General features: G+C 38.6%; 5 protein-coding genes across 7 annotated transcripts; 3 read left to right on the top strand and 2 right to left on the bottom strand.

The window, feature by feature from the left end:
- Positions 1 to 42,705: 42,705 nt before the first annotated feature.
- LOC129728420 (uncharacterized protein K02A2.6-like) lies at positions 42,706 to 46,172 on the bottom strand. Its single transcript, XM_055686858.1, has 4 exons — positions 46,167 to 46,172; positions 45,801 to 46,037; positions 45,073 to 45,627; positions 42,706 to 44,946 (listed from the first exon to the last, which is right to left on the bottom strand). Exons 1-4 carry the CDS (start codon positions 46,170 to 46,172, stop codon positions 42,706 to 42,708), a joined length of 3,039 nt encoding a protein of 1,012 aa, XP_055542833.1.
- Positions 46,173 to 50,455: 4,283 nt separating this feature from the next.
- On the top strand, positions 50,456 to 52,005 carry LOC129728419 (uncharacterized). Its single transcript, XM_055686857.1, has 3 exons — positions 50,456 to 50,618; positions 50,748 to 51,712; positions 51,889 to 52,005. The coding sequence occupies exons 2-3, from the start codon at positions 51,215 to 51,217 to the stop codon at positions 52,003 to 52,005; spliced, it is 615 nt and encodes a 204-aa protein (XP_055542832.1). The 5' UTR covers positions 50,456 to 50,618; positions 50,748 to 51,214.
- Positions 52,006 to 52,312: 307 nt separating this feature from the next.
- On the top strand, positions 52,313 to 54,106 carry LOC129728418 (uncharacterized protein K02A2.6-like). Its single transcript, XM_055686856.1, has one exon. It carries the CDS (start codon positions 52,313 to 52,315, stop codon positions 54,104 to 54,106), a length of 1,794 nt encoding a protein of 597 aa, XP_055542831.1.
- Positions 54,107 to 70,995: 16,889 nt separating this feature from the next.
- On the bottom strand, positions 70,996 to 187,685 carry LOC129727694 (zwei Ig domain protein zig-8-like). Of its 2 annotated transcripts, none has more exons than XM_055685748.1 (11): positions 186,562 to 187,685; positions 162,628 to 162,677; positions 162,376 to 162,554; positions 115,272 to 115,492; positions 82,771 to 82,848; positions 81,375 to 81,507; positions 81,170 to 81,289; positions 80,987 to 81,092; positions 80,444 to 80,541; positions 71,736 to 72,189; positions 70,996 to 71,269 (listed from the first exon to the last, which is right to left on the bottom strand). In XM_055685748.1, the coding sequence occupies exons 3-10, from the start codon at positions 162,443 to 162,445 to the stop codon at positions 72,047 to 72,049; spliced, it is 969 nt and encodes a 322-aa protein (XP_055541723.1). In that variant the 5' UTR covers positions 162,446 to 162,554; positions 162,628 to 162,677; positions 186,562 to 187,685; the 3' UTR covers positions 70,996 to 71,269; positions 71,736 to 72,046. The 2 variants fall into 2 exon arrangements, with proteins under 2 accessions (XP_055541723.1, XP_055541724.1); XM_055685749.1 differs by having other exon boundaries at positions 162,635 to 162,677.
- Positions 187,686 to 267,337: 79,652 nt separating this feature from the next.
- Positions 267,338 to 282,448, top strand: LOC129730384 (facilitated trehalose transporter Tret1-2 homolog). Of its 2 annotated transcripts, XM_055689679.1 has the most exons (9): positions 267,338 to 267,455; positions 267,528 to 267,760; positions 267,814 to 267,944; positions 268,001 to 268,193; positions 268,248 to 268,401; positions 268,486 to 268,700; positions 281,483 to 281,683; positions 281,880 to 281,945; positions 282,241 to 282,448. In XM_055689679.1, exons 1-9 carry the CDS (start codon positions 267,407 to 267,409, stop codon positions 282,388 to 282,390), a joined length of 1,392 nt encoding a protein of 463 aa, XP_055545654.1. In that variant the 5' UTR covers positions 267,338 to 267,406; the 3' UTR covers positions 282,391 to 282,448. The 2 variants fall into 2 exon arrangements, with proteins under 2 accessions (XP_055545654.1, XP_055545655.1); XM_055689680.1 differs by lacking the exons at positions 281,483 to 281,683; positions 281,880 to 281,945; positions 282,241 to 282,448 and adding an exon at positions 268,882 to 269,273 and having other exon boundaries at positions 268,486 to 268,789.
- Positions 282,449 to 288,358: the final 5,910 nt, after the last annotated feature.

Raw genomic sequence — 288,358 nt, 5'->3', positions numbered from 1 at the left:
CGAATGCCAAGAAACCTGGTGAAATACGCGTCTTTTGGGACGCAGCTGCCATAGTCAATGGCGTCTCATTGAATTCTGTATTACTAAAGGGTCCCGACCAGTTGACTTCGCTTCCCGGTGTTCTCTTTCGATTTCGACAGTTTGAAGTGGCTGTCAGTGCGGATATAAAAGAAATGTTCCACCAGATTCACATTCGGGAGGCCGATAAACATTCACAGCGTTTTTTATGGCGCTCTACTCCGACAGAGAAACCTGAGGTATATCTGATGGATGTGGCAACGTTCGGATCCACTTGCTCACCGGCATCGGCACAATACGTGAAAAATCTAAATGCGAAAAACCATTCTAGCCAGTTCCCTCGGGCGACGCTCGCTATAACTGATTGCCATTATGTTGACGATTACCTGGACAGTCTTGAGAGCTCGACAGAGGCACAACAAGTGGCAAAGGAAGTGCGTCTGATACATTATAATGGAGGATTCGTTTTGCGTGGGTGGCGCTCGAATAACCGTCATGTGCTAGCAGAATTAGGGGAAGTTGGCACCGCGGCCTGCAAAAGTTTAGTTTCAGCGAATAGTGAACTAATCGAACAAGTCTTAAGCCTGTATCAGACTAACCGTTGTAGCGGTTGACCGCTACCGTTCCGTTCCTTTTCGACCAATCAGAGCACAGCGGTCTACCGTCGCTTGTTGTTGTTGTAAAAAATAGAATTATTTCTCTTTTTGCCGCCAACCGTTCCCAGCGGTTGGCGACTGCTGTCATTGACATGGCCACGTGCCTCTTCACACCTACACAAAGTCACATATAGAGACTTATCGAATAAAAATGTGTGCTTCTCTTTTTGGCACACACGACAGCCAGTCAAAACATCAATAGCACCGGGAACGCTGCTTGGTGATGTCAAATTTCGACCAACGGGAACGGGAAGAAAAAAAAGGAGTTTTGTTTTGATCGTGCGCAAGTAACTTGTTTTTATCAAATCTGTGTTTCGTTTGTTAGAAATAGTTCCAGTGCAAGTGATCCGGAGGAATATAGTCAAACGGTCAGACTCAGCTTTTTTGCTGCTGCGTTTGCGGGTTTTTGTCGTGTTCGCGTAGTGTTTGTTTTGTGATGCTGATTCACTTGCTCGTAGGAAATCCAGTGATCAAATTGGACACAAAATCCAGTCGTCCTCTGGAAGGTATCGACGATGTTCGAGGATTAATCCGGGATCGAAGCACGGCATCAGCGCTGGTATCGGCTGCATGGTCATGTCCTTCGCTATTGGACCTATCCTGATGATGAAAAATGCAAGCCTCCGATCGGGAGCATGAATTTGCAGAAGTGCTGCACCCAGACTGGTATGCTCTCGATTGAACAAATTATTATTACAATTTCGACGTCCAGCACCGCCGGATGATGTTGAATCGCTGGTGCTAGCAAAGCAAGGCAATACTGCTATTCAGCGGTAGGTTTTCGTGAATATATGGATTTCACCGGATACTAATACGTCGTCCTATATTTTTACAGGTATTTGCTGTCAGCTGATTGTTGCGACGAGTGGTGTGCTAATTTTAATATAAGCACTTGGCTTCAAGCCTGGGGACAGACCGATAGCAGAAGTACGAGTTTCTAAATACGTTCAATCTGCTTAATATCGGTTTTCTGTACAGTTGCCATTGTTAGTTGTATTATTAGTTAGTTAGTGAGTTAGTAAAAGTATTATTAGTTAGTGAGTTAGTAGTAGTATTATTAGTTAGTTATTTATTAAAATTATGAATTCGAATGTCCCAAGCAGATGAAGATTAGTGTCTTTTTTTCAAATAGGATTTTATGTGATGAATTAATTATTTACTAGGTAATATTAATTTAGAATTTATATTGTGTGTTCTGCCATAAACGGAGACACCAACACTATTATATACATTTAACACTTTATTATATTAATAGTTTGTATTTGCTTTTAAACAAAAAATGAATTGAAATAAAACTCAAACCTAATTTTACATTTATCTTTTACTGGCTATAATTGAGAATTGCAACGAATTTTTCGGAACTTATTCGACATATTTTGTAATGTTTTCAAATTAGTAAGCATATGTACATGGGTCAAAATAAGTAGGATAGGCAAGTGCCGGTATGCATATGCTAATTTTTGGATGGATTTGATAATTGGTTACCTGATAAAAATGCTTATTTGCATCTTCGGCATAGATGAAAAAAAAAAAACATTTCTAAAGTGAATGTTTCATCAAGATCAGGAGTCGGCAAAAGGCTCATCGAGAAATGGCTATTTCTCATCTGGAAATCCCCAGAGGAACCTGTCTCAGGGAGCATTTACGTTTCTGCATAAAAATATAGCGTGTGGCACCTATATCTCCAGGATTTTTCATCTGGAATCTTTCAAAAGGCATATTTTTAAATTTAGGCGTCATTGGCCACTTCCGGAACAAACTGGATGTCCCAAAGGAACTCGTAGTGCGAGAATTTACATTTCTGCAACAAAATATAGCTTGCGACACCTCTATCTTCAGGATTTTTCATCAAAAATCATCCAAAAGACATATTTCTGAACACAGACTGCATTGGCCACTACCGGAACAATCTAAACGCCCCGGAGGAACCCGGAATAGAGACATTCGATTTCTGCATCGAATATAACGTGTGACACCTCTCTCTTCAGAACTATTAGGCATCTTCTAAAACATATATTTTTGATTATTGGTTGTTTTGGTCACTTTCGAAACAATCCTCTTCGTGTTCTTTATACTGTAGACATTTAAAATGAAGAAGGGAAAAGAGAAGTGCTTGACTCTTAGGAAGGGGCTTAAAGGAAGAAATGAAGAAATAAGGCAGGGTAGACAGTTGGGAAAATATACGGTTGTGAAGCGGACGCATATGCTGGTTGGTCGATTACTCGAAAGCATTGAGGGAGGATTCAACACACAAAAATTTTATGAGGCCAGCCGTGTGAACTGGAGCATTGTCACCCTGAAAAAAAAACCTTCCCCATTCGGGAATAATGTTTACCTCATTGAAAAAACCTGAAGATAAGAATAATTTCATAATTCAGTTCAAGAATCAAGGATTGTTTCAAAAGTGACCAAAACAACCAATAATCAAAAATATATGTTTTGGAAGATGCCTAATAATTCTAAAGAGAGAGATGTCGCACGCTATATTTGATGCAGAAATGGAAATGTCTCTATTCCGGGTTCCTCCGGGGCATTTAGATTGTTCCGGTAGTGGTCAATGCAGTCTGTGTTCAGAAATATGTCTTTTGGATGATTTCTGATGAAAAATCCTGAAGATAGAGGTGTCGCAAGCTATATTTTTATGCAGAAACGTAAATGTTTACGAAGCTCTCACGCCAAATCACTTCTTACTCGGGTGCTCGGGAGGGGTGAAACAACCAGTATCAATTACCGGGATATCTAAGCCAAAGCTCGTAATCGGCATGTGGGAGCAAATTCAAAACCAACTTACCACGTTTTGGAACCGTTGGCTGGTAGAGTATTTGCCAGTAATCCGAAGACAAACAAAGTGGCTCAACGAAACCCGTCCAGCCGAAGAAGGGGACTTAGTCTTGATTGCCGATGAGGCAAAACGCAATGAGTGGGTACGAGGCCGAATAGTTCAGGCTTTACACTCTCGTTTGCCTTCCAACCATCAAGACAGAACCGTCAGATATGATGACTAGTTGAATTAGAGCAGTTGTAACCCGCACCCGTGAGAATTGAAAAGAATTGTGAGCAAGTTTGCGACCTACTAGTTTAATATCAGGCAGTATTTAAAATTATAATCGTTCAGAGCAACACTCGTGAGTAACTTAATTAAATAAATAAGTCTATGGAAATTCATTATACTAAATTTAGTATAGGGAAAGTCAGACAGCAAAAAGGAAAGTGCATACACGAGGAAGTGATAAAAGAAACTTGTTATTTGTAAGTAAATTAGAAACATTTAAATTGATCCTTAAGCTAGAATAAATTTATTTGCAGTTGAGCTGCACTAACCAGTCCGCTACAAAAACCTCGTTTCGTTCTTCGTGTATCGAACACCGATCTATTTAAAGTTCAAGCAAAATATATAACCTATTAGTTTACTTTTGACATATTCATTTTATTCAATTTTAATGCCATAATCGAACGCTCACACCTTAATTCTACTCATAAGGTTCTGTAAAACATCCAGTTGCAGCATATCGACGAGCCCGTGATTCAACAGGTTGAATGCAGGTCGGGATTTCATTTGCGTGATGTACCGGCTTATGTCCAATCACTATAGATTTGATGCGCATCTGCGTAGTATTGGACTCGAGGAAAGTGGTATCTGTACCTGTGGTGAAGGTTATCACGACATAGAGCATGTTGTTTGGTCATGCCCTGTACACCGTGACGCCAGATCTAAGTCTTTAGCTTTTCTTCAGGCCGGAGGTAGACGGCCAGCTGTTTCTGTTCATGATGGCTTGGCGAGCCTTGACCTACTCTATATGTCCCTTATTTTTGTTTTCCGTAAATCCATCCATGCCCCAATCTAGTCACATTCCTTTCCGCCTAATTCCAACAATACGGCAAGAACAAACAACAAACTTAGACTCCGGAATTGAGACCAGCAACTAAACCCCGCGCGAATCCGACAGGGGCCGAGGAATACAAGCCTTTCATGATTTTCTGGCTCTGTAGAATATCAAGATACATAGTAAACAATAAACCACCGATTTAAAAAAAACATGTTAGTTTTAGTTCTAGAATTAAATTTAGCTCGTAGTCGGCAGCGAGTATAAAAGTTTTGCTAGAAAAGAAACTAGATTTAAATGGCGCCGTTAAACTTTTTTTTGTATACTGCCGGTACCCGTAAAACTGTCTAATAATGATTTTTGTCACTTTTGAGTTATCATCGGAAACCGACTTAATTGTTATCATATTTTCCGATAAAAAAAATCTAAAATTGATACTTTTGTATGGAAAAACATGGGAAAAATACCAAGTTGTGTTTGTCCCATATTGAAAGAACCCGCATTACAGTCCCACTGCATACTGGTACATACTGAGAACATATAATCTTGCTCCAGATTAGTGTATTTCGGATAACTTTAGGCATATAGAAGTATGTCATTCAATTAACTAGACTAATGTTGTGGTATGCCCGCAAGGAGGGGTTCTCTCGCCCTTGTTATGGTCACTAGTTGTCGACGCACTTCTCAACGAGCTACTCAATATTTGTTTATATAAATCGGAACCTTAGGTATGGTAAATTAACATACGACCTACCAGATTTATTCAAATTATGCGAAAACTCGAGGGATTTTCAGGAAACTTTCATCAAGAAATATCTTGCCCAATCAGTCTGCATCACAAACATTTATAAAATTCGATTTATCGTAAGATAAATTGAGTTAACCCGACGGATGGTCTACTATAGGTTAATGAATGTGTTTCAACATTCTCTAAAATAGCTTTAGTGATTACGGGTGATAAGCGAGTAGTGAAAGACTCTAAGAATTGAAATACAGATGGTTACATCAACCGTTCAGTTGTACGAATGCCAGGGAAGTAAGATTTTTTTCGCGTTCAACTTTCATTTTACCTACATTCACTATCACAAAAAAGGTTTCCTCTAGCATTCCTCTATTCAAACCAGCAGTGTCTGCGTTGAACTTTGAACTTTAAAAAAAAAGTCTTTGAGTACCAACAACTAATTTCCAGGTTGAAAAATCACTACTCAGTGCAATTGCAAATTAGTGCAGCTGGTATTGTGTTAATCTGCTCCAACCATTCGATGGCACGTATTCAGCTCATTCGACTCATAAAGGGTGATGTGATATCCAGCCTCGCGTGAAATAAGCGTCCCACGTGCAAAACCACAAATTTTACGGCACTTCTAGTAATTAACTCTGATAACTATGGCACATGCTGGTGTGACTGTGTGTGTGCTTCGTTGCACGTGTTAATTTTTACACTCAGCATTTTATGTTCATACTTTGGCATCGAAGATTCGGTGGTTTACGATATAATCAGTAAGACTTACACCTGCCGGTTCTTCTGTAAAATTAAAACAGAGATAATCATTCACTTTACGACCACCTCACAGGGGACCATTTATCTGTCTGATTGGAACTGTAATTGAGCTGTGAACTTAGGTTTAAGGGTTGGATCTTATGATTCGAGATAATATATTTAGAAAGAAAAACAGCGGAAATGCTAGTCCACGAAGTTGTTGTTAAAACGTGAAGTACTGTGCTATGTTTTGATACTTGCGATACCTAACCATGATAAAGGAAACTTGCTCCAAGATGAAACGTTATAATTGTTGTTTAAAGTTCGACTATTGGAATGTACAGACAGTAAAATACTGTCCAAACAGTTTAAAACGAAACTGTTCTACCGTGTTTGAGACTGTTTAACCAAAATATGCATACGTAAAAACGTAATGAGAATTAGTTTCGTCAATCCCATTCAACTTTCTATTGAATAAGGTTCAATTATTGAGTTCGATAGAGTGGTCATATGTTGAATAATTTTTTTATTCTAGAGTTTGAACTTTTTTCCCAATTTTTCAGCAGGACACACACGAAATGACATCTAAACCGTATCTGTGGAACTTTTCCCACTTTAGCTTGAATGCGATAGTCAAAAACTGGATACGGTGTAACGACCGGACACTTAACCAGAATCGTTCAATTTAAAGTATTATTATGTCGTTCTTGATGGTTGCCTTTTCGGTGGATGCTCTCCCGGTCAGCAAGAGCACCAGCATTTTTATCACAACACTAGCTGCAGCTTGACGAGACCAAGAAAAAAAAGTGTCATTAAACTCATCCATACAGCGCGTTTGCTAGCTAGCTGCAGCCCACAGGACGCTAACCTGCTGGTAATTGTTCCGCTGGAAAACAACAACATCATCATAAATTCTCTTTTCGAGAATAAAAGCTTCCAAACAAGCTTCTCGTGGTATGACAGCGTAGCTCTGGTGTTTGTTTTAGAGAGCAATATCGTACGAGCTCGTTAGTTCACATTTTCCAAAATGTGTACATACACAAGCGGTGCGGAACGGATTCGTAGATTGGTTTGTGTTTCAGGCGAATTCGGGTTAGATCATCGCTGTACAAACCGTGTTTATATATCCGTGCCGCATGAATGCCAAGCTGCTTGATAGCCCGCATCATTAGGAAGTTTTATGTCTTTGGGTTCTAGACGAGGTAATAGTTTTACTGTAAATCCCAACTCCGTCGCTGATTTTCGGGACTCCGGATTTAGACGACGGATAACTATACGCTCCAGTATAATCCTTGCCCACAGTTGCGCTTGTTTGGACCAATCTTTACTGACGGTGCTGTTGGACAGGGGATGTAGTAAAAAATCAACAACACGTAATGAACATGTGAAGTTGCCTTTGTGTGGGTTTTAAGCTTGAGCAAACACGATAAATGTGAAATCGGATACCCGAAAGTCATGAGAAGAACACTGTAAATAACAGTGCGCGAGTATGAAAGGATGGAAAAAATGTCTTAATTAGTTTCGTCTCTAGTAAAGCTTTGGCTCGCTGTTAGCTGATCTGGGTTCACCGAGGTTGGGTGTGTGACCTTCATTGTACGAACTGGCTAATGATATGTGGGCTACTCGGCAACAATAAATCTAAACCCGTCTAAAACCAATATTTCAGCAGCGAAACAGGTAATTAATTTTGACTAACTCGCTTAATTATCCGTGTAGCATAAAACAACGCATTTTAATAGCACAATGGAGTAAAACAGAATCTGAAGCTTGTTGAGCCATCGTTGGCCCGATTAGTTTATACTTTTACCGAAAACAAAAATTTGACACGCGTTGTTGTTTTTCGTGATGGGTTATACAATCGAAAATATAATTCAAAATATAATCATACTGCACGCAACCATGAAAGCGCGCGCAAAATCTCTGCCGAATGAAAGAAAGTAAGTAACGAAAAGAAATTAAGACGACAAAAAGACTAAAAAAGGATAAGATAAATAGACAAAAAGACAAAAAGACAAAAAGACAAAAAGACAAAAAGACAAAAAGACAAAAAGACAAAAAGACAAAAAGACAAAAAGACAAAAAGACAAAAAGACAAAAAGACAAAAAGACAAAAAGACAAAAAGACAAAAAGACAAAAAGACAAAAAGACAAAAAGACAAAAAGACAACAAGACAACAAGACAAAAAGACAACAAGACAAAAAGACAACAAGACAACAAGACAAAAAGACAACAAGACAAAAAGACAAAAAGACAAAAAGACAAAAAGACAAAAAGACAAAAAGGCAAAAAGACAAAAAGACAAAAAGACAAAAAGACAACAAGACAAAAAGACAACAAGACAAAAAGACAACAAGACAAAAAGACAAAAAGACAAAAAGACAAAAAGACAAAAAGACAAAAAGACAAAAAGACAAAAAGACAAAAAGACAAAAAGACAAAAAGACAAAAAGACAAAAAGACAAAAAGACAAAAAGACAAAAAGACAAAAAGACAAAAAGACAAAAAGACAAAAAGACAAAAAGACAAAAAGACAAAAAGACAAAAAGACAAAAAGACAAAAAGACAAAAAGACAAAAAGACAAAAAGACAAAAAGACAAAAAGACAAAAAGACAAAAAGACTAAAAGACAAAAAGACAAAAAGACAAAAAGACAAAAAGACAAAAAGACAAAAAGACAAAAAGACAAAAAGACTAAAAGACAAAAAGACAAAAAGACAAAAAGACAAAAAGACAAAAAGACAAAAAGACAAAAAGACAAAAATACAAAAATACAAAAAGACAAAAAGACAAAAAGACAAAAAGACAAAAAGACAAAAAGACAAAAAGACAAAAAGACAAAAAGACAAAAAGACAAAAAGACAAAAAGACAAAAAGACAAAAAGACAAAAAGACAAAAAGACAAAAAGACAAAAAGACAAAAAGACAAAAAGACAAAAAGACAAAAAGACAAAAAGACAAAAAGACAAAAAGACAAAAAGACAAAAAGACAAAAAGACAAAAAGACAAAAAGACAAAAAGACAAAAATACAAAAAGACAAAAATACAAAAAGACAAAAAGACAAAAAGACAAAAAGACAAAAAGACAAAAAGACAAAAAGACAAAAAGACAAAAAGACAAAAAGACAAAAAGACAAAAAGACAAAAAGACAAAAAGACAAAAAGACAAAAAGACAAAAAGACAAAAAGACAAAAAGACAAAAAGACAAAAAGACAAAAAGACAAAAAGACAAAAAGACAAAAAGACAAAAAGACAAAAAGACAAAAAGACAAAAAGACAAAAAGACAAAAAGACAAAAAGACAAAAAGACAAAAAGACAAAAAGACAAAAAGACAAAAAGACAAAAAGACAAAAAGACAAAAAGACAAAAAGACAAAAAGACAAAAAGACAAAAAGACAAAAAAAAACAAAAAGACAAAAAGACAAAAAGACAAAAAGACAAAAAGACAAAAAGACAAAAAGACAAAAAGACAAAAAGACAAAAAGACAAAAAGACAAAAAGACAAAAAGACAAAAAGACAACAAGACAAAAAGACAAAAAGACAAAAAGACAAAAAGACAAAAAGACAAAAAGACAAAAAGACAAAAAGACAAAAAGACAAAAAGACAAAAAGACAAAAAAAAACAAAAAGACAAAAAGACAAAAAGACAAAAAGACAAAAAGACAAAAAGACAAAAAGACAAAAAGACAAAAAGACAAAAAGACAAAAAGACAAAAAGACAAAAAGACAAAAAGACAAAAAGACAAAAAGACAAAAAGACAAAAAGACAAAAAGACAAAAAGACAAAAAGACAAAAAGACAAAAAGACAAAAAGACAAAAAGACAAAAAGACAAAAAGACAAAAAGACAAAAAGACAAAAAGACAAAAAGACAAAAAGACAAAAAGACAACAAGACAAAAAGACAAAAAGACAAAAAGACAAAAAGACAAAAAGACAAAAAGACAAAAAGACAAAAAGACAAAAAGACAAAAAGACAAAAAGACAAAAAGACAAAAAGACAAAAAGACAAAAAGACAAAAAGACAAAAAGACAAAAAGACAAAAAGACAAAAAGACAAAAAGACAAAAAGACAAAAAGACAAAAAGACAAAAAGACAAAAAGACAAAAAGACAAAAAGACAAAAAGACAAAAAGACAAAAAGACAAAAAGACAAAAAGACAAAAAGACAAAAAGACAAAAAGACAAAAAGACAAAAAGACAAAAAGACAAAAAGACAAAAAGACAAAAAAAACAAAAAGACAAAAAGACAAAAAGACAAAAAGACAAAAAGACAAAAAGACAAAAAGACAAAAAGACAAAAAGACAAAAAGACAAAAAGACAAAAAGACAAAAAGACAAAAAGACAAAAAGACAACAAGACAAAAAGACAAAAAGACAAAAAGACAAAAAGACAAAAAGACAAAAAGACAAAAAGACAAAAAGACAAAAAGACAAAAAGACAAAAAGACAAAAAGACAAAAAGACAAAAAGACAAAAAGACAAAAAGACAAAAAGACAAAAAGACAAAAAGACAAAAAGACAAAAAGACAAAAAGACAAAAAGACAAAAAGACAAAAAGACAAAAAGACAAAAAGACAAAAAGACAAAAAGACAAAAAGACAAAAAGACAAAAAGACAAAAAGACAAAAAGACAAAAAGACAAAAAGACAAAAAGACAACAAGACAAAAAGTCAAAAAGACAAAAAGACCAAAAGACAAAAAGACAAAATGACAAAAAAAAAATTAATAAGATGCAAGAATTTAGTAAACAAAGAAAGAAAAAAATATTGAAAAGACAAAAGTTCAAATGAAATAACGAAAAAGCAAAACGACAAAAGAACAAAAAATCTAAAAACGAGAAGACAAATTGTCGAAACGACGAAGAGAGAGAAAAATGGAGAGACGAAAAAAAAATGAGGAGGTGCGAAGATGAATAATATGAAAAGAAGGAAAAATAAAAAGGTGGAAACTCGAAAAAACAAAGAGACAAAAATATTAAGAGTCTAAAAGACAAAACAAAATTTAGAAGACGTAAAGAAGAATTGATCAAAGGCCTAAAACTTAATAAAAACCGAAAGGCACATAGTTTGCACAAAAAAGCAATAAAGAGACGGAAATGTTAGACTAAAACTAAAACAATAAAATCAACATAAACGGTGCGTCGAAAAAAATAAAAGAAGGAAATCCAAAAGTAAAATTGAGCGAAAATTTGGAGGAGAGAGAACACAGGAAAATAAAAAGGCAGCCTTAAAATGGAGATAAAATTGAAATTCAAAAAGCAGCCTCAAATAAGAAATCATGATAAGGCCGAAAGACGAAAAGATGTATCTAAATTATAACAATAAAACAATATATATAGAGATGGAAAGGCTCAACGACGAACAGCTGAACAGAAAAGAGTTACTTGACGATACGAAATAACGGTTTTGAAAAGGTGAAAAGATGAAAGGATGTAAAGATGAAAAACAAAAAGATGAAAACGATGAAAAACAAAAAAACGGATGGACGAAAATACAAAAAGATGCAAAACATAAAAGGGCGAAAAAAATGAAAGGAGAAAAGATAAAAATAATTAAGAGACATGAATAAGAAACGACTAGGAACAAGTAAGAAAGGAAAGATATAGATTTCAAACGACAATCAAATAAAAAGAGAAGAAAATATAGCCACTAAGAAACCAAAACAAAAAAAAAACAGCGAGAAGACGGGAAAGGAAACCAAAATATGGAAGGACCAAAGGAAGAAACCCAAAAAAAAAAACAGACGAAAATATGAAGGAATGAGAATGCAAAGTGACAAAAAAGCTGTCAAAAAATGATCAAATTGATTGACAAAAAGATGATAAAAAGGAAATATGAAACCATAGAGAAGAAAAAACAAACGAGAAATAAGATATGGAAAGATAAAAAAATGAAAAAATATCACGACTAACAGATAAACGGTGAAAAATGGAACAACGAAAATACAAATAGATGCAAAACATAAATTGATGAAATGATTATGAGACGAAGAGACAACAATATCAACAGACCTTATTCTAAAAGCAAATAAAATAGGAAAAGTAACAAGCTTAAACCGCATAAATATAACGAAGTGACAAAAAAAACAGATGTAGAGACAAGTGATCAAAACTTAAAAAGACAAAAAACTTGAGAAGACGAAAATACGAACATTGTAACCCGGAAACAAAAACAGCCGAAAATATGAAAATTGAGAACGCAGAAAAATAAAAAAGTTGTATTGAAATGATTCAAAACAAATTAATTTGAAACAAATAACAAAAGATGAAAAAACAGAAAGATGGAAAGATGAGAACAAAGAGATATGAAAAGAAAAAAAAACAAATACCCCCAAAATGAAAATATAAAAATCCGTAAAAACGCAGCGACGAAGAGATGAACAGAAAATACGAAACGTAATCTTTAAAAAGGCGATAAGATGAAAGGAACGAAACAATGAAAGACGAAAAAACGGATGAACTAACATCCAGATAGATGCATGACATCAAAGGACGAACTATTAGAATACAAACGAAAAAAAAATTGAAGAACCATTAAATAGAAACGACTGAAACAAATTAAAGAGGAAAGGTATAACGTTTAAACGATAAAAAATAGCAGAGGCGAAACTGAGAGACCAAAACTTGAAAAAACAAAGACGAATGAGACAGTAATACAAACTTACAAAAAGTCAGAAAAACCTGAGAAAAAAAAACGGATAGAATATGAAGGAATGAGAACACTGAAAGTTAAAAAAGCTGTCTGAAAATGTTTCTATACAAACCAACATATAATAAATAAGAAAATATGTGAAGACCGAAAAACGAAAAGATAAGAAGAGAGAAATATGAAACCATAGAAATAAACAAACAAAAAAATAGATTGGTAAAATGGAAAGATGTTACGATGAACAGATAAACAGGAGAAGTTTAACAACGACAATAAGAAATGACGACTCTGAAAACGCGAAAAGATGCATGGATAAATAAATAAATAAAACGAAACTATGAAATACAACCAGACAAAAAACGGATGGACGGAAATACACAAAGACCAACACTGACGTAAGGAAAAAACGAATAGAAAAACAGAGTAAACGCGAAATGATCAAAAAATTAAATGATATGTACAAACTAAAAGACGTTACGACGAACAAATAAACAGATAAAAAACGAAAAGACGACTGTAAAAAGATAAAAAGATTAAAGGATGGAAAGAACGAAACGATTGAAAGACGTTGAGGTGATAAACGGATGGACGAAAAGTCGAGAAGAAAAAAATATGGAAAGAAAGAAAAGAAATCACAATAATACTAAAATATGGAAAGACGAAAAGACGTAATGACAAGCAGATGAACAGGTAAAGAAAGGAAAAACCAACTATACGAAATAGCAACTTTGGAAAGCGAAAAGATAAAAAGGTAATAGAACGAAACGATGAAAGACGAAAAGGCAAAACAAATGTACGAAAGGATAAAAAGATTAGGACACAAAGAGACAAAACAGTTTAAGAGACATGAAGATGAAAAGATTGACAGCAAAAAATGGAAAGGCAAAAAGCTTCGACGGCAAAAAAATACCTAAGAAATGAAAAAATTGCAGATGTCAAGTTTAGGAAACAAAAACTTGGAAAGAAAAAACAAAACGAGATGACAAAAAGAGAGCCGGATATATGAAAAGATAAAAAAGGGAACTTGAAACAAAAAACAGATGAAAATATGAATGAATGAGAACCTTAAAGATGAAAAAGATGCCTAGAAATAATTCCAAATTAAAAAAAAAAATAAAAACAAATTTATTTGAAACAAATTAAAAAGCATGAAAAGACGAAAAGATGAAAAGAAAGATTTTAGAAACGATGGAAACGAGAAAAATAGAGGTATGAAAAGACGAACAGACAACTTTGAAAAGATGAAAAACGATGCATAAACGAAGATACAAAAGACGTAAAGATAACACAATAAAAAGAAAAAAAGGAGAAAAAGATAATCAGACGAAAAGATGAATAGTTGAAAGGACAAAAAAACGCAAAGCGACGGAAATACGAAAACCTGCAAGGTAAAACAAAGTTTTAACAAAATAAGCAGTTGAGAGACGGCAAACACGGGAGGATAAAAAGACGAAAGGCTGTAAAGATTGCAAAAATGTAATAACGCAAAGACGAAACGACAAGAGAACGACAAAAAAATGAAGACAAAACTTCGAAATTTTTGTTTGTAAACGAAAAGATAAATGAACGAAAAGATGAAGGAACGGAAAGACCAACAGGCGGAAATATGAAAACCAAGAAAACAGAAAACAAAAAAACACGAAAAAACTAGAAGATATACAACATATGAGTACTACAAATCAAAAGCAGGGAAAGACGAAAACATGACGTGAAGACAGAAAAACGGATTGGAGATGCATGAATTGTGTTAAAAAATTGTAAAAAAAAAATCAACTGATAGATAAAATAAATATGAATAGCTATCAATAAGTTAATGTGTAGTTGTTCAAAAATAAATTACCGATTTGATATATTCATGAAATCATTAGTTAATCGATAAACTTATGAATCAACAATTTAATTGGGCATTGATTGCACCTTTCGACAGCTGCTTCTGCTTCTGGAAACAGTGGTGAAACATTTAACTGCGTTAATACTTTCTGATAAATAGTAAAACAGCTTGCGGAGCGAATCCCGAACAGTGTATCATAATCTCGCATAAATTAAATCAACATGAGAAAAGCCAACCTTCCACAAGTTGTTTTTCTTGTTTATTTTTTACTTTCAGGAAAATCCGACACCATCGCATTGTGAACACAAATGAAAATATCTAGTCTGGAGTTCCGGGATCAAACTTTTCATTGCAGGGGTTTTTGCCTAGCAGGCTTTCCCTTCCCGAAGGGTGAGAAAGCTACTTGGTAACAGCTGCGAGCAAAAACCAAAAGCGCCCTCTGCTGACAACTTGTGAATCAGATTTGCGGATTTGCACGGGTGAGGATCATCACACGGTTGGTGAGACAAATAACCAGCACAACGTGAACGTACCGTTAGTTCTCAGAGGTGTGTGTGTGGGAGGAGCAGGGAAAACAAACAAGATATAAAAACAGATTAGAAAAGTTTCTAATTGATTCCACACCCTAATGATTGTGGTGTGAAAGTGTTCATTAGCATTTTTGGCAAATAAATCGCTAACCACACACACGCTCACCGATTGATGGAATGGTGAAGTGGAAAAGTTAATTATGCCCGCTCGGGGTGATGCGGGAGGTGGGACTTATGTTAATCAGATGACATCAGACTGAGTCCTGATTAGGGTTGGAACATTTTTTATCAGTAGCATGTAGATACATGGATTTTAAACTCGTTTTTCTGTTTGTAATAGGGGTGATGAATACTCAAAATATAAAATAGAAACGGGTTTCTTTTGATCTAAATCTTCCAACGGTAAATAGATGAACTTAATAATTTTGTAAATAGACATGGATTGAGAAAGCATCAGTCATCTTCATATGCGTGTAAAAAATCGCCTGTTTGAATTACGATTTAAACTGAAAAAACCGATAACTAACGGTAGTTTAAAAAATGATTTGCACAACTTAAACTTGTGTGATATTCTCATCAGAACAGCGGTATATAGTAACCAAACAATTTATTTGCTTCCAACGAAACGAAGCTCGTCCTAAAGTCTGACAAATGTTTCGATACCGAGCGGGAATTTATTCACCGATAATTCAGTTGCCAAATCCACCAGCAAATGGATTGCTTACAGCCGCAATAGCTTTCGACAGATAGCACGATTCAGACAGCGGAACGGCTTACGTGACAAGGCAATCATTTTGTTGTCATCAAGGTGAAGCATCCAATCAAACATACAACCGAGGGCGGTTTAGCTGTGAATTTAGCATCATGCTGATACCAATCCATCAGCTACGAATGATTCTACCTGAATGGTAACATCCCGGACGATATTATGATCACAGTAAGTACACACTTTTTGAGAGAAGAGATTCTGCAGTTATCATATTACGAGCCTAAGCGGTGAATGATACTAGCTATAATGTTGATATCAAAAGCATGTATTCATTTTTGTGTGTATTTTGATGGGCTGGATTTCAAAATAGCTACTTCAAAGCTTCGATTTTCGGTTTATACTGATTCTAAATCTTCGTTTTAAAAATTTCTAGATGAGCCTTCTTTGCAATTGTTCCATCAATAAATTAGACTTCCTCAACGTCGGGAAATGGTAACAAATTTCAGTTATGTTAAGCTGTTAAGCTGATAAATGATAATGTTGGCTTCTTATACTGCTCTAATATATTTTCGCTTTCTGTGTGGTACCATTAGACCCCGATAGTAATGTTTAGTCTCATCGCATTGAAAGCCATTCTATCAGTTACCAATTGTGTGGATAATCTAATTGGATAATCATGGCTTCTTGAGTACTATTCGATCTTTGAAGCTTCGTTTCAGATGCCGATTTGACACTTTTTGAGGCGTAGGCTACATCAAACGAAAAGTCACTTTCTTTTTATTTTGTTGTTGAGAAAATTGTAAGGTGAGCCGTTCAATTCGAACTGAGCCAAATTTGGATTTCCACAATTGAAACATCGAGACTATAAGTTTTTTTATTTCCAAAACAAAACGGATTGGCAACATTCGAGAAGTGACTCCTCTTTCGATGACGTAATCGCTTATTTTACCAACGACAGGCACTGTGCTGATACTGCAAACAAGTATTTAATCGTACTAGCATCGCTTATCGGATTTATAATCGCTACTTGTATAAACGATATACTTTTTGAAAGCAGAGTTGGCCCAACAGTAGAAGAAAAGAAGAAAGCCTACCAGAAAACATGTTTTTGGGCGATCGTCAAGGTAACATCACTCTTGAGAAGTGAGCATTTTTTGCTTAGTAGGTACTACCAGCAGATTTGCCTGCTTTTCGAACCGGTTAGAAATTCATGGCTCATGTTTCTTTTGTAGAAGAGGGTGGAAAATACGATGTACAAAATAACAGCGGCATAAACTCTTTTCAAGCGTGGCCGAAAGTATTTGAGTTCGATCAATCTGCTTTGCGAATATTGAATTGTTTTAAAATGAAACATAAGTGCGCATTTCGTTCACCTAGATGTAGAAACTAAACGGTTGGCATTTGGTGTTTGAGTTGCTTCTATGCAATTGGAGAATGATGGAAGGAATTGGATGCAAAGAGACTAGAATCAGGAGCCCTGCTGTCAATGAACACAGGTGCTATAAAAATAGTATTTTGAGTTGTGACGTGGATTTCCAATTTAATACAGGCATTAATGTCCAACAAGGATTGTGGTATACATTGAATAGTAAAAAAAAACAACTCAAAACAGCCAGTGCGCAGTGGTCCAATAAGGCAAAAAGTGGAACTAAATTCCATAGCGCCTTTTAACTTCATCCTAGCCTATTAGTGTCTTCGGAGCAATTGTTTGTATGAATGACCCGCATAATTGCAAACTGTCAAAAAATATGAAGTGTTTACTATATTCAAAGAAAAAAAAAAACTTTTTTGTGTTAAGAGATAGAAGAACAGTTTATTCAGCAAAGTTGTAGGAAATTCAAAAATATGAAACTTTGTTGAACAAATGAAAATCCTATCTTTTTTCGGTACAAAGTTATAAAGTACATTACATGGAACTTATTTAAAAGTTAGTTTTTTGTACTTAACTTTTGTTAGCTGCATTTTACACGAAAGTGTAGTTCGGAGGAATTGTTAGGGCACACAAAACACACATTTTTGCCGAAGAACTTTTCCTTACAAAGTTATATCATATTTTAGCTTATTTTTTCGATAACTTCAAGAACGTATAGGTTAAAAAGGGGCAAGAGCAAAATCATTTCAAATCGCCTGAAAATACATGAAAATTTAATTGACCATTTTTGATTTGAATGAAACTTTGCACACGTGTTTGGCTTAGCAAACTGAGCATTTTTCACAGGTGGAGAGATTTTTTACACCCATGAGTTACATTCTAAAAGGGCGTATGCCTTTTGGCATAGGTTTTATTCGAAGCATTGTAGCCCAGAAACCGTTGGTTATATAGAAAAACTGTCTGAGAATGAGTTGTAGGGAATTTAAAATGCACCATAAAAAAATATAAACTGTACAAAAAAAATTTTTTTTGATAAAAAAAAATTAAAAATAAACATTAAATTTCAATTAAAAAAAAAGAGTTTTTTTATATATTTTTTTAAAGAAACTTGATGTTAATACGCAACTTTTAAAAAAAAGTCCAGGATGAAGAAATGAAAAATTATTTTTTTATGGTAGATTAATTTTTTTATGAAAATTCTAATCCAAACATTTTTTCATAATATTTGTATTCTGATGATTTTAAAAGATGCAGAGAGTCATTTTGAATCAAAAAGCTCTTGGTAGTAAACATTCTAGAGGCATTGGTTTTCGAGTTATTTCAAATTTATGCTCGAAAAATTATAATTATTTAGGAAAATACACGTTTTTCTCAATTTGTCCATGGCTCTCGAGCAAAAACCATTCATTGGAATGCTTGATCAAAAATATACAATTCATTTTATGACAACAAAACAATTGGGCGAACGGTTCTCTAGAAAAGAGTTAAATGTTTTAAGTGATATAAATATATATAAGAATCAAATATTTATTTTCGAGTTTTATTATCTTAGGAACATATTTTTTTATGATATAGATACTTTACAAAACTAGTTTAACCCTATATTTTATATGCATCATATATAAATGATTCGTCCTCTTATGAAAACAGCTTCGTTTGTATCTTAATTTCTGAAATCGGAACAAAAGAGTAATACTTTTGTGTGGCAGCTATTATTATAGATTTTTTGAAAATATTGCTCCATTCTGTTACTCCTTGTTCACATTCTTCATATGATACCAAACTAACTGACATTTTTGATGAACTTTTATTACTTTTCTGATTAGACCAATCATACAATTCTTTTGCGCTTGTAATGGGATGTTCATGTTCTTTAGCTAAACTTGCATTTCCTGTCATTCGTTTTAATATGCCAGCAATCGCAACGCATGGGCATTTAACACGAGAAGTCGCAAAAAAATGCCACTCTGCATCGACGTTATATTTTGTTTTGAACTTGCAAAGACTTGCAAAGTTTTTTCTATTTTTATATTGTGGGGCAGCTCCATCAGACATATTCATGTCATTTTTTCAACTCTATTGTTGTTTTCAAAAAACTCATTAATGTGGCAATGAACACCTGAACCGCAACAGTATCATGATGGAGTACTTCCGATATTATGATGAAGCTGATATTCTTAAGTGTTCCAGATTCTGAATAAAAAACAACGAAGGGATGAATGGTGGCTTGACTATCATTCCAATAACACAAACTACACGAATCACAAATTGATAAAGACGTATTAAAATGAGATTGACTGTTCAATATTTTTAATTTTGCAATAACGTTTTCGTTTAATTTGCGTAAGCTTGATGAGCACCGATGATCAGGAAAGGGTTTACAGCATTTGGGCTTGGTGTATTCCATTTTCACTTTATTCATCTTCACAAAATGCAAACTGTTACTAACACATCTGGAGTAGTGCAATCGTATTTATATACGAAAACAGATATTACAGGTAACCCAGTAGTTTTTGGTTGCGTACTTTACAAACAGTTATTATTAGTAAACAACTAGGTAGTGTTGCACGACAAACATACACTTTTATAAAACATTCGGCAACGGGGAACGTGTAGGTAGGCTAAGGTTTAGCGCTTGAGTTATTTATCCAATCGTTTTATTGTCAAAGAATGAATTGTATATTTTTGATCAAGCATTCCAATGAATGTATGGTTTTTGCTGGAGAACCATGGACAAATTAAGAAAAACGTGGATTTTCCGAAATATTAATAATTTTTCGTCTTAAATTTAAAATAACTCGAAAACCGATGCCTTTAGAATGTTTACTACCAAGAGCTTTTTGATTCAAAATGACTCTCTGCATCTTTTAAAATCATCAGAATACAAATATTTTGAAAAATGTTTAAATTAGAATTTTTATAAAAAAATTAATCTACCATAAAATATCAATTTTAATTTCACCATCCTGGACTTTTTTTTGAAAGTTGCGTATTAACGTCAAGTTTCTTTTTAAAAAAAATAAAAAAAAATTCAATTTTTTTTTATTAAATTGAAATTTAATGTTCATTTTTAATTTTTTTTTTGGTCAAAAAAAATTTTTTTTGTACAGTGTATATTTTTTTATGGTGCATTTTTAATTCCCTACAACTCTTTTTCAGACAGTTTATCGATACAACCAACGGTTTCTGGGCTACAATGCTTCGAATAAAATTTATGCCTAAAGGCATACGCCCTTTTAGAATGTAACTCATGGGTGCAAAAAATCTCTCTATCTGTGAAAAATGCTCAGTTTGCTAAGTCAAATATGTGTGCAAAGTTTCATTCAAATCGAAAATGGTCGATATTCGACCATAGGTCATTTGGCGCGATCTTGCTCGCAAGTGGAATCATGATGTCAATACTTTTCCTTGAAGTTAAGCTGAAGTACTTCAAACTTCTTTAGGTTCCATTTGTCCCAATCCATATATTTTAGAATACGGCGAGCATATGTCACAGTACGTTTTCATATATCAAAAATACTAACTTTTTTGTGTGAAGAGATAGAGGAATGATTTATTCAGCAAAGTTTTAGAACGTGCAAAAGTATGAAACTTTGCCGAACAAACAAAATTTCTATCTTCATTGGGAACAGAGTTACAGAGTATTTCATGTAAGAGTTACTTAAAAGTTAGTTTTTTGTACTTAACTTTTGTTAGTTACATTTTACAAGAAAACGTTGTTCTAAAAAGCATTTGGGCATACAAAATACACGTTTTTGTTGAAGGCCACACATCTCCAGGACTTTTCCTTACAAAGATATAGCACATTTCAGCATATTTTTTTGATAACTTTAAGAAGAATGAATCCCAATGAAGATAGAAATTTTGTTTGTTCAGCATAGTTTCATATTTTTGCACGTTCTAAAATTTTGTCGAATAAACCATTCCTGTATCTCTTAACACAAAAAAGTTAGTATTTTTGATATATGAAAACCTACTGTGACATATGCTCGCCGTATTCTAAAACGGATGGATTGGGACAAATGGAACCTGTAGAAGTTTATAGTACTTCAGCTTAACGTCAAGGAAAAGTATTGACATCATGATTCCACTTGCCCCTTTTTAACCTATACGTTCTTGAAGTTATCAAAAAAATAAGCTAAAATATGATATAACATTGTAAGGAAAAGTCCTTCGGCAAAAATGTGTGTTTTGTGTGCCCTACCAATTCCTCCGAACTGCACTTTCGTGTAAAATGCAGCTAACAAAAGTTAAGTACAAAAAACTAACTTTTAAATAAGTTCCATGTAATGTACTTTATAACTTTGTACCGAAAAAAGATAGGATTTTCATTTGTTCAACAAAGTTTCATATTTTTGAATTTCCTACAACTTTTCTGAATAAACTATTCTTCTATCTCTTAACACAAAAAAGTTAATCTATTTTATTTTTAGTATAGTAAACATTTCATATTTTTTGACAGTTTGCAATTTTGTGGGTTATTCATACAAACAATTGCTCCTAAGACACTATTAGGCTAGGATGAAGTTAAAAGGCGCTATGGAATTAAGTTCCACTTTTTGCCTTATTGGACCACTGTGCAGTAGGCTATCCCAAAAAAAATCGATGTTGAAAGAGTCAAGGTGCTCAGCCCTAAATTGAAAGATAATGTTATTTATAGCATTTTTGTTGAACACTTCGACTTTCTAAAAAATTGTTTTCAGGTTGCCTAAACGTGATTTATAAAAAAATGACTTTTTTCAGCTACAAACCCACTCTTTTGCACTTTTTTCAACTCTGTTCGATTCCTAAATTTTTCCATATATTTTTTTAGTTTTGTGAAATTGTTTTTGAATATTTTGCATGGTTTGGTTCAGCATCGCATTCAATTATTTGACTCACAGAGCTCATTGAACATCACAAAAAAGTGAATTTTTCTTATTATTTTCAGATAAAACCCTCCAAAACACATATAAAAAATTTTTTTGATCAAGAACTGAATTTTTTTTTGCAAAGCGAGATTCAAGACGAAAATTTACATGAAAAAAGATCCTTGATATCTTATCGGGGGGCTGAGATATTGGCGTTTTTACATGTGATGGAAAACTATGCATTTTGTCAAAAATGCCACTAAAGCTCAATATCTCCATTGCACAGTATTTTATTTTACCGTTTGTGCATATAATTTCCTAAATTGTAATTCAAATGATGATTATAGCCATAAGGTATGTTCGGAGGAGTTTCAGGATATTTAAAAATGCATCTTTTAATGTAGAAAGATGGGTGATCAATCCACCTATGAGTGAGATAAAAAATTTACTTTTTAATCAAAATAAGATAGACGCACGGTGTCTTCGACAAAGTTTTAGGTTATGTTTCTATCTCTTATATATTACGAGCACCATTGAGTTTTCAAATAGAAGGCATTAAAAATCACAATTTCCGTTCTAACTTTTTTCACAAATTTTTTCGAATTTTTAAACCTTCTACTAAGTTATCAGTCATCTGAAAATGCATTTGTTTTCTAAACATTGTTGATTTTTATCTCCCAAAATAAAACAGTTATTCAGCATATTTTTTAAAATGCATAGTTTTCCATCACATATAAAAATGCCAATATCTCAGCTCCCCGATAAGATATCAAGTATCTTTTTGCATGTAAACTTTCGTCGTAAATCTCGCTTCGCAATGAAAATTTCAGTTCTTGTTCACAATTTTTTTTATTTGTGTTTTGTAGGGTTTTATCTAAAACTTATTAGAAAAAATTTTTTTTTTTGTGATGTTTAATAGGCTCTGGGAGTCATAAAACTGAATGAAATGCTGTACCAAACCATGCAAAATATTTAAAATTAACCCCACAAAAATAGAAAAATATATGAAAAAATTTAGGAATCGAACAGAATTGAAAAAAGTGCAAAAGAGTGGGTTTGTAGCTGAAAAAAGTAATTTTTTCATAAATCACGTTTGGGCAACCTGAAAACAATTTTTAGAAAATCGAAATGTTCTACAAAAATGCTGTAAATAACATTATCTTTCAATTTATGGCTGAGCACCTTGACTTTTTCAACATCGATTTTTTTTGGGACACCCTACTGTGCAGTGGTGCTTTACGTGCAAAAGAGTAACCTTATTTTCCACTTACGAGTCTATGGAACGAAACGAACCGGTCCTGAATAATATTCTGAAACAACCTTCTTTGAATATTTTTGCACTCATCGTTGAAAGAGGTAAGGTACCAATATCAAGGTCAAAAAGAAAATGGCATTTACAGGACACCCACACAGTAAAGTGGGATGGGTGACTCTGTGAAAGCATCAATAGTTTTCCGAATGGTAGGCAATCCTCCAACGGTGACCAAATATTACTAAAAGAAAGCATCGACAAAATACCCCAAAATACATCGGTACCGGCTTCATTAATGCCAGGATTGCCCACCCCCGGAGATAGTAATCTCGGCGACATCAAAACTAAGAATACTTCGCCGGTTTTTACGTATAACCTACAAGAAAAGAGTGAAAAGCATTCCTTCTGCTAGATTCTTATCAAGTATTTACATTGCGTGAAACAGATAAACATATTTTAACTCAAAAAACCGTCATATTTTTGACGTTGAACTACGTCTCTCAGAGGATTCCCTTACTTGAGGGTGTAAAATGCAAAACTAAAAACGGAACAGGGACAAATTATGTCCAATTTCAAATGCTTAGAAGTGGATTAGTTTTCAACGGATTTTCTTTGTTCTTGCAAACAATTCAGGTGTTCGCCCGTATACAGAAAACTTCAATTTGATTACACGAATTGCTGAACGATTGAAATTTGTCAAACTCAGAGCTTGACCTGTGATTGGTTGCTTAATACTTGCTTCCTCTAACACGGTCGATAGAATATTATACCTATGCACTCTTTGGGCTATAAAATATCCTCATTCTGTTCAAACGATTGTTTTACTAGTGGATGGTGGAAAGGTAGTAATAGCGTTAACGGCAATCACCACTAAGGAGCATACTTAACCCTTTAGTGCCCAGTGCCGCCTTTAGACGGCCTTCAGTCATATCGATAATATCTTTTACCATGTTTGATGCTTTTCTTGAAACTTAGTAAAAAAGTCAAGAAAAACTTCAGTCCTTTTTAGTCAGTTTCCAAATGATGCATCTGGATATTATGCCAAATAAAAGTTCTGTAGTTGTTTTATAAAATTCTAACTTCGGGTTCTGGACCTTTTCTGTCGAAAATCGCCAAGTTTTTTTCATGAATAAAATTTTTTTTTGTTATGTAAATCTATTTGTCACTTTTGTCATCTTGCCCTTAAGTTCGTATTTACTTAGAGTAACAATCTAGATTTTTAGTGAACCTATCAAGTCTAGCCTGAGTTCTTGCAGTTTTGGTGATTTTGACGGCATTTTTCGAAAAAAAAAAATTTCAAGGAACGTTTTACCCCAATTTGCGAATCTTCTGGCAAAGTAGGTAGTTCTGGTAAGGTACATTGATAATCCAAATTTTCAGTGAAATCTATTCAGTCTAGCAGGAACTATAGTGATTTTAGTGATGTTGACGGTTTTTTGGAAAAAAACCTTTTAGGGCCTTTTTATCCCATTTGGCACACTTAGCTTATAATGACATTAAAGCTCTTGAGATGCTTTACAAAACGCCATATTCAGATATTTTGTCTAGCGATGTTGAGAAGAGTAGGATAACCCTGAAAATTGACAATTTTTAAAAGAAAAATGCGTTTTTTTCGTCATGTTACCTCTTCACCATAAATTGTGATCATGGGTTTTAAAGTACTCTTAGTGTAAAACAATACCACAAGTTTTTTGAAAAATCCATCAAGTCTAGCAGGAGTTATAGCACGTTTTAGTATTTGGACATTTTTGGACATATCATTTTCAAGGGCCGTTTTACCCCACTTAACCTCATCAAAACAACGTCCCTCAGAAAGGCGGCTGCGGCTCTCGCGAACTGGCTCTTAAGTAGTGTTCCAGCGACATTTACAAACGTTCCTGCCATTCTAGTATATGTTGAAACAGTATTCGAAGCTACAGAGGAGATCTCAAAAGTTAACAAATCTACCGACTAAAACGATGTGACTATGCTTCTTTCATGACACCTTCAAATCCACCTAGGTCACAGGTGTTGAGGCGCAATGGAACGGAGCACAGATTTCCAGGCAAGTATAAAGATTTTTAACGTTCAGAGCAAACATCTTCCCATCATACCAGGTCAAACACGATGAGTCGCAAGAAGTCGTTTTTTTGTACGATTCCTTGCAATATTTATGGTTCCAGTGACAGAGACAGGTATCATCATACCAAACAACGCTTGGCGTTGGATGCTAATCACGGATCTGCCGCAGCGAATGAACCAAAAAACTACAGGGAGGTGATGGCTTCGCCGTAATTGAATAATTTTTAGATAAAACCCTTCAAAACACAAATAAAAAAATTTTTGATCAAGAACTGAAATTTTCTTTGCAACGCGGGATTTACGACAAAAATTTACATGAAAAAAGATAGGGTATCGAACGTCTTCGTCAGTGGTTTTCTTCGGCCCCCTTTTGCATGAGATTGCTGCAGAAAAACTGCCGAAGAAAACCACTGACGAAGACGTTCGATACCCTACTTGATATCTTATCGGGGAGCAGAGATATTGGCATTTTTATATGTGATGGAAAACTATGCATTTTAACTAATATGTTCAAAAACTGTTTTATTTTGGGAGATAAAAAATAACAATGTTCCGAAAACAGACGCGTTTTTGGATGGCTGATAACTAAGTAGAAGGTTTAAAATTTTTTTGAAAATCTGCGAAAAGAGTTAGAACGGAAATTGTGATTTTCAGTGCCTTCTAATAAAAAACTCAATGTTGCGCGTAATATGTAAGAGATAGATGTCTTCAGTAAAGTTTCTTGTTTTAAGAAAATCTAAAACTTTGTCGAAGACACCTTGCATCGATCTCATTCTGATTGAAAAGTAAATTTTTTATCTCACTCATTGGTGTATTGATCACCCATTTTTCTACATTCAAAGATGCATTTTTGAATATCCTGAAACTTCTCCGAACATACCTTATGGCTTTAATCAACATTTGAATCACTATTTAGGAAATTATACGCACAAACGGCAAATTGAAACACTGTGCAATGGAGATATTGAGCTTTAGTGTCATTTTTGACAAAATGCATAGTTTTCCATCACATGTAAAAACACCAATATCTCAGCCCCCCGATAAGATATCAAGGATCTTTTTCCATGTAAATTTTCGTCTTGAATCCCGCTTAGCAGTAGAAATTTTAGTTCTTGATCTAAAAAATTTTTTATATGTGATTTAGAGGGTTTTATCTAAAAGTTATGAGAAAAATTCACTTTTTTGTGATGTTCAATGGGCTATGTGAGTCAAATAATTGAATGCGATGCTGAATCAAACCATGCCAAATATTAAAAAAAAACCCCACAAAAATAAAAAAAATATATGGAAAAATGTAGGAATCGAACAGATTTGAAAAAAGTGCAAAAGGGTGGTTTTGTAGCTTGAAAAAGTCATATTTTCATAAATCACGTTTGGGCAACCTGAAAACGATTTTTTAGAAAGTCGAAATGTTCTGAAAAATGCTATAAATAACATTATTTTTCAATTCAGGGCTGAGCACCTTGACTTTTTCAACATCGATTTTTTTTGGGACACCTTAGTGTACAGGCTCGAACAAAACATCAACGGAGGAATAGTTCGTTTCATAACTCATTTGGTTAAGAAATGGAGAAATAGTTCGTTTCATAGCTCGATGTTAAGACGGCATTCCTGGATGGCTATCTTGAGGAGGAGACATAGATGCGGCAGCCAAGCGGATTTGTGAAGCGAGGAAATAAGGGAGACGTTTGTCGACTGCATCTTTGTGGTCTCCGTGACTCTGTGGTTAGCAATGTCGGTCGGCTAGCTCTTCCACACGGTTGTGATATCGGGTTCGATTCCCGATCGAGTCGAGCATCTTTTCGAGTTGAAAATTTTCTCGACTCAGCACTGGGGCACGGTGTATCGTTGTACTTATCCTACACATGCTAAATGTGCCGAAAATAATATCGATAACGAATTCTCTCAACTAATCTAGTTGATCAAGACCGATTTTAGCCCCGAAGGCTAAGCATGGGATATTGTTTATTGTCGACTGCATCGTAGCTTGTACTGGCTGAAACAGGAGGAGAACATGGAACCAACGGCTGCATAAGAGTTGAAGCGGCAGCAGTTTCGAAGATGTACATCTGATCCGTGCTTGTTCTGGAAGTAGCTGAATGGGCGTTGGGGTTGCGTACTTGCATACGTTGACTACCTGGGGATGGCGAGTGAAGATCTAAAGATTGAAACATTAGTGAGAATAGTGAAGCCTACTTTTTGAGCCAGCATAAGTACATACGTGGAGTAGTGGAGTCAAGCGGGCTGACGGATGCCAAGATTTCCAGAACTCCAGGGACTCCATTGGCAAGCAATTCCAAATATCAGAAGTTTATTGGAAAGGTCCTGTATAACACTGTAAACACACGACCTGACATTTCGACCGCTGTATCAATCTTGAGCAGAGAGACGAATCATCCTACACAAGAAACTGGAGTGAACTCAGGCGCGTAATGCGGTACCTCAAAGGAACGATTAACTACCGACAACGTTTGAGCAGGAAAGGTGAAACTGGAACCATCATCGGTTATTCTGATGCTGACTGGGATGAAATTCGAAATTACCGGAGGATGCACAGCGGATTCGTACTCCAGATTAACGGAGGAACAGTGAGCTGGACTCGTCGTAAAGAAAGCTGTGTGGCTCTATCAACAGTAGAAGTGGAATTTTTCGGACTTGCTGAAGCAGCACAAGAAGCTCTGTGGTTAAAATTACTAAGTAGCAGTACTGCAGGAGCTGAATGAAGAGCAAAAAGTTATCATACACGAAGACAACAAAAGTTGTGTACTGACAACAAAAGATGTGCTGCTGTTTCGATATTACAGGAGCAAATAAAGCTCGATATTACTCCACCTTGTTTACGATAGTCCTGTCAATCCGAAAAGCTGTGTTCGTTGCATGTCTTGATAATTTTGCTGGTATGAATGTGCCACTTTTTTACGCTATTGAACAATTCAAGCAATCGCGTCTCTACGAATTGAAACGATATCAGAGATTTCAGTCAGTTTTTAGTTTCCGAACCCTGTATGGCATTGCTGCATTTTTTTTGGAATTTTGACACAAAATAAGAACAGTTTTTAAATCCACTTCATCACATAATAATTAATTATAAGTGGAAAAATCACACGTAGGTATATTGGATTTTCAATCTCTAGTTGAAAACAGAAAAAATACATGTGGGAGAGCAGAATTAAGCTTCCAAAACTTGTACTCTAAAGCCCTGGTGAAAAAATCAACATTTCAACATGAACAAGTACATTTTTTCAGAATATTTACCATTTACTCAAAAGGCGCAATATAATATATCCATGCTGGTGCGACAACTTTAGAAAAACATTAAAACTGAGTTATGGTTTTTCGCACAAGCGCAGTTTGGGACGCGAAACCCGAATCGTAAATTGCCATCCTGAGTTTCATATTTCTTCGTTTCTGACTCACCACAGCGATCGCAGCGGAACAGGCCGCTGTCGTAGGCGCTAGGAAATGGTCGCACTGCCACCGGAACCAAGCGTGGCTAGAACCGTCTTCCGTCTTCGTCGTCGTCGACGTAGTTAATTTTGCCACTGCGGACGGACAACAATGCTTTCGGCTGCTTTCTACTTTTGGTTACTCTGCTACTGTTGAACTGAATCATTGCATCGGAAATGAGGAAAATTCATTTCCCCCCTTTCGGGGAAAATCTGGAACGGATACTGGTTTGCAAATAAACACCGGCCGGACGATTTACGACGAAAAAGTCGCATGAATTGCCCGTTAATGCTGCAAAATTTGTGGTCATATTTTATGCAGCATTTGGCCATAGCGATACATTTGTGACGGCTGCAAAGTCTCAGGTGTTAAATGCCAAGGTGGACTGGTTCTGTTGATGCAGATGATGAAAACAAAGAGAATTAAATAAAAAGAAGGAAACGAATTAAAAAAGGTACAGCTCGAATTAATCCACCAGAGACTAGAGACTCTCTTTCCTGTTACATGAAAGATCCAATGAAAAAGTAAGCGGAAAAATTCAAAGCAACAATATAACATATTTTAACAACTTATTCTGGTTCATCCACTTGAAAAGTGCCTCAACAGGTTTATCCAGCTGCTGTGGAGTGCTTTTGAACCATTTTTGTTTCAAATTGTAGGTTATTTTTATCCAGAAGAGTTTCACCGCTCCGCCGTACGAGTGCAATTTGTTCACTAGGTAATAAGCATACTAATTTTGTATTCTTCACGTTTGTTTACACTTCGTTAAAGCCGTCATTTTGCCGTAATGACTTTTGCGTGCTTTTCGTGTCTCAAGTGGGGCTTGATGGATTGCCCGCCCAGTGCAGGAAGGGAAAATCAAGCCGTCATCTCCCACCAACTACTGTTTTGAGGGACTTTTAAAATAGGAAAAAATGGTATTGTTGCATGAACTTTAAATGACGTTAAATATACCATTCGTGTTTGTGAACAATTCTGCTAGTAAATCTTTTGTTTCTAGCTTAATTTATCATAGATCTGATGTCCACCTAATTCGTAATTTAGAAGCACCTTGTCACAATTCTGAAGAAGTAATTTCTAATAGTTAATTAGCTGCTTGCTGATATGAAAATAGCCTTAGCATATGCACTATTACCATAGTTCTGGTCTACTCACCGCAGTAGTTGCTCGTTTGCGCATCGCAAAAATGACCTCTTTTCGAGCTGTACCTACAACTACACCAGATAGACAAACAACAATCGATGGAAAACCACAACCGCCATCGGCCTTCCCCTTTCACCAGATGGCACAGTTGTTAGCCTTTGCTGCCAGGCGAAATTCAATCATATAAATTTACATAATGAATTCTGTTATCTGGAATCATATTTTTCGAAGCTCACTGCACCGGGGCAAGATCCAGTTCAGTTCGAAGACCACAAACGCACCGCACCCATAATGGAACTGTGTCAGGACTTATGGTTTCACGCTCAGTTAGAAAGGAAAGCATTTCGCTTCGTCACCCGTGAGCCGCTGCGGATGGTTGCGATCGCCGGGGCTAGGGCGGGGTGCAGCTTAGGTGGAAAGTGCGGAAGAAAAATGAGCGGAAATGATAAAAGTAAAGCATTTCAATCAGAGAAGATTCCGTTTGCTTCAGCCATTCCCCTTCCTGTCTTCCGCACCCACTACGTAGCTGAACCCTTCTGGGGACGATTTTCCCAGCGCAAGAAAACGACAAAGAATGGTCCGTGTTCGACCAGGGCTCTGCTAAGGGACAAGGGTTAAGCGACCGTTCGCTCGACAGAGCCAGGGCTTCCAGGTCGCACCAGCTGGGCCAACCACAGCCAACATGTAGTATGGCCGGACTGACTCTGTCATCCCGGGGGGAAATGGATTGCGGGCTATGGTCTGCCGAAAACACTGTAGACACTAGCTGTTGACGCATAACGATTCCGAAACCAGCAAATAGAAATGACGGCAGAAATGCTGCACCATCATCCGCAAACGCAACCGTATACTTGCCTCATTTCTGCCGGTTGGTGGTCACTTTTCCAACGGATCGTTCGGCTCAATACGTTACATAACGGTTCATTTGCAAGGTCAGTCTTCAATCGCCAGCGGCTCTGCTTGAATGGGTTGAAAGTTCTAGTGCAAATAGAGAAAAAAAAAATACTCGTTATAATGAGAACAATCTTTAAGACGTTTTGCGCATCATTGTTTTCGATTTTGGTTATTCGGTGGAGTGAATGATTAAAATGTGAGATCCATTATATAGTTCCGGTTTGCTAGCTCGAGTACCTAGAAGAGAAAAATCATCAACCACAAATTGATATAAAATCTCAGAAAACATTAACGAAGGTTTGCTCTGGCTAGTTATTAATATTTCCTGGGAAATGTTTTCACGCTTTATTGAATTCTCAATAACTATTGATTTTATTCTCGAGCGTTGCTATGCGAAATGATCTATCGACGAATATCGACCATTTTTGCGAAGTATTTGCCACGAGTGGGCGAATTTGCAAAGGGATTTCATATATCTGCTATCTAACTGATAGCAATTTCCCATTGAAAAATTCAAGCTAAATTTCATGTTTGCTTCACTATAGTGGTTAACCTAGACTAAGTTTTTTGATGAGGAACAGTTTTCTTAATACAAATGAGATATAAATGAAAAATGATATGATGGATATACACAGTTTTATGTAAAAATATCTCGCGTGGTGTTCATCCGTCTCTTGTTAATTCGCAGTGAGCGTTCCGTTTCGCTCAATTTTTCTTATTTTTTAATATCATAGATTTAACCAAATCTACAACATTTATCGACTGGCTGTTTTCGGTAGGTGTATATAATCTGCTACTGGCTATATTCTAGACCGGCCATAAAAGCCTTTTTTATGGAAATAATTTGTATCCTACATAATGTGTCTTACTTTCGGTTTTAAAAACTGAATCTAGTCGAAAATCGTGAAAATACTATGATTCAGATATGTTCCATAATGCAAAAACTACCCAGCTAGCCCGTTCCTTTACAAATTCCCTTTTTCTCTTTCCCATTAATGTAGAAAATCGGGTATTAGAATTCGAGAATCGCAGTTGACGAAAATGACTGAAACCTTTACAAAAAAATGACGAAAATGACGAAACCTTTACATAGTAAGTATATTAAAACAACTACGTCAAAACAATTCCTTAGGTCACTATCCTAAGAGATGATAATCAACGTGAAAGGTAAATTTACCAGCTATTACTTCAGTGCTCTTATAACAAAAATTGTGTTGATATCTGCATGTGAAAGGAACATTATTAACTTAGAACATAGCACTGGTTTCCCTTAAAAGTAATTATTACTTAAATGTAATTATTACTAACTAGTTGATCGTGCTGGTTTTCCAGGTGATGCGCGGAATAAAACTTTTAAAATTTTAAAACTTAGAGAAACCGGAAAAAGCCATATCATAATTCAAAATAAAGTTTAAGGTTGATTTCCGGTTTTTGAGGATCATCCCGGCTCCAGAAGGACCCAAAATGTATGGTATTTGACCGTTTTTATTGTATTACAGCAAACGAGGGTCGCCATCTTGGATTCCAAAGTGGTGCCTGGCGTTAATTTTTGGCCCCTGGGCATCATCCCGATTCCAGATATACCCATTCTACAGTTGAATACATTTCAGAGTCGAGAATAACAGTATCAATAAGGTCAACTGCGTTGAAATTTTATTGTATTAAAAAGCAATTGCGTTTTTATTTTACCAAAAATATATGAAAATGTTTTCGTTTTCAAGGTTTGTTTCGAAGGAATCTCAAAAATGGTTAATTTGAGGACAGGCCAGCATTACCTAGTGTAGATCAGCAACACTGTTTTTGTAAGTGCACAAACAATCCTCCATTGGTCCGTAAATAAAACTAATTTTAGAGATGTAATCAATGCAAGGGAATCACTTGTTATAGTGAAAGTGAACACTTACACGCTTCTGCTAATGATACGTGTAGTGCACAGGCAAGACGCCGTTTAAAAGTGATCTTTTTATTACTACCATAATTGTACTTCATACATTGGAAGTGACAATTTAAAGTAACATCCTACATGAAAGCTTTCATAAAATCTTGCATGCATAACTGAGTGGATAGACAGTGCTGCTATTTTCACCGTTAATGGTGCAAATACGATGCAAATAACTGTCTTTTTTTCTTTTTGATTTTGTTTTTAATTCATCATAACTATTATTATCAGTTTAATTTTCTTAACGTATGAGGAAAAAAATCCGAACAAACTTTCAATTCTAAATTAAAATCTTGCGCAACTTATTTTTCTATACTTGGTTGTTCATTCAAGTAAGGCAACTCAATAACAAACCTCATAGGAAAAACTCAGCTCCACATCGCGCTAATTTCCTGATCCTCTGGGGTACTTGCTTTAAAGCATCCTGAATTCCGGATGTTTCAATTGTTTTGAGCTACTTCTTGATTTTCAATCAAACAAACCTTTATGGTAGACCATTTGCTTCAATTTTGCTTTTATGGTACTTATATTTAAAGTTTCAAACCCATTTCATTCAGATACTTGTTCATCGTTTTTGAATCAATCGGGTATTTATTGCCCAGCTCACGATATGATTACGCCGACCGACCAGGCGTTTCCGCTCTCAACTTCGCTCGAATTTTGTTCTCTTGCAAAGTGCATTTGGTTGGCAAATGGCTGGACACGTGTAACTTGAGACCCTAATGTGGCCATTCACCTCTTCCAGCAACTCCTATTCCAACCTCCACGTGGTGCCGACCGGAATACGAGTAACCTTAGCGGAGATCGGGTGACCAACCCCGGTGGAAACTATGGTCGTATGCTGACTGGGAAGGGTTGGATTTGAGTTTGAATCCTGCATAACAACAATTGCATAAAAATCGAAATGCGATGAAATTCGCGCCGCGTCTGCTGCACAGTTTGTTGCATTGTCCTTTGAAAGCATAAATTCGATCTAAAAACCAAACTCATCGCGTTACATTATCGCCTGCATCGCTGGATACATCGTGCACTGCATGCATTGCACGCATTTACACTCAATCGATCAGAGTGTGCGGTGCAAAAAAACTCAAACTATCGAGAGGAAGCAGATTCAAGTTGGATTCAAATCTGGAAAAGTGTTACTCAGTTCAACTTTGCACGAGTTCATGCCATCACTGCGTAAATGTCGTCATCGGAGACGCAAACACACAGGTTGGGAGGGAGGAATTCTTTCGTCCGGTCATTGGAAGGCATAGCCTCCACTCGTCAACCAATGAAAACAGCCTGAGGCTGATAAACTTTGCCGCGGCCAGAGGAATGGCCATATGTAGCTCCTATTTTCCACGTTTGAATATTCGGAAACACACCTGGAGGCATCCAAATGGAGAAGCCTGCTCCCAGATCGATCACGAACTGACTGACGGTCGGCACTTTTCGGATGTTACTGATGTTAGGTCTTTTCGGGGACCAAACATTGACTCTGACCTATATATTATCTCGTCGTTTGTAAGATCCGCGCACGGTTGTCGAACGTGCTGAAATCTCGCACAGAGAGGACGACGCGTTTCAACATTCAGCGGTTGAAAGCTGATGGCGTGGCAGCAGAATACGCCAGAGAGCTGGATCAACGGATCGCAAAACAGCAGGAGGAAGGAGTGGAAGACATAAATGGGCTGTGGAGCAGTATTCACGGCGCCATCGAAACGACTGCGAGAGAGGTGGTAGGTACGACGCGTGGAAGACAGCCTAACGGCTGGTTCGATGCCGAGTGCCAGAGAGCGACAGATGAGAAGAACCGTGCCAGGGGCCGCATGCTCACTGCGGCTACGCGTCAGAACAGAGAGAGGTACAGGGTGGCAAGAGCTGCCGAAAATAGAACCCACTGTCGGAAGAAGCGCGAGTACGATGAGCAGGTGCTCGCCAGCGCAGAGTACAGCTATGCTCAAAACGACGTGCGGAGATTCTATAGAACTGTCAACAGAGTCAGAAGCAGAAATTTACCGGTGTCGGTCATGTGTAACGACAAGGACGGCAACCTGCTTACTGATAAACCGACGGTTGCAACCAGGTGGAAGGAGCATTTTTAGGCGCTGTTGAACGGAGAGGAGCCGGATGAGCAGAGCAGGAACAGGATGACGATTATGAGTGACGAACAAGCTGTGGAGCCACCAACACAGGAGGAGGTGAAAAAGGCGATTAGTGAACTGAAAAACGGCAAGGCCGCTGGGAAGGACGGTATCCCGGCCGAACTTCTAAAAGCGGGAAGCGAACGGCTGTACTAGGCGATCCACCAGATAATACTAAGAATCTGGGCGGACGAACAAATGCCGAACGACTGGTTGGAAGGCCTCATATGCCCTATCCATAAGAAAGGGCCATCGATTGGATTGTGGCTACTATCGAGGGATAACGTTGCTCAACTCCGCATATAAAGTGCTCTCCCGTATCCTGTTCTTCAGATTGAGACCGTTAACGGAATCCTTTGTTGGCGAATACCAGGCTGGTTTTCGACAAGGGCGTTCCACGACGGATCAAATCTTCACCCTGCGACAGATCCTCTATAAGTTCCGGGAGTGCAACTTACCGACCCACCATCTGTTTGTGGACTTCAGGGCGGCATACGACTCAGTGAAAAGAAACGAGCTGTGGCAGATCATGCTGGAACACGGTTTCCCTACGAAACTAATAAAGCTGAGTCGTATGACACTGGAGGGATCAAAATCGTGCATGCGGATAGCTGGCGAGACATCAGCCGCGTTCGTAATGTTGGATGGACTGAAGCAGGGGGATGCGCTCTCCAACTTACTGTTCAACATCGCTCTTGAGGGTGCAATACGAAGAGCAAACGTCGAAAGAAACGGTACGAACATCACAAAATCTCACATGCTTCTTGGCTTTGCGGACGACATCGATATCATCGGTATCAACCGTAAGGCCGTGGAGGAGGCCTTCGTACTTTTTAAGAGAGAAGCAGCAAGGGACTTGTCATTAACTCTGCCAAAACGAAGTACATGGTAGCTGGCAGAAAGCGTGGGAGTCCCCGTGGTGTTGGTGCTGAGGTGGAGATAGATGAAGAACGATTTGAAGTGGTAGACGAATTCGTTTATCTTGGTACGCTTGTGACATGTGACAACGATATGAGCCGTGAAGTGAAACGACGAGTTGCAGCTGCGAACAGGGCTTTCTACGGCCTGCGTAACCAGCTAAGGTCCCGTAGTTTGCAAACTCGCACAAAACTAGCGCTGTAAAGGACGCTGATACTCCCGGTGGCCCTTTACGGACATGAAGCATGGACGCTGAAGGAAGCTGATCGACGAGTGCTCGGAGTATTTGAGCGTAAAGTTCTGCAATCGATACTTGGCGGTAAACTGGAAGATGGAGTGTGGCGCAGACGCATGAATCACGAGTTGTACCAGGTATACAAAAATGCTGATAAAGTGAAGGTAATACAGCGGGGCAGGCTTCAGTGGGCTGGACATGTAGCAAGGATGCCTGACGAGAGAGCCGCCAAAACTATCTTCAGTAGAGAACCAGGAAGAGGCCGTCGACTCCGTGGTAGGCCTCGCACGCGGTGGATGTGCGCGGTGGAAGAAGATGCACGGTGTACGGGGAGTCTGGAGAACGGCTGCCCAAGACAGAAGAAGCTGGACATCTCTAATTCGTTCGGCCCTAGACCGGTGAACGGTCCGTTAGCCAAAAAAGTGAAGTAAAGTAAAGTAAGCAAAGTGCATTTTCGTCCGGAACCAGATTTTCTTTTGAAGGTATTTCCATTCTCGAAGAGTTTGTCAATAATGTATATGAATATTATTTTCTATATCCAAGATCTTTAGAATAGTGGAACACTTCACTTTTAGATTTTTCTTTATTTCGCTCACAAAAATTGCAAATCAATTTACGACGATCTTCTTTCGACCACGCCTTTTCCCAACTAAGCGTCACTTGACAGAATCGACTGTTTGTGCAGCACTTCGAAATCGTAGACCAATTTAAAAGTTGTTCGGATTTTTTTCCTCACACGTTAGTGTTGTTTTTGCAAAGGTGCTTTCTGTATTAACCTCGAAATCGATTAACATGATGTTTGTAATAACATGTTTGGCACTTTGTCAACAACTTTTCAACCATTATACGTCAGTATAAATGTATACGGTAAGATTTATTCATTTAATTATCTATTCATAGTTTTCTTTTTATTCTGTCACTACTAATAATTATAACAAAATTTGATTCATAGAGTTGCTAGCCATAGTATAATAACGGAACCTGTAAGATTTAACCTAATGGTGATTTTTTTAGAATTTGGTTTTTAAAAAAAAACGCATAAAAATTACAATACTGTATGAAATCTTCATTACAGCCGATAAATTGGTTTATGTCATTTACTTTTGAAGATAATTTCATTAAATGTTGGCCACGGCTACGTTTTAAATGGTCCATACGAAAAGTCCAATTTTTGGTCACTTTTTCGAGCATTTCGGCTGGTATCTCGCGAATAACGCGTGTAATGTTGTCTTCCAAAACTGGAATTGTTGTTGGCTTATCCGCATAGACGAGAGACTTAACGTAGCCCCACAAAAAATAATCTGAATGATGAATTGCTCACCGAACTCATTCCGCAATATTTCCATTGATTCGCGCGATGTGTGACATGTTGTTCCGTCTTGCTGAAACCACATGTCAACAAGACCCAGCTCTTCCATTTCCGGCAAAAAAATCAGAAATCATCGCGCGATAGCGAGCGCCATCGACCGTAACGTTGCGATTTTGATCATCTTTGAAGAAGTACGGACCAATGATGACTCCAGCGTGTAAACCGCACCAAACCGTGCATTTCTCTGGGTGCATTGGCTATTCTTGTATTGCCTCTGGTTGCTCTTCGATCCAAATGCGGCAATTTTGTTTATTAACATACCCATTTAACCAGAAATGAGCTTCGTCACTGAACACAATTTGTCCGTAAAAAAGTGGATTTTCGGCAAGTTGTTCTAAGGCCCATTTTGGTAATAAAATTCGATTATTTGTAAGCGTTGTTCAGGCGTAAGTCTGTTCATGGTGAAATGGCAAACCAAACTGAGTACATTATACTTTGACAACTGTCAGGATTCCCGCGTGAACTGTCAAATATGTATACACGAAAAACCAAATAGCAAAAAAATCACCCTTTATTATTTTAGGGAGGTGTTTACCGAATGGAAGATTAGTCTGGAATTCACTGCAAGTACTCAGTCATTCTATAAAGGGTATTTGGAAGGTCTGTAGAGTTAGTTGCAGAAACCTAAAAGATAATTGTAGATTGAAGAAATTTGTGTTTTTATAATATACTGGCCAGACAGGGGGATGTAGGAATAAGCTCCCCCCTCCACACACACACGCACACACACACATACACACACACACACGTTAACATTACCTAGTGCTGAAGGATAAGTATTTTTTATCACTGCCTCATTGAACGCAATTTATAGTGATAAATTTTCCATCGAACAGCTTTGCCCTACTGTATAGTACTGTTCTACTAGGTTTTATTCAAACAGTAGATATATTTGTTACATATAAAATTTACCAATACACTAAAGTCGCTTTTCACGCGGGGGATACGTGCCGCGATAAAACCGTGTAAATCCCGAAGTCCGCGTAAAAAATACCGCGCATAATCCGGAATCCGAGTAAAGAAATTCCGAAATCCGCGTGGGAAAAAATACCGCGTAAAATTCGAAATCCGCGTAAAAAACCGCGTGAATTCAGGAATCCGCGTAAAAAACCGCGTAAATTCCGAAATCCTCTTGAAAATAGCCGCTTAAAAAAACCGCGTTAAAAAGCGAACTTAGTGTACAGGTTAATCTTGTGAAATATTTTTTGAGGGTATATAATTTCTGTTAGTTTTTCTAAAAACAGAAAAGTGCAAGTAAACTTAATTATGTTATACATAATATGTAATCAATAGTTACCTTAACAGCACGCATCAACACACTGCACAGTGGGGCGACTTCATACAAAGGCTGGCCAAGCAAAAAAAAGTTTCGGTAAATGCGACTAAAATATGGTGTTTACAAAATTTTGGGATGTTGAACACAAATCTGGCATCCATTTTTTATTTGGGGCCGTCCATTAAGTAAATGACCTAATTTTTGATAATTTTTTGGCCCTTGTCCCTTTGCTGTTTTCTTAAATCACTGTATTTTAATAACTTCAAAATGCTAAGTTTTGTAACTTCTGCCCAAGTTTATGTTTCTACCTTCACGGATTGATATCGACATCGCAAATTTTTATCAATAGAGTATTGTGGGTCTGATTCAAATAAATCCTAGATAAAATTTTAAGTTTAAAATACAGGTCGGACTCGATTATCCGGAGTTTTGAAAAACATTTCGCTCCGGATAATCGAGCCATTTTTAAATTTTTCATTTTTTATATCTCTCATCTAGAACAGTGAGTTTTCTGTTGTATACAATACATGTGCCGACGAAATACTTTGAAAATTGTCCTTAGACTTTGTTGTCGTTTGTTATACATATACACTAGGGTGAGACAAAACACTTTTCGTGTTCCTTATGGCTCCTATAAGAACTGTGTAACTTTTTAGATCGATCGGTGGATCTATATTTTTACGCCCGATTTTTAAAGCTTTCATTCGATTTTATATGAGAAAATCCACTTTTTCAAAACTTATTCTCTAGAGATGCCCAGTTGACTCCTAAAAATAAATCGATACATGATATTTGTAGGAAATTTTCCTGGGAAAAACTCTTCTGGAGATCGTAAGATGCTACGATACTTGTAAAAAAAGGTGAGTTATGCTGCAGCAGTATTGCTAGAAAAATTTAATGGTGAGCCGTTCGTCAAATATTCAATCGGTTTTAAGGGAAATAACTTTTTCTATACAGACACCAGGAAGCAAATAGTAGGATCGGTTATCACATGTGTCGGTTTAACAAAAAAGAAAAAAACATTTTTTTAAATAAAAACCAATTCAGTCAATTTATCTCATGATCCAACTTTCTGTAGGATTCCTTTTTGCTTATTTGTAAGGTTTTTCCCTAAAATCTTCAACAATAATGTGCAAGTTCTGAAAATCGCTTTCTTTTTGAGTTACATTTTTATTGTTGTCCTGCATTAACTTAGTAGCTCTTTCATCAGAAAAGACCTTGGATATTAGAATTTTAAGAAGCAGAAAATTTACGGATTAACTCTTATAAATACTACCGACAGGTATAAGGTACAAGTTAAACATCATTCAATCTAGATATAGTCATTTTTCTCTCAAGACAGCATTCTCTCTGTATAGAAATCTGTTAGTAAATTAGTGCATTGTTTTAATAAAAATCTTCAATAACTAAATAAATATAAAAGATAAAAATAAACTTTCTTCGGTGATTTTGGGTATTTGTTCAAATGTTGTTTATCATTGTAGAACATTGAAAAATTTTAGACAATCACAATATTAAAAAAATATTTTAAGAGGCATTCTAATAAAAATTTCACAATAGTTAACTTAAATTTGCAGCTGGAAGAATGGTGTCTTCGACAAAGTTCTTTCTTATAAAATGGGCTACAACTTTACTCAGCAAAGTGGATTTTTATATGAAAAAACTAGAAAAATAAAATTTCTCACTTCTAGGTAGATTAATCACGATTTTTCTTTTGTGGCTAAGAAGTAATTATTCCCTTATGGGCTGCCGAAAATCCACAAACCAGGTAGGCCCTTGAGACCGGTGGTTTCGACCATTGGGTCCACCACATACAAATTGGCGCAATATTTATCAAACATCCTAGGGAAAATCGTGAGGAAAACAGAAGCACACATAATTAACAGCTTCACATTCGCCAATGAAATATCAGGAGTGCAGACGGACGAGGATGAGGTTTTGTTCTCGTTGGACGTGACGTCACTATACACAAATGTACCTGTGGACTACGCAATAGAATGTGTTGAACAGCGATGGAACGAGATAGAGGACCACACACCAATAGACAAAGGCAGCTTCATAGCGACGATCAAATTGGTATTGGGATCTACGTTCTTCGTGTAGAAGTGTCTTCTATAGGCAGAATTTCGGCGTTCCGATTGGCTCACCGCTATCTCCAGTAGTTGCAGATCTAATGTTGGAAAGATTAGAGCAAGATAGCGTAAATAAACTAGAAGAGAAGGGAATATATATGAAAATATATCGTAGATATGTGGATGATTGCTTCTGTATAGCCAATAAGCAACACATTGACGTCATCTTGTCCACTTTCAATGCTTATCATGAAAAAATCTTGTTCACGATTGAGAGGGAGGAGATTCAAAAGCTTAGGTTTCTAGACATGATGCTTTACAGAAGAGATAGAAAAGTAGCAAAGATTTGGGCACCAAAACAGAAAAATGGACGATACTTAGATTTTCATTCAGAAAGTCCGTTTGCACACAAGTGCAACACAGCGATCGCGTTAGTCAAACGAGCAATTACTCACAGATGCAAATCAAAGACCGTGCACAATAACAGCAGTGAGGGAAATTCTTCTGTGCAATCGGTACCCGGAATGGTTTATACGGAAAATAATTAAAAAACGAACACATAAGCACTACAACTCCCTTCAGACAGACAAAAGCAGCAATCAAGAAAAAAGATTTATCTTCGCTCCTTACATTCCAGGGCTAAGCGAAAAATTGTCAAAAATTTTAAATAAGCAGGGAATAAGCGCATAAACCGGGTGACAAGATAAAAGACACGGTATTTAGCCGCCTTAAGGACCCGAGCCCGAAGTTTATGTTGGACAAACAGGGCGTATGTTGGAAACAAGAATAAATGAACACAAAAATGACATACGGAAAAAAGAAGCAAAAACAGGATTAGTACAGCATCACCTGGATCATGGTCACAATTTTGACTTTGACAACACGAACATATTGAAACGCATCGAGAATCAGGAGAGCAGAACCATTGCGGAGACGTTTCACATACGGCGGGTGGGTGACGAGAGTGTAGCGTCCAAGTCCGCTCCGTAGACAACCCGTCTTTACGCCTTTAGTCTACTTCCAAGAATGAGCACATAACGGGTTTCTAACAGTCGTTTGGCTTTATACTCCAATACCTATACAGCTAGCAGGGGTGTAGTCTGTGGTTCGGAACTTCTTGTAATATTATAACTCTACATCCTTCTTCCACTCTATCGAGAAAATAATACCTTTAAAAAAAACAAGTTTGTTTTCAGAGAAAGATCAATGTTTATTAAAACTTAATCCCATTACGGACTATATCGGGTTGGAGATTTTCTCATCCTAACCGATCGTTTCGGTTCTTTAGCTGAGTAATTCGATGAATTCCGTTTATTTCTTATTGAGGTTTGAGATTGATTCGCTGATTCTGTATCCAAAATCATCGATTCTGTATCCATCACCCTTATTTGTCCTGGCCATTTCTTGAGGTGGCTGATCAGCCGTCTATATCTTTCACCTTCATCGTTCATAACTATGGTATCACATCCTGTTCGTTCAATAACTTTAAAACGCTCTGGTCGAAAATTGGGTTCCAGTTTACCAATGTCATAATTTCTTACCATCACCATATCTCCAACAGAAATATCAGAGAGCTTAGCATTTCTTTTTTTGTCTGCGTATATTTTTCCTGCCATTTTTTTCATCGCATCGTGATCACGAATATCTTCGCTTCGCAACTCCGGTTCTGTCCTGCGACATGGCAACAAGTCCTTAACCGGTTTACTCATCAAGAGCTCGAGCGGTGCTTTTTCTGTAACAGAATGAGGAGTAGTGTTGTATGTATACACGTATTCAGCAAGTGCTTTACGCCAATCTCTCTTCATAACTTTGGCGATACGTAAAGCTCTTAAAATGCCCCGGTTCTGTCTCTCAACAAGCCCGTTCATTTGAGGCCAGTACGGGATCGTGTTTACTAGTTTGATGTTTTTCTCCCTGCAGTACGTTGAAAACTCGTCGCTCGAAAATGGAGGACCGTTATCGCATCGGACTGACTCTGGATAGGATAGATCAGCAAATATGGTTTCCCAGACGTTCATTTTTTGCAGCTGTGGTGGACTTCATCTCAACGACCTTTAAATACCGACTATAATAGTCCACCAACACAAGGAACGTCGCGCAATCCTTCGCCGAGAAGAAGTCAATGGCAAGATCTGCCACGCTCTCTCCGGCATTCTCTTCCTATGCATCGGCTCTGGCGGAAACTGATTACTAACAGCTGTGCAACCCAGACACTCTTGAACCTTTTCGGTTACATCACGGTCCATACAAGGCCACCATACTCTTTCTCGAAGATTTCGACGCATGGCGACAATACCCGGATGACCACGATGTGCTATGTCTAATGCTCTAGACCGCAGTTTTTGAGGAAGTACAATTCTGTCATTCCGAACAACAACTTTATCGATGATCCCCAATTCATCAGCAAATGCCTGATAACGGAAAAGTTCCTTGGGCCAATCATGGGTTTCGAGAGCTGTGATGACTGCCGACAGAATTTCATCATGACAGGTTTCGGTCCTGATTTCTTCCAAAGTGATTGCTATCGGATCCTGTCCAATTGCAAATAAAAAATGCTCAGATTCATCGTCAAACGATGGTTCACTCTGAGGACAAAGTCGAGACAGGATGTCGGATATATTAGATGACCCCGGAACGTATTTCACCACAAAGTTATAGGGCTGCAAGCGCAATGCCCAGGCTTCTGCTCTCGAGCATGCTCGTCGGCCGTCTCTATACTTTCCACCAAAAATGTACTCGAGAGCCTTGTGGTCAGAGAATATGGTAAACTTCAGCCCAAATAGGTAGAGGTAAAACTTTTCTACCGCCCACACAACAGCCAAAGCTTCACGTTGCGTTTGGGGATAGATACGCTCGGCATCAGACAAACCTTTCGACGCAAAGCTGATCACTCTAGGTGTACTTCCGGAATCCCTTTGTACAAGGACTGCACCCAGTCCTACAGGGGAGGCATCAGCATACAGCTCCGTGATGTCATCTGGATCGTAAAATCCTAGCGTTCTTACATTTTTAGACAGCTCGTTTCTCAAGTCGTTGAAGGCTGTCAACTGATCTTGTCCGAACGAGTTAACGGCTCCTCGAACAAACTGGCGCAATGGTTCTGTCCTAGTCGACAAATGAGGAATGAAGTGTCCAACGAAATTGACGAGTCCAAGGAAACTCCTGACTTCCTCTGTGGATTGCGGAACACGGAAATTCTTGATTGCCGATGTTTTCTCCGCCGACGGACTGATTCCAGCTTCACTCACTTTAAAACCGAAAACCTCGATATCCTTCACGCGGTAGACACACTTGTTTTTATTCAACAGAGCATTATTTCGTTTCAAAACCGATAACACTTCTTCCAACCGAGCATCATGTTCTCCAAGCGTTCGCCCGGATATGATCACATCATCGATGTAAATAATGATTCCCTCAATCCCTGCGAGCATTTGAGTCATAATTCGCTGAAAAATTTCAGGCGCGCAGTTGATGCCAAACATAAGTCTTTTGAAGCGCATCAATCCTTGACTCGTCATGGAAGTGGTTACGCTGCGGGAATCTGGATGAAGCTCCACATGATGGTAGGCCGAAGTAATATCCAAGCGAGAAAAATATTTGGATCCCTCCAACTTATTGAGCAACGTTTCAATCACCGGTAAAGGAAAATGCTCGTGTTGGATGGCTTTGTTTGGAAACTTCATGTTGATGCACAATCGCACATCATCTTTTCCCTTTGGTACACAAATCATCGGCGAAATCCATTCAGGAACTCCGTCGACCGGTTCAATGATATCTAACCGCAACATTTCATCCATCTTTTCGTTAACCTTCTTGGCCATAGGTTCAGGTACACGGAGGTAAGAAATCTTTCTCGGAGAGATGTTCTTGTCGATGGATAATTTGACCAGCACATCCGGAAATTTGGGAAAAGAAGTTCTTTCAGTGTCGACACTTTGTACATCTAGTCCCACCTTTAATACTTTGAGGTCCTCCGCCGTTCGCTTACTCAACAAGCATCTATTTGCACCTTCAATAACGAAGAACTCTGCGTAACTATTTGGTTTCGATGGATTAACCGAGATCCAGCTCTCAAAAACAATCAACACCTTGAGCGACTCGTTACAAGCATACGCAGTGAACCGACGATCAAGAGGAGCTTTCAGTTTGGAAAGCTTCGTTTTGCTGTTCTGTAGTTGCGCCCAAACATCGGTAGTCACCGTGTTGATTGATGAGCCGGAGTGAACCAAAAAATCCACCAGGCAACTGCCAACCAAACACGTTATGATGCCATCATTATAGGGAACTTGGTATCTCTAAATGATCAACCGAAAATAAGAAGAAATCAGCTTTACTTTATTTGTCAAATTTAAATTTCATACAAAACAACGTTTAATGGTGAAAATAATCGAAATTATTCTTAAAACTTATCTCTATTATACCTTGGATATATCCTCCGATTTAGGACGACGGGGAAGCTCTTCAATCCAGCCACTATCATCCCGCAACGAGTTTGCTTCATCAGTTGTTCGCTCCCAAGTGATGCCCTTTTTAGGTCTGCTTTGGTTTGAATCACGACACTTCCGGACGAAGTGCCCAATTCGGCGACACTGATTACACCGGGCTTTTTGAGCCGGGCAAATAGATGAGTTCGAAGAGTGCCTGTATGAGCCGCATCGACCACACTCCGCTTGGTAACGTTCTCGCTGGTTTTCTCTGTTAAATTCAGAATATTTCGTACCACTCTTCATCCGAGAACGCGATGCCCATTCCTGTTTTACAGTTGCCACAGAACCGGAAGGTAATTCATCTCTAAAAGTCTTTGATTTTTCCTTCTGTCTGATGAGAATCTCGCGATTGACCGCGTAACTAATAATTTCGTCCAGGTTCATCACATCCTCCAGTCCTTTGTCTTGCACACGCTCGTCACGCGCCCCCATAGTGACTTGATGAAGAATTTCTTTCTCTTCCCTGTCCTTGAACTCGCATCGCGCCGCCTGTGCACGAAGCCGTAACAAATAGCTGTTGAATGTTTCTTCATTCTTTTGTTTCAGGGAACGAAATACCTCTAGTTCAATACGGTCATTGCGTTTTCCCACAAAGAATTTTGTCAATCTTTTTATTGCGTTGTCATATTCCGGTACTTCTTGAGGACAATAAGGCACCTCACTGGTAGCGGATGAATTTCCTCCGGGGAAGGACCAAGATTGTAATAAAAACGTTGCGATCCACGACCACCAATAGTCATGAGCAACACGAACTTATCGCGTTGTCCTTCCACCTCCCGTAATTCTAAAAGCAGCTCGAATGACCGGTGCCACTCTTCCCACTCTCTCCTCAAATCTTGCGAATCGACACCATCGTTGAATAGCTCCAGTGGCCATTTTGATTCGTCTCTGAAGCTCATCTGCAACGATAAATTTATGTATGGAAAATAAAGTCAGTCCACCGAACATAATGCAACTTCCAGATTGCAGATTTATTTAGATGTTCTTGAATCTTCACAAACAGTAGCTTAGTATTTCAACTAATCTACCTGCATTTCGATTTTATTTCACACTTGTGTAATGGCGTAAAGTCGATTGAATCACAAATTCAGCTTGTACAATTTACTTCTATTCTCACGAACCGTTCAACTAATAAGAGTAACTGTATATACAAATTGCACTACCAGCCGCAGCCTGCAGAGGCACAGAGAGAGAACAAATAAAACTCTCTGTTGCAGTTTTTTTCCGATGACACGCATACTCCACCACAAATAGAATTCGTTTGATTTCTCTTGCTCCTCTTTCTGTATTCCCAGTCAGAATTTCATGGAACGCGATTCGGACCATCGGACCCATCTCTCTCAAAATTCATGCGGATTCGCTCGAAATACACGATCTCTCGCATTGGTGTGTGCGCTGGACGCTCTATTTCTGTTTTTTCGTCTTTCTCTTTTGGCGCCGGGCATATTCTTTCGGTTTTTTTTCTGTCTTTCTCGCATTGGCGCAGACCTTATTCTCACCGATAGCAACGTCGCGCAAACAGATGCACGGTTTATTGTATTGGTGTGTGTGTTGAACTTTCTTTATTCTCATCGATAGCAAACGTAGCGCAGTTTTTATTTTCAATCGAGTTGGTAATAAAAGTTCGATTATTTCGCGCTCGGCAAAAAAAAAATAGTTTCGCGTGTGTAAAAAGACTGTCGCGGCGGTTTCAAAAGTGTTTAAAGTGTTTGTCCGGCTGCTGGTCAATAGTGCGTGGTTTTTTCGGTGATAAATTTGCTGAAATGCAGCAATGTGAAAATATTTGTTTTTGTGAATAAAACCGTAAAACTTAGGTGGTAAAAGGTGAAGTGCGGTGGATATCATCGGTCAGTGCAGTGGAGTTGAAAATCTAGCGGATTAAAAAAAATGTGATACGAGCTAGATAAAAAATGCTGGTTGGTAACCAGCAAGTGTGTTGTTTGGGTGTTAACTCTTCTGCAACAAGTGCAATTGCACTCGCCAGGTTAGTGTTTTAACCAAAATTAAAATTCAAACCACAACAATAATTTAAATGAAATTTGAATTGGTTTTTTGAGTTGATTTCTTTTTCCCGACTGCTCTCATATGCATGCTGGAAACAGATTGATCAAATTAAAACTTTGCATTCAAGTTTTGTTGTGAATTTTACTGTGACACAAATATATATATATATATATATATATATATATATATATATATATATATATATATATATATATATATATATATATATATATATATATATATATATATATATATATATATATATATATATACACTAAAGTCGCTTTTTACGCGGGGGATACGTGCCGCGTAAAAAAACCGCGTAAATTCCGGAATCCGCGTAAAAAAAACATCGTTAATTTTGCATTCCGAGTGAAAGGAAACCGAAATCCGGGCAAAAAAAATACCGCGTAAATTCCGGAATCCGCGTAAAAAAAACGCGTAAATTCCGGAATCCACGTAAAAAAAACCCGCGTAAAAAAATTGTTGTTTCTTTTTTAATTTATGCAAAAATTTATTCCACAATCTATCGGTACACCGCTTTTTACGCGGGTTCTTTTTATGCGTTTTTCTGAACGGGATATTTTTACAATAACGCGGATTATTTTTACTCGATTATAAGATTATTTGTACGCGGTATAAAATAGGTTTAGTATAAGTATGTCTAATCTAATCTTTTAAATGCGGTACAACCAACCGCGTCAAAAGTGACCCCAGTGTATTTTCAAACCGTAGTCTTATGCCCATTTAGTACAATTTTCAACAAGCAAAAAAAATTTCTTATTGATGCAAGACTGCTGATGGTTACCCAAAGATGCGCGAAAACCTATTTTCCAACACCTATCAGTCTTTTTAAACCTTGGTTATGCCCATTCAAAGAAAATTTCAACAAGCAAAAAAATTTTTTTTTTGATGCACGACTGTGAACTGTTACTGAAGGATGCGTGAAAACCCATTTCGCATTACCTATTAGTATTTTCAAACCTTTCTTATGCCCATTAAGAACAATTTTCGCATTGGTTTCATTGGTTTCTACACTTACTACAAACAGTTTTTTGAAGCATTTTATACCCCATAAACAGTTGCGGTAATATTTATTTTCAATTTCAATACATCTCAAAAAGTCACGTTATATCGAGTTACGTTATATCAAGGTTGCCTTATAGCGAGGTATGACTGTATATACATATATATATATATATATATATATATATATATATATATATATATATATATATATATATATATATATATATATATATATATATATATATATATATATATATATATATATATATATATATATATGTATATACAGTCATACCTCGCTATAAGGCAACCTTGATATAACGTAACTCGATATAACGTGACTTTTTGAGATGTATTGAAATTGAAAATAAATATTACCGCAACTGTTTATGGGGTATAAAATGCTTCAAAAAACTGTTTGTAGTAAGTGTAGAAACCAATGAAACCAATGCGAAAATTGTTCTTAATGGGCATAAGAAAGGTTTGAAAATACTAATAGGTAATGCGAAATGGGTTTTCACGCATCCTTCAGTAACAGTTCACAGTCGTGCATCAAAAAAAAAATTTTTTTGCTTGTTGAAATTTTCTTTGAATGGGCATAACCAAGGTTTAAAAAGACTGATAGGTGTTGGAAAATAGGTTTTCGCGCATCTTTGGGTAACCATCAGCAGTCTTGCATCAATAAGAAATTTTTTTTGCTTGTTGAAAATTGTACTAAATGGGCATAAGACTACGGTTTGAAAATACACTGGGGTCACTTTTGACGCGGTTGGTTGTACCGCATTTAAAAGATTAGATTAGACATACTTATACTAAACCTATTTTATACCGCGTACAAATAATCTTATAATCGAGTAAAAATAATCCGCGTTATTGTAAAAATATCCCGTTCAGAAAAACGCATAAAAAGAACCCGCGTAAAAAGCGGTGTACCGATAGATTGTGGAATAAATTTTTGCATAAATTAAAAAAGAAACAACAATTTTTTTACGCGGGTTTTTTTTACGTGGATTCCGGAATTTACGCGTTTTTTTTACGCGGATTCCGGAATTTACGCGGTATTTTTTTTGCCCGGATTTCGGTTTCCTTTCACTCGGAATGCAAAATTAACGATGTTTTTTTTACGCGGATTCCGGAATTTACGCGGTTTTTTTACGCGGCACGTATCCCCCGCGTAAAAAGCGACTTTAGTGTATATATATATAAATATATATATATATATATATATATATATATATATATATATATATATATATATATATATATATATATATATATATATATATATATATATATATATATATATATATATAAATTTGTGTCACAGTAAAATTCACAACAAAACTTGAATGCAAAGTTTTAATTTGATCAATCTGTTTCCAGCATGCATATGAGAGCAGTCGGGAAAAAGAAATCAACTCAAAAAACCAATTCAAATTTCATTTAAATTATTGTTGTGGTTTGAATTTTAATTTTGGTTAAAACACTAACCTGGCGAGTGCAATTGCACTTGTTGCAGAAGAGTTAACACCCAAACAACACACTTGCTGGTTACCAACCAGCATTTTTTATCTAGCTCGTATCACATTTTTTTTAATCCGCTAGATTTTCAACTCCACTGCACTGACCGATGATATCCACCGCACTTCACCTTTTACCACCTAAGTTTTACGGTTTTATTCACAAAAACAAATATTTTCACATTGCTGCATTTCAGCAAATTTATCACCGAAAAAACCACGCACTATTGACCAGCAGCCGGACAAACACTTTAAACACTTTTGAAACCGCCGCGACAGTCTTTTTACACACGCGAAACTATTTTTTTTTTGCCGAGCGCGAAATAATCGAACTTTTATTACCAACTCGATTGAAAATAAAAACTGCGCTACGTTTGCTATCGATGAGAATAAAGAAAGTTCAACACACACACCAATACAATAAACCGTGCATCTGTTTGCGCGACGTTGCTATCGGTGAGAATAAGGTCTGCGCCAATGCGAGAAAGACAGAAAAAAAACCGAAAGAATATGCCCGGCGCCAAAAGAGAAAGACGAAAAAACAGAAATAGAGCGTCCAGCGCACACACCAATGCGAGAGATCGTGTATTTCGAGCGAATCCGCATGAATTTTGAGAGAGATGGGTCCGATGGTCCGAATCGCGTTCCATGAAATTCTGACTGGGAATACAGAAAGAGGAGCAAGAGAAATCAAACGAATTCTATTTGTGGTGGAGTATGCGTGTCATCGGAAAAAAACTGCAACAGAGAGTTTTATTTGTTCTCTCTCTGTGCCTCTGCAGGCTGCGGCTGGTAGTGCAATTTGTATATACAGTTACTCTTATTAGTTGAACGGTTCGTGAGAATAGAAGTAAATTGTACAAGCTGAATTTGTGATTCAATCGACTTTACGCCATTACACAAGTGTGAAATAAAATCGAAATGCAGGTAGATTAGTTGAAATACTAAGCTACTGTTTGTGAAGATTCAAGAACATCTAAATAAATCTGCAATCTGGAAGTTGCATTATGTTCGGTGGACTGACTTTATTTTCCATACATAAATTTATCGTTGCAGATGAGCTTCAGAGACGAATCAAAATGGCCACTGGAGCTATTCAACGATGGTGTCGATTCGCAAGATTTGAGGAGAGAGTGGGAAGAGTGGCACCGGTCATTCGAGCTGCTTTTAGAATTACGGGAGGTGGAAGGACAACGCGATAAGTTCGTGTTGCTCATGACTATTGGTGGTCGTGGATCGCAACGTTTTTATTACAATCTTGGTCCTTCCCCGGAGGAAATTCATCCGCTACCAGTGAGGTGCCTTATTGTCCTCAAGAAGTACCGGAATATGACAACGCAATAAAAAGATTGACAAAATTCTTTGTGGGAAAACGCAATGACCGTATTGAACTAGAGGTATTTCGTTCCCTGAAACAAAAGAATGAAGAAACATTCAACAGCTATTTGTTACGGCTTCGTGCACAGGCGGCGCGATGCGAGTTCAAGGACAGGGAAGAGAAAGAAATTCTTCATCAAGTCACTATGGGGGCGCGTGACGAGCGTGTGCAAGACAAAGGACTGGAGGATGTGATGAACCTGGACGAAATTATTAGTTACGCGGTCAATCGCGAGATTCTCATCAGACAGAAGGAAAAATCAAAGACTTTTAGAGATGAATTACCTTCCGGTTCTGTGGCAACTGTAAAACAGGAATGGGCATCGCGTTCTCGGATGAAGAGTGGTACGAAATATTCTGAATTTAACAGAGAAAACCAGCGAGAACGTTACCAAGCGGAGTGTGGTCGATGCGGCTCATACAGGCACTCTTCGAACTCATCTATTTGCCCGGCTCAAAAAGCCCGGTGTAATCAGTGTCGCCGAATTGGGCACTTCGTCCGGAAGTGTCGTGATTCAAACCAAAGCAGACCTAAAAAGGGCATCACTTGGGAGCGAACAACTGATGAAGCAAACTCGTTGCGGGATGATAGTGGCTGGATTGAAGAGCTTCCCCGTCGTCCTAAATCGGAGGATATATCCAAGGTATAATAGAGATAAGTTTTAAGAATAATTTCGATTATTTTCACCATTAAACGTTGTTTTGTATGAAATTTAAATTTGACAAATAAAGTAAAGCTGATTTCTTCTTATTTTCGGTTGATCATTTAGAGATACCAAGTTCCCTATAATGATGGCATCATAACGTGTTTGGTTGGCAGTTGCCTGGTGGATTTTTTGGTTCACTCCGGCTCATCAATCAACACGGTGACTACCGATGTTTGGGCGCAACTACAGAACAGCAAAACGAAGCTTTCCAAACTGAAAGCTCCTCTTGATCGTCGGTTCACTGCGTATGCTTGTAACGAGTCGCTCAAGGTGTTGATTGTTTTTGAGAGCTGGATCTCGGTTAATCCATCGAAACCAAATAGTTACGCAGAGTTCTTCGTTATTGAAGGTGCAAATAGATGCTTGTTGAGTAAGCGAACGGCGGAGGACCTCAAAGTATTAAAGGTGGGACTAGATGTACAAAGTGTCGACACTGAAAGAACTTCTTTTCCCAAATTTCCGGATGTGCTGGTCAAATTATCCATCGACAAGAACATCTCTCCGAGAAAGATTTCTTACCTCCGTGTACCTGAACCTATGGCCAAGAAGGTTAACGAAAAGATGGATGAAATGTTGCGGTTAGATATCATTGAACCGGTCGACGGAGTTCCTGAATGGATTTCGCCGATGATTTGTGTACCAAAGGGAAAAGATGATGTGCGATTGTGCATCAACATGAAGTTTCCAAACAAAGCCATCCAACACGAGCATTTTCCTTTACCGGTGATTGAAACGTTGCTCAATAAGTTGGAGGGATCCAAATATTTTTCTCGCTTGGATATTACTTCGGCCTACCATCATGTGGAGCTTCATCCAGATTCCCGCAGCGTAACCACTTCCATGACGAGTCAAGGATTGATGCGCTTCAAAAGACTTATGTTTGGCATCAACTGCGCGCCTGAAATTTTTCAGCGAATTATGACTCAAATGCTCGCAGGGATTGAGGGAATCATTATTTACATCGATGATGTGATCATATCCGGGCGAACGCTTGGAGAACATGATGCTCGGTTGGAAGAAGTGTTATCGGTTTTGAAACGAAATAATGCTCTGTTGAATAAAAACAAGTGTGTCTACCGCGTGAAGGATATCGAGGTTTTCGGTTTTAAAGTGAGTGAAGCTGGAATCAGTCCGTCGGCGGAGAAAACATCGGCAATCAAGAATTTCCGTGTTCCGCAATCCACAGAGGAAGTCAGGAGTTTCCTTGGACTCGTCAATTTCGTTGGACACTTCATTCCTCATTTGTCGACTAGGACAGAACCATTGCGCCAGTTTGTTCGAGGAGCCGTTAACTCGTTCGGACAAGATCAGTTGACAGCCTTCAACGACTTGAGAAACGAGCTGTCTAAAAATGTAAGAACGCTAGGATTTTACGATCCAGATGACATCACGGAGCTGTATGCTGATGCCTCCCCTGTAGGACTGGGTGCAGTCCTTGTACAAAGGGATTCCGGAAGTACACCTAGAGTGATCAGCTTTGCGTCGAAAGGTTTGTCTGATGCCGAGCGTATCTATCCCCAAACGCAACGTGAAGCTTTGGCTGTTGTGTGGGCGGTAGAAAAGTTTTACCTCTACCTATTTGGGCTGAAGTTTACCATATTCTCTGACCACAAGGCTCTCGAGTACATTTTTGGTGGAAAGTATAGAGACGGCCGACGAGCATGCTCGAGAGCAGAAGCCTGGGCATTGCGCTTGCAGCCCTATAACTTTGTGGTGAAATACGTTCCGGGGTCATCTAATATATCCGACATCCTGTCTCGACTTTGTCCTCAGAGTGAACCATCGTTTGACGATGAATCTGAGCATTTTTTATTTGCAATTGGACAGGATCCGATAGCAATCACTTTGGAAGAAATCAGGACCGAAACCTGTCATGATGAAATTCTGTCGGCAGTCATCACAGCTCTCGAAACCCATGATTGGCCCAAGGAACTTTTCCGTTATCAGGCATTTGCTGATGAATTGGGGATCATCGATAAAGTTGTTGTTCGGAATGACAGAATTGTACTTCCTCAAAAACTGCGGTCTAGAGCATTAGACATAGCACATCGTGGTCATCCGGGTATTGTCGCCATGCGTCGAAATCTTCGAGAAAGAGTATGGTGGCCTTGTATGGACCGTGATGTAACCGAAAAGGTTCAAGAGTGTCTGGGTTGCACAGCTGTTAGTAATCAGTTTCCGCCAGAGCCGATGCATAGGAAGAGAATGCCGGAGAGAGCGTGGCAGATCTTGCCATTGACTTCTTCTCGGCGAAGGATTGCGCGACGTTCCTTGTGTTGGTGGACAAACAGTTTTTTGAAGCATTTTATACCCCATAAACAGTTGCGGTAATATTTATTTTCAATTTCAATACATCTCAAAAAGTCACGTTATATCGAGTTACGTTATATCAAGGTTGCCTTATAGCGAGGTATGACTGTATATACATATATATATATATATATATATATATATATATATATATATATATATATATATATATATATATATATATATATATATATATATATATATATATATATATATATATATATATATATATATATATATATATATATATTTTTTTTTTTTTTTTTTTAATATTTTTTTTATAAATATAAATATAAATATAAATATAATATATATATATATATATATATATATATATATATATATATATATATATATATATATATATATATATATATATATATATATATATATATATATATATATATATATATATATATATATATATATATATATATATATATATATATATATATATATATATATACTCACACACTAGTTGATCGAGTTGATTAGTTGATCGATTCTGCTATTTTTTAGTTTCACGTAGTTGACGGGGACTACTGACTCTCAAAAGGGATGATTTCTCAATCCTTAAAGCTTCATGAAACTTAGACTTGATCGACTGAACTGGAAACTTTTTTGTCCAGTTTTTTTTGTCAAATAAATTTATTTTATGTAAAATAATGTAATGTAAAATACAATATGTCAATATTAGTTTAACACAATACTGCCCATAATTCAGAAAACGGCTGATATGCCATTTTCACCAAAATCGGGAAAACAGTTTCTCAAGACGGTTAACACCCTAAACAAGGTCCGTACGTAAGCCGATTGTCAAAAAATGCATTTGGGAAGGCAGCAGAGGTGAAACAATTTTGGCTTATATCCAAAATAATTCAGAAGTTGGCTAATATCCAATATGTTTCTACCAGTGGCATGTTCACGAACCAGTGTATTATTACTGTACTTTGTTTCATCTAACTTTCGAAAATGTGTTGTAGCCTGGTGGTTACTGGCGACAGGTAAGCGATCGTAAGGCCCTTGCATCAAATTTGACTATTTACGAACAACATATTTGATGCAACAAGAATTTATTTGCGGTGCTGCGAAACCCAATTATCAAAACGCGTGACTGTTTCCTTCTGTCATAAATCTTTACATTCTTAAAAATGCTATTTAGCTCTTTGATTAGAAGTAATATTGAAGAGAAAATTCAGATTTCATTTTATATTTGATGTGAAAAAATAGGAAAGTGGATTGTGAAATTATCATGAATAATAATATTTTCGTTATATGTATTGTTATATTATTGCACGAAACAATTGTCTTGTCGTCCTTTTCGCCCTCACTTGTGCTTCCGTGTTGTTCTACTAAATTACAAACAATTTTCATCACCAACGAGCACGATATAATTCACATCGTACGGATATCAGCCAAATTGCACACCGGTTTGTCGACTGTCCTCTCGTTTATAATTGAAAAAACGGCTACTGCGTTAAAAATACGTAGCGGGTGGAATTTTCCTGCAGATTTCTCTGTTTCAACTCAAGGGCAAAGTTCCAGCATATATGAAGGGTGATATACTCAATAAAATGTTGTCATCGACAGTCAAAATATGTTGTACCGACGAAAAACTTTAAAATGCGTTTTTCTCGATTTGATGCCTATGACGTATTAGCCAATTTTTGAATTATGGGCAGAATAGCACTTGTAGAAAACTGCAATTGTCAACAGGCCCAGGGCATGCTAAGTTTAAATGATGTTTAAAATTGGCTACAGGTAATATCATGCCAGTATGAGCTTGATGTTTTTTTTTAATTGTCGGCGTTTTATAAAGTTTCTTAACTTTTCGACTGTCGTGGTTCATCGTTACAGGCCGGACTCGATTATCAGGAACATAGAAAAAAATCATTCTGGATTATCGATTTTTCCGGATAATCGAATCATAGAAAATATATTCAAATTTGTGTTTAACGGATATAAAATAAATATTTCTTTTTTTTTTATTTTACTTCACTTGGAATGCCCGATGCACTGGCGTTTAAATCGCTTTTCACGCGGGTAATACCAGACACGTGGAACAAACATGGTGAGTCCGGAATCATCATTAATTCCAAAACTTTTCTAAATACTTCAAAAGTGGGTAAACAACGAATTTTGGAATTAACGCGTATTTTACTCGAATTTCCCAAAAAAGTCGTTATTTTACGAGATATGTTTCTAAGGGTTTTTTCATATTTATTCCTATATGAAATAGCACTTCTTATTAATTTTTTCGAAAGAATTAAGCAGATATGATTAAAATTTTTTACGAAATAACATTTTTCTACGCGAATTTCAGAATTTACTCGCGGATTTTGAAATTAACGCGTTTTTTGGAAACTCTCGCGACTCTAGGATACTAAAGTTTTTAAATGCGGTCTACTTAAAAAACGTTTTAACAATCGACGGGAATCAATTTCAATAGACGTTTCTATGGGCAAAAGACGTCATTTTGTGCTTGGTTTAATTTTTTGAAACAACTAATTTTTGAAAAGCTAGTGAAACATGTTATATTGGGAGTGTATTAACAATATATGAGTTATCGTCGGAATCGTCACTGCACCGAAGCGCACCGAGCAGCGACACATTTTTTGTTAATTAATCATTTTTAGTGTTCATGTTTAGTGTAAAATATGGACTGACCCACCATTGTGCACCGCAAAACGTAACATCACTACAATTATGGGTTACTTCACTTATTGCACCGAGCAGAATAAATGTTTTTAGTAACATTTCCAACATTAAATCATTTCAATCGTATGAATAGGGTTACAATTGAGTTATAAAAAACATCACTGCCAATAAAAATTGCTCAGTTTCGTGATCGTAGTGTCGTCTTCGGCAAAGTTGTAGATAATATTTTTTTTCCGAAGAAAATACCCTGAAAAAAAATTTTTTCTTTCAAAAAATAGTTAGCAGAAAAATTAGAAACTAATCAGACTGCTCTATTGGTGATTCGAACAATTTTTAAAGCTAAAACGTTTTCTTTGATTGGCATAGTGTCTTCTGCACAGTTGCAGATAACAATTTGGTCCTTCCAAATATAATAATTAAAAAAAAATCCAAAACATCTTAATTTGTTTTTTATTTCTCCACGATTGAACCAATTTCAGTGTTTAGGTATTTTATTGTATTTTTATAAAAAAAATCGGTATTAAAAAAATGAGTTTTTAAAATATTTTTTTTTGTTTTTCTCTTCCTTTTTTTTCAAACAAAAAATATTATAGTTATATTTTCAGAAAGACAATATTTGCCAAAGACATCATACCTATCAAAAAACCTTTTAAGCGGCTCTAAAAATATTTGTAATTACCAATACCTTTCCAAAATTGCATTTTTAAATAGCTCCCCAAAAATGAGACGTGCTTCAGGAAGTTAAACCAATAGCACAAAATTACATCTTTTGCCCATAGAAACAACTATGCAAATTTTCAGCCAAATTAAAAAGGGTCGAATCAATTGGGGACCCGTTCTTGTGGAATTGCTCTTTACAAAAAAATACAGTCACCTATCAGGGAAAGTTAAGTATGCGTTCATCATTTTTACAATAATAAATTAATCTATACTAAAAGGGGTTACTCTCATGTTAAGGAGAAAAAATCGAAATATATTTTTTATTTCTCTTATTTAAAAGGATACGGAAATTCAAAAAATTGCAATTAAAAAAATTTGATGTTTTAGACTAGATTATTTTTCCTTTAAAAATCAGAATGGTCTGAGCAGTAAAAAAAGCAAAGCCTTGGTGCTACATTCCGATTCGGAACTCGACCTTCTGTTTATTATACACAGACTTCGCAGCCAACTGTTTCGTGTACGGGACAATTGCGGGGCTAGCGCTACGATCCTACTGACACTAACAGTCTCACCCGAGTCGAGACTCGAACCTACGACGACTGGTTTGTTAGGCCAGCATCGTTCCTCGAGACCATCTGGGAGGTGTCTGGAGCAGTAGAACCGATTTAAAGGATGTCTGAGCAGTAGAACCGATTTAAAGTTAATGATGCAAAATCCTTCGTTCAGGTATAGCGTACAGGATTTTTCGTGTTTCCGACAAATAGTTCTTTCTGTATCATGCTTATTGCGAGGAATGTCGAAAAAATTATATTTTGGTACATGAACTCCAGTGAGTCCAGTTATTAATATTTTCTTTTGAAAAAGAAAGGTAAGATCTAATTATTTAAAAGAAAACTCATTAACTTTTCAACTCTCAAGAAAGATAAAATACTTTTGATCGCGAGCACACAAGTATATATAAACTCTTAAGAACTTTAAATTCAAATCCTTGTTTAGGCGTTTCTATTGAAAACAACAAAAAATGCATCAGTTCTAGAACATAGCCGAGGCGCAAAGCAGATGAATAAATGCAGGGTTTTTAAACCTGATTCGAACCAGTTTCAGTTTTTTTCATGATACACTTTGATTGATCTCATTGATGACAGAGAAAGAATGATCCTGGTTCGAATCACGCTGAAGTTGGTTCACTGATCAAATCGAGCAAACCATTTTTTTACTCTTGTAAAAATGCAATATTCTATCAATGACTCAACAAAATACTGCATAGCATACTAATTGAATAATAAGTTTGATAAAAATAAATTCTTTATCGAAAATATTTAGGCTATTTGACTGAAATATAAAAAATGCGTACCACGAGCATCGGTAGTTCGAAGTGAGGAGCTGCATAGCCGCAAGGCTACAAAGTCCGCTTTGTTAAGCGGATGCTTTATATTAATTACGAGCAGGATCTGTATGTGGCCGCAGTCAACAGGAAGCTGAGACCTATATCTGGTGTGCTTCAAGCTTCCCAATGCCGAACTTAAGTGAAACGAACCAGCACAAGGGCACCCAAAAAAAAAAATAACATAAAAAAAAAACTTAAAAGTTGCTATAATTGTACATAGTTTATGTTTTTCATTGTGAATACATCAATTTTACATTAAATATCATTGTTCAGAACAATAAAAACACTGTGTTTGTCATTTTTATTCATTGTTATGCATCTTAACAGCAATTTTTCAGGCATTTTTTATAAATTTAGAAGTCACTGACAATGTCTTCCATAGTAAAATTATTGTCGATGGTAGACAAAAGACGTTGAGACTACTGCAGCTGCTAGGACTATTGCGACTGTTGCTGGAACTGGTACCGACGATGAATTGTTGCCTCTAAGCAGCTCCGTGGAAACTCTTGGAACAACATTACAGCATGGTTCAACAATCAACTGGAAAGTTCAGAAAGCTCCAAAGGGATTGGTAGATTTGCCTCTGCGGGAATGCCAAGGTAAAAATTTAATGTTCCCGTTATGAGAACAGTTGCTTATGTTTTTACTTTATTTTACTTCTTAGATACGAACGATTCAGCGATTGCGACATCGATCGGGCACACAAGCCAACACAATTGAAAAGCTGCGTACATACACATGTCTTGTGGTTAACAGGAAATGATTCCAATAAATGAACAAAAAGAAAAATCTTAATTTAATTCAATTTAATCTGTTTACGGTATTTTAGATGTGAAAATGATCAAAATAAACAAAAAGAGTAAAAACTCAATTTATTGTGAACTTTTGTTTAATGATTACAATACCCTTTCCGACAAGTCTAGCGTAGTAGTAAAGTTCATTTATTTTGCTCGTTTGGTTCAGCGTTTACCGGTTCGTTTGGTTGTTCTTGCTTCAGACTCTGCGCCACTCTTGTCATACCTGTCCACTTCTGGGTTGTATATATAAAGTTATATGCGAATTAAGCGCTATTCCCACTGCTTCCGGGCAGTGTCCAAGCCGTGGTGCAAATGCAATAAAAGAACGAAAATATTTCACTGCCACATAGGGTAATCGTTCCATTATTCATCTCAGCACCTAGGTGCACCTATATTAATCTTATTTCTCTCATTTGTTAAATTTCCCGTCAAATTTCTGCAAATTTTGAAAGTAAATCTATTTGCTTCTCGATTTTGTCAAGTGGTTGAAAGTTTTACGTTGAAAATATGGTAAAATTTGACGATAAATTGATCAGAAAGGCGTGATGAGATTAATATAAGAGCGATTACCCTAGTAAAAACTTCGCAAGTTGCTGCCGTGCACTCTCCGGGAAGCAAAAAATATCGTCGGCAACGATATTTTTCATTCGCACGGCGACAACATAACACTGTCCCGGACATTACACGGCGGTTTGGTGTGAACAAGATCGAAATAGCGCTGTATTAAAAATTAGAGGCACGTCATCACTTCGGCTGTCGCACCTGGAAATGCGAATGACCTACACAAGTCTAATTATTCATGAACTCAAACACCTGCGACGTTGTAATATTGATACACACTTTTTATTAAATATAATAATTGATTCGATATTATTTACTAGTTGAACCCTTCCGGCGATGCTCGGGATAGATTTGAAATTAACCGTTATGTGCTCGACAAAAAACACCCTTAAATGCCCGGCGGGTACCCGGGTATCCATAAATTGAAACTCTTGTAACTTTCACAATTTTCATCTGATTTCAATAGTTTTAGTACTCAAAGATTCAGCAACTCTACCATCTCCATTGGAATCAGTGTCAGCGGTGCTCCGAAAAGAAATTCTCATTCTCGGAAATCCGTTTTTTTTTTCGGTAATATGTTTTGAAACTGAGGATTTTTATGAATATTTGATAATATTATTGGAATAATTACAATTGGTGTCTCACGTTCCGGATATACCCATCTTGGCTGGCATTCGGCCATTTTTTAATCTTTTACAGAAACCGGAGGTCGCCATTTTGATACTCTAAATGGCCGCTGAGGTCGTTTTCAGGTCTCCGGACATCATTTAGATTCCGAAAGTACTCATATAGGGTGCTATTTAGTCAATTATGGCTGTTTTCCAGAAACCGGAAGTCACCATCTCGGTTTTCTAAATTGCGTCTGGAGTTGATTTCCGGTCTATAGGCACCATCCCGATTTCGGAATTATCTATATTCGATCGTATTCGGTCAATTTGTTTCTCTTCCAGATAGCGGAAGTGGTCATTTTGGAATGCAAAATGTCGTCGGGGTTCGTTTGACAGTCTCTAGATATAATACCGGTTTTGAAAATATTCATAATGGATAGTATGTGACATTGTGTTATCCAATTGTTTTGTATGTCCACTAGAAGCCCCGGTGGAATCTGTTCCGTAAGGGCCATTTCGAAGGAATATCACTATAACACCATAAAAATGGCCTATGGAAGTAGTTTTATAAGATTCTGCTCGAAAATTCATGAAATTCTTCAGTTTTGCAACATATCTCCGAAAACCCAGATTTTCGGCAATGAGAAAATTCTTTCGAGGCACCACTGAATCTGATTTCAATGCAGAGAAGTAACTGAATCTTTTGATGCTAAAAGTGTCGAAATCGGAAGATAATTGTCAATGTTACAAGAATTACAATCTTTGGGTACGCGGGTACCCCGTTAGGCATATTGTTATTACATAAAAATTAATGTTATCAAAAGTTCCCTTTCAATGAGCTTTGATTGCAGTGAACTATGAAATTCCGTTTTATGAAACTTTAAAAGGTACCCGGGTACTCCGTCAAGCACATAACGGTTATACGAATCATTTTTTTTATATTTCTCTGCCGCACTTCACTTCAGAAATATTACGTTTCACCTCTGATACTCCAATCGTCATTTTAAATACAAAATCTATTGGGCTGTTGTGAATAATTTCTGGCCTCTGGGCATCATCCTGTTTCTGAAAACACTAAAATTGGATAGTATTTGACTACCTTGGGCTGTTCGCCAAAAACCGGAAATTACCATCACAAAATTAAATATGGCAGCTGGAGCTGATATAAGATGACCATTTAGGGTTGTTTTTTTTTTTATTTTTAAGTTTAGGTCTAACAATCTGCAAGATAAATCACGATTGTTACAATGTTTGTAGTTACGTATTTGATGAAAATAGCTTCGTGTCTGAGATTGGCGGCACACATATATTTGTCATATATTATACCGTTCCAGCAGAAAATTAAAAAAAAATGTTTTGCGTGCGACATTAGATTTTTTTAGCTTATGCACAGTGCGCATAATGTCGCATCTAGTGCACCGTTTAGCGTAAAAAACCGCATAAGTTCGAAACGCGGAAAAATAAGATCGGTGCTTAGAATATGGATATTCAAAACCATCACTTCGCGTGCACATTTGAATCAACGATTTAATGTGATTAAAATTTATCAATTTTTGGGCTACTAACTTTCATGATTTTACATGTCTTCGTAATTTTATGAATAATATCTCATTTTTATTTATCAGATTGAGTTATTTGCAATATATTTCCATATTTTCTTCATTTGTCATATATCCTTAAATTTCATTGCTAAGCATTACCGAACATTTCAATGTAAGAAATCACTTTATGTCATTGCTTTGAAATTCGAGTTAGAGGCGAATCACGCAATAAATATCATCATTATGAATGTTTTATGTGGTGAATAATATCTCAATTTTTAGTTATCAGGTACCTGTTGTTTCTCCTCAAATGTCTCTTCTAAACATCATCAAACATTTTTTTTAAAAAAAAAAACATATCATCGCTTTTAATGTTGATTTAGATGAAGTTTGAGCATTAAAAGTCATTATTCACAAAACTGCTTGAAATATGCGTGAAACATATTTCTCCTCGAATATTTTTCCGAACATTTTAATGTAAAAAAAAAAAGAACTACGATTTAAAGAAAAAATGGAGCATAAAAAGACATGATTTTGCATTATAAACTCAGTTTTTAATAAAAAAAAAAACCATAACTTTTCCACACATGTCTATCCGAAACAATAACAAACATTTTATTATAGAAAAAAAAAAACACAAATCATCGCTTCAGACTTTGATTTAGAGGTAAATCAAGCATGAAAAGTCACGGTTTTTCATGTTTTTCGAAGTCTTGTGAATTATATCTTTAGTAATCAAATACCTATAATTTCTCCTCGAATGCCTCGTCTGAATATCAACCACATGCCATCGCTTTGAATTTCGAATTATATGGTGAACGTTGAAGGTTGAACGAAAAAAAGTCAGGTTTTATTCATGTTAAATGTTATGTGAATGATATCACAATTTTTATCATTTAGATGAAGAAAAAAAATCACAATTTTTATTATCACAAAACCGTAACTGTTTCACAAATATATTGCCTCGACCTCTACCAATATTTCCTTGCGATAAAACATACATGCCACTGCTTACTTTCTTGATAAGGACGATTTAAAATCATGGTGCTTATTGTGTACCTTAGAAACGGCGGGAATAGTATCAATAAGCTCGGCGTTACGAAATTTCATTTTTATATAGTAGATAAAAATAATTAATCATGCGCCATCCTATAAATGAAGTGCTCTAATCCAATACTGCGCTATCAAAATAATCAAAACAAAGCAACCTGCACATCGTCGTTGTTGCGTCGCACCCCAGTCGGTATAATTCGCACAGCCCCGCCGCCACGTTTTACATTATGTGAATGATATCACAGTTTTCATTCTTGAGAAACCCTACATGTTTCACAAATATATTCCTCAAACTCTACGAATATTTTCTTGTAACAAAACGTACATGTAACAGCTTACTTTTTTTGATTTGAAACAATTTAAAATGATGGTGCTTATTGTGCACCTCAGTAACGGCGGGAATAATATAAATAAAATCTGCGTTACGTAAATCCATTTTTATATAGTGAATAAAAATAATTAATCATGCACCATCCTATAAATGAAGCGCTCTAATCCAATATTGCGCTATCAAAATAATCAAAACAAAGCAACCTGTATAATCAAAACAAACAAAGCTACATCGCCGTTGCTGCATCGCACATAACGAGGTTTGAATCGCATAGCCCCGTCACCACGTTTTACGTTATGTGAATAATAAAACAATTTTTATTATTGAGAAACCCTAAATGTTTTACAAATATATTGTTTCGAACTCTACGAATATTATTTGCAATAGAACGTACACGTCACAGCTTACTTTTATGACTTAGAACGATTTAAAATAATTACCATTACCATTGCACCTCAAAAATGGCGGGAATGATATCAATAAGATCTGCATTACGTAATTCCATTTTAATATAGTAGATTAATCATGAAGCATCGTATGAATGAAGCCCTCTAATTCAATACTGCGCTATAAAAATAATCAAAACAAAGCAATCTGTACACCGCCGCTGCTGTGTCGCATACCACTAGGTATAAATTGCACAGCCTCGCCACCACGTTTTACATTATGCGACTGATATCACAATTTTTATAATTTAGAAGCCCTAAATGTTTCACAAATATATTGTTTTGAACTCAACGAATATTTTCTTGCAATAAAACGTACATGTCACCGCTTACTTTCTTGATTTTAAACGATTTAAAATGATGGTGCTTATTGTGCACCTCGGTAACGGCGGAAATAACATCAATAAAATCTGCGTTACGTAAATCCATTTTTATATAGTGGAATAAAATAATTAATCATGCACCATCCTAAAATAAATTAAGCGCTCTAATCCAACACTGCGCTATCAAAATAATCAAAATTAAGCAACCTGCACATCGCCGTAGTTGCATCGCACACAATGAGGTTTGAATCGCACAGCCCCGCCACCACGTTTTACGTTATGTGAATGATATCACAATTTTTATTATTAAGAAACCCTAAATGTTTCACAAATATATTGTTCCGAACTCTACAAATATTTTATTGCAATAAAACGCACATGTCACCGCTTACTTTCTTGATTTAAAATGATGGTGCTTATTGTGCACCTCAGTAACGGCGGGAATAATATTAATAAAATCTGCGTTACGTAAATCCATTTTTATATAGTGGATAAATATAATTAATCATGCACCATCCTAAAATAAATGAAGCGCTCTAATCCAAAACCGCGCTATCAAAATAATCAAAACAAAGCAACCTGCACACCGCCGTTGCTGCGTCGCATACAATGAAGATTGAATCGCACACCCCGCCATCGTGATCTCTTTGCGGCAGGAGAAGTTTGGTTGTGTTTGTTTTGACCAAGTCCGCATGCCAGCCGCACCGGACTTGCTTCAAAACAAACACAACTAAACTTCCCTCTCGCCCGCGACGCACGAAGGCGAATGAACCCCTAGGAGCGAATGAACCCTGGTCCGACATTTTTGTTGCATTTGAGCACGATATCGGACCGATGTTGAGCCAAATGTCCACCCGTTGTCGGACCGATCTATCGGAGAATCGGACGCGAATTGGTCCGACATCGGCCCGACAATTCTTACTGGGTTAACCTCTCCACCTCACATTTCCGTTATTGTTCATACTTCGGCTTAGAGCATGTCAAAGCTCACCAACACTAATCTCTCTATCTACCAGCGGACGTTCTATAATTGCAAGTTTTTTACTCTCTTTTTTCTCATAGCTTTTCAAGTGTGAGTTGAAACTGGAATCTTTCCAGGAGAGATTTTGCTCATGCTCTGCAGCGTCTTGCTGGTCTAGCAGATAAAACACTCTATGCGCTTCGGTAAAAAAACCCGGACTCGCCGCCTCATTTACTATCCCACAACTACAACCTCATCTATGTTCTGCAGCATTTTACTGGTCTAACAAAGAGAAAAATGATCGTCACAGTGCGCTGCGGTACAAGCCGGTCTCGCAAAAACCTCTATTTTTGCTTCCTCGCGCTTCGAATTATAGGTCTCGCACTTTCAGGTTTGCACTCTTCAACTTTTAGTTGGACTAGTGTTGTTAACTGATAAAACTGGCTACAGCTCACGCACTTCTCACAACTTTTGATCCTTCCGACTGCGCCAAATGTATCGTCCAAGTCCGCTCCGTAGACAACCCGTCTTTACGCCTTTAGTCTACTTCCAAGAATGAGCACACAACGGGTTTCTAACAGTCGTTTGGCTTTATACTCCAATACCTATACAGCTAGCAGGGGTGTAGTCTGTGGTTCGGAACTTCTTGTAATATTATAACTCTACAGAGAGAACGGTTGATATGCAACGCGAATGTGGGGGGATGGATTCAGCCTACAATGGTTTAGTGAGTAAGATCCGAGCAATATCTCATACCGTAACAGAAAATTATAAGTTACCAACACAGGGAAAGTATATGAGTAATAAATTTAAAAAAAAATTTAACAAAAAAGTCAGTAAGCAAACCACACTGATGGGAGAAGAATGTTGTTTTGTCATGTATGTTAAAAATAAAAATTGGTGTAGTACGTGTTGTGTAACTAATGTTGAAATAAAATTTTAGATCTGACGATGGCTGAATCACAGTACGCCGAAACGTCATGTTAAAACAAACAAAGTGTGTATATTTCACCGAGAAAGATCAACCATCCAAAGGGAATAAAATTATACGGTGACTAAAACCTCAAATAATAAGAAGTTATTATGTAAATGTAAATCAGGGCATTATAAAAATAAAAATCGGCAATAAGTGAAGAAATATGTGAGATAACAATAAACTTACTTAGAAGAAATTGTTTGTTTCATTATAGCAAACAATATTGTAGTACATTGAAAAATTATAGAAAGTCAAATTGAAAAAATTGGTTTTTAGGGGTGCTCTTTGAAAAACTGGATTAATCACAAAATTGAAACTTTTATAACATGGAGAATAATTCATGTAAAAACTTTACTGAAGACACTGCGGCTCTACAATCAATTCATTTGGGTCAACATAATTTCGATCACGTTTTTGCAGCTTCGGAAACAGCGTGCAAAGCGTGCTTGAAGAGAGCAGCAAGTCGTGTGTCTGAGGAGCATACAAAAAAATCACCGCAGTGGATTTTGAAATATCTCTTCATAGAGATAATAAACTGGTGTGAGCTTTCTCACACGAAGCAACATTACACTCAATTACTATACGCAACAGAGCACACTGCAGTGCGTTTACTGCGTGTCGCCAAGAATGAGGAGAGCATGAGGTAGAAAAGTGAATTGTGTTGTTTACTGTACATCCGAATTGAAAAAAGAATCCAGCCGCCCGTTACGCCAGTTTACTCTTCGAATGCTATCGATTTTATCTCATCAGTGCACACCGTGGTGTACTTCTGTGTCTTCTCACTAGAGTGATTCACCACTCTTGTTTAAGTCAGCTGCGGTGTAAGCAGCAAGTGTATTATTTTTGTGCGAGCAGCAGAAACATAGCACAAAGGAGAAGTAAGAAGCGTGGTACGAAAAATTGCTACACGCAGCGCTCGTACTGGGCAAGAAGTGACGCCATATATCAAGAAATATTTTTTATGTTTGCCCCAAAAAGTATAGTGTGAAAAATGTTGAATGGAATTGAAATATATACGACATTTGCATTGCTCAAAGACTGTTTTGATTTGAAAATTGAAATAAAAACCTTGGAGCAAAAAGTTCAATCTGTTTTTCAAGCTTGCTTAAAACTAAGGGGCTACAACTTTGAAGGACCTTTTTTAACTCTGTCTCCCAAGATAAGAAAGCTAAATTTTTGAGTTGGTCACCCTGATTTTTGGAAACATGAAAATTAGCGCTCCATTACTTGTAATTACTTTATAGAAGAATGTTTTTGTCTGAAATATTGCAGTTGAGCCCTAGATCCAAATTACCTCCAAACTCGGTTTCTGGAGTATTGCGAATTGTTTGTGTCGCGAAGTTGTATCGGAGGCATCCAAACAGTACGTCACGTGTATAGCAGGCAGAGTTAAAAAAATGTGACGACTTTTGACGCACGGAGAATTCTAATATACATACTTTCGAATTCACAACTTCTAGTAACTTAACACTGGACAACACAGATGTGGCCCTGAAGCTCAAACTGGAAGAGAACGGAAGCTTATAGCTTTTTAACTATTCCTGTGTAACTTGGTGCTCCTTGCCACCAAAAGTTTTTCGGAGTCTTAAATGAATTTTCTCGTGAACGTTGAAACGGCGAACCTGGTGAGTAATAACTATGCGACACTTTGACTCACTTCTACACTAGAGGCACCAAATTTCAGTTATAGGTTTTAATCATTCTAGGACAACTGTTTCGAGCTTTAGGGCAGCATTTTCTTTCGCTTTTGTCGACCAGTGTAATCGAATTGAAATTCAACAGACGCGCATGACATTATTTATTGCTTTTGCATGGCCGTTTTTTGTTTTGGTGTGACAGTTGTTATAACGGTGAACTCCATGTTTTTTCTCTTATGTATAGGCTTGAGGGGAAAACCTGTAAAACCACATGATGTTAAAAGAAGCATCACCTGACAAACCTGTAGTAACGCAGCATTTCCAGCCATAGCAATCCACAGATTTCTTTAAAGCCTTTGAATTTATCGTAAGAGAACGTGTTTTTATTTAGTATTTAATAAGTTTTGTTTACAAAATTTGGCAATTCCTTGTTGGTGATTTTCTTCAATCATTTCAAAATTCAAATTTATGAAAGAAAGCATAGCTTTCATAATATAACAACTTTTTTGGATTTGGTCAGAAAAGAATGAGCACTCGCATTTTTTGACATAGAAGTAGAATGGTTTCGAATGTCTTATCACAAATTTTCGTTCTTAATATGGCATGTTCGGATAACAGCAATTTTCGTTTGATACAGTTCGAATAATTGTAACATTTAATATAACAATAAGAATATTGAGCGGAACAAGTCACTTACTCCAAATTAAAAAATATTTAGTGTACATGACATGATGATTTGTTATTTTTCCCATTGAAAAAAAAAATAGCTATTAAGTAAGTATTTTTTAAATTTAATTTCATCATTCATTTTAAGCAAAAATGGAAGAATGCGTGAAGTGAGACACATAAGTGAGTCATTATCTCTTAGTGGATTTGCAGGAAGTGGTAGGCACCACTTATTGGACTTTTGTTTGGCTGAACGAGAGGTCGACTTTTAATACCTAGAATACCGTTTCCGAATTTCGTTCGTTCCCGCTGTGATTGTTTGGAAAATATTTGAAAACCCTTTTCTTAAAAAAATCATTGAAACCTGAAATTGGAAAGTTGGATAGAATGCTAAGCTAATTGATAACTTTTAATATTTACATCCACAACGTTTCATAGGATTCTAGTTCGAAAGTTAAAGCTAATTCAATTAGACAAGTTTTAAAATTCTGTTCACTGTTATGCTCCGATTTCAGATTCGCGTCTAATTCCAACTTCAGTATTTGTAATCTAATAGCTTATCAGTTGAAAAATACTGTCTCAACGCTTTCGAAGTATATTTTAACTAAAGCTTATCTTGAAGGTTTTTGGACAGTTTCTAATTTATGTTATCTTTAAACTTCTTTCAAAAAATAATTTAACCAAATTGCGATTAATGGATAATTACCTTTGCCTACTCCATGTTGCTCCAACAGTTATCTGCATCGAGGATCGGAACATTCTCAAGCCTAAAAGTTTTCCTTTGTTTCGGATTGTTAAACAAAATAAGGGAACGAAAAGATTTATTTGCGATAGCTAAACGAAAGGGTGATTGAGAGTTCAGGTTCACGTACAGAGCGAAGCATAATTCAAATCACTTTGTCTTTAGGTAAATTCAAATTTAAAATGGGAAAATCAAGCTTTCGGTATTCGACTAGGTACGCAACAGGAGGAATTTTCCCTACCGCAAAAACTTCACTGGTTTAACCGGATCTTTCTTCCGTTTTTTGGGTGAAATTCGAAGAAAGCGATAAAAATTCCAGCCGCCTGGCATGTTTCGTAAATAAACCCGTCTCGATTGAAGGGCAAACGCCAATAAATCTTGCTATGAAAAAGGCAAGATTTATTGGCGTTTGCCCTTCTTATTTATCTGTTGACAAACCTTGTTAAAATGCCGCGTACTCCAAAGGCTACCCTAATTGCTCTTTTCGTTGAGTGGTTGAGAGCCTTGAGAATGACGCAAAATAAAAGTTTTTTTTCTGTTAATGATTAAAATGTTTTTACTTTGGTTCCGTTCGTCTATGAGCTCGTACACGAAACTCGCATAAAATACGTTTTTCTAGGGTTATAATGATGTGCATCACCGTGCGTAAGCAAATGTTTCCATTTTTCTAGGAGGTTTTTCTGTTATATTTTTCGATCAAACGAAATTGATGTATTTACTATTTATAAAAGATTCAATGAAAAAAAAAACGAAAAGAAGCGACAACAGACAACAGTAATTGACTTTATGCAAATTAAGTATCATCCACGAATATTTACCTAATTCAAATCAACGGCTGGAAAAAGCCGATTCACAGCCGGTATAAATACTCTGATAGACAGGATGAGTCTGTAATACTCACGTTTCTGAATATTTGCGGTGTCCTCGAAGTTACCAGCACGCAGTGATATATTCCACAAAAGGCTGAGACAGTATTTTCATCTCGTGGCTAAAAATACAGTTAAATTCTAATTCACAGTTTACTGACAGCCTAAATTGGATGGACAGTTTGGCGAAATTGGCAAATCATTTAAACTATTTCCACCGGCGGAGTGACAAATTTGTGTGCACCGTTTACACAATTTTCGACGTTGATTAATTTTTCGGATCGGTTCGGATGCTTCGCCACTTGTTTGTCGCTAATTAATTTTGCCAATAGAAAAATTGGATACTGGATGAGAGAAACCCAGTTTGTTTGCACGGCTTCGGTATTATTTATATTTTCATTCAATTTAGTTTCGAAATTTTATATCGGATTATGTTTGAGTATATTCGAATTAATAAACGGAATTTTATGTTTGTACTAAAACTAGCTATTTATATTTATCTCCCATACCACGTGTAATGAAAAATGTACACTTGCAGAAGAATCATACCATACAGCAGTACATCACACAGACTAACCAATAAAATTTACTACGAAGGCGCTTATTAAAGTAAACAGAAGTTTTAGTGAATCAGTTTTTAGTGAATTTCGCCTTCACACAAAAGGACAGTGATACAGATAGCACAAACAAACCACGATTTTCAACTTAAACATATTTTTTTTATTCACTCCAACATGTTCACAGTGAGTTTTGGTCTCTCAAATGAAATAAATAAACGATTATTTTCTTCACAGAGTCTATTGATTAGAACTACACTTGTCGTTTTCTTCATCGATCGATTCATAGCTTACGGTTTACCTATTTACAGAGTGTTTTAATTTTCTAATGATTCGCAATGAACTACGGTTTACTAATTCTTATTATTTAGACGAACGTAAATCACATTTTTTCAGCTCCGTCGGGTGGATTTTCTGAAAAAGAAAAAAACGAAAAGTTTGGAATGTAGCTAATCGGTTATATGAATTAATTTACTGAGTCCCATTTTTTGTTAACTATGTTTCATGTACAATCTCTGAAGGATTTTATTCACCCTTCAAACAAAAAGTTCCCAAAGAGATGAGAGTTATTTTTAAAAGGAGGCGGCTAAAGTAATCTCATCATCCTACGGACCGTCACTTGTTACTGCTGTTCTGATCCACTAGTCGTGCTGAGTCCTTGGCTTCGCAGCTTTCAGCACTCGAATTCTAAAGTCGACAGTAAAACTAACAAACGATCAGCAGAGCGTGTAATGGAAATTTTCACAGTATCTGCTGTATCAACAGCACGTTCCCTGCTCATCATCCTATATTGGATTATTCTCAGATTACACTCACTCCGGTCGGGTTTTCCGTATGTCAATACTTCATACACTAATGATAGAAAAATAAACCAACATACCTCGCTTTATCTCTCGTATGGTATCCTGTTTGCAGCGGGGCCCTTTTCAAAATTCGATTAACTTTTTTTGCCCATCTATTTGATAGAATTCATTCGCGTGCATTCATTCGCTCGTTTGTAGGATGTATGTACACAAGGAGAGTTACTTTGTTTATGGTTCGACCAATAAAATCATCCATGAATAGCAACCAACATTTCACACACGGTTTGTGGGCGCAGCATGGAATGTATTTTTCTGTTTTTTTTGTGTGTTACATCTAACATCCGCTGCAACCGGAGACCAATTCTGGACAGGGGATTCAGGACCTTGGCTACGACGAGTTCGATGGCCAGCTCGATAGACGGTATCGTGTAAACAGGATCACTGCTAGGGCCAGCAGCAGATGTAACCTGCAGGTGATGGCACAGTGCTGGGCAATCGTGCCACCTCGCTGCATCGCGGCAGGATTTTCCTCTGGAATGGATTTGGAAAAAAAAAACCAATTCGATAAAAACCAGCTACGAACGAAAGGGATTTGAGGGTATAAAGTTTCAAATTTTCGCAGCGGTTATCCCGACTGCCGGAGCGGTTGATCTAGGTTTAATTTATGTAGAGTATTTGGATGGCTTCGGTAGCTTGTGTCAGGTGAACGTATGTTGTTTATTCTGGGTAGAATTTGACTAACATGTTTTCGGTTTTTATTCGTTTTTTCTCAATGCAGGGAAGAAATTTTGGATCTGGATGTTATGGCGTCAGCATTTCTTCACTCATAACAATAATTACGAAAGAGGAAAAGAAGATTGTTGATTAAATTATCATCATTATATTCTCTTGATCGCCAAGCTGTTGTAATACGGAGCAATTATCAGCTCATGCATATACAAATACAGTAATGAAGAAACATTTTCGCCATTGCGAAATAACTCAAGCACGGAAAGCTTCAAGCAGGGCAGTGTACAACACAAAAATCATGACGACGGTATGTTGATCGATGTCAACAAACTTTTCGTCGCTTCATTAATATTGTAAATAGGTAGGCTGAATTGTGTCTGTGGGTTCCAGGGTGGAGCAAAGTCATTTTTTTTTGCTGTAGGTCAATGATTTTTTAGGTTCCAAGATTAATATAGTACCATTTTAATGGTCATTCTAAACAACAAGTACAAGAAGTGTACATTACAATGATAAATTTGGGATATTCATAAAAACTTTTAATTATTTGTGCTTCTGCAACAGATTCATTGGAACGTATGATCAATGTTACACAATTCACACTATTTTTAGCAACACAATTTAGTTATCAGTTTATAAGATAAAGTGGGTAAAATGATTCAAATAACAAATCTTTTATTCTCCTTTTATCAACATTTTGGATGTTCATTGGCAAAACTGTCAGTTATTCCAAGCAACGATTGTAGTCCAAAATTTCCGGATTGCCATTTTGTTCTAGGTGTTAGTATTTCTGTTATTCACGACTTATTTATGAAAAGGACCAAAAACCGATTTCGCGCCAACTCGATCAGATGTTGGCAGCACTACGGGGATGGCAAGCTTAACAGCTACCATATGTTCGTTATTAACATCACTGGCACTGGTACTCGAAAATGACCAGTTCACCCGTATCTTATGTCGCTTTGGGCTTAGTTTTTCGTGATAATATCCAAGATGGTGGCAAGATCCAAGATGGCGGTCATTTTTTTCTACTTCAAATGAAAGCTCTCTCACTTCTCTATAAAACAACATGCTCTTTGCAGAGGGTCTAATGAGAAATTCGAGATTAATAGATAAAAAGAGAGATCAAGAACAGCTCAAACAACAACTTTTTAAACTATAGATGAAGAAAAAAAAAACAACTTTTTAAAAACCTTTAATCCCTTGGTGCCCGAGCGGTCCATCAATATGAACACACGAAAGTGGTTTTCTCATTTTTTAACTGCTTTTAATTATTTAGACAAAAAATTGTCTATTTGAAAGACCTCGCAAAGTTTGGCTCTAAAGACCAGTGGGACGGTTCCAGCGATAATTGCTCCTGGACCAATATTTGAGAAGAGATGAAGTTTTTTTTATAAATCGATATTTTTGAATAATGACAAGAGATAGAGAGAAGTTGATTCAAAGATAACGTATTTCAGACACGTTATTCATTTTTTTTCTTCATAATATGCACGTTATTCATTGAAAAAATATTGAAAAAATTGAATTTGAGATCCTACACTGACAAAAATTGATTTTAAAAACCAAAAACTAATTTAAAAAAATCGCCGATGTTCGATTTTTTTCAATATATGTTTTCAAGATAAACAATTTACCTAAAATTCTTTTGAAGAAATCATAGTGGGCAGCCAGTCTTTTGAGAAGTACTGTCTTTTCGCGACAGCAAATTTTGATCTAATTCGGCTCTCACTGTGTTGCACAGCTCTCCCTACTCTCCATACATTTGCTACACACAATAGGGTGTGGCAAAGTGATAGATTTTCCAAAGCCAGTTTCTTTTGATCCATTCATCCATTTGGGGCCCCAAACTATCCTAAACTCACTGGAAGTCGACGGGTTTTGTCTCCGTTTGGCGAATTGCATTTCAAATTTGTTTGAAAAATTTCTATGGAAAAAATTCCAAAAAGCTGGTTTTCTTTCTGACAAAGCGTTGCGACCTATCAGGAAAATTTTTAAAATCTATACAAAAGGAGAGGGGGTCAAAATATTTATTTTTGCGAGCAAAATTATGGCTGTTTCCAAATTAATTCATAAAATAAAAAAAATATTAGAATTGACAAATACCTAATAAATAAAATTACAACAAAAAATATTGGACAGAAATTGAAAAAATAAAAAAAATTATAATCTAAAAACAAATTAAAAAAATTAAAAAACCAGTTACTGTTTAGAAACTGCGAACAGACATCCATGTTCATATGAAAAAATTTAAAATCGTGTGTAACAATTTGAATCAAAATACGTTAATACACTAACGACATCTGCCTTCTGGTGCCACAGTTGCATGAATATTGCCGTATCGATATTTTATCAATATCAGTGGTTTGTCGTTGAAGCGAATGACACATAGTGGGAGCATTACCACTTGCGGTTAAACGACGATTGCAAGTTTTTGCACATTCTTTTAACATAACATGAACGTCTGTTCCCTGTCGTTTAGACTCAAATGCAAACAAATCAATGTACACTGAATCAGGGCTGAAAAATTTCAGCGCTGTTGCATAAAGGTGAAAAAAAGATAATGCTTTTTTCTACAATCACAAGGAAAAATTGTGCTTTCATGCAATGTTCTCTTTCTCTCCCTCGTAAAATAATGAAAGTCAAGTCATTCGTCAGGCGCAGTGAAAGCGTGTTCGTTTGATATTTACTGTTTCAAATTCTGAGTTTCATTAATTGAACTGTAATATTGTAAACTCGGTTTGTGTACTGTACAGTAGCATTCCGCGATTAGACTAGAAAGAAATTTTAGTGTTTCATTATGATGTTTACAGCAAGCTAAGTTGATAACGTCATTTTCGTTTTACCAAAGGAGAAGATCAGAAGATTTTATCGCGTGACCGTGAACGATGCGCGTGAATGATTTCATCGGAGTGTGACAGCTCGTTTCAGCCCGGTAGTGGAAATGATTTGTATCAGCTCTGATACTGATACAAAAATGTATTCATTTTCAATTGCAATCAAATAAAAAAACACTTCAAGATATTTTTTTTTTTCATGAGAAATGTGTATTCTGAGAATTAGTTAAAACTAAAGTTATTCTGATTTATTCAAAAACAACAAAACATTCATGCAAAATAAACAGACAAACATTTTTTTAATGCTCATTCCTAATATAGTGAAAAAAATAGAGACTTCTTATAACCGACCTGTATCTTGAAAATTTCTCCTTTGAAAAACCTAAATTATTTCTACGAAAGTTGTCAAAACTTGCAAAAATTGCAACTAGAAAAATTGAAATTTTCATAAACAAAGTTTGTTTCTAAAAATTTTTACAGTATATTTTTTCAGGACAAAAGTACTCTGGTCAACACAGGTGTGGGCCTAAAGCTCAACCTAGAAAATAATAAAAGATTATAAGTTTTTAGCCATTCCTGCGAATTTTGGTGCCCCCAGCCACTTACATTTCTCCAATGACTTAAATGAGTTTTCTCGTAAACAACTTTGAAGCGACGAACCCAACGAGCAATTACTATTTTAACTCTCACGTGAGTTGACGCTTTTTAATAATGGCTAGAGGCACCAAAATTCACAGAAATGTTCAAAAAGCTATAATCTTTCTAGGGCAGCTATTTCGAGCTTTCTTTTTGTGGCTGTTGTCGACCAGCGTTATCTACAACTTTGCTAAGGACAATTAAGCAAGTCGTTTTGGCTCTAAAAACATTTTTGACATAGGACTACGTCTTCGTTTTCTATACAAGTCGGACTCGATTATAGATAGTCTCCATTTTTAGCACCGTATATCAGTGATTCTCAACCTGAGATACACGTACCCCTAGGGGTACGTGAAAGCCTTCAGGGGGTACGCGAAAGAAAAATAAATAACGGCGGACAAAACAACTTTTTTTTATAATACTGCATTTATTGTTCAAACTTGTACTTAAATAATATGGCTGTAGCAATCAAACAAACTGTAGTTCTATTTGAGACGCAGACGTGGACAAAAAAAGGTTTGGAACCGCTGCTGTATAATCGAATCAAAAAAAAATTATCAGTGTGTATTCACAGACAAAATTATTGACATAAACTGATTTTAAGGAGGGGTGTTCCACAAAAAACTCTATTTTGTCGTGTTTAACGTACAGACAGGACATCGCAGTATTCAAAAATTGTTTTTCTTTTAAAATTTTACACAATTTTGCTGAAGGAAGCTATCTGGTATATTGAAAATTAGAAATTTTTTTTTATCTAACTGTTAGATGAATTGATTGAAAAACTGAAAACGTCAAAAGTAAGGCCTCATTCGTTGAAACAATTTTGCTGAAGACATTGAGTACATAAAATCAATTTTTCACAGTCGAATTTAGAACGATCACGATTTTTCGAGTTTAGACACTTTGCACTGTGGGATTTTCAAATAAATCTTTCCACCAATTGATAATGTCTTAAAATATAACCCTTGGAATGTGTATAAACTATTTTGGAAGTTATTTCAAAAAATGGTGGTTGAAAACCGTGCTTTACAATAAGTATTTGGTCGTTTTTATATCACTTTTTTGTACTTTACGACCTTCAAAAGGGCATTACTCAAAAATGTACCGTACGATGATTTTAAAATTTTGACCAGAGATTCAGGACTTCATAGCGAATCGAATGGTGTACTCAGATTCTTTGGTACATTTTTTATAAAAACGGTCTGTGAGAGCACCGTGTATTGCAATAAAATATTGTATTGGAAATAAATAGCACGTTGTCATATCATCATTTCACAGACACTGAGAAATTTAAAGTTGTTTGCTGGCAATGCTATATCTGGTGATAGAAAAAGTTTAGGAGATGAGTATCTGCAGTGGGGAATCAAGATTTGAGAATCTATTCCTAGATAAAATTTCAACAATGTCAAATTTCAAAAATTTAAGTTTTTAAAAAAATGGTTCTATAAGTATTCCCAGCTGGTCTCGAGGTACGATGCTGATCTAACAATCTAGTTGTCTTAATTTCGAATCTCGGTTCGGGAGAGACTGTTAGTGTCAGTAGGATCGTAGCGTTAGCTACACAATCCTGTACACTGTTCTAGTGTTGGCTGCGAAGTCTGTGTAAACAGAAGGTCGAGTTCCGAATCGGAATGTAGCACCAAGGCTTTGCTTTGGTGTGATAAATGCTTTTCAAGTACAATTTTCTCAAAATCATGGTGAAATAATCAAAATGTATATGAGGCCAAAATATACTCATTCCCCGAAATATGTAAGATAATTTTTCAAGTCCAAAATTAACATATCTGGCATCAATGCCGCCTTAAACTGATATTATATTCAGATTCCTGGATTGATTTTCTCCAATAATAATGTATCAGTTTATTTCCAGACATAGGCAGGGTAGATGAGCCAGTTATGGCAAGTACACCAGTTATGTCTATTATATAATATTTCATAAGCGCAATGGTACTAGTAATGACATTACTCAATAAAATTTCTGTAGGCCATAACAGGTTCATACCGTAACTGGTACATTTTTTAAGTAATGCCACAGCTGGCTAACACTTTACAGTTATCGTTAAAAAAAGAGTCGAAAAGGCGGAGATTTTAAGATATTAGATTGATAACTATTTCCTTGATTCTCTGTCTTAAATTTTTTTTAATGTTTTTTTTTTCTGGGGAAACAAAACTGCTACTTACCCTTTTGCTGAAGACAGCATACCGATAAAATTAAACGATCTGAACCAAAAAAAAATTTTTTTGGAAAATTTCAATTGTTTTAATTTTTCTATTTCTCCATATACAAACAATCACCATTGCATTGTTTAGGTAACTTTTTGTGGTTCTTTGAAAAAAAAATTTTTTAATAAGGAATTTAATCGTGATTTATAAAAACTTCTGGTAGCACAAAATGGCGTTTTCAGCCCATGAGAACATCTTTGCAAAGTTTCAGCCAAATTAAAAATGACTATTAAAAATACCCAAGCAACATGTTTTTTTACGGTGCAAGAAACTTTTCCGGTTACTCTAAAGAAATTAAAAAGAATTGAGCAACATTATGTTATTTACGTGCACCATTCTCGTAATAGAACACTAGAAATTGCTTAAAAGTTTTCTGCAATCTAGTTCCAACTGCATATTCCATGATGCTTTTAAATAACGTTAATGTTACATGATGTCGCATATTGTTGTTTCACAAATGTTTTCTTTTAAGGAAAGCAACTTAGTGATGAAAATGTATAGCAACATTTTGTTGAACCATATATTTGCTAGAATTACCACACAATGAATAGCTACCTTAAATATAAATGATTTCTGTTGGAAATATGGCTTTATTATTTCATATTTCGCATGATTAGCACTGCATATCCACTGAGCAAGGTTTTCTGAACTATCTTTTCCCAAAACATTGTTTTTAATTTGACGAGTTTGAACCATAAAATTTCTTTTACAATACTTTATAAGACGCGCGCGAATAATTACGAAGTAAAAACATTGTTTGCACGGAAAATTTTTAATCGCCGGTATAATTACATACCTATCAGAAGTGTTAGGGGAGAAAAATTTCGATATATATGAGGTTTTTTTATAATGTATGTAGTTATATGAAACTTCGCGATACCATCACCGAAGAGTAATGAGAGCCTAAAGGTAAACAAAATAAATTATATTTCTCCTCTCTTTCCTTCATATGCTGCAGTGGTTATCGATGCTGATGATGATTTCACATAGCACTGTTAGTTGCATATAGGCTCCACCTCTTGCGCTTTTTCGGTTATTTACAAGTTGAATAAAAGTAACGGATGCGATTTATTACAATCTTTGAATGCTGCATTGAGAGTTGAATTTGCTTAATTGCAACAATGTGTGCTGCTTGGGTACATATTAACTATTATGTACTCGGCAATTTTAATACACTTAGGTACTCAGAAGGGTACCCAGGTACCCACCAAAATGAAATGATTCTTACTTCCATAATTCTTGACCAATTTCCAATCTTGACCCGTCAAAAGATTGAAAAATTTGTTTATTTTTATATACGGGACCTGAAGAGCCATTGGTCTCTATATGATTCCCGTAAATCCGGATCTTCGGGACCATGTTCAAGATCGGGAATATCTGCTCCGAAATGGCCATTTCAGACAACTTATCAGATGGACTCAAAATGAATAAAAATCAAGGGAGGGATTTCATGAATTTTGATTCCAATGTTGTTCGGTTTTATTGACAATTGTACTAATTTGTGTCACCGGAACACGCTCCCAAAGATCCGCATTTACAGGAACCAGATGTGGTCACAAATTCATGTCAGTCCCGGATTCTAAAAGTAGACAGATTTTCAATCTTTTGACAAGCCAAGATCGAAAATTGGTCAAGAAATGAAAAAGCAAAAAGTATTTCATTTTGGTGGTACCCGGGTGCCCTGCTGAGTACTTATGAAGTAAACAAATTCGAAGCCTCACCCTCCTCCCTTCGACCTTTCCTGCTGCTATAAAAAGTCCAATGATGGAGCATTCCATAAGTTTCAACTAGCTGAGTTATGGTTATCCTTGTATTTTGAAGCAATAAAGTCTGAAATGGTGCCCGGGTACCTTGCCGAGTAAATAACGGTTGAAATTGTCACATTTTGCTTGGAATTCCTCATCAGTATGTCAGTATGGAGACGGTACTACCAACAACTAACTATGCGTTCCCGCTATTTTTGCTAATTATGGAGGCGCCTGGTTCATATGCTTTATTGCGTGAGATATTAAAGCATATAAACCAGACGCCTCCATTAGTAGCACGTATATTGGGAATGTATAATTAGTTGTTGTTTGCGAGATATATCGTTTCGGATAACAAAGCCCTTTAAATACCTCGGAAAAAAATAATTTATGACAGTCAGGCTCAGGTGTTCCATATTTTATATTCTTTTGTTATTAAATCGAGAAATTAGAATTAATTATAAAACAATGCCGTTGTATCTGAAAATTACACCATAATTTTACAACTCTAGTAGCATCGCGGTATAAAATTTGAGCTTTACTGACCCTTATAAAGCATACCTTTTAGCGTAACACACCAGGGACGTAGGGCAAAATCAACCATACTGAAATACATACCGTTAAGGACGTGCACCAGAACGCTGCTTGCTTCCGCCAGCGTAGGCAGGCAAGTGTAATTGCCCGAGTCCGAGAGCTTGGCGTCGAGGATTTTCAGTCTGTAAGTACCGAAAACGAGGCAATTGGATTATTCAATTTTCTCCATCGGCATCAGGCTGCACTGGACTGAGCTGGGCGCTGGATCACACACGCTCGCTGGCACATACTAGAGCATTCATAAATGTGTTTTCGAAAGTGCTACTAAAATGTGCTCGGTTGGAAAAATACTTCGTAATTGAACCTTGCGGAAGCGACGCTAAACGGATCAGTGTATGAGCAATTTGGGCGGTTTGCTGTCTCTATGGTGAGTAAAAATTACTCGCATAATAATTATAGGAGAATATCCGGCGCTTGATTCGTCGGTCGAAGCTAATGCAGGTTTTTATGTAGTCAGTTAGCCCTTGAATTCGATGCTTTAAAATGTGTCGAGCGTCTGTTTTATTATTTGTAGTAGCCCCATAGTGAAATGAAAATGCCAAATAAACAGTGCGTTATCTCACTCACCTCGAAGTTAATGCTTCTGTCCACTTCAGATCTACGGATATTCGTGGAGGATATGCTACTGACGTCTCGTTGGGATGAGCTTCCGTTGGTTTGATGATATTTGTCCCTGCAGGGAAAACAGTAGTAGTAAACAAACGCCAGAAATAGACAGATGAGAAAAAAAAAGGTCAAGCACAGTGTTACCTCGGTACCAGTAGATTGTACCCAGATCGTGTGGTCCTTGGGTGATGATGCAGGTCAGCGTGACGGCACTGCCAATCTTTACGTATATGTCGGTTGGTCCGAGGATGAGCGCTTTCGCCTCTGCCAAAATGAAACGGAAAATAGGAAATTTCGTCAATGATGTGGATATCGCCGACCCAGCTTGAGTTTCGTTGCCCACACTTACCGACTATGTTTAACTGGAATGTCATTGACATCTTAGGCACTGTGTTGACTTGGCACTCGTAAGCGCCCGAATCCCGCTGCTGGGCAAATTTAATTTGCATTGTCCAAACATCCGATTTTTCGGATCGTGTCACCTGAAAAATAATTGGGAAAAGAATTGGAATGAAATAAATAAACGAGCAGCCGAACACAAGACTTTGCGTTTTAAGACAAGTTTATTGTGCTCTTATTTGTGCCAAAACCAACAAGAAGGATTTGAGTACAAGCAATCAGCAGACCGTAAATTATTAACTTGGTTTCGTTTCGAATTGGTAGATAAGTGGCAACCAATGTACCTATTCGTATAACATTGCAATGTATCAACACCATTAATCATTAACACATTTTTTTTATTATTAGCGCGCATTGGTGTGTGTGTGTGTATGTGTGTGTGTGTGTGTATGTGTGTGTGTGTGTGTGTGTGTGTGTGTGTGTGTGTGTGTGTGTGTGTGTGTGTGTGTGTGTGTGTGTGTGTGTGTGTGTGTGTGGAGGAACCTTTTGTAGTTGGGCAGGGTTTCCATGCAACATCCAAGGAACTGCTATCTGATTACGGTGTGAACAGAAGAGAAAATGTATAACAATAAATTTTGCTTGGTTCGAAGAACAGCTGTACCTATCACAATTCGCTTGAGCAAGCTTGTTGAACTGGAAACTATTCTTTTTTGCTGTTTGCTGTTATGTTTTGTTGGCTATCAATATAAACATTTTTGTATATAGTTGAAGTTGTTGATAGATATCAGTGCTTTCTGTTAACGAATAACGAAATTGATGGGTACCTGTATTGTATTTTGAAATAACATGAAAAAACTTTTATATTCTCCGCCAACATAATGCTTCGTACCTGTTTCAATCTTCGAAACAAATATAAAGCCTTAATTGTTAAAACACAATCAAGTCCGCTGCTCATCAAAGTTAAGCAAATCCTTTTCCCAGTCAGCAGTTCCAGAGAAAAAACAAACAAACGAAAACAACTATACCGCGGTCATGACCCGTCACTGTCACACCGGAAAACTTTGCTGTTTACGTTTATCATTATTCCGAGTTTCAACGAGTTGTCGAGTTGTGCTGCTGTCAATGGCAGACAAACCACTTGTAGAGCAGAAACGTGCAACAGTTTATGCGGGATCAGAGCGAAGCTGCGCTTGGTTGAAATAATTTTTATCACGAAAATAATTAAAGCAATTATTTTTATCCAAAAACCACAAACTGAACGTCAAGTTAAAAATAGTAGAATAATTCAAGTGAATGTTGATCATGTAATGCAAACGACACAAACGACGCTTTTCCAGCACCGTTTGAATGAAGTGTCATTTCCTAGCCAACAGGGCAAGTACAACCTACCTGACAACAGCACTCACCTGAAATCGCTCATCCGAGGTGTACACAACCATTCCAGCTGACAGGATATGAAGATCTCGTTTTCTTATCCAGGAAACCTGTTGAGGAAAGATAAATTGAGTGTAAATTATCTAGAAGGTGGTGTGAAATTGAAAAAAAAACAAAAGACAACGGAACATGCTCAACGCCTCTGTAACACCACTAGCACTTCATTGCACTCGAGTGTGAGAAAACATTGGCCCTCGCCAGTGCACACTTCCCCAAACATAAATAAGAAAGCCACGCGGAAGCTTCCACCTGGGGAAGCTAAATCATCTTGTTCTGCAAAGTCGGAACACATTTTTTTTTTCATCGGAGGTTGGCTTTCCGTCTGCCGCTGGCAGTATCTCGCACACGTATTCTTGTACAATCTCCTAAGATGTGCATGATTAATGTGTTTACCTGTGTCGGGCCACGAGGACATTCACCGCCCAGCATCGGCGCCGCTCGGTACAACACAATTGCATACGGCAAAAGCGGTGGAGTTTGCGGTAGACCACTCGAGCTGAGCTCCCGGTTTCTCGGGCAATGATTAATGTTGGGAATTGTTTTAATAAGGTTAAGCGAAATAAAGTTTGTACATTAGGCTGGTTTGCGGCCCGTTTCCGTAATGTACCGGAACCGGTTCGATAATTATTCAGTCCAGAGCTATTGCGGTCTTGATTAACGTTGGTTGAACTTTTCGGTCAAAGCGGGCAGCAGCAATTACAGGGTGGAATAATAACAGTCTAGGAAATGTGGTCTTCGGACCCTATCCGTGATGCTGAATACATCAATCGAGTTCCGTTAGTCCGTAATCAATCAATTTTGCAGATCAATAATCGGGAAGAATATGCTTGAATTATTTTGAATGATTTCTTCCTGAATAATTTGTTTCCTCTCCTATGCTGTAACTGCGGTATACGAATCACATGTATATATTTTTCAGTGTTTTCTTTCTCTGAACACGAACTCATAACAAGGATTTTTTTTTTGAATTTAAGAGTCAAGAAAATTAAAAAAAACTGTTAACTTGTTTACTTGCAAAGTTATCTGAATGGTAACAGATAAATTTGCAAGTTAACAAATTGTTCAATGGAGTTCGTCTAAGCGACAATCTAAATCGTATGGTATTCTTTTAGCGGTTTTTTTTACCAATTTTGCCAACGATTTCAATAGATCATTTTTCAAATGGCTGAAAGTTTGCACAGATGTTTCTTTGAGTTAGAGATGTTGTTTGTACTGCAGTGCTTTTTCGATTTCATCAACAATCGTTTTTATCACTACTCTCACGCTTTTTTTCGTTTTTATCACGCTTTTAAAAAAAAATCCCAATCGAGAATAACTTCCAGTTCTAGGAAGTGTATTTAAACATAATTTTCACTTGTGCCCTGTACTATTCGAACAGTTGAGAAAGAAGATTTAATAATAACTCAAATTGCCCAAAAGTTTGGGGCTCAAAAGACGTCCATTTTTTCAAAAATTATAAAATGTAGCGGATCCGAAATTTCACATAAACAAGCATTTAGCTTTCCTAACTATGCTAAAGGATGGGGAGTACAAATCATATTGATATTGGTTTATTGCTTCTTGTAAAAAAAAGTTAGAAATAACTATAAAAATAAATATCTATAAAAACTCACTTATTAAAGATCTGATTGTGAGCATTGTTAGCTTGTTTGAACTTGGAGGAATGAAGACTAAAAAAGTTACAATTTCCTTACAAATTTATAATTTTTCAAACTTGATTACAGTGTATTTTTTTGAAAAGTACAAAATTATTACTTTCAACTTTGCCGAAAATACTAAACCGATAGAAAACGTTTAGACACTAAAAAATGTTTTTTTTTATTATAATTAATAGACACTCGGCTCAGGAGATAACAATTTTGGCAGCTTTTTGCTTTCTGCCCCAAGCACAAAGTCCAATTTTGCTCTAGGACAATTTTTTCCAGTATTGAACTAACTCTGAACCAAGTCCTTAGAAACTTAAATAAAGATTTTCCGTAAGCAAAAGTACAAGCGACGAATGTGACGAGCATTTTGGTAAGTCTTATTTTTCCCTTTTGCCGACCAGTGTTGTTTTAGGTGCGCAACTCGCTGTTTTTTTGTTTCATTAAAAATGCAAATTTCGACAAAATAGCTTTTCATAAATCGATCAAAGTATTTTTCATCGTTAGCTAGAAGTTGAATGTTCATCTTTTGAGGCTGATGTGATCGCACGGCGCATTCCATTTGAGTCTTTCCATGTAAATTTAAAAGACTTTGGCATTATGTGGCCGAGCGTTGTCATATTTGCTCGTATTGATCAATTGAAGTCGATACCGTATTCCAGTGATGGTTTGTTTGGTTTCAACAGTTTATAATAAATACCACCGACCTGGTTCCACAATATAACCTTCGTAGTGTGTAACCGAGATGACGACGTAGCAGCATGACCAGGCAGTCCCTATGACTATATTTTTTTGGGTTGCCGTAATGAATTTATTTAGTATCGCCCATCACGATACGATGGAAAAAAATACCTTTTTACTGCAAGAGAAGTTGCTCACAAACGACGCTCAACATACCTTAACTTCAAATCACCGACTGGGGTACGAGCAACCAAGAAAAGATCGGTGAACCGGGGGAACTTGGTCGTATGCTGACAGGGAGTGGGAGGGGGGTGGGGTGTTTTTTTCTTGGAGGTAGCTTGCCTGAGCTGGGACGGCTCGAACGGCTGATCTATGAAATGCAGTGTCTCGCCAGCTACACCCAAGACGGCAGCCCCGTCGCGAGACTAGGCATCCCAGCCCTAGTAGGGCAGCATGCTGAAATAAACATACTACGAACAATCCACCCGGACGAACACATACGATTCGCATAGATTCCCTAGGATTCCTCGCATTGGAATCGTGAGCGTCCGTGAAAAGGAATCCTGAAAAAGAATCCTCAGAAATTCCCTGTCTACATAAACAATGTTTATATAAACATGTTTTCAAATGAGACTACTCAATATTTGTTGTTTTAAAACCTTTTTAACGTTGCAAGAAACTTTTTCGGTTACTCCGAAGAAATATAAAAGAACTGAGCAACATTTTGTTATTTACGTGTATCATTCTCGTAACTGAAAACTAGAAATTGCTCAATAGTTTTCTGCAATCTATTTCCAACTGCATATTTCATGATGCTTTTAAATGACGATAATGTCACATTATGTTACATATTGTTGTTCCACAAACGTTTTCTTCTAAGGAAAGCAAACTAGTGATGAAAATGTATAGCAACATCTTGTTGAACCATATATTTGCTAAAATTACTCTGTGGTAAAACAGCCATCTCTAATATAAACGAATGATAAATGATTATTGTTGGAAATATGGTTTTGTTATTCCATATTACGCATGATTAACACTGCAAATCCATTGAGCAGAGTTTGATGAACTATCATTTCTCAAAACATTGTTTATAATTTGGCGAGTTTGAATCATAAAATTTCTTTTACAACACTTTATAAAAGGCGCGTGAATAATTACGAAGTAAAAACATTTTTTGCACGTTAAATTTTGAATCGCAGGTAGAATTACATACCTATCAGAAGCGTAAGTAGAGAAAAAGTTCGATATATTTGAGGTGTTTTATAATGTATGTAGTTATATTTAAGTTCGCGACACCATCACCGAAGAGTAATAACAGTAAAGGTAAACAAACTTAACTTTATTTCTCCTCTCTTTTCTCCCTATACTGCAGCTGCTATCGATGAAGATGATGGTTCATATAACACTGTTAGTTGCATATAGGCTCCACCTCCTGCGCTTTTTCGGTTATTTACAAGTTGAATAAAAGTAACGGATGCGATTTATTACAATCTTTGAATGCTGCATTGAGAGTTGCATTTGCTTCATTGCAACAATGCGTGCTGCTTGGGTAAGATTCTTGAATAAGAATTATGTAGTGAGAATCCATCGGATCCTGCAGGATTCCACATTGGAATCCGAAGACTTCTCATAACACGATCTACTTTCAAATGAGCGTTAGTGAAGCCCCGAAGTAATTCTCCTCTCCCGGGAAGTCGAGGAACTTTATGAGTATTTAAAAAGAATTTCACAGTACCCGGACGAACACATAAGATTCGCATGGATTCCATAGGATTTCTCTCATTGGAATCGTGAAGCGTCCTCGAAAAGGAATCTTGAAAAAAAGAATCCTCAAGAAGGCGCAGTCTATAGGGCTAGGATTCCTGAATGAGAATCGTGTTTTGAGAATCCTTCAGATTCCCTAGGATTCCTCACATTGGAATCGTGAATCGTCCTTGATAAGGAAGCCTGAAAAGGAATCCTCAAGACTGCCCTGTCTATGGGGTTAGGATTATTGAATGAGAATCGTGTAATGAGAATCCGTCGGATTCCCTAGGATTCCTCACATTGAAATCGTGAAGCATCCTTGATGAGGAATTCTGAAAAATGATTTCTCAGGAATGCCGTGTCTATGGTGCTAGGATTCTTGAATGAGAATCGTGTAATGAGAATCCTTCAGATTCCCTGTCTATGGTGCTAGGATTCTTGATTTGTTAGCTTTTGAGTGTTTAAGTAATATGGCTTTCAAATGGTCCTTCCGGAATAGATTCCAGAGGGGCTTCTATTGCCGATAGAAACCATTAAATAAAACAAGTTTGAATACCATCCAAGATGAGTATTTTCAGGACCGGGATGATGCGCCGAAATCGGAAAACGACCTCAGACGCCATTTTGATTTCCTTAATGGTGACTTCCGGTGTCTGAAAAATAACAAAATCTGGCCGAATATCTCTCGAAATGAGTGTTTCCGGATGCGTAATGATGCCCAGAGACCGGAATTCAATCCAGACGCAATTTTAAATTCAATATAGTGACTTCCGGTTTCTGAGAAAAGGTCTAAAATGGCCGTATATCACCCGATATGGGTTTCCCCGGAATCGGGATGATACCCAGAGACCGAAAAACGACCCAGACGCCATTTGGAATTCCAAAATGTCGTCTGGAATCTATTTCCGTTCTCTGGGCATCATTCCGATTCCGGAAATACTCATATTGGGAGGTATTCGGCCAGATATTTATATTTCCCAGAGTCCGGAAGTCACCATTTCGTAACTCAAAATGGCGTCTGAGGTCGTTTTCCGGTCTGGGGGCATCATCCCGGTTCCGAATATGCCAATATTGGATGGTATTTGACCTTGTTCTATTTGATTGTTTTTATGGCGCCAGTGGAATCTATTCCGGAAGGACCAAAATACCCAAAACCATACAAATGGCCTGTTAAAGTAATTTTATATATCTTGAACCAATATTTGTTAGGTTTTGTCCAAATATTAATGAAATTCCTTAGTTTTCGGAGTATTGGATTCCCGGGAATGAGAGAATTCTTGGGCACCGCTGACACTAATTTGAAAGTAGATAGGTTACTGGATCTTTTGGTGCCATCAAAATTAAATGAAAATCACAAGAGTTTTCAAGATATAAGAATTTTGAGCACAAATCGGTTAAAGTCAAAGGTTTCGTATCCGAAGAATTCTCATAACACGATTTTCACTTAAGAATCCCAGTCCCATATACAAGGTATTCTTGAGGATTCTTTCGCCAGGATTCCTTATTGCGGACGCTTTACGATCCCAATGTGAGGAATCCTAGGGAATCTATGCGAAAACTATGGGTGCGACTAACGTATATATGAGTTTATTCTAACCGGGACGTCAGTCATGTCGAATAGTCTGTCCTTGTTCAAATTTGTAATTCTGTTCGCATATTCAAAGAAGTTTGTTCGCATTCTACTAGGTCGGAGCAATTTCGGCTTGATGCTAAAAGGACGCAAGGTCCATGTACAGTCGCAGTGTTCAGTTTACTTTGGTGATACCTATATATATTCGATTTCTGGTTTTTCTGAATTATATCATTTGAGGTTCAGATCAGAGGAAGCCAAAAAAAAAAGGGGAATCTAGTTTGGCTGAAATATAATAAATTTTACATTGAACGTCTTAGTAGAATAGAATTAGATATTGAGAATATGTAATGTTTCCGTTTAATACTACTAGTACTACAAGAAATCTTATACCGCGAAAGTCATTTTCATTTGTAAACCATCCGATTAGCTTTTTTGAGTGAAATATTTCTCAAAACTGCGGATAATTGTGTCTGACCTGCTTTAAGATTTTGAGAAAAAAAATCACTTCATTCAGAGATTTTGACTATCAATGAATTATGAATACGTTACATATTATGATTTTATAATCAATGTTCGGAAAACAGTGGTAGTAACTTCATTATTGAATTCGCGCATGAAGTTAGTATCTTTTGGTCTCTGGGCATCCGGCCAATGAGAGACAGTAGCTCGGAAATCGTATCATAATAGGAATAACTATTAGTATACATGAAATCGAAATAAGCAGGTAATTAATTTCGGTTGACTCGGTATCGGTATTACATAACAGAATGCGTTTAAACAGTGATGGAAACGAAACGAATATGATGCAATCGTCGTTTATTCATCATATGTGCACTTCACGAAGTGTACAGGCCGGGACTAAACTCGAATCCTCTCAACCCATAATGAAATGATGATAGGGTGCATAGGTTTCTGGGAGAAAACAAACACATGACTAGACTACATCAGCTCTGAGAAGCGATTCGATCGTTGCGTTTGTCTTTCCATAGGCCGGTAGTTACGGGAAGAAAGGATAGCAACAGGAGAAATTCATGTCGCCTGAACAGCAGCAGAGGTGTGGTGTGGTGAGAGGAAATGTGTGGGGGAAGGAACTACTTCGGCAGCGGTTGAGTTTAAGCGAGAGTAGGAGAGCATACACTGCCATTTTCTTTCTTTTTCTGACAAAAAATCATATTCATGAGTCAAAAGAATAAGGATATAACAAGTTCTGATCGCTCTCTGTAACAGAGACGAATAACTTCATATACCGAGTTGTGCACATTGAGAACCACGTATTGTGGTGTACACTAATGAATAGACATATGTCGTAAAGAGGAAAGCAAAAAGAGTGCACCAGCACCGATACTTTGTTTTTCGCATACTGACGACGATGTAAACGCATCCTAGGCTTGTTTTATATGTATTCATTAATCGCTAGAGGTGATTTTTTTCCTTCGCTGATCAGTTACACGATTGTTTGGTCAATATCAATTCCAGACATAGGTTTTGTATACTTCTAAAGTAAAAATACCAAGTTACAGGATTAAATAAGTAAGTAGAACACTCTGAGAAAGAAATAAATAACTTTCTCAGAAACGCAATTTGATCCAAAATGGGAGCAAGTTTACCGTCTCTCGTGATGAGTATAATATTCTTTATGATGTTGGTTAGATTCTTCAATTTCATCTGGAAAAGAAATAGACACATTACGGCACGTTTTCCTCAGTCTTATGCCATACACTCAGTTTTTTTACGCTGGGAATACGTACCTCGTAAAAAACCACGTAAAATACGCGGAAATCAAATCTGCGTTGAAGAACCGCGGTAATTCGAAATCCCGCGTAAGAAACATGGTTGATTCGAAAATGCGTCTAAAAATACGCGTTCATTCAAAATACCGCGTAAAAAATATCCTCGTAAAAAACCGCGTAAAAATATTCTGTACGGATCGCAGAGACGATCCCTCTCACGATTCTGTCGCCGAGTCGCCGAGATTCCTAAATTTGGATTCTTGAGGTTTTTCATAAGCGATTCGAACAGATTCTGTCCGTATCGCAGAAACGATTCCTTTCACGATTCATTTGGATTCTGTAGGATTCTTGAGAAGGTTCTCCATGTGCGATTCTTATAGATTCTGTCCGTATCGCAGAAACGATTCCTCTCACGATTCGTTTGGATTGTTGAGGATTCTTGAAAAGGTTTCCCGTATGCGATTCGCGCAGATTCTGTACGTATCGCAGAAACGATTCCTCTCGCGATTCCGTCACCGAGTAATAGGAATCCTGGGAATTCTAACTCAGGATTCTCAGCGTGTTAGTTAGGGTAATTGGTTCAAATTTTATAAATTTTCTTCACAGGTCATTTCGATGGTTTTGGGTGTTTTAGTGATATGCCCTCGAAATGGTCCTTCCGGGATAGATTCCACTGGGGCTTGTGGTGAAAACGAGATCAAATACCACATAATATAGTTATTTTCGGAACCTGGATGACGCCCAAAGACCGAAAGACGATCCCTGACGTAAATTTGAATTCCAAGATGGCGATTTCCGGTTTGCATAAATAACCTAAAATGCCCGAAAACCACGCAATGTGGAAATCGGGCTAATGATAAATTTGGAATCATTTTTTTTGTGGCCTCTCATTGTTTTTCAAAAGGTTTTTTAGATATGTTGAAAACCTTTCAAAAATTTCGAATAAGATAAGATAGAGGAGTTTCTTTCGGCTTCGCAGTCTTTAAAATATGAAAAGAAAATGATATTTTTCTCTTACACCGACGTTTAGAAAAATATATATTCTTTATCAAGGCTCTACAAGTAAATTAAGACCAAAAAATATTTTTTAGAAACAATTACATGAATTATGCACATAATATCATTACCGAGAGGACCATTTTCCTTAAAACTAACAGTCGATAAAAAGTATAGTGTAAGATAAGATATAACCATTTTATTCTTGTTGACAGAGGTACTATTAAGTTTATAGTATTTTAACTCTTCGAGGTACTTCCAACTAAGCTGTGAGCTAAAATTAAAATCAGTTTTGTTTCTAGTGTGATCCATCTATGGCATTACTTTTGATTAAATTTGAAATTACTTTCCTGCTCTACCTTTTTCTATCATTTAGAAGCGTTTTTCAACAATTGCGCTGAATTTTATCATTTTCGTTCTGGTCTTTTGTTCTAGCTACAAGTTACTTTATTGATTTGAACTAAATTCAAAATAGTTTTTCTTGTTTTTCTTTGTTTTATTTTCGTTAATTCGGAATGCAGACTTCGTTCATTTTTGCCTACACGCCTTAATTTTTTTGTGTTGTCGAAAACTAACTTTTTTTTATGAATTATTTACACATTTCAAGTAACTTATGCAAGAAATCAGAAAAAACAGAATTATAAGTTTCCATTAAACTCTACTAGAATTTCTAGTGAAGTTTAATGGAAACTTATAATTCTTTTTTTCTAATTTCTAAAATCATTCTACTAAGACGCTCAATGAAGATTTCGCAAGCTTATGCAACCTAGGCACTAAATAATGCCACCAATAGACTACCTTTTAGATTCATTGTCGCAAAAGGTGTGGCTTGATTGGCGGCTGTTGAGCTTAAGTTAGTTAGCGGAAAGACGAGGAAACCATGAAATATTATTAAACATAGCCGTTCGTTTTTGGCACATGCGCCAAAATCGAACCGAGCCAAAATCGATCTGGGTCTGTAGTTTGTTCCAGAGGTTTTTTCACATGTATTTAGATGAATTTTTATGTTCTTCTGTTTTTTTTTGTGCCTAAGAAGCATTTTTGAATCCGGTTTGGCTAAATTTTGATCATATTTTATTTTGACCTTTTCTTACAATACAGCGTTTTAAATCATAATTTCCATTGTTGGCTTTTTGCAGCCTTCGTAAATGGTTTTCGATTATTTTGAGCTGAATTTGATTCTGTTTTGTTATTTCAAGCCTTTCAGAGTGTTTTCAGAGTCGTTTTCTAATCTCTAGGCATCATTTTGATTCCGGAAGTACCCATATTGGTAGGTATTCGGCCATTAATTTATTTATAAAAACCGAAAGTCGCCATCTTGAAATTCAAATTGATGTTAGCGGTCATTTTTCAGTCTCTGGATGTCATCCCGGTTCCGATAATATCAATATTGGATGGTGTTTGACCTTGTTTTAAGCCCCAGTGGAATCAATTCCGGAAGGTACATTTTTAGGGCATAGCTTAAAAATACCCAAAATCAAAAATAAAGCCCGTGGAAGTAATTGTACTTTGAACCAATTGTTATTAGATTCTGTTCAAATATTCATGAAATTTCTCAGTGTCGGGAAAACCGGATTCCCGGGAATATAAGACTGGCGCTAATTTGAGAGTAGATAAATCACTAACTGCTAACTGTCGAAATCGGATCAAAATTGCAAAAGATACAAGAATTTCAATTGTTGGGTCCCGGGTACCCCATCGTGCTCAAAAGGGTTAAAATGAGAGTTTTTCGTATCCGAAGAATTCTCTTCAAGAATCCTAGTCCCATAAACAGGGCTGTCTGGAGGATACCTTCTCGCGGACACCCACAATTCCAATGTGAGGAATCCTAGGGATTCTATGTAAAACCTATCGGTGCTACGAACATATATATAAGTGTATTCTAACCGGGACGTCATTCAGGTTAAACAGTCTGTCCGTGCTAGTGACAGTTGTTGAAATTTGTAATACTGTTCGCATATTCACAGAAGTTCCATTCACATTCTAAGAAGTTGAAGCAGTGAATGATACGAATCGGACCAATCGGTAAGAACCAAGGCAAACGAAAAAGGATAACGATTGAAAGCTTGGCACATGGACTTTAAGGACTCTGATCAAACCGGCACGCGCGGGCATCTAGGCCAGAGAGCTACGGAAGGCAAAAGTGGAGGTAGCAGCCAGACAAGAGGTGCGTTGGCCTAAAACCGGAGAACGTGAATTTCGGGCGGTTGATCCGACCGCGGGCACTTCTTTCGAGTATCACATCTACTACAGTGGCGGCGACAGAGCGAAACGAGGCGTCGGTTTCGTGCTACTTGGGAACTAAATGAAGCGTGTTATTAGGTGGAGGCCTATTAATGACCATCTATGCGTACTGAGGATCAAGGGCAGATTCTTCAATTACAGCCTTATCAACGTGTACGCGCCGACGAACGATAAAACCGAAGACGTAAAGGAGGAGTTCTATGAGCTCCTTGAGGAAACGTATGGAGAGTGCCTACAGCACGATATTAAGATCGTCATCGGAGATACGAACGCACAAGTCGGACGAGAGGGGATCTTTCGTCCCGTTATTGGTAAGGAAGTCCTTCACTCTACCACCAACGACAACGGCTTGAGGTTAGTGAACTTCGCCGCGGCCAGGGAAATGGCCATCTGTAGTACCCATTTTGCACGTCTGAACATTCGGAAGCATACCTGGAGACACCTCAATAAAGAAGCCTGTTCTCAGATCGACGACCGCCACTTTTCAGACGTTATAGATGTGCGGTCCTTTCGAAGGCCAAACATCGGCTCGAATCACTATCTCATGGTAGGCAAGATTCCCGCCTGACTGTCCTTACTTACTTTTACTTTGTTGGCTAACGGACCGTTAACCGTTCCACGTTTGCTCTTCGTACTGCACCCTCAAGAGCGATGTTAAACAGTTAGTTGGAGAGCGCATCCCACTGCTTCAGTCCATCCAACGTTACGAACGCGGCTGATGTCTCGCCAGCTATCCGCACGCACGATTTTGATCCCTCCAGCGTCATACGACTCAGCTTAATTAGTTTCGTAGGGAAACCATGTTCCAGCATGATCTGCCACAGCTCGTTTCTTTTCACTGAGTCGTATGCCGCCCTGAAGTCCTCAAACAGATGGTGAGTCGGTAAGTTGTACTCCCGAAACTTATCGAGGATCTGTCGCAGGGTGAAGATTTGATCCGTCGTGGAACGCTCCTGTCGAAAACCAGCCTGGTATTCGCCAACAAAGGATTCCGTTAACAGTCTCAATCTAAAGAACAGGATACGGGAGGGCACTTTATATGCGGAGTTGAGCAACGTTATGCCTCGATAGTTGCCACAGTCTAATCGATGGCGTTTCTTATAGATAGGGCATATGAGGCCTTCCGACCAGTCGTTCGGCATTTGTTCATCCGCCCAGATCTTTAGTATTATCTGGTGGATCGCATAGTACAGCCGCTCGCTTTCCGCTTTTAGAAGTTCGGCCGGGATACCGTCCTTCCCAGCGGCCTTGCCATTTCTCAGCTCACTAATCGCCTTTTTCACCTCCTCCTGTGTTGGTGGCTCCACAGTTTGTTCGTCACTCATAATCGTCATCCTGTTCCTGCTCTGCTCATCCAGCTCCTCACCGTTCAACAGCGCCTGAAAATGCTCCTTCCACCAGTCTGCAACCGTCGGTTTATCAGTAAGCAGGTTGCCGTCCTTGTCATTACACATGACCGACACAGGGAAATTCCTGCTTCTGACTCTGTTGACAGTTCTATAGAATCTCTTGACTGTTCAAAGTACTTAAATCGAGATCGTCGAGGAAGATACGTCTAGACATCCAGAGGTTATCAGCGGAAGGAGTTGCTGTAGAGTATACTCGGAAAGTTGATAAACGAATCGGTGAACCAGCTGGAGTGGACCTGAACTAGCAGTGGAGGCACATCCATGATGCAGTCAGCGAAACAGCGCGAGAAGTGATAGGCATGACAACGGGAACCACGCATAGTGGTGAGTGTCTAGAGGTCACGGAAGAAAGAAAATAGCCTAGGCCAACACATTAGTAGCAGCTAATCGTATGACGCGTCAGATGCGGAAGAAATACCGGGAGGTAAGAGCTGCTGAAAACAGGCTTCACCTCCGTAGGAAACGTGAGCGCTATGCGTTTCACATCATGCGTCAGGAGAGCGGGTGAATTTTCGGACACGTTTGTGACGTTAGATGGTCTGAAGCAAGGTGACGGGCTCTCAAACTTGCTGTTCAACATATATACTGCCGCTCCAATAATCGTAGTCCCATGTTCTACACAAACCTTATGCACGCTGGGACAACTATGCTTGAAGCGGCAGTATAGCTTTGGAAGGTGCAATACGAAGGGCAGGTGTGCAGAGGAGCGGCACCATCATCACTAAGTCTCACATGCTTCTGAGCTTCGCGGACGACATTGATGTAATTGGTGTTAACCGTAGAGCAGATGAGGAGGTCTTTACGGCTCTTAAAAGGGAAGCTGCGAGAACTGGACTCACCATAAACACTGTCAAAACGAAGTACATGGTGGCTGGCAGAGAGCGTGGTAGTTCTTCGAGTGTTGGTGCTGCGGCGGAGATGGATGGGGAAACTTTCGAAGTGGTTGACGAATTTGTTCATCTTGGTACTCTCGTGACATGTGACATCGAAAAGAGCCGCGAGGTGAAGAGGCGGTTTGCGACGGCGAAAAGGGCTTTTAACGGATTGCGTAGCCACCTTAGGTCCCGTAGCCTACAGATCCGTACGAAATTTGTGCTCTATAGGACTCTGATCCTTCCGGTGGCGCTCTACGGTCATGAATCGTGGACGTGAAAGGAGGCCGATCGACGAGCGCTTAGGGTCTTCGAGCGTAGAATCCTGTGATCAATACTCGGAGGCGAACTAGAGAATGGGGTGTTTTCTTTTTTTTTTTTTTCTTTTTTTTTTAAAGGTGGCGGGGAAATCTGCACTGTTACACTCGCCCAGGCACCTACTGATCCCTGTCCCGACCCACTAAAACCCCTCCAGTCTCCAGCCCTGGTCTTCCCGGAACAACGGTTAAGTATTACGTCGGGGAGTGGCTTTTGTGCGTGATGCACCCTCTTTACTCTTATAACCTCCTAGCTAACTACCTGGAGACTGGTAATTAGCTACCACTGGCGTGTTGGTGGTTGACCCGCCACACACGTTGCAGCTCCAGAACAATCTGAGAGGCGGCCGCACAGACCGCGTTCCAGATGTCCGGGTCGTCGCACATCCTCCGGACTAGATTGTCCGGAGTAGTGCCAGGCCCGCTCACAGCCACCATGTTGCTCCTCGCTCTTACAAAACGGGGGCATACGAAGAAGACATGCTCAGCAGTCTCCTCCTCCTCCACGCACTCGGGACACATGGGGGACACCACGTGTCCGAACCTGTGCAGATATTGCCTGAAACAACCATGGCCTGACAGGATTTGTGTCAGGTGGAAGTTCACTTCACCATGTCGTCTCTCGACCCAGCCGGATATCTCCGGTATGAGTCGGTGCGTCCATCTGCCCTTTGTGGAGTTGGACCATTCCCGCTGCCAGCGGAGCATCGAGAATGACCTTCTGGTACCTCGTATGCCCCTTGTGTCACGTTGGTCGAAGCACTCTACATCCTCTGTCCTCCTTGATGGCGATGCTGATAGGCATCATGCCGGACAAGACACAGATTGCGTCGTATGACACCGTACGATACGCACTCGCAACTCTCAGGCACATGAGCCTGTAGGTACTTTCCAGTTTACCACGGTAACTGTTAGTACCTAGCGCTCTGGACCACACTGGCCCACCATACCTAAGTATGGACGAAACCACGCTGGCAAGAAGTCTTCGCTTATTGCCATAAACCGCTGAGCTATTGGACATCATACGAGATAGTGCTGCAACAGCCGATGAGGCCCTCTAACAGGCATAGTCGACGTGACACCCGAACGTGAGCTTGTCGTCCACCATAACCCCCAAGAGCTTCAGGGATCGCTTCGAGGTGATGGTGCAGTCTCCGACTCTGACCACCGCCTGTTGCTCCGATTTACGGTTGTTCACAACCGTGACCTCCATCTTATGATGCGCGAGCCCCTGTTTCCTGGAGCGCATCCAGTCCTCAACCTTGCGTATACAGTGCGCGGCCGTCAACTCGACCTCCTCGATAGACTCGCCGTAAACCTCCAGCGTTATGTCGTCTGCAAAGCCGACGATCACAACCCCTACAGGGAACTTGAGTTTCAACACTCCGTCATACATGACATACCACAACACCGGGCCCAGGATAGAACCTTGCGGAACTCCTGCGGTGATTGTGACGCACTTCTGACCCTCCTCCGTGTCGTAAACAAGTGCTCGATTCTGGAAATAATATTCCAGAATCTTGTACAGCGACACCGGTACATGGATGCTCCTGAGCGCGAGCGCTATGGAGTCCCAACTGGCACTATTGAACGCATTCTTCACGTCGAGCGTGGCGATTGCGCAGTAGCGTATTCCCCTTCTCTTGCGCTGGATTGCTACCTCCGCCGTCTTGATGACGGAAGAGATTGCGTCCAGCGTGGACCTGCCCTTCCGGAAGCCGAACTAGTTACTTGCCAGACCGTGTACACCCTCCGTGTACCTCACCAGTCTGTTGAGGATGATCCTCTCAAGCACCTTGCCCGCGGTGTCCAGCAGGCAGATAGGCCTATATGCCGATGGGTCCCCTGGCGGTTTCCCAGCCTTCGGCAATAAGACCAGTCTCTGCCGCTTCCACCTGTCCGGAAAGAGACAGTAATCCAGGCACCTCTGCATGACTGCCCTGAACAGCCCGGGGGCCAGGTTAGGGATACCATCCGGTCCCGGTGCCTTGCTCACCTTTAGGGATTTGGCGATCACGATGAGTTCCTCATTCGTAACCCTTGCCTCCTCCCCTGCCTCGACACGGCTGTCGTCGCTCACGGATTGGATGCTCGGCAGGTTGGCCGACCATCTCGGGTCTATGTCTGAGATACTGGAACGTTGGACGTGAGACTCGACCGCCGGAGGCCAAGGACTTGTCTCGTGGCGTGGAAAGAGTCCCTCGATGATACGCTCCAGCATCGCTGGTGATCGCTCTACAGGCGCCAGCGCGCCTTTAGTCTTGGCCATTACGATCCTGTAGGCGTCACCCCACGGATTTGTATTGGCACTCGCACATAGCCTATCGAAGCAGGCTCTCTTGCTGGCCTTTATCGCACTCTTTAGCATCGATCTTGCCGAACTGAATGCTGCGCGGCGCTCTGTCCTCTTCTCATTGCCTCTTCGAATACCTCGGCATCAAAGTGCGATGTCTTCCACCCGCGAACGGTCGGAGTGTTGGCTCTACCCGTCGCTTGCCGCCTCTCGTTGTTGTCTACACTATAACAGACCACCTGGTGGTCGCTATTAGTGTAGCCATCGTCTACCCTCCAGTTCTTGATGGCTGAAGAACGTCACGTCGATGATCGACTCCGCACCATTTCTGCTAAATGTACTTTTGTTCCCAACGTTGGCTAGATCTAGGTTGAGCTTTGCAAAAGCCCCCAACAGGATCTGGCCCCTCTGGTTCGTGAAGCGACTTCCCCACTCAACAGCCCAAGCGTTGAAGTCGCCCGCCACCACCAACGGCGTTAGGCCCGTTAGCTCCATGGATAGGAGGTCGACCATCTGGGTGAACCTTTCGGTAGACCAACGTGGCGGAGCATAGCAACTGCAGTAGAACACTCCGTTCACCTTAGCAACTACGTACCCTTCTTCTGAGGTTGAGACAACCTCCTGAGCCGGGAACTTGCTCGTCGTACATATGGCCGCCAAACTGGACTTATCCGCAACCCAGTTACCGGGATGCGGTAGGGATCCGATATGACGGCGATGTCCGACAACGACTCAGTGGCTGCTTGGTGTAGCAGCTGCTGAGCCGCGAAGCAATGGTTCAGGTTCAGTTGCGTCACCCTTACGCCCGTGGTTTCGCAGCCGGCTTACCGGCTGGGCACCTGGGGCCTCCAATAAAGTGTTTGGCGTCCCGTTTCCCGGAACATACCATGCACTTGGGAGACTCCCCACAGTCCTTTGCTTTATGGCCTGCACCTCCACATCGCCTGCACAGCTGGCTCCTATCGGGCCCCTTGCAGGTCCAGGACTTATGTCCGCCCTCGAAGCACCGGAAGCAAATGTCTGGTTGCTGTAGTATGCCCAGAGGACATACAGACCAGCCGACCTTCAACTTGCCCTCTTTCAGGGCCAGGTTAGCGTCCGCCGACGGTAGTCGGAAGGTAGCTATCTGGGTTCCCGCCGGACCTTTGCGGAGGCGGATTGACTCCTTAGCCACCTCCACCCCGCACTTCGCTTTTAGGGCTTGTGCAATGTCGCACCCCTCAGTGATTTCGTCCAGGTTTTAAGCTGGAGAGTCACTTCTGAGGTGAGTGCCCGCACTTGCACCTCCTTCCCTAGGACCTTTTTAGCTGCCGTTTTGTAGGTAGCCCCCTTGTTCTTGGCGTCCTTCCGGAGCTCAAGTATCATCTCGCCAGTGCGAGATCGGCGGATACTCCGCACATCCGCCCCCAGATCCTTGAGCTGGGTTTCCCCCCTCATCTTCTTCAAGACTTCTGAGTACTTCGACCCATCCGTCTTGAGTATGAGGGCATCACCCCTACTCCGCGCCTTTTTGACCTTTTTTGGTCCTCTAGCCGCTCCGCCATCATGTCGCGTCGCACCTTCCCGACGCTTCCTACCCTCTACGGTAGTCCAAGGGTTGCCCGTAGCCTCCACCTGTGCCTTTTCCGCGGTGGACCTTGAACCGGTTGGCGTGTGATCCCGTGGGAGTAGCACGACCAATCGTTTCTTGGTGTTCCCGGGGGCCGTTTCCCCCGGGGACTGCCTCGTTCGCTTAGCGACCTGCCCCGTGGAGCAGACCGACGCGAACGAGGGGGCGTCTGTCTGCACCTCTTTAGATGCAGTCGCCCTCCAGGTCCTGGCCGCTTTCTCGGCCGCCTTCACCCGAGCTACGAGTTCTTCGTGCTCCTTTCTGGCTTCATCAATGGTGCTCCGAAGCAGGAGGAGGCTCTGCTTCAGATCGCCAGCGATGTTTCGCCTGTTCGCCAAGAACTCGATTATGGCATCGAGTTGTTCAGACAGCGCCGCCACTCTTGGCCGCGTGTCCATACACCTTTCGACGGCCTTGACTAGCAAGGGACTGTCTACCGAGATGTCTGGTGTGGACACCGACGGATTCGCCGTTTTTCCACCTCCAGACTTCGCCGCATCCGTCTCCGCCTTCTTCTGCGGAGACCGCTGGATGCCACCTCTTGCGAAGGGATTTTGTAATCCCTCCGCACTCGTCTCTTTCGTTTTGAATGTGTTCATCTTGATGTTAAATGGGTCCCCCTTCCAGCCGCTATCCTTGTCCATGGTGGAGTAGTCGCATATGTGGTCCCATGGTGGTCTATGCCGAAGCAGTGAGGTCATGGCTAGGGTAAGCAGTCATAGCGCCTTATGGGCAACTATGACTCCACCGACCGGCGCAAGTCAGGAACAACCATCTGATCCCACTCCTGCCTGATTCCCACCAGGCAATATGGGGTGTGGCACAGGCGCATGAACCACGAGTTGTACGAAGTATACAAACACGCTGATATTGTCAAGCTGATAAAACACGGCAGGTTATACTGAGCTGGCCACGTAGCACGAAAGGCGGATGAGCGACAGGCTAAGAAAATATTCAGCAGAGAACTGGATAGAGGCCGACAACTTCGAAGCAGACCTTGCACGCGTTGGATGTGTGCTGTCGACGAGGATGCCAGAGCAGCGAGTGTAAGAAGAGACTGGAGAGTAGCAGCCCAATACCGAGTTTTGTGGAGACGTATTCTGGATTCGGCATAGGATCTCTACGATCTGTCGCCATAAAAGTAAGTACGTAAGTAAGTAAGAAAGTACGATATAAACGGTACTTTGCCTTCTCTCTCTTTGTCACGATCAGGTCCTAGCATTCGTATGGTACCAGTTCAGTCTTGGAATGAAAAAAAAGTAAAACTGCTGCATGCTGCTTTTTATATCCTAGAGAAACTTCGCCTGGAAGACTAGTATGACTGGGTAAATAAATAAAAACATAAAAGAAAAGCGAAAATACTTGCTTATTACATAGATTTTACCACTATTAATTTCGACGAGTTCCAGAAAAACATCAACTACTTCAATTATATAATTTTGGGCCTCCAAAAAGTGCCGTTGATGTATCATAATAGTAACACCTACAGGTTTGTTTAATTTATCGTCATTTCGGATTGCCATTTGCCCACGACCCAAGATGATTCTAGTTCTCTTGTTAGTTCTTCTGTTAGTAGTGGCTGAATGGCTAAAGGGTAAGGCGCCAGATCCGGACAAAATCACTAGCAAGTAGTGCTACAGACAGACCTGTAAGAGGGTGTCTTCCACACCAAAGATCCAAAATCTACGCAAGATTTAAATCACTAGCGCGGTCCGTCGGTTGACCTGCCCATTATGGAAGACTGGAATCGAATGAGCAGGGGTTGCAGCAAAAACCATATTTAATGTATTTGAAATCGCCGCCTGCTGCGCTGGTGCAGTTGTGTGCAGTTCTGCTTGCTGTTGATTGATCCCGTTTTATCCTGTTACTAAACAGTGACCGAATAGGCATTCCCGATCAAACGATTATATCAAACGGGTAACACAAATATATCTGAATTTGATAGAAATAACAAAGCCTGTAATATTCTTGATGTACCAGAATGATTAAAAGTACAGATTTATATCGAATTCTGTTATCATACACTTGAATGCTCAAAAGTGTGTTTTGTAAAACATATTTATAATAATTTTTTTTATTCAATTAACAAAATATTGTGCTTTCTAACTAATTCTGATTTTTTTTCTGCCAAAAACCTTACAAAACTTGCTATAATTTGTAATAATTTGTAAAAAAATTTGATAGGAATTTTGTTATTTTAACTATTAACGAGACCAAGATTAGAACACAAGTTGATTCAAAAAGTTCGTAACAAAATATCAAGATTTATTATATTCCTGATATTTTTGACTAATGGGGTTGTCTATTAGACAATGTACACTAAATTACTACTTGCAAAATTTAATACGCGAATATTGAGAGTAATTTTTCAGTGATGTATTTCTATTAATCGCTACAAGAACTCAGCCAAAAGAATTTTTCATCCATTAAAAAAACTCGAGAATTTAATAATTAATTACTGAGATATAAGGGGTCAAGCTGTGACCCCTTTTCCATAGTTGCAATACTAGAATTTCAACTTGCGTTCCTAAATAGCATAGACGTAATCCTACGTTAACTCTGCAGCTTTTGACTTTTAATTTCGAGTATACTCCAGTTGACGATGACGTTTTCATGAAAACTGATAACGTTTCAAATCGACCCGATGATGGACACTCTGAAGCTATCTCAGTGACAGCTACAGAAATTGCCAGACGTTTTTATTCGTTTAACAAATTTATTTTTTTTTTCTTCATCTATAATTTATTTGACACGGCACAAATACAATTTAATGTTTAACGGCGCCAATTATATCTGGTAGGTTACTTTCTAAAGTATCTTAATAACTAAAAGCAAATTTTTTATCCTCGCTGCCGACTACGAGCTGAAACTAAATCTAACTTAAAGCTAGAATGTTTTGCATTAAAAGCACTGATTTGTTGTTTGATGGTTTTCCATCGCCATAGGTAAGCAGCATATTGAATATGGTTCGCTGCTGGGCCAAGATATTACGGACTGGCATATTGGGTTGTCTCCCTCGGGACCTGAGAGTATCGTGCGGGTCTAGTTGCTGTTTCCGGATCCGGGGTCTTAACGTGTTCTTGTCGTTTGGTTGGATGTAGGCGGAAGGGAATAGGATTAAACTGGGGCGTGGATGGATTTCAGGAAAACTTATATAAGAGACATGTAGGATAGGTCACGGCTCGCCAAGACATCACGAACAGGAACAGCCGGCTGCCTACTTTCGGCCTGCAGGGAAGCTATTAATTTAGACCTGGCGTCACGGTGTACAGGGCATGACCAAACCACATGCTCTATGTCGTGATAACCCTCACCACAGGCACAGATACCACTTTCCCCGAGCCCAACACGACGGAGATGCGCGTCAAATCTATAGTGATTGGACATAAGCCGGGACATCACGCAAATGAAATCCCGACCTACATCCAATCCCGACCTACATGAACCACGGGTTCGTCGATACTTTGGGGATTATGGAATGTAACCACCTTCCCAATTCCCCTCTGGTCCAAGCATTTTGCCAACTGATGATCGTATTCTGACGTACAAGTGCGAAAAATTCATTAAAAGCAATTGGTCTTTCATAAATATCACCGTTTGTTGCGCCCACCTTAGCCAAAGAGTCTGCTTTCTCATTGCCCGGTATCGAGCAGTGAGAAGGGACCCACGCTAAGGTAATCTGAAACGATTTTTCGGATAAAGCACTCAGATGTTCCCGTATTTTCCCCAGGAAATACGGAGAGTGCTTAACATCTTTCATCGATCGGAGAGCCTCAATGGAACTGAGACTGTCCGTAAAGATGAAATAATGGTCCGTGGGCATTTTTTCGATAATCCCTAGGGTGTACTTAATTGCAGCCAATTCTGCGACGTAAACAGAAGCAGGATTATCGAGCTTATGGGAGACGGTTAAATTGTTATTGAAAATACCGAAGCCAGTGGACCCATCAAGAAGTGATCCGTCAGTGTAGAACATATTGTTGCAGTTGATGTTTCGATATTTATTGGAAAAAATTTTGGGGATCTGCTGCACGCGTAAATGATCCGGGATTCCACGAGTTTCTTCTATCATGGATGTATCGAAAAACACAGTAGAATCAGAAGTATTTGATAAGTCGACACGATTTGGAATATTCGAAGAAGGGTTAATATTTTGGGACATGTGATGGAAATACAATGTCATAAAACGGGTTTGAGAATTAAGTTCGATTAACCTTTCAAAATTTTCAATCACGGGACGGTTCAAGCCCTCACATTTGATAAGAATACGAGAAGACAGGCTCAAGAAGCGGTTTTTCAATGGTAGTACTCCAGCTAAGACCTCCAAACTCATCGTATGGGTCGACTGCATGCAACCTAAGGCGATACGCAAACAACGATATTGTATTCGCTCCAGTTTGATCAGATGTGTGTTTGCTGCGGAGCGGAAGCAGAAACACCCGTATTCAATAACAGACAATATCGTTGTTTGGTAAAGCCTTATAAGGTCTCCTGGATGGGCTCCCCACCATTGTCCGGTTATTGTACGAAGAAAATTCACTCTTTGTTGACATTTTCTCATCAGATACCTCACGTGACAACCCCAGGTGCCTTTAGAGTCGAACCAGATACCAAGATATTTGTGTACCAAAACCTGAGAAATCGTTTTACCCATTAATTGTGTTTGAAGCTGAGCAGGCTAATGCTTCCTAGAAAAAACTACTATCTCAGTCTTCTCCGGAGAGAATTCGATACCTAGCTGTAAAGCCCAAGCAGACAAATTGTCCAAGGTATCTTGCAATGGTCCTTGCAAATCAGCAGCTTTGGCTCCTGTAACAGAGATTACACTGTCGTCTGCAAGTTGTCTTATCGTGCATGAATTTGCCAGACATTCGTCGATGTCATTTACATAAAAGTTGTAAAGAAGGGGGCTTAAACATGAGCCCTGGGGAAGACCCATGTAGCCAATGCGAAAAGTTGCTAAATCGCCGTGCGTAAAATGCATGTGCTTTTCGGACAACAAATTGTGCAAAAAATTGTTCAAAATTGGAGAAAATCCTTGTCGGTGAAGTTTGCCCGAAAGAATGTCAATAGAAACGGAATCAAAAGCCCCCTTAATGTCCAAGAACGCAGACGCCATTTGTTCTTTGCGAGCATACGCCAGCTGAATATCTGTTGAAAGCAGCGCAAGACAATCATTCGTCCCTTTGGCACGGCGGAAGCCAAATTGAGTATCCGATAGTAGGCCATTTGATTCGACCCAATGGTCTAAACGACGGAGTATCATTTTTTCTATCAATTTCCGGATACAGGATAGCATTGCAATCGGCCTATAAGAGTTGTGATCAGAAGCTGGTTTTCCTGGTTTTTGGATGGCGATCACCTTCACTTGCCTCCAATCCTGCGGTACAATGTTTTGCTCCAGGAACTTATTGAACAAGTTCAACAAGCGCCTCTTGGCATTGCCGGGTAGATTCTTCAACAAGTTGAATTTGATTCTATCTAACCCAGGCGCGTTATTGTTACAGGACAGGAGGGCAACTGAAAATTCTGCCATCGTAAAAGGTGATTCTATCGCGTCGTGGCCCGGAGACGCATCACGAACAATATTTTGCTCAGGAACAGAGTCCGGACATACTTTCCTGGCAAAATCAAATATCCACCTACTTGAAGACTCCTCGCTTTCGTTGACCGTTACGCGATTCCGCATTCTTCGGGCTGTGTTCCAAAGAGTGCTCATCGATGTCTCCCTCGACGTCTCGTTCACGAACCGACGCCAATATCCGCGTTTCTTTGCTTTAGCCAAGCTTTTAAGCTTGGTATCAAGCTCCGAATACCGTAAATAGTCGCCAGGTATACCTCCCTTCTGGTAGGCCAAAAACGCGTCGGATCTTTGCGTGTAGACATCGGAGCACTCTTGGTCCCACCACGGAGTGGGAGGCCGTTCTTTAATCGTTACGCCGGGATATCTCTTCGTTTGGGCTTGCAACGCGGCGTCGAGAATCAAGCCCGCGAGGAGGTTGTATTCTTCAAGTGGTGGATGATGTTGAATCGAATCGACCGCTTTTGAAATCATTTCCTCGTATAACTTCCAATCGACATTCCGTGTGAGGTCATATGGAATGTCAACTGGTCGCATGCGAGTTGACCCGTTATTAATTGAAATAAGAATAGGCAAATGGTCGCTACCGTGAGGATCGAGGATTACCTTCCATGTGCAATCCAACCGTAGCGACGTCGAACATAAGGATAGATCCAAAGCGCTTGGGCGCGCTGGAGGTTTCGGGATGCGTGTCATTTCACCGTTGTTTAAAATAGTCATGTCGAAGTCATCGCAAAGGTTATAGATTAAAGAGGAGCGGTTATCATTGTGAGGGGAACCCCAAGCCACGCCATGAGAGTTGAAGTCCCCCAAAATCAAACGTGGCGAGGGAAGAAGTTCTATTAAATCAAAGAGCAGCCGTTGCCCAACCTGTGCTCTGGGAGGAATATATATTGAGGCAATACAAAGCTCTTTACCTTGTATTGTCATTTGACATGCGACAACTTCGATGCCTGGAATCGAGGGGAGGTTAATACGATAGAAAGAATAGCACTTTTTAATCCCTAAAAGTACTCCTCCATATGGGGTGTCTCGATCAAGGCGAATAATATTAAAATCATGGAAGTTGAGATCAATATTTGAAGTAAGCCAAGTTTCACAAAGGGAAAATGCATCGCATTTGTTTTTATTTATCAAAACTTTAAACGAATCAATTTTTGGTAAAATACTTCTACAATTCCACTGTTAGACAGAGATAGAATCCTTCATATACGCAGTTGAATTAGGCATCGAAGGATACAATCGCTGCAAGGAGGGGCCATTGGGCAGTCAACTGCTTCAAAAATGATCTAACTGTTGGGAGAAATGCTGTAAGGAAAATTTTAATTGGATCGGGTACATTGAAAGTTTCAAAAATCCAGTCCACAATGTCAGAAAATTTCACTAATCCAGAGTTTGTTTCATCAACTGGATGTGCAAAAGGAACAACTGGGGTTTTAGATGTTCCTGGCAGTGCTGGGAACTCCTTCTGGGACTTTAAATTTGCAAGCCCAGGAGGAGTTTGCTTCGGTTTTTCCGCAGCACTGTTTGGTTTGCTTGTAACTTTCATTTCACTTTGAGAAATCTTCGGACCTTTTCTGGGAAGTTTAGGAGAGGAAATATTTTCCCTCTTTCTAGACTCCCCAGGATTGGCGTAAGATGTTCCCGCTGGTGAATCGTCAGAATCGGTTTCATCAGAGCACAACAGATCATAAGGGTTTGATGTAATGGGAGAAGTGGTAACGGTGTTCTTCAGCATCTTCAGTCGTTCAGTCAGTCGTCAACCAAGTTGGACGTGTTTGTTGTTAGCTCCTATCCACGCGCGAATTTAAATCAAATTATTGTTTTTCGCTTAGTTTTCAATTTGCTTGTTGTGTTTTTTTGTCGGTAAAAATGAATCAAATTTGCGAAGTCTGCGCGAAAGACTCCGGTGCCGAAGTGTTCTGGTCGTGTGTTGGAGGGTGTAATCGAAAATTCCATGCCTCCTGTGTGGGAGTATCGTGCCCCCCCGAAGTAGTTGCTAAAAGCAGAAGTTCTCTGCGTATCGTTAAAAAAGACAAACAAGACAAACAAGATAAACCAGCCGTAGATCCAACTGCATTTCTGCTACCGTGCTGCGATTCCTGCCAACTTTTAGTAACGGCATCGTTTGAATTGAACACGTTGACCAAACAGCAGAACAAGCTGACGAAATTGATTGATGATAATACAGAGGTGATTCATCGACTTGTGACCCAACTCGAACAACCAAGCACAATTCCAGAAACTCTAGAGGGTATCGACAAGTCACTTATACAAATAAACCAAGCGCTAACGTCAAACATCAAAGCCAACAGTGTGGCTGGTGTTATGCCTACACTTAAAAATCACCTGACGCAGCTCGTTAACATTGCTTTTTCGGAATTCAAGAACGAACTTCGGAACGAACTTCGGAACGAATTTACGGAATCGCTGACCAGCATAAATAACGAACTTTCTCAGTTAGGACAGCTGTTTGTAGAAACAGCAACCAGCTGTTCAATACAAACCAATCCGTTAGAGATAAACATTGTAGATGAACTTAAAACTCTGTCATCCTGCATCGAAGAACTAAGATCTAAGTCAGCGAGTGTTGCCGCTCCCCCAATAGCTTCACCTGTTTCACTTCCAAGTTTGGCAATAGAACTTAATTTGGATAATGCCAATAATTCAAGTTGGCGGTTTCTAGGTTCAAAAAAAGTTTGTAAAGCGGATTGGACAGATTATGATGAACGTAAAAGGCGTCGTTTGGTACAGTTGAAGAATGCAGATGCAGCCAGAAGAAGGAGGAATCGACGACAACAGGCTTACAACAACAATACTAACAACAACAACCGCAATGGTAACAATTACAACAACCGCAACAATAACAACCACCTGAACAACAATGACAATTGCAATCGCAACAATAACATTTACAACCACCGCAGCAATTACAACCACCAGAACCGCAACAATAACAACTACAATCACAACAATAACATCTACAACAACCGCAGCAACAACAACCACCAGAACCGCAACAATAATAACTTCAATCGCAATAATAACATCTACAACAACCGCAACATTAACAACTCCAACAACAACAATAACAGCATCAATAATAACAACAATCAAATCCCGAATCGTTACCTCAATCTTAACAGGAATCTTAACAACAGCTACTACAACCAACTACCACCAGACCGTGTGCTTCTTGCTGCAGCGAAGGATCAATTTTCTCGACCCCCACCTAATCTCCAGCATATCTCTTTTCAACGAGGCGAAATACTTAATCCGTACCCAGCGAATAATGAGTCACAATCATCTTTCATGCCTACCGTTTCAACGAGCCCGCTCAACTTAACGACTCCCGCGACCTCTTCAGCTGTATCGTGTCCTTACCATTTGGCTGGCAGCCACAACTATAACAATAACAATAATTTTCGATCAGCAAGTTTCCCGTGTGATGGATGTTATTGTAAGCATTCGTGTTCTCAAAATCAGTGACGCTCAGAGAAAGAAAAAACAACGCCAGTAGTCAATGAAGTTTTGATTTATGCTCAAAATTTCAACAGGATGCGCAGTGCACTCAAAATTAATCACATTAATAACAGAATAAGTGGATGTTCATACTCAATCATCTTAGCAACGGAAACGAACTGGAACGAAGATATTAAAAGTGAAGAAGTTTTCAACAGTTCCTTTAATGTGTTCAGGAGCGATCGTGATTTATCACTATCTGATAAGAAATCAGGTAGAGGAGTGCTTGTAGCTGTTGGGGTTCAGCATGATTCTGAGCAAATCATAACCCAGAAACATGCCGAATTTGAAGATGTCTGGGTTAAAGTTCTGTTGAAGGGTGAAATCCATATTTTCGTATCTGTTTACTTTCCACCCCACTTTGCCAAAAAGCAATCATATGAAAAATTTTTAAGGACGGTAGAATTAGTGAATGATGAGTCCCACACTAACTCAAAAATTCATATATATGGAGATTTCAATCAAAATGATGCTGATTTTATTTTAACGATGATAATGAATCGCTTTTACTTCCTGTAGTAGGAGAAAACGAAACTCTGCAATTTATTTTTGACGGTTTTAGTCAACTTGGATTAAATCAGGTAAACTCAATCCGGAATGAGCAAAACTGTTTTTTAGACTTTTTATTCACCAATTGCACGGTAGATTTTAGTGTTGACAAAGCAGAATAAATTTCATACTGCAATTGAGTACTCGCTAATGATTGATACCGAGAGATCACGACCCTCTGATCATGAGCCTGAATATAAATATGACTTCACTAAAGCAAACTTTGAACTAATCAATCGTAAATTAACTGACATCGACTGGCAATCACTTCTAAAAAATGAAATAGATATGAACAAAGCGGTTGATAATTTTTTATCATCACTGTATAGTGTTTTAGACTCAACTGTACCAAAATCAAAAAAGAAAACGGTTAGCTCAAAAGATCCCATTTGGTTCACCAGAGAAATCAAAAATTTAAAGAATAGGAAACAAAAAGCTCATAAAACTCACAAAAAACTAAAAGACCAAAGTAATTTGGACAAATATTTGAACATTTGTGATGAACTGAATACTAAAATATCTATTGCGTATGAGAACTACAACACAAGGGTGGAAAATAACATTAAATCAGACCCAAAACAGTTTTTTAAATTTGCAAACGATAAAATGAAGTCTAATAACTTCCCATCTCGCATGCAATATGAAGACTTTGCCAGTACTGACTCAAAGAAAATCTGCAACAAGTTTGCGAGTTTTTTTCAAACCGTTTATAAAAATAGCGACGAAGTCAGGGACTTTGAGTATTTCTCGCACTTGCATGAACAAATAAATAACGTATCTATTAAGCAAATAACTGTTCAAGAAATCCTCGCAACACTAAAAAAACTGGACGCTTCAAAAGGTCCAGGTCCAGATGGAATTCCACCCTCACTCATGAAAAATCTTGCTCCTGCCTTCGTAAAACCCTTGTTCTGGCTTTTCAACTTATCCCTTACGTCCGGACAGTTTCCATCAGTCTGGAAAAAATCTTTTCTTATACCGATTTTCAAGTCAGGTAAGAGATCTGACATCAAAAATTATCGTGGCATTGCAATAATATCATGTATTCCTAAACTTGTTGAAGCTATCGTAAACCAAAAAATATTTAATCAGGTAAAGAATCGCATAACGTGTAACCAACATGGTTTTTACAAAGGGAGGTCTACGGCTACCAACTTACTTGAATTTGTTGATTTCTCTCTTGCGTCTATGGACAGAGGCAACTTCGTGGAAACTCTATACACGGATTTTAGTAAAGCTTTTGACAGAGTAGAAATTTCCATGCTTATGTTCAAATTAAAAAAACTGGGATTTGAGTCGGGCCTACTTAAATGGTTTGAATCTTATTTGACGAACAGGACACAAACGGTTAGGTTTAAGGGACACCTTTTTGTACCAGTAAAAGTGACATCTGGAGTTCCACAAGGCTCCCATTTAGGCCCTTTGCTCTTCATTTTATTTGTTAATGACGTTACCCTTGTGTTGAATCGTCTCAAAGTATTGATATATGCCGATGACATGAAACTGTACATGGAAATAAAACACAAATCAGACATCCAACAATTCCAACAAGAGGTTGACATTTTCTACATTTGGTGTAAAAAAAGTCTTCTTGATCTCAACGTAAAAAAATGTAATATTATATCCTACACAAGGAAAAGAAATCCTGAACATGCCAGTTGCACTCTTGCACATCAAGTTGTAGAAAGGTGTTATCAAATTAGAGATTTAGGAGTAATTATGGATTCAAAGTTAACATTCATTGATCACTACAATACGATCATCAATAGAGCCAACAGTATGCTAAGTTTTATAAAAAGGTTCAGTTATCATTTTGTAGACCCGTACACTATAAAAACTCTCTTTGTTACATATGTTAGATCTATCTTAGAATACTGTAGTGTTGTTTGGTCGCCTTATCAAGACGTCCATTCCAATAGAATCGAATCCGTACAAAAACAGTTTTTGTTATATGCACTAAGAAAACTAGGTAGGAATTCATTTCCTCTCCCTTGTTATGAATCGCGTTGCATGCTTATTAATAAAGAAACGCTTGAAAAAAGAAGAGAAATTGCTTCGGTAACTCTTGTCAACGATTTAGTTTCACAACGCATAAGTTCGGAAAATCTGCTTGGAAAACTCAACTTTTATGCTCCTACACGCTCATTAAGAACGCGAAAAATTTTCGTATTAAATTCTTATAGAACAGAATATGCCATGGCCGGGCCAGTTAATAGTATGATGAGTCTTTACAATAAATATTGTGAAGTTATTGATTTAACGATGTCACGAAATGCTCTTAGAAAAATGTTGAACACTAGAATTACATAACTATATTTGTGATGTTAGCAATAGTTTTTAAGATGTAGTCTACTATGATTGACGAAATAAATAAACTGTGGCCTAACTGCTTACAATTCAGGTAGTTCATGACGCGAGGCACATATAATCGCACAGGGAGATGAACCCGGTGGATCGAGACGTGGCTTGGTAGCGCTGACCCGGCGAACGTAACTCGAAACGAGTCTGACGGGGTGTATACTGTTTTGCCGACGGGTGTATACCGATGATCGATGCTGACCGCAATTGCTTGCAGTCGAGCACCTTTACATCGGGACAGGTTTCGTTCTTAAAGCACCCTTTGGCACTTTTCAGTATACACTCGACGGACAGACTCGAATCGGTTATGACACCGTCGATCTCCACGTCTCGTGCGGGTATGTAAACGCGATACTCGCGTGTGAAGAGCTCAGAGCAAGCTATATCGTTGGCCTCTTTCAGGTTACTGACCACGACACGGAGCTTGTTAGGCCGGACCTTGGAAATTTCGGTCACGCCCTTGTACTCCTTCGTCAGGTCTTTAGAAATCTGCAAGAGGTTCAACTGTTTCGATTTCGGTCCCGCCTTTGGCCGAAAATAGACAGTATAGCTGCCCTGGGCTCCGTCTGGGTAAAGCCTGGGGCGAGGGGGGACTGAAGAACGAACAGGGGAGGGGGTAACAGAAGGGTCAGGGTCAGAGAGGTTCGGGGATGGTGGCGCGGGAGGCGAGGGATCTACATCCATCCCGCTTAGTCTAGCGCACTAGCGCCGACAAGAGCACGTACCTCTTTACTTCTCCCTTCCAGTAAGGTTGGTTGTCCGATCGTTCGAAGTTGCAGCCGTTACAGCCAGCAGCACCAATACAGCAGCCCCAAACAGCCACCAGCAGCGAGCCAGGTGTGAGGTCACTCCACACAGCGATACAACTCACTGTCAACTGATGGCTTCTTCTTTTTCCTCTTTTGTGTCTCGTCCACTGCTGTAGCACAATTCAGCCAGCAGCCAAATCGGCTTACGCACCAGCTGGTAGTCACGATGCGAAACAGTTGCACAAAGGCGCGACCTTGAACCCGGATTTATTTCACTCGACCAGGCAAACAATGCCAACACTTGTTCACACGTCTTTTGTTTTATATTCTATCGGAGCGATCACCGATCACACGTCCGATACTGATGCGTGTTCGGCACAGAATCATTTAACAAATTTATGTTATCATTCCAGTTTGTCTAGAAAATTTGACAGGTTGCATCTGGATGCTTATTACAATCTTATTAGGGTTTTTTTAAAGCCTGTTCTTCGGATTTTAAACGAGCACATTAGGATCAGCTCCTAGGTCTTATAACCTAGGATTTTTAGTTTGCCAGGTAGGTGAAGTGAAACGGCCTTCTACGGACTATGTAACCAGCTAAGCTCAGGTAGTTTGCAAACTTGCTTAAAACTAGCGCTGTATAGGACGGTGATACTCCCGGTGGCCCTTTACGGACATAAAGCATGGACGCTAAAGGAAGCTGGTTGACGAGTGCTCGGAGTTTTTGAGCGTAAGGTTCTGCGGTAGATACTTGGCTGTAAACTGGAAGATGGAGTGTGGCGCAGACGCATGAATCACGAGTTGTACCAGGTATACAAACATGCTGGGACAGGCTTCAGTAGGCTGGACATGTGGCCGGAATGCCTGACGAGAAAGCCACCAAAACTATCTTCAGCAGAAAACCAGGAAGAGGCCGTCGACTCCGTGGTAGGCCTCGCACGCGGTGGATGTGTGCGGTGAAAGAAGATTCACGATCTGCTGGTGTACGTGGAGACTGGAGAACGGCTGTCCAAGACAGAATTCTGAAAAAGCTGGACATTTCTAATTCGTTTGGCCCTAGACCGGTGAATGGTCCATTAGCCCAAAAAGTAAAGTGAGTAATTAAGCTAGGTAGGCTTTCTGAGACTCATAAGAACTATAATAAAACTAGAATTGGCACATGCCGGCTTTTTTTTTAACATTTATTGAAGTGTTATTAACAATTATTAATACCCATTGCGACTCATACTTTGTGAAAATTCGCCTGACTGTCGTGAGACTGTAGGTAATTTCCACAATAAAACCGTTAGAGGAGATAAATAAGACCAAGAAATTCTAGTGGTCACAGAAACAGTTGAATAAGATCAAAATTCATGAAGCTGTCCTTTATGGTTTTCAAGTCATTTGTTGATGCATGATCGTGAAGCGTGTAGAAAAGTCTTACTGTCGAATTTGAACTACGTTGTTTTGGTTTGTTGATTTTTTTTTGTAGCGTAGGAATGAAAATTCTGATGATGTTGCTAAAATTTTATCCAATCGTTTTTTTTTAACACTAGAACTCCCAAGAGAATCTGCTCCGCAATGGTTATTTGCTGGCCACAATAGTTCCATGAAAAATGATTTTTTTAAAAATCTGTCCCAGAATGACCTTTTTATATAGATCCTTGAATATCACTCAACAATAAAATTGGCCAGCTAAAATCATTCAATTTTTTTTGTAGCCCTTTTGACACTGGGAATCCACCCATATTGAATATATAAAAACTAGATGAAAACTGCAAAGTGAGCTCTCGATAACGGATAATTTTATCGTGGCATATAAACACCATATTTCAATCCTATCCATATAACCTGCATCGAACTTCACTTCACGCTATCTGTTTTAAAAAAAATAAAAAAAAATCGTCTTGTTGAATTATTCATTTTACTTTGCAAAACGTTCTGCAGTACCATCTGCGCTCTTGTTGTATAGAATATAACTTATTTTTACTTACAGACACTCCACCCATATTAATTACTGAACTCATAACCACGATAATTGATTAAGATGTAGTAAAAGAAAAGCATATTCCACTGCGCAACTGCTGCTGTTGGTGTTTGAACAAGAACAAATCCGAAATAGTTGCAGCATTCAACAACATACCTACATGTACAAGCAAACAATGTAACACATCGACAACACATTTCATTGATTGACCAAGTTTTAAAGTTCATATACTGCTGCTTCGCATACGAAAATAAACTGCCTGATATTCTTTGTTTGCGCCCTTTCTACGAACGACTCTCAACGAATCGATCATTCCTGGCAATTTGATGCCAAGCACAAAACAAAAACGGCATTTTGCTAGGTCAGGCGTAAAATTGGTAATGGAAAACCTATATTGAAATTTGTACGCTGTAACACCTCGCCGCCTGTCACACTGCGCCATTAGATTCGGAAACACGTTAGGGACTTGGGGGCTCATACATGAGTGATGATAATAGAAAAGGGACACGCTTGCGGGCTAATATGCTGCTGCTGCTCATCGCTGCTCAACTCGAGCCGACCTAAACAAACTAAACCCCAATCCGTCCCAAAGTAAATTGAAAAGTGCAGATAAAGTAAAACTTGCCACTTACCCATTTATCCCCAATTTGTTCGACGCGGCAATTTATGAACGCCGTCTGACCTACGCGGGTTGTAATGTTCCGCGGAATGTCGAAATCAAAGTACGGATGTGGGGAAAACTTTTTGATGACGGTATGTCGACCCTGAACGGAATTGTCGCCACCGCTGAGGCCGCCGCCGCCACCGCCACTGTCCGCAACTCCTTCGCTGTTGATGCTGTTGCTGATGATGCCTGCGGATACAAGGGAAAATTTGTCCAAATCAGAAGGAATCCGGAACGTGTCTCACAGATAATTGTTAACTCCCGAACACGCCTCAGTTCGGTTACACGATGGGTTCGTTAGGAAAGGATGAAATATTTGTTCGCAGCCTCGCATGTATTCCACCGGAATGAAAACTTTTCTCGAAGATCACCTCGGCACGTCCACCGAGAATTTTGGGGGGAGTTTACCGTACACAAACGATGGGTCGAGACTAGCCGAAATTTGGAGAAAACTTATGGTGTTTCAACTAGGCGATTTGAATGTTGAAAATAAAGAGTTTTTTCACGGTAATTCGCGGAGAAAATAAATTTTACTAAAAGATATTTCAGTCTCCATGATGACCAAAATTAGAGTAGATGGCAATACAGTTTATATAATTAAGCAGAATCAGAGAAGTAAAGAAACTTGATTGACAATTTGTTGTTTGTGATTGGCAAAGTTTTTTGTCCTGATATTTTTTACAAATAAATCTGATGCAGCAGCCCACCATGTTACGGTAGCGAAAACATTCGAAGCGAGTCTTAAGAGTTTCGGAACGCACCGAAACATTTTCTACCGTTACAAGAAGGGGGAAGAACTTGAATGGAAATTTATGGAAATATGATAGATTTGACGGGGGCTAGACTAGATTACAGCAGGAGCGTTCTCGGAAGATGTACTGCTCGTGGTAGAAATGTTAGCAGTTTGCCCTATGACGAGGGTAAAATGGTTAATGTCATGCAAAATTCGCCTTAAACCTGCTTTTCCGCTAATATTCTACTGAATTATGTACCACTTTCAAATATTTAATTGAATTTATCTACTTCAAATTTAGCGTAGATTTTTTCCAGTAACAAAGTAAGTTTTCCTGGTAATAAGCAACACTGGAACGATGAGGGGAGCGGGGTAAATGGACGTGATTATGAGATATTGCTCCAAATTTTCATCGGCAATCATGTAACAAATTACAATTTCTGAACACACAATGTAACCAACGGTAGTTTTGAGAAATCATCAGAGACTAAGGAAATTCAAAGTTTAAGAACCAGTCAAGATTAACACTAAAATTTAGTTTCAGGCTAAAATTTTGCTATTGTGGACAAGCTTGATTTGATAATGAATATTACAAATTGATGCAACATCCGGCCATCCAGCGTTTGGTAAATTTCGAAACTATTCGGCATGAATTTTGTGAAAAAATGGGTGTTTAATGCCTTTTTGTTTTGGAGGTTTCCTGGTTTGGACATCGAAACTCAAATATTGTTCGATAGTTTGACATGAAAATTAGCTAGGAACAATATTTTGATCATATTGTTCAGCTTGAATCAGCAGCAAACAGTTTAGGATTCGTTTTTGCTTTCGTTGTCATTCTCATTCTCATTCTCATCCTCATTCTCATTCTCATTCTCATTCTCATTCTCATTCTCATTCTCATTCTCATTCTCATTCTCATTCTCATTCTCATTCTCATTCTCATTCTCATTCTCATTCTCATTCTCATTCTCATTCTCATTCTCATTCTCATTCTCATTCTCATTCTCATTCTCATTCTCATTCTCATTCTCATTCTCAATCTCATTCTCATTCTCATTTTAATATTCATTCTCATTCTCATTCTCATTCTCATTCTCATTCTCATTCTCATTCTCATTCTCATTCTCATTCTCATTTTCATTCTCATCCTCATTCTCATTCTCATTCTCATTCTCATTCTCATTCTCATTCTCATTCTCATTCTCGTTCTCATTCTCATTCTCATTCTCATTCTCATTCTCATTCTCATTCTCATTCTCATTCTCATTCTCATTCTCAATCTCATTCTCATTCTCATTCTCATTCTCATTTTAATATTCATTCTCATTCTCATTCTCATTCTCATTCTCATTCTCATTCTCATTCTCATTCTCATTCTCATTCTCATTCTCATTCTCATTCTCATTCTCATTATCATTCTCATTCTCATTCTCATTCTCATTCTCATTCTCATTCTCATTCTCACTCTAATTCTCATTCTCATTCTCATTCTCATTCTCATTCTCATTCTCATTCTCATTCTCATTCTCATTCTCATTCTCATTCTCATTCTCATACTCATTCTCATTCTCATTCTCATTCTCATTCTCATTCTCATTCTCATTCTCATTCTCATTCTCATTCTCATTCTCATTCTCATTCTCATTCTCATTCTCATTCTCATTCTCATTCTCATTCTCATTCTCATTCTCATTCTCATTCTCATTCTCATTCTCATTCTCATTCTCATTCTCATTCTCATTCTCATTCTCATTCTCATTCTCATTCTCATTCTCATTCTCATTCTCATTCTCATTCTCATTCTCATTCTCATTCTCATTCTCATTCTCATTCTTATTCTCATTTTCATTCTCATTTTCATTGTCATGCGCAGAACATTTAATAGATTGTTTGAAACTTTCGTTACATTTGAGATAAACTAAATCTCCACTTCCACTACACCGTTAAATGTTATTTAAAATTAACCCTCGATTTCATTCTGCATTTTGTTGGCTGTGAAAAAAGTTTTCAGTACATTTTAATATCGAGTTGATTGACATTGACTGACATTTTTTTTATGAAATTAGATGTCATCTTTTCGACCTTGTCGATAAGATGAGCACCCAATAAACATTGTTTTTACGAGTGTTCGCTAGCAGTAATTGTGCCTGCACCGTAAGACGTTTGATTTTTCCCCGAATTAGAAATAGGGAGTGCCACTGGAGCAGACGTATCGAGAACGGTTCCTATGGTGGTAACCATGCGCTTCAGTTTGTGTTGCTCCTGTGGTAGTAATGATAGCTATCGCAGCTTCGTCTCGACGCATTTGTAGTGACAAAAACTGAATTTTATGCTAGTTTTGATGGTGTTATTATTATTAAGGCGGCGAGTTAAATCGTAATCGATACGATTGTAGTCTCGCAGCGAAACAATTGATCTCTTATTGATTACGAATTGGCTTGCGTTATCGGTTTCCCAATTCAGAAACGTGCAAAAGTAGCAATGAATTCTGATGAGTTCCATTCGAATTCTCCAAAGCGGGTATTGTATTACCGTTTATTTTTAGAATACTTAGTAACGGTGATGGTAAATATAATGTAGGATACACGAACTCATACATTGAAGCTTCGAGAAACTAATTAATTAGGAATCAAAAATCAATTAAAAGGATATGAAATATTGTATGTGTTTGATAATAAAACCGCAGAATATATTTATTCGGAGCTAATGGCGTCCTCCAGTAAACGAAACGTTTCGTACTTTAATACAGCTGGAGTAATTATACTGATCTGCAATCACATGAAAAGCTGGGACCAAACAACAAACAAGATTGGGATGCTTCAGAGTGAATGTACAAAGCAGGAAAATGCCAACACGAATCGATCCCGCAAGAGACCCAAAACATGCAGTCAAGAAATAAAGAAATACAGTTTATGCCTCTTTTATTGCATTAACTTCCGGTTCCTTCGCTTGTGGAGATTCAATGTTTTTGATTAGGCGCATTGTGCCGTAGGAATATATAATTTCAAAATATTTATACTTTTTAATTTGGCAGAATGCATAAAAAATTAATTTAAAATAATGAAAGATTTTCAAATATGGTCAGTAAAAAATCATTTGACAAAGACAGCTATATATTTGATTTAATCGACCATTTTGTATTTGGTTGAAGATGTACACAGATATTCCGATGAACTAAAGATGTCTTTTCGTGCTATAAGTATTTTTGTTGAATGTTAAGCATTTTGTTGAATCGTATTGATGATGACATATTTTACACCTCAGTTTCTCGCTAGCTTCCCCTGTTCATAGTTGAAGTCCGAAGGTTCCGGACATACGAATTAAAGCTTACCCAGATGCCGCGGAAGGTCCATTCATTGCTTTGTTTCGGCCCAAAAATAAGCACTTGAAAATTATTCAAATTTGCTAAGACCTGGAATACCAGTTTTCGGCCGTATCCGAAATTACGAAGATGATACCGAAAAAACTGCGAGATTTGGTTACGGAAGAAAATCTCATCGTCTAGGACATTTTGTGTTATGTGGTTGGCAGTTTTAATAACCCCTTGATACAAAATGTAGAGATATTGGATTGCAAGCAATTGCATTCAGTAACTATCGATAAGGAAACGAAATTTTTTTTTCTCAGGATTCCTTCCGTGTAATATTGGCCAGATCTGCACTGCCGAACAACATTCTTCTGGGCAGGGTTTGTCTGGCTGTACGCCTGTTTGTGCCGCGGATCATGCACACAGCCTGCTACTGCTTCAACAAGTCACGTTGCAGTAAATGAGAAAGCAACCATACTGAGTCTGCCTGCAATGGAAATCTAAAAAGAGCTTTTATTGCGAGGGTCCTCAGTATGATCTTTCGGCATGTCCCGCGCCCGTGTACAGACAGACAGACAGACAGACAGACAGACAGACAGACAGACAGACAGACAGACAGACAGACAGACAGACAGACAGACAGACAGACAGACAGACAGACAGACAGACAGACAGACAGACAGACAGACAGACAGACAGACAGACAGACAGACAGACAGACAGACAGACAGACAGACAGACAGACAGACAGACAGACAGACAGACAGACAGACAGACAGACAGACAGACAGACAGACAGACAGACAGACAGACAGACAGACAGACAGACAGACAGACAGACAGACAGACAGACAGACAGACAGACAGACAGACAGACAGACAGACAGACAGACAGACAGACAGACAGACAGACAGACAGACAGACAGACAGACAGACAGACAGACAGACAGACAGACAGACAGACAGACAGACAGACAGACAGACAGACAGACAGACAGACAGACAGACAGACAGACAGACAGACAGACAGACAGACAGACAGACAGACAGACAGACAGACAGACAGACAGACAGACAGACAGACAGACAGACAGACAGACAGACAGACAGACAGACAGACAGACAGACAGACAGACAGACAGACAGACAGACAGACAGACAGACAGACAGACAGACAGACAGACAGACAGACAGACAGACAGACAGACAGACAGACAGACAGACAGACAGACAGACAGACAGACAGACAGACAGACAGACAGACAGACAGACAGACAGACAGACAGACAGACAGACAGACAGACAGACAGACAGACAGACAGACAGACAGACAGACAGACAGACAGACAGACAGACAGACAGACAGACAGACAGACAGACAGACAGACAGACAGACAGACAGACAGACAGACAGACAGACAGACAGACAGACAGACAGACAGACAGACAGACAGACAGACAGACAGACAGACAGACAGACAGACAGACAGACAGACAGACAGACAGACAGACAGACAGACAGACAGACAGACAGACAGACAGACAGACAGACAGACAGACAGACAGACAGACAGACAGACAGACAGACAGACAGACAGACAGACAGACAGACAGACAGACAGACAGACAGACAGACAGACAGACAGACAGACAGACAGACAGACAGACAGACAGACAGACAGACAGACAGACAGACAGACAGACAGACAGACAGACAGACAGACAGACAGACAGACAGACAGACAGACAGACAGACAGACAGACAGACAGACAGACAGACAGACAGACAGACAGACAGACAGACAGACAGACAGACAGACAGACAGACAGACAGACAGACAGACAGACAGACAGACAGACAGACAGACAGACAGACAGACAGACAGACAGACAGACAGACAGACAGACAGACAGACAGACAGACAGACAGACAGACAGACAGACAGACAGACAGACAGACAGACAGACAGACAGACAGACAGACAGACAGACAGACAGACAGACAGACAGACAGACAGACAGACAGACAGACAGACAGACAGACAGACAGACAGACAGACAGACAGACAGACAGACAGACAGACAGACAGACAGACAGACAGACAGACAGACAGACAGACAGACAGACAGACAGACAGACAGACAGACAGACAGACAGACAGACAGACAGACAGACAGACAGACAGACAGACAGACAGACAGACAGACAGACAGACAGACAGACAGACAGACAGACAGACAGACAGACAGACAGACAGACAGACAGACAGACAGACAGACAGACAGACAGACAGACAGACAGACAGACAGACAGACAGACAGACAGACAGACAGACAGACAGACAGACAGACAGACAGACAGACAGACAGACAGACAGACAGACAGACAGACAGACAGACAGACAGACAGACAGACAGACAGACAGACAGACAGACTGTCTGTGTTTAATTTGTGGGGTCCTCTTGTCTTCAGTCGGGAGGTGTGTCAAACTATTGTAGAAACGTTTTATGTACTCTAAAATCCTCACTTTCCAAATTTGATTTCATTCGGTAGTTACTGAGTTATGTAGAAATTAGTGCTAACTTGTATGGAAGCCTTGTGGAATGTCAAATCACCATAAAGACAGTTCTTGCCGTTAAATACCTACACTTATCAGAATTAAGTTCACTTGTGTTTATCTGCCACGCAAATATTTCTTGCTGCCGTAGACCGTAACACATTAAATTTGGTTTTATTTCGTTGATTAAATCTCGAGTTGCACAAATATTTGTGTTTCGTTTGTATGGGAGCCCTTCTTTTGAGAGCAGAGAGGGGTGTCGATCTTCCTTAAGAATATTCTTTGCTTCCTAAAGCACTCACATGCCATATTTGATTATTCCTCTTGTTATGCGTAAATTTGTGTTTCATTGGTATGGGAACCTTTCCTTATATAGAAGGGAAGGGTGTCTATCTACCACAGAAATATTTCTTTCTTCCGAAAACCAGCAAATGCCAAATTTGGTTTCATTTTAATGATTAAATCTCGAGATGCACAGATATTTGTGTTTCGTTTTTAAAGGAGCACTCCTTTCCAGAGTAAGGTTAATCTACGATTGAAATATTTCTTACTTCTTGAAACATTTACCTGCCAAATTTGGTTCCATTTACTCGATTATATCTTTAATTATGCAAAAATTTGTGTTTCTTTGGTATGGTAGCTCTTCTTTTTTGAGTAGGAAGGGGTCTCAAACTATCATAAGATACTTCCCCGGCTTCAGAATTCTCTACATACAAAATTTTAGGCCGATAGGTTCAGTCCTTTTAAACAGACAGACAGATTGAAAGAGCTCAAATTTTATAGGTATAGTTTCTAAATAAATCCTGTTTTGACACAACTCTGATTTAATATCTTTTATGTAAAAAGCATAAGCTTTCGAATGGTGCAAGAATTTTCAAGAAAAGAAGACAGGACGATCTCTCACTTGCTCAAAAATCGTTTTTCTGAAAAAATCTAATATGGCGGCCAAATTCAATATGGAAAAATATGAAATTCTTGATTTAGAGTACTTTTGATGAACCAAACTTTGGCAAAAAACGAGGGACCCATATTTTAATTTCCAGTTAACGAGGAGTCTTCAATTTGATTTCCCAAATGTTGTAACTTAATCAACATAGGCCTTTAAACATTTATAACTGAAATCCTTTTTAACAACTTCCTGAAAACAGTGGTCCGGTATTACCCGGTTATTGGTATTTTGATTTATAAAAAAAGCTTAAAAAATTGAACCGTTTTCAAATATTAGCCTAGATGTCTAATTAAAAAAAAATAAAAATTCAAAGTTTCTTGGTTTAGTAAAACACACACATCTACACTACCTGCCAATTGGCATCACATCGGATCAAAATTTTTGGAAAAAAATATATAAGCACTTTTAGTGTGCGAATGTTGGTATTTGGTATTTGCATGCTGACACGTACGGTTGCGTACGTTCTTCGTAGCGCCATCTATTTGTTATCGTTTGTTTTGAACAGTTAAATTGCAATGCGGTCTAGTAAATTTTATTTGTTATATTTTGTAATGGAGAAATAATTCGAGATGATCTCACAGTGGCAGTTCGTGTTTACATAGTGGCCCGTATAAATGTGTGCGCGCGATATTTAGAATTCATTTCAGATTAGAAAATCTATTTGAAAACTTTTATAGAATTGTTTTATCTCTGAAACGTTATCTACGATTTGACAGAGTAAACACAATTTTCGAAGATAGGAAATAATGTTATTATTTTTTTGGATTTTTTAAGCTTATTCCATCAATTCTCGTAAACTGTATGCTTTTATGAAACTACCTCGAAAATTGAAAAGCTGAATAAATCAACGAAATAAATTATGTTAGTTAACTTCTCCACTAAATGTTTACTAAATTTGTAATGATAAAGGTTTAGTTAAATGAATGTTGAAAATACTAAATGTTATCAGTAAGAAACTACATAAGCCACGAGCATGTGTGTATTTATAAAAAAGATTTAATTTTGGGACGATGCGTACACTATTGAATTCCTACGCGTGTGTATGGAAAGAAAAACGCCTCATAAAACCAAAATATTCTGAACAAATATTAAGCATTTTCGGGGATTTGGCAAAATCCACAAATTTAGATTCTGATCAAAAGCGCATACCATACTCTATTTTGTGCTTAATCTACTGATTCAGAGGTTCAGACTACAAAAACATACACAATCCGAGTTTGTGTGCCTCAAATATATTTAAATAGTTTACACATGTATGTAGAAGTCTTTCCATCCGTAGCACAATTACACACCGTAAACGCTGGTCGTTGTCTGTTTACAAACCGCAGCTTCATTTTCATCGTCCCAAACTGTCACACCGGACATTTGCGTGCTACTCTCCTGTTTAATGAATTGGTTGTGAGTTGCATGTTTTGGACGAGTTCGTAAAAGCATTGAACAGAGTGGACAAAGTTGCTCTGCCCATTATGGCGAAACAGTAATGCCGTTGCTATGGTTACCCGGAACGCGTCTGAACCTGTGAACTCGCCTCTTCTACTGGAAATTGCTAGCCACATTGCCGCAGGCTGGTGACTCGTGATGGCATGATTGTTCGTACAATGACCGTAAGTTGATTCGCCTTTTCTGTTTTTAATTATTATTCTGTAGGGTTAGTTCGGTTTACAGTGACAACGTTAGTAGGGTAGAGCGGGGCTAGTTGGTCAAATTTGGTCAAAATGTTCTGTAACTTTTTGTAGGAAACATTATGGCAAAAACTCATTCCATGGAAATATTGTGTTAAGTCTATAGCATCTAGAAAAAATATAAACTGTTCAGAATAGTTAATGATTTTGCGGATATTCTATGTTTTTTGAGTGGATGTCTAATTGGCCAACTAGCCCCTCAGCCGGGGTAAGTTGGTCAGTGTGTGGGGTAAATTGACCATTTATATTTCGGAAGGACAATTCAGTTTTCCTTCCTCACTGCATTTGCGGCAGCCTGTAGCGTCTCAGCGGAGGTCAAACCGCATCCGGTTTTTGTTTATACGTTTGCTTTCCGGAATCCCGAATTATGAGAAAAGTAACTCATAATTGCATGAAAAAAAGCATGTTCCTCTTTCATACCTGACGAGAAATATATGCTGAAATCTCTCTAAAAGTTTGGTTGGGAACTAAATCAAAGACAATACGGGTTAAATTGAGAACCGGAGCCAAATTCTAGATTCGCATCAGCAATCACAAGCACAAAACTATAGCTACATTAGTTTTTTTTTATGAAAGCTTACTTTCGCCGAAATTTTCATCAGGTAGAAGACATTTGTCGATGCATTAGTATACATTACACTTATTATAGATCAATGACTCAGCATTTATAGTGTGCAATAAAATATTCATCAAAATGATGATGAAATGGAGATAATTTTTACTAAATAGTTGCTATGCTATTTTTGCTTGGATTAAGTTTGCATCACGAAATGCGCTGTTCCTGACATTGCATTTACTTGGTTACTCGAATTCATTTATGATGTACATATGACCAACCAGCCCCGCTAGTATGTGACCAACTAGCCCCTCATGTAATAAATGTGAAAATTACTTGAAATATATATAAACAAAATTTTAGCGGAAGTTTGCTTTACACAACTTAAATCTAACCAAAATGACTTTCATAATACGTTGAGCTATGTTTATTTCAATTTGGCTAGCTTTGTTTAGACAAAAAGTTTCAACTTGAAAACCGAGTAGAATTGATGGCCAATTTGGCACCAACCTGTATTTTTTATACGTCCTAATTAAAACGGTACTTCATTTTGTCATTTAGTTTCTCTGGTTATCCGCTACATATCACCCATATAACACGATTTTTTTTGATACGTAGATTCGAAGATATTCTTATTGACCAACTTACCCCGTAACCAACTAGCCCCGCTCTACCCTACATCATTTAGCTCCCTGTAATTATGGATAGTGGTAGGTTTCACAAACTGTTTGATTATGAACATCAACCCATCAGGAAATTAAACTTGAATCTTTCGTGGATCGAATACTCATAGCATTTCACTACAAAGCTGTATGTGAGCTATTTCCTGGAATTCGCTTAAAGGGTAAATTCTCAGCATTTTCTAAGTGCTAGTTGATAAACACACGAGTTCAACTTGCAAAAGGCCAAGAATCAACAGGCCAACGAACATCAAAGTGAGTTAAAGACCTACTCCTGTTAAACAGTTTTCCTGCAGCAGCAGCAGCGTCCATAAAATCGAATAAACAACCGCTTCTAATTCAATTGAACCGATATCGCATCCGCCCGATTGATGCGTTTAGTAGATCTAGGATATGACATGGAATGTCACTTGATTTAGACGCCGGCCTCATCGATGGATGAAATCGAAGGCGTCTGTTTTGCAGTTTTCCTCTCCGTCCTTCCAATCCCATCGGTGGAGTGGAGATTTTATCCTGAGTAAGACGAGAGTCAGGTCGAATACAGGGAAAACATTTTTGTGCCCCATCGGTGCCTGGGAAAAATGCCATCCTATTGAGGGTTTTTTTGCGTTAGCCGACTGGAAAAGAAGAGTTTACGCATTTGTTTGCTTTAGCCGACTGGAAAAGAAGAGTTTACGCATTTGTTTATAGTCTCTGCCATAGATAGGATGCTACACAAGAGATGGCATCCGATGTGACCGAATGTTACATTCAGTGCATGGATATCATTTAACCAGAAAACTAAAAGCTGAAAGAACGGCAAGGTAAATAAAACTATCAAATCGATTGCTGAATCTCGGCTGCCGATGGAGCCAGGTTAAGTGAGCGTCAGAAAAAGGGTTATGCTTGGCAGTCTCAGCACGTGTCAAAGGAATCGATAAAATTCATGCCATAAAAAAATCTAGCCTCATTCACCTATTGGTTCGTGAATTTATGTTTTTTGTGCGCTTTCAGATGTATTGAAACGGCATTAGTTTTCATGGTCACTAATATTGCAAAATGGCAACACTTTTATCAGGTTCTATTCCGATTAATTTAGAACCGCGTTTTTGGGCGCTTTCTCGAAAATTACAGCCACTATTCTACAGCTACATGTAGTTTTATTTGTTGAAGGAATTTAAAAGCTCAATTCATGGCGTAAAACATCAAAGGTATGTAAGAATGCTTCATTAATCATTTATTGTGCAAATGTATTACCGATCGCCACGTTTGTTATTGTGCTATGAAAAAAAAGTGCACCAACACGTGTTAGTTGTGACATATTATTGCCGTATTTTTCATAAGAAACTCAAAATGTCCAAATTTTATTTAGAATTATTACAATATCTCATGTATTTAAAATGTTAGTCACCAAAAGTTTTATAAATCGAAACTACTACTAAAGTCTTTTTGCATCATTGAAATTTGATTATTCTTTTAAGAATTGGACTTTTTTTTTCAAAACTTAACTCTTAGGTAAATTTTTTTCTTACATTTCCTAATTCTGAACTTTTTACCAATAGTTTTGAAGTAGAGTTTTCGAAGCTGAAGTTACATTACGTTTTTATCAAAATTTCAACAAATAAAGCTTTCAAGGGAAAATTCCATTAATTTTTGTATTGATATACAATTCAGTGATCATTATCTAATTTTTTAAACCTCAACGGATGCATTTGGGATGTTAATCATTACAAGCTGTTTAATGCGAAATATCTATCTAAATTTTTAAAAGTCATTGAAATATTAAAAGCTTTTTAAATAATAACTTTTTGGCCATTCGGAGTACTTTCATACCATTGATTCTGTCAGCGATCAATTTACTTTTCTAGGAGAGAGGCAAAAATGTCGAAAAAAGTTATTTTCTTAAAAAATTTTCAAAAGCGTTCATCCTATCGTAGGAGGCTTGACGGGGCATGGGGTATCGTTGTACTTATCCTATAACATACAGATGTGCCGTGTCGAAAAAATGGTCGATAACGAATTCTCTGAACTAATCTGGTCGATCGAGCCCGCATTAGACCCCAGGCTAGCGACCGATATTGTTTGTTTTTTTTCTTCTTTATTCTGTTTTGTGCTGTGTATCTGCCGCTCGCAAAATAATGAACACACATGCTGATCATATCACATCGGAGCAAAACAGGAGTAGTGAATCACAATACACCGAAGAACACCGTGGAACGCACTGTTGTGTTAAATTCGACAATATACGAAGAGCAACACGCGTAATGGGCGGCTGGATTTTTTTTCAGTTTCGAGATGCGAAACAAACAACGCAATCTACTTTCTCACTTAGATGCTATGCTTAAGAGACACACAGTAAAAGCACTGCAGTGCGCTTTGTTGTGTAGTTATTATGCGTAATGTCCTTACGTGTGAGAAAGCTACCACCAGTTTATTATCTCCCTGGCAGTGATGGAGAATGAGATGAATATGACGCAATCGTCGATCGATTTGGTGCATTGATTTCTGGGAAAAATAGACACTTTATTAGACTACACACGGTGTCAAAATTTCGATTATTATCGAATTATCCTGTACCTCTGATTTTTTTTGCAGAAATGTTGCCAACTGGATAAGAATCAGGAATCGGGAAGTTAAAAAATATTTCATCGGCGATTTTTTGAAAAACTTGAATTTTAATTTTCAGCGCAAATCAACAAAAAAAATCCCACTAACTGCACTAATGTCAGTCATATTCACATACGCAGCAATCAGGGCATTTGAGAGTAGTGCAGTGTCATTTTATTTCTAGAATTTAACAATTAAGTCTGTCATTTTACCACAGACAGACAGACGTGCCACTCCATACAAAATTCTAAAAAAATGTGGTTCGGATTAATTTGTGCGACGCGCACTGGACATATTGCACAATATTTTAATCCATGAATATAAATTTCATGGTACCTCTGTTTGTCTGTGATTTAAGCATAGGAAATCACAGCAATCAATGCATTTGAGGATAGTGCAATGTCACTTCATTTCGAAAATTTCACGAATAAACCATGAAGCTAGACCACGAGAAGTGTAGAAATTTGGTTTGCGTCATGTGCTTCAAACTTCTCACTTCCTTTACCTACCTAATTCGACCAAGATTGAATATTAAGGAAATTTTCTCTACAAAAATATAAAAAAAACTGGTTTTCTGGTACGTTTTCCTGCATTCCCACAAAAATTGTTACATCTTAATTTTTTTTTGCGCTGAACGTCTTTTAAATGCATAAATTCAATTTTTCAAAAAAATCTCCGATGAAATATATTTTGACTTCCCGATCTTTGATTCTTATCCAGTTGGCAACATTTCTGCGAAAAAAAATTAGAGGTACATGAGAAATCGATAATAATCGAAATTTTGACACCGTGCTACATCAGGCCAGTGCTACAACTTTTCGACACTGCAAACGAATGTGACAAAAACCACATTTTCACTGTCTCAAGTTGAAACGACCTTCAGCGCCAGCGGCGTCAATTTTCAATGAAAGTCCGGTCATTGAAAGAAATGAGATGTTTGATTTAATATCTAAATTATTTGATTTGAGCCAATTCATTACATGAAGCCGATGAATTATACAAACACCTACATAACCGCATAAACATCGCTAAAGCATCACAGCGTGTGCTTCTACCACCGTCAACTGACCGTCAGCTGAAAGTCTCGTTCATTCTCAGCTCGTTCGTTGAAAATTGAAATTCAATGATTTCAATTTCAACTGAAAATTCTTTCATGACAGTGAAGGTTTGCAGCGCTGACATTGGCTCTGAGAAGCGACTTGCTCGTCATATTTGTCTCTCCATACGCCCGTCGTTAGGGGAAGGAAGGATAGCAACAGGAGAATATCATGTCGACTGAGTAGCAGCAGAGCACAGTGGGACGACTTCATACAAAGGCTGGCCAAGCAAAAAAAGTGTCGATAAATGCGAAATTTTATTAAATTGAAACAACATAAGAAAATACAAACTAATTACAAATTGAAAAAATCATCATCATCTTCCGCTGTGATTACTGATATCTTCTGTTGAATTGTTTCCAGAAAATTTGAAATTCATTATACATCAGCATTATCAAGGTTGTTAATACGATAGAATATCGTCGACAATCGTCATCGCCGTTACCGATAACGTATGGTATCGTTATTGACGATGACGATAGCGTCTTCAAACATTAACGTTATCGGCGATGACGATAGTCACTAGACGTTATCAGCTAACTAACGTCTCATGTCAATTTTGTTTGCTGTTGTAGCGAGTGATGTAACGATTTGACCAAAAAGCAGGCACGGGGTGAGGAAACGTTTTTTCACTTCGGAGGGTTGGAGACGAAGCATCACTAGGCAACAGAAAGAAACTTTTCCTTATTTGTTTATGTTTCGCTTCTCATCAGGAAAATAAATGTCCCAGTTTCGATTGTTCTAGCTTTTAAGGCACTTTTTGTAGCACAAAATAGCAAGGCATTGAATAGCATGGTATGTTGCATTGTCATATTTGCGTTTGAAATGCATCTAAATGATATATTTAATTATGCAAAAATTGGTCTTGCAGTGGTTGCTAATAAACAAACGTTATCGATTCGATACCATCCAGCAGTTATCGCCTTTGACAATGACGATAATGTTTGAAGACGTAAGCGTCATCGTCGATAACGATAACAGACGGTATCGTTATCGGCGTTTTCGATAGGTTATCGATTAACTACCTTGAGCATTATATTCAGCAGGAAAAATTTCTTTCGCTGCTATTTTTATTTCTTCTAGTGATTTTCGATGTTTCATTGTATATGTTGTCTTTCTAATCCGGTTTCTATGAATAAAAGTGGACATTTAAATACATGTATAAAACCTTGAATTGATAACTTACTAGACATTGATTTAGGTGATGCCGCTGAAGTTGAAGGCTCCATAATAAAATTTAACGAATTCATGAATTTGAAAACCAAGACACTGGAATCACACAAAGTTATAAATGAATACGAAAAGATGCGGAAGGCGACTAATGTTCTTTGTTTTTTTTTTTCTCATAAAGCAAACTGTGTGCTTTACTTTTGTATGCAAACAAGTGCGAAGCAAAAGCAATCTGCAAGCGGGCTATTGGGTACCGGAATTTAATGGTATGAATTTGCTGCTAGGATTTGACACTTCAATCAGTTTAGCGAATTTCATGATCATAAATTGAAAAGGGCTGAATGTTTTCAATATTGTTTTAAATATGCAGAAAGTGATAAATTAGTTTGACATAATTTTGATTTCATAAATATTTGTTTACTGTTTTCTTTTTAACACGTATTTTTATTGCTAAATTTTGTGATTTTCGCCCAAATTTATATTTTATCCTAACGGATTGAGTTCGGTATCATACATTTTCATTATTGGGGTATCATGGTTATGATTAAAATAATCCTGGATTAAATTGAAACTTCAAAAAATCAAAAATTAAGAAAATCTGCCATCGCTTTTTTCATAAAAGGGACAATTAGCGCTGTTTTGCACTACAGCGGACAGTACGCATTTGAAAGCTTACGATTTTAACTAACTTTTGAATGTAGTCACAACCGTGGTAAATTGCAGCAACTAAACTTTTCAGCTACTTTTCTACAAAAAATCACGTCTTTTTAATTTTTTTGTGTGTCAGGCCTACTATGACCAAATTTTACAATATCTGATAAAAAGGGGTTTGTTTTGCACAACATTTACACCAAATTTTCCTTCGACATCAAAAAAATCCAAGTTATTATTGAAGCTACACGGGGTTTAAGGTAGGGGTACTGGGGGTAAGCCCGACACTGAGGGTAAGACCTTCACCCCTAGGATTTTACTAGAAAACGCTAGTTAACTGTGTTTTGGAATATGTGAAGTATTGATATTCAATATTTTAGACACTTTAAGACACATCGAATCCACCGTGAAACGTCGAACGTCAAAATAATAGACAAAACATACGCTACTGCAGCTGATGCGTAAACAGATGTAATTTTTCATGAGTGGAACTTAAGCTTTTATTCATTTGAAAAGATTAAAATAATTTTTCGTTGCTCTACAATTCATTGCCTGTATTGTTAGCAATCACAGGAATTCGATCTGAGGTAAATTGAAGCGATAAATTTGTAGAAATACTCTTTTTAAAAAAATGTGTGCTGTCGGGGTAACACCATCACCCAGTGAGTGGGGTAAGCCCGACATGGTCTGAGGCTAGTTGGATGTTACTGACACATATTTCTCATCTATTACTGATGTCTCTGACACATGTTTCTCATCTGACACATATTTCTCATCTGACACATATTTCTCATCTATTACTGATGTCTCGCTGAGAAATAAATTAATTGATCGACTTAGAACCATGCACTCAATCTATTGTGTGATTTATGAATGTTTCCAAGAGTTATTAGAGGTGCCAAATGTACTGAATCAAGTCACAAAACTGACGGCTTTGTCAGTGGTATTTGAAATATGCTCCGGTGTGGTCAATGTGATCCTGGCTTCAATGAAACTAGTTAATAATATGATTTAAGCCGCCACATGATAGGCTTGCCGAGTATCAAATTCTTGCATTGTTTATACATAGTGTTCACTGGAACTTGTTCCGGCAATCTGCCCAGAACCAGCTAACCGACAACAGCCAAATTCAACAGTAACATACAGAAATGTAAGATCTCTCATTCGGCGGTTTCCAAATTCAAATTGGTTCAGTTAATTCGCGTTAATTCATGAACAAACTTAGGTGCCGGTGTTACCCCCAAGGGGTGCCGGTTTCACCCGCACTAATTGCTAAACGTCGTTTTTATCTTAGTTTCAAAACTTCACTATTCCTCGTATAATAACAGTTTTAAAGTACTGAAAACCCTCATATCTTGTAGAAAACAATCTGGGCAATGATTCTGTGAAAGAAATATAACAATATTCGCCATCAAATGCTACTAAAGAATCATTTTCCTTAGGGGGCCTTACCCCCAGTACCCCTAATGTACTTTTTTCAAAAAAAAAAATTGAATATTTTTATCGAGATATATTTCAAATTTTTGCTCCATAACATTTTACAGACAGCATGTCATTGTACAAAAAAATATCTAGGGCCTTAATGTAAATGGTTCCAAATTTTGGCCCCAACTTGAATCAGTGGAACGCGTTTTTTTGAACAAGTTGGCAAATTTGGCGATTTTAATTTTGAGACCGACATTTGAATGTCCTGTACACTAACGGTTGGCTGCGAACACTGTGTCAGAAGGTTAAATGCCAGAAGAAATGTTGTACCTGGGATTTGCATTTACTCTCGAGCTCCAGATTCAAATTCTTCCTTAATTCCCTAGAACAATGTACTTGCGTCTCCATCGATTCAACAGTGAAAGAAAACACACGATTAACGTTCGCGTAGGAGTGGGTGAGAGTTTTTGTCGTGTTTCGATAATGGCTACGGACACTAGGCAGCTCATTTTTTTTGGTTTGAGCTTGAGGAGCGCACCCGTAGTTTTCTTGTAGTGATTTAGTAAAATAGCTCTAAATCGGTTGTTTTGAAAGTTAAAAAAAACTTTTTTTTACAAAGTTGCTTAAAAATAATTGCACAGCAACATTGTAGTAGAACATTGTTCAAGGGGTAATATCTACCAAAAAATTTTTTTCTAGTCATTTTCTTTTATTTGCTTGAATCATGCTAAAACTATCCTAGAATCTAAATCTACATCGCCAAAGTACTGATCAAAGCTCAAAATTCGTTTGAATCCATTTTTACCGAACAACTTTCATGCTCCAAAATAATATTTTTCGTTTATTTTGGCGATGCTCGTTTTTCTTTTTTATTTCTAGGCTTTGTAAACTAGCAGAAGTTACCTATGATCGTTATGGTGTTTCAAATTTGAAATATAAAGGTCGCTGCATCAAGTTTCGACCGTTATCTCTACAGCACGTGTTTACTCACAATTTCCCTTTGTTTAGTCGATCAGCCGTTCTCGTTGTGTACGTTCTTTGTTTGAGTTTTTCTATACTTTTTAACAGTGAGTTTTATTTAAAAGTACCTAAATATGAGTTACCCCTTAGCCTTACATCAGATAGAAAAAGGAAGAAGAGGAAAACAAAGCCCAAGAAGGACAACTTTACGGCGCAGTGATAGCTGACTGAAGGTATAAAAATTATTAGTGGCTTTATTATTTTGATTTTCAAGATTTAAAGCATTTTGAAACTTTAAACGCGTTTTTCTCAAAACCATGTTTTCAGAATCGGCGAGCAGTTCTCAGTTCTAACTGAAAAAGTTTACATCCGATTGACTTGAAATTTTGACGCTTCTTCATTAGATTATCTAGTAAAGCACACACGATTTTGGCGATTGATTACCAACAACAAAAGTTATGAACAATAAAAGTCGATTTTTTAAAAAAAAAATTTTTTTATTTCTTCAAACCGTTGCCGTTCTGCGAAGAGAATTTCTAAAATATAATCATGTGTATTTCACTAGCGACACTTATGTAGATAATGAAAGAAAATTTGTTAGGTGGCCCAAGCACGACTTCTACTGCTCGCCGCGGAAGAACTTTAAAAAAAGGGGTTCACGGCAATCACTGCACAGCCTCCATTTTGTAAAAAAATTAGCAATAAATTTTTTTTTCTATTGCCCAAGAGTTGCTTAATCCAATGATATATTATTAATATACCTTACATCTCAAACGTCCTGTGAAAAAATCATGAAAACAGCCTTGTTTTTTCGAGCATTTGGTAGATATTACTCCTTAACCCTATCTGCAAAGATGAGAATGTTAGATGCTGGATTTCACCGAAAATTTAGGTCGCCCTAATATGTGATTACAGGAAAAAATGCGCTCCATCATATTGCACAATTTTGTAGAAGAAAGTTTTTCTCTAGAATATTACCATTGAGCTCTAGATTCAAATTTCCTCCTCAGCTGGTTCCCTGGATCAATGTACTTGCGTTTCCATCGATTCAACAGTGGAAGGTACCGCACGATTAACGTTCCTGTAGAAGTGAGTGGGAGCCTTTGCCGCGTTTTGATAATGGCTAAGGACATCAAACTTCACAGGAATAGTCGAATACCTATAATCTTTCATTTTTTCCGGTTTGAGCTTTAGGAGTGCAATTTTTTCATTTTGTCGACCAGTTTTTGTTACATTTTTTCTTCTTAAGAGAGGAGTAGAGCGGCGTTAGTTGGTCATTTTTGGTAAAAATGTTCTGGTGTGTCATTTGGTTTTAGTTTGAATCAACAGATGCACCGTACCTGGAATTGCATATAGTTTGATATCCGAGTTCATTAATGATGTGCATATGACCAACCAGCTAATTAAATATGAAAATTACTTAAAATAGGGTAGGGAACATATTCTAAGCAGCTTTATGAACCGCCTGTGTATCGAGACGAAATACTCGAAATGTGTTGGGTGAAATTCAAACAAAAGTGTATCAATCTGTTCTCTATCTTTTTCTTTGTCAGAACTTGTTTTCAGATTGTGAAATTAAGTTAGCAAACTTTAACAATAATCAACTAAATTTACTAGATTTGTTTCGATCATTGTTTGTGCACAGATTTCTTTGTGATCAACGGTATTTCTTATATTCGTAAGACAGCTAGAGTCTATACCACAATATATCTAACTAATGGTAGCAGTGGTCATAGGCTCCTACAGGAAGACAGCTAGAGAATCAAAGTCGTCTCCATCATTGAAATTGTCGATATTGATCGAAATTCAGGAGTTAGAGGTCTGTTTTCTTCGACTGATTAAAATAGGCGCCACTGCTTAAGCCGTTCTTTACCCTATGTGAAACTACAATTTGGATGAAAGTTCGCATTATACAGCTTAGAACGTACAAAGAGGACTTTCATTATGCGTTGAACCAGATTTATTTCAATTTGGCTACCTTTGTTCAGAAAAAAAATTAACTTGGAAACCGATTAGAGTTGATGACCAATTTGGCACCAACCAGTATTTATTATACGTCCTAATTAACACTGCACTTCATTTTGTTATAGTTTCGCTGCGTATTACCCGTATAATTCGTTGTTTCTGAGGCGTAGATTAAAGGATATCCTCATTGACCAACTTACCCAGTGTGAGATTTTAAGTTCAAATTTTTCAATATTTTCACATGAAAATTTAGTTTATATCAGAAAAGTTTCTCTAACGTCTCGAAAATTTCCTCTTGAAACGAATGTGCGTTCGAAGGCAAAAAAACGAGAAAAATACTGGACATGAAATATTTTTTAGGAAAACTTTTTTTAAATGTTCAAAAGAGTTTTAATCTATCTTAAAAACTTAAGTTGAAAAAAAAATCTGAGATGACCATATTTTAAATCACTTTTTGTTTTTATAATCTGTTTTTTTCATTTTCAGTGCAGGATTTTAAACTTTTAATTATTTTTAAACAAAAATTCAGACAATTTCCTTAGAGCCATCCCTTGACAACTTTTCTCTATCACTTGTCGCTTTGAAAATATATCGAAAGTTAAAAAACTTCAAATCTTTTCCAATGTCTAGATTTTTTTTTGGAAAATGATTGCATATCTCACTCAAGGCATAGTTTAGTAAGCCCTGCACACCCACAAGGTTTTTTTTTTTGAATTCTGAGAGAGTGCCTTCATCTGGTGAAGTTGACGCGAAATCCGTCTTAAAGATCATTCATAAATTACGCGAGGTGGCCGGGAGAGGAGAGTATTTAGCAAAGCGTCACAATACGCGAGACCACAATGTAAAATTGCGTTACGTAGGGGTGGGGGTCGGGGGTATTGAAAATTATCAAATTCTCCATTATCTAGCAACCGAGAAAAATGCAGTCCTGTCTATCTGTCTGATCCATATAGACTTGGAAACTACTGAACCGATCGACGTAAAAATTTGCATATAGGTGTTTTTGAGACCAGGAAAGGTTTCATGATGGTTGGAGGTCCCTCCCTCCTGTGGTAGGGAGGGTTTCCATACAGATGAAACACAAATTCCTGCATAACTCGTATACCAATCAAGCAAAATAGAGTCAAATTTGGCAAATAGACGTTTTTGGGGCAAAATATATTTTCATGGAGGCTCGACACCCCTCTTTTCTCTGGAAGAGAGAGTTCCCATACAAATGAAACAAACATATCTGTACAACTCAAGAACTAAACTGGAACCACATGTGGAAGTAGCCCAAAATGACTGAATAACATGCTCAGAGGCAAGAAATTGACTCCACATGCCATTTTAAAATTTTAGATAATGACTTCCTGTGTCTGGCAAACAGCTGAAAATACCCGAATACCACCCAATATGGGTATTTGCAAAATTAATGTGATGGACGGAAGCCAAAAGGCGAAGATGTTTTCATACCGATAAAACCAATCATTTAAAACGATTTGTCTTTTGAGTTTGAACGTATCTAACGTCTTCAAAATCTTCAAATCTCAAGGTCAATCTTTAGATGTATGTGGAATCAATAAAAAATGTTTAAAATAATTAAAAAAAAAGTGGGCGTATTAAATTTTGCCGGGTCAGCTAATGCAATATATGAATGTTCCCTTCTATATTACATGTAAAATGTATGAAATTCTTAGCTCTCGATGTTATTTCTCGATTTTGATCACTTGGTTAGAAAATATTAAAGGTAATTGTCATATCATAAAAATAGTGTACAGGTCAACGACAGACTGATTATTTTTTGGCATTTAAAATCTGCCCCATGACCTCAATGTACATAGTATCGTGTTAGAAAAGTTAAAAACGATGCGGGCTAAAACACCTCTGCTTTAGGTGTGGTTTTACAAGCTGCTTAGAGATTAAAATTTTCACAGAAGTGTGATTTCTTGTGTTCCCAAACTAACAACGAAATACAAGCCCTTGTTGGACTCATGACAAGACTAAGACCGTGCCAAAAGTCAACGCACACGAATCTGGTTGTTCGCTGTATAAGAAAATTATATAAAAGCTCCTGGCTGTTGTGAAAGTCTTTGTCATAGCGTTTTGCGAGAAATGTAGCAGTTTTATGAACGACAAGTTTTAACACGTTCCGATTATTTATAACGTTTAGGTGTGAAGAAAAATGTGCAAACCGGACTCTGCACCAGTAGCTTTCAAAGAATAATGCAACCATAAGTCACTAATGACATTGTTATGTTTTGTACCTTGTTCTGGCTGAGATTAACACTTCACTGCGCTCATCGAAAGAAATTTCTAAGCAAGTATTTCACCGAAGAAAACTTCACAGTTTCACTAAGAGTGAAATATCACACTTTAGTGGAAACCGTTTAACGTTGCTAGCAACTATCCGTCTTTGGTAAGTTCAATTTTTTTTCTTCATCCGGATTCCAGTTTTATGCTGCAACACAGGCCACGAAAGTTTCTGCTTTGATCATGACCACGGTCGGTAGTGGCAAAAGTCAGTAGCCACTAGTTCAGAGCATTATTTTCCGGACGCGCAGCAGAAGCCCCTACTTGGCGATGCTCAACTGACTGTAAAATTAATTGGCAAGGACAGAACTGGTTTTTCACTTGTTTTTATCTTAGCATTTAAGGCGTTGGATCTTTGATCGCGGCGTTCCAGCTGGCTGGAAAAGTCATTGTTGAACCACTTTTCTCACTTGTTTGAGTTTCCATTGTTTAAACTTCACTTGGTGGAAAACTGTGGGAGACACTCGTAGCTCTTCAGTTAAACTTTTAGGAACTTCAAACACTGAAAGATACAGCCCGCAGTTGTTGGAACAAAATGTGATGGCGAAGAATGAAAAAAAAAAAAAAAACTTCGCGTTGCGATGCCCCCGCTGGTCTGGGTTTCACACAAAAGAAACCAATTTCAAAAAGTGTGCTTTTTTCACTTTCGTCATATTCTCTTTAGTTGAAACGGCACCCATCGCTGTCACCGACGTTTTGTATTAAGTTCTGATACTGACGAAATTCAATTTACGCACTCATGCATGAGATTTAGCGCCGAGTCAAAATTATGCTCGTGCGGGTGCCATACTAGGATCTTTATTTCTTCTCGTGAAAACTCTCATGGTTCATGGTGCAGTTTACACCAAATGCTTCACGGCAGACAAGGATGAATATTTTTATGTTTATTTTTATTTTTATGAATAATATTTATCATCGTTGAACGGAAGAGTTTGAATTTTTCTTTCAATATCAACTGTGCAAACTGATTGTGACCCTAATCGAATCTGTGGCAGTCATACTGTGTAGTTGAGTCAGTTCTAGGGTAGAAAGAAATTTGCGTTACATTTCTATATTTTCTTTATGAAAATTCTAAGTTAAATGTTTTTATACTGAATAGAAATTTCATTCATTAACATTACAATTTTGATGTTTTTTTTCGTAATTTTATTATTCCCTTTCTCATGAGATAGCAAAGAAAATGCCAGAGCTAATCTTTATACATTGAGAGATTTTTCATCATCACACATACTCTCCCGTGACTAGCTCAAGGCACTTGACTAATTTTAGTAGTGATTTCATAATCACACCGTTTAACTGCCCCTTTCACACTCCATTACGCCGTTCTTGGTCACCAAGTTAAGTGTGGTTATCCTTTTTCCACGTAAACTTCCGCTGGATTATTTACCGACTGTGTTGCTGCCCCGTTCTGCTTTGCTGAGGCATTCCACACAACAGTCTCCCTGAATTCAACAGACTCTGTAAGTTATTGGTTACAACGGCTGCCATTACCATCGCGAAAACTCGAAGATTTTTGAAAACAATAAATATCCCAATAAATTCCAAATGACATTTTTCTAAAAGACGTCTTCGAGTATGCAAAGTTGCTTGAACGTCTCCAAATTTCACGAAGTTTTTTTTTTGTAATCTTACCACCAACTAGTTGCATTGGCGTGAAATCTCCTCTCTGTCCAGATTACTATCCGACTAAACAACTTTCGTGAATTTACTAGTATCCTCGCTGAATGCTGAAATGGAACTCCGGCGAACTATTCGCTGGTCTAAATCGCAGGAAATGGCCGCTGTTGTTGATTGCTCGAAATAAATCTTTTTCTGAGTAGTAATTTATTGCCTGTTGTGCACGTCTCTGAGTGTGTAAAAACCGTAAGACAGTGCTAGTGCCTTGATAGGGCAAAAAAAAATTAGCCCTTTGCAGAAAAGAACTTCACTAGTGCCACTAGTCGGTGTTCATTTTGCAAATTGAAGAAATAAACTCTACTGGAGGATTTGGAACGAGCCCGCCCTCGTACTCACCATAATGAGCAGTGAAAGCATTCGTCTAAGCGGCACTACTCGTGCCGCTCCATTTGGACTTATCTTCTGAATGCTGTAGGAAGCTCGCAGCCAGTGAACGTGGCCATTAAGATCAATCTTAATTATTGGAAAACAGTTTACTTAGCGAGTAGATGCATGGCTCAGCAAGCAATAAATTACGTAACGCAATGATAGCTGTTTTTAGCTCATTCTCCATAGACAGCAATAAATTTTTATTAGTGTTTAGGTAGTTTTTCCAGTTGTCTAGAGCTCCCGAATCGGCAAGTGACAAATGTGAAAAGTTTTTTTTATATCATCACGATTCTCAACATTTGTCCGTTGGCAGTTATGTTAATTACAGTTTCACAAAAACATTGCAAATGGGAGTTGAAAAGGGGTGCCCGGTCGGGTTTGCACATGTGTTTTATGACTTTAAAAACTTCGACGGGTTGGATTTCGTTGATGACGATGGCGGTTGTAATTAAATTAGGAATTATAGCCATTCTACTTTAATGGTTGTTCGGATTCGTGGATGGGCTTCAATTTTGTTTGATATATGTAGATGTGGAATTATCTCAACTCGTAATTTTGGTGTACGCGAATGAATAAGAGGAGTTGGTGCAGAAATTTCATCTTTTTGTTTCATAAAAAATGTAGTGTGAAAATTTACACAGACACAGAAACAGAAACACAGAAAACCAAATAAAAGATAGCAAACTGATTCAAGAGATAATAAAATTTCATAGAACTAAAATCCTCCTAATTGAGTCACTGTGGCCCTCAAACAACTTTGAAAACTAACTAAATCCACTGAATTGACTATTATCGCTTGTTTTGATTAAACGTACCTACCTATTCATTGACAAATCACGAAAGGATGGTAGATTTCGAACATCAGCAAATATGTCGCTATGAATTTTAATTTAAAACTACAAACATTTAGAATGCGGTCATCATGGACTCGTTTTATGCCGACTTTCAAAACTTTAACATTATAATTCAAAGAATATCTTCATATGTATACCAATATTTATCGAAATGCTTGAATAAGATAAGAGCACAAACACTTCATCAAATGGCTGTAAAATTTATTATGTTGAAATTGAGGTTTTAGGTCTCCAAAAATAATAAGAAAGTTTGAAGAGCACCAGGCATTTCAGGAGTATTTTAATTTAATAAAATTAGAATTGGAATATTTTAAACTTCATCAGGTTGTCGTACAACTATTAGATTGAGTAGTTTTCGCTCAACAGAAGGGCAAGTTTCGATACGGAATGTAGCACCACGGCTTTGCCTTGTTTAGTTTTCGCTGAATATAGGCATCCTCCATAAGGCATTATTGAACGAATAAAGTTCACTGCCTTATTGGAAGAAGTCATCCAAAAAAATTTCATCCTCTTTCGAGGAGATTTCCCTATTTAGGCTACAGAAGCGAAAGGTATCATCTTTCAATTTACCTAGATGTTCGAAGTCATATTTATTAGGGCAGTGGCCCGTTGCAAGGCCGCGTCGAGTTGAAAACGGATGTAATGCAACCAATTGTATCGATTCACTGCCTGTATTGACAATTTGCTGTTATTGAGTTTGCTGTTCCTTTATTCATCGATCATGCTCAACAGAAAGTTAATCTTCTTCAAATTGGTAAAAATCGTTTCACGATTACATCTTATAAAAGTTCACATCTGCAACAAAATGAAAAATTGAAAATTGTCTATCCACCTGTAAACGGCGCTCTATGAACCTAGTTTGTTCGCTGCGCACCAATCGGATGCACGCATGCAATCTTGCACTAACTACAGTAATATTGTTTGAAAGTAGGTAGCAAGTTTTAAAAGCAAACCTCACGTAAACCTAGAACGCGCACAGCATTTAGCCAGTTTCCACTAAGTAGGAGAGAAACGATTATCGATGCCAACAATATCGATCTGACTTATACTATTTTTGTTCATTGTATTTTTCAACATCCCATTTACTTACATCCCGATGGATTTTGTCATGGTTAATGTTAACATCATGCCAGATATCTTTGGAATTTGACAGATTCCTGATTGCCAACCAGACAAACGGTCAAACCTCAGAGCATCAATATAAAACTGGTGATCAAACTACAAGTTCTTCACCAAATATACTGTATTAAATTAGAATTTTTCCGAAAACTAAAGCAGATAAGACTTTGTGTTGTAAAACGAGTTTTAAATCGGTTTAAAATGTTCAATTTAAACTCTATGTAAACATCAAAATACGATTCAGACAGTATTTCTTTTGAACACTTTTGATTCCGAAATGTTATTTTTTGCATTTATTCAGACATGTCAAGGCTGTATCTAGTAGAATAGTTTCTTAGCTTTCAAATGATACCAATACAATCACCCTAAGTGGTGAACACTATAAGTTAGAAGAAGATGTCTTAGAACCTTAAAAGTTGAATAACTCTGAGTAGATTTACGTTAGGGCTTATGCGTAGAAGAAATTTTTTTCTTCATACGTGGTCCTTTGATCCTGAAATACTCCCGACAAAAACCAATCACCCTGTATATTAAATTAAAACGCGAATTAAATGTTCTCCTTAAATTTAATTTTGTAGAAACTTGACATTATTAAAAAATTTTTGATAATAGGTGCTGAATGGAGAAATGTAAGACAAATTTTTCAAATCTAAAAGTTCTTGGCAGCTAATCTCCCAAGGTGCTATCCACATTCTACGTGGACATGAAAATCGTCATTTAAAAAAACTTCTCTCCCATCCCGGTTCATACCTAACACCATCTTCTTGTCTACGTGTTTTTTTTAAGGGAAGTCGAAAAATGTTTGTTTCTTTGATTTATTTAGTGATTAAACATAAAACAACCAGCAAAAAAATAACAAAAATAATTGTAAAACCAGCTCAAAACCAACTAGACTAGAAAAAAAATAAGAAGATTCCCATGAAAAATCAGAAAATGTTGGCTCAGAAACGCACTAAAAGAATAGCAAAGGGCAAAGCTGAACGGGAAAAGCACACGCCTTTTCAAAAGAAACCGAAAAAAAAAATACAAATTATGCTTTGAATGATTAAAAACACTTCTGAATGCCAGAAAAAACAACACAATAGATTTCATCGATACTTAGGAGAAATCGTCTTCTGCCGATCTTTCACACGCTTCCAGGAATTGCGCTTATAAATCATAATTCATATATCGAGATATTGCGAGGCTTGAGATGTTCGTACAAATTCTCAATATATTCGTTCACTCACTAAACGAAACTGCTTTGCAAACTGCGGTAAAACTGTAATACAAAGGTCTGGCTTCCGTATGTCACCGGTACGGTCTCGGAATAAAAATGATGGCAAAATGTTTGAATGATACCTTTTATATCAGGGTTTCGTCAGTTACTTGCAAAGAGGGCGGATCGCAGCAGAATAAGAAATGGCAAAGAAAGCTAAACATTGATTATTAGCTTATTTGTATAACTTTCATCGCTATCAGCAACGCTTCAAAGAAAAAAAAAAAGGCAACCTTCTTCTATTATACATTATTCTTGTTCTCTGTTTTTTTTCAGGCAAAGTTTTCTACCATTTTTGGCACTTCTACAGCTACCAAGTACTTCTTAATAGCCGCCAGATATACTGGAGAAACCAGGCACGAGATGACCGGTACTATTTTACCTTTTCTTCCTTTTCACGATCAGCACCTAGTATCCGTATGATATCGTTACGGTTTTGTAATGAAAATGATGGTAAAATGTTTGAATGGTACCTTTCATAAATTTCCGGTAAGCGTGGCATGTGTACTAAAGCGAGAAAAATAACAGCAACAAAAGCAAATCGTTCCAAAGTCAGATCGGTTGTATATTTTAGTGTCGGCTGTCTTTGGGAGTTAAGGTAGTGATTGGTTGCTCGGTATGATTTAGACAATCCATGTTATTTTCTGATTTTTTCAACGGTGTCTCAATCAATTGGTTTGTTACAACAACTCAATCGTAAAAAAAAAATCTGATCGATTGATGTCAAAACTTTGATAATCTGTAGAAAATATATGCTGACCACCTTCTCCATGGTTGAATTATCTGATTTTCAAATTCAGGCACCCAACATCCAGATAGACGTAGTTTTAAGTCAAAGTTTAACTCAAAATGCATAAAAACTCTAGTAAATGTAGTTTGAAACATCTGAAAGCACTTCGAAAGGCTAAAAAATAAAAAAAAGAATGAATTTGCAGTTCATTAAGCAGACAGTATGTGCAGTGAGAAAAGCGAAAAATAAGCGAACTGGAAATATGATACAGATTTGGAAAAATATACCGCATCCCGACGGGATGAATTTGCAGTGTCATTTTTTTCTTTTGGTAGTTAATTAGTAACGTTTGCTTAAAAAAATGGACAAAAATTGCCGATTTTTAATTGGTTTACCTTTACACGCACTGACGAAACTACGCATGCAGTATCATTCAAATTAACCCATGGGTTAGCAGAAAAAATTGATTGCTCTATCAGTCGAACTCTAACTATGATGGCGAAAACAGTGAAGCAACACCGTTCAGATGTGAGCGCGTTTAAATAACATTACCGCGCCGCATCGAAAACGGACATCGTGCGGCAGTTCGTGGACACCGGATACGTCCGTTCCGGCATCTACAACATCTTGGCACTATTGGACAACAAACAGAGCATTCAAAGAAAGCCCAGTTTCAGACGGGCGACAACCCTGAGCGACAAGATGCTCCAAAGGATGCTGAAGAGGGAGACCGAAGGAAAAGTGGTTACATCGCTGCGTGCGCTTGGCCGGGAGGTCCATGCAACCTGCCAAACAGTGAAAAAGTGCCTGTCTGGAACACTGCTGTCCAGTTTGGATTCCTCATTACAACAACGCCATTCATCGCATCGAAAGCATCCAGCATCAGTTTATTCGCGTTGCCCTTTGTTTGCTCCCTTGGCCATATATGCGAAATACTCGGTACGAAGACCGCTGTCAGCTCTCTAGGATTGATTGTCGTACAATCCTCCGTCAGATCAATTGAATGCACCCTCAAGAGTATTACGGAGATTTTCATTGCTTCTTATTCCAGTCCGCACCAACTACAGCGCAAACAGTGCCATTAGCGGCCTTCAAAAAGCGTTCAATCGTGTTTCCCAACGCTAACTAACACGCCAAGAATCCTGAGTTAGAATTCCCAGGATTCCTATAACTCGGTGACGGAATCGCGAGAGGAATCGTTTCTGCGATACGTACAGAATCTGTGCGAATCGCATACGGAAAACCTTTTCAAGAATCCTCAACAATCCAAACGAATCGTGAGAGGAATCGTTTCTGCGATACGGACAGAACCTATAAGAATCGCACATGGAGAACCTTCTCAAGAATCCTACAGAATCCAAATGAATCGTGAAAAGAATCGTTTCTGCGATACGGACAGAATCTGTTCGAATCGCTTATGGAAAACCTCAAGAATCCAAATTTAGGAATCTCGGCTACTCGGCGACAGAATCGTGAGAGGAATCGTCTCTGCGATCCGTACAGAATATTTTTACGCGGTTTTTTACGATATTTTTTACGCGGTATTTTGAATGAACGCGTATTTTTAGACGCATTTTCGAATCAACCATGTTTCTTACGCGGGATTTCGAATTACCGCGGTTCTTCAACGCAGATTTGATTTCCGCGTATTTTACGTGGTTTTTTACGAGGTACGTATTCCCAGCGTAAAAAAACTGAGTGTATGGCATAAGACTGAGGAAAACGTGCCGTAATGTGTCTATTTCTTTTCCAGATGAAATTGAAGAATCTAACCAACATCATAAAGAATATTATACTCATCACGAGCGACGGTAAACTTGCTCCCATTTTAGATCAAATTGCGTTTCTGAGAAAGTTATTTATTTCTTTCTCAGAGTGTTCTACTTACTAATTTAATTCTGTAACTTGGTAATTTTACTTTAGAAGTATACAAAACCTATGTCTGGAATTGATATTGACCAAACAATCGTGTAACTGATGGTTTACAAATGAAAATGACTTTCGCGGTATTAGATTGTAGTACTAGTAGTATTGAACGGAAACATTGCATATTCTCAATATCTAATTATATTCTACTAAGACGTTCAATGTAAAATTTATTATATTTTAGCCAAACTAGATTCCCCTTTTTTTGGCTTCCTATGATCTGAACCTCGAATGATATGATTCAGAAAAACCAGAAATCGAATATATATAGGTATCACCAAAGTAAACTGAACACTGCGACTGTACATGGACCTTGCGTCCTTCTAGCATCAAGCCGATATTGCTCCGACCTAGTAAAATGCGAACAAACTTCTTTGAATATGCGAACAGAATTACAAATTCGAACAACTGACTCTAACAAGGACAAACTATACGACATGACTGACGTCCCGGTTAGAATAAACTCATATATACGTTAGTCGCACCCATAGGTTTCGCATAGATTCCCTAGGATTCCTCACATTGGAAACGTAAAGCGTCCGCAATAAGAAATCCTGACGAAAGAATCCTCAAGAATACCTTGTATATGTCGTGTCGTGTGACAATAAATTACACACGACATTGACCGGCATCAGCGAGTCGTTTTCAACGATGCCACAAAAAATACATAAATATTTTGACGAACGGCTCTCAAGCCTGACTAGCAATTTTATTAGTTCAATCGCAGAGGCTGGGTCATTGAAACCTCATACGAATAACGACTCAAAACTTACTGAAATACTCGAGGAGGTGAGATTTGTCTCAGGGACTGTCTCCAATCTTCAGGTGACCAACACATGCAGTACAAAACCTCAAAAAAATCTTCAGGAAGAACTAGCTGAAAAATCTTACTACCCGAAAGCGGACCACACATCTCCAGGATGGAGATTTCTGGGTAACAAATGGCAATGGAAGCAGGACTGGTCCACTTATGATGCCAAGCAACGGTCTCGAAGACTACAAGAAAAAGCTGCCGAAAAAGCCAAAAGAAACAGTAAAAAAAGAAAACAACATATCACTCATACCAGTAAACAAAACAACCAGCACAGCGGTACGCAAAACTATCAACGTATCAACGCATCAGACAAAGAATTACTAGCCACAGCAAAAGTTCAATTCGCCGGGCCACCCTCATCAACCGACCATCCGATAGCTGCACTTTCTGCTCCAAAACTCATCAACTTCAGGAAAGGAGAAGCTATCAACCCGTATCGATCTGTAAAAGGTACAACACAGAGCACTACTTCACAGTCAGAACCGGAAAATACTGCTCCGCTGCTAGATCCTATGCGTCCACCGATTGTCAGACTAACGGAGCAATCCGCTGCTGTTGACAAACGCTATCTGAAAGCGCGGCTGCGTGATCACAAAATTATGGATACGGTACAAACTTTCCTTGCTTTCCTGCATGATCAGCCAATAACGGTATGCATTCGAGGAATCACCAAAATTAGTGCATCGGTCTGACTTAAACCTGCTACGTGAAATTTTCCTGGACGTTCATGAAGAACTGGGAATATCACGCGATGACGCTTTAGCAGACCTGCAGTCTCATCGGACATCGTTATCCAGTGAACGAACACACCGCCTACAACAACTAAGAGAAAGCACCGACAAATTTTACAAACCGAGTTTTCGGAAATAACGACCCCTTTCGATGAGAAAGAAGAAGATTTACAGGTAACACTCACCAACCCTCAAACATCGTCAACCACCATATCCCCAAAAATTTCTTCACCAACACAAAATGCGACTGAAATTTTGGTTTATTGTCGAAATTTCAATCGCATGAAAGGCCCAGCCAAAATGAAACAAATTTACAACAATCTTTTAGGCTCATTTTTTTCAGTCATATTGGCGACTGAAACAAACTGGGATGAAAGTGTCAAAAGTGAAGAAATTTTTGGAAATATGTTTAATGTATTCAGGAATGACAGGAATCTTCAAGAATCCGAAAAGAAGTCAGGCGGAGGAGTCCTCATAGCGGTCTCTGTGAATTTTAATTCAGAAACTGTTGCTGCACCTAAATTCAAAGAATTCGAGCACATTTGGATAAAATCGCACATAGCAGGTGAAACACACGTATTCGCCTCTGTGTACTTTCCTCCACATAACGCTAATAAAATTACGTATGAAAAGTTTTTTAATTGCGCAGAAAAATTTTTATCTGAACTACCTCCAGAAGTGAAAGTTCACATCTATGGGGACTTTAATCAAAACACCGCTGACTTCATCTTGGACCCTGAAAACGACAGCATCCTACTCCCAGTCGTTGGAGATAACATCACTTTGCACTTCATGTTTGACGAAATCGCTAAACTAGGTTTGAACCAGATTAACCATGTAAGAAACCGTGAAAATTGCTATTTGGACCTACTCTTAACGAATATCCATGAAAATTTATGTGTGACCGAATCAGTTAACCCACTGTGGAAAAACGAAAATTTTCACACAGCAATTGAATATTCTTTATTTCTACATGAATATCAAAGACCCAACGACTGTGAGTATGAGGAAGTCCTTGATTTCAAACTCGCGAACTATGCAAATATTAAAAACAAATTAAACTGTGTCAATTGGCAACAAATTTTTAGAGATGAAGGAAATGTCGAATCATCTGTTAGCGTCTTTTACAAAATTCTGTACAACATCATCTCTCAAGAGATTCCATTGAAGAAAAAACGACGCCACGCTAACACTAAACATCCAGTCTGGTTTAACAAACAAATAAAAAAATTTAAAAAACCGCAAACAAAAAGCCCACAAAATTTTCAAAAAACACAATAGCAGTGAAAATCTAGCAATTTACTTGGAAATATGTGATCAACTGAACTTTGCAATCAGTGATGCATTTGAAGAATTCAATGCAAAAACTGAACTAGAAATTAAGTCTTGTCCAAAGAACTTCTTCAATTACGTCAAAACATAACTAAAATCAGACAATTTTCCATCAATAATGCAACTCGATGAACATGTTGGTGATAACTCGGAGAAAAATTGCAATCTCTTTGCAAAATTTTTCCAGGAAATCTATACCACATTTTCCGAAGAAAATCGCGACCGCGATTATTTTGCATTTTATCCAGAATATCCAAGAAACATTGGTGTCAACCAACTTCAGGTACAGGATGTTTTGCAGGGTCTGAGAAATTTAGACCCTTCCAAAGGACCTGGACCTGACGGAATACCTCCAGCACTCATGAAAAATCTTTCGAAGGAACTTACATCTCCTTTGTTCTGGCTGTTCAATATGTCGTTGGATACTGGAGTCATATATATGGAAAAAATATATGGAAATATATGGAAAAGCTCATTTTTAGTGCCTATTTTCAAATCTGGGCGTAAATCTGGCATACGTAATTATCGTGGAATCGCTATTATCTCTTGCATACCTAAACTCTTTAAGGCAATTGTCAATGAAAAGATATTTGCTCAAGTCAAAAATCGAATAACTGACAAACAACACGGCTTCTTCAAAGGCCGCTCTACATCCACAAATTTACTTGAATTCATAGATTACTCATTGAATGCAATGGATAATGGGAACCATGTTGAAGCTCTTTATACTGACTTTAGCAAAGCATTTGATCGTATTGACATACCAATGCTACTTTTTAAACTGCAAAAAATTAGAATTGTGTCTGGTCTCCTGGAGTGGCTTGAATCATATTTAACAAACAGGCAACAAATAATAAAATTTATTGAAAAAAGTCGAATCCCAGTTACTTCAGGTGTTCCCCAAGGCTCCCACTTAGGACCACTTCTTTTTATTTTGTACGTAAACGACATATCCTTCATCCTCAAAAATATTAAAGTTCTAATATATGCCGACGACATGAAGCTGTTTTTGGAAATAAAAGTCAAGAAGACATCAATGTATTTCAGAATGAAATCCACACATTTTACATCTGGTGTAAGAAAAGCCTACTTGAATTAAATGTAAAAAAATGCAATGTAATATCCTTTAGCAGAAAACTAACAACGCCCAAAATTGTAATTGCATTAGGGGATCAGAATGTGAAGAAATGTGATAAAGTTAGGGATTTAGGAATAATCTTAGATTCTAAACTTAATTTCATCGACCACTATAACACTATCATACACAAGGCAAACAACATGTTAGGGTTCATCAAACGCTTCTGCTACAATTTTCAAGACCCGTACACTATCAGAACTTTGTATATTGCCTATGTGAGGTCAATACTGGAATACTGTAGCATTGTGTGGTCTCCTCGTCCTGGCGTACATGAAGAAAGAATAGAATCAGTACAAAAGCAATTTCCACTATATGCTCTTCGTAAGCTAGGTTGGACCGCACATCGTCTTCCGTCATATGAAGCACGCTGCATGTTGATTGACATTCAAACATTAAAAGAACGGCGAGAGTACGCGATGGCTTCATTTGTAAACGATATCGTTTCGCAGAACGTTGACTCAGCAGTACTACTCTAAATTGAACTTTTATGCACCCATTCGACAACTTCGACACCGTAGTTTATTTGCTCTTAACCATCATCGTACGGAATACGCAAAAAATGGACCTATAAATAGTATGATGAATTCTTATAATCAACACTGCGAAGCCATTGACTTTACGATGTCCCGGTATAAACTAAAACAGTATTTCAAGTCCTTGAGGCTTAGGACACAAAATTAATCTGTTTTATGTTCGTGTATAGTTTAGAAATTATTGTAACCAGTCTACATATATGATTGACGAAATAAATAAATAAATTTTCTTTCCTTTTATGGGACTGGGATTCTTGAGTGAAAATCGTGTTATGAGAATTCTTCGGATACGAAACCTTTGACTTTAACCGATTTGTGCTCAAAATTTTTATATCTTGAAAATTCTTGTGATTTTCATTTAATTTTGATGGCACCAAAAGATCCAGTAACCTATCTACTTTCAAATTAGTGTCAGCGGTGCCCAAGAATTCTCTCATTCCCGGGAATCCAATACTCCGAAAACTAAGGAATTTCATGAATATTTGGACAAAATCTAACAATTATTGGTTCAAGATATCTCAAATTACTCTAACAGGCCATTTGTATGGTTGAGGGTATTTTGGTCCTTCCGGAATAGATTCCACTGGCGCTTCTAGTGACCATAAAAACAATCAAATAGAACAAGGTCAAATACCATCCAATATTGGCAAATTCGGAACCGGGATGATGCCCCCAGACCGGAAAACGACCTCAGACGCCATTTTGAGTTATGAAATGGTGACTTCCGGACTCTGGGAAATATAAATATCTGGCCGAATACCTCCCAATATGAGTATTTCCGGATTCGGAATGATGCCCAGAGAACGGAAAAAGATTCCAGACGACATTTTGGAATCCAAAATGGCGCCTGGGTCGTTTTTCGGTCTCTGGGTATCATCCCGATTCCGCGGAAACCCATATCGGGTGATATTCGACCATTTTAGACCTTTTCTCAGAAACCGGAAGTCACTATATTGAATTCAAAATTGCGTCTGGATTGAATTCCGGTCTCTGGGCATCATTACGCATCCGGAAATACTCATTTTGAGAGATATTCGGTCAGATTTTGTTATTTTTCAGACACCGGAAGTCACCATTAAGGAAATCAAAGTGGCGTCTGAGGTCGTTTTCCGATTTCGGCGCATCATCCCGGTCCTCCCGGTTGTTTTATTTAATGGTTTCTATCGGCAATAGAAGCCCCTCTGGAATCTATTCCAGTAGGACCATTTGAAAGCCATATTACTTAAACACTCAAAAGCTAACAAATGGCCTGTGGAAGTAATTTTAAGAACTTTGAACCATTAATTGTAAGATTCTGTTCAAATATGGTGCTACAAGTATCAAATCATGTATCAAGTATCGAATGAAAATTGCAGAAGTAACAAGTACTTTAATTTGGGGTACCCATGAACCCCGTAGCACATAACGGTTGAAGTGAAAGGGTTCGTATCCCAAGAATTCTCCTAACACGATTCTCCTTCAAGAATCCTAGCCCCATAGACAGGGCATTCTTTTTTCAGAATTTTTCATCGAGGATGCTTCACGATTTCAATGTGAGGAATCCTAGGGAATCCGAAAAATTCTCATTACACGATTCTCATTCAAGAATCCTAACCCAATAGACAGAGCAGTCTTGAGGATTCCTTTTCAGGATTCCTTATCAAGGACGATTCACGATTCCAATGTGAGGAATCCTAGGGAATCTGAAGGATTCTTAAAACACGATTCTCATTCAAGAATCCTAGCACCATATAGACAGGGCATTTCTGAGGATTACTTTTTCAGAATTCCTCATCAAGGATGCTTCACGATTTCTTTGTGAGGAATCCTAGGCAATCCGACGGATTCTCATTACACGATTCTCATTCAAGAATCCTAACCCCATAGACAGGGCAGTCTTGAGGATTCCTTTTCAGGATTCCCTATCAAGGACGATTCACGATTCCAATGTGAGGAATCCTAGGGAATCTGGAGGATTCTCATTACACGATTCTCATTCAGGAATCCTAGCCCTATAGACTGCGCCTTCTTGAGGATTCTTTTTTTCAAGATTCCTTATCGAGGACGCTTCACGATTCCAATGAGAGGAATCCTATGGAATCCATGCGAATCTAATGTGTTCGTCCGGGAAGTGTTTGATTTTCATCTGTCTGCCCGCGTCATTATGTCTAAATTTGTTTCAATGTTCAGCACCCTTTCTAACACGCAGAGAATCCATCCCCAGGATACCTATAACTCGGTGACGGAATCGTGAAAGGAATCGCAAACACGATCCGGAGGATTCCCACTCACGATTCTTATTCAAGAATCCTAGAGCCATATACAGGGCATTCCTGAGGATTCTTTTTCAGGAATCCTTCTCAAGGACGCTCAGGAATCCAATGTGAGGGATCTTAGAGAATCTATGCGAATCGTATGTGTTCGTCCGGGTAGTTTATTGTATTGATGTATTAGTTTATTAAAGTTTTAGTAACCACTAGGGTTATTTCTGCCTGTTAGTAGTTTGTAAATAAATAAATAAATAAATAAAACGGTCTCCAAAAACTTTAACTTAAAAATTTCATAATGAATAAATATATGGTTCAAAAGTTATGCAAATATTTTCCAGAGGCTGTTTGAGCTATTTCATTTCTCTCAGAGATTGCAGGACCGATTTTCACAAAATAAGTTTCAAATGAAAGGTGTAGTGGTCCCATAGGATGCTATTGAATTTTATTGTAAGTTTAGCCACTGTGTGCAAAATGTGAAACCAAATTGTGTACCCAATTTTTTTATTTAGGATGAACAATGCATCCAGCAGAAATTATCATAATGTAATTTTTTCTGAATTTTTTTTGGCGAATCTGTTTCAACAAATAATAAAGTGCTAATGAAAAAGGGGTTTTTTCTTCATCTTTCTACCTTTTTAGTTCTCTCTCTTCTAATTAACCCATTAACTCCATCTCCTCTTCTTCGTTCCAACTTATCACTCCAGAAGGCGATCGATAAGAAAACCGATCGAAGCAGATTGGATGTTTCGAAATACTTATTTGGAAATATTTGCATGAAAGCCGATTTTACCTGCAAACAGCAACGTTACCCGCTTTAGATATTTCTAAAATAGCTAATAGTTATAGCCATAGTCATCGATTGAATATTTTTGTGTGCAGAATACTCCAAGATGTCATTTCATCGAATAAAATCCTATTTTCAAGTATTTGCTTAAATGGTGTGGCAAAATTGTCTGCATCAGCTTTATCATTTATTTATTCTACAGGCTCTAGGTGTTGTTCCTAGCTTTTCGCGTTTTCAAGGCGTCATATCGGTTCTAAAAATGTGATAATTAGGGAGTATTTGACATTTTTATCAGTTTTTTTTAATTTATTTTTTTATAGGGGGGGGGGGGGGGGAGTTTGTAATGATTTATTTATGTACTAAAATATCTATTCAGAACTAGTATTGGGTGTTCTGCCACAAATGGTGATATTTCAACACTATTATATATATTTGTACGCTTTTTAGTATTATTGAATGTTATTAGCTTTCGCAGTTAAGATAATGTAATTGTAGGAAAATTATTAAACCTACTTGTCAAAAAAAAAGGAATAAAAGGAATAAAACGAATCTTAAAATAAACTTAAAATAAACTTAAAACTATCTTACTGACAATAAAGTGAGCTAATCGTTGCAATTGAGGATTGCAACGATTTTTGTCGGAATTTGCTGATAATTTAGCTTGACATATTTTCTAATGTTTCTACATTAGTGAGCCTATGTAGCTCGTTCGTGCTAAACCAGGGAGGACGCTTCAAAATCATTTTCAAAAGTTAATTCTGAATCCTTTGAAGTGTCTTCTTCCTGGTTGCACAACAACTTGTCCAGATGGGAACTGCATATAACATTGCTGGTCTAAATATTTGTTTGTAAATTAACAGTTTATTCATGAGACAAAGTCTAGAATTCCTGTTGATAAGAGGATATAAACATTTGATATACTTATTGCACTTTGACTGGATATTTTCAATGTGCTCCTTGAAAGTAAGATTCTTATCATAAATTAGCCCTAAGTATTTAACTTGATTAGACCAATTTAAGACCACACCGTTCATCTTAATAACGTGGTTATGGGTGGGTTTGAGAAATGAAACTCTTGGCTTATGAGGAAAAATAATTAACTGTGTTTTAGAAGCATAAGGGGAAATCTTCCATTTTTGTAAGTATGAAGAAAATATATCTAAACTTTTTTGAAGCCGACTGCATATAACACGAAGGCTTTTTCCTTTTGCGGAAATGCTTGTATCGTCACAAAACAGAGATTTCTCACAACCTGGTGGTAAATCAGGAAGATCAGAAGTAAAAATGTTATATAAGATTGGGCCCAAGATACTCCCCAGAGGAACACCAGCACTAACAGGCAATCTATTAGATTTACCATTTAGATAGTTAACCTGGAGAGTGTGGTCAGTTAAATAACTTTTTATCATTGTTGTGAGGTAAAGCGGAAAACTGAAATTTGACATTTTAGCTATTAAACCTTTATGCCAAACACTGTCGAATGCCTTTTCTATATCTAGAAGAGCAGCTCCAGGCGAATAGCCTTCAGATTTATTAGTTCGAATCATATTTGTTACTCTAAGTAACTGATGAGTAGTGGAATGCCCATAGCGAAAACCAAACTGCTCATTTGCAAAAATTGAGTTCTCATTAATATGTGTTATCATTCTATTAAGAATTATCCTTTCAAAAAGTTTGCTAATAGAGGAAAGTAAACTAATTGGTCGATAACTTGATGCCTCAGCTGGATTCTTTTCGGGTTTTAAAATTGGAGTGATTTTGGCATTTTTCCATTTCGTAGGAAAATGTGCTAGTGCAAAATTTTTATCAGTTTTTTATAGCTTACCAGAAGACACCAGCCTAATCATAGATTTTCATTTTCTGAGTGTAGTCCCGGTTCTAGATACATCAATATGGTTTTACACGAAACAGAAATCGTGAATTAAATTTTAAAATGATGTAAGACATCAATTTTCTGTTTCTCGGCGTCAAGGTTGATCCGGAAATAGCCACAAGTTTACCCAGCTCTCATAAAACCTAAAATCACCATCTTGAATTTGAATATAGCGTACAACATCGATATTTGGTCATTGAACCGCATCCCGATTTCGAAAATATGCATATTGCAGTGAATAGTCGTTTTCGCTGATTTTTAGAAGCCGGAGGTAGCCATCTTGAATTTCAAAGTGTCATCGGACATCAAATTCCGGTAATAACACTATTTTGGAGATTCAAAATATTTTAGTTTGATTTGAAAATGACGTCGAACATCATTAAGTAGCTGCTGGCCTCCAGAAGTGATCAAGGGCCCAAAATTCATCGAATTCGTTCAAAGAGATACCAAAATGCAAACAAAATCTTCATTTGTGACCCTGTCCTTCTTCTACATCCCCTACCTTCCCCCCTTTCCAATACAACTAGGACCACATTCTCCGTAAAAGGAACTCCTATGCCAAGTTCGGTGTTCACAACAAAAATTAATTTCAAATTGAAAAAAAAAAACGCTCGAAAGAGCAGAGAAATACTCTATAAACCAGGGAAATGGCATAAAAAATACCAAACTCAAGAAAAAAAAAACATATAAAATCAAATTTGAAATGCATAAAAACTCTAAGAAATGTAGCTGGAAACATCTTAGAACACTTCGAAAGGTTTGAAAGAATAAAAAAGAATTAATTCCAAATCTAGCTCAAAATGGTTGAAAAGCGTCTCTGAAAGCTAGCTAAAACCAACAGTTGAAATAATGGTTTAAAACGCTTGAATTAAACAGAAAAGATTAGAATAAATTATTATCACATATTAGCCAAAAGCCCAACTTTAAAATTTTAAGTTCCTTGATGGTAGAATCAGGAGGTACAAACTGTTCATTGGTAGAATCAGGAGGTACAGGTTGATTGATGAGCTGAAAAGTGGCAAGGCCGCTGGAAAGGACGGTATCCCGGCCAAACTTCTAAAAGCGGGAAGCGAGCGGCTGTACTATGCGTTCCACCAGGTAATACTAAAGATCTGGGTGGATGAACAAATGCCGAACAACTGGTTGGAAGGCCTCATATGCCCTATCTATAAGAAGGGCCATCGATTGGGTTGTGGCAACTATCGAGGCATAACGTTGCTCAACACCGCATATAAAGTGCTCTCCCGTATCCTGTTCTTCAGATTGAGACCGTTAACGGAATCCTTTGTTAGCGAAAACCAGGCTGGTTTTCGACAGGGGCGTTCCACGACGGATCAAATTTTCACCCTGCGACAGATCCTCGATAAGTTCCGGGAGTACAACTTACCGACTCACCATCTGTCTTCTAGTCTGACTTCAGGGCGGCATACGACTCAGTGAAAAGAAACGAGCTGTGGCAGATCATGCTGGAACACGGTTTCCCTACGAAACTAATTAGGCTGAGTCGTATGACACTGGAGGGATCAAAATCGTGTGTGCGGATAGCTGGCGAGACATCAGCCGCGTTCCTAACGTTGGATGGACTTAAGCAGTGGGATGCGCTCTCCAACTTACTGTTCAACATCGCTCTTGAGGGTGCAGTACGAAGAGCAGACGTGGAAAGAAACGATCATCACGAAATCTCACATGCTTCTTGGTTTTGCGGACGACATCGATATCATCGGTATCAACCGTAAGGCCGTGGAGGAGGCCTTCGTATCTTTCAAGAGAGAAGCAGCGAGATTAGGACTAGTCATTAGCTCTGCCAAAACGAAGTACATGGTAGCTGGCAGAAAGCGTGGGAGTCCCCGTGGTGTTGGTGCTGAGGTAGAGATAGATGGGGAACGATTTGAAGTGGTTGACGAATTCTTTATCTTGGTACGCTTATGAAATGTGACAACGATATGAGCCGTGAAGTGAAACGACGAGTTGCAGGTGCGAACAGGGCCTTCTACGGACTACGTAACCAGCTAAGGTCCCGTGGTTTGCAAACTCGCACAAAACTAGCGCTGTATAGGACGCTGATACTCCCGGTGGCCCTTTACGGACATGAAGCATGGACGCTGAAGGAAGTTGATCGATGAGTGCTCGGAGTTTTTGAGCGTAAAGTTCTGCGATCGATACTTGGCAGTAAACTAGAAGATGGAGTGTGGCGCAGGCGCATGAACCACGAGTTATGCCAGGTATACAAACATGCTGACATAGTGAAGGTAATACAGCGGGGCAGGCTTCAGTGGGCTGGACATGTAGCCAGGATGCCTGACGAGAGAGCCGCCAAGTCTACCTACAGTAGAGAACCAGGAAGAGGCCGTCGACTCCGTGGTAGGCCTCGCACGCGGTGGATGTGCGCGGTGGAAGAAGATGCACGATCTGCTGGTGTACGAGGAGACTGGAGAGCGGCTGCCCAAGACAGAAGAAGCTGGACATCTCTAATTCGTTCGGCCCCAGGCCGGTGAACGGTCCGTTAGCCAACAAAGTGAAGTAAAGTAAGTATTGGCTTCATTGGCAAGTTTCCTGATAGAACGTACTATAAGGAATCTTTGTGCGGATCAATTTGACCACATTTAGCGTACGTGTAAATTGCGGACCTCCACTTCCCAGTTTTCACTGCTTAGGACCATCTTGTAGAGACGTTTTGATGCAAAAAAAAATGTGACCAAATGACGTTATACACCCTTGAAACCTCCCTCTGTGTCTTTTGGACGAACAGCGAACTTTGGCGTACATTCTCACAAATTTTCAATGAAATAATACCGAGTTTTGATGCATCACTTAACTTTATACTTAACCAAATATACTGTTAACAGATGTAAGCCATTGGTTACACAAATTAACCTAGTAGTGAAGTTCATACATTTTCGCATATTTACCTGCCGTATCCTGTACATTCGGAAGGTTGAAGTGTAGGTACAACGTTTTAGTTTCAACATCATGATAAAGTTAACTAGCGCTGTATAGAACGCTGACACTCCCGGTGGCCCTTTACAGACATGAAGCATGGACGCCGAAGGAAAACTGATCGACGAGGAAGACGGAGTGTAGCGCAGACGTATGAATCACGAGTTGTACCAGGTATACAAACATGCTGATATAGGCTTCAGTAGGCTGGACATGTGGCCGGAATGCCTGACGAGAGAGCCCGCCAAAACTATCTTCAGTAGAGAACCAGGAAGAGGCCTTCGACTTCGTGGTATGCCTCGGACGCGGCGAATGTGCGCGGTGAAAGAAGGTGCACGATCTGCTGGTGTACGAGGAGATCAAACTCGTTCGGCCCTAGACCGGTGAACGGTCCATTAGCCAACAAGTATAGACTGTTCCGAAAATTATAAATACATCTTCTTTCTTGAATAAAACAAAAAATACAGGATTTTTTGGGTCATTTTATTCTGAAATATAGATAATAAGTGTTTTCTTTCCAGTTTCAATTCAAGTTGGGATTATTTTTCGTAGGAGATGCGAGTTCTCTAACTTTTCTCTTAACACTACTCACAAGCTTTTGCACAGTGTGGTCTCCGACCATTTTTACCACTTTAAGCCAATCTTTATTAAATTTTCCAACATTGTCCGCTGGTTTGACATATTTCCTCAGTTTTGCTTTGGTCAAAGCCTAAAAAGTTTCAATAGGGCGAATTTCAGGGCAGTTTGAAGGATTCATCTCCTTTGGGACACATGTGACATTATTTGTTTTATACCACCCTAGTGCATCCTTAGAGTAATGGCAGGAATCAAGATCGGGCCAAAAGATTGGAGGATTGTTATGCTGCCTAACCATGGGTAACAACCTTTTCTGCAAACAATCTTTCACGTAAATTATACTATTCATTGTGTCATTCGTAATGAATGGACGAGATATTTTCCCATATTCACAAATGGCCTGCCAAACCATTACCTTCTTGCCGAATTTTTCCGTGTAAATGGCTTTCACTGGTCCAGGGACATCCTTTCCCTTCGGTGATGTATAAAGTTGCGGTCCTGGCAGAGTCTTATAGTCCAGTTTTATGTAGGTTTCGTCATTCATGATAACACACCCCATTTTTTTGGTCAGAAAGTTGTCATAAAGCTTCCGAGCTCTCAGTTTCACAGATTCAGCTTGTTTTGGATTTCATTTTGGCTGCTTCTGCTTTCGACGGGTCTGCAGACCCATTCATCCCTTGGCACGCATAACGTTACTCGCCGAGGTTCCAAGCTTTCTCGCCACATCTCGTACTGACACTGAAGGATGCCGCTTGTAGTATTCCTTAACCTTTTTGTCCATTGTGGGATCAACAGGCCCGGGTTTTCTACCACGTCTTGGGGCATCAGTAAATGTGCACTCTTCACAATTCGGTTTGAAATGCGGTTTGAACTGCTCCGACACTTATACCTTCTTCTCTGGCTAATTTTCTTATAGAAAGACCATTCACGGTGCCCCATTTGTGCACAATTCGCTTTCTTTGCTCGGGAGAAAGGCCACGCATTTTCAAAATTTCGCACTAAATGTTAGAAAAAATGACAGCATCTGTTTCTTTTGAATGTAAACAACAGGACGCAGCCAACGTTTGGTTGAATACTGCACGTTATTTGAAATGACGGTTGATCGTAAGTGTATTTATAATCATCGGAACGGTCTATACGTTAGTAAGTAAGATTAAGTTAAGTCGGAAAGCTGGTTGCGGACAACCATTTATTTTAATTTAATTTTTTTTCGTTGATAATGAATTTATTATGAAAAATAAATCGGTTTTATTAAAGTATAGGTCGGACTCGATTATCGGGAACATCAAAAAATTTTTCATTCCGAATTATCGAGTTTTTCGGATAATCGAATCACACAAAAGATACTGAAACATACGAACATATAATAAATACTTCTTTTCTTTATTTTACTTGTATGATGCAGTGGTGTAACCAGAAGTTATTTCTGAGGCGAAAAGGGGTAAAATCTTGAGAAGCAAAAAAATTTAAGTTTGAGCTTCAGTTGGTTTACAGTTTGTTCAAACAGATCCAATAGGCTTAGAGAGTAGAGCAGCATTTTGAGTTTTATTAAACTGAAACTAATGAATGATAAATATGGATTTGTCGGCAGTCGAGAAGAGTGAAATGGGATCTCTTGAGTAATGATATAAATTATTTAATGGCTTCAATAGATAGTTGGTAGTTCGCTGCTTTGCAGACAATCGGAGAGAGTGAAGATGATCTTTTGACTAATGATATGAATTATTCAATGGCTCAATTGATGGTTGGTAGTTTGGCCACATTTGATTTCATCTGAATAGCGTCCAAAGTATGCCGAGGTTTTTAATCATCATTATTATGATGAATATAATATTTTTTGTTACCGATTACTGCCAGGTTTGTGAAATTTACTGTAATGTTATTCATATTTTTGAGACTTGAGATTCAAATTACATTAAAACTAATATTAACAAAATGCTAACTTTTCTGTAATTTTTTCACAGCTTTTCAGAGTATTCTGATGCTATAGTCATTGATTTGGAGAATTGTGTTGACGAAAAGAAATTTAGTCGTTTATGTGTAATATGAAGAATCAAGTGAAAATTATGTAAAATTTATTTTGTAAAGAAAAGCTTAGATGGCAGTGACAATTATTTAGTGATATGTTTACCTTAGAACTTAATACTCAATAATCATAAAACGAATTTATAACTTATAAATTTATAATTCTAAAATAAAATATTTGTTAATACCCGACTGCATTCAATTTGCTTCCATTTTGAAAGATCTCACTATAAAACGAATGTACGACAGAACTATATTTGTTTCACATAGTTCAACGATTTCGAGGATTCGACACTGATAATACTCACCCGATGACTATAAATTGACTCAAAATAAACCATCGAACAGTAAAGCGTCATTAATGACCCGTTATCAAACCGATTCCAATTTTCATTTCAAGCATATTGACAAATATGTGGAAGGCATTCATTTCATAATTCGCTCGTATTGAAATCTGAAACCGCAACGCAGGTCTGAGCTTTAGGTAATTAACGGTAAATTAATGAAACTTTATTGAAATTTCAACTAAATGAAAAGACCCTCCTGTAGAAAGTTACCCAATTGAGCAAAAAAGAATATGCCTTTTGAGTATCATTGTTGAACGCTTCAGGGAATTTCTTTTTTATTGGTTTGTTTAAGGTTAAACCATAAACAAATTTCATTGTTGTAGTTGCTCTTTTATGTTTAAATTAAAAATAATAACGAAAATCCAAACGATCTGCTTCTCGGCTTGCGTTTTTATTGAATTTCGGCTCTGTGATTTTGACGACCCTGGCTATACCTTTACCGTTGTTTTTTATAGCTTTACAACTGACCTGCCTAGCTGAGAAAATTTAAGGGAACGAAAACCGAGACTGTTTTTCCATCTAAGTTCATTGAATCGAAACACTTGACTGGAATTTCAATAGTAACCAAGCGAGTCACAATCGTAGAGAAATTTCAGCTTCTTCCGCAATAAAGCACAACTTTCGAGACAAAAATGGTTGGCTTTGCGAAATTTAATCATACTTTAATATTTATGTCGTGCACGCCCAACTTACTACCAGTAAGCGCCTTGGACGCTTTGCGCCCATCTTCGCTGTTCATAAAAACTAATAAACGATTCACCGGGTAGCGGCATTTAGCGGCCAAGCATCTCTGGTTGGTCGTACGCACCCCACGCGGTGAAGTAGCCGCAGCTCCAAAACTTGCTACCACGAATGCGAGCGCGAAAAAGTTTTGAATGAAGAATTTTATATCACCGTCGACAACGTAGTCGTGGTCCTGTCGTTCCTATCAATGTCGACAGTGCGAGACGGGAGCACCGAGGTGTAGATTAACTTATGCGAACTGGCAAGAAGGTTGGTTGTTTAAAATTTTAATTTTAGTAAAAATAATTAGCCCAACGGGTTTTATGCGGAAGTAGCAATTTTACTTAAAAGAGTAAAAAGTTTTTTTTATTTCACGACCCATGATGGTAAAAATGTGGTAAGACGGGGAACAAAGTTCAGGGATATTGAGTTTCAATAGGTGAAACAGTTCAGAGTTCTACTCACCGTTTGCCATGTGCAGGTGTAGTTGCAAATTTACCAGCAAAACTATTCCGCTGATGATTGCGCTCTGCATGTTTTTTTTCGTTCGGCGTGAGTGTGGGTGTGTGTGTGTTTAACTGGAACCGCACTGTTCGATTATTGGAAGCGCTGGTTGCATTTTTAACTCAATCTATCCAGCTACACTAGAAGGTAAAGAAAACGCGGTATTTTTAATTGAAATACCGCCGGATATTGTGTTCCTGTAAGGTTTTAAACCAGTTACCACTAGCTTGGAAGCAAGCGTTTCTACCGGACCGTAATTGATTCTGTGGAAAGAAAGAAAATCTAATCAATCAATCGCATCGCGTACAGGTTTTAGAATGCATAAAGGAAAATTGCTTTTTGGGTTGTATCGAAGGATTTTGGTTTTTATTGTTTTAGTAAGAGAAGTGGAGAAGGAACAAAAAGTTAAATAGCTGAGGAAGCGTAGGTACCATCAAATTCAGATTTGATTCAAAAAGTTGTTCAATTTCATATCGAAAATCACTGTACTAATTCATGATATCACATATACCTATAACACCTAATTGTAAACTTCCGTTCTTTAAACTCTTTGCTTTTAAAAATACGTCAATATTTAGAGCCAAATTTGCTAATATATTATTTCACATTATGATATGACTGTGAATAGTATTTTAATTGACTTTCTAGGAAAAGACTGGATTGCAGTTAACTGTACAAAATTATAGCTTAAATAATGCAAGTGCTTTATATTCTAAAAATTATATGAAAATCTTCTAACCTCTTACACAGCAACAACTCACACAACCATGACGATGGTTGCTTGCTCACGTCAATGACTTAAACAAAAAAAAAGCAACACGAAAGGCAAATTACGCATAAGAAAATAGTAAATTGTGACTGCGATTACCTACATTTCGTTAAGAATTTATCTAATTTTCCGGAAATCAGTAGATTGATCAAAAATTCACGAGTAATTGGATAAAGAGTTTATAAGGATTGTGAAAGGGCGCGGAGAATGAAAGATAAGCAAGCACAAAAAAGTTTTGTAGAATCGAAACAGCAAGTTCCACAGTTCAACACGAATCAACACGGTCGTGATTGATTTCCAGCAATGTTCCGTGCGGCCGTTTTCCGAGAAGACGAACTGTTGTCGAAACGTGGAATGAAGGTCGATGTCGGGAAGCTGACGTGCCTACATATGCGTCACGTGAGAAACTGCGTGTTGCTCGCACAACGAAATTAGGCAACAGAGCACGCCATTCGTGATAACCATACCAACTGCCTGATTCCGGTCTACATTGAGGATAACGCCGTAGACGTGCGAACGTGCGACCTTTAAACGCAGTGCAGTACGAAAATCATCGAGAGAGAAACGTTGAAATACGGGGAAGTGCTTTTGATGAAACATGAAACGTGGGAAAACTGTTTCTTAGAAGTAAACAATTGCGCGCGTTAAGTGCAGAGAAGATGCATTTGAACGGATGCATATCTTTGTACACAATTTTTCGCATGGACAGTCCGTACAGCGTGATGTGTCTCGTGCCACGTCATTTACAGTGTCATAACGGTAAATCTAGTACCATTGCGTTGATAAAAAACCCTATTTAAATCGAATAACGAATAACAACACATCAACATCAACGGCAGAATCTTATCTGAAGCCATCAGTAGATGCCGAAAACAGCAACCCGATCAACACCCACACAAAAAAAAAATACTAGCAGCAGACAACCTGTAGGCGGTGATAAAAAGGATTTAGATAAGGTTAACAAGAAAACTGGTCGATCTTCGGAAGAAAGTGATTCGGACGCCCAGGAGGCTCATACATTTCGAAGAAATTCATCCAAGAAATGTTCAGCTCAATGTGATGCGGGATTCGTCAGAGCATCGCATTACTGTGCCGAACCCCTCTCCCCGTAAAAATCAATCAACACTACAGAATTCTTTTTCAATTCTAACCTTTTCGCAAATACTTCATGAAGGCGTTAAACTTTGAGTAAAATTCTATTGCATTACTGTTCGTTAAAGTTATTCATCAGTCTATTTTATTGTCGAATAAGCATCACTCAAGCAAACTATATTGATTATAACACAGTGCAACAATTTTTTCGCCTTGGCTTTTATGTATGGCGCCATTTTGAATTTTTGAGAAATCGGAAATTTTCGATGGTTTTTCGACGCTATTTTGTTTTAAAGCCAAATATCAAAATTCTAAAAGTTTGTCCACATATTTGCATCTTCTTATCCATCTAAAAAAAAAAAACAGATCTAAAATCGGACAAAACCGGAGCTCATAACGGTGATTCTACGAAAACGGTTTTGGCATGGTTTTAGTATATTTCACAAAGCAAAATAATATCGAGTATGACTGAGCATTAATGGTGATGCGATAATATCTAGAGGTGGTAATCAAATTATGTCTTATATTGAGTAAAAAAGTCCCAGGAATCGATTGGTAGGTGTCTGATCCACATAAATATCAGTAACATGTCCATTTTTCCCCAATTATCTCGACGTGAAATAACTTATTTGAAATCTGTTTAATGTAATATCAAGAGTGTAAGCGGTACTCAAAGATAAAATAACAATTTGTGTTCACATGATCCTCCCCCTTTTGAGGGGAGGGGGAAAAAGTTACTTTTGTTGCACTGTGTAATAACGTTTGCGGTAAAAAATTGACTTTTTTCAGATGGTGATGAAAAAAATCTAAGACAGATGATTGAGTTGGATAAATTTCCCATTAATGGTAATTATATTATCTTATTTGCAAAAAATTCTACGCCCTTACGAGTGGCCTTCCGGTAGTTAACCGGAACATTCGCCATGGCGGACGAAAAGATGCGTGTAGGCATGTTTTTAAGCTCTTTCTTCGTTTTTTTATTAATTCCTCCTCCGTTTTCGCGACAAAATATTTGGAATAGATCCTGCGCTTCAAGTTTGCCCAGAAATTCTCGATGGGACGCAGCTGGGGGACGTTGAGCGGATTCGCCGACTTCGGTATCACATCGATATTCAGCCGCTCCATCTCCTCCAACGATCGCTACGAGTAGTGGGCCGACGCTAAATCTGGACAGAACACCGAGTCTTATACCTTATGGTATTTCTTGATGAACGACGCAACATCTGGCAGGCACCTCGTACTATAAATTCCCCGTTCATGGCCAGCCCGGAGCGAAAGAAGAGCGGCTTCGACATCCCCTTCTTGCTGATTGTCAGCCACAGCAGCACCTTCTTGAGGAACTTGGTGTCTGAAATAAATTTCACCTCGGAGCTCACTTCCTTCGTGGGAGAAGTGAAATACGAAGTACCCTGCCAGTCGTTGCCATCCAGGGTGACATAGGTCTCGTCGTCCATCACCACTGCTACGTCGCGATTCGCCGGGAGAATCAACTTGACCATCTTATTCAACCGCTGTCGCTGCGTCATTGCCTGCAGCTCCGAGACCAGTGGACGGGACTCCCGCTTCCTGACATGTATGTCCATGTTCTCCAGATACTTTTTCACTATTTTACCGCATGCACCAACCTCCAGGCCAAGTGCACACAGCGATTTATCCACTTTTCCCTCGGTCTTCCTCTGCAGCATCCTTTGAAGCTTCTAGTCGCTCAGGTTCGTTGGCCGTCCGGAACCGAACTTTCTTTGGATGCTCTGATCGTTGTTCAATTGTGTCAAGATGATGGCGTCCACAAAGTGCCGTACGATGTCCGTTTTTGACGCGGCGGGGTACCGTTCTTTGAACGCGTACACTTCTGAACGGAGTAGCTTTACTTTTTTCGCCATAACAGTTAGAGTTTGACTGATAGAGCTGTCTATATTTTCTTTGCTAACTCATGGGTTACTATGCATAAGTAGTTTCGTCAGTGCGATTAAAGGTAAAGCCATGAAAAATCGGCAATTTTTGCTCACTTTTTTACGCAAACGTTATTGTTATTGATTATAAGATAACAATAAACAACAGCAGTAGTGTTTTCTATTTTTTGTATCTGGCACCAGATGGTCTCGAGGTACGATGCTGGTTTAACAAGCCAGTCGACGTAGGTTCGAGTCCCGGCTCGGAAGAGACTGTTAGTGTCAGTAGGATCGTAGCGCTAGCCCCGCAATTGTCCTGTACACTAAACAGTCGGCTGCGAAGTCTGTGTATAAATAAACAGAAAGTCAAGTTCCGAATCTTAGGCTTTGCTCTGGCACCATAAACCTAGAGGTATTGTGCCGTGTCAAATAATTGAGTTGATAAAAAAATAAATTAATAAAATGAGTCTTGAGTTAACTATTTTTCCTAGTTGGAAATAAAAAACAAAATGCTTTTTCAGGTCACGTAAATTCGAAAAGTTTATGACAGTAAAAGTATATGACAGTGAAAGCATATTACACGTTTAATAAAACTTGACAAAATTTTCCGAACAAGAAGTATCAGTAGCGTAGCCAAATTCAAACTGCAATTTAAATTTCGGCTTCTCATTGGTCGCCTAATGCTTGTTTTACATAGCACGGTTAACAGAATTATACACCTAGTAAACCGGACGTGTACTTTTTAGAGTATATAAAAGTCTGTCTCTGTTCAAACCAATTATTTTACTAAAATATGGTGACTAAGATGGTCCTAGCTAGAAGCAGCGGGTATCAGAAGTAGCGGAAGCAGACAACAGCAGCGGCGGCGTGTACCAGCAACGGTAGTGGTAGCCATCAATGACCAAATACCACCTTATAGGAGTATTTCCGGGTTCGAAATGTTCTTCATAGGCCTTAAGTCAACCCTAGTTGCCACTTTGAATCTTTTTAGGGCAACCACATAATTTCATAAAGTTATTTTTTTATTGGGCAACCACATAATTTCATAAAGTTATTTTTTTGTTGGATAGAAATATTAACAACAATTTTGAGGTCGTGGCTTTGCACACAACTCTTGCGATTTTTTTGTAGCAAGTTAGAGAGATTGTGGATGAAATACAGCCGCAAAGTTAACGTAGAATTATGGCGACGCGTCTTATTTCAATGTATTTTCTGCAATGAGTACACTCAATTGGGATCGAACAGTTTAATGTTCTGATGTTCAAAACAAACTCCTCCTTTTCAATATTTTTCTCTATGATAGATGCTAAGATAGACTTTCTTGTGTCAATATGTTTATACTAATAACCAACACTGATGAAATAACTCTATGAAAGTAATATAGTGGGCCTGAAGAAAAAATCAACATGACATCTTGGGTCAATTTCACGGTATTTACACTTTATTTGCTGTTTTTTTTAGAACCCGTAATTTACTTGGATTTAAAAATGCAATCTAAGGTCGATTTACGGCCTCTTAAAATACCCATATTGGACGGTATGTGGCACTGTTTTCAACTCAGGTTGGTTTACGCCTGCGTTGCGGGAGATCTTATGGCCGATAACGGCTCAGGCAACGAATCTTTCACAGGGAATCCAGAATCTCGTTGATGTCTCTATTGTTCTCTCTCAACGGGTGTGAGTGGATATGTGCTGAAATAGGCTGTAAATCACTCACGTACGAAAAAACTATTCGATTGAAATCTTTATAAATTATAATTTAGTATTTTTGATTTAAGTAATCCAGGAACTAAAAAAATATTGAATTTGCTAATTTAACGTTCTTATCAATGATATTCAATATTGTAATACCGAAGATGTGGTTGCATGAATCAATAAGCTATAATCGTAGTTTTGATTTATTTTAGATTTAAGCCGAATACAACCAATATAAGCTGTATAGAAAATTAAGAGGAACGTACACGTATTTAATCTTTGTTTTGTAAAAACTATGTGAGCAATTCTGGATTATAAAACAAAGCTCTATATTTTTGAATAGAACAACACTCCGCACAATAACGTCACAATTTTTCGCATTTCGGGAGACGCATAGCTAAACTTCCGAACAATTTCTGGAATAATTTAGTTAATCCGTTGAAAACTGTCTGAATTATAAGCATTTGAAGAAAATTCGTTGAAAACTGTCTGAATTATAAGCATTTAAAGATGGACAATTTCCGTAACGCTCTCGATATTTTTTGGGTTCTCAAGTTTCCACCCCTTTCTCAGAATGTTGCCGTAAGACGTAACTCTGCGTCAAAAATCGACTTTCGACCCGCTCGAAAATTTTTAGGCTTGCAAAAAGTCAATTAAAAAAAATATGTAGAGACATCACCAGATTTCGATGATTTTGTATATTTTAAACATTTGGCATCAAAACAAAAATATCGAAATCGAAAATTTCATGTTTGTCTTTTCATTGGTCAAAAAAGTGTAACTTTTACTTTGATCGTTCTACGGCAAAGGATAAGTTAATTTATGTCAGGGACTTTTTTTTTTTTTTTTCTTCACAAATCATTTATTTGACACGGCACAAATACAATTCAATGTTTAACGGCGCCAATTATATCGGATGACTTAAAATCTATAAGCAAATTTTTTATCCTCGCTGCCGACTACGAGCTGAAATTAAGTCTATCTTAAAACTAGCATGTATTATTCAATCAGTGTTTTGTAGTTGAATGGTCGTCTGATGTTCATCGAATGAATATGCAGCATGTATGGATTTGTTCTGCTAAGCCACGATGTCATTAGCTGGGACAGGGGCTTGTAATCCTCGGGTTCTGAGGGTATTGTGCGGGGTCTAGTTGCTGGTTTTGGTTCGTTATTGTTGTTCGCTGGTGTTCAAGTTGCCATATGGTGTGTGCCGCTGAGCCAAGATATAAAGGAAGGCCTCGGGTTTTCCTGGCGAGTTCGTATGGGATTCAATTGCTGGTTCCAAAATCGAGGTCTACGACGTGTTCTTGCCGTTTTGTTGAATGTGGGTGGAAAGGAATGGGACTAGACTTGGGCATGGATGGATTTCAGGAAAATGTATATAAGGGACATGTAGGGTAGGTCGCGACTCGCCAAGACATCACGAACAGGGACAGCTGGTTCTCTACCCTCGGCCCAGAGGGAAGTTATTAATTTAGACCTGGCGTCACGGTGTACAGGGCATGACCAAACAACGTGCTCTATGTCGTGATAACCTTCACCACAGGCACAGATACCACTTTCCCCGAGCCCAATACGACGGAGATGCGCATCAAATCTATAGTGATTGGACATAAGCCGAGACATCACGCAAATGAAATCTCGACCTACATCCAACCCCTTGAACCACGGGTTCGTCGATACCTTGGGTATAATGGAATGTAACCACCTTCCCAGTTCCCCTCTGGTCCAAGAATTTTGCCAACTGATGATCGTATTCTGACGTACAAATGCGAAAAATTCATTAAAAGCAATTGGTCTTTCATAAATTTCACCGTTTGATGCGCCCACCTTAGCCAAAGAGTCCGCTTTCTCATTGCCCGGTATCGAGCAGTGAGAAGGGACCCACGCTAAGGTAATCTGAAACGATTTTTCGGATAAAGCACTCAGATATTCCCGTATTTTCCCCAGGAAATACGGAGAGTGCTTAACATCTTTCATCGATCGAAGAGCCTCAATAGAACTGAGACTGTCCGTAAAGATGGAATAATGGTCCGTGGGCATTTTTTCGATAATCCCTAGGGTGTACTGAATAGCAGCTAATTCTGCGACGTAAACAGAAGCAGGATTATCGAGCTTATGGGAGACGGTTAAATTGTTATTGAAAACACCGAAGCCAGTGGACCCATCGAGAAGTGATCCGTCAGTGTAGAACATATTGTTGCAGTTGATGTTTCGATATTTTTTGGAAAAATTTTTAGGGATCTGCTGCACGCGTAAATGATCCGGGATTCCACAAGTTTCTTCTATCATGGATGTATCGAAAAACACAGTAGAATCAGAAGTATTTGATAAGTCGACACGATTTGGAATATTCAAAGAAGGGTTAATATTTTGGGACATGTGATTGAAATACAATGTCATAAAACGGGTTTGAGAATTGAGTTCGATTAACCTTTCAAAATTTTCAATCACAGGACGGTTCAAGACCTCACATTTGATAAGAATACGAGAAGACAGGCTCCAGAAGCGGTTTTTCAACGGTAGAACTCCGGCTAAGACCTCCAAACTCATCGTATGGGTCGATTGCATGCAACCTAAGGCGATACGCAAACAACGATATTGTGTTCGCTCCAGTTTGATCAAATGTGTGTTTGCTGCGGAGCGGAAGCAGAAACACCCGTACTCAATGACAGACAATATCGTTGTTTGGTAAAGCCTTATAAGGTCTCCTGGGTGGGCTCCCCACCATGATCCGGTTATTGTACGAAGAAAATTTACTCTTTGTTGACTTTTCTTCATCAGATACCTAACATGGCAACCCCAGGTGCCTTTAGAGTCGAACTAGACACCAAGATACTTATGCACCAAAACCTGAGAGATCGTTTTACCCATTAATTGTGCTTGGAGCTGAGCAAGTTCATGCTTCCTAGAAAAAACTACTATCTCAGTCTTCTCAGTGCCGGGTAGATTCTTCAACAAGTTGAATTTGATTCTATCTAACCCAGGCGCGTTATTGTTACAGGACAGGAGGGCAACTGTAAATTCTGCCATCGTAAATGGTGATTCTATCGCGTCGTGGCCCGGAGACGTATCGCGAAGGTTTTGCGCAGGAACAGAGTCCGGACATATTTTCCTGGCAAAATCAAATATCCACCTACTTGAAGACTACTCATCGCTTTCGTTGACCGTTACGCGATTCCGCATTCTTCGGGCTGTGTTCCAAAGAGTGCTCATTGATGTCTCCCTCGACGTCTCGTTCACGAGCTGACGCCAATATCCGCGTTTCTTTGCCTTAGTCAAGCTTTAAAACTTGGTATCAAGCTCCGAATAACGTTTAAAGTCGTTGGCATCGTCTGTATCCCGGAAGGTCAGATACGCGTCGGATCTTTGCGTGTAGGCATCGGAGCACTCTTTGTCCCACCACGGAGTGGAAGGCGGTTCTTTGATCGTTACGCCAGGGTATTTCTTCGTTTGGGCTTGCAACGCGGCGTCGAGAATCAAGCCCGCGAGGAGGTTGTATTCTTCAAGCGGTGGATGATGTTGAATCGAATCGACCGTTTTTGAAATCATTTCCTCGTATAACTTCAATCGACATTCCGTCTGAGGTCATACGGAATGTCAATTAAGAATAGGCATATGGTCGCTACCGTGAGGATCGAGGATTACCTTCCATGTGCAATCCAACCGTAGCGACGTCGAACATATGGATAGATCCAAAGCGCTTGGCCGCGCTGGAGGTTTCGGGATACGTGTCATTTCACCGTTGTTCAAAATAGTCATGTCGAAGTCATCGCAAAGGTTATAGATCAAAGAGGAGCCACACCATGAGAGTTGAAGTCTCCCAAAATCAAACGTGGCGAAGGAAGTAGTTCTATTAAATCAAAGAGCAGCCGTTGCCCAACCTGTGCTCTGGGAGGAATATATATTGAGGCAATACAAAGCTCTTTACCTTGTATTATCATTTGACATGCGACAACTTCGATGCCTGGAATCGAGGGGAGGTTAATACGATAGAAAGAATAGCACTTTTTAATCCCTAGAAGTACTCCTCCATAAGGGGTGTCTCGATCAAGGCGAATAATATTAAAATCATGGAAGTTAAGATCAATATTTGAAGTAAGCCAAGTTTCACAAAGGGAAAATGCATCGCATTTGTTTTTATTTATCAAAACTTTAAGTGAATCAATTTGTGTCATGGACTTGTAATACATAAGTCCCCTTACATGAGGAGAAAATAACGGCCACCCAGAATGAAGTTTGTTGCACGATTGATTGGCTTTCGTTCGTAAATGTTAAACAACCAAACCATCGCCGCTCAGCTCACAGAAAATAAAAGGATAGTCAAACGACACTCGTTTATCAAAGAGATGCACACTGTCAACCGTTTAGCGATGTTATTCCGGACTATTTCTGTCTGCTTCGTTCATTTATGTTGAGAAATATTATCACAAAATCAATGATATACATAATTTCCAGAATACACGCACTCAACGTGCGTGATTCTCATTTCTAGAAAAAATGTCAAAATACGTTTGAGGAAAATAACGTCGCGATACTCATTTAACACTTTTGTTTAAGAATGTATTCAGACAGCCAGCCTTGGTAGCGTCAGGGAAAGAAGAAGACGATTATCGCAGTGAAAAGTGGTTCTACCGTGACCAGTTCGAAGCCTGCACTAAACAAATTTTGACTGAGCGTACCTACTGAAACCCCGGAGGGGAACAATTCGCTTACCGATATATCTCCCTGTCATTTTCTAACATTTTAATTCTTGGCTTTGTCCCCGCGACTTATGGTTACTAAGAAAGGGAAACTTTATCTTTCCATTTTCTAGTCAAATCGGTTGCCTACCGTCGTTGTTTTCCCAAGGGAAACAAGGTGTCTAGTATCAACAATTTATTCAAGGAATTTCGGGAAAAAAGACTACCTCAGGTGAACGTTGCATCGAATGTATGTCTATCTGTGGCAATGGAATGTTGTGACTGCACCTGGCTCTGGAAAAGATGTTGCTACACGATTGATTTCCGCATGGGGACTTCATTCGAGAAGACAAAGATTTTGAGACCTACCGCTAAACGAAATTCGAAGAGTCGATTTCCATTGGTAGAATGTTGTTTATGTTATATCATGCGATAAATAACAATTCGGATGTTGTTCTCGAATTGACCATTAACTTGACTACGCACACGTGCGTTGCTCGGTCAGTAGTATCTCTAATGACAGCAGGAAAACACTTCAATTAACGATGTTATCTCTTATTCTTTCTCTTCAATAGACTCTCGCACTCATGTCCTTACTGAGCAATTTAGAAAAAATGGGTAAAATTTGGGCGACCATTTTGTCGATTTGGTTGATTCATGCCTGTTAGTACTTTTTTTAATCACGACTAATGATCGAAAAAGTTTATATAAAAATGGTATTGAAGATTTTAAATATTTCATGAGTAAAAACGGTTTGTTTGATCGGTGTGACATCTTTGGCAAATTTATAAGCAATAATTTTGTCTTTCCGAAAAAATATACAACGCGAAAAAAAATTGTATGGAAAGATCTATCAGAAATTTAAAATTATATATTTTTGTTTTATCAAAGTCTTATTTTTAATAAACCCAAAAAAAATCTTTGATTGATGAAGATTTCGGCAATGCCGTAATTTTGGAATTTCAGAAAAAAAACAATGAGATCCAAACAAAAATTCTAGGAAAAAAAAAACATAAAAATACTGCTGGAATTCTTCATTATTATGCAATTGTTTTTACAGAATAAAACTAAATTATTAAAAGAACCGTTATAAAAATTTTGAATCATGTTTTAAACATTCACAAAGGTAAGCAAAGTGACCTAAATTCAGTAGCTCAAAAAACACACTTCTGAAAAAAAAATCTTTGTCTACTAAATTGTACAATGTTAGCTTAACATTGATAGTTGGTGGAACTTGGTGAAATAAAAAATAAAAAAAATTGAAATTTGAAAAAAAAAAATAAAAAGTTCTTAAGTGTTTGTTAAGCAGGTATTAGACGGAGCAAACATTTGCTAATACCTGCTTTATAGTTTATACCTACTTTGAAGAGAAAAAGTTATTATCAACAACTTTACCGAAGACACCATGCCGATTGAACAAATCGTTTTGTCTCTGGAAATATTTTTATTATCAAAAGGTCCTCGGCTCAGTATGTATGCTTTATACGTCAGGCCGAGTTTTCTTTGTGCCAGCGCTAAAACTAGCTTTACACGCAAAAGTTCAAGCCTCAATCAACCAACGTGTCTTCTCAAAACGCACAGTAATTGCTCTGATTTCGCAAAAAAAAAGTTATGATTTTTCGAAAAACATTTTTTTTTTCGAGGTCCATATTTTTTTAACTCTCTAGTGCCTAAGTTTATTTTCAGACGGACTTTGAAAAATCACTATGAATTTTCATAATTAACTTTTCAACTGAAGACCGCCTATACTGGGCACTAGAGGGTTAAGGCCAAAATTGCTATCTACAATACAACTTTGCCGAAGACACTATCCAAAATTTTTTATTTCCAAAAGAGCGCTCTATGAGAAAATAAAAATACTTTTGTAGGTAAATTGGTTTGTTTGATTGACATAGTGTCTTGTTAAACTTGTAGATAGTAATTTTGTCCTTCCATAGAAAATACCCTGTGAAAATAAAATTATTTTATTTTAAAACCATAACTCTTTTTTTATGATTACATGATTGGACCGGTTTCGTTGTTAAGATAATCTTTTTTAGTTTTTATAAAAAAAAAGATTTTTCAAAAATGATGTTTTTGGGATAGTTAGATTTTAATTTGTCTTTAAAGTTTTTTTTGAAAAATAAATTTATTCAGAGTGTATATTTTTTGGAAATACTAAATTGTTATCTACAACTTTGCTCAAACGTTACACCGATCGAACATACCGTTTTGGCTCTAAAAATATTTGTAATCTTCAATACCTTCCCAAAATAGCATTTTTAAATAGCTTCTCAAAAATAAGTCGTGTTCTAGAAAATTAAACCAATAGCACAAAATTGCCTTTTTTTGCCTATAGAAACGTCTATGCAAAGTTTCAGCCAAATCAAAAAGGACAATTTAAAAAAATATTAAAACTGGGACATTTTTTATGGAACTGCTCTGTAGTGGTTTGGAGCAGCGCAATACATTTGAAATACGTCTAACACACATTCGTATGTCTAACACACACTGGCTGTACAGGTTTCAATCTTTATCATCAGTTGTGCTAATTCCTTACAATATTGATGTGGTTATCACCATCTAGTTTTTGTATGTGGGATTATTTGTATTTACATGCATTATTTGCATTTTAAGATAAAAAATATTTTTAGAACCAAGACTGTATCAGACTGTATTATGTTGTAGCAAAAAAATCAGATTATGGAAAAAATGTGTTTTTTAAATATTAAATTTAAAATCATATATTCCGTTTTCAATTTTTGAAGTAGAATACTTCTCTCAGGAAGTTCGGCTACATAGGGATGTGAAATGAAAATCTAAAACCTAAAAAAGTGAAAAATATGTCCAATTTTGAATGCTAATAAATCGGTTAGTATTCGATGGATTTTCTTCCTTCTTGCAGGAATAGATTTGAAAATCTTTTAAGATTCTTCCCAAATGAAGATAATTGTAATTTTATTTTCCAAACTATTGTACTATTGAAAATAGTCAAGCCTTGTCAAAACGAAAAATTTGACCTTTGATTGGTCGTTTTACGATTGCTTCCCAAGTGCGGTCGACAGAATCATATACCTTGCAATTTCAAATTTGCTATTTGGCCTATATAAGAGCCTGTTTCAGCCGAAGTCGCTCATCGTTGCATCAAGTGTGGCCAAACGCACGCCCCCGATGCCTTCCAGCTGATGGAGACCGCCGATCCGGTGTGCGCCAACTGTGGGGCTGCCCACAAAGCAACCAGTCGAACGTGCTCAAAACGCGCAGAGTTCATCGAGATTCGTAAGCGGGCCTCCACCAACAATCAACCAGGTCGCCGAAAGGTGCCCCCAAACAACACAAAGGAGTTCCCTGCCATTGGCTCCCGGCACCCCATACCTTTGCTCGCCCCGCTACCGCTGAATCTAACCACCAAACCAGTCACAGCTGTCTCTACGTATGCTGAAGCAACGAGATCCGGTAGCCGTTTACCCCCACCAGGTCTCCAAGGGAACTCGTCCGCATTGACGTTCGCTGCAACTGGCACAACTGACAACGAACCCATGCTCACCATGGAGCAATACGTTTCACTGGTCGTGGAATGCATTCCGATTTGTACGGCTGGATCGAGCATATTCTTCTGGAGGAGGTGTGGCTATTGTTCTTTGGCGTGAAATAAGCTGTCAACTGCTACCGAGTTTCCAACTCAAAGTCATCGAGGCCGTGGGATTGAAAGTAACCACTGGAGTCGGACCCATTACCATCATCGCAGCTGTCCCAAGCAAAGTCAACATACGGGACGGGACGGCAACGAGCCTAAGAAGCGGCATCATCAAACTGACTCGAAGGCAGGGGCAGTTCATTATTGCGGGTGATCATTGCACGCAACAAAACCAAGCCTGTGTAGTGGTAGTCGAAGTTGGATCCTCTGCTAACCGATTCCAAGTCTCTCGGCGTAACTACCATCGAGTCGATTGGGCGCGGTTCCAGCGATGTGTGGACAACGCAATAGACTACAGCGTCCAGCTCGAGTCCTCAGAAACCAGTGTCTTCAGTCCATCGATGAGGCATTATCCCTGGCCCGGGATATGCATGTGCCGGCTTCTAGTCTGGCGAGTAACTCTCTGAACCTAGACAACACAATCAAACGATATATCCAATTCCGTAACACAATCAAATTGGTGGATTTAAGAATCAAACATTTTTCTCAACATCTTCGCTCCCTCCCAGTACGTGAATAGCCGTTCTGGAGACTTACCAAAATTCTGGAAACCAAACCGAGACCTATTCCCCCTCTATCACCCTCAACACCAATCCCCGCTCATTTCCTTTTAACAGCATCTGAGCATTTTGTCAACTCTCACAATTTGGGTCATGTCATGGTTAGCCCGCACGAGCTTGCCGTCCAGGAAATAATTACTAGAGTCGTCGATCTTCCATCAATCATTCCCGATGAATCTAAAACATTCGCTGATGAGGTGTTAGCTGCTATCAAGCGCACCAAGAACATGAAGGCCGCCGGTGTCGATGAGGTCCTCAACCTTGAGTTGAAAAACTTGAGTCGAGAAATTTTTGAACACCTGGCAGCGATCTTTAATAAGTGTCTGGAGCTCGGCTACTTCCCGTCTTGCTGGAAGCTAGCTAAAGTGATCCCCATCCAAAAACCCGGTAAGGTTTCTATCAACGCTAAAAACTATCGCCCCATCAGCCTATTATCGTGCATCTCGAAGTTGTCCGAAAAGTTGATTCTTAGTCGCTTACTGGAATTCGTGAACCAGAATAACATTTTCCTCCCAGAACAGTTCGGGTTTAGGCAGGGTCACTCCACCGTTCACCAACTGACTAGAGTTACTCAGATCCTAAGGTGGAACAAGTTCGTTAGTAAAACATCTGCCATGGCATTGTTGGATATCGAAGGGACGTTCGATAATGTCTGGCATGCTGCAGCGATTCAACTTTCCGTTCTTCCTCGTAAAGATCATCAAAATTTATCTGTCGAATAGATCATTCCAGGTCTTCCTCAACAACATTCCCTCTGATACGTTTAACGTAGATGCTGGGGTTCCACAGGGTAGCGTTCTCGGTCCCATCCTGTTCAACATACTTACCTCAGATGCTCCTCCCCTTCCGGGTGGTGGCTTCCTGTCTATGTTTGAAGACGACACTGCCTTTATCTACAAAGGTCGAGTGGCTAGAGCCTTGACGCGTAGACTACAGGAGGGTTTGTATGTTCTGTCCGACTATTCCAACAACTGGAAGATCTTCATCAATGCAGCTAAGACCCAGGCTATTATATTCCCGCATTCAGAATCAACTCGACTTGTTCCGCCTGCCAATATGAGAATCCATCTCAATAACACTCCCATCGAATGGTCGAGCGAGGTTGTCTATCTTGGTCTCTCCCTGGACCAAAAGCTTCTATTTAGTTCACACATAGAGAAAACTGATACCAAGTGCAACATACTGATCGTCTATCCTCTCATTAATAGGAAATCCACCCTTTCCCTCACCAACAAACTTGCCGTTTACAAGCAAATAATTTTGCCGGTCATAGAGTATGCTTTGCCTGTCTGGGAGGGCTGTGCTAAAACCCACCAACTTAAGAATCTCAGATTGTTCAGAATAAAATATTACGTATGATCCTAAACACCCCTCCGAGGGCACGAAACTCTGAGATCCATCGCCTGGCTGGTCTTCAGGTGCTGGAGAAACGGAGAACAACATCATTGACTAACTTCAGAGAGTCCTGCGCCAGGTCACCTCACCAGATCATTCGTGAGCTGGTACCTTAGTTTTAAGTTAATTTTAAGTTTGTTATTCGTAGTTAAGTAGGTTATAAAAATTTATTTTTCAATTAAAAACAAGCCCTATAATGGATGAACTGTTAAACTCTACACAAACAATGTAAATCTATAGAATTAAGTAACCAGCAAAACCTCAAAACAAAGATGCAGAACCTTAAAAGGCTAAACAATTATTATGTAAACCATATGTAACCATATAAAAATATAACAACTGTGGCATGGCTACGGATAGCGTAGTTGTTGCAGCGGGTATCAGCATCGATAGCAGCTAGTAAATAGGAACTAGTAAATGCATTCAATGAAAAGTTGACTCATTTTGACAACACATGAGCCGTCTATTTTTGAGTGTTAAATCAGCTTTTCACTGTTTATTTTATCACAAGGAATACTTTATTCGCACTGTCAGTGATAACGCCAAGATGTGATCGGTATCTTTTCCGATATTGAATTGAAAAACAAATTGTCCTTTTCAGGATGAAATAAAACCTGATGATTGATATTTCCTCTTGAGTTAATTTAGATTTTTAAATTTGTAAAGGTTATAAATTTTACTTTATTTCCGTGTCTCAAAACATACTGAATAATCTTTTTCTTCATTCATTAGCACGATATCCGAAAAACTTCCATTATATGCATAAAAATTATTTTTTCGCATAACCAAAATTTGAAAATTGTCAATCCACAATCATGACAAGCAACTTACTATATTATTGAAAATGGTCGATCCTTGTTCAAGCGCAAAATTCAATTGACCTGATAAGTCAACGTTTATTTACTAAAAAAAAAAAGACTGACACGCAAGCAACCGTGTTATCTGTCTTGTAAAAGTGTTCTGCTTCAACCTTGCGGTCGTGGCTTTGCACACAACCCTCCTGTGATTGTTTCATCTTACGATGTATATCTTTCTGAAAAGATAAAATTACTGTCTACAAAAATAGCAAAGCCTTGGTGCTACATTCCGATTCGGAACTCGACCTTCTGTCTATTATACACAGACTTCGCTGCTAACTGTTAAGTAAACAGGATAATTGCGGGGCTAGCGCTACGATCCTGTTGACACAGCAGTCTTTCCCAAGCCGAGGCTCGAATTTAATGGTCAGATCCCAGCTATTGTTTTCAATGCCAGAACGAAGATTTATGTAATTTTTTCAAATCCAATTTTCGAAGTAAGAAATATTATTTATTATTTATCACTATCATCCCGTTAAATTCTAACTATTCAAAGCACAAAACGTCACTCAGAAGATTTGTTAGCTTTAGCTCATCAAAGATAACTCGGAAAAAAGGATGGTTTTTGACTTGATAAAGTTATATAATATATGATTGTTATAATGTGTCTTAGAAGATAAAGAGCCTGTGTTTTTTTTTTTCAATTATTACAGACCATTATTGAAAAAAATATTTCTGTTTATAAGCTCCGCATTCTATTTTGCTAAATCAGCTAAACTTTCAGATTTACTGGTTCATACCTATACGGTGGCGCAAATGCAAATGTATTCAAATAATAGGCTCTTTTTTTCAATTTTTTTCCAATTCTCATGAAAAATATTGATAATAAAAACCGGACGCGTTGTTTTGCCCTCCAGATAAAGGCTACCGGCATGTATCGTGAAAATTCTAGAAAACCTGTTAACGTATTCTACCTGAGGGATTGTTTGTCTTCTACCCGAAATCGATTTCCCCGACGATTCGGCACGCGAAAAATGAAGAATACCTTAAGAATATCTCTTCGCTGGTGTTTTTCTAAAGTAACATAGAGCGCACGGTGTAGCCCCGAGTCATTTTGCTTGCTTTTTTGCTTCGTGACATCTCCGTCTATTTGTACTCTGCTTCTCCTTGCTGTGTATATTACATGTTGCAGCTAGTGCAGAGGGTGAGCGCTGACGACGTATGCGAGTAAGTGGGTGACTATTAGGGTGTCCTAAAAAATCGATGTTGAAAAAGTCAAGGTGCTCAGCCCTAAATTGAAAGATAATGTTATTTATAGCATTTTTGTAGGGAGCTCCGAAGCCGCAAGGTTACAGAGCCTGCTTTGGTAAGCGGGTGGTCGTGGATTCGAATCGTAGTAGAATCAGGCCATTTGGTTGTCAAAGGACTTTAGCATGGGTTCATTCTCAGGCTCCCCACCACGTACCCTTCCTTCAATCTGAATTCTACAGTACCTCTGTTGACTCTCCTTCTAACAAAAATAAGTCCCTATTATAATAAAACTGGTGTGAGTAACATATAAAAGTTCTCTCCAGGTAATTGTAATTAGGCGATATTGTTAGGATGGACAGAGGCTCGGTATAGTAGAGCAGTTAGTTGAAACGGAAAGGTACAACTTACACACAAGCATGGATGTGAATTATAAGCATATCACTTACTTCAATAGTGATACTGCCAATAATCTGAAGGGCGGCGTACAGAAAACACCTGGGTAATATCACAATAGATCTAATCTCTGGTCGCAGTGATGAGTCCACACAGAAAAAAAAATTGTAGAACATTTCGACTTTCTAAAAAATTGTTTTCAGGTTGCCCAAACGTGATTTTTTAAAAAATGACTTTTTTAAGCTACAAACCTACTCTTTTGCCCTTTTTTCAATTCTGTTCGATTCCTAAATTTTTCATATATTTTTTTAATTTTTGTGGGATTGTTTTCGAATATTTTGCATGGTTGAGTTCAGCATTGCATACAATTTTTTGACTCTCAGAGCCCATTAAACATCAGGAAAAAAAATAATTTTTCTAATCATTTTCAGATAAAACCCTTCAAAACACAAAAAAAAATTTCGATCAAGAACTGAAATTTTCATTGCAAAGCGAGATCTACGACGAAAATTCACATGAAAAAAGATCCTTGATATTTTATCGAGGAACTGAGATATTGGGATTTTTCTATGTGATGGAAATGATGCATTTTAACAAAAATGTTAAATAACTGTTTTATTTTGGGAGATAAAAAATTACAATGTTCAGAAAACAAATGCATTTTTTGATGGCTGATTACATAGTAGAAGGTTTGCAAATTCGGAAAATCTGCGAAAAATAACAGGAGGGTTGTGTGCAAAGCCACGACCGCAAGGTTGAAGTAGAATACTTTTACAAGAAAGATAACCCGGCTGCTTGCGTGTCAGTCATTTTTTCTAGTATATAAACGTTGACTAATCAGAACAATCGAATTTTACGCTTCAACAAAGATTGACCATTTTCAATAACATAGTAAGTTGCTTGTCATGGTTGGGGCTTGACAATTTTTAAACTTTGAGATGAAATTTTTTCGGATGTCGTGCTCATGACTAAAGGAAAAGATAATTCAGTACGTTCTGAGACACGGAAATAAAGTAAAATTTATAACCTTTACAAATTTAAAAATGTAAATAAACTCAAGAGAAAACATTAACGCTTTAATCATCAGGTTTTCATTTCATCCGGACAAGGACAATTTGTTGTTCAATTTAGTATCGGATAAGATGCCGATTACATCTTTGCGTTATCACTGACAGTGCGAACAAAGTATTCCTTGTGATAAAATAAACAGTGAAAAGCTGATTTAACACTCAAAACTAGACGGCTTACGTGTTGTCAAAAAGAGTCAACTTTTCATTGAATGCATTTACTAGTGCCCACTATCACACAGAGACTGCATTTCACTAAAGTGCCTCACTGCATTAGCCGCTATCGTTGCTGGAATCCGCTGCAACTAGTGGGCTATCCATTGCTACGCCACAGCTGTGGCCGCTTTCCGCCATCGCTGGTATCCACTGCACTGCTAGTGCTTCTGGTAAGGGAGTACGACTGCTGTTGTCGCTGTCTAGAACTATTATGAGCAGCTTCGGCTGAAACAGGCTCTTATATAGGCCAAATAGCATGTTTTCAATTGCAAGGTATATGATTTTGTCGACCGTGCTTGGGAAGCAATCATATAACGACCAATCAGAGGTCGGATTTTTCGTTTTGACAAGGCTTGACTATTTTCAAAAGTACAATAGTGTGAATAATAAAATTACAATTATCTTCTTTTGGGAAGAATCTTAGAAGATTTTCCAATCTATTGCTGCAAGAACGAAGGAAATCCATCGAATATTAACCGATATTTTAGCATTTGAATTTGGACATATTTTTCACATTTTTCGGTTTTAGATTTTCATTTCACATCCCTATGTAGCCGAACTTCCTGAGAAAAGTATTCTACTTCAAAAGTTAAAACGAAAATTATGATTTTTAGTGCCTTCTAATAGAAAACTCAATATTGCTCGTAATATGTAACAGATAGAAACATGATGTCTTCGGTAAAGTTTCTTGTTTTAGGATAACCTTAAGACTTTGTTGAAGACACCTTGCGTCTATCTTATTTTGATTAAAATGTAAATTTTTTATCTCACTCATTGGTGGATTGATCATCCATCTTTCTACATTAAAAGATGCATTTCTAAATATCCTGAAAAATCTCCGAACATACCTTATGGCTTTAATAAACATTTGAATCACTATTTAGGAAATTCTACGCACAAACGGCAAAATAAAACACTGTGCAATGGAGCTAGTAAACATTAGTGGCATTTTTGACAAAATGCATATTTTTCCATCACATGTATAAACGCCAATATCTCAGCCCCCCGATAAGATATCAAGGATCTTTTTCTATGTTAATTTTCGTCTTGAATCCCGCTTTGCAGTAAAAATTTCAGTTCTTGATCAAAATATTTGTTTACATGTGTTTTGAACGGTTTTATCTGAAAATTATGAGAAAAATTTACTTTTTTGTGATGTTTATCGGGCTCTGCGAGTCAAATAATTGAATGCGATTCTGAACCAAACCATGCAAAATATTCAAAAACAACCCCATAAAAATTATAAAATATATGGAATAATTTAGAAATTGAAAAGTTTTGTAGCTTAAAAAAGTCATTTTTTCATAAATCACGTTTGGGCAACCTGAAAACGATTTTTTAGAAGTCGGAATATTCTACAAAAATGCTATAAATAACATTATTTTTCAGTTTAGGGCTGAGTACCTCGACTTTTTCTACATCGATTTTGTTGGGACCACCTAGTGACTATATATTCGTGTTGTTTTTGAAATTAAATGTCATGAATTAAATGAAATTAAATTTAATGTAATTGAGCAATGCTCTGTTTTATAGTTTCAAAAGAACAAGAACATATAAAATTTTTTTATATGCAACAGCTGCAATTACTTGGATTTCTTTGTTTCGTTCTCACATTTGATGTTTTTTTTCACACGTTTACTGTACCACACGCGCAAACCAGGAGGCTAATTTACTTCTTCTGAAAAAAGGAAGCAAGAATAATAGCAAGATGTTCTACGTGGTGTTTTTTTTTTGTTCACATAACATTCATTTGACACGGCACAATAAGCTACGAGGTGTTGTTCTCTAAATATAGAAATCTAAATATAGGCATTAAAACCGGGGCGTATTACACAGTTTAAAAGAAAGTATGCGTTTCGCATGAGGTTCAAATTGCTTCATATATTTTGAGCCTTTAGCCAGGAAATACAGTAAGAATAATCGAGACACACACTCGGGCTAGGTGCTTTGGTCTTCAACTTGGTGCGCAACAAATTAAGAAAAGCATCACACAGCAAATATCTCTTCACGGATCAAAACAAAACGAAAAAGAAAAAAACGCTCAACGTGCCTGCAGGTGACGATCACAAGATTATCGCACTGCATTCGTAGCTTTTTTAGCTCTTGCGCCGAGCTGGTGCTTGCTACGAATGTCGCATAAGAAGATAATACGCTCGTGGTGCTGGGTGTCTTTAATTCGGTGTTGTCACCGAGCGGTTCGAAGCGGTGCTTTAACCAAGTCTGGAAAACGCCGTCTATATGTGTTGCTGTGTGGCTAACTTGAAAAAATGAAACAGAGCGAGGGAAATAATCTGTCCTCGCACGTGACTATATGTACTTGAAAACAGTTGGCTCTAAGTTAAAGTTGATCAAGTTTCTCTAAGTTGAAGTTGATCAAGGACTATTTGAGGTCAACGATGAGTAACTTGAGATTAACAACTTTGCCATTTTATCAATCGAACGTTATATCACTGATTCCATTGATTTTCAATCTGTAACTTCTGATGTTGACAACTAAAAGGCACGGAAAGTGAGTATCCAAATTTAACTAATTTTTAATTTTGGAGACAACGGAATAAATAAGTAGAAAAATCTAAATTTTTCGTTTGTCTCAATTCCTTTTATGAAAGAAAAAACTGCCCAGTCATTTTCGTTGGAGGCCCACATATTTGTTACCGCACCAGGCCCACCAAACCAAAGCAACGCCACTGCTGAGTTCAGCCAAATATGTTATATGACCAAAACAGTATTTAGGACACTTTTTTTGCAGGAGAATGTATAAATCACTTTCACAAGTTGTGTTGTTTTTGCGAAAATCTTAAGCAATACACCATCAGGCACATGTACCGTTCAATGACCTTTATTCGATGTTTCATGCATTTCATGAGTTGCCAAAAGCCTATGTTTTTCTTACGACGACCTTTTGGATTCTTACGAATCAGGCTGACGATAGATAGACACACCTTCTGAATTATTCATTTAAGCTGCTTGTTGCCGAAAAGTGAATTGTGTAGTGTATTAATCACAAATTTCGATGAACGTATTGTTGCTGCCAGAGAATCTAGAACAGCCTTGAGAAAGACGTATTTTTGCAAATAACTCAAATGTTCAAAATTTTAATTTGGAATGGGACACCTGAAAAAAATGTACATTGCGAAGAGATTGCACTGTAGTGGTAGTGGTAGTAAAATCTAAATTTCCACAATCATTTTGCTTAATGACCAAGAAACTGCTATTACTTACCCTGTTATCAAATTATTCTAACTTTCTAGTACTTTCTTTTTCCATATGCAATCTATTTTTATCAAAAACTTGATTTTCCTATTCAACTTCAATGAATCAATGGAGTTGTATAAAAAAAATTAAGTTTTTTGATAAAAACAGATTGCATATTATAAAAGTAAGTACTAGAAAGTTAGAACAACATAAAAACAGGGTAACTAATAGCAGTTTTTCCGATCATTAAGCAAAATACTCGTGGAAATTTAGATTTTACTACCACTACCACTAGAGCGCCATCTCTTAGCATTGAACATTATTTCGGGTGTCCCATTTATTGGAAACGATTGAAAGACATTTGATATAATATTCATTATTTGAAATGACTACTTAAAAAATTCAATATTAATTTATTTTATATCATTATTACAATTATTCTTTTAAAAAAGTTATAATTTAAAAATACTTGAGCAAAAAATTACATTTGTAACAGTATGCCGTAAAGTAAGACCTAGTATTACCTAGGTTAGAAAAAAAAATAAACTGATCAAGTCTTCGGGCAATTTGAAATTTTATATTGTTTTTAAGTTTGGAGTATAAGATAACACGAGAACGCTTTTGCGTAGCAAAAAAATGGTATCTGTTCGTGATGTGGCCGAAAAGTTGCGCACCACGAAGTCCATCGTCCAGCATGCCCGAGAAAGATTTACACACAAGACTTTCAAAAAGTAGTAGCAACCACCGAGATTCTCATAGCAAGCCTAAGGGCTCGAAAGTTCTACTACACAATTTTCCGCTAGAATAAATGTTGCATCATAAGGAACGACAAGGCATGCGTGAAACTTGAAGATACCTGAACGTCGGTTTTATACTGTTCGTAAAGAAAAAAGATGTCGACATGGCAGACGAATCAATTTTTGTTGAAAAGTTTGGTGATGATCGTTTGGCAAGCTATTTTCTTTTATGGAGAGTTTTCTGAGCCGTTTATCGTCCCACGTTTACGTGAGTGACTGAAAAAGTTTCTTCTGTCGCTCATTTGTCAACATGATGACCGTGGTCCGTGAATGTAATTCTTATGCCAACAGAAATGAACACTCCAAACTGCCTAGACAATCGATTTGGGACTTTAGTGAAATCACGTATTAGCAAACATGTAAAACTAACTTACGCAGATGAACATGTAAAAATAATAAGAGTATCAAAATTCTAAACAAATCTTGAAACAATGTATAAATAAAAATCAATATTCATTGGGTTTTATTTGCTTGGATCAGTCTTCGTTGGTTCGATGTTATTTTCTTCATGTAAGAAATCATTGATAGTATTTGTGATTTACTTTGACATGTCAGGAATACCATGAATAATCGAAAAAAAACAACGGTTTAATTTGAAAGTTTTCGAACTGTATTTTTACAAATTGAAATTGTTTCATCTCCTGTAACTCAAATTAAGTGCACTAGATACTCACAACAATCACTTTAAAACTTCTCCACTGTTTTAATCCTTCTAATTGGTTGTCTATTATGTGAAACCCAAATCAGGAAACACTAAACAATTTCCAGTAAGCCCCATCGATTGGTATCACTCTGCAGTTCGGTTTGCACAAGTACACTACTGCCAGAATGCAGCCAGGATCCAATACTGCATTCAGTATTTATTGACCTGCACTCAAACGCAATCGATCCACTCGCGCGCCGCATTGTTATTCTATCATTCGAGAAGATAAACTCGATCGGTTTTCTGCATTACCAGCGGCGGCTATTCAATGTTTAATGAAGTACCGACGAATCACTTGTAACCGACAGCGACTAGCATCAGCACTGATGGAGCACGGGCATCATGAACCGCCTTTCCATTTAACACTTATCGAAAACGGTAATCAATTTATAGGGCACTGTTTGCCACACTTCCGGCCAACGGAATTGCGCCAATTGCTCAACAACACTACTTGCCGTTTTTTATTAAATTTTCTATTGGTTATTTGACTTGCGGCTGCAATGTTGGTTGATTTTCCACGAATAGCACTGTTATTTGATAAAAACGCCTTCCGTTTGACACATCCACGAACTTCAAAGCAGAGTAAAATTTCTGAACATCATATACACAAGAAGACGATGATAATTCAATCGGGCGCACCGTGCCGATCCAGCTGCGGGAAATTCTTGTTTACAACCAGCCAGCAAATCTCCGAACGATTGATTTCGTCACTTTGAACATCATACGACATGAACCATCTCACAATACACCAGATGCCCGTTTCGAGCTTCTGCCGGTTCGCAATTCACCTACCGCACCACCGCTTCACCACAATCATCGGTCGCAGTGGCTTTCTGTGCGCTCTAACGGCACCTCGTGGAACCCGCCGCAATACAATCTCCCGCAAATTCCAACTGCAGGCGAATGTGGGTATATTATTCCACGCGAGCTCCACAATGCGACACGGTTTCCATCACCGACCGAACCTTCGCGTCCCGAGTTTTAATCCTCTGCGTACAGCATACAGTGTACACAACTACTCGTGAAAATACATACGGTATGAAACAGCTAGAGAAGGACAACTTCCGTCTGTGCTGGCGACGTGCAAACCGTCCAATTTCTAACTGAACAACTTGTTTTCACCGCAGCAGCATCCAGCGGAATTAACTCAATGCCACGCAGTGGCGGAACTCACATTCAATTCTCACCCTGAGAGAAGGAGAACAACGCCAACGTTTGAATCCTCTCTGAATCGGTCAAAGTGGGGTGCGTTCATAGATTATAAAGCACGTGGTTGCTTCTCAGAGAAAGATTTCAGCACTTCGAGTAACGGAAATATTTCACGACTTGACTGAATCGAATAAATAGCAGAAAAACAATGAGGCATTACTAAGTTTATTCAGATGGAACAGTATTACAATTTATCGCGGGCCGTTCCTAAATCACGTGGTTATCAAGGAGAAAGCATGCTGGCTTTTAAAAATAAAAGAGCACGTAGTCCTTGTTTTTTACGGATTAATAAATTCCTTTATTGACTTCTAACATTCCATTAAATCAAGTATAATTGCTGTTATTAATAAAAAGTTATGCTAATTCAATAGATTTATCGATAAAAAAGTTCGCTGGTAGAAAATAAGGAACGCTTGAGGGTTCCACAGTTTTATAATACAATTTTAAATTTGTAAAATTGATCGGGACGATGTTCCGGATGACGCGCAAAAAATCGACTAAAAAGTTTGAAATGTAATTTCGCTAAATATGTTCTCAAAAGTTTGAATTTCGCTGCAAATAGTAAAATTGTCCTCATTGCATGTCAAAGAGAACTCAAGCAAGGCGCTTATTAACGTCATTTCAGCTATTCCAGAGTTCAATACGGTTGCGAATTCATGACATCGTTTCGGTTTTCCCGATTCTGGGAATGTGCAGTTTTTACGTAGAGTTACGTCTTTCGGCTTTCTGTAACAGAGGGGTACAAGTTGGAATACCGAGAATACCGCGGGCGTCACGAAAATTGTCCAATTTCAAATGCCTCTAACTAAGTCAGTTTTCCACAGATTTCCTTCATTCTTGCATTTATGGATTAAAAAATTTGTAAAGCGTCCTCCAATTACGTATATTGTACTGTTGAAAAAGTTAGAGCCTTGTTTCGAACGCATAATTCGACCTATCAGAGCTGAAAACAAGGCCAAATACCATCCAATGGATGTTTCTGAAACCGGGTTAGTATCCAGAGGATACGAATCAACCCCAGACGCCAGAGTTGCCTGCCACCGCGGGTCGACGTGTGGCGATCGTCGAGGGTACACGATGCATGTGTGACCACTGACCAAGCATGGAAAAATTCACACACTAGCAATATTCCATGCAAATGTGTTCTTTGATTCATCAGGTATCGTTCAACTATTTCCACTCGCGTACAAGTTCTCCATAGAAACGCTGGTGATTGTTTTTCGCTTCTAAGAGATCCGAATACCATAGAAGGAAACTTAATGATTCAAACACGATAGTATTTATTATATCCAAGTTCACTTGCATTCAACATTGTCGCGAGAAGCTTTGAGATATTATCGCCAGTGATACAAAATTATGAATCCAAATGAACGTTAGATTGCGTTTAATTGTTCGCTAACCGAAGCAAGCAGGTATCATCAATGCTAACGGAAATTGTAGCATGGTGCGTTAGCATGTGATATTAGAAATCACCAAGAATTATCGTGGTATATCACGGTGAAAGCACGACGTGGTGTAGTCGAATTCCGCCTACAAGCAGCTAACATTTGAAAGAATCGTTGCGATCGCTTGAGTGCAATCGTTTACGATTCTTTCGTGAAACACTCGCTATATGTTGCTCGCTCCGCCTGAAGCAGGCAATACTGAAACAAAATCATCAAAGAAAGCTATATTTCTTTGCTCTAAGTTATCTCTTGCATTCTTGACAAATAGGTTTACAATTTTCCTACAATTATATTCACTTAACAATTCAATCTTTTAATGAAATAAAACTTAAAATATATGTAATAGTGTTGATATGTCACCCTTTGTGGCAGAACGCACAATAAAAATTCTGAATAAATATTAGTAAATAATTAATTCATCACAAAACAGCCCCCCTATTAAAAAAAAGGTCTCTTGCATGCGTGAGAAAGTGTAACTTTTAATAGCGATGGTTTGTATGGATTGAAAGCTTATTAATAGCACGTTCAGAAATGATACCCGAATGATTGTTATGCGATACGATTTTGGCCTTTCTCCTAGAAAGGTATAGCAATCACTTGCAAAACCGAAAGTATAAAAGTGCTCCAAAGGGCCGAATGGCATATATCACTCGACTCAGCTCGATGAGCTGAGCATTTTCTGTGTATGTGTGTGTGTGTGTGTGTGTGTGTGTGTGTGTGTGTATGTGCAGATTTTTATTCCCACTCACTTTTCTCAGAGATGGCTGGACCGATTTTCATGAAATTATTGCAAATGAAAGGTCTTGTTGCCCTACCCTATTGAATTTCATTGTGATCGGATTTTTAGTTTAGAGGTTATGTATCAAAATGTAAAAATCATGAAACATCATTATCTTGAAAACTACACAACCGATTTGAACAAAATTGGTTTCAAATGAACGAGCTACCTGAAATACCCTTAACTTTTGAATTTTCTGAAGATTGAACTTTTGGTTCAAAAGTTATGAAAAGAAACGTGTTTTGGAGACTGTTTAATCTCACTCATGTTTCTCAGAGATGGCTGAACCGATTCTCATAAAATTAATGTCAAATGGAAGGTCTAGTTGTCCTATAAGACCCCATTGATTTGTTTTGCAATCAGACTATTACTTTGCCTGTTATGTTTAAAAATGTGAAATCCAGCTAAGGAAAGGGACATATTCCGAAGACTACTTGGACTCTCTCACTTTTCTCAGAGATGGCTGACCCGTTTTCCACAAAATTAGTATAAAATTAAAAGTCTAGCTGCCTCATAATACCCTATTGAATTTTACTGTAATCGGACTTTAACTTCGTCTGTAATGTACTGAAATGTGAAAATCACGAAACTTCATTATCTCAGAAACTACACAACCGATTTGATTAATTGATTTGATTTGATTTTTTGATTTGATTTATTTATTTAATTTATCCAACCTTTTGTGGTCTTAACAAATATAGGGATGAGAAAAAGCCCATATGAGTTTAAACAACACGTCCATTCTCAAACGAGCCTAAAAACCCATCATCGTCCCAAACATAAAATACAAATTATTCATACATATAACACAATTATTTCAACTATAAACAAAAATAAATAAAAAAAAGGGTCACAATTGGACACACTAAAAATTAAACATTTCCGGATGCCTGTTAACTTCTTCAGCCATAGACCTAATGGGCTCATTCATGCCATAGTTGTATCGTTGGAAATTCAGATGAATCAGGTTGAATTGTCTGCTCGGACGAGATGGGCAGTGAAGTTGTAGCTGAGCTAACAATGCCGGTGTGTCATAAATTGATGTCAAAATCGGTGGTTGCTTTCAAGTACTTTCGTCGTTGTTCAAGGGTTTGCAGACCTATCAGAGCACAACGATCCTCGTACGGTGGAAGATTATCCGGATCTCTCCAAGGTAAATTCCGAAGTGCACGACGAACAAACAATTTCTGGATACGTTCGATACTATCAGTCCACACGTCGTAATGCGGGTCCCATATTACGAGGCAGCTTCCAAAATCGGACGAACTAATGAACAGTTGAGTGAGCGCAGTGTACAAGGATCGTTGAAGCATTTCCCAGTTTTGAAAATCATTCCTAATTACTTGTTGGCCTTATTGATGATGGATGAGTAATGCTGATTGAAGGTTAATTCTGTGTCTAACAAAACTCCCAAGTCTTTGACACAACCATCAGAGCGATCAAGAGTTTTCCCGTCAATAGTATACTGAAACAATAATGGTGATGTTATACGATAGAAGCTGATAACATTGCACTTTTCAATACTAAGCTAAGTTTGTTCCTGCGACACCAAACGGCGAACATATTTAGCAAGTTCTGCAGTGTAGTGCAATCATCAATCGATTTAATGACCAGGTAAATTTTTGGATCATCAGCGTTAAGAAGTCGGCAGCCACAGGGCAACAGAAATGTGACGTCGTTGATAAACAAGGAGAATAACAATGGTCCTAATGTGCTACCTTGCGGGACACCCGACTTATTGCAAAACCATTGTGACAGCGATGCTCCAAGCTTTACCGCCATCCGTCTCCCACAAAGATACGTGCTAAACCATGCAACAAGTCGATCCGAAGCACCTAAACGTCTCGGCTTCTCCAACAAAATATGATGGTCGACACGATCAAATGCTGCCTTCAGGTCAGTGTACACCGCATGAATTTGAAGGCGTTGATCTAATGTACGCAGGTAATGTGACGAGAACTCCAGTAAATTAGTCGATACCGATCTGCCTGGAAAGAAGCCATGCTGGGAGGTGCTAATATAATTCTTCACCCGAAAGAAGAGGTACCATGGAACGGAGTGATATTGATCAATTTTTATAAAAATTTCCAATGAACTAGTTTTATGTACATTTTTCCCGAAATAGTATAATTTTAAAACAAGTACTGGTATGTGCCCCAGTAAACCTCTATGGCTATTTGTGAAATTTCTATCGTCTACTTCATGAAATAAATTCGATAATTCTATAAGGTACTATGATGTAAATTGGGGTGAAATTGATCACCATTGAAATCCATACATTCTTTTGGCAATGTGCTTTTTTTCGATATGCTAAAGATAAATGATGATTTCTGTACTGAAAAATATTATTTACAGCTAGTTTGGAAACGAAAATAACGATATTTCAGGTTAAAATTTGTTTATTTTGGTTCACGAGCTGCTTGATGCTAAATTTGCTCTTACTTGATCGTCGTTAGACTGATTTCAATTCGGTTTGTTGCAAAAGCTCAAAAACTAGCTCTGAAATTAAAATCTTTGTGGTTTCCAGCGAATTCGTCAGTATTTCTTTAATGATAAGGAATGATTATTGAGCATGAGCATAAGCATGATTGACCGCCCGCGGTTGCTACTCCGTTATTGCCAGATCAGCTGTAATTACACAGAGAACCAACGAATGATGCTTGGGACTAACTTTCATTCTCAATGTGTAAAAACTGGTGATCTTAATCTTTATATTAGGCAATACCAGCGCCGGCCGCATCCGAATACAGGTCAAAGAAGGAGTGTGTAAAGGATTATGTTGACGTGATACTCGCTTTATTGGAAGCCGAGAACACCTCTGCACTTCCACGAGAAATCATTGGGAGGTTGAAAAAAGGGTAGGGTTTGCAGCAGGGTTCGTTTTGGTAAACGATGCGCTGAGTTCGACTACCGGGTTCATTACTAACAAATATCGCGCCTCCGAATTCACTATATCGGCCGTGTAAGTCTTTATGGGATAATCACTTATTCTGTTTTCTGCTGTATCACCGCAAAAATATAGCGCATGTGAGGTCACGATACATGTTATCAATTTGAACTGATATTTTTGTATTTTGGTCTTCGCGAAGTCATTACACTACTACCTAAACATATAACCGATATATCGCAGTCGAGTAGACAATCTTGCAAAAAATATATCTACGTTGACGCTTCGCCACTCATATTACTTCCTCTTTCTACCGGATCTATTACGCGTTGTTGATCTATCTGTAGTTAATACGATCTCAAGGAAAGTGTCGACTAGAAAACGCTATTTGATCCCGCGGAAAACACACCCGACGGATACCGAATCGCTCTTATTTTAACGTATTAATTCAGTTAGTTAAATTTGTTACTATATTAAGGAAAAATAAATGGCCGGGATAGAATCAGCTAGTTTGTTTTATAGATTCTAGCTAGTTATAAACGATCTAACAAATTTTCCGTACATTAAACATTTTGGAGAGTGATTTTTTTGCAATGAGTTCCTGAAATTTGTCACATGTTGATCGAGGTTTGAACTAACATTTATCATGGTCTCAACTTTCAGTCGCGACTCTTTCATCAATTCACGATAGGGGACGTCCTTCCAATGGTGCGGTACTTTTAGGAAGGCACAAAACGTACTCATTAATATTAGAAAATCCGGGCTACTTGAAAACTTATTTCAATGCAAAGCTCTATTTAAGATTTTTTCAAGGGTTATTCGAAAACGGTACAAAATGACAAAAAGACGGGACGGTTAAAAACAGTCGAAAAAACGGTACTGTTTCGTTCAAACAATACGTCTGGTCAGCCTATAAATACCGGTATGGAAGCTTCACGAATTCATAGTATTATCTCGTAAGTACTATGCGCGTCGTTTACACGGGTAACGGTAGTTTCTGGAAATTCGGTTAGCTCGAAAGTAAAATCGTTATCTCTGTCTGACGCAAGAAAAATCATTCCTATCTATTAAATTGAAAATTAGGCAACATTCATGCATCCAAAGCCTGGAAATTTGTTGAAAAACGTATAAGCATCAGTAACAATTCAGTTTTCGTAATCTATTCGCAAAATGCTAAAGTAATCATTATTTTATTTTATTCAGCATAATGATCAAAAATTTACCTAAGAGTAAAACAATAAATTTGTCAAAAGCTAGAGAAATCATGAAACAAGAAAATTGTTGCATCAACCCAATGAAATTTTACCCATTCCCAATGCAGTGACAATGGGTTCAATGATACATTGAAATGAACTTATAGAACTATTCATCATCCCACACGCAAGTCGCAGCGCAGTATTAATTTGCGGCGTAGCGAATATGAACAACACTACCTACCAAAACACCATCTTAGCAATCAACGTCGCAGCAATTTGAAAAAATGCAGAAGATGCAGAAGAATTGGCATAGGATACTTAGCTGTTTTTTCTGTCTCGCTCTCCCTTCTTTATCACTCGCTTGATCATGTTGTTCGTACGATGTTCGATGTTTGCTATAGCGTTTTTCACCCGTCTTCTCGTAACACGTACTTGCGCTATCTTGTTCACACCTATAGCTAAAAACCACACACATAACTAGACACTAGACGTTCTTGCATATATGTTTTCAAGAACATTCAATCATTTCATTCACTCAGATGAGGTTCCTTTATCACATTCGTACACGGCACACACAGTTCTACTGTATTCCACTATTTTTGCTTTTTCTTTTTGTGAATAACACTGATAATTTAAAATAAAACTACAGCAAACAGAAATCCCGTACTGGTTGTTGACCGTGCTGCCAGCCTCCCCTTAATGGTAAGGAATGATTATTGTTGAAAATTACATTTTTTGAGCTTTTATCAAACTTCACTCATTTCTCCAAATTTAACGTAATTACCAGATCAGAGAGACAAAACAAAAATGTAACAGAGGCTGTTAGTTTGTTATGTGAAAAACCTCTCAAGTTTTGTTTTAATTTTGATCCCGTTAGATGTTAAAATAACAGAAATCATAACAAAAAATATTCTACTAATAACAAACCGATATCAAACTTTGTTACTAACGTATCAGCTTTTCAACAAAAACAACAGGTTTTGATAGAGACGAAAAAATTGTTAGATTTGTTTCAGAACAACTCCATTTCATGATTTGTTATTATAACTCATTCAGATTCAATTTTGTTATCAAAAGCAAATGGGAAAATACAAAATCGTAACAAAATATGTTCTTTGTATCTCCCGTTGATGGAATTTTGTAATTTTTTAGTTATGCTCTTCTGATCGGGTAACCCTCAAATAAAATTACTTTAAGTAAATTCAATACTTTTTTCATTATTTGGAAACTTGTTTGATAAAAAATGATTGAGTTTTGACTGAGTTAGAAGAATTTTTCGAAAATATGAAAAATCGCACCGGGTATGCAAGGGTTAACTTTGACAGATATGTGAATCATGCAAAAGTTGCGTTTAAAGACACGTTAACATTGCCTAGTGTTGTAAGAGCAATACCTTTTGATTAATATTTTTTATCACAAATTTTCAGGTGATCAATTTCACCCCACTGATCAATTTCACCCCATTCCACGGCAATTTTTCATGTTCATGATTAATATTTTTATCAGATGAGTGGGCTAGTTAAGGATTAACCGATGAATTATGATTGAACACGTGGTTTTAAATTTCGGCTGCCCTATACGTTCTCATTTCATCTCTCATATGTGGCTCAAAAGTTATGAAAAGAGAAGAAATTCAAAGACTATTGAAAGCCATACCTGCTTTTATCGATATATGTGGCCTCAACAGAATTTAAATGTGGTATCGTACTATTTGAACTTTCAAAATTCATTGATTCCTTGCGATGTGTTTAAAATCTGCAAATGCACGACGAATCGGCCATAGGATATGATCAAAGTCAAATAACAAATCGTTTGAAATGATTGGTTTTATCGAAATGACAACATCCTCGGCTTTTGGCTTCTGTACATCGCCTTAATTCTAAATATATTCATATTGGGTGGTATTCGGTCATTTTCAGCAGATTTTCTGGCATCAATCTAACACCGGAAATACCCATAATAGGAGGTATTTCGTTTTTTGGTTGTTTTCCAGAAACTAAAAGTGGTCAACTTTAAATTCAAAATGGTGTCCAGGGTCAATGTTTGGTTTCTATGCATCATCTCGATTACGGAAATATCCATATTGAGTTTTATTCGGTCATTTTCGACTGTTTCCTAGAAGTTGCCATTTAGCAATTCAAAATGATGCTTGAGGTCAATTGTTAGCTCATTGCATCATTCTGGTTCCAGAGATACTCATATTGGATGCTATTTGGTGATTTTAGGCTGACCGGCAAACCGGAAGTCGCCATCTTGGATTTCAAATTGGTAGTTAAGATAATTTCTGGCCTTTGAGCGTCATTCTGGATGAAGAAACACTCATATTGGGTGTTATTCGATCATTTTCGGCTGTTTCCCAGGAACCGGAAGTCGCCAACCTATAATCCAAGATGAGGTCTGTGATCGATTTCAGCTGCTGTGTATCATTTTAGATCCGGAGATACTCATGTTGGACGGAAATCGGCCATTTTTTGGTTGTTTACCAGAAACCAGAAGTTGCCATCCTACAATACATAATGGTGTCTGAGGTCGATTATGGAACGAATTTGTTACCACTAAAAACATTCACCTGCCAAATATGGTTCCATTTAGTTGATTGGCTCTCGAGATGTGCAGAAATTTGTGTATCATTTGTATGGAACCCCTCCCTTCCAGAAAAGGGAGGGGCGTCCAACTATTATGGGCATACTTCCCAAGCAACAATTGAAACATAATAAAAAAATAAATGGTGATCATTTGTTGCACTAATGAAATTCCAAGGTTTTAAGAAACATTTTTCGTTACTACGATGAAATTGTAAAGAAACAAGCAACGACTAAAGTTGCATCGCTGCTTCAAAAAACTTTACACCAACAACGTCATTCGCGTGGTTGGATTTGTTGTTGAACCTGTGAACGGCATTTGAAAACCTAACCTTCATTGAAAAGATCTAGTGGGTGGAGCATATAGGTTTCCAACGTGATGCTCGCGAGATACACAAAATAAACACACGAAAATACTTCTAAAAGTTGCTGTCATGTTCGGAAGCCATGTAACAGCAACTTTTGCTCGATCGTTTCACCTTATATTTGTTTTTGAGATGAGGTTATTTACTGCGTTGTAACTTTTGGGTACTTGGACTAGAAGTAGTCCAAAAAGTACGGGTCTCTAAAACGAAATGAAATAAATTGCTTTGAATTTCATTATCACGCTGAGGTGCCGATTAATTGAAGAAGCAAAATAAAAACTGGTAATGACCATAGGCATGATAAGGGAAGCAAAATTTAAAACTGAGCCATGAACTTGCAAGTGTTTCTACAACAAATGACATAAATAGTAAAAACGAGAAAGTTGAATAGAAATTGATAACTGGAGTTGAATCCTCATAAAATTTCTGGAAATAATCGCTGTACAGACGCTTTCTGGAAATAAATCGCTGTACAGACAATCTTTCTCCATTCTGACCATTTGCCATTTTGCAATCGTACTACAACGCCATGTAGTTTCTATTGCGCCTTAGTTGCTGCTACGATGCATCTTCGTAGCTGAAATTTTACCATGCAGCATTTACCATGTTGTTATCAAATTCCATTCATAAGTTCATACACATTGCGGTTTCATTCTTGAAACTTGTGTTGAAACAACGAAAATGTTGCAATTGGCTCCACCTCCTGCGTTTTTTTGTCATTGTATAAGAAACTGAGATGTAGCTGCAACTTAGTTTCGCATAAGAATTTGTTACTGTGATGCACAAAGTTCATAATCGAAACAAATTTTGCTGCTTGGGTTGTTACCACCTAAAACATCGACATGCCAAATTCGGTTTCATTTGCTTGGTTTGTTCTTGAGTTGTGCAGAAATTTATGTTTTATTTGTATGGGACCTCTCCCTTCCAGAAAAGGGAGGAGTCTCAAACTATCATAGGAACCTTTGACGGCACCAAAAACTCCTACATACAAATTTTCACGTCGATCGGTTCGGTAGTTTTCGAGCCTATATGGATCAGACAGACAGACAGACAGACAGACCGGACTGCATATTTATATGTATAGATTACAACATCAATATTGTAGAACCTTAAGTGTGAATATACATTACTTGGATTGAAGCGTTAATGTAAATCTATTTAAACAAATGAAAGTTTGAATGAGAAAGGCTGGGTCTGACCGCTAGGCGGATTAATTTAGGTTTTTCAATAGTTGCCACTGACAGTACCTAACAGTCCCGGACCAGCAGCGGGAGATCGCCTAGGGGTGGTGGAGAACACAGCCGACTTTTTGCAAAAAACACAAGTACCCGGAATCATCTTTGAGGTGGAAAACCAGTGAACACGTCCGAGTCCACACCGCACATATCGGTAGACTGTCCCTTGCTAGTCAAGGCCATCGAAAAGTGTATGGACACCCGGCCGAGAGTGGTGGCGCTGTAAGAACAACTTGACGCCATAATCGAGTTCTTGGCGAATAGACGGAATATCGCTGGTGACATGAAGCGGAGACTCCTCCTGCTTCGGAGTACCATCGATGAAGCCAGGAAAGAACACGAGGAACACGTGGCTCGAGTGGAGGCGACCGGGAAAGTGGCCAGGACCAGGAAGGCGACTGCATCCAAAGAGGTGCAGACAGACGTCCCTTCGTTTGTGGCGGACTGCTCTTCGGGACAAATCTTTAATCGAATGAGACAGTCCCCGGGGAAGGCGGCTCCCGGGAACATCAAGAAACGGTTGGTTGTGCTACTCCCGCTGGATAGCACACCAATCGGTTGAAGATCCGCCGGGAAGCCGGCCGAGGTGGAGGCTGCGGGCAACCCTTGGATTATCGTAGAGTGTAGGAAGCGTCAGGAAGGTGCGATGCACCAAGATGGCGGAGCGGCCAGAAGACCAAAAAAGGTCGAGAGGGCGCGGGATAGGGAGGACGCCTTCATACTCAAGACGGATGAGTTTAAGTACTCAGAAGTCTTGAAGAAGATGAGGGGCGAAACCCAGCTCAAAGATCCGGAGGCGGACGTACGGAGTATACGCCGATCTCACACTGGTGAGATGATAAATTGAAGGTCGGCTGGTCTGTATGCCCCATGCGCATACTACAGCAGCCGGACATTTGCTTCCGGTGCTTCGAAGAAAAACATAAATCCTGGATCTGCAAGGGGCCCGGTAGGAGCCAGTTATGCAGGCGATGTGGTGGTGCAGGCTATTAAGCGCGGGACTGCGGTAAGTCTCCCAAGTGTATAGTATGTTCAGGAAAGCGAGACACCAACCACTTTATGGGAGGCCCCAGGTGCTCAACCGGTAAGCCGGCTGCGAAACCAAAGGCGTAAAGGTGACGCAACTGAACCTGAACCATTGCTTCGCGGCCCAGCAGCTGCTACACCAAGCAGCCACTGAGTCGTTGTCGGACATCGCCATCGTATTGGACCTCTACTGCATTCCTTCCGGAAACGGTAACTGGGTTACGGATAAATCCAGTATGGGTGCCATATGGACGACGAGCAAGCTCCAGATTTAGGAGGTTGTTTCAACCTTAAAAGAAGAGTACGTGATTGCCAAGGGGAACGGAGTGTTCTACTGTAGTTGCTATGCTCCGCAACGTTGGCCTCCGGCAGTCGAGTCTCACGTCCGACATTCCAGTATGACAGTCTGACACTGACCAGGGATGGTCGGCCAACCTACCGAACATCCAATCCGTGAGCGACGACAGCCGTTTCGGGCAGTCATGCAGAGGTGCCTGGCAGAGATTGATCTTACTGCCGAAGGCTGGGAAACCACCAGGAGACCCATCAGCATACAGGCCTATCTGCCTGCTGGACACTGCGAGCAAGATGCTTGGGAGGATTATCCTCAACAGACTAGTGAGGTATACGGAGGGTTCAAACGGTCTGGCAAGTAACCAGCTCGGTTTTCGGGGGGCAGGTCCGCGCTGGATGCAAGACTTTTCGTCATCAAGACGGCGAAGGTAGCACTCCAGCCCGAGAGAAGAGACAAGAAGAATGTGTTCAATTGTGCCAGTCGGGACTCCATAGCGCTTGCGCTCAGGAGCATCCATGTACCGGTGTCGCAGTACAAGATGCTGGAAATTTACTTCCAGAACCGAGTACTTGTTCACAACACGAAGGAGAGTCAGAAGTGCGTCGCAATTACTGCAGGAGTTCCGCAAGGTTCTATCTTGGGACCGGTGTTGTGAAATGTCATGTACGATGGGGTGTTGAAACTCAAATTTCCTGTAGGACGTATGATCGTCGTCTTTGTGGCATAACGCTAGAGGTACACGGCAAGTCGATTGAGAAGGTCCAGTTGACAAGGTCCACACAAGGTCGAAAACTAGATGCACTTCCGGAAACTGGAGTTAGCGCACCATAAGACGGAGGCCATGGTTGTGAATAACCGCAAATCAGAGCAACAGGCGGTGGTCAGAGTCGGAGACTTGCAAAAGGACTTCAACAGCTATTGCAGCACTATTTCGAATGATGTCCAATAGCTCAGTGGTGAATGGCAACAAGCGTAAACTTTTTGCCAGCGTGGTTTTGTCCATATTTAGGTATCGTTATGGTGATAAACTGGAAAGTACCTACAGGCTCAAGTGCCTGAGGGTTGCGAGTGCGTTTCGTACAATGTCATTCGACGCAAGCCTGTCAGCATAGCCATTAGGGAGGACGTAGAATTCTTCGACCAACGTTACACAAGGGACATACGAGGTACCAGAAAATCATTATCGATGATCAGATGGCAGCAGGAATGGTCCAATTCCACGAAAGGTAGATGGACGCACCGACGATGGTATCTGAATGGGTCGAGAGGCGTCATGGAGACGTTAACTTCCACCTGACAAAGATCCTGTCAGGTCATGGCTGCTTCAGGCAGTATCTACATAGGTTCAGGCATGCGGGGTCACTAGGGTGGGGCTTATTTTTAAAAATGTTCGCGGTACCTGTTTTCCCAGGCAAAAAGACCTCCTTGGGTTCAATAAGCAACATATAAAAAATTGGTTGAATTTAATTAAGGTCTAGAGGTGGCGCAGAGGGCCTAAAGGTCAAATTTTAAACGAAAGCAATTTTAGAACAAAACATATGCCTATATGGAAAACATATTCAACCGTTTTTGAGATATTCGCAATTTCAGGGTACACTTTTGCAATCTCGGTGTATGTGATTATAAAGAAATGCACAATGTGCCTGTATAAGTTAACACGCCATGTTCTCGAATATATTCTAGCAATAGACTTCATTGTTCCTCCGAAAAGAGTGCAAAAGAGAAAGAAAAAGAATAGAAAAAGCAAAAACATGTAACGTCACAAACTTGAGATTTACTAGTTTCATAAGATTAAATACAAGCAATACACGCATTTGACTTTTCTTAGTTTCCCTTTTCCATTCTCTTTCTTTCTCTTTTGCACTCTTTTCGGAGATGTCGATTGCGAGAATATATTCGAGAACATGACGTGTTAACTTATACAGGCACCTTGTGCATTTCCTTATAATCACTTACCCCAAGATTACAAGTGTGTACACTGAAATTGCGAATATCTCAAAAACGGTTGAATATTACGCAAAACGGACGACCTGTTTACCTATATAGGCATATGTTTTGTTCTAAAATTGCTTTCGTTTAAAATTTGACCTTTAGGCCCTCTGCGCCACCTCTAGACCTTAATGAAATTCATCCAATTTTTTATATGTTGCTTATTGAACCCCAAGAAGGTCTTTTTGCCTGGGGAAACAGGTCCCGCGAACATTTTTGAAAATAAGCCCCACCCTAGGGGTCACCCATGTGCCCCGGGTGCGTGGATGCAGAAGAGACTGCTGAGTGTGTCTTCTTCGTATGTCCTCGTTTTGCGCATGCGGAGTGACATGATGGTAGTGAGCGGACTCCGGAAAACCTAGTTCGGGGGATGTGTGAAGACCCGAACATCTGGAGGGCGGCTTGTCCAGCCGCCTCACAAATAGTCCTTGAGTTGCAAAGCAGGCGATAGGTTGACCACTGACACGCCAGTGTTAGCTAACTGCCAGTCTCCAGGTTAGTTAGCTAATTAGCTAGGGAACTTGATAGAGGAGGTTGCACAAAGCATAAAAGCCGCTCCCTGAAGCAAAACCTAGCGGTCGCCCCTGGGAGTATTATGGGCTGGAGACTGGAAGGTTGTTAGTGGGTCTAACCCCACGCTACCTGAGGTTGGTCACGCAGGTTTTTGGTAGCTTCCCCTTTACCTGAAATAAAAAAAACATGCACACATATACAGGAAAAGATCAGCTCGCCGAATTGAGTCGAGTGTTATACGACATCCGGCCCTTTGGAGCACTTTTATACCTTTAGTTTTTGCAGTGATTGCTATACAAATATTGAAAGGTAAGACTTGAAGGCCTCCTCTGAAAAACTGACTTGAAAATCATTAATTGATATTACCAAATTCCCGTCGGGATGCGGTATATTTTTCCAAATCTGTATCATATTTCCAGTTCGCTTATTTTTCGCTTTCCCTACTGCACACATTATCTGCTTAATGAAATTACTTGTAATTGAACTTACGCTTTCTAGCTAGACAATTTTGTTGCTTCAATTTCATCTCCCACCAGAACCTTCTTCATGTCTTACACTATTTTGCGTGTTCTGTTTCTGAACGGCCATGCGTCTCCATGAAAGTATGATATAATTTTAACCTACGTTCTACGCAGTCTACACAGTCTTCAAAATAACATGCCCGTCGAGTTAGCGCGTAATCTATCCTTAGTATGATGGAATTCGCGTATTTTACAATTGGTGGAATAAGCTCTAGCTCACTTCAAGGAAATAATTCTAGAAAATGGTTATTATCAAAAGCAACGACAAATAAACAGATTTCTTCTTTATTGCTATTGCTCTTCTGAAGCAATTGAAATTAAACAGCCTTGCGCCCCATAATGGCAGAATAAACGTTTCAAAAGCTAACTGAAGCTAAATGTTGTTGCCCACGCTTCAACTCTTACAATGTGGCATTCTAAATCCCGCTCGGCCATCAACTGTTGCACGAGTAGCCATTATGATGGTCGCCTTAATTGATCATTAGCAGACAACTTCTCGCAACGCCATTACCATCCGTCTGACGCACTCCCACCACCACGGACCGTAATTAGTGTCCTCGAGGCGTATCCACTGTGTACGTGATGCTGCGAAGATCCGGCTTATGGGGAATTTAAAATGAATAGATTTTATTTAGCCTACTTTATCTGTTTTAATTAGGTGAAGGGCGCATCCGGTAGGGCCGTTTCGCAGCAGATTAGCCAGCTATTTCCGTGCCCCGCGGGTCACTCTTCCAGCGAGTTACAGCCGTGCTTGCCGACTAGTCGCGGAAAATATTGTTCTGATGGGTAAAGTCGGCCCGAAGTGGATTGTAGCGTGAATGATGCGCGGCGTGCAACAAGTGGGTTATCAAATTAGGCTGTTCTTTACACAACTGAATTTGCCTGGAATGTTGGGACGTGCACCATGATATTTTCATTTTTTACCTTTCACTTGTAAAATCTGCGTGAAAATTTGTTCGTGAAAATATTATGAAAAGGAGATAGATCAAAAAGCTACATGTGTTTCCATTTGCTCGAACATGTTGCAAACGAAACAAAACCAGCAGAAACATTGGTCCTTGTTTCGCGATCAATAGCAACACGCAAATGGGTTCCATAATTATCATCCCAAAATAAAAAACCGATTGTGAGAGTAATGTTCACCAAAAACTCGTTTTAATGGCACCGGGATAAAATAAGATAACCGGCGGAATACACGAAACGGTTCCTCACTGTCGGTTACGAAAGCGACGAACGCAAGGATCGCTAAACGACATTTAATTTACGACTGTGTCAATAAATGACAAACCGTCGTACGGATCTGTGAATGAAGGGATGCATGTATAGCCATATGAATCGATGCCGGGTGCGGTAAAAGTTTTATTGGTTTATACGAGACCTATTTGTTGCACGTGGTTGACTCAAAAAGTAATTATGAGACTTTTTAATGCAGCCGTTCATTGCGAGAGCAATCGGTTGAAACGCAGAACCATGACAGAAACGTGTCGTAATTTTGTTTACAGCGCGTTTCGCAATAGCACGTCATTAGAAGAGGATTGCCCTTGCCGTCCAAGTGCATTGGTTTGGTTCGAACTCTAGACCGGAGATGAGCAAACCGAATGGTTGTAACAGAATTTATAGAGCCATTAGACGCAGCTCGAATCAAATGGTTCTCGTGTGACTTTTGGAACATATTCAATCCCTCTGTGTGATGAATTTTATCGTTGAGAGATTTCACTGGTAAAATGGTTTTTATTGGTCAGTCCATCCTTCCTATTGAACTACTTACTGGATGTATATTGATAAGTTCAAATTATGGAGAGCTTCAGCAAATCCAACTTTTTCAAATGCTATTGTTCTCCTAACATGTTTTTTTTATAATAATCTTTTCGTGTAAAAATGGTATAAAATATACGCTATGAGTGATCTGGATCCCTTCAAAAGCCAATTCGAATTTAATTCAACGCATTAAAACTTACAACAATAACTCATTATTGCAGACCGACCTGGCAGAAACCGAACAAATTACCAACTTGCACCTTCTCCGGGCGGAAGCATGGACGACAGGGCAGTTGCAGCGCATGGCATGACAAACATCCGCACAGGGAACTTTTAGTTTCAAAGCTTACTGTCCGGTTGCCGGTTGCGACAAAAACTTTTTTAATTGTCCGAAGTAGAATGGAGATTCGCCCTGTGTAAAGAGATGAAATGTGGGCGAAGCGCTAATTAGAGTTTTGGTTACACTTTTGCAGACAATATTATTTTAATAATTAAATAAACACATTTTCGGCCACACACTGCGACTTCGTTTCTCTGTTTGCAGGAAAATCAAAATGTTTAGCTTTGTTCCAAACCTGTTTATGAATAAGATATAGTCCACAAGGAATGCTTAGCTTGGGTTCAGGGTCATTTTGAACAAGAGCCCAAATTTACATAACGAAAGTAGCCCAGGCAGAAAATCTAGCGCATAGTGCGAAACAAGATGAATACATTATGTAGGAATCGCAAACAAAACACGGACCACCGCATTTGAATTTATCTGAAAACTTTACGTGCGCTTTTCCCGACCGCATAGACTGTCCTTGAATATAGTTGGCTGTTCGGCTTGCTGCAGCAGGTCCACGCGCGCACGGGGGAAGGTGCATGCGATTGCTGGTTGGGTATTGTTTCGGTGCCAGCTGTTCCCGGTCTGATGTCATCATCCCATCCCGTTCTCTCTGTCATCACAAGACGACGAGCAGAGGCCATGACACGGGCGAGAGCACTACTGAAAACTGACTGAAAACAACTCGAATCAAAGTCAATGTAAGTTTTCGAATGGAAGATTTCTTCGGGTTTCCATTGTTTGTTCACATGTTTAGAGTTTGATTGTTATTTGGGTTGCAGCACTGCTGGGCTCTGGCTGGGATGACCTTATCGATTTAGTTCATGAACTTAGTCGATTCGGTTTGTGATGAATTTTGCAATAAATTTTTTCCCGAAGTTTTTTTTTGGTTAATGAAAAAGAATTATAAATACTGGATTGAACAATTGTTACAGCACACAAATAATACTCAAGACATATTATATCGCAAAATGTAAACAGATACGCAGAAAAAAAACTCTAGAAAACAAAATAAATTGAAACGTCTACTGATAGTGAGCGTAACAATGTTGCATAATTTCTCTCAAATTATTTATTTTAACATCTCGAAAACGTAAGCATTTGAAATCAAAATAATAGTCTTGATTTTATTGTTAGATATTATCACGACCATCACTTATGATCAAAATTTATTTATTTATTTGGTCTATCCACCAACAGGCAAGCAATTGCCCCGATGCACCGAATATAGGGCGAAATGTGGATCTAGAGCTCGACAGAAGTACTTAAGAGAAAAATTTCTTTTACAAAGTTGTTGCATATGATAAAGCGTCTATTGAAAAAATATCAAAAATTAAGGTGATTCAAATTTTCGATGAAATCAAATATCTTACTTTTTTAACTTTTTAGAAAGAGGAAAAAGTTGTTCTACAAAGATATAGATCCGTTAATTTTAAGCAACTGTACAGAAAAATGTTTTTCTCTATCTTTAAAAATAACTGATTTATATTGAAAAATACATTTGTCGCTCTAACTTTTCTACTTTGATTTTCACATTGAAATTGTTTTCAAACGACTTTGTCACTTATTGAGAGAAAAAGTAGGAGGGTGGTATCCAAGACACGACCGCATGACGTTGGATTACGTTATTTTTATATTTCATTGGAACAAATAGTAGGCGGAATCGTAACTCTAATACTTCCTGCAATTTGAATAATAATATTTACTAAAAAAATTGATCTTTTATATAAGCCATATTGTCAGCAAAACCTTTCTTAGTAGCTGCACTACCAAGACAAACATTTCATTTAGCGAATTGGGTGAAATTTTCCTATCATAGTAAATAGCAAACTCAACGAGACTATCTGAAATTTGGGACCAGAACGATTCAAGTGGAAATTCTAAGAATGGAAATTTTTTGACATTAAACTGATCATACTCATGCTAGGTTGGCTCTAGCCCAACATATAACTTCATGTATTTTAAGATATTACGTTTGTTTCAATAACTTAAAAAAGCAAAAACTTAAATACACATTTTTTTGCGTAGTTGTTATCAAGGTTTTGGCAAGTGGCAGTAAAATATATTACTTCTTTCATTATGTTTCAGAGCATTTCTAAATGTTTTGTTATTTTTCACGATAGAGACAAGTTTGTTTTTTTTTCTCTGTGTGCGAGAAACTAAAACAAAACCGCGCACCGAGAGATAAAAACGAAAATTAAATGTATGCTCATTGTGAAAACTTTACCTCTAATTTATGATACTTCTTTTAACGATAATTTACGGTACTTAAAAGAACCTATTTTGATTTAAATGAAATTTCTAGCAAATAAGTGTTGGTCGTTCGTCGGTAGTATTTTTTCCTTGATAAATAAAGATTTGCTGAAGAAGTTTAAATCGCTGCTGTACAGTCGAATTATTCAACCATGTTTAGGCGTTTTAATATTTCCAATGAAGTGTCAATGAATAAACGAGAAAATACTAAATCTTCGATTAACACCCACTACAGCTACCCACACACGTGCTATAGCAATCCATACATATGAATAAATAAGAAATTTATTTCAATGGCATGCGCTTTTGAAAGCGACCAATATTTGCCATCACCAGTTTTCTGCTGCTTCAGAAAGAACAGTTCGCTTTGCCGGCCAACGCACCAATGAAAAATTCAATTCGATGGCGTGCGCACGATACCGATACAGTTTTGGAATGAAAATAATGGGGTAAAATGTTCGAATGGTACCTTTTATATCAAGGGGAGAGTTTAGAAGAAAAGGGAAAGGTAAGGAAAGTAAAACAACAACAAAAACATCAAATAGTTTACAATGTCAGAACGATTTCACCCGTTAGTGTCGGCTGTGCTTGGAAAATGAGGTAGTGATTGGTTGCTCGGTATGATTTAGGCAATCGATGTTACTTTATTTTAAATTTTAAATTGAAATCAATTTTTTAATAGTGTATCTCAAGCAAAAGGATGTTTTTGCTACATAAATTTAACCGTGAAAAAATTTCTAATCGGTTGATGCCAAAAACATCGGTATTCTGAAAGGAAATGACTGATATATAAGCTTTTAAAACCTGGCCACTTTTCCCTGGTTTTCCCTGGTTGAATTACCATATTCTCAAATTCAGGTGCCTAACTTCGAGATAGACGTCCAACGTCAAAAATTTGCAATACTGACATCGTGAATATTTCAGTTTTACTCAAAGTTATTAATGTTTTTCTTCAGAAAATAAGCCTTTTTCATTTGTTTGTCATTTTTTTAAGGGCAAACATAAAAAATGTTACTTTGTATCAATTTGAAGGGCACATTTGATGGGGAACTGCTCCATTATTCATCTCAGCCCGTGGTATCGTACCATTTGAATGTTCCCGGTATCGCTCGTGATTGAATTGTTCGAAATTAAGAGTCATTTCTTTTATTTCGTTATTTATTGAGCACTTACATTACGTCAAATTTCATATTTTATGCTTCTATTACAACATCATTATTTTAAAACCCAAAAAGTGAATACACATTTATTGGATTGAAGCGTTCACATGAAATCTATTTTTACAAATAATAAGTTTGAATGAGAAAGGCTGGGTCTGACCGATAGGTGGATTAATTTAGGTTTTTTTATGAGCTAAGCACCCATTCAGACAGTTCGTTTGACATTGTTATGCGAATGGTGTAAATTATACTGCGCATCATGCGATTTACAGGACTATTTTTTGCATAGTTTGTTCTGCACTGTTTTTCGAAACAAGGTTTTCTTGTTTTAAAATGCCGTGAGGGTGCATAAAAACTGAGTTGTAATAGTAGTGCAGCTGAGTCTATACGATTTGAAATAATGTTATTTGTGAAGAATAGCATTACAAATTCGCGGCGCTGCTCGAGTGTTTGCAGATAAACGAGCATGCAACGCGCTACGTGTACGATGGCAGGGGAAATGCAGTCCAATTCAAATTGCGAAGCGCCTATAAATAAATTTTTTGTACTGATTCTTCGCGTTATACGTCTGCACACCCACAATGTTTCATTGACTTCTGCGAAATTGATTTCTGTTGCGAATTTTTGTTTATTGCCATTGCCGTCAAAAAATAGTTTTGCTAGTGTTATTTTTAACATTCAGTTCTTTGAATTAAAGAAACCATTATGGGAAATAATTAACCTTAACAGTAAAAATTTGCCTCAGATTACTAAGACATAATCTTGAATTTTCCAACGAATAAACCTTAATATTCATAGCTTATCTCGAGAATATCAAGCTCTGCTCATCACGAAAAGAATTCAAGTCTACTGGAACCAGAGATGTTTTTCGATTTTTGTCCATTCCAAGTCATTTGCAAATACACCTGCTCCTATCTTAAAAATAGTGCACCACCTTGAAAGCTCGAGTGGAGAAGTACGCGAAACTAAAAGTAACACCAAATAATTCCCTTCTTTCCATTTTCCTGCAAATCTCATGGCTGCCCATCAATCAATAATAGTTTCTCTTATAAAAAAGAATTATAAACTGGTTACGAATGATCGTCGTAAAGTGTTTCGAAACAAAAGTTACGAGTACATCAGTTTTACGGCTTGATGTTTCCACCGAATGAAAAGAAAAACGGCAAGTAACAGGGATAAAAACTTCTTCATCTCACTGATGCTGGAGGCACTGTTTCGAGATACACCAGTGTTGGGTAGTAGTTTTTTCCTCTCACGTTGGGTAGGAAATAAACCACTGACTATGGGGAACGAATAAACGCTTCGATAACCATATCCTGGAAGAAACTGCGAAAGCTCTGTGAACGAAAGAGTTTTCGGAAAGTTTTTCAGGAATCTTACACTTGACGTACTTATTACGGCATTTGTTAGTGCGGAACAGTAATCCGAATATTTTTTGGAATGTCAATCCTAAACTCTTGAGCTCGGTGCTAAATCTTTATTCCACGTTTTTACCGAAAAGTTTGTTTCTGAAAATCAAACATCCATCGACCGAACCGTTCATCCAGCCTTATGCTTGGCATAATTTAATATTTCAGTGGAAGATTGGAGCTGTTTGTCACATTGCAACTGACGGCTGGCACACAAAAATGTAATCAGAACTGGAACAACAATTGTGGGATTAAAAGAGAAAAAAAACAGTAATTTATCTTGTATTTACAGGTAGAGAAAGTTTCGAATTTCTGACAGTGTTTATCCGTTTGTGGTGGGGCTCAATTTGGCTCATCTTTTAGACATTATTTACTAGATGTACTGTTCCGCAACAATTCCTCTGCAAATTTAATTATTGTGAACTAAATCTACTCGGTTATTCCTACTCAATGAATATGTATGTATTTAACTTAAACATACGCTTATATTTTTCCGGGAACTAACCTTGGCCTTCCAGCGGTTTTTAATTCGACATAACATATGCTTCCTTCCAAGAAGATATTGAACATACGCTGAAAGGAAGTAAAACATTCACCCTTCTATAATTTCAATCGAAATTTTTCGTCACTTCGGATGGAACCATTCACAAATGAAACAATGCAAAAAGTTTTCGATGAAGCATCACGTTCCATCGTGAGTGAAAGATGGTGAAGAAAAATTCACGTCAAGAAGGGTTCTCGAATGTCAACCCAAACATTATTCGTAACTTTTTAAAAAAACTTTGGCTGTTGAACTTTGCGACTGACGAGAGTTGAGTTTGCTGTTAAGTTGATTAAGAGTTTAGCATACAATGTGCATATTAGAAATAAGAAATAGCAATTACATGGAGGTGTGAAAATTTTTGTTTTCGATTACTCTCGCAGCAGATTTTCTGAAGTTTCCTTTTTCATAACTTTTTTCGCCTTAGCTCTACTTTAAGTGATCAGTTAGTGAATTGAATTTCTTTTTTATTTTCCTTTTCCTTTTATTACGGTTTGAAGGAAGCGTATTCTTTTGCTTCCGGATTCTCGATTACCATTACAATAAAATTTAAAACATTTATCCAACATTTTGCACTTTCTCACGCACAAACTTTTTACACCTTGCGTAGTACTGTAATTTACACACTAACAATCTTCCCTTCTACTGCTGATACTACCGATACCGGCTACTAGTAGTCCACAAAAAAGAATGTAGCACAACAAACCGTGAACATAAATGATTATAGCACAGTATTAAAAAGAAACAATTACCATTCGTTACGCCGGGTGAAGCTTATCGGCATACACTTCTGGTGACGGCTATCTCCAACCGAGGGCTATAGCAATCTAGACTGATCAACGCCGGTTGTCGATGGCGTTGAAAATGGCATAATGGCTGCGCAAGAGCTAAAAAAAGTTCGTATTCGAGATTATCACCGGTAGCGGAATGTTAATTTCGATGCTGCCACCATTTCCGCACACTATCCCGGCCGGTGAAAATAAAATGTCTGCACGACTAATGACGGCCAAGCCACCCTTACGAGTAGTTTGGTCATTCCCGCACAAGGGTCAGTGTAATGGCTTTTTCATCAGTGCTCCTCCGATTAGCGACTGCTAAATGGTCCATAAATTTAATACAATGTTTCCCCACACCAGAAGAAGGTATTAAAGAGGTTTGTACATTCGCTGTCTTAAGCATGAGGTGGATAATTTTTGTAATTTGATTTTTGGTAAGTATGGGTAACAGTACTCCAAAAAATTATAAGCAACTTGTCTTGGAGATAGTTATATTTGGAATTTGGGGAGATATATTTGGAAAAGAAAAATTAAAAATAGCTTGACTTGTAGTATAGTCAATGAAATAAAACGAAATAATAGCATATATTTTTTTAAATTTCGAAATGATACACTATCCGCAACGAAACCATTAGTTGTGACACAAATCAGTTTACACTTTACACAAAACCCTTCCACAAATCATCATATGCAGGTGGAATCTAATTCAGCTCGTCTGAAAATTGACCCGCTGTACCAGTCAACAGCAATCGAATACAGCAGCCGAAGGGTAACACACGAAGCCGTAGCCATATGTGCAATTTCAACATTTTTGAAACCGTTGCTGCTAATGAGCTCCATTAGCGAACCACGGGTTCGACGATTCGATCCACATCCCTGACCAAAATGTTGCGGTTTGTTAGTCAATTCATCGTCAGAACCATGTGAAATAATATACACGGTCTCGAGTGCAAATTAGTGGATTTAACTCTCACTGGGTTAGAATAAATTAAATGCTAGATTTCTGATAAAATTTAATTTGTATATGTACAATTTTTGCCTTTCTCCTAGAAAGGTATAGCAACCACTTGCAAAACCGAAAGTATGAAAGTGCTCCAAAGGGCGGAATGGCATATATCACTCGACTCAGCTCGACGAGCTGAGCATTTTCTGTATGTGTGTGTGTGTATGTGTGTATGTGTGTGTCTGTGTGTGTGTGTATGTGCAGATTTTTATTCTCACTCACTTTTCTCAGAGATGGCTGGACCGATTCTCATGAAATTAATTGCAAATGAAAGGTCTTAATGCTCCATAAGACCCTATTGAATTTTATTGTAATCGGATTTTTAGTTTAGAGGTTATATTTAAAAATGTGAAAATCATGAAACATCAATATCTCAGGAACTACACACTCGATTTGAACAAAATTGGTCTCAAAAGAACGAGCTACCTAAAAAACCTTTAAGTTTTGAATTTAATAAAGATTGAATTTGTGGTTCAAAAGTTATGAAAAGAAACGTGTTCTGAAGACTGTTTAATTTCACTCATGTTTCTCAGAGATGGCTGAACCGATTTTCATATAATCAGTGTCAAATGGAAGGTCTAATTGCCCCATAAAACCCTATAGATTTGTTCTGCAGTCGGACTATTACTTTGCCTGTTATGTTTAAAAATAAGAAATCCAGCTATGCAAAGGAACATATTCCGAAGACTACTTGGACTCACTCACTTTTCTCAGAGATGGCCGACCCGATTTCCACAAAATTAGTGTCAAATGAATGGTCTAGCTGCCTCAGAAGACCCTATTGAATTTTACTGTAATCGAACTGTAACTTCATTCGTAACGTGCCGACTTGTGAAAATCACGAAACTTCATTATCTCAGAAACTACACAACCGATTTGATTATTATTATCAGATGAGCGGGCTAGTTAAGGGTTAACTGATGAATTATGATTGAACACGAGGTTTCAAAGTTTGGCTGCCCTACTCGTTCCCATTTCATTATATTCGAACTTAAGCAACCGTTATGTATTAAATTGTTAATAAAACAACGAAAGTCTATTATTTCAAAGATAACATGACTTATTTGAACATAACTAGTGTCATACGAACGAGTCATCTCTCAAACTTACAAATAACAAACTTCATAAAAATTTGATATGTGGCTCAAAAGTTATGGAAAGAGAAGAAATTCAAAGGCTATTTAAATCTATACCTGCTTTGATCGATATATGTGGCCTCAAGATAATTTAAATGTGGTGTCGTACTATTTGAACGTTCCAAGTTCATTGATTACTTGCGGTGTTTGAAGTCTGCAAATGCACGACGAATCGGCCATAGGATATGATCAAAGTCAAATAACAAATCGTTTGAAATGATTGGTTTTATCGAAATGACAACATCCTCGTCTTTTGGCTTCTGTACATCGCCTTAATTCTGAATATATTCATATTGGGTGGTATTCGGTCATTTTCAGCAAATTTTCTGGCATCATTCTGACACCGGATACACTCATATTGGGAGGTATTTTTGGTTGTTTTCCAGAAACTAAAAGTGGTCGTCTTCAAATTCAAAATAGTGTCCAGGGTCAATGTTTGGTTTCTATGCATCATCACGTGCATCATTCTGGTTCCGAAAACATTCATATTGAATGATACTTGGTCATTTCCGGCTGTTTGCCAGACACCGAAAGTCACCATCTTAAAATTCAAGATTGTGTCTGTGATCAAATTTTAGCTTCTGTGCATCTTTCTGGTTCCAGAAATACTAATATTTAATGGGAATCGTCCATTTCAGGCTGTTTTCCAGGAACCGGAAGTTGCCATCTTACAATTTAAAATGTTGTCTGAAGTCGATTTGTGGCTCCAGTGCATCATTACGGTTCCGGAAATACCCATATTGGGTGGTATTTGGTCATTTGCCGCTGTTTTTCCGACACCGGAAGTCGTCATTTTGGATTTCATAATGGCATTTGGAGACAATTTCTGGATTTTGAACGGCATACTGGTTAAAGAAAAACTCATATCGGGTGGTATTTGGTCATTTTCTGTTGTTTTCAGAAACCGGAAGTCGCCATCTTAGAAATTAAAATGCTATCTGTGGTCGATTTTAGCTCCTGTGTATTACTCTAGATCCGGATATTATTATATTGGGTGTAAATCGGCCATTTTCGGCTGTTTTCCAGAAACCGGAAGTTGCCATCTTACAATCCAAAACGTTGTCTGAGGTCGATTATGGAACATATCTGACCACTAAAAACATTCACCTGCCAATATGGTTCCATTTAGTTGATTAGTTCGCGAGATGTGCAGAAATTTGTGAAGAAACATGTACTTCCAGAAGAGGAAGGGGCGTCAAACCATTATGGACATATTTGTTACCTCTAAAAACATTCACATACCAAATTTGGTTGTATTTTCTTGATTGGTTCTTGAGCTGTGCGAAATTTGTGTTTCATTTTCATGGGATCCCTCCCTTATAAAAGAGGGAGTCGGGTTTCAAACCATTATGTACATATTTGTTACCACTAAAAACATTTACCTGCCAAATTTTGTTCCATTTGGTTGATTAGTTCTCGAGATGTGCACAAATTTGTGTTTCATCCAACTATTATGGACATATTTGTTACTCCTTAAAACATCCACATGCCAAATTCGGTTTCATTTGCTTGGTTTGTTCTTGAGTTAAGCAGAAATTTATGTTTCATTTGTATGGGACCCCTCCCTTCCAGAGGAGGGAGGGGTCTCAAACTATCATAGGAACCTTTATCGGCACCAAAAACCCCTACATACAAATTTATACGTCGATCGGTTCGGTAGTTTTCGGGCCTATGGATCAGACAGACTTGACTGCATTTTTATAAGTAAAGATTACAACATCAATATTTTAGAACCTAAAAAGTAAATATACATTTATTGGATTCAAGCGTTCATGTAAATCTATTTTTACAAATAAAAAATTGAATGAGAAAGGCTTGGTCTGACCGCTAGGTGGATTAGTTAAGGTTTTTTTTTCGATCGAAAATGGAAAATCAACTCAGAGTTAACGTCTCGCTGAAACCGAATTAACATGACTAACAATATAATCCATCGCCATGACCTTTCAGGGATGTTCCTAACGGTGATGTAGCGAAAGTTGGCAGCTGGTACGCGGCAACGATGGTTCCCTCATTGTTACACCGTTGCCCGCCTGTAGCGCACTGATTACCGAGGTTGGATGAGGCAGTACATGCTAGCCCAGATGTGTTAATATTTGTAAAGACAGATGTTATCAGCGGGTCATTGATTGAATGATAGAAAAACGCACAATCGACACAAATGACATGTCCCCCCGATATGGCGGGCTGATTATGAACAGGGATCTCCTTCAAACCAACTACGTTGCACTAAAATAACAATTTTGTTTGGAGAGCAAAAACATGCCTAGTATGTTCTGCCCTCCCCGTTATGTATAGCGAGGCTGCACGAACCTATTAATCATCTATGCAAATTTCCCCTCGCATCCGCTGGCGAGCGGAATGTTTTCAGCAACCAAATTGCTCACTATTGTTGTCCTCGTGATAAACAGCACATCCACCGCCACCACATTGGGTTGGCTGTATGGATGTCCCTGGTCTGGTTTGGCATGCTGCAGCATAACTTTTCGACCAGCTATGAAGGGATTATCACTGTTCGCAAATTAATTTTGGGCATGTCGTTTTCACACCCTATAATAGGTTTCCTCGGAGCATTCAACAGAGGAACGAGGGAGGCTTCCTGTGGCAGTATCCCATTATGCCTGTGGTCAACTGGCGCGGAGATATTATTCCTGCGTGCGTACTTCACAAAGCATCCCTCGGCCGGGAAATTCTTTTGAACGAAACTGCTAGCAAATGGACACACACACGCCCACAAAAAATTTGTGAGCAATTATTGGCCCTGTAGTGTCCGGTACCCGACGGATAAATCGGCTGGTGAAATGGCTGGTGTATTGCAGAACGTGATAAATGACGTCCGGGTTAGGTGGGCTGCCCGGACAATAACAATTTGCAGTTCGTGTGTTTTGTGTCAGATTTGGCGGGTACGAGCAAATCTGAGATTAAGCCTGGAAGGTTATGGCAGAGAGAAACGTAACAACTAGCGTTTACATGATTTTAAAAGGATGCGAATGGCACAATGTTGAATATTCGTTCCAATTTCGCTCTCTCAACTTACCCCTCATCGTTGCTTGGCTGATAATGCTACTGGCAATGCTAAATTATGGAAATATACTGGGGTAGAATCGCTGTCCTCAATTTCCGTACGCATAAATCATTTTGGGGCGAAAACTGTTTTGTCACAGTACCCGAAACAGATAAATATTTTTCACAGTATATCTGCTGTGTAAGTATACTCCTTCCTATTGGATGGTAACAAGCCTGTGCCGATTTCCCTTTCCTTTTTTACACTAAGTGCGAGAATAATATTCGTTCCTTCAAATAATAAAATACTTTCGACTTTGTATTTTGTCAAAAACACCGACGTTGCAGGCAAGAAAGGATCAACGTGAAATACGAAATCGATATTTTTTCGTGTGTTTCATTATTATTTGTCATAATTATGTCTGCTTATTGTATTGAATGCAAAGTTGAGCACTTATTAGAAAAAGCGAAGCTGCTGAATTAATGTGAAAGCTAACATTTTGGTCATTTTCCCTAAAATTCGCAAGAGGGCAGTTTAATGCGTGTGAAGCAGGTCATTTACTACTATTAGGGCGAATAGAGATATGATTTTATAAACCGTATGATTTCTCGAAGCGTTACGAACGTTACTAATAATGATTGCAGTAGAGCAATTCCACAAAACACTAAAAGGTATACAGCCTTAGGGGTTGTATGACATGGTGACGTGGGACGTTACTAAACACTGGGATTTTTAATTGTGCTTGGATTGCTTGTTTTTGTTCGAACAACATTTATTTAACACAGCACAAGCGTATCGTAGTTGTTAAATAAGCACCAAGAATTCGCTCTAATGCGTCTAAATCAAAATTAAATCTATTTCCTCAAAAATCAAATCTCGGCCAAATCTCTCAAATCCAACACAACTTACGTTATCATCATGAATGGTTTTAACTTCGAAGCTAATCGATTGAATCAAATTTATTATATGAATATTTCTTTGAAAATACTTTCGAAGCTGTTCCATAGGTTCACTAATAGGGAAGCATAAGAAGATATATATATATTTTTTTTCTTCATCTATAATTTATTTGACACGGCACAAATTTAATGTTTAACGGCGCAAAATTTAATGTTTAACGGCGCCAATTATATCTGGTAGCTTACTTTCTAAAGTATCTTAATGACTAAAAGCAAATTTTTTATCCTCGCTGCCGACTACGAGCTGAAACTAAATCTAACTTAAAGCTAGAATGTTTTGCATTAAAAGCACTGATTTGTTGTTTGATGGTTTTCTATCGCCATAGGTAAGCAGCCTATTGAATATGTTCCGCTGCTGGGCCAAGATATTACGGACTGGCATATTGGGTTGTCTCCCTCGGGACCTGAGAAGAAGATATATATGTTAAACAAAATTATCAACAAAAAGTCGTAGCAATCAACAATTACAACGAAGTTTAAAAAAATTCATTCTTGCCTTTTGCCTAACAAGTTTTTTTCATTCGCTAACAATTTCATTCGCTGTATTACGAAGACAGCTAATGTACGTACCTATATTATTTGTTGAGTTTAAAATAAAGACAAAACGTCTAACAGTGTTGAAATGTAAAAAAGACTCTGGGTAAATCTTACTAAAGGGACGAAAAATCCACAAGCATTCGCCGGCTCTTACTTACCTGATTTACTCTGTTGGCTAACGGACCGTTCACCGGTCTAGGGCCGAACGAATTAAAGATGTCCAGCTTCTTCTGTCTTGGGCAGCCGTTCTCCAGTCTCCTCGTACACCAGCAGATCGTGCATCTTTTTCCACCGCGCACATCCACCGCGTGCGAGGCCTACCACGGAGTCAACGGCCTCTTCCTGGTTCTCTACTGAAGATAGTTTTGGCGGCTTTCTCGTCAGGCATTCTGGTTACATGTCCAGCCCACTGAAGCTTGCTCCGCTGTATTACCTTCACTATATCAGCATGTTTGTATACCTGGTACAACTTCATGCGTCTGCGCCACGCTCCATCTTTCAGTTTACCTCTGAATGTCAACCTCAGAGCTTTACGCTCAAAACTCCGAGCACTCTTTTTTTTTATTTTTTTAAGAGGAGGATTAGTCAGTAGCTTAAGTTTTTATGATAAATATTAGTAAATAATGAGTATGTGTGTTCAATCACAAATGGTGACTTCTCAACACTGTTAGAAATTTGTAATTTTGATTGTTAGGATTTGTTTGCTTTCGCAACTAGGACTTATCATTCGTAGGGATTTAAACCTACTTGTCAGAAAAGGGAAAGTAAACTTACAACTAACTTAATTGCTAACTTATTGGCTATAAAGAGAGCTTATCGTAGCAATTGAGGATTGCAACGATTTTTGTCGAAAATTGTTAATAATTTTATTTGACATAGCTTCTAATGGTTCAACACCAGTACTGCCGGTACCCGCATAACTGTCCCATACTGATTTTGGGAAATTGATACTTTTGTATGGAAAAACATGGAAAAAATACCAAGCTGTTTTTGTCCCATATTGAAAGTACCCGCATTACAGTCCCACTGCATAGTGGTACAAACTGTAAACATATAATTTTGCTCCAGATTAGTGTATATCGGATTATTTTAGGCATATACAAGTATGTCATTTGATTAACTAGACTAAAGTTGCTGTTCTGTAGTACAATCTACGTTGCCAATGATACTGCCGGTTGCTGGTTGAATTTATATGTGATGGGACAAAATATGCGAGTACTTTTGAAATGTACCCGCATGTCTTGTCCCATTTTGTCTTTTTTTTTAAGTTATATAACGTAAAACCAATTCCATCAATGGTTTTTTGTTCTCAATGATAAACTTGTGGTGCCATGAAACTGTTATGGTGTTGGTTCTGGATGTAATTGCTGGAAATCCGAAAATTCACGGATAATATAAAATCGCCGTTTTCTCAACATGTTGTTTTTCATTATGGGACAGTTATCCGGGTACCGGCAGAGTAAGTCTATGTAATTCGAGTGTACCAACCCAAGGAGGACGCTTCAAAATCATTTTGAGAATTTTATTCTGAATCCTTTGGAGCGTTTTCTTCCTTGTTGAACAGCAACTTGACCAGATCGGTACTGCATAAAGCATTGCTGGTCTAAAAATTTGTTTGTAAATCAAAAGTTTGTTCTTTAAACAAAGTTTAGAATTCCTGTTAATGAGAGGATATAAACATCTCGTATAATTGATGCACTTGGCTTGTATACTCTCAATGTGCTCTTTGAAAATAAGTTTTTTATCGTAAATTAGTCCCAAGTACTTAACCTTGTCAGACCAACTTAAAATAAACCCATTCATCTTGACAACGTGATTATTGTTTGGCTTGAGGAAAGAAGCCCTAGTCTTATGAGGAAAAATTATCATTTGATTTTTAGAAGCATTGGGAGAGATTTTCCACTTTCGCAAGTAGGAAGAAAAAATATCTAAACTTTTCTGCAATCGACTGCATATGACACGAAGGCTTTTTCCTTTTACGGAAATGCTTGTGTCATCGCAGAACAATGACTTTGTGCATCCTGGAGGCAAATTAGGAAGATCTGAAGTGAATATGTTGTACAGGACTGGGCCCAATACTGAACCTTAGGGCACACCTGCTCTGACAGGAAATCTATCAGATTTTGAATTCTGGTAGACAACCTGCAGAGTTCGATCAGTAAGATAATTTTTCAAAATTTTGATTAGGAAAATTGTAAAATTAAAAGTTTGCAATTTCGCAATCAAACCTTTATGCCAAACACTGTCGAATGCTTTTTCTATGTCTAAAAGAGCAGCTCCAGTGGAATAACCTTCAGATTTGTTAGCTCGTATCATATTAGTAACTCTGAGCAATTGATGAGTTGTGGAATGCCCATGGCGTAATCCAAACTGTTCATTTGCAAAAATTGAATTTTCGTTGATGTGTGACATCATTCTGTTAAGAATAATTCTCTCAAACAGTTTACTTATTGAAGCAACTGATTGGTCGGTAACTTGAAACATCAGCTGGATTCTTATCCGGTTTTAAAATTGTAGTAATTTTTGCATTTTTCGATAATTTGGGAAAATATGCAATTTTAAAGCAGCAATTGAAAATTTTCACTAAAAATTCCATTGTGCTCTCAGAGAGATGTTTGATTAGTATATTATAGATTCCATCGTCACCAGGTGCTTTCATATATTTGAAATTTTTAATAATTGATTTAATCTCATTCAAGTTAGTTTCAATTATTTCTGCAGCTAAAAAACTCTGGAAGAAATTAAATCAAATTGACGTGTGACTTCATTTTCAATTGGACTCACAAAATTCAAATTTGAGTTATGAACACTCTCAAACTGCTGAGCAAGTCTTTGAGCCTTTTGTTCATTGGATACAAGAAAACGTTCACCATCTTTTAAAACTGGAATGGGCTTCGAAGGTTTCTTAAGAATCTTCGACAGCTTCCAAAAGGGTTTTGAATATGGTTTCAATTTTTCAACTTTAGTCTCAAAATTTTAATTTCCCAGAAGAGTAAATCTATGTTTAATCTCTTTCTGTAAATCTTCATAAATAGTTTTAAAAACAGGGTCACGAGAATGTTGATATTGACGTCTGCGGACATTTTTCAAACGATTTAGAAAGTGAAGATTTTCGTCAATTATTGGTGAATCAAATTTCACTTGAGCCTTTGGAACAGAATAATTCCTGGCATCAACAATTGCACATTTTAATGCTTCCAAAGCGGAATCAATATTCAATTCGCTTTGCAAATCAAGCTCATTATTGAAATTTCTCCCAATATGAGTTTTGTATCTTTCCCAATTAGCCTTGTTATTTTAAAAACAGAGCTCTTAGAGTTTAAAACTGATTCATGTGATAAAGAAAAAGTTATTGGAAGATGGTCAGAATCAAAGTCAGCATGTGTGATCAAATCATTACATACATGACTTTGATCTGTTAGCACCAAATCAATTGTTGAAGGGTTTCTTACAGAAGAAAAGCATGTAGGAAGAAAGTATCCTGAAGAACAATCATTGAATAAAATTTTGCCATTGGAATTACTTTGAGAATTATTCCATGAACGATGTTTAGCGTTAAAATCGCCGATTATGAAAAATTTCGACGGATTTCTGGTGAGTTTTTGTAAATCACCTTTAAAATAATTTTTGAGCTCGCGTGTGCATTGAAATGGTAAATATGCTGCGGCAATAAATAAAATCCCAAGTTCAGTTTGAACTTCAATTCCCAAAGTTTCAATAACTTTCGTCTCAAGATGGGAAAGAGCACGATGTTTGATTCGGCGATGAATAACAATTGCAACTCCACCGCCGGAACCCTGAATCCTATCATATCTATGAACCACGTAATTGGGATCATATTTTAATTTTATGTTAGGTTTCAAAAATGTTTCAGTAATAATTGCAATATGCACATTATTTACTGTTAAAATATTAAAAAGCTCATTCTCATTGGCCTTCAATGAGCGAGCATTCCAATTTAAAATTTTGATTGGTTTATTTAAAATCATTGCTAAATTTCAAATTAGAAACAATTTTAATAGTAAAATTTGTTCATAAGATCGAACATTGTTTGTTGCAGAAAAGAAAGTTTACCTGCCGTAATAGGCCCCAGGCAGTTGACATTAGAAAAAATATTTTCGGTAGCAGTATTAGCTGGGGTAATAGGTGTACAGTTATTTTCTAGCGTGTTTTGCTTACCCATATTAGCGGTCATTTTCGAACTACCACCATTTGGCGGTAGAATGTTCGAACTACCTGTAACCTGTGCACATGTTAAACGAGTATGCAGAGGGGTAGAAGAAGTGGGCGTTATTGGTACGCTTGGAGAATTTTGTTTTGAAGTTTGTTTTGATTGGGAAATTGAATTTTGTTTACCTTGCCTTGCCTTAACAATTGCTAAACGGACAGGGCATTGATAAAAATTTTACATATGGTTGCCGTTACAATTCGCACAGCGGAAATTTTTACTCTCTTTCACAGGACATGTGTCCTTTTTGTGAGAAGAGTCTCCACAAATAAGACATTTTTGGTCCATGTTACAGAATTTTGAACCATGGCCATAACGTTAGCAAGTACGGCATTGGGTGATATGCTTTTCACCTCCGCCAAACTTTCGATACAATTCCCATTTCACTCGCACATTATAAATAGCATGTGCTTTGTCAAAAATTTCAAATTTTAAACCTCACTGCGGTTAAAATGAATTAAATAATTAACTAGGGAAATTCCAGCTCGCTGACTGTTTTCGCCTCGTGATTTTTGTTTCATTAGAATTACTTGGGTAGGGACTATGCCAAGGAATTCTGTTAAAGTAAGTTTGATCTCATCAACGGTTTGATCGTCGGTGAGACCTTTCAATACGACCTTGAACGGCTTGGCGCTCTTAGTGTCATATGTAAAAAAATTATACATCTTTTTAGTTAAATACTGAATAAGACGAATACGACCCTCTAATAGAGTCGGCTAATAAGCGGCATTCGCCTCTACGACCAATTTGATAGGTAACTTTAACGTCAGAAACCAACGTTGAAAGTCTTTTTTGAAAATATTGAATTCAGAAGAAATAGTTACCACAATAGGTGGAACTTTATCCTTTTTAAAAGAATTTACATTTTGTATAGTTTCATTACTAATAACTTCCATTTCACCAGCTTCTTGCTCAGGCAAAATATCAAAAGGATTGTCACTACAGACACTCGAAGTGTCAGAAAGAGATGCCTCTCTTTTCCTCCCCGCAGCGATGCGAGGTTTCTTTTTCCGTCCCGCCATTTCAGGTGATACCAAAAAAGTCAAAACAAATGGTAAATTCAAAAGTAGGTAGTCTTGAGAAAGACTGATGGAAAATAGCTTTCAGGTAGTCTTTAAAAGACACACTGACAAAACACAAACTTTGAAGCTATAGGCAGTCAAAGACCAGTCCACAAGCAACCGAAAACACGTCTGATCTGTAGGACAGTTCAGGACGCACTCAACTCCGAGCACTCGTCGATCAGCTTCGTTCAGCGTATAAGCTTCATGTCCGTAAAGGGCCACCGGGAGTATCTGCGTTCTATACAGCGCTAGTTTTGTGCGAGTTTGCAAAATATGGAACCTGGTTACGTGACTCGTAGAAGGCCTTGTTTGCAGCTGCATCTCGTCGTTTAACTTCATGGCTCATATCGTTGTCACAAGTCACAAGCGTACCAAGATAAACGAATTCGTCAACCACCTCAAACCCCATCTATCTCCACCTCAGCACCAACACTACGGGGACTCCCTCGTTACCCACCAGCTATCATGTACTTCGTTTTGGCAGAGTTAATAACAAGTCCCAATCTCGCTGCTGCCCTCTTAAAAGGTACGAAGGCCTCCTCCACGGCCTTACGGTTGATACCGATGATATCGATGTCGTCCGCAAAACCAAGAAGCATGTGAGATTTCGTGATGATCGTTTCTTTCCACGTCTGCTCTTCGTACTGCACCCTCAAGAGCGATGTTGAATAGTAAGTTAGAGAGCGCATCCCCCTGCTTTAGTCCATCCAACGTTACGAACGCGGCTGATGTCTCGCCAGCTATCCGCACGCACGATTTCGATCCCTCAAGCATCGTGCGACTCAGCTTGATTAGTTTCGTCGGGAAACCGTGTTCCAGCATGATCTGCCACAACTCGTTCCTTTTCACTGAGTCTTATGCCGCCTCGAAATCCACAAACAGATGATGCGTCTGCAGGTTATATTCCCGGAACTTATCAAAGATCTGTCGCAGGGTGAATATTTGTTTCGTCGTGGAACGCCCCTGTCGAAACCAGTCTGGTATTCGCCAACAAAGGATTCCGTTAATGGTCTCAATCTGAAGAACAGGATACGGGAGAGCACTTTATATGCGGAGTTGAGCAACGTTATGGTTCGATAGTTGCTACAATCCAATCAATGACTCTTCTTATAGATAGGGCATATGAGGCCTTCCAACCTGTCGTTCGGCATTTCTTCATCCGCCCATATCCTTAGTATTATCTGGTGGATCGCATAGTACAGCCGCTCGCTTGTCGCTTTCAGAAGTTTTGCCGGGATATCGTCCTTCCCAGTGGCCTTGCCGTTTTCCAGCTCACTAATCACCTTTCCACCTCCTCCTGTATTGGTGGCTCCACAGCTTGTTCGTCACTCATAATCGTCATCCTGTTCCTGCTCTGCTCTTCGGGCCCTTACCGTTCAATAGCGCCTGAAAATGCTCCTTCCACCTGGCTGTGACCATCGGTTTTTCAGTAAGCAGGTTGCCGTCCTTGTCATTACACATGACCGGCACAGGAAAATTCCTGCATCTGACTCTGTTGGCGGTTCTATAGAATGTCCGCACGTCATTTTGAGCATAGCTGTCCTCTGCGCTGGTGAGCACCTGCTCCTTGTACTCAGGCTTCTTTCGACGGTGGGTTCTATTTTCGACAGCTCTTGCCCCACTGTGCCTCTCTCTGTTCTGACGTGTAGCCGAAATGAGCATGCGGCTCCTGGCACGGTTCTTCTCATCTGCCGCTCTCTGGCACTCGGCATCGAACCAGACATAAGGCTGTCTTCCACGCGTCGTACCTACCACCTCTCTCGCAGTCGTTTCGATTGCGCCGTGGATACTGCTCCACAGCCCATTTATGTCTTCCACTTCTTTCTCCTGCTGTTCTGCGATCCGTTGTACCAGCTCTCTGGCGTACTCTGCTGCCACGCCATCAACTTTCAACGGCTGAATGTTGAAACCCGTCGTTCTCTCTGTGCGAGATTTCAGCACGTTCGACAACCGTGCGGAGATCTTACAAACGACGAGATAATGGTCAGAGTCAATGTTTGGTCTCCGGAAAGACCCAACATCAGTAATATCCGAAAAGTGCCGACCGTCAATCAGTACGTGGTCGATCTGGGAGCTGGCTCCTCTATTCAGATGCCTTCAGGTGTGTTTCCGAATATTTAAACGTGGAAAATAGGAGCTACATATGGCCATTCCTCTGGCCGCGGCAAAGTTCATCAACATCAGGCCGTTCTAGTTGACGAGTGGAGGCTATGCTTTTCAATAACCGGACGGAAGATTTTGTCCCTCCCAGCCTGTGCGTTTGCGTCTCCGAAGACGACTTTTACGTCGTGTTTTGGGCAAGGTCAAGGTTTGGCCAAGGTTGTCAAAGAACTCATCTTTGACTTCATCGGATTTGTCGCTTGTCGGTGCGTAACTATTGATTAAACTGTAGCTAAAGAATTTTCCCTCAATCCTCAACTTGCATATACGGTTATCTACGGGTCTCCACTGTATGACTCTTGTTTTCTGATTTCCCAGCACTACGAAACCGACGCTCCGTTCCGCTGCTTTGCCGCGTTGTACGCCGCTCCTAATACGGGGATACAGCCGCGTACGACCCCCTTTCCAGTCAGCATACGACCATAGTTTCCTCCGAGGGTTAGTTACCCGATCTCCGCTAAGGTTACTCGTATCCCGGTCGGCACCACGTGGAGGTTGGGATAGGAGTTGCTTGTTCAACCATTTGCCAACCTTCGCCGGCTCTTACTCTTCCATAAATTTGTATTTTTAGGAATTTACTCTTTCGATGTTATGCCGGTCGCGATTATTTAGTAAACATGTAAACAATGAAATAAAAATAATTTAAAAAAATATAAATAATCTAAAAATAATCTAGCCATATTCATGAGATAAACTGTTGATCACTATCATCAACAGCAGAAAAACAGCTCCTTGATTGCGCACGAATGGAAATCGTGTACCGCTCTGCCGTGATACAACATTATGATGTACATCCATTTGATCAGTTTTTCAATACGGCCCAAAAACGAACAGGTTACTTGTCATTTTTGTATTGAAATGGTGCATACGTCATTTTGTTTTCCTGATTTTATGCAACGTACGAATAAGTTACAACTAAAAGAAAGATACCAAAAGATGGGTCTTCGAATAACGAACAAATTGGCATAAAAACCCCATATTTGAAAAAATGGCGCTTACGTCAGTCTGCGAGATTACGGCAGCGCTGCAGTGATAGACCAGCGGCGTTCTGTCCTACCTGTGCTGTACGGTAAAGGTTTGTTTCAAACTTTTTGATAAACCTTTACCTTCGAAACATCAAATTAGTCTAAGTTCACGGAAGCAAACGTTAATTGACCTGTTGGGACTGGGATACTCTGTAGCGATCTGTAGCGCTACCAGGATTGTGATACTTTTGGCTGAAATAAGAAAAAATCACAAGTCCTATACGTGTGGTCAGAAGGACCACATGGAATCACTTTAAATTACCGATAAAATTATTCCACATAGAGCAACTTACCTGCGAGGCCTAGGGTGTATTCCGCGAGAGACAACCCGTTATAGTTATCCTTTCTCGGCCTATCTCTATTTTAGTACCTACAATTGTCTTAACCTAATCTCTGAGGGCGGCTTTTGGCGCTCGGCAAACAATCGCAAACAACCGGTAACTCACCTCTCGCGTTGGGCGGCGACGAGTTACCGGCGCATCAAATACGGTGTTTATTCTAATTGCGCTTACGGGTGACTCTCGCAGTTTTTCGTCATCCAAGCCATACGGAAGACTTGGCTTCAAGTGTAAGCAGATCTTGTCCTACTTTCAAGAACAGCTGAAGGCTGTGTCAAAATAAAAAGAATCCGGTAGAGAACCGGTGTCTTTCCGGGTTTTAAGTATGCCACCTGATTAGACGGAACCCTGTAACTTTATCATTTTTATACTGATATATAGAATGTCACCGGATGATTGGTGTCTATTCATGTCGTCTGTGCTAGGAATGAAAACAAAGACGTAGTCCCACGTCAATAACGGGCAACGATTAACTATTTTTCATTTGGTTAAAACTTGCAAAAGATGCCTTTTTGTGCTATTGGTTATTTTGAATCACGAATCGTTTTTGAGAAGTTCAAAAGTACTCAGAAATATCTTTTAGGATAAGTTTTCCTGGGAAATAAAATAAAACTGTGTGATTTTTTACACATGAAATTGACTACTTATCTCTTTCAGAAGGCGCTGAAGCCGCTAACGGTTGTTTGAGTAGAAAGATGTATTCAAGACGCGAGTGCGTAGCTGACCTAGATTAGGCACACTATCCGACAAACAGTTTTGTTGATGTATAGCTAATAAAGTACTATTAAACGAAATTCGGCTGAACTACAGCTTAATAACCTGTTAATTGTTTCTTGGGTTGGTATTAACAAATGCTTTGTTTAGAATGTTCTATTAAAGAGTCACAAGGTCTATTATTGTTTGTTCAAATCAAGTAACTCTTCGTGGATTTTGATTTGTGCAACTTGAAATTGTGAAACAACGTAACTGATGCAAATTTCCCTGCAGCCTAATTTGCAGGGTGATTCTCGTTATGTTATCTCTAGCAGCGTTCCCCGTCATCAAATGTGAACTGGAACCTATTTTTAAAAATACACTCGAACCGCATGAATGAGGATGATGTGATGAAATAAACCAGTGCGTTTGTCTTAAATACCTACGAAGCTAAATAACGCGACTAGTGGGCGGGGCCACGCACACGGTATTATGGAGGAAAGTAAAAAATATTGGGCTGCGCTGCGCGTTGTTTTAAATATTTTCAGAGCCGAAAGGCATTTCTCGGCAAATGCAGCCAACCTTTCGGAAAATTTCAAGTAAAAAGCATCTATCATTCTGAGGTAATGAGGTCAATCTAGAGATACAACATTTTCATTAAAACAGTTTTGAATTTCTCAATTTTTATCAAACAATCATCTTTCTACTCTTCACGTTATTCAGCTCCGTAGATATTTAAGATAATCACATCGGTTTATTTCATCACATCATCATTCATTCGTCCACTGACTTTCGCGCGATTCGAGTGTTTTTTTTTTCGTTCTAAATTAAATTACTTTGGCGTAGTTATTTGTCCCTTTTATTTCAAGAAGTATATCGTCCAGCCGTGCATGTGAAGGAACGTTTCATCTACCATCTGTGGTTGTGCCTGAAAAGTTTGCTTACTGAGGTTCTAACCGTCACGATTTTGCTTTTTCGTGATCCCATCTTTCGGTGGTTTATTCTTCGTATGCCCTTCGACTCCATTTACGACACATTTACTTATTTCATCGTTCTTGATTTATCTCTAATAATTGTAAAATTTGTCATTAGTACGACAATATGAACTTGTGCAAATCTAATATCAGATTAAGCGAAGTTGTGAAAAGTCAAACCAATCTTTTGAATTGTAGTGAAAAAAGTTACGAACTATTACTAGAGGTCCGTTTCGATGTTTGCAGATGTGTGTTTTTTAGCTAATTGTAAAGATATCAAGGGATAATGTGAATATATTCTTTTTATTAGTTGTTTGAAATAAATTAAAAAGAAATTTAACCCATTGCACTACCGTTCAAAGTAAACAGTATCAGGACGCCATTATTCCCACATTCTCTGAAGACATTTAAAATGCTTTGTATTGAAAATCTTTCTTCTTGCAGTTACCGTAATGGATATAGCTATATACAAGGCTATTAAAGTTTATCAAGAGATGTGAAGTCAGTTTGGTTAGTACTAGAAAGAATGTACTGAAAGAAATAAATGATTTAAGTACCAACATTGTTCAAAATCACTCTGCCAACTAGAACTGTATCACTGAAATGTGATATAAATGTTTGAATAGTTGCTGCATCTGTCTGTTAAAAGGGCAACAAGAAGTAAAATCATTGGCACAAGTATACCCCCAAAAACCTCGACCCCCGGAACTCGACCTTCTGTTTATTATACACAGACTTCGCAGCTAACTGTCAAGTTTACAGGACAATTGCGGGGCTAGGCGCTACGATCCTTCTGACACAACAGTCTCTCCCGAGTCAAGACTCGAACCTGCGACGACTGGCTTGTTAGGCCAGCATCGTACCTCGAGACCAGCTGGGAGGGTCGGAGTATACCCCCAAATATCTCATTTTTTATGTACACAAAAAAACGACACTTCCTGTCCCAATGCGATGGAATAGACAGAGTCACCAATTTTCCATGCCAGCCGAGATTTCCGTAAGGAAACCCAATCAATCCCGGCAGGGGAGACTCAAATCGCTCGGAGAACGATGAAAAGCTGCAATAATGATGAGTTCAAAGCAATTTAGTACGTCGTCGCACAATTCTAAATCAACCGAACTGACGGAAGCGAGGTTACAGCGTGTCGGCAGCGACGGAATGCGAATCTGCTAAGTCCCCAATCAGAGGAGACGAGTCACCCATCTTTTAAATTTATGCCATACTTTGGTTCGATGCTGACCCGACAATCCGGTTGTTTGGGGTGCAAAATTTAATCTTGATCCTGTATCAATTTGTGACACACTGGTGGCTGACAGGTTCCAGCCTGCAGCCACCACGGGCGCTGCTCGGAAGTGGTTGGTGACACCCGAGGAGGTGAAAGTGTACGGATAATGGGATTCCGACAGTTTCCGAACCAGTCAGCCGGGCTCATTTCAAATTCCATTACATTTACACTGTTGGTTGGTGCGGTGGTAGAGAGTACATAGTTCAGTGCACTTTTTTGCACACCCGAAAACGAATTTGTGCAGATCAATAATTGATGTGTGGTGCATGGCATGGAACGAGTTTTTTTGCTTGCATGGTTCATCGGAATTTAGTTTTACTTTTTTGATTTAGACAGTTCAAACATCCGAACTGCTTAGTTCACTAGTTTGAATCAAAGTTGGGCTCAATTAAATGGAAAGCTATGCATACAAACCGAACCTGATTCAAAGAAAAAGTTATTTAGTCGATTGTAGTATTCGCGAACATTTTGAATCGTCAAGCTCAATCTGATAGCGATTTTTCAAGATGCATTTCTATTCACAGAAGTTTCAAAAAATACGATATGAACAGATTTATCGAAACAGATCTAGGTTAGTCACCAAACCAAATCACATCATACCCAACGGGTCAAAGTTTCATTTATTTATGAAAATTGCTATCAATGATCGAACGACAGAAAATGATCTATTTCGAACTAAAAACCCTGTGGCAAAACAAATAATAAGCATTTCACACCGGCACACTCTGTGTTATGCGCCTCGACCGAGCAGTTTGAGCTGAGCCCCGAAAATAATCCGATTATTCGAAAACAAACTATCATAAAGCGGCTTCCGCTGATTGGCAAATGTCTATCATGACGTTGGATTATCATGTCATTCATGGCGAATTTAATTACCATGCCATCATGACATTTTCAACGCTACGCAGTCCGATGCCGAAATTCGCTTTTTTGGATCACAAAAAAAATATTATCCTGCGAGCGACGGGCATAACCCGGTTTATTCTTTTGCTGGCTGCTAGTACTGCGCTATAAGGTATCCGTTGGGATTACAGACTGCTGCGAACAGATATATTCCACATATTTTTATTTGTTTTTTATGTTTTCTGCCATGTAAATAGATTGCACAGCGTCAAAATTAAAATACCTGTACCAGTTGCGATACTGAAAGGATGTTATCAAACCAAAGTCAGAAATCAAACATAAGGCGTAATTGTAATATTAACTTTGCACACCCTGTTTTCGATTGATTATCGAAACATGAATGAATGAATATTCTCACCCGTCCAGCACTTCAGTTGGGTGATTACAAGCAATCGTACCCTTCACTCTCGGTAACCGGCGGCACCGTTAACGTGAAATGAAAAACGGCCCCATTCAATCCTAAATGAATATTAATCCAGATTTTCATCATTATGCCCTCGTCATTCGTCCCCCCAGCAGGTCCCCGGTCCCGGTTGCTAAATTGGATTAGTTCTAGTTGGTCATAAAAAATAGACGCGATCCATAAATTAAAATTTCCGGACATTCATGCCCGGGCCGTCGTCTGTCGTTTTCGAGTTCCGGTCCGAAACCTACTGCAGTCATTCGGAATTTTCATTTTCACTCAGACTAACGTACGTTGAAATTTATTTTTCTCTATAGTGCTAAATTCGTTAGTACCGTTTTTTTCTTCTCCGTGCCGCTCCAGTGAACGCGAAACATCTGAGCCCGCAAAACGGAATGAAGTTTCGAATACCGGTGATGAAGGTTGGCGATTCCCAACGGAAGTCAGCTGCGAACGGAGCCGGGGTCGACGAAAGCATCATAAAACATCTCAAACCACTCTACCTGGTGTCCTCGCTGTTTGCACTAAGTCCTTTCAGGCTGATTTATGGACACAATAAAGAGGCGCAAATCTCGGTTCTCGGGACCGTCCAGTCCGTGGTGGCTATCGTTCTTTACGGAGCCTTTCATCTCTACACCAATTACTATGACAATTTTACGGCCACTGCAATGGTTGACCGGAACAAAACGGAAAATACTAACGGCACTGCCGGTGCTGGTGCCGCCACCGGTGGGGGCAGTGTTGTGTCCGTAGTGATCGACATCTACAGTCGGTATTCGGGACTGGTCATGTACTCCATTCTGGTCGCAGGTGCCATTGCTAATCAGCGTATCCTGATTAGATGCTTGGGTATGTTTGCCCGAGTTGATGATATATTTGCGGTAAAGCTGGATATCGTGGTCCGGAACTCGAGCTGGAAACGGTGAGTGAAGATTCATAACAAAAATTAAATTGCGGTTGTTCAGTTTTTGTTCATAGTAGATTTTAACATTTAACCTATATCTCACGGGTGATGCCCGACGGCGTCGTTTGACAGCATAAATTTAAATTTATTTTAAAAATTGTGAAAGATATATTAAACCACATAGTGATTATAAATCATAATAATTGTGTCTGTAGTTAACGAGAAATGTGAGTTTGACTGGTTTGACGGGAAAATCGATTTCTTTTCGGGGAGAATGGGTTAACGTTTGAATCAAATAGGATTGAGTTTAATTTTTTAAATGAATACAATACGTTCGTCTTTCTTGTTTAATTGTGCAACATTTGGTTGCAATTCTATTTACCAATAGGTGTTTTCTGGGATCGATTTAAACACATCCTCCATCCCACATCTGTTTTCCTACTTGCTTTCAGCAGGTTTGATGTTGCGTGACGATGACGATACATTTGAAGGAATAGATAAAAAAAAAACTTTCTACTGCTCAAGGGAATCTCTTTTTACCAAATTTACACTCAAAATGGTCCTTTTGATGTGGGACTACGTCTTTGTTTTCTATACTGGTATACGTTCTGTAAAATTGGAAATGAAACTGGCAAAAGTTGCGTTACATTCCAAACGATAATAACCAAGATGATGGATAACAATAACCAATATGTTGTTGGATAGATAAAATGTTGAACAATTTTGTAGTAATGATAACTATATTTTTTAATTGCAAAGCGGTGAAAATCTATAAAAAAGTGTCAAGGACAAATTTACGCGAACAAAAACCATTCCGGGATATTTTTTGTATCAATATCCAAAAAAAATTGACAAAGTCTCCCCGTTCCAAAAGTCAATTTATGTTTACTTCCATGAACCTAGACTGATTTGATGTCTCGAAGGTAAAGGGTTTTCGAAAAGTTTGAAACAACCCTTTTTCTTGATCAATTTCTTAACCTGCTGTTAGAGCGTAATAAAAACTGATGCTGGTAAAAGTAACAGTACCGTAGGTAGAGTATATGTGGAGCAGAGCGCAGCTAGTTTCTCGTCGTCTATCATTGCAGCGAGCACGACTTCTATTCGCGTGCAATCAAAACTGCAATGCTGCTACTAATGGTGATTGAAAGTTTATCTCATGAATATGGGTACCATGAAAACCATAGATTACTCAATAAGACTTGAACATTTCTGCAACGGTTATGAGTTATAAGATATTTTTATTGAATTTTGTTTTCGATATTCACTAAATAATCGTGACCGACATAATATCGAACGAGTAAGTTCCTAAAAAATACTAATTTATAAAAGAGTATGAGCTGGCGAGTGATTTTGAATTTTTTGTCCATTTAGTAAGATCTATTCAGAATCTTTTGTTTTTGCATTTCAACATTGTTAGATGATATTTTTTTATTTTTAACTTGACAAATAATATAATATACTTATATAACTTTCTTCGTAATACAGTGAATGTAATTGTTGGCAAATGAAACAAACTCGTGAAGCAAAATTTTAACTTCGTTGTAATTGTTAAATTGTTGTAATTGTTTGCACACAAAATAAACATTACAGGCACAACATCACCAAGTGTAAATAAAGTTCTTTCGACCGTTATTAAACATATTGCAAAAATGAAGGGGAGGCTGAGAAGTAAAATACGTAAATCACAGTGTACAGTGTTTACCTTGTAGTATTAAAAAACTTATTTATAACGTTAAGTCTAACGTGTTATGGGTAGGGCATGTGTTTTGAATTTATATTATGCATGCTGCAGCTTTGCGATGCACGACTTTCATCCTAACAAAAATAAGTCCCTTTTATAATAAAATTGGTCTGAGTAACGTATAATAGTTCTCTCCAGGGAATTATGATTATGGCACGATCTTGGCTGGAGGAACGAGGTTCGATAAGACTCCTTCCTCTTGACAAAAAAAAGTTCTACTTATAATAAAACTGACCAGAGGTAAAGCACTAAATGCCTCTTCAGGGAATTGCAATTGTGACACGGTGTTGGTAGGAGGAACGATGTTTCGATAAGACTCCTTCCTCTTGACAATAATAAAACTGATCATAGGAATATTTATTCTTTCCAGGGAATTGTAATTGGCGATATTGGCACGGGGAACGAGGTTTCGATAAGACTCCTTTCTTTTGACATAAAAAGTCTCGCTTATAAAAAACCTTTCCAGAGAGGATCGTTAGGTGGAGTCTCGCTCCAGGGAATTATAATTTGGCGATATTGGTAGGATAAAAAGAGGCTCGGTATTGCAGAGCAGTAAGTTTGAAACGGAAGAATAAAATGTCACTCACAAGCACGGATATAAATGAAAAAAAAGCGTATCATTTATTTCAATAGTGATACTGGCTAATAATATGAAGTGTGGAATACAGAAAACAATATCACAATAGATCAAATATCTCTGGTGGCAGTGATGCGTCTAAAAAGATAAAAAAAATCCTCACTAGTGACAATAAAAGCTCGAGGGAGTGCACTATGGTCGGAATCGTGAAATTTCACGGCAAAAATCTGTAAGTCGGAAACCATAGATGCTAGAGATTTCTTGTCTTCTAGAAAGTTACTCTACTAAGAGGAATCTATCTTTTGGTATTACTGGTTACTAGGGTGGTCCTATTGTACTCAAAATAAAAATTGTAACTTTTTTATCTTATGACATAGAGCAATGTTGTCTTCCACAAAATTGTAGCTAATTTAATTTCATGAAACTTTGTTAGAAAAATTATTGCTCTATCTGGTTTTTCACTGTTCTAGGGCAAATTTTACAAATTCATTCGGGGTGGTTCTAAAAAAACACTATTATTGCTCTAGTTTTTTCAACTTTATTCGGATTTGAGAGCGGTGTACGAGTGACTTTTAGGGCGTGAAAAACTGCATATTTTGACACTTATAGATAATTGCTAACTTTTCAGAGAAAACAGTTACAGGTATATTTTCGTTATAAAATGACACTTTTGGAGGTACCCTACTCCCTTGTTTGCACATATATGCAACAACAACACGTTTAGGATGAATGTTCATAGTTTCGCTTTCAAAATCCATTTTGTAGAATTAGTCAACTTTTGTTCCCTTTAGGGTTAAAATGCATTTAAAAACTTGGAGTTTTTACACAAAAATTTGCTAATCTACCATTCAAAACTATCCAGTTATTCCAATTCGATTTTTATCTGGAAAATTCCTTCGAGTGACTTCTGGGGCATGAAAAAGCGCTTATTTTGAAGAAATCTTTCAAGGAAAACTGTTAGCAGTCACCAGTGAGCCCAGGTACACGAACTCGACTACCACCTCGATTTCATCATCGCTAATATTCCGCTTCCGCTTTCACATTCCGCTAATACTGTCTCCTCTGGAACCTGAGACCATTAGAGGTCATGTACTTGGTCTTCGATGCGATTATGGTCAGTCCAATACGTCCGGCTTCAGCCTTCAGTCTGATGTACGTCTCCGTCATCTTCTCAAGGGTTCGTGCTATAATATCAATGTCATTGGCGAAGCCAAAGAGCTGAACAGACTTTCTAAAAATCGTGCCACTCGTGTCGATACCAGCCCTACGTATAACACCTTCTAAAGCGAACCTTTTAAAGATAGCAAGCACGATAATCCATCACCTTGCCGTAACCCTCTCCGAGATTCGAAGGGATTCGAGAGTGTCCCCGAAACTTGAACTACGCACATCACCCGATCCATCGTCGGCTTGACCAACTATGTCAGCTTATCCGGAAAACCGTATTCGTGTATAATCTGCCGTAGCTGATCTCGAACGATTGTGTCGTCTGCCGATTTAAAATCGAGGAACAAATGTTGTGTGGGCACGGTATACTCACGGCACTTCTGTAGGACCTGCCGTACCGCGAATATTTGGTCCGTGGGGGCGCGGGCACCCATAAATCTCGCTTGGTATTGCCCCACGAATTCCCTCGCAAACGGTGATAGTGGATGGCACAGAATTTGAGAGAGTACCTTGTAGGCGGCGCTCAGCAACGTGATTGCGCGGTAGTTGCAGCAATCCAACTTGTCGCCTTTTTTGTAGATGGGGCACACTGTACCCTCCATCCACTCCTCTAGTACTACCTCTTCCTCCCAAATCTTGGCATTAACACAGTGTAGCGCCTTAGCCCGTGTTTCCCCAGCGTGTTCCAACAGGTCGCTGGGGAGCTGGTCAGCTGCAGCAATTTTATTGTTTTTCAGCCAGCCGATCTCCTCTCTAACCTCCTGGAGGTCAGGGGCTGGAATTCCGTCGTCATCTGCGCGAACACCGTGATCTACTATCTCTCCGTCGTCGTCCTCTGCTACATCGCCATTAAGGTGCTCATCGTAGTACTGCTTTCACCTGACACTTGTTCGTGAGAAGGTTGCCGTCCAGGTCCCTGCACATGTCGGCTTGTGGCACATAGCCTTTGCGGGAACTGTTCAGCTTCTCGTAGAACTTTCGTGTGTCATTCGCACTGTACAGTTCCTCCATCGCCTCGCGATCTCGGTCTTCCTCCTGGCGCTTCTTCTTCCATAAGACCGAGTATTGCCTGTTCCGTGCGCGTCAGTAGCGCTCCACGTTCGCCCTCGTTTGGTGTTGCAGCATTCTCGCTCGTGCTGCATTCTTCTCTTCCACTAACTGTTTGCACTCCTCGTCAAACCAGGCCTTTCTCCTGTTCGGAGTCATACAACCAAGCGCCGCTACAGCAGTACTACCTATGGTTGATCGAATGTCCCTCCAGCCATCTTCAAGAGTAGCTGCGCCAAGCTGCTATTCCGTCGGTAATGCTGCTTCCAGCTGCTGCGCGTACTCCCGTGCAACTTCGGCCTCCCGTAGTTTCCCGGGTGAGGAACTTTGACGCGTGTTTCGTACCGTCGAAAGTTTTGAGCGCATGCATACTGCAACAAGGAAATGGTCCGAATAAATATTCGCACTGCGGTAGGTTTTTTTTTAGTTTTAAAATAGTTTATTTGACACGGCACGATACAATTTAAGTTTAACTGAGCCAAGTACATTTTTTAATTCTAAATTAGCAGGGGAAAGAGGGAGGCACATTTTTTATATCTCGCGGCCGACTACGAGCTAGTGGGGATTTAAGGTGAGAGGAGGGGTGTTACAATTTTGTTTTACAACTATTTATTACAAACTATTTTATACTACACAATGTATTCATTTGTACGTGGCTAACCAGTGATGTTCCATTTGAGCAGTTTTGGTCTGAGGTGTCTGCGTAAACATAAAGATGCCGTCTTCGTTTTAGTGTCTCTAGCATGGTGTATCATTTTCTTTCAGTTTGTGACGGGAATTGTAATCTAACAAAAAGATAAAAAAGATTCAAATTTTAATGCCAGCATTTTTTATAAACCCGTATAGCTGTGTCATGTACTGAAGATCACCGCTTCCCAGAATGTCTCTAACGGGTACGTTCGGTTGTTTTCCTCAGGCCCGAAGGGAATCTATAAGCTCGGACCTAACACCACAGAATTCGGCACACAACCAAACATTATGCTCGATGTCATGGTAGCCATCGCCACAAACGCAGTGATTACTGTCTACAAGCCCTATACGAAAGAGATGCGTGTTTAACGTGTAGTGATTGGACATAAGTCTGGACATCACGCGAATGAAATCTCGACCTACATCCAACCCCTTGAACCATGCTTTCGTCGATATCTTAGGAAAAATGGGATGTAGCCACCGTCCCAGTTCATCTGAGTTCCATGATGATTGCCAACTGTTGAGTGTTCTCTGACGCAAAATGCTATAAAATTCGTCATAAGCAATTGGTCTTGCATAAATATCGCCATTAATAGCACCCACCTTAGCTAAAGAGTCAGCCTTTTCATTACCCGAAATCGAGCAATGAGAAGGGACCCACGCTAAGGTAACCCGGTAATTTTTATCTGTTAAAGCACTTAAAAACCGCCGTATTTTCCCCAGGAAATACGGGGTGTGCTTCACAGTCTTCATCGATCGCAGAGCCTCAATGGAACTGAGACTGTCTGTGGAGATGAAGTAGTGGTCTATGGGCAGGGTTTCGATGATCCCAAGAGAATACTGAATAGCGGCAAGTTCTGCGACGTACACGGAAGCAGGAGTATCGAGTTTGTAGGAGGCGGTAAAATTTTCGTGGAAAACACCGAAGCCAGTGGACTCATCTAGATTAGATCCGTCAGTGTAAAACCTTTTATCATAACTAACATGTTTAAACTTATTGGAAAAAATCATAGGGATCTATTGGGGTCGCAATTGATCCGGGATACCAGTAATGTCTTCTTTCATGGTGGTGTCGAAGAATATAGCATTATCAGAAGTAACCAAAAGTGCGACGTTGAAAGGAACGTATGGGGAAGGGTTAATATCTTGAGCCATATAGTCAAAATATAAAGTCATAAATCTGGATTGAGATTGAAGGTCGACCAACCTCTCGAAATTTTCAATTACTAATGGGTTCATAGCTGTGCATCGAATTAGCAACCGGTAAGAGAGATTCCAAAAACGATGTTTCAACGGAAAAATACCCGCTAGCACTTCAAGACTCATCGTATGGGTCGACTGCATACAACCTAAGGCAATACGCAAACAACGATACTGTATTCGTTCCAGTTTGATCAAATGTGTGTTTGCTGCGGAGCGGAAGCAGATACACCCGTACTCATTTACAGACAATATCGTTGTTTGGTAAAGCCTCAGAAGGTCTCCTGGGTGGGCACCCCACCAGGTTAGGGTAATCGTACGAAGAAAATTAATCCTCTGTTGGCATTTTTGTGTCAGATACCTAATATGACAAGCCCAGGTGCATTTAGAGTAGAACCAGACCCCGAGATATTTAGCGACTAAAACCTGAGTGATTGTTTTACCCGTTAGTAGGAGCTGCAGCTGAGCTGGGTTATGCTTCCTAGAAAAAACGACCAGCTCAGTTTTCTCCGAAGAGAACTCGATACCCAGCTTAAGAGCCCATTCAGACAGATTGTCTAAGGTATCTTGCCATGGTCCTTGCAGATCGCTAGCCTCGCTACCAGTAATGGATACAACGCTATCGTCTGCAAGTTGCCTTAGCGTGCATGAATTAGCAAGACATTCATCGATGTCATTGACGTAAAATTTATATAAGAGAGGACTTAAACATGAACCTTCGGGAAGACCCATGCAACTAATTCGGGAAGTTGTCGAATCGCCATGTGAGAAATACATATGCTTTTCTGACAACAAATTGAGCAAAAAGTTATTCAAATTTGGTGAAAGTCCCTGCGAATGAAGTTTCTCGCTTAAAACTTCTACAGAGACAGAGTCAAAAGCCCCCTTAATATCCAAGAACGTAGAAGCCGTTTGCTCTTTTCGAGCAAATGCGAGTTGAATTTCAGTAGGAAGCAACGCTAGGCAATCGTTCGTCCCTTTGCCCCGGCGAAAGCCAAATTTAGTATCTGGAAGTAAACCGTTTGTTTCGACCCATTTGTCTAACCGTGAGAGGATCATTTTCTCCATTAATTTCCGGAGGCAAGAGAGCATCGCAATCGGCCTATATGAATTGTGATCAGAGGCAGGTTTCCCGGGTTTCCGAATAGCAATGACTTTTACCTCCCTCCAGTCGTGCGGAACAATATTTAGCTCAAGAAACTTGTTGAACAAATTCAACAAGCGTCTTTTTGCAGAGTCGGGTAGATTCTTCAACAGGTTGAATTTTATTCTATTTAACCCTGGAGCCTTATTGTTGCACGACAGGAAAGCCATTGAAAATTCCAACATCGAAAATGGAGGCTCTTCCGTAGTTACTAATAACGCGTCGCGAAAGGTTTTCTGTTCCGGTACAGAGTCCGGACAGACCTTTTGGGCAAAATCGAGTATCCAGCGATCTGAATACTCCTCACTCTCTTTCGAAACGTCACGGTTCCGCATGCGCCTGGCGGTATCCCAAAGAGTGCTCATCGCTGTTTCCCTTGACAACGCGTTTACAAACCGCCGCCAGTACCCGCGTTTTTTCGCCTTTACTAAGCTCTTCATCTGCCTGCCCAGTGCCTCGTACTTTCGAAGTAGGTTGACAGTGCCGTACTCCCGGTAGTCCTTATACACCGCGGACCTTCGCGCGTACAGCTCAGAGCACTCTTTGTCCCACCATTTGTTGGGAGGGCGCTGTCTAATCGTTACCCCGGGTATCGGTTTCGTCTGAGCTTGAGTCGCGGCGTCGATTATGAAGCCAGCTAAGAACGCGTATTCTTCCTCCGGAGGAAGTTCCTCGTGAGTCTCGATAGATTCCGCTATAATAGACTCATAACACTTCCAATCAATATTACGTGTAAGGTCGTAGGAAATATTGATTGGGTTCGGGGGAGTTGAACCATTAGCAATTGATATAACGATTGGAAGATGATCACTACCGTGGGGATCATTGATTACTTTCCACCGGCAATCTAACGCTAGTCAGGTCGAGCAAAAGGATAGGTCGAGCACGCTTTCACGTGCTGGAGGATTAGGTACACGAGTCACTTCCCCAGTATTCAAAAGTGTCATATTGAAGTCGTCGATTAAGTTACAAATTGAGGAAGATCGGTTGTCGTCGTACAGCGACCCCATAGCGAACAGTGAGAATTAAAATCTCCCAATATCAAAAAAGTAGGAGGTTGTATCCAAGACACGACCACATAAATGACGTAGAACTACGTACACTATTATAAAATGCATTGAGTGTTTCATTACCCTAGTAACACAACTGGTTTTATCAAAGTTTTATAGAGCTTTTTTGGCTGTATTAAGCGCTATAAAACTTTGATAAAACCAATATTTTTAATTGGGTAATGAGTTATAATGCTACTAATGAAGGGTTGTGAATTCCGTGATCCGGATTCAGCAGTTAGCAGAACGTGCCGAGCTAAAAACCATACACAGCACACACACACACACACACACACACACACACACACAAATTATACCATATCATAGACACACGCACATCATACCATATCATACAGACACATACACTGCCGTTCCAATCATAGTAGTCCCATGTTCTACACAAACCTTATGCACGCTGGGACAACTATGCTTAGAAAAGCAGTACACATCATACCATATCATACAGATACACACACACACACATCATACCATATCATCACACCATACACACATCATACCATATCATACACACTAGGGTGCCAGCCAAAATGGTCATGTCGAATTTCAAAAAAAACCTATACAAAATGTTCACCTGCTTGAAAAAACACCCTGTGCAAAATTTCAGCTCAATCGGACAAAATGGCGTGGCGCAAAGCGATTGAAGTTTTCCTTTTTTGAAAACCGAAAAATCACCCAAGGGGGGGGGGGGGGGGGTACGTGAAATTTCGGTTATCGAAATTTTTTTTTTGATGCCTTACTTAACTTTTACTTTTTAGGCTAACGGACCGTTCATCGGTCCAAGGCCGAACAAATTAGAGATGTCCAGCTTCTTCTGTCTTGGGCAGCCGTTCTCCAGTCTCCCCGTACACCAGCAGATCGTGCATCTTCTTCCACCGCGCACATCCACCGCGTGCGAGGCCTACCACGGAGTCGACGGCCTCTTCCTGGTTCTCTACTGAAGATACTTTTGGCGGCTCTCTCGTCAGGCATCCTGGCTACATGTCCAGCCCACTGAAGCCTGCCCCGCTGTATTACCTTCACTATATCAGCATGTTTGTATACCTGGTACAACTCGTGATTCATGCGTCTACGCCACACTCCATCTTCCAGTTTACCGCCAAGTATCGATCGTAGAACTTTACGCTCAAAAACTCCGAGCACTCGTCGATCAGCTTCCTTCAGCGTCCATGCTTCATGTCCGTAAAGGGCCACCGGGAGTATCAGCGTCCTATACAGCGCTAGTTTTGTGCGAGTTTGCAAACTACGGGACCTTAGCTGGTTACGCAGTCCGTAGAAAGCCCTGTTCGCAGCTGCAACTCGTCGTTTCACTTCACGGCGCATATCGTTGTCACATGTCACAAGCGTACCAAGATAAACGAATTCGTCAACCACTTCAAATCGTTCCCCATCTATCTCCACCTCAGCACCAACACCACGGGGACTCCCACGCTCTCTGCCAGCTACCATGTACTTCGTTTTGGCAGAGTTAATGACAAGTCCCAATCTCGCTGCTTCTCTCTTAAAAGGTACGAAAGCCTCCTCCACGGCCTTACGGTTGATACCGATGATATCGACGTCGTCCGCAAAACCAAGAAGCATGTGAGATTTCGCGATGATCGTACCGTTTCTTTCGACGTTTGCTCTTCGTACTGCACCCTCAAGAGCGATGTTAAACAGTAGGTTGGAGAGCGCATCCCCCTGCTTCAGTCCATCCAACATTACGAACGCGGCTGATGTCTCGCCAGCTATCCGCATGCACGATTTTGATCCCTCCAGTGTCATAAGACTCAGCTTTATTAGTTTCGTAGGGAAACCGTGTTCCAGCATGATCTGCCACAGCTCGTTTCTTTTCACTGAGTCGTATGCCGCCCTGAAGTCCACAAACAGATGGTGAGTCGATAAGTTGTACTCCCGGAACTTATCGAGGATCTGTCGCAGGGTGAGAATTTGATCCGTCGTGGAACGCCCTTGTCGAAAACCAGCCTGGTATTCGCCAACAAAGGTTTCCGTTAACGGTCTCAATCTGAAGAACAGGATACGGGAGAGCACTTTATATGCGGAGTTGAGCAACGTTATCCCTCGGTAGTTGCCACAATCCAATCCATGGCCCTTCCTATAGATAGGGCATATGAGGCCTTCCAACCAGTCGTTCGGCATTTGTTCGTCCTCCCAGATTCTTAGTATTATCAGGTGGACCGCACGGACCGCAGGTGGACACCACGACCGAGTATTATCAGGTAGACCGCACGGTGGACGTTCGTCACTCATAATCGTCATCCTGTTCCTGCTCTGCACATCCGGCTCCTCACCTTTCAATAGCGCCTGAAAATGCTCCTTCCACCTGGCTGCAACCGTCGGTTTATCAGTAAGCAGGTTGCCGTCCTTGTCATTACACATGACCGGCACAGGAAAATTCCTGCTTCTGACTCTGTTGACAGTTCTATAGAATCTCCGCACGTCGTTTTCAGCATAGCTGTCCTCTGCGCTGGCGAGCACCTGCTCCTCGTACTCGCGCTTCTTCCGACGGTGGGTTCTATTTTCGGCAGCTCTTGCCACCCTGTACCTCTCTCTGTTCTGCCGCGTAGCCGCAGTGAGCATGCGGCTCCTGGCACGGTTCTTCTCATCTGTCGCTCTCTGGCACTCGCCATCGAACCAGGCTGTCTACCACGCGTCGTACCTACCACCTCTCTCGCAGTCGGTTCGATGGCGCCGTGAATACTGCTCCACAGCCCATTTATGTCTTCCACTCCTTCCTCCTGCTGTTCTGCGATCCGTTGATCCAGCTCTCTGGCGTATTCTGCTGCCACGCCATCAGCTTTCAACCGCTGAATGTTGAAACGCATCGTCCTCTCCGTGCGAGATTTCAGCACGTTCGACAACCGTGCGCGGATCTTACAAACGACGAGACAATGGTCAGGGTCAATGTTTGGTCCCCGAAAAGACCTAACATCAGTAACATCCGAAAAGTGCCGACCGTCAATCAGTACGTGATCGATCTGGGAGCAGGCTTCTCCATTTTGATGCCTCCAGGTGTGTTTCCGAATATTCAAACGTGGAAAATAGGAGCTACATATGGCCATTCCTCTGGCCGCGGCAAAGTTTATCAGCCTCAGGCCGTTTTCATTGGTTGAAGAGTGAAGGCTATGCCTTCCAATGACCGGACGGAAGAATTCCTCCCTCCCAATCTGTGCGTTTGCGTCTCCGATGACGACTTTTACGTCGTGTTTTGGGCACTCGTCACAGATTCGCCCTAAGCAACAATTGAAACATAATAGAAAAATAAATTGTGATCATTTGTTGCACTAATGAATTTCCGAGGTTTTAAGAAACATTTTTTGTTACTACGATGAAATTTTAAAGAAACAAGCAACAACTAAAGTTGCATCGCTGCTTCGAAAATCTTCACACCAACAACGTAATTCGCGAGGTTAGATTTGTTGTTGAAACGTGTAAACGGCATTTGAAAACCTAACCTTCACTAAATAGATCTAGTGGGTGGAGCATATAGGTTGCCAACGTGATGCTTGAGAGATACAAAAAACAAACACACAAAAATACTTCTAAAAGTTGCTGTTATGTTCTGAAGCCATGTAACAGCAACTTTTGCTCGATTGTTCGCCTTATATTTGTTTTTGAGATGAGGTTATTTACTGCGTTGTAATTTTTGGGTACTTGGACTAGAAGTCGTTCAAAAAGTATGGGTCTCTAAAACGAAATGTGATAAATTGCTTTGAATTTCATTAACACGTTGAGGTACTGATGAATTGAAGAAGCAAAATTAAAACTGGTAATGACCATTAGCATGATAAGGGAAGCAATATTTCAAACTGAGTCATGAACTTGCAAGTGTTTCTACAGCAAATGACGTAAATAGTACAAACGAGAAAAGTAAATAGATATTGATAACTGGAGTTGAATCCCCAAATTTCTGGAAATAATCAAAGATAAATCGCTATACAGACAATCTCTTTCCATTTTGACCATTGGCCATTTTACAATCTTACCACAACGCCATGAAGTTTCTATTGCGCCCTAGTTACTGCTACGATGCATCTTCGTAGCTGAAATTTTACCATGCAGCATTTACCAAGTTGTTATAAAATTCCATGCATTAGTTCATACATATTGCGATTTCATTCTTGAAACTTGTGTTGAAACAACGAAAATGATGCAATTGGCTCCACCTCCTGCGTTTTTTTTTGTTATTGTATAAGAAACTGAGATGTAACTGCAACTTAATTTCGCATAAGAATTTGTTGCTGTGATGCACAAAGTTCATGAGCGAAACAAATTTTGCTGCTTGGGGCTCAGGCTTGTCATAGAACTCATCTTTGACTTCATCGGATTTGTCGTTTGTCGGTGCGTAGGTGTTGATTAAACTGTAGTTGAAGAATTTGCCCTTAATCCTCAACACGCATATACGGTCATCTACGGGCCTCCACCGGATGACTCTTGTTTTCTGATTTCCCAGCACTACGAAACCGACGCCACGTTCCGCTGCTTTGCCGCCACTGTAGTAGATGTGGTACTTGAAAGAAGTGCGTGCAATAGGGTCTACTGCACGGAATTCCCTTTCTCCGGAATTTGGCCACCGAACCTCCTGAATCGCTGCGATTTCGACTCCCTGCCGCTGTAGTTCTCGAGCAAGCAAGCCAGCCCGCGCCGGTTCATTGAAAGATCGGACGTTCCAAGTACCCAATTTCCAATCGTTTACATTAATCTTTTTCCGTGTTCGTAGCCTAGGTCTTTGCCGATTGATCCGTTCCGCATTTCTTAATTCGTTGTTCGTGGTTGATGAAAGGTTTCGGTATGCTACCTTACCAGGGTCGCGATACCTACATCCTGCTGATGGGGCTGCCATCTTAGGTGTAGCTGGCGGGATACAGCATTCCATAATTTAGCCGCCCGCTCCGGGTCTGACGCTGTTGTACGCCGCCCCTATGGGGATACAGCCGCGTACGACCCCCTTCCCAGTCAGCATACAACCATAGTTTCCACCGGGGTTGGTTACCCGATCTCCGCTAAGGTTACTCGTATTCCGGTCGGCACCACGTGGAGGTTGAGATAGGAGTTGCTGGACAGAGATGAATGGCCACATTAGGGTCTCAAGTTACACGTGTATAGCCATTTGCCAACCTGTTTTTGATGCCAAATGACTTAAAAATGCATGAAACGTCGAGAATTGTCATCTGAATGTCATCTGAAATGTCATCTGAAAAAAATTATTTTTGCAGAAATCTACTCTCAATTGTGGAAGGCGGAGTTCAAAATGATTAGAATTTATCATTTGAAATTGATCACTAGTCTCTCGAAATGGCTTCAATAATGATATACACTATACTAGCATCGAATACATTATGTTTCGTCAGGGTGGTTCATTTATTCGGCATAGGGTGGTTCATGATATTGTGAAAAATGAGTATAAAATAAAAAAAAAACGCTTCGGTTCGTTTCATTGGTGAGACGTCTTCGACAAAGTTGTAGATAATAATTTCGTCTTTCCAAAAAAATTACACTTAAAAATTTATTTGATTATTTAATTTAAGAAAAATTAAAAATTAAATATATCAAAAGGGCTCAATTTTTAAAAACTTGATTTTTTTTAATAAAACCTACAAAAGATTACCAAAACAATGAAACCAGTCCGATCATTTAGAAATCAAGAAAAATAAGTTAAAATATTTTTTGAAAAAAAGAAATTTTTTTTGAAAAAATGAAATAGTTTTTGTAAAAAAGAAATATATTTTCAATTTTTTTTAAAGGCTTATTTTTGGAAGGACAAAATATTATTCACAACTTTGCCGAAGATACTATGCCGTTTCGACTGTAGACATAATTTTAATTTCCAATAGAGCACTCCATGAGGAATTAAGGATATTTCTACAGTCAAAACGGTTTATTTGATTGGCATAGTGTATCTGGCAAAGTTGTAAATAATAACTTTGTTCTTCCAAAAGAAAATGTATCCTGTGAAAAAAAATTAAATAAAAAAAAATTATAACTTTTTTTTTTATTTCTCCATGGCCGGTTTTATTGTTCAGGTAAACTTTCGTAGTTTTTATACAAAAATCAGGTTTTTTAAATGGGCTGTTTTGGATAATTAATTCATAAATTTCTTTTATTTTTTTTTTCAAAAAATTAATGATTTGTTTTTAGAGTGTATATTTTTTTTTTGAAAAACTAAAATATTATCTACAACGTTGCCGAATACGTCACACCGCGCAAACGAACCGTGTTGGCTCTAAAAATATTTGTAATCATCAATACCTATCCGAAATAACATTTTCAATAGCTTTTTAAAAATGAGTTGTGTTTCAAAATATTAAACCAATAGCACAACATGGCATCTTTTGCCTATAAAAACGTTTATGCAAAGTTTCAGCCAATGGGCACGTTCACGTTCTTATGATGTAAACTTGACAGAAAGTATATGGTCGAACTGTCAAAACGACGCAAACCCACAAACAACGAGTCAATTGTGTTGCGTATCTGATTGAGATTCCTATACTCTTTGTTTCACTGAATAACATCGATATAGTCTTTTGTCCGATTATATAAGCCAGAGCACTGTGTGTTTAATCAAGTGTTGGCAAAAGACATTATTGTGGTAAATAAAACGATTAAATTGTCTGGTACAACATTCGAAAGAACAAGTACAAGTGTCTTAGAGAGTAGATTTTTCAAACAAAATAAAACAAAACATATTTCATCAGTTTCCACCGTTTCATGTACTTTTAAGACACTTGGAATGTAAAACATTTTTCAAATATTCGAATTCCATGTACCTCCCGTGTGTGATTTTGCAAATGACATGAAAGCATTCAACATTTTCCGCGAGACACAATCTTAATTTTGGTTGAGATAATTTTTTTTGCACAGAGTAGTTTTTTGATACATTTTGTAAATTTGTTTTGTAGTATCTTGCTATTTTACATATAATTTTTCAAATTCAACATTGCCACCCTAACGACAATGATATAACAAATATTATATTTTCAGGAATTTTTCTATTGGTATTCAGTGAAAAGTGATTTTTTTTTATTTTATACTCATTTTTATACAATATTATGAACCACCCTATGTCGAATAAATGAACCACCCTAATAAAACATAATGTATTCGATGCTAGTTATAGTGTATATCATTATACAAGCTGTTTCAAGAGACTAGTGATCAATTTCAAATGATAAATTCTAAACATTTTGAACTCCGCCTTCCACAATTGAAAAAACGACTAAGTCCCAGAGAGTAGATTTTTGCAAAAAAAAAATTTCAGATGACACCAATTCTCGACGTTTCATGCATTTTTAAGTCATTTGGCATACAAAAAAAATTTTCGAAAACCGAAATTTTATGAACCCTGTTTCTTCTTTATCTTATGATCGAGAAATGGGTGCACGAGAAGTTTTTGGTACCCCAGGAAGCGGTGGGTACTCCTGATTTGATTTGAAATTAAAACCGGGAGGTACTTGCTTCGGTTTTTCTTCACCGCTTCCTTTTTGTGTTGGCTTATTGGTCATTCCGCTAGGGGTTATCTTGCGACCTTTGCGAGAAAGATTAGGAGAGTTAAGCATTCTCCTCTTCCTAGATCCTTCTGGCATGGCATAAGAACACCCTTCAACGGGATCGTCAGATGTACCCTCATCGATTGGCAAAAAGGAAAAGATGTTTCCTGTCGAGGGTGGCTCAGCCCTCTTAAGCATATCTGCAAAAGAGCGCTTTGATCGTCCCTTGAGGAAACGATTAATTTTTTCCTCGCGCTGTTTGTACGCGGGACACGCCGAAAGGTCATGCCGAGCTCCCTCGCAGTAAAGACACTTTTCAGAATCCTCACTGCAAGCGGACTCAGTAGGTGGCTGTATGGCCTAACTGCTTGCAGTTTTGGCAATGCATGACCCGCGGTACAAACAGGCGTACAGGCAGACGAACCCTGTCCAAAGCTATGTAGCTCGGCAGTACGGATCCGGCGAATGTCACCCGGAAGGAATCCGAAGGTAGGAATTTCTTCTTCCCTTCTTCGATGGATACTGAATGCAATTGCTTGACATCCAGTATCTTAACATTTTGAATCAGGGGGTTTTTGAAACAGCCAACCCCGTGACGCAAAATGTCATCGACCGTGAGGTTTCCTTCGGTAACCACACCGTCGATCTCTACGTCTTTGGCAGGGATGTACACGCGGTACTCCCTTGTAAAGAGCTCGTAGCTAGCAATTTCGTTTGCTTGCTTCAAGCTACTCACGACAACTCGCAGTTTGTTAGGCCTCACCTTCGTAATATCGGTTACGGCCGAAAACTGTTTCGCCAGGTCCTTGCCGATTTGAATAATATTCAGAGGCTTCTTTATGGGCCTAAAGTAAACTACGAACGGACCTTTCGCGGCATCTGGGTACGCTTTTACCCGTACTTCCGGTACCCTTGATACAGGACTAGGTAAAGGGAAATTTGTCAAGAGAAGCAATTTTCGAAAAATCTATGAATAAAATTCTGTTCAACGGATTGTTTCAAACAAAATGTTCAAATAAAGATTATGAAGTGGTTTAACATGTGAATACATAAAATTACGATTTTTTTTTGGCTAAATAAGTGAATTTACCATAGATCCAATACCATAGAATTTACATAGATCACTCTGACTTCATACATATTTTACTGGAATCCTCGTATCGTTTCGGAACAGAGTGGTCTAAGTACATAAACATAAATAAAAATGATGTAGATGGCATGTCACATGTAACATGTGACGTGTAACATTACATGTAACACAAAATGTTACATATTACATGATATTTGACATGTTACATTACGTGTAACATGTTACAAACCACGTGTAACATGTTACAGGACAAGTGACAAGTTACATATCACATGTAATATGTTACATGTCACATGTTACATGATGATATTACCTCGATTTTTGTGCATAGACCACTCTGTTCCGAAATAGAATGGCCATTCTGTTTCGGACGAAATTTCAACATGGTATAAATCAGCTTTAAAGTTCGATTTTTCGAAATTTTTATAGTCTCCTAACTTCAGTTTCTTGAGTAGATACGGATTATGTAAAAAACTCACCCGATCACGCGTTGGCGCATTCTACCCAGCACTATAAAGCCCGTTCTAAGCTCGTTGGTGGTGCTACAGCTCTGATAAAAGGTAGCCTCTCGATGTTCTTTTTTCCATACCTTCTGTCCCGACCAGCAAAGTTCCTGCAGTACTACGATTTCGAAGCTGCGTGGATTGAGTTTATCATATATGATCCTGTCGCAGCCGTGAAAGCCTAACGATCTGCAGTTCCATGTACCAAGTTTCCAATCGTAGTCCTTATTTCGTCGCCTAGGTCTGTGCCGATTGTTCCGATTCGTATTAGCTTCCTCGATATTTGCAACGTTTGGTGTTTTGCGGGGCGGCTTATTGGGCCTTCCCCAATCCCCTGTCTCGTCGGAGGACCAACGTGTTAGAGTCCCACGCTGACACCAGGACTTTGAACAGCCGCACATAACAAGGAAATCAGACACTGTTTTGAGCCGCACCATCTTGGTAAACATACGCTCAGGTTGGCAGGGAAACTTTACCGAGGATGGTTACCGCGCCAACGATCGCGTAGCGCCTTCTCATTTTGCTATTGTCGGATGACGACATTGCCTAGGCAACGCCAACCAGTTGTGTCCAAGTTTCAACTGGCAGTCTATTGTAACATATGACTCGCGGAGGCGTGAGATAGGAACTTGTGAGGGCCAGAGCTAAGTTTGACGCTCCTTCCAGGTTGTCAACCATTTGAAGTTTTTTGGCTACGATATTCAAAATCTGTGGTAGTTCTAAGAGATACGTTTACTGTAGTGGTTTTTGCTATTAAGGATTGGTATCTTAAATTTCTAGAGAATTTTATGTTTTGGAAACAAAAGCAAAACAAATAGTTCATGAAAATTGACAAAAAAAAAAATACGCGTAAAATATTTGAAAAACTACTGCAGCACGTGCTCTAATGCGAGTGGATTGAGACGAATGAAACCTATGAAAGTTTGTAGTACTTGAGCTAAGAAAAAGTTTTGCCATAATGCCTTCACTTGCCTCTTTTTACCATATAAACTAGAGATGTCAAAAATTAAGGTTAAAATACGTTATAACTTTGAAAGGAAAAGTTTTGAAGTTGTGTGTCGTTAGAGGTATCGTTAGCTGGAATATGTTGCCCGCTGAAACAAAACGTTCTACATCGGAGGCAATATTCAAGAGAGACTGTTCAAATTTTTGGATCCGTGCTTAGAGAGATTAGGTTATAAATAAATTTAATTAATATACATTAAGGTATTTGAGAAACGAACCTTCAACCAGAAGTAGTGAAATTAAAAAGGCCAACCTTTATACTACTGGACAAATAAAAATAATAATAATATTAAAAACAACAATCATTTAAAACATACTGCGTTAAAACGAACATTGAATATTTGAATATATATTTATCAATTTTGATTGAAAAACAAACGGTTAGCTGTAAAAAAGTAAAATGATGAATTGTGTGACATTTTATTTTTCTCGTGCAACTTTCGAAGTAAGTGTACAGTATACATGCTATAACTAACTGACTAACAATTTTACAGTTTAGCAGAAGCCAAAGTTTGTTTCCCCGAAGGAAACCAACTAACCAGCAAATATTTCTCGTCACTCTTCCGACAGAATAGTTCACTAATTCGAGCGCACGGAAGCAACAGTCGTAATTTCACAGTTTGCATCCTTTTCCTGTCATCCCACAGTCTGATTTGCATCCAAATGATGCTCATCGTCATCGCCATCCTGGTGTTCGAGTGGCTCAACTGCTTAATGTATCTGAGCGATTTCGTGGCCCAAGCCGAGTACTGTCTGCCCGTGTGCTATCTTACCCTGATGACGACCGTCATCGTCGAGTTTCAATTCGTCGGTTACATCAAGCTGCTGCAAATGCGTTTTCAGCTCATCAACCAGCTGCTAGTTCGGCTAAATGAGCTGAATTCGGTAGCCAGTTTATCCCGCACTGCTAATCCCAGCTTCGGAGTTAATGGGCCGCGGTGGAGCGGAATGGAAAAGAACCGCATGCTTCGTCGCACTGCTGACTGGAGAAACGTCCCATCGGAGAATCAACCTCACATTTTCCAGCAACCCGAACAACCGTCTGCCACCCACAGCTTCGCCACCACAGCTAACAATAATGCGTTCGTTAAGAAAACGACCGCAACGAGGGAATTGTTTCCATTATCGCGCTTTAACCAAAAACACCCCGCAGTCCCAGGCCAGCGAAAGAATCCAGTGCAGCGACGATTCTGCTCGAAGCGACTGAAGACGCTTCGACAGATGATTGGGAATGTACGGTAAGACTAAATGTGTCTTCAGAAAATCATCGACTCATTTGCCAGTAATCGATTCGGTTCTGCTTTTCGCTTTGTTCATTCATTTACTGTCAACTGTGCGAATGATGAAAGCAACATTTCACCCTGTTCGAGCAAATTGCATCCGTATCTAATCCCAACAAACATACTAAACTGTGTCTCTAATTCTCCCAGCCGCAGGATTTCCGATATGACAAGGCAGGCAAAATCTCCGGAAAATTCCAAACATACTGGATTCAAGGAACCGATTCGATCCGTTATAACTTTAGATCTCACTGGGAGTCATTGGGGCCCACCCACCGAGAAGTTCTCCGGCACGACAGCGGTCGGAAAAGGCCAGCTTCGAAACCGCCTGCTACTGCCACAGGCCGGTAGTTTAATTAATAGCGAATCGTCAGCGTCGGATCGTATGCGGATGGAAATTATTAACGATATTAAAAATTTATATGCACATTTGCATTTATTATCGCTGAATATTAATAAAGCGTACGGGGTACAGCTGCTGTTCATCCTGATGACGCTGTTCGTAACACTCACCACATTGCTGTACTCCAGCATTATGAAAGCAAGCAGGTATTCCCCTCACCCTCTTCTTTACCATAAGGTGTGTACGAGTATGGGTGTCGGTATTGTTTCGATTGTAATGCACCTGTTTTCCAGCCTATTGAACATTTATGAATTTCCATGCCCATTCATTATTTTCATCCCCCGAAAGAAATGGTTTCGTGTTCGGCCCACGGCCAATCGAGCGCGGCGATGGTGTTGTGTTTTTTGCTGCATGGATGTTGGCCCAGCGCTGATTTATTCCTTTGTTATTTTTTAATTGAGCGTCGATGTAGCGCCAAAGAATTATTATGGCATTTGGTGGCGTCTTGTGTGTGACTTTTTTGATAAAATGTAGCTCTTCGTAGAAAACCCTTATTTTCTTTTATTTATGTTTACAAAACCATTATAAAACGGATTGCTACCCAAGGGAACTTACAACGCTCGATTGATTTACAGTCTGAAGATGAATAACTCAAAATCATTCAAATTTAAATCGCCTTTCGTTTAATAGTTTCAACGTGTTACGAATATGCTCGGTTTAACATATTTCATCATTATCATAAGTGGTAATAATTTTCTCGCAGGCTGATTACTTTCGAGGAAAATGAGCCTCATCAAAACGGTGCATGTCATGAATAATCGAGTGAACGGTTTCGTTCATCGTGGAATAATGGGTATTGCCTTGAAGCCAGAGATAGTGGCGCAGGATACAAACGCTAATTGTCATGTTTAATGGGAAGCTGAATTTATGTTTACGTTCAAAATTTCTCAATTAGTTCAATCTGTTGAATTTTTTTATTAAATCATAACTGTAAAAATTTATCCATGATGTTCGAAAGTAGTTGTAACTTTCATAACATAATATACTGACTTTTATAACAAGCCATAATAAATAATATGTATTATTATCTTTTAAGTTATAACCACATTTTTACCCAACAATGATTTTGCAAAATGCTGTGATGGAATGACAGGCTCATCGTGTTTCTGCGAAACCATTTTAACTGTTTTATGGAATCACCCATCACTGACTGAGTAGTTATTTTACCTTCGACAGAGCGTACATTGTCTGTGTAATGTATGTATGTAACTAAAACAAACTTTTACGCCTGCAGGATTTTGCTGCTACGTACTGCGTCGTACGAGGATGCTGTCACTCGCTACTGGGAAGTGATAAGCAGCTTGTTCTGGGCAGTTGTTTACATCCTCCGGGTATATCTGATTTGTGATGCTTGTTATGACACGAAAAATGAGGTAATTAAAATCGAAGCCTTAATTCATGAGTTGGGGTATTTCAGCTATCGGTTGCTGCGTAACAAGCACAAGCGGATTTTTGTTGTAACAAAAATTATAATATAGCTCTGTATTAGTAGTAACTGCGTTTATTGGAAATTCTTCATTTTACTAAGATTTTTTTTGTTCACATGTTTGTTTCTAATTGGAACTCGATAAAATAATGAAATCACTGAAGGCATCACGTGTTGGCTGTCTGATTCATGGATTAGGAACGCCTGCGGAAAGCGTTGTTTGTAAATCATCGGTATGTATCCTTTTTGCTTAACGTTCTAGTTATTTTTCAATAGGATTTCATTTCGTTTCGCAGATCACTCTTCTCTCGCTGCAAGTGCTGCACCAGAAGATAGAAATTACTGGTTGTGGCTTGTTTAACATCGACCACGGATTACTATTCAGTGTGAGTGTAAATCATAAACTTTGGTTAATTGCTTCAAAATTAGCTAATTATTACAATTGAGATATAAAATATATTGATGTTTTTTTATTTCAGATGATTGGTTTGGTCGCTACTTATATTATGATATTACTTCAATTCGATATGAGTGACAATAAACCGAAATAAAGTTCGACCAGCAAACGCAACAAAGGAATATTTTACATACACATGGTTAGTTTATAAAGAAACAAAAAAGGATGAATCATTGATGTCTTTTTACTTCTACAGGAACGGAACTGTTTGCGCCTAAATGTTCTTCACATATCAAGTTTTTCCTAGTAGCCACCAGAGGGACATGTCTAGGGTGGTTCCTGATCGGAGCGCTACTCGTGTTTGTAACAGCTGCAGAAATATGCGGAGAGCGTTTCTATTCGACTACGCTTTTTCCAAATGTTAATTTTTTGAAGAACGTTCTTTAAAGAATGTTAATATTTTTTAGGAACTTCTATGTTTGAAAATAAACATTATTTTTCCTGTAATTTCTCTGTTCTTAATATCTATACCTGAGGCTGGGTCCGAAAGCCTTTTTGATGGCTGGCTTGAGTATAAAGTTCAGAGACTTAAGAGCCAGTTCGCGAAGACCGCAACTAGGTCTTGTTTCGAGGTTCTTCGATCGGACTGAAACTTTCAGGGTTTGTTTATCTATATAATAGTACAATGTTTTGCATAGTATAAGATTTTTTGAAAATGGACACAAAACGGAGTTTCACTTCTCGCACAATGGGTTCGAAATGATGGTTAAAAACATGTTATAAAAAAATTGGATTTTCTCACGCATCTTTATAACGGCGTATTTTTTGAATATATCAAATAAAAACTTTTAAAGTGCACTACAAAAAGTATTATTTGGATTTTTATCCTAGATCTGTTGGCAGGAGAAAAACTGCTGTGAAAATCACATTTTTCATTTTTTTTTAAATGCGAATATCTCATCATGTATTCTCGATAGCAACTTTCAATAACTCCCATTTTGTGTAGAGTAGAATAAACCTACCAATTTTAAAGAAAATCGATTCAGTTTACACAAAGTTTTAACAATTTTACGGTTTTAGCAGTTTTTGGACATCAATTTTTGACGTGCTTTTTTACCCCACTTACCCATTTTAAAAAAATCTGATATTATGCAGAACATTGTACTATTATATAGATAAACAAACCAGTTTCAGTCCGATCGGAGAGCCTCGATCAGGCCCGGATTTGAGGGGGGGGGGGGGCAAAAGGGGCAAATGCCCCGGGCCTCCCGATTCAAGGGGCCCCCCTAGTCCTTGGGCGACCTTTTTTTTTTACTCGTCACCTTTCAGAACGTTACCTCTAAATGTTTTTAGAAAAGAGGGCCTCACAAACAAATTTGCCCCGGGCCCCCCACCGTCTAAATCCGGCCCTGGCCTCGATACAACCTCCCTTGTAAAGGTGGTAGCGGTTATCTCGAACTGGCTTTTGAGAACGGCTTTGGGTATTGTGACACCAATCGGAAACCAAACATAGTATTTAAACATCAAGATTTAGTTTAACTCACTGACTTGTGAGTGTTGTGTGTGTATAAAGGACGCTGAGCCGGCTGATATTGAATCTGGCTGGTTTGAAAAACTTGGTGTATCTGCGTTACGTTGCTTATCTCTTCTCTACATCGTCCCTGTAGGGAATAAGTCCCTTCAGTCTTTGGTTAGCTTCGTGACTCCCTAGCCACGCAGCAAAGGTAGTAGCAAAAATTACAAAGAATAAGTTTTAGTGGTTGTGGAGAGAGAAAGAAAAACTTGCATCTCGACATCCCCTTTTCTTCTCGTTTTTAATCACAACAATTTCTCCACATCTAAACTTTTTCTGCCTTTGACCGAAAATCCGTTTTGCTCAATTATAACAAAGAATGATATTTCCATTTAGCTTATATACTCTCTTTCCCCGTGGCTCTGTGGTTAGCGATGTCGGTCGGCTAGCTCTCTCACACGGTTGTGATATCGGGTTCGATTCCCGATCGAGTCGAGGATCTTTTCAAGCTGGAAATTTTTCGACTCAGCACTGGGGCACGGTGTATCGTTGTACTTATCCTACACATGCAAAATGTGCCAAAAAAAACAATATCGATCACGAATTTTCTCAACTAATCTAGTTGATCGAGACCGCTATCAGCCCTCAGGCTAAGCGTGCGATATTGTTGTTACTCTCTTTCCTTTACTTTTTCATATTTTTCCAGCTTTCACCAGCTTTGCGGCAGCATCTTTAACTCCTTTTCATCATATGTCTAACAGATGGTTCTGCCAGCAATGTTTATAGATGTTTTGTTGTGTTAGCAATCATTTCATTGCCTCCGAAAATTAGCATAGACCAGTGGTTCCCAACCTTTTTGGCTTCGCGGATCCTTTTGCTAAACACAAAGGCTCCGCGGCCTCCCACGCGAAGCAAAAAACCTAAATTAATCCACCTAGCGGTCAGACCCAGCCTCTCTCATTCAATTTTTTATTTGTAAAAACAGATTTACATGACCGCTTCAATCCAATAAATGTATATTCACTCTTTAGGTTCTAAAATATTGATGTTGTAATCTTTACATATAAAAATGCAGTCAAGTCTGTCTGTCTGTCTGATCCATATAGGCCCGAAAACTACCGAACCGATCGATGTAAAAATTTGTATGTAGGGGTTTTTGGTGCCGATAAAGGTTCCTATGATAGTTTGAGACCCCTCCCTCTTCTGGAAAGGAGGGGTCCCATACAAATGAAACATAAATTTCTGCACAACTCAAGAACAAACCAAGCAAATGAAACCAAATTTGGCATGTGGATGTTTTAAGGGGTAACTAATATGTCCATAATAGTTGGATGAAACACAAATTTTTGCACATCTCGAGAACTAATCAACCAAATGCAACAAAATTTGGCAGGTAAATGTTTTTAGTGGTAACAAATATGTACATAATGGTTTGACACCCGACTCCCTCTTCTATAAGGGAGGGATCCCATGAAAATGAAACACAAATTTCGCACAGCTTAAGAACCAATCAAGAAAATACAACCAAATTTGGTATGTGAATGTTTTTAGAGGTAACAAATATGTCCATAATGGTTTACGCCCCTCCCTCTTCTGGAAGTACATGTTTCTTCACAAAATTCTGCACATCTCGCGAACTAATCAACTAAATGAAACCATATTGGCAGGTGAATGTTTTTAGTGGTAACAGATATGTTCCATAATCGACCTCAGACAACATTTTGGATTGTAAGATGGCAACTTCCGGATTCTGGAAAACAGCCAAAAATGGGCGATTTCCACCCAATATAATAATATCCGGATCTAGAATAATACACAGGAGCTAAAATCGACCACAGATAGCATTTTAAATTCTAAGATGGCGACTTCCGGTTTCTGAAAACAGCTGAAAATGACCAAATACCACCAGATATTAGTTTTTCTTTAACCAGTATGCCGTTCAAAATCCAGAAATTGTCTCCAAATGCCATTATGAAATCCAAAATGGCGACTTCCGGTGTCGGAAAAACAGCGGTAAATGACCAAATACCACCCAATATGGGTGTTTCCGGAACCGTAATGATGCACTGGAGCCACAAATCGACTTCAGACAACATTTTGAATCGTAAGATGTCAACTTCCGGTTTCTGGAAAACAGCCTGAAATGGACGATTCCCATTAAATATAAGTATTTCTGGAACCTGGAACCAGAAAGATGCACAGAAGCTAAAAATTGATTACAGACACAATCTTGAATTTTAAGATGGTGACTTCCGGTGTCTGGCAAACAGTCGGAAATGACCAAATACCATTCAATATGAATGTTTTCGGAACCAGAATTACGCCCAGATGACAGAAATTGCTTTCACAGGCAATTTTAAACTCCAAAATGACGACTTTCGGCTTCTGAAAAACAGTCCAAAGTGACAAAATATCACCCAATATGAGTTTTTCCTTAACCAGTATCCTAAATACAATTTTGAAATCCAATATGGCGACTACCGGTTTGTGAAAAACAGCCTAAAATAAACAAATACTATCCAATATGAGTATCTCTGGAACCAGAATGATGCAAGGAGCTAACAATTGACCTTAGGCACCATTTTGAATTGCTAAATGGCAACTTATAGGCAACAGTCGAAAATGACCGAATTATACTCAATATGGATATTTCCGTAAACGTGATGATGCATAGAAACCAAACATTGACCCTGGACACCATTTTGAATTTAAAGACGACCACCTTTAGTTTCTGGAAAATAACCAAAAATACCTCCCAATATGGGTATTTTCGGTGTCAGATTGATGCCAGAAAGTCTGCTGAAAATGACAGAATACCACCCAATATGAATATATTCAGAATTAAGGCGATGTACAGAAGCCAAAAGTTGAGGAGATTGTCATTTCGATAGAACCAATCATTTCAAACGGTTTGTTATTTGACTTTGATCATATCCTATGGCCGATTCGTCGTGCATTTGCAGACTTAAAACACATTGCAAGGAATCAATGAAGGTAGAGTTTTAAATAGTCTTTGAATTTCTCTTCTTTCCATAACTTTTGAGCCACATATCAAATTGTTATGAAGTTTGTTATTTGTGAGTTTGAGAGATGACTCGTTCGTATGACACTAGTTATGCTCAAATAAGTCATGTAATCTTTGAGATAATAGACTTTCGTGGTTTTATTAACAATTTAATACATAACGGTTGCTTGAGTTCGATTATAATCAAATGAAATGGGAACGTGTAGGGCAGCCAAACTTTGAAACCACGTGTTCAATCATAAAGCTGAGTCGAGTGATATATGCCATTCGGCCCTTTGGAGCACTTTTATACTTTCGGTTTTGCAAGTGATTGCTATACCTTTCTAGGAGAAAGGCAAACGATTCGCATAGATTCTCTAGGATTCCTCACATTGGATTCGCAAGCGTCTCGTTCAGCAGCCAAGTTTTTTTTTTCATCACTAGCGGACTACTTTTTATTTTTATCACCAAACAAAATCACTCACTAGGGTAAACAGGTATAATACGCCCCCCCTAAGGAACATCGTCAATATTGTAGCTATTTTTATCACAAACAACAAATCTTTCATGCAGTTGGATACACTATTTAGTTGGTAATGCACTGCTATTATTTTGTCTTGTAATTACTGTTACACGAAAACGCCATAATTTTATTAAAAAATACGACAAAATTGCAAGCTTTCCAATCTACCGGGGCAAAACGCCGCATTGAATACTTAAACAAATTATACAATTTTTATCGTTTCTTCACTAGATACAACTGATTAGAGGTTCATTTGAGATGTATAAGTGCAAATACCAGGTAACAAACTTTATACGCTAGTGGAAAAACGTTACGGAAACGCTGCAAGAAATTAGATTTGAAGCAGCTCAAATCAAAATTGATTTTTGTTTATTTTTTGCTTCTAGTGACAATTATCAAACTTGCACAGAGGGTTGGTCTTATGGCCCGCTGCGGATTCCCAATAGTCTCATGTCTTATTTTTTGTGTGTTTCCGAATAAATGGACTGGGGCGTTATGCCCCGGGGGGGCGGTTTATACATATTTACCCTATACTAAGAATACTATGATCTTTGAAATTTTCATCTCAAATTTCCTAGAACAAGCTTGAATTAGAATAAATATATGAGATGAATTTATACATTTCCTAAATTTCAACTGTATGTCTTTTCATCTGTTTTCACTGCGTTGAAGAAAATCAAAAGTTCCCAACCCCAAACCAGTTTCTGTTAGTAAAAAAAATCATACTGAAAATGTTGAATTATTATGACATAATTGACATAAATCGACAGCACTGCAGTGGTTACCTAGGTTACTAGTTTTGCACGTAAACAACTACAGCGGATATCTAGATAACCTACTACGATGGGCTGCGGCTACGATCATTCATGATAATATGATTAATTTATAATTAACAGTGTGATGAATATGGGGGCGTCGCGTCGTGAGATGAATAATTGAGCAGTGATTCAAGTTTTGAGACGGATATGGAAGCGTTGTGAAAGATGGTCTGTTTTACATAATTCAGTATAAATCTAGCTAATTTAACTAAATATACAATGCTGAACGATTCTATAAGAGCACGTAAGGATATTTAGTTTATTTGTTCAATGATTTCGTGAAAATTGGGTGTTTAATCCGGGCATTCTTCGTGAATATCGGCTTTTTTTCGGTGTGGACTCATCACTGCGACCAGAGCTTAGATCTATTGCCCAGGTGTTTTCTGTACTCCGCACTTCATATTATTGGCAGTATCACTATTGAAGTAAGTGATACGTTTATTTTTCATATCCATGCTTGTGTGTAAATTTTACCTTTTCGTTTCAAGCTTACTGCTCTACTATACCGAGCCTCTGTCCATCCTAACAATATCGCCCAATTACAATTCCCTGTAGAGAACTTTCATATGTTACTCACACCAGTTTTATTATAATAGGGACTTATTTTTGTTAAAAGGAGAGTCAACAGGGGTACTGTACAATTTAGATTGAAGGAAGGGTACGTGGTGGGGAGCCTGAGAATAAACCCATGCTAAAGTCGTTCGACAACCAAATGGCCTGATTCTACTAAGATTTGAACCCACGACCACCTGCTTACCAAATCGAACTCTGTAACCTTGCGGCTACGGAGCTCCCTTGAATGAATATCGGCTTAATGAGATGAATACCTAAATCGGCTAAGGAGAAAAATGTTATTATCATTAAAAAAAAAAAAAAAAAACTAAGGGTCACCAAAATTTGGTGGGCTTATTCTTCATTAGTATTGCTGCCAAAATGAAACATTTATTAGGTTTTGAACCTAATTCTAATGATTAACCTAATATTAAGAATAAATAAGGCACTACGATTATGTTTATGCATCATCTGTTAAGGATAAAACTAATTACGCTAGTTGCACCTGCTCGATTCAGTTGCACAAACACTTATGAACATTAAGAAAAAACGGATGCATTAGACCAACTTTTCAGCTGTCAGTTATTCACATAAACTTATTCTGCCGGTTTAATGTCCGGTTTACCCCATAAGAACTATTATTTTTTATATGATTTATATAGAGTATTGGCTTTATTATCGCCAGGTTTGACCTATTATCGTCCGGGGGGTAAATGTTGTCTTAGAGCGTTAATTTGTTGCTTGATGATTCTTCATAATGCGGGGCATTTTTCTACAAATGATTAGTTCTCTATGATTGCGATAGTAAAAAGCAAACTCAACGAAGAACGGACGTGAAAATGTTTCTCGTCGGAATTTTTCATCGTTTTTTTCAAGTTTTTATAAGTTATATATTTTCTATCTGGAAAAGTGATGTGTTTACGTTCATTGAATGAAGGCCGCTGTTGTTTCGGTGTGAATTCCGAGTGTTTGATTTGAATCGCGATGAAGTGTTCCGAGGATTGTCGAGTACGGTTGGGGATAGTGCAATAATGTTATTTAGCCTTCCCGTCGCGTAATCGTTATATTTAAAGTGCAAAGCGTGGAGTAAAAGGTAATACGAAATGTGGCGGTTTCGTATTAACGGTGAGAGTGACGTCAATGTTGAAATCCGTGAAAGATTCGTGCAATTTTGTGGCTAATTTGTGAGAGCTGCATTTCTTTTTCGGTGGCGGAGCACGTTTCCCGCTAGCCCTTGCCTTGTCATAAGTGTGTGTGTGAGTAAGTGCAAGGTGAACAAGGAAAAGCGAGAGAAGTGCGAGTGCAGGATGACCGTTGCTCTTGCGTGCGGCACTTTCTCGCACTAGCATGATAGTTCAGAGAGGACGCGGGAATTAAAGGATAAGTATTAGTGTTGGTCAACCCGGTGGCATCACTGACGTTTACGTACAACATAAGTGAAGCCAGCATTAGCTGGATCACTGGATCAATTTTACATGCAATTTGACAGCTGATTCATCGAAACAAGAAAAAAAGCATTGTTCATACGTGCACACAGTGTCGGTGTTCAGCGGCAGTGTACTTACGTGTTGTTTTCGGATGATATGTTTATTACACATAACGTCGAGAGGTTTACTTGATAAAACAAAAAATAAATGCGTTGCATTGTTATAGAATGTTCACAACGTTTGCTCTTGCCGATTGCGAATGGCGGTGTTTCTTGCAGGTAGCTGGCAAACGTGCGATGACTTAAAGAATACAATCTCAATGTATGTGTAAAAGAGAAAGCGTATAAATTCCTGTGTGTTTCAAATTTACAAAGCTAAGCCAAGCTATTTTTTATTATTTAAATTGATTCAAGCCGCATAACTCTCTACAACATATATTATGCTTTGCTCGTCACGCTTACACTGCTGTGTGAACAAACCTTCAAGAACATAAATGAGACTAGCGCCACTGTCTTTCACGGCAGCTTCAGGAAACAAGACCGATGCCACCGGGTTGGTGTTGGTGACGTTTTGCCTGTGTTTTTTGTTTGATTTGCATGGCAAAAGGGAACCAATGTTTTTATTTTTTTTTGTTTTTTTCTCTGCTTTCATTTTGAGCAGTTTTATGCCCTTGTTTTATGATTTTTCTAGCTTTTGAGTAAATACTGAAACACATAGACAGTTTTTAATTTAATTAAGTAGAAATCTTGTCGGTTAGCATGGCAAATAAATTTTGATTGCGATTATTTTGGCATTTTGTTGAATCTAATTAGTACTCGGTCTTGTTAGATATGCATATTTGCATTTTTTTAAATTTTCTAGCTATGAATGCATGAAACTTTGCCAGTTTTTCATACTCAGTAGGTATCTTCGCTTCATTATTCAAGAAGTAAGTGGTAATCAACGCGAAATACCGTGTCTCCGCGTATGCGTCGGTAAGAGGGAATAGAGCGGTCGCGCATAACTTTCCGGGGTAAACGTGTTTTCGGCCCAGGTGAGCTTTGCTCGAATATGGATTTTCGGTGTGTTGTGACTGCCGAGGTGTACCAAACCATTTATTCGCAGACTGTCCACCCGTAGGTTCTATTTCAGCACGCAGTGAATCGGAGTAGGTTCCGTTCGTTCGATTAATATCGTAAATAATTAATCGCGACAAAACATCGTAATTAATCGCCACCAAATATCACAAATATTTGCAATTAATATCAGGACTATACGCGACTCGTCTGTCAACGCACACATCCCTTTTTTTTCTTTTTCTTTCTTTTTTCGTTCGTTTCAAACGGCGATGGCCAAGCAAATAGGCCGTTTTTGAAGTTCTCTTGCTGACCGCTTGCAGTATGTGTTGAGGGCCTATATATTTAATTTTTTCTTGTTTTTGGTTAATGCATATATGGTTGCTTCGTAACATTATGTAGTCAGCTGAGATAAATCAATGAGAGATACGTTTCGGTAGTTGCATAATGACTTCATAAACAGATTTTAGAACATTTGAGCCTGTCTTGATTAGGTTATAGGTCCGGTATCCTTGCGTGAGCTTTGTTTTTGCGGTGTTACATCATCAACCGGAATGAGTTCGGATCGCGTTATGATTTCCGTAAAAGATATAATGAACTCGTACGCGCGATATTTGGTATTATGAACCCGGTATTAGAACTCAGCGCATCGTTTACCAAAACGAAATCTGCTGCAAACCTTACCCTTTTCTCCAACATCCCAGTTATTTCTCGTGGAAGTGCAGAGGTGTTCTCGGCTTCCAATAAAGCGAGTATCACGTCAACATATTCCTATACACACTCCTTCTTTGACCTGCATTCGGATGCGGCCGGCGCTGGTATTGCCTAATATAAAGATTAAGGTCACCAGTTTTTACACATTGAGGATGAATGTTAATCCCAAGCATCATCTATTGGTTCTCTGTGTAATTACAGCTGATCTGACAATAACGGAGTAGCAACCGCGGGCGGTCAATCATGCTCATGCTCATGCTCATGCTCAAATGATTAGTTCTCTATGATTGCCTTAACCCCCCGAAGAAATTGATGATAAAATTAAAGTTTTCGTAGCAAACGGCCATCATCCGTTTTTAATCGAATGGAAAATGCGTCCATCAAAATGAGGAAAATTGTGATTTTGTGGTGCTAACTGACATATAATGCCAACTTTGGTGTGCTGAACTCATTTCTGATGTCATAAAATTTTATTCACCTAAAATGCCGTTATAGGGTAAGGAACGGCTTAAGCAGTAGCGCCTATTTCAATCAGTCGAAGAAAACAGGCCTCAAACTCCTGCAATTTGATCAATATCGACAATTTCAATGATGGAAACGAAAACTTTGATTGTCTAGCTGTCTTACGAATATAAGAAATACCGTTAATCACAAATAAATTTGTGAACAAACATCAGTTTCAAACGATCGACCTATATTGCAGCCATTTAGGAGCCACTTCGGGTGCTGAAAAAAAAACGCCTGCAAAACAGATGGAAACTGCCTAAATTGATTCGGGGTGATTGGAATAGTGTCCCTCGATTGATAACTTTGATTGATGATTGTTTGCTAACTTAGTTTTACAATCTGAAAACAATTTCTGACAGAGGAAACGATAGAGAACAGATTGATTTTCTACTGTTTGAATTTCGGCCAACACATTTCGAGTATTTCGTCTGAATACACAGGCGGTTGCTAAAGCTGCTTAGAGTATGTTCCCTACCCTACCTTCCTTTTTATTATATTTTTATTTTGTTCACATCATGCTCAACATTGGTTTACTTGTTCTTTATCGAAAAATTTTAGACCCCTTTTTTGTTTGGTCTTTAGGGTGATCCGCTTTAAATTAGGGTTGCCAAAAATAGACAATCTTTTTTCAAAAACTTTGAGCCGCTTGACAGATTTAAAATATTTTAATGGCAATAAGTAATCTTACGTCAAAGTACGTGTGGAATATTTTTTTCATTTTACGGATTTGGGATTAACCATTATTCAGCCCTTTGGAGCGACGAAATGCAAACTAGGACCCGAAAATTCGAAATGTACTGTAAATTTCCCATAGGCTGTTGATTATCCGATCGTTCCGAACTGCATCACAAGACTGTACCGTTTCGGGCAATATGTTTTGAACTTGATATAAAACTAGGTTGTGTTTTTGGCAAACGTTGAAAAATAAAAAAAAACCTAAGTTTCACTTCAAAACAAAACTTGTTGATCCAAAACCAGATCGAAAGGTTGTTTAAGGTTGTAAGGTTGTAGCGGGTGAATACCAATTTAATTCGTCATAGAATTAAATTGGTATTCACCCGCGTTTGAGCTCTAACTATCTGGTCACTTTACAAGTTATCATTTGTACGCTAGCACCTAGACCAGATTTCTACAACAATTTTTTTCGCAATTGTACGAGGCTAGCATCGCTGGTGACGCTATTTGGATTCTGGGTTACGTACCAGTACCGGCACCGTCGTGCAAGGCTTCTTTTGTCATGCGTGGCTACTTAAGACATTTCAGTTTTATCAAGTTTTTTTTAGCAAAAATAAATTGTAACCTTGTAGATTATTTTTTACATGTTGATAAAACAATGTATCTGCACCATTTTGTATCAGCATGTCGTGCTTGTCATAGCACGATAAGTTTTATTAGTCGTGCGGAAGTAAATTATGCATTCTGAAAGCTTTGTTCCAAAATCGTTGTTTTTGTTGACTATTGTTTTTGGTAAGTGGATATATTTATCAAAAAAAAAATAATTTCATTTTCATATTTGGCCATCAGTTTTATTAGATTTTGGTTACAACTTTCGTACCTGACCCCTCCAGAGCCGAACCAATGAAAATTCTTTTACCTGCCATTCCGCAAGATTTAGACCGAATTTGATCGAACCTTTTTCAAAAGATTATAAATTTATCATAGTTTTTGGGACAGTAGGAAACATTTCGAAATTTTCCGTTGTTCCGTATTTATCGAGGGGAACCGCGGGGTAAGTACCATTTCAGAGTCACAGGATAGATTGAAAACGGTAGCGAAACCTTGCTTGCGACATATCAAATTTTAAGTTTTTGCAAAACAGCACTGTTTGCGGTCGGTATTCGGAATAAAACAGACTTATGGAACGTCGTACTTTGCTATAGACATGTTGAGAAATAAAGCTTATTTGGAATGTTTTATATAAATATTTTAATAGTGTATTTATATTTTTCGCCAGCTTAAAAGCACTAACTCACGCAAAAAACTTTTGGAATCACCGACACAGGAAAATCCTAGTTATTTTTCCGTTCCTCTTTTAAAAAGAGTGTCTGCAGATCGTAATGACGTAACATAACATCATACAACGACTAAAATCAGTGCGCGAATAAGAAAAATTAACCAAAACCGCAAGTGTTTTTTTTTTTTCGCCATGACTATATAATAGGAGCTACAATTACATAGGCGCGTCTATTGCGCGGCCATAAGACACAAAAAGTAATTGAAAGTTTCTAAAAAACAATGAAATCTTCTCCATTTGTTTTTGGTGTATGATACCAATGAGATGAAAAAAATGGTTAAAAAGATAGATCTTGAGGATAGATTTGGATATATCTAATTCAAAAAAATTGACAAAAAAATGAAACAAAAGTTTTGGGACACTTATTATATTAAAATGCATCTGGATATCGGCTCTGTTTTCGCCAGGCTTGTCCTATTATCGTCAGGGGGGTGAATGATATTCTGGAGCGTTTTTCTCTTGCATAAGGGTTCTTCATATTGCAGAGCATCTTTCTGCAAAATATAAGTTCTCTATGACTTCATCAACTCCTACACAGGACGATGATAGAGGACAAATCTGACGATAATAGAGCCGACAGCCTATAAGTTTTATCTATCTCATCAAAAGTTGTGCATCGACATGTGAATATCCTAAATAGAATAAAACACTCATCAATAGTTAAAATAAAAAAGTGAAGAGCTAAATAAAGTACAATATCGAACATCGAGAGACAAATAAGGAGAGTTCAATAGAGCAAAATCAGCATTTCAGTAAAGCATGTTTCGAAGACATAATAAATGGTGCTAAAATGTGTGTGTAAATATTTCAACACTGAAAAGGACAAGAAAATTGAAAGAAAATGGAAACAAGGTGAGAACTTCACAAAAAAAAAGAAAACAGAAGCATGAGACATAACGTGAAAAAGAAGAAAAATGAAAATAGGATATAGAGAGCAGAGTATGGGAAGGAAAGAATACCAAATTAAAAAGCTGGGAATAAAGGACAGAAAATAAAAAGTGGGAGGAAGAAATAGACAATAAGAGATAAACAAATAAGAAATAGGAAATAGGAAATTGGGAATTGGGAATAGTAATTGATTTGATTTTGAGTTTAATAATTTAAAAAAAAAAACATTTGAAGTTTTTACGGATCCATTTGGAGTGCAATGCAGATAGCATTGCAGAAGAAGCGAATTGCAATAAAATTATCATCAACAACGCATCATCGTTATCATTTAGCAATCACGCCGTGAGATCTCGATATCGTAGATGCATCCAGTCGAAGTTATCATTTTTGATTATAGCAGCCATTTTTCGATTTGTCTTTCTCAATTTGTTAATGTTAATAACACCGGTAGCACAAAACGATTACTGGATGATAAGGTGATCCGTTCGTAAACCGTCTGGATGGCGTCTATTGCATCCAGCTGAAGCTGGGGGGGGGGGGGGGGGTGATAAATCATTGTGCAACAGCTACGGATATTCGCGTGTTTGATCATGGTACAAACGTGGAGAGATAAGTTTACATGTCAGGAAGTACGAAGTCGGTGGCACTTAGAGACTGCTGTGATCCGTAGAAGGACGGCCGCGGTGAATAGGATCTCACGATGAAACACTCGAGCAGTGCCCGAAATCAGTACTTGGCAACGTTCTGCGGTGAGTTTGAATCTAAATATAATTCTCTGTTGAAAATCCATCAAAAAATAAAATACTTTTCTAACTAAACAGTGAACCTATTATCCATTAATTATGGCTTTGCGTGCGGCTGGACGTCTCCGTCGTTTGCCTTGTTACAATCTGTCGATACTCCCTTATCGAGTGGTCCAATAACCACCGAAGAAGGCTCGTGGATCGGGGCTTCCATTTGCGTTGGAGGATTGTTTGGTACACTGATATCGGGTTGGATGTCCGAGCGATATGGAAGAAAGCTAACAGCCTGTCTGGCATCGATTCCACAAATTGTAAGAACTTTTGTTTTTCCAAGACATCTAGCAAGTAATTTTTGTCATAATAGCTCTCCTGGATTATGGTCATTGTGGCGGATAATGCTTACTATCTAATGGCTATGCGTTTTCTGGGTGGATTTTCTGGTGGAGTTTGTTTCATGGTTATTCCAACGTTCATCGCGGAGATTTCGGAAGACAGGTATAGCAACTAAAAATTAGTTAACACTTCAGTCTAGGTATTTACGTTTGTTACAGAATTCGAGGCATGCTTGCTTCAACACTGGTCCTATCCTGTAACTTCGGCATCCTTCTGGTTTATATTTTGGGGAATTATCTGCCCTATGCGACGATACCGTGGATTATGCTACTATTTCCAATTGCCTTTATAGCAAGCTTTTCGTTTATTCCGGATACACCATTCTATCTGATGCGAAAAAATGACTTTGCGGTACGGATGAGCTTCTAGAGCAGCATTTCTCTTCTAACAAGCTTTTAATTGCAGAGATCGGAAAACGCGCTCCGTTTTTTCCGCGGCTATTGTACCGACACGCAGCAGGTGTCCAATGAGTTTAAGCTGGAGCTGGTCAAACTACAGGACACATTCAGCGACGAGAAACAATCCATTCCACAGGACGAGATTACTTGGGCCGATCTGTGTGAGGAATTTTTTCATATTTGCTGATGAAATTTACATTATTGACGACTCTAATGACATCAACCGATGTTGTTTGCACTTCCAGCAAGCCGACATGCCAGGAAAGCATTCCTCATCGGAATTTGCCTGATGGCATTCAATCAATTCTGCGGTTGCTTTGCCATGCTGAATTATACGGCCAGCGTGTTTGCCGAATCCGGATCGTCGTTGACGGCCAACATGTCTGCCATCGTGATCGGGACAATCCAAATGTTTGGAAGCTACTTTTCTACGGTGCTGGTGGAACGCGCCGGACGGAAGGTAAGACCATTGGGGGGTTTGAGATGCTTTGGAAATGTGCCCTCGGCTGTTGTGGGCAGTAAAGGTTATGTGAATCTGCTGGTGAATTGGTACGTTTTTAGAATTATAAAAAGTCTCAGCGATTTTCATATTGTGGGTTTCGGTAAAAAATTTGCCTTTCTTTTTTGATTCCGCAACAAAGCTGCCTGCACGGGGCTGGTTTCGAAGGTTTTAAAGCTCATTTAAACGTGGAAAAACGCTTCTTACACGAGAATTTGGAGAAAAAAAATTATGACAGCTGTCAAAGGATACAAATAAGTCAATACAGTGACTGTTCTGTCAAAGCGTTCCAGTTTGAAAGAGACTGCCTCGTAATTGGCACGCTAACAGTCCGCTACTGAGTTCTTGTCAAAGGCCAAATTTCGACAGTGGAATGAAGCACCTAGACTTTCCCTAAGCGCTGCATTTACTTTAAAATTTAAAAAGGTTAGATATAAACTAAGTCTGAAAATGATGTAAGGTGAATATAGTGACGTTTGTATTATATTACGTAAAAAAAATTCGCGTGATAGTAAAAATCACGAATCAAAGAAAGATTTTTTGTATATCTTTAATCCAAAATTAACTTCCGTAATCTGAAATTTGCAAATAAACACGTAAGGGAACTTTCATTAATTACGTTAGGCTCGAAGAGTGTGAATAACTACGTCATAAAAAGACGTTCTCTAATGGTCCGTGCATGACAGGAACTTATACAGAATATTCTGACAATGCTTGAAAAGGATTACTTAAAAAAATGAATATGGGCTTTTGTGTACACATTGCTTTTGCCCATACTAATGCGGACTTTCATTGAAAACTCCCCCTCTATCTTGTTGAACCTTGACTCATTCATTGACTAGACCGAGTGCCTGTTAGTGCTAATAATGTTTTCAGCGCCAACACGGTTTGTTTGATCGGTATAGTTCTTCGGCAAATTTGCAGATATATCTTCCAAGAAAAAGAAATACGCTGTAGAAAAAAAATTTTTTTTGTTCAATAATTTATATTTTGTTATCATTGTTTAGCTAACAATATGTAGTTTTCGTAGAGAAAATTGTGTTTTTGAAAAGCGGGTTTTTAAGATGTTCAATTCATAATTATTTATTTGTTTTGCAGTATACTTTTTCTGAAGAATAAAATTGCAGTCTGCAACTTTGCCGGAGACAGTATACCAATTAGGCAAACCGTTCTAAATATAAAATTTTTTACTCTTAAAATTTTAGTGGTTTTGTTTCTTATTCCTCCATAATCAGGAAACCATAACTGTTATGCTAAACTTTCGTGGTTGATGACATCTTTAGCCTACCTGTGCAAAATTTCCGCCAGATTGAAAATGTCAGTTAGAAAAATATATCAATATTAAGTTTTTTTTAATGGCACTGCTCTCAGCATTTACGATTCCAAATTAAAAAAGTGTCCGTTGAGGGCTATCCATATATTTTGGGTGATTTCAAACAATCTCACCGGGGACAAAATTATATGGAATGTGGACATTTTCCTACCCCAACCCCCTCCCTTTTAAGGGACCACAATGTATATAGAAAGCTCCTTATTTGTAAACGATATAACGTAAGCCTCACGAATTGAATTCATTGAGAGTCGCTTTTTTTTAAGTTGGGGATTTGTTAGTAGCTTAAGTATTTATGATAAATATTAGTAAGTAATGAGTATGTGTGTCCAACCACAAATGGTGACTTCTCAACACTGTTAGAAATTTGTAATTGTGATTGTTAGGATTTGTTTGCTTTTGCAATTAGGACTTATCATTCGTAGGGATTTAAGCCTACTTGTCAGAAAAGGGGATGTAAACTTATCACTAACCTAATTGCTAACTAATTGGCTATAAAGAGAGCTATTCGTAGCAATTGAGGATTGCAACGATTTTTGTCGAAAATAGTTAATAATTTTATTTGACATAGCTTCTAATGGTTCAACACCAGTAAGTCTATGTAATTCGAGTGTACCAAACCAAGGAGGACGCTTCAAAATCATTTTTAGAATTTTATTCTGAATCCTTTGGAGCGTTTTCTTCCTTGTTGAACAGCAACTTGACCAGATCGGTACAGCATAAAGCATTGCTGGTCTAAAAATTTGTTTGTAAATCAAAAGTTTAGAATTCCTGTTAATGAGAGGATATAAACATCTCGTATATTTGATGCACTTGGCTTGTATACTCTCAATGTGCTCGTTGAAGATAAGTTTTTTATCGTAAATTAGTCCCAAGTACTTAACCTTGTCAGACTAACTTAAAATAACCCCATTCATCTTGACAACGTGATTATTGTTTGGCTTGAGGAAAGAAGACCTAGGCTTATGCGGAAAAATTTGTAAACGATGCCTATTTTATACAACTCTGCCGTTTTGGCCTTTTTGAAACATACGAGCAAAATAAAATGGCAACATTGTATGACTTTAAAGCATTATAATGTCAGTTATACACACATGTAAATACATTAAATTTCGTTTTACTGATGTGGAGCTATGAGTAAGGTTGTGTTTTAGCCTGTTGTTTTGATCTAATTTTCTTAGTTTTGGGAACTATGATTCACCTATTTGGAAACTACAGAAACTCGGTGTCTGTCATAAAAATCAAATTAGTTTTGTTCAGAAATTACCAGAATTAGAGATACAAAGAAAGGTGAAAAAAAAAGTTTATTCAAAGGTGTTTCTCTTATTCCCGGAAGTTCGGTTCCCGTGAATATGCTTCGAAACTGAGAAATTTCATGGTTTCACATTTTTTTTAAAGAATCTCACAATTGTTGGTTCGAAGCTCATAAAAATAGTTCCACATTGATATGCTTTCAAAATGTACCATCCGGAACAGATACCCTGAGATCCTAAAATTACTCCAGACTCCATTTTGAATTTAAAAATGGCGACTTCCGGTTTTTAGGAAACAATTTAGAATGGTCGAGTACCCCCAATATGTGCATTTCTGAAATTAAAATGATTCCCTGAGACCGGAAATCGTCTTAAAAAATTTTTAAACAAGATGGTGACTTCCGGTTCATCTGGAGTCGTTTTCTGGTCTCTTGACATCATTCCGATTCCGAAAGTACTCATGTGAGGTGGTATTTGAACAATTTTGAATGCCTTTCGGGAACCAGAAGTCACCATCTTGAGTTTAAAAATCGCGCTTGGAGTTGATTTCTGGCCTCTCTCCCGCTCCCTGAAATACGCATATTGGAATCCAAAGTGGCCTCTAGAGACGTTTCCGGGTCTCTGAACATAATCCCGGTTCCGAAAATACCCATATAGGATGGTGGGATGGATAAATTTATTTATTTATTTCTGTGGCCTCTAGAAGCCCAGTGGAATCTATTACGGAAGGTCCATTTTCGTGGCATATCACTAAAACACCCAATTCTGTAAAATTCTGTCCAAATATTCATAAAATCCCTCAATTTCGGAACATATCGTCGGAAAACCGGGTTTCCAGAAATAGAAAGTTTGTTTCGGGGCTCTAACGCAGCTAAAAAGAATCGGTGCGAAATCAGCAAAAAAATATTAACTTTATTAAAGGATAGTAATAAATACACTATTCATACAGTGCGAACTTTATCCCCGTAAACTGCGTACTTTTGCCCCGCATGCAGGGTAAAAGTTCGCATTTGAGATTTTTTTTTTCAAAAAGTGAAATTCTCATGCTACGAACAAAATTCGAAAAACTCTGGTACTAGGTTTTGAAGACAAAAGGTTCATGTTTAAATTGGCTCCGTAAAACATTTATTTACATTAAAATGTGTCAAATAAATTTTGTGAAAAAAAGGATTATGTATCGCTTTGAAAAAAAAAAACGAATTTGATAATAGTTTTATGAAGTAGTTTCGTTGCAAAAACAATTAAGTGCCGACTTTTGCCCCTCACTATTCTATCGCTGTTTCCGATATAAACTGCGTATCCAGTAAAAACTTAACAAACAGACGCACCAGGACCAGGCTTCTGAAAATGACTGTATATGCATGACAGCAAGTTATCAATTAATTCTACTCTCATTGTATTGCACAACTCTCTGTTCGTTCTTCCAAGCTGTCGTTGATGATAGCCTATAATCTCCGACATCCTTCAGCACGAATTCGAGCGGGATGTCAGGTGGTTTTGATTCACGAAAGTAAAACCGATGCTATAATGAAGGCGAGATGGTGCGAAACACGTTTTGTCTTACGAGTGGAATAATATCAACAATGGAAACACATATGAAACGTTTGCTTCGTATTCATTATGGCACCGACCTAACATAGAAGAGCTGAACGAAAAAGTGCGAGTCAATGACAGCCGCAGCTGATCAGCGGGCTGTAAACAGCGCAAGCCAAGCCAAAAGGACATCTTCAAAACGAACAAAAATAACCTGCATGTCGTGTGCAACACAAGACAGTTTCGGTATGAGAAAGGCTAGATCTCATCGCTAGGTGGATAAATTCATGCTTATAATATCTTTATATGAAAAAAAAAAAAATTGTGATGAATTAGAGAGTGATAAAAACAAAACGTGAAAATACGGACCGCGATAATATCGTCATGTCACTGTATTTAGGAATACCACGTAAATTGAAGCAATGAAATTGAAAGAGCCTTATCATCTAGTGAATCCTCCCGATTCACACAAGTTTTTCTCTTATTCCGCACAGGAAATGCGTGAAACGTATAACGTCAATTTTGTACAATGGATATATTGATGAAGATCAAAATGAGAACTAAGCATATATACAAAAACCGTGACGTTTTTCTGATGTTCGAAATCCAAAATGGTGTCCTGAGTTAATTTTGGTTCATTATCCAGATTACGAATATACCCGTATTTAGTGCTAACTATACGGGCATTTTGTCCTTTCTTCGAGATTGTGGAAATCGCCATCTCAGAATTCAGAAAATTCTTGCCTCTAGACATCATTCTAGTTCCGGAAATACCTATACCGCGTGGTATTCGGTCATGTAAAGTGTTTTCCAGACCCCGGAAGACGTCATCATAGAAATCAAAATGTTGTCTAGGTCAATTTTAGACTACTGTGCATCGTCCAGATTACAGAAATACCCGTAATTGGTGAGCTTTATTCGGCCATTTTGTGCATTTTTTCGGAGACGTGCAGTCAATTTCTGGCCTTTAGGCATTATTCTGGTTCCGAAAATACTCATATTGGATGGTATTCGTTACCTTACCTAGCAGGCTAGAGCCGGGGTGGCTCGTGCTGTATCAAGAAGTCGTCTCCATTTAACTCGGTTCTGGGCTGTATGGCGCCATGCTCCCAGGCGTTTTATCACTCGTAGGTCACTTTTAATCTGATCAAGCCATCGTGTACGCTGTGCTATTCTGTTTCTGGTGCCGGAGGGGTTACTGAGAAGGGTCGTTTTAACCGGGTTGTCGTCCGGCATCCTTGCGACGTGTCCGGCCCATCGCAATCTGTTAACTTTGATCAGATGTGCAATGGGGATCTCTCCTAGCAGCGCGTGCAACTCATGGTTCATGCGTCTACGCCATTCTCCGTCTTCAGTCTGTACTCCACCGTAGATGGTTCGCAGCACCTTCCGTTCGAAAACTCCAAGGGCGTTGAGGTCCTCTGAGAGCAGTGTTGTCGTCTCTAGCCCATAGAGGACTACCGGTCTAACTAGTGTTTTGTACAGTTTCAACTTTGTACGGCGGCGCACTCGATTGGATCTCATTGTCTTACGAAGTGCAAAGTAGGTACGATTTCCCGCTTGAATGCGTCTCCGGATCTCCTTGCTGGTGTTATTGTCAGCGGTCTCTAGCGATCCTAAGTACACGAACTCGTCTACCACCTCAAACTCATCGCCGTCTACGGTGATCCGGGGTGGGAGGCTGACATTGTTCTCCTTGGAGCCTCTTCCCTTCATATTCTTAGTTTTCGACGCATTGATCAGCAGTCCAATGCGCTTAGCTTCCGCTTTCCGTCTGGTGTAGGTTTCCTCCACCGTCGCAAAGTTTCGTGCTATTATGTCGAAGTCATCAGCGAAGCCGTTAAGCCGTTTCGTAAAAATCGTCCCGCTCTTCGTATAACACCTTCCAGGGCGATGTTAAAAAGCAAACAAGAGAGCCCATCACCTTGTCTCAATCCTCGGCATGACTCGAAGGGACTCGAGAGCATCCCCGAGACACGCACGTAACACATCACACGGTTCATGGTAGCCTTGATCAGCCGCGTCAGTTTATCCGGGAAGATATCCTCGTTCTCGTGCATGATCTGCCATAGCTGTTCTCGATCAACTGTATCATAGGCTGCCTTGAAGTCGATAAAAATGTGATGCGTGGACACATTGTACTCACGACATTTTTGCAAAATCTGTCGGGTTGAAAAAATTTGGTCCGTGGTTGCGCGGGCTCCCATGAAACCCGCCTGGTACTGCCCCGCGAACCTCCTTGTTAAAGGTGTTAGACGTTGGAATAGAACTTGGGAGAGTATTTTATATGCAGCGTTGACAAGCGTAATGCCACGATAATTGCAGCACTCCAGCTTGTCGCCCTTCTTATAGATGGGACGACTCCCTCCATCCACTCTTCCGGCACTTTTTCCTCTTCCCAGATCTTGGAAAGGCTGAAGAACAACAAAGCCACCGGCAGAGACGGCCTGCCGGGCGAGCTCTACAAACATGGTAAAGTAACGCTTGCTAGAGCACTACACTGGGTCAGTGCTCTTGCAAGCGTTACTTTACCATGTTTGTAGAGCTCGCCCGGCAGGCCGTCTTTACCGGTGGGTTTGTTGTTCTTCAGCCTCTCAATCTCCCGCTGAATTTCGTGGAGATCGGGGGCTAATACCCGGTCATCTACTGCTGGCATTCCCAGGTCCGTTCCAGTTACGCTTCCGTTTGTTGCATCGCCATTCAGATGTTCATCGAAGTGCTGTTTCCACCTGTCGACCACCTCGCTGTCGTTCGTGATGAGATTACCTTCCATATCCTTGCAAAAGTCGGCTCGCGGCACATAGCCTTTACGGGATTGGTTAACCTTTTCGTAGAACTTTCGCGTCTCATTAGCAGTGAACAGCTCTTCTAGCTCTTCATGGTCACGATCCTCTTGCTGGCGCTTTTTCGTCTCAGGATCGTGGTCATGTCGTTCCTTGCCCGTCTGTATTTGACCAGGTTTTCTCTCGTCCTTACCCTCAGGTAATTTACCCAGGTCCGGTTTTCTCTGACACCGCTGCCTGGCATTCCCCATCATACCAGTCGTTTCCGCCACTCGGCACCTCTGTTCCTAGTGTTGTTGTCGCGGATTCCCTAATGGCCGTGCGGATCATGGTCCAGCCATCCTCGAGAGAGCTGCGCTGAGCTCCTCTGCCGTGGGTAGTGCCGCTTCAAACTGTTGTGCGTAGACTTCGGCAGCTTGCGGGTCCCGTAGCTGCTTGATGTTGAGCCGCGGGGATCGGCTCTGTCGTGACTGGTAGACAGTCGGCAGTTTTGAGCGCATACAAACCACCACTAAGTAGTGGTCCGAGTCAATGTCCGCACCTCGGTAGGTGCGTATGTTGATGATGTCCGAGAAAAATCATCCTTCGATGAGCACATGGCCAATTCGGTTCGTTGTTTGTTGGTCAGGTGATTTCCAAGTGGCTTTGTGGATGTCCTTGCGGGGGAAAAATGTACTTCGGACTACCATTCCTCGGGAAGCTGCAAAGTTGACACATCTTTGGCCGTTGTTGTTCGTTTCGGTGTGCAGACTTTCGTGTCCGATCACCGGTTTATACACGTCTTCCCTTCCGATTTGAGCGTTCATATCCCCGATGACGATCTTGATGTCCCGCTGCGAGCAGCCGTCGTATACGTCCTCCAGCTGCGCGTAGAAGACTTCCTTTTAGCCATCGGGTCTCCCTTCATGCGGGCAGTGCACATTGATGATGGAGTTATTGTAGAACCGGCCTTTAATTCTCAATACACACATCCTGTCGCTGATCGCCTGCCACTTGATCACACGACTTTGCATCTTGCCCAACACAATAAAGCCGGTACCCCGCTCATGCGTTGTGCCGCCGCTCTGGTAGTACTGGGCCCTGCGGCCACACATCCTCCGTACAGTTTCTCCTTTCCGACAAAGTTCCTGCAACGCTACGATGCCGGAGTGACGGGGTTCCAACTGATCCAGTAGGATCCTGTCGCCACCCGGAATGTTCAGCGATCTACAGTTCCATGTTCCGAGTTTCCAATCAGTGTCTTTTTGACGTTGGACTAACGTCTATATCGAAGTTAGGCACCTGAATTTGAAAATCTAGTAATTCAACCGGGGAAAACCAGGGAAAAGTGGTCAGGTTTTGAGCGCTTATATATCAGTCATTTCTTTTCAGAATTTCGAGGTTTTGGCATCAACCGATCAGAAATTCTTTTACGGTTGAATTTATGTAACAAAAATAACCTATTGTTCGAGACACACTATTGAAAAATTGATAAATCACATCGATTGTCTAAATCATACCGAGCAACCAATTACCACCTCTCTTCACAAGCACAGTCGACACTAACGGATACAACCGATCTGACTTTGTAAACAGTCTCGCAGCTTTCAACCAATAACGAGCTCGCTTTCGGTAGCTGCAACAGGTGTTTCAACACCGTTTTAAAATGCTTCTTTTATCATTACCACTGAACAGATTCTAAACACCAATGGCTTGATTGATAGGGGAAATATTGCGCAAGATTGTCATATAATAATTTAAATATGTTTTCGATACTAAACTAGTTAAAAGTTGTGTTAAAAGTCGTGCACATTCAACCAATCACAAGCTCGCTTCTTGTTTGCTCGCGGATGGATTTTTGCTTTGGGCTATATAATAGCCTGTGTCGTCTCATAGCAAGTGGAAGGCCTCATCAGTTAACAAGTGGAAGGCCACCAGGCCGGTCTTGTATAATCAGCAGCGGTGGCTGATTCCAGCGGCCAAACTGAGCTGCAGCAGAACCAGAGCGGTGGTATCAGGCAGCAGCGGCGGAGGTAGTGGGCAGCTGCATTTCTTCATTCAGTTCGGTTCTCCTTCGATCTGAGTTGGACCCCACCAGCGGTAATCCAATTCAGATGTCGTTGGGTGAAAACTGCACGAAACTGCCAGAACTGCCAGAAACTGCACGAGCCAGCATCGCCACTAGGAAAGCTACCGCCATTTAGTGTGTGTGCAGTGTGCACATATAGCGTATGTGCATCTGTATTGCTATGACATTTGCGATGATAGGGATGGCGCTGTTGCGTGTGTATGGCTAGCTAAAGCGTGTGTAAGACACTAGCATGTGTAGCATATTATGGCTATTGCGTGTATATCTTCAGCGTGTGTACGGATAGATATAGCTTGTGTGTGGATAGCTGCTGCGTGTGGAATGATTAGTTATAGCGTATGTATGGATAGTAATAGCACATGGTTGGATAGCTTATGCGTGTGTATAGATAGTTTTATCGGATGTATGGAAAGGAATAGCGTGTGTATGGATAGCTTCGGCATGTGTGTATAAAAAACTATAGCTACAGCGTGTGTATGAATAGTTTTAACGCGTGTTTAGATAGTTATAGCATGTGTGTGAATAACTATAGCGGGTGTTTATCGAAGATTATTATTGTCATTGAAAATATTAAAACGTCTTAACGAACACAGTTGTGAATTTGATTTTACAGCAGCGATTTTAACTTCTTCAGCCAGTCTTTATTCATCGAGGAAAAATTACTACCTATGAATGATCAACACTTATTTACTAGAAATTTGATTTAGATCAAAACGGGTTCTTTTGAGTATCATAAATTATTGGTAAAAAGAGTTGCAAGTTTTCTCAATGAGCATTCATTAAATTTTCGTTTTTGTTTCTCGGTGCGCGGTTTTGATTTTGTTTCTCGCACACAGAGAAAGAAACAAACTTGTCGCTATCGTGAAAAATAACAAAACAATTAGAAATGCTCTAAATCACAACTGAAGAAGTTAAGATATTATCCTGTCACTCGCCCAAACCTTGATAACAACTACCGAAAAACGTGTGATTGAGCTCTTGCTATATTGAGTTATTGAACCAAACGTTTTTGTTTTTCAAATACATGAAGTTATATGCTGGGCTGGAACTAACCTAGCATGAGTTTTATCGATTAAATGTCAAACAATTTTCAAATTTGAAATTTTCGGTTCTGGGCTCCAATTTCAGATAGTTTCGTAAAGTTTGCTTTTTGCTTAGATAGGAAAATTTTACCAATTCGCTCAATTAAATGATTGTCTCGGTAGTGCAGCAAACAAAGGGTTGATTCGAATATGTATGAAATGACAGCGATTAAATAAAAGATATCCATTCTTTTAGTATATATTATTATTTATAACGTTTTAACGTCTCAGCATCCAGAAATGCACTGTTAGATAAAATTGCAGCAAATACTAGAGTTGCAATTCTCTCTATTATTTGTTTTCATGGAATATAAGAATACCGTAGTCCAACGTCATGCGGTCGTGTCTTGAATACCACCCTCCTACTTTTTTCGTCGCCTAGGTCGTTGCCGATTGATCCGGTCTGTTTCTTCTTCTTGATTATTCGTAGTAAAGTGTTTTTGCCATGCTACCTTACTAAGGTGGTGATGGCTAGTCTCGCGACGGGGTTGCCGTCTTAGATTTAGCTGGCGAGACACCGCGTTTCATGATTCAGCCGCCCGCTCCGGGTCAGACGCTGTTGTACGCCGCCCCTAACATGGGGAAACAGCCGCGTACGTTCCCCCTTTCCAGTCAGCATACGACCAAAGTTTCCACCGGGGGTTGGTTACCCGATCTCCACTAAGGTTTCTCGTATTCCGGTCGGCACCACGTGGAGGTTGGGATAGGAGTTGCTGGATAGAGGTGAATGACCACAATAGGGTCTCAGGTGACATGTGTCCAACCATTTACCGGTAATCAATTTCAATTTCAATTTCTGACCTCTAGGTACAATTCTGGTTCCGGAAATACTCAATTCGGCCATTGTGGGCTGTTTCCAGAAGCCCGGATTAAACATGATGTCCGGCGTAAATTTTTGGTTTCTGTGCATCATCCCGATCTTTTCCAGCTGTTTTCCGATTAAAAAACTGGTTGAAATATATGTTTCATTTGTGTGGGACCATCTCCCTTCATAAGTCAGAAGACTCTAAGTCAAGGTGTCAGACCATCAATAAAAACTAAAATAGGTTCTTCTCGACGTTAGATTAACTTATTTGAAATCTGTTTAATGTAATATCAAGAGTGTAAGCGATACTCAAAGATACAATAACAATTACGGGATCCTCCAGGGCCGACCAAAGAAATCTAGCTTCAGTTATAAGACAGAATCATAGCGTCTTCGATAAAGTTAAATGCGAAAGAAAAAATAACTTTTGTAGGGGAGTTAAGGCAAAATCGAAATGTTGTTGACATTTTACGTATATCAGACACGTACCAATCAATTTCTGAGACTATTTTACTCATTATAAGATATAGTTTGACTACCATTTTTAGATATTAGCGCATTCCTATTAATGCTCAGACATACTCGATATTATTTTGCTTTGTGATATATACTAAAACCATGCCAAAACCAGTTTCGTAGAATCACCGTTTTGAGCTCAGTTTTTGTTCGATTTAAGATCTGTTTTTTTAAAGATGGGTAAGAAGATGCTAATATGTGGACAAACTCTCAGAATTTCGATATTTGGTCTTAAAACAAAATGACGTCGAAAAAACATCGAAAGTTTCCGATTTCTAAAAAATTCAAAATGGCGCCATTGTTACCCCTTAAGTTGAAATAGGTTCAAACGCAGGGGAATTTATTTTCGCATCAAACTTCATTGAAATTCATACATAGAAGCCAAGACAAAAAAATTGTTGCACTGTGTAATATATGTAGGACTCCACAATTAAATTTTGTGGCGGAGTGAAACCCTGATAAACATAAATTTAATTAAAAGATTGAAGAGCGTTAACTGTTTCGCAAACTACTTCCGAAAATATTTGTAGCTTGAATCAGAAATCAGAAATCTATGACACATAATATGCAATCCTAACGTTGCTGTTTATGGTTATCAGAGTGCAAACAGTCAGTTCATTTCAAGGGGTGTATAAAATTTAACCAAACTTCAAGTGGAAGTAAATTTGTCAGTTTGTAAATTGCTTTCGTCATCTCCATAGTTGATATGAGAAACTGGCAATTATGTTAAATTGCGCAAAAATATTGATTTAACCAGCCAGGAATTATGCACCACGGGCTCTAAAACACTGCAATGTTATTTCATTCTCTAACAAGCCATATTTTGCGCAATTAATGTATTGACACTATTAAAAGGGTAAATTGCTCGAAAAGCTCGGCATAGAAGCAACATGTGATATCATTCCAGTACCAAACCTATCGTTAGTGGCAAAACAACTGCACCATTTTACAAGCAAAATATCCTGAAAGACTGTTGCAGTCTTTGCATCATCATCCCCATTCGGATGTCAATAGCAACAAGCCGATAAGAAGTCAATTTTCCAGTGATCGGTTCTCGAATAAATATATAGATTGCAAGTTCCATTCCAACTCTCTTTTAGCTTACTTATGCAATTCAATTGAATTACGTCAAAACGATACGATGAGGGCCGATGTACGTTGGGCGTTATGAGGCATAAAATAGGGTTTCATTCAGTTAAAATTAAACTGCACCAATTATTTTGACAAAGCTTTTCATATCAAACATCACTGCGGAAGTGTAAACGTTCCGAACATGCGTAGGAACAAATGCGGATGGAGTTTCTAGCCTCAGCTAACAAGCCATTTGCCGTTAGCTAACCACAACAGCCCATGTTCTGCTATTTCCATTCCAGCTCCTGTTGATAGTATCCGGTGCCGGTATCGCAATCGGGCTGGCCATTTTTGCCGCCTTTTCGTACATCAAGAGTATCGGCCATGATGTGACCGCCTACAATTGGTTACCCTTGGTTTGCTTCTCGACCGTTATCTTCGTCGCGTCCCTCGGTGTCCTGACGTTGCCGTTCGTCGTCCTGGCCGAGATCATGCCGCAAAAGGTGAGTGCAATATCATCATCGGTGTGTTGTTCTAGGAGATTTAATTTGTGCACCGGAGCGCACCGAAACGTCGGCTCTTATTGTGCAGTCGGGCAGTTTTACCTTTTTCTAATGACGTGCTTTCCTTTCTTCTCGGGTTTTATCTACGGCTCTGGCGGCGGGGGACATGCATAACGGAATAACGAACACCCCGCAGATCAAAGGGCTCTCTGTCACGGTGTGCATGACGATGTTGTGGATTTTTGCTTTTGCTGCAATTAAGGTAAGATTAGCAGGTGTATTCAATTATGTCCTTGTTGTTATGATTAAGGAGGAGAAAGTCAGTTTGGATTTTAAAGCTTTGTCTCGATTAAAACGCTATTTGTATTTATAGATAAATGATTCAAACAATGGTGTAGAATTTATTCCCAAAATTTGTTCTCATGTTTTAATCTATTATCGTAAAAAAGATTGGATCTCACTTTTAGAGTAAGATTGAATGTAAATTTGGTTTAAAACTTAAGACGTATAGTTCCATTAAATTAATTCTATTATTGGTTTTACTCTTTTCTTTACAGTACTTTTCGTTCCTCTTCGAGGTCCTTGGAATGCACGGAACGTTGTTTCTATTTTCGAGTTGCTCTCTCGCCGGTACTTTATTCGTTGCATTCTTCGTACCCGAAACGAAAGGAAAAAGTTTGGAGTCGATTGCAAAAATAATGAGCTAGTGCATATTTTTGTTCGTTGTAAATTTATATGCTAAGTAAATAAAACTCAATAAACCAATCGTTCTACTCTGGATTCTCGTCAGAAATTTAAGAAGCATCATTAATCAAATACTACTGTGTACACACTTTTATTGCTCTGCAAGCAGCCTAATGGCAGTCGTTATCAAACTCGACGAAACTCAGTCCCATTGACGTGCTCCTAAATCAAATAACTGAGCGGGGAACCACCGGCAGCGAATGTGCTGGTCGTTGTTTACAGCCAAAAAATACGCATCTCACGTTGCCGCGTAGTTGCATCCTGTAGAACACCCTGGGGTCAACGAACGGCGTGCCCAATTCGGTTCTAAGACCGACCGACCGAAATAATGAAAGTGCTAATTGAGTGTATTCTGCTCACGCTGCTGATGCTGCGAAAAACCAACGAAAGACCAAGATTGAGTTCGCCGTGTTAAATGCCTCAATGATTAGTCATTGCAGTTTGATCAACGAGTGTCGTGCGGGCTTCGACCATCACGCAGCGAGTGTGGTGCTTCTGGGAATGAATTCTTTCGAACGCGGTTATGAGTTATTGTCGGACCACTCAAAGGTGCATTGCAATTTCCGGCTAACGGTTGTCAGGCCTTTATTTGGGGAATAATTACACCTCCGTATTCTCATACGAAAAAAAATGTAGATATCTTCGAAACCAGTTATTCAAATAATACCTCAAAAGTTAAGTAAACCGCTTTAATTATTTTGTCAGTCTGGAAATGTTGAGTTCAGGAAATTGTTTTTCTTATCATTTGATTTTACGCAGACACATTACTGTAAATCAATTAACAATCGCGATATTTTTGAGCAAACAGTAAACTATTACATGACAATTGAAGTAAGGCGCACAAAAACAGTAACCATTGAATGGTCCAAAAGATATATTTTGAAATTATTTAATTTGTATTAATTATAATAACGACTTTACTTGAACCAAGTTTGGAAACATTTTAAACGAGTAAACACCTCGAATGTAATGAACAAACAAATTAAATATTGAATTTGTATTTCTAACTCTTTATTCGCAACTTTAATCTTCCTAAAAATATTACTATTCTCACTTCTTACACGGTAAATTTTTTATCAAGTAAACTTTCATATTTGTTTTATATTTTACCTTTTCAATAGTTTATTTATTAAAATTTTTGTTGAATTTTCAACCCTAGTTTTTCAATGTTTTGCTCTTTCGACTTTTCATTTTTTCAACTTCCCAAATTTTTATTTTTACTACTTACTAGTTTAACTTGGTACCAGCACAGACAACAAAATTCTACAAAAAAGTGATGAACTTTCAGGATTTCCGTAATCCATACCAGGGATGTTACGGATGTGATTTTTGAGACATCTGCAGATGCGTATGCGGATGCGAAATGCGGATACGGGATTACGGATGCAGATGTAGATGCGGATGTCAATTATCATACGGATGTCACGCATTTACGGTTGCGGATGCCCCCCAGTGCAAAAGTTATTTAAGCAGTAAAAATTTTTCTACAAAATTTTATGAAGGTATATTATTTCTCATGGTATGATGCAGATGCGGATGCAAAGGCGGATGTCAATTTTCATGCGGATGTTCTGCGTTTACGGATGCGGATGCGGATATCCGTAACATCCATAAACCATACCCCTTATCTGCTGTTTTTGGCAGCACGGCACGCGATATCTGTCAACTGAGTTCAATGGGAAAACCGACATCGGCGCAATCACCGCTGCAGCGAGAGTATTCCGCGTAACTAAAACTCATTTTAATTGACCGTTATTTTGGTCCACGAAAATAAATTGCGTTCGTCAGTGGTATCAGTATAAATTATTGTCCTTGGAAAGGGGATTTGGCTAAGCCATTGTATAAGTGTCCCAAGGTGTAATTTTTTGCTATCAATATTATTTTTGTCATTTGGACGACTTTTTTTTGGAAGAGGTTTATGAAAAAATGGTATTAAAGATTACAAATATTTTTGGACCAAAACAGTTGTTTGATTGTAAAGCAGTTCAACAAAAAATGTCCCAGTTTCAATATTTTTGTTTTAAATTGTCATTTTTGATTTTGCTTAAACTTTGCATAGACGTTTCTATAGGCAAAGGATACCATTTTGTGCTATTTGTTTAATTTTTTGAAACACGTCTCATTTTTAAGAGGCTATTGAAAAATGCTTTTTTGGGAAGATATTGATGCTTACAAATATTTTTGGGGCTAAAACTGTTTGTTTGTTCGGTATGACGTCTTCGGCAAAGTTGTATATAATAGTTTTGTCTTTCCGAAATAAGTATACATACTAAAAAAATTGTTTTGTGAAAAAGAGTTAAAATAAAAACTAAAAAAAATTATCTAAAAAAGCTCATTTTTTAAAAATTAAATTTTTGCCTTTCTCCTAGAAAGGTATCGCAATTACTTGCAAAACCGAATGTATAAAAGTGCTCCAAAGGGCCGAATGGCATATATCACTCGACTCAGTTCGACGAGCTGAACATTTTCTGTATGTGTTTGTGTGTATGTGTGTGTGTGTGTGTGTGTGTGTGTGTGTGTGTGTATGTGTGTGTGTGTGTGTGTGTGTGTGTGTGTGTGTGTATGTATGTGCAGATTTTTATTCTCACTCACTTTTCTCAGAGATGGCTGGACCGATTTTCATGAAATTAATTGCAAATGAAAGGTCTTGTTGCCCCATAATACTCTATTGAATTTCATTGTAATCGGATTTTTAGTTTAGAGGTTATGTTTAAAAATGTGAAAATCATGAAACATCAATATCTCAGAAACTACACAACCGATTTGAACAAAATTGGTCTCAAAAAAACGAGCTACCTAGAAAACCCTTAAGTTTTGAATTTCATAAAGATTGAACTTGTGGTTCAAAAGTTATGAAAAGAAACGTGTTCTGAAGACTGTTTAATCCCACTCATGTTTCTCAGAGATGGCTGTACCGATTTTCATAAAATCAGTGTCAAATGGAAGGTCTAATTGCCCCATAAGACCCTATTGATTTGTTTTGCAGTCGGACTATTACTTTGCCTGTTATGTTTAAAAATGTGAAATCCAGCTATGCAAAGGAACATATTCCGAAGACTACTTGGACTCACTCACTTTTCTCAGAGATGGCTGACCCGATTTCCACAAAATTAATGTCAAATGAATGGTCTAGCTGGTTCAGAAGACCCTATTGAATTTTACTGTAATCGAACTGTAACTTCATTTGTAATGTGCCGACTCGTGAAAATCACGAAACTTCATTATCTTAGAAACTACACAACCGATTTGATTATTATTATCAGATGAGCGGGCTAGTTAAGGGCTAACTGATGAATTATGATTGAACACGTGGTTTTAAAGTTTGGCTGCCCTACACGTTCCCATTTCATTTGATTATAATCGAACTTAAGCAACCGTTATGTATTAAATTGTTAATAAAACCACGAAAGTCTATTATCTCAAAGATTACATGACTCATTTGAACATAACTAGTGTCATACGAACGAGTCATCTCTCAAACTTACAAATAACAAACTTCATAACAATTTGATATGTGGCTCAAAAGTTATGGAAAGAAGAGAAATTTAAAGACTATTTAAAACTATACCTGCTTTGATCGATATATGTGGCCTCAACATAATTTAAATTTAAATGTGGTGTCGTACTATTTGAACGTTCCAAGTTCATTGATTCCTTGCGGTTTGTTTGAAGTCTGCAAATGCACGACGAATCGGCCATAGGATATGATCAAAGTCAAATAACAAATCGTTTGAAATGATTGGTTTTATCGAAATGACAATATCCTCGTCTTTTGGCTTCTGTACATCGCCTTAATTCTGAATATATTCATATTGGGTGGTATTTTGTCATTATCAGCAGACTTTCTGGCATCAATCTGACACCGGAAATACCCATATTGGGAGGTATTTTCAGTTGTTTTCCAGAAACTAAAAGTGGTCGTCTTCAAATTCAAAATAGTGTCCAGGGTCAATGTTTGGTTTCTATGCATCATCACGTTTACGGAAATATCCATATTAAGTATCATTCGGTCATTTCCGACTGTTGCCTATAAGTTGCCATTTAGCAATTTAAAATGGTGCCTGAGGTCAATTGTTAGCTTCTTGCATCATTCTGGTTCCAAAGATACTCATATTTGATAGTATTTGTTTATTTTAGGCTGTTTTTCACAAACCGGTAGTCGCCATCTTGGATTTCAAAATGGTATTTAGGATACTGGTTTAAGAAAAACTCATATTGGGTGATATTTGGTCACTTTGGACTGTTTTTCAGAAGCCGAAAGTCGTCATTTTCGACTTTAAAATTGCCTGTGAAATCAATTTCTATCATCTAAGCGTAATTCTGGTTCCGAAAACATTCATATTGAATGGTGTTTGGTCATTTCCGGCTGTTTGCCAGACACCGGAAGTCACCATCTTAAAATTCAAGATTGTGTCTGTGATCAATTTTTAGCTTCTGTGCATCTTTCTGGTTCCAGAAATACTAATATTTAATGGGAATCGTCCATTTCAGGCTGTTTTCCAGAAACCGGAAGTTGCCATCTTACAATTCTAAATGTTGTCTGAGGTCGATTATGGAACATATTTGTTACCACTACAAACATTCACCCGCCAATATGGCTCCATTTAGTAGATTAGTTCGCGAGATGTGCCAAAATTTGTGAAGAAACATGTACTTCCAGAAGAGGGAGTGGCGTCAAACCATTATGGACATATTTGTTACCTCTAAAAACATTCACATACCAAATTTGGTTGTATTTACTTGATTGGTTCTTGAGCTGTGCGAAATTCGTTTTTCATTTTCATGGGATCCCTCCCTTAGAGGGAGTCGGGTTTCAAACCATTATGTACATATTTGTTACCACTAAAAACATTTACCTGCCAAATTTTGTTCCATTTGGCTGATTAGTTCTCGAGATGTGCACAAATTTGTGTTTCATCCAACTATTATGGACATATTAGTTACCCTTTAAAACATCCACACGCCAAATTCGGTTTCATTTGCTTGGTTTGTTCTTGAGTTATGCAGAAATTTATGTTTCATTTGTATGGGACCCCTCCGTTCAAGAAGAGGGAGGGGTCTCAAACTATCATAGGAACCTTTATCGGCACCAAAAACCCCTACATACAAATTTTCACGTCGATTGGTTCGGTAGTTTTCGAGCCTATATGGATCAAACAGACTGACAGACCGGACTACATTTTTATACGTATAGATTACAACATCAATATTTTAGAACCTAAAGAGTGAATATACATTTATTGGTTTGAAGCGTTCATGTAAATCTATTTTTACAAATAAAAAATTGAATGAGAAAGGCTGACCGCTAGGTGGATTAATTTAGGTTTTTATATAATAACTACAAAAGATTACCTAAGCAAAATATGTCTAAAGACAAAACGGTTTGTTTGATTGATTGAAAATTGTACATAACAATTGTGTCCTTCCATTCCGCGTCGAACACCCGACAGAAACGGACGTGCAAAGTGGTCGTTCTATTATAATCCGGTCCGTGTGTACGAATAGCCAAACAAAAGAGTGTATTATTCAAGGCCATCAGTTGACAGTCGAGTCCGTGTCGCTGTGCTGAGTGATCTCACACCCGGCTCACTGCTGGTGGCTGTATTGGTGCTGCTGTACTGGTGCTGCTGGCTGCTTTGGGTGCAGCTTCAAACGATCGGACAACCACTGCTGGAAGGAAGAAGTAAAGAGGTACGTGTTCTTGTCGGCGCAAGTGCGCTAGTGCGCTACATTTAGCGCGATGGATATAGATCCCTCGCCTCCCGTGCCACCATCCCCGAACCCCCCTGACCCTGACCCTTCTGTTACCCCTCCCCTGTTCATTCTCCAGTCCCCCCTGGACGGATCTCAACAGGGCAGCTATACTGTTTATTTTCGTCCAAAGGCAGGACTGAATTCAAAGCGATTAAACATACTGCAAATTTCTAAAGA

The sequence above is a fragment of the Wyeomyia smithii genome, chromosome 3 (genome assembly GCF_029784165.1).
Source record: "Wyeomyia smithii strain HCP4-BCI-WySm-NY-G18 chromosome 3, ASM2978416v1, whole genome shotgun sequence".
In the NCBI taxonomy this organism is placed as follows: Eukaryota; Metazoa; Arthropoda; class Insecta; order Diptera; family Culicidae; genus Wyeomyia; species Wyeomyia smithii.
The sequence above is the reverse complement of the archived record's forward strand: the minus strand, read 5'-3'. Positions and strand labels throughout refer to the sequence as shown.

Excerpts from the sequence above, each read along its gene's own strand:
- LOC129728420 (XM_055686858.1), bottom strand. Across the intron at positions 45,628-45,800 it reads AGGAAATTCATCCGCTACCA|GCGGCGCGATGCGAGTTCAA; the intron begins GTGAGGTGCCTT and ends CTTCGTGCACAG. Across the intron at positions 44,947-45,072 it reads AATCGGAGGATATATCCAAG|AGATACCAAGTTCCCTATAA; the intron begins GTATAATAGAGA and ends TTGATCATTTAG.
- LOC129728419 (XM_055686857.1), top strand. The coding sequence starts at position 51,215 with ATGGGGGCGCGTGACGAGCGTGTGCAAGACAAAGGACTGGAGGATGTG. Across the intron at positions 51,713-51,888 it reads AATCGGAGGATATATCCAAG|TTGCCTGGTGGATTTTTTGG; the intron begins GTATAATAGAGA and ends TTTGGTTGGCAG.
- LOC129728418 (XM_055686856.1), top strand. The coding sequence starts at position 52,313 with ATGGCCAAGAAGGTTAACGAAAAGATGGATGAAATGTTGCGGTTAGAT.
- LOC129727694 (XM_055685748.1), bottom strand. The coding sequence starts at position 162,445 with ATGCAGAGCGCAATCATCAGCGGAATAGTTTTGCTGGTAAATTTGCAA. Across the intron at positions 81,508-82,770 it reads CCTCGGATGAGCGATTTCAG|GTGACACGATCCGAAAAATC; the intron begins GTGAGTGCTGTT and ends ATTATTTTTCAG. Across the intron at positions 81,093-81,169 it reads TACAATCTACTGGTACCGAG|GGACAAATATCATCAAACCA; the intron begins GTAACACTGTGC and ends TTTTCCCTGCAG.
- LOC129730384 (XM_055689679.1), top strand. The coding sequence starts at position 267,407 with ATGAAACACTCGAGCAGTGCCCGAAATCAGTACTTGGCAACGTTCTGC. Across the intron at positions 267,456-267,527 it reads GTACTTGGCAACGTTCTGCG|TGAACCTATTATCCATTAAT; the intron begins GTGAGTTTGAAT and ends CTAACTAAACAG. Across the intron at positions 281,946-282,240 it reads TTGCTTTTGCTGCAATTAAG|TACTTTTCGTTCCTCTTCGA; the intron begins GTAAGATTAGCA and ends TTTTCTTTACAG.